Source organism: Talpa occidentalis, unplaced genomic scaffold, assembly GCF_014898055.3.
Source record: "Talpa occidentalis isolate TD23 unplaced genomic scaffold, MPIMG_talOcc4v2.1 talOcc4.8, whole genome shotgun sequence".
NCBI classification, from domain to species: domain Eukaryota; kingdom Metazoa; phylum Chordata; class Mammalia; order Eulipotyphla; family Talpidae; genus Talpa; species Talpa occidentalis.
The window spans coordinates 30,535,096-30,781,337 of NW_023605194.1; the positions used below are offsets into that span (position 1 = coordinate 30,535,096).

At 44.5% G+C, this 246,242-nt stretch overlaps 2 protein-coding genes and 1 long non-coding RNA gene across 12 annotated transcripts; 1 reads left to right on the top strand and 2 right to left on the bottom strand.

Annotated features, from left to right (window-relative positions):
- The first annotated feature begins 512 nt into the window (after window positions 1–512).
- ARHGAP22 (Rho GTPase activating protein 22) lies at window positions 513–148,299 on the top strand. 7 transcript variants are annotated; one of them, XM_054690233.1, is made up of 11 exons: window positions 513–799; window positions 4,216–4,380; window positions 47,399–47,598; window positions 65,216–65,303; window positions 120,509–120,685; window positions 136,270–136,477; window positions 139,350–139,482; window positions 140,466–140,539; window positions 141,047–141,168; window positions 142,195–143,098; window positions 145,586–148,299. In XM_054690233.1, exons 2-11 carry the CDS (start codon window positions 4,329–4,331, stop codon window positions 145,812–145,814), a joined length of 2,187 nt encoding a protein of 728 aa, XP_054546208.1. In that variant the 5' UTR covers window positions 513–799; window positions 4,216–4,328; the 3' UTR covers window positions 145,815–148,299. The 7 variants fall into 7 exon arrangements, with proteins under 7 accessions (XP_054546208.1, XP_054546209.1, XP_054546211.1 ...); XM_054690234.1 differs by having other exon boundaries at window positions 120,509–120,637; window positions 145,586–148,298; XM_054690236.1 differs by lacking the exon at window positions 120,509–120,685 and having other exon boundaries at window positions 145,586–148,298.
- Window positions 148,300–148,523: 224 nt separating this feature from the next.
- LOC119234323 (uncharacterized) lies at window positions 148,524–154,678 on the bottom strand. Its single transcript, XR_005122586.2, has 3 exons — window positions 153,902–154,678; window positions 152,449–152,602; window positions 148,524–148,636 (listed from the first exon to the last, which is right to left on the bottom strand). It is a non-coding gene; the product is annotated as an uncharacterized LOC119234323 (long non-coding RNA).
- A 1,115-nt stretch (window positions 154,679–155,793) lies between these two features.
- On the bottom strand, window positions 155,794–221,955 carry MAPK8 (mitogen-activated protein kinase 8). 4 transcript variants are annotated; one of them, XM_037497851.2, is made up of 12 exons: window positions 221,838–221,955; window positions 185,170–185,340; window positions 181,626–181,755; window positions 179,230–179,288; window positions 179,002–179,140; window positions 178,117–178,282; window positions 174,132–174,203; window positions 172,649–172,831; window positions 172,296–172,420; window positions 172,123–172,186; window positions 162,920–162,997; window positions 155,794–160,340 (listed from the first exon to the last, which is right to left on the bottom strand). In XM_037497851.2, the coding sequence occupies exons 2-12, from the start codon at window positions 185,289–185,291 to the stop codon at window positions 160,195–160,197; spliced, it is 1,284 nt and encodes a 427-aa protein (XP_037353748.1). In that variant the 5' UTR covers window positions 185,292–185,340; window positions 221,838–221,955; the 3' UTR covers window positions 155,794–160,194. The 4 variants fall into 4 exon arrangements, with proteins under 4 accessions (XP_037353748.1, XP_037353750.1, XP_037353749.1 ...); XM_037497853.2 differs by having other exon boundaries at window positions 155,794–160,345; XM_037497852.2 differs by lacking the exon at window positions 174,132–174,203 and adding an exon at window positions 174,569–174,640.
- Between the last annotated feature and the right edge of the window lie 24,287 nt (window positions 221,956–246,242).

The window sequence follows — 246,242 nt, forward strand, 5'->3', positions numbered from 1 at the left end:
GAATCTGGCACCTTGGGAAATGAGCCACATTTTCTTGACCTCAGTTTCCCAATCAGCCTAGGAGGCACAGGGGAATCCCTTCACGCTGAGACCTGAGATCCCTCCTCCTGGGCAACCTGAGGGCTGTTCCCCTGAGATAATTTTTCCAGCCCCAACTGAAGACACAGGACTGGACTAGCTGTGTGGTATTCAGCTTTAGGGAGAAGACTCCTAGGAAGCACCAGGAATCCCCTGCCAGCCGCACGTAGCCCCAGGAAAAGTGCGGCTTCTGCTGTAGGTGGGGTGATTTTTAGCTCTGGCTGGTGGACCCAGAGCCTGGGAGGGACGCAGAGATGGGGGCCCGCGAGGGAGGCTGGGATCCAGGCCCGGAGAGGCGGCGCCCGCTGCCGGCCGCCAGGGGGCGCTCTGCACCAAGTCAAACCCAGGATGGCATCTGTGCGCGCCCCTGCAGCCCCCGCTCTTCCTGGAGGAGGTCAGTCTCACCCGGAAAACATTTCCTGAGCCGAGACTGCTGCAGCCTCTTAGCAGGCCAGAAAGGCCATCCACGCATCATCCCCAGAGATACCCGGGAGCCAAGGAACCTGGATCTGACTGATGATGTCCGTCCTGGACAGCTTCCTTCTGGTCCTGCCCACCTCCCCAGCCCACTCGTCACATGGGGGGGCCAGGGGCAGGGCTAAGGCCAGGCCCGCGGGGTGAGAAGCAGGGGCGGGGAGCCGGAGCGCTCCCTCCAGGCGGTGCCCTGAAGAAGGATCCTCAGGCAGCGGAGACAGAGGTGTCCTGCTCCCCGCTCTACCAGGTGAGCAGACCCGGGCCAGACACCTCGCTAGAATCTTTCCTGGAAACCTGATAGGCACCTGCCTGCCAGGACCCAGATACCCGCAGGGTGATGGGGTACTTAGTACCCATGTCACACACAATGGCAGCTGGGGACCCTGTGGGAGATGAGTGAGGTGCCAGCAGGTATACAAACGGCTAGGCTGGTTCAGGCTAAGTGGGGACACTTGTCCACACTTGTGCCACACACGGGGTGGCAGTGAAGGCCAGGGCAACCTGGATTTGAATCTCCCCACCTCCACCATGTTGAACTTTGTAACTTGGGGTGACCCACCATTCTGTGGTAATACCTCAGGTGCTGCTGGATAAATACTTGGTCCAGTCAGCACCTACTAAGTGCTCATTCCCACTATTAATAATGCCTGCAGATGGGATGATGCCCGGGTGCAGGACACACTGGTCTGAGTCCAGGATGACCTGGTGTTCCTCTGTGGCTGGTGCCAACCAGAGCTGCTCCTAGCTGAGTCATCCCCCTGCTCTCTTTCCGCGGTGCTGCTTGGCAGGCTGGAAGCTCTGCCCAAGCTGTGCTGAGCTTAGCTGGGGTGTGGCTTGCTCTTGAACTCCACCGCTGAGAAAGGTGGGTGACTAGAGAGCAGTTTTCCGGTCTCCTCTGCCCCTGAGGTCATGCTCCCCTGGCTGGTTTACAGAAACCACCATATTTGCCCTTTCACCCAGGTTTTCCACAAATCAGATGCCTGTGCCCTAGGATGCGATACCCCCAATGCAAGATGAGGTCTGCAAAGGTTACTCCTCTAGCTCATGTCCTCCTGGTATTATCATGCCCCCCCACACACACACACACATACATATGCCCCATTGCTGTGATGTCAATGGGGAATAGTGAGAGAGAGGCAGGGACCTACACAGGGCACACTGCACAGTCAGGACACAGGCCTAGCTCACCATCTCCCAGACAGTGCTGTGATAGCAGGACTGCAATTGGGTCATAGTCAGGGGAAGGGCAGGGGCTGGGAAAGAAAGTAAAAGAAATCAACATGCCCAAGGGGAATAACATCTCACACTTACACATACACACACGCACACTCCAGGGCCAGTCTCACCTGTCTTTAAAACAATCTTCAGTGTATTTTCCCCTCCCCTGGATCACAGTGTCCTGGTCTCTATCCTAGCATCTATCTCTTCCCTATACCACCCTTTGTGTCTTGAAGCTAGTTCCCCCCAGCTTTTGGGACAATACCAGGTTGCTTTAGCCAGTTAGTATATCTCATCCCCCAGTCATCAGAATTGATTCAGTGATGGATTAGTGGCCCAATCAAGACCATGATGCTTAGGAAGGTAGGAAGGGCACTCTCCCCGGCACTTCTGGGAGAGACACTAAAAGATATGATCTTTCTTCTGATTATGAAGGGAAAAGTATTAGCTCCCAGAGCCAATGTCTAGCATTTTTAAATAATAAAGCAACCTTGTTGAAGATGAAACAGACACCACCCCAAGAAGCAAAGAAGAGAACTTGGGGGAGGGGAAAAAGAAAACAGGTGTGGTTGATGGTGTCAAGCTGCTGGATCAAGCCATGCCTGAAGCCCATATAATGAGAGCTTTCCTACTAAAGAGTCCATTAATCTTCCTTTATTTTTAAGTCAGTTTTAGTTGTCTGTTTTGTTTCTAGCAATTGAAAAGTTTTTATCTGATTATCATCTTTTCACCAAAATGGTGGGGGTGGGGGATGGGGAATGGATATTCTGAAACTATAAGTATAAGGTAAAATATAGGCTACTCCATTAAATCCAAATTTCAGATTAACAATGAATACCTTCTCAGTAAAAGTTGTTACCCATGCAGTATTTACTTACATTAAAAGAATAACTGAGTATCCTGTATTTTTATTTACTGAATCTGATAGCCCTATTTCAGTAGTATGTTCAAATTCACACTACTAGAAAAAGGAAAAACCTGGACATGGACCCAGAGTTTTTAATTCAAAAGTCCTGTCTATACCACGTCATGGTATAGTGGACTGCTTCCTCTTATTCCTCCCTCTCCACCATCTGCCTCCCAGACTGTGTGCTTAGAGAAGACAGAGGGATGTCTCTCTGAGTCCCCACGGGTGTCAGAGGTTTATTGTAGCTCCACAATCCTCAGGCCTGACACTCCACTCCTTGAACATCTTAGCTCTGCTTCCATTTCTGCCTCTGGACTTTGAGGCTTCATCTCTTCTCACTTTGCAATTTCCACTTCACAATTTGCAAACCAAAACCTCATTTCTCTTGGACCCAAGCACATGCTGGCTTCTCTGGCTTGGGCCTTGCTGCCAGCAGATCAGCTCTCCCCAGCTGGCTCCCTCTGTTCCCAGGGCCCCAGGTCACTCCCTGGAGCACAGCCTGGCCCTTCCCCTCTACAGTTCCCATGTTCCTCTTGGGGAACACCAACAACAGGAGCTGTGCATGGCTCACCAAGGCACAGAGCATGGTGACACTGCCCACTGAATGCTGTCTAGTAGCTTACAGTCCAGTGGGGTGACAGCTCAGCTCCTGCTTCCCCACAGCCCCAAGTGGGAGTGAGCTTTGGCAAGGCTTGTTTTATTTGTGTACTAGTGATTGGGTCTGTAAATCACAAACACACTACAGCTTAATACAGTAGAGGGAGACAAGAAGGATGATGGGAAGAACATTCTGGTACATGTCCTCCCAGGAGTTGCTCCTCTGCCTATGTGAACTCCTTGTGTATTTAAAGGGGACCATAGCCTCCCCCCACTTGGACCTGCCTCTCCCTTACATTGCCAAAACCACTATCTCAGTGATGTTGAAGCCTGCAGAAACATCACCAGGCTGTTTCCTGACTGGGATTTTTTTTTTCAATTTTTCATAATTATAAACTATGCAATCATGGTGCTAATTTTCCCAAAATGGGAGGAGAAGCCACACTATTAGCAGCCAGCATGCCGGGGTAAGGGTCTGCCTCTGGGGGCTCCTGGGGTTTTGTCCCTTACTTCACCTACACCACATAACCTCCACCTCCTCACTGACGTACGAGAGACACAATAGCATCTAAAAGCCATGCGCAGGTTTGCAGGTGCTGTTTGTACCCATTTTCAAGGATCTCTGGGAAATAAAGCTCCTCTTAAATCCAGGTCAGCTGATTACAAAGATCAAACAGCATCTGGCGTGTGTTGCTTGCTTTGCTATTTTCTACCCACTGACTCCTCGATCCTTCGTTCTCTCTGAGAGGTAGTTGTCATTCTTGTTCTCATTTTCCAGACTTGAGGAACTGATACCTTAGGCCCCATGACTTGTTTGAGGCTGTTCCAATATCTCTGGGTACATTTGCATTTAGGGGGCTAATTCTTCACAACAAGGCTTCTAGTTTGAGATCCAAGAAACACCAGATAAAGGGCATTCTAAATATATTTCTTTTCTATAGATGCTGATCTCCTGTTACTGGAAAACAGGAATTAGCTTGTCTGCTTGAGGATGTGGTTGGTTCTTTATAAAAAGGATATACAAGAAATTTGCGTGTAGACGGCCAGCTTCATTATGCTGCCAACGGCTTCCAGCAGAAGAAGAGCATTTGCAGCCAGCTATTTCAGTAAGAATTTTATTTTATTCTATGTGGGATGTGACTACCTTTGCTTTTGGCTTCTTTCTTGAGGGGTGGGGCCACCCAAGGGCACCCAGAGGGGCTGTCTTGATCGTATGGGCTGAGAGCACCTAGGGGCATCTGTGGTCAGAGCCTGGCACAGCTCTCACCCCTCAACTAGGGAGCTATTCCACATCCACATCTGCTTGGATAAGCAGCCTTCCTTTTGCTCGTGATTGCTGGGGGCCTTGATGAGTGACTCAGGCTTCTGATGGCATTCAGGGTCTGTGAGAACCATGGACTGAGGACGTGGGAGGCACGTCCTTCCCAGGGAGAACTGTGACTCATAGCTACTCTGTACCTACTTGTAGACAGTTTAGTCAGGCAGTTAATTCAGAAGCGAGGAAGATGGTTCAGTAGCCCCAGAAAAGTGCCTGGGAGGTAATTCAGGCAAAGTAGGTCCACCGTCTGGGTGATCAGATAGGTGGGTCACACAGGTGCCATCTATGGGGTGTCTCACAGGGGCTGGCTGGGTGGGTGGATTGCACAGGAGCTGGCTGGGAGGTTGTCCAGTGACATGCCATTGTCTCTGGGCCTGGGCACCCTCAGATGATGAGTGGGTATTTGCAGGGACAAAGATCCAGTTCTGTGATCACAAATCCAGGTGGCCTGGATCCCACGCTGGGCCGGGCACATGCTGGGGACACACCTCATGGAGCCGGCCTCTGAATATCACTGTCTGCAGTAACGGGTGGGGAGCAGTTGAGATTGGTCTCTAATGCCTAATGCATTGAGCGGGGGAAGACGGTCTGTGAAATCTTCAGTTATTTTCTTTGATATTTTCTTTGGCTTGAAAGGAAAAGTTACCTGCTCTTGTGGAAATTTCCAGTCACGAGATTTCCATGGTGTAGACGACATACAGATACTAGTCTTTGAGAGAAGGTGAAATGAGATACTGCTCAAGAGATCCTAATTTAAAGAACATGACGGGACTGATTTTGAACTGCAGTGAAGTGCACATGACAAAATACAGTGAATTCAGTGGCAGGTGGTCCATTTATGGTGTGCAACCACCCCCCTCCAGTCTTCAACGTTTTCACTGCCCCACAAGAAAACCTCACTCCCCTTAAGCAGAGTTCCCTGCAGCCCTGCCTCCCCACCCCGCACCCGGCAGTCACTCTGCTTTGCATCTCCGTGGACTGACCTCTTCTGTCTGTTTCAGAGAAATGGAATCACACATGTGACCTTTGTGACTGGCCTCTTTCATGTAGTCATGTTTCTTCTGCGGCCCATTGCCATGGTAGCATGCATCAGTGTTTCATCCCTTTAGATTGCATTAATTTTAAATCATCACGTGACCAGAAACTGTTTGACAACTTTGTAAAAGAAAAAAAAAAAAAAAAGAAAGAAAGAGAAGGACCAACAATGCCAATCTGGGGAGGCTTTGGAAGGAGAGAGCAGCACCGGGAGGCAGGTCCTCCCGCTATCCTAGGTCTCTCATGTCCCATCTCTCCATGTTTGAATCTGTCTTTGTCTCCCTCTAGCTCTGTCTCTGTGTTTCTCTGTCTCTCTGTCTTCACTGCCTCTTCTCCTCCCTCCATCTCTTGCCCCGTAGATTATGGAGGAGATTATTAGGGAATTTAAGCTTTCTTTTAGCTGAAATTTTCAGGGTAAAAGAAGGTTCTTTGGGAGTGGATTGTGATGCTTTACTTCACTTCCTTAATATGCGTTTGATTTTGCCACATCGAGGATCTGCCCTATAGCAAGAAGCCGGAGCTAGGCAGTCCAGTCTGTGTCCCTCCTGCAGGGAGACCTGCCCTAATGCTCTCACACATAAATGGATGCCATCCTTGGCTCCTCCACTTATAAGCTGTGCCTGTGGCCCCATCCTGCCAACTCAAACCAGCTCAGCCTCTTTGCTCACCAACTTCCCAAACTCCTCATCATTGGTCTTCCCAGTACTTGCCCTGGATAGATGACTTCTTGTTGGGCACTGCCCACTGCACATCTGAATCACAGTGGGAAGAGATATAGTGGTGTCTGCCCAAACCAACCCGGGTGTCCAGAGAGAAGGACCCAGCTCTGACTCCAACCATTTCTACAGGCCCCCAACCACCAGGCCCATAGCTCATCTTCAGAACCAAGACCAGGGAGCCGCTGGGATGGTCATCCTTCATTGCATCCCTCCCTTGGGCCTCCTCAACTCTTTGGCTTTGCCCACTGGGCCTTTCTCTAGGGTATACCCTCTCCCCTCCCTGCTATAGATGGTAGGGATATTAGGGGGCAACGAGAACCTAGGTAGGGAGGCAAGAGTGTGTCCTGCTAGAATAAGAGACTTAGAGGACAGGAGATGAAGTCATAGGAAGGGGAGCAGTGGGGCATAAAGAGGAGCGAAACTTGGCCTCTTTCTCATGGACTGTAGGGAGCTATTGGAAGTTGCAAGCATAGGGCTAATCAGATCAAAATTGTTGAATAGGAGGAGTGACCTGAGCAGGATGTGAAGTCAGCTGTCAACTGGGGGTCACCTTCTCATTGGTGCTGCTGGTTCTGCCCTTGGCTCCTCCATCTCCTCTCCATAAGTAGCTAGAGCACAGCTCCTTAAACCTAAATCTGATTAACACACCCCAGTGGATACCCACTGTCACTTCTCCATCTGGCCCATCATCACCATCACATCATCTCTTTTCGTGTGCCCCCACCCACTTGGCACCAACACCACCCTCCTTGCTGTGCCTCGCTTGTGTCTTTGCTTGTGCTGTCCTCTCTCTGGAGCTCCTTGCCCCCAACTATCCATATGGCTCACAAAATCACCTTCTTCAGACTTTTACCCTAATGTCACCTTCTTTTGAGACTTCCGCTGGCCGCCTATGAGTCATAACGTGGCCGCCATTACAGAACCTTTGAGCTGGGAGACGTGTGATGGGCGCACCTCTAGGCAAGAACGCCATGGACTCTCCCTGCTCTTACCTAAAGTACATCAGTTTTGGGACCATAAGTGCTTTTTGGATTGCTGCATGCTTATGATCAATTTCCAGGGTATGGAAATGGTTGTTTTTATCAATTTTGTCTAGATTTACAGTTGCATTTGGAGAAGAGGCTTTCAGCCACAGTCAGACTCGCCCTGTCTTCCCTCTCCCATTAAGATATCGACACTGTGCTGCAGGCTTTATTGCCACCACGATTGGTTGTTATTCATGCACCACTTAGAATTAGTAGGAGAGGGGTGAAAGCTCAGGTTGAAGACATCTGCACAGTGCTCCAAATATGCCTGACACCTAGTATATGTTTAATGGCTGTTGAATGAATGAATGAATGAAAGGCATGGAGCGAGGATTAATGAAAGTCAGGTGGACTTTTGAGAACCTGAATCAGTAAAAATGGAAAGGGGACAGCAATTTCAAGAGATACTGGGGAGAAATATGGGCGATGCTTGGCAGTGTTGCACAGGGGGTGTGAGGGTGTCTGGGGTTTCCATCTGGGTAGCAGGATACTCGGTTTGGTGGTGTAAAGTAATCCTGCAGAAACCAGGCCCTTCATCATAGAGATAAAAACACACACGCACACACACACCGCTGGCCCAGTAGTAAAAGTTGAAGGAAGCTCCGTGGGAAGGTGGAGCAGCAGCAAACCCAGTTGCTTCTTCATGCTGGTGAGGTAAATCAGGCTGCCCTGGAATAGCAGCAATGTGTGCAAGCTGCAAAATGGCTGCTGCTCCCTCCCAGCTCCCCAGAATCTCACTGTGACCCAGCACAACGGGAAACATACAAGAAAGGGAATTCCAGGAAGCACCCAGCCTCGCATTACAGTCATTACAGAACCTCCTCCCTGCTTTGGGCTGTGAGAAGCCAGTGGAAGGTTGGAAGACTTTCAGAGATTCTAGCAGCAAATCTCTGGGGAAGGTGGCTGATGGGTGGGGCACAAGGAACTTAGACAGGGAGACTTGTGAGGTAAGATGCCATTTCAACAGCCCCGGGAAGGACTGGTGAGAAGCTGCACCAAACAGGAGTGATAGAAACAGGATTAAGTCTGCACTATTTTTTTTTTTAAATAATAAATTTTATTTTTATATTCCCCCATACAATTGCAAACGCCCCATTCTGACCCCAATCCTTCTGCTCCCACCCCCCACCCCCCAAAAAGTGTCTCTGGTTCATAGTTTTTTGTTGATTTTGATTTGATGATGATATGATAATATACATAGAGAACCCCAAAATCTCCACAGAAAAACTAATTCAACTCATCAATCAATTCAGTAAAGTGGCAGGATACAAAATCAACACGCAAAAGTCAGTAGCCTTCCTATACACAAACAATAAATCTGAAGAAGAAGAAATCAAAAAAACCATCCCTTTTATTATCGAAACAAAAAAAATCAAATATTTGGGAATAAATCTAACAAAAGAGGTAAAGGACCTATACAAAGAAAACTATAAAACACTGTTAAAAGAAATAGAAGAAGACACAAAGAAATGGAAAGACATCCCCTGCTCATGGATTGGAAGAATAAACATTATTAAAATGGCCATCCTTCCAAATGCAATATACAGATTCAATGCTATTCCAATCAAAATCTCAATGGCATTCTTCAAAGAAATAGAACAATTATTGATGAAATTCATATGGAATCACCAAAAACCCCGAATAGCCAAAGCTCTACTGAAAAAAAAAGAAGGAAATGGAGGCATCACACTCCCAGACTTCAAACTATACTACAAAGCCATAATCATCAAAACTGCATGGTATTGGCACAAGAACAGACATACAGACCAATGGAATCGAATAGAAAATCCAGAAATAAACCCACAGATTTATGGTCAAGTCTGCACTATTCACTAAAGTGAGTGCACAGGTCTCGGTGGCTGGCTGCGTGTGGAAGGGGGCGCAGGAAGGAGGACAGTGAAGCCCAGCCTTCCAGTTTGGGCAGCTAGGAGGGCAGAAGGGCCTTTGTTTGGAAGGAGGACACAGGAAGAGGGACAGATGTGAAAGGGACTGCTTGGTGCCCTTTCTGACTAAGCCACCAGCATGCTCTGTCCTCTCTATCCCCTCTCCCCAATCCATCTATCCATCCGTCCATCTGTCCATCTCCCTTGCATCCCCCGTGAGCTGCCCTGGGCAATAATCTGTGAGTAAAGAGTGGTACCCACTTCCCAGCTTCACACAAGAAATGATCTCAGCACCTGCCCCCATCCAGCACCACACATACCACACAGTGGCCTGTTTCCATCTCTAGCCTCAGAACTTCTGGGTCCCCAGGACAGGGAACTCTTGGAACCTTCATCCTGAGGCTGGGTTGGTTTCTGGGAGATCACTTCTAAGGGACTCACCTGGTAGGAAAGGTGGATAAAGAGTGGAGGAAGCTTTTCTGGTTGTCCTAGCTACTACTCTGGCCTGCACACCAGAGGGGTCTCAAAACTAAGTGAATGTCATTAGTGTGTGCAAAAATTTTCTCCCAGTCGGTGGGGTTTCTCTTTGTTTTTGTTATTGTCTCTTTTGCTGTGCAGAAGCTCTTTAATTTGATGTAGTCCCAGCTGTTTATCTTTGCCTTCACTATCACTGCTTTGGGTGATGTGTCTGTAAAGATGTCTTTGAGGTGCACGTCATGTAGTAGCAGCACTATTTACAATAGCTAAGCTTTGGAAACAACCCAAATGCCCAAAAATAGATGACTGGATCAAGAAGATGTGGTACATATACACCATGGAATATTACTCAGCATTCAAAAAAGATAAACTCATGCAATTTGCAGCAAGATGGATGGCGCTGGAAGGGATCATGCTCAGCGAAATAAGCCAGAAAGAAAAAGAAAAATACCGGATGGTCTCACTCATAGCAGGAATCTAGAAAACTTAAATAAGGGACCAGGAAAAAGAATAACTATAAGAAAGAAAATATCAAAATCAACAAACAACTATGAACCAGAGACACTCTATGGGGGGTGGGGGGCGGGGAAAGGAGGGCTTAGGGTCAAAATAAGGGGGTTGTAATTGTATGGGGAATATAAAAATAAAATTTAAATTAAAAAAAAAACAACTAAGTGACTATCCCCTGTGCCTGGCAGCATAAGACATGCAGGAAACAAGATAGAAGGTAGGATCTTCTTTTTGTGTGATGAAAAGAGCAAGGAGGAAGGACCTAATGCAGCAGGTAACTAGGAATAATAACAGCTAATAGATTGAGAGCACCTTGAAGTTTACAACTTAGTTCAACCAGGCAATCTCACCTAACCCCTGTAACCAGCCTGAGATATTAAGGTTCCCATTTACAGATGGGGAGAGTGAAGTCAGTTGGTCCTGCTCACTCAGCCAGGAAGTGGTGAAGTTTGGGTTTCCAAGTTTGGGTTCTGCCCAAAACAGCCTAAGACAAGGGTTTGGGTGCAGGGGTTTCTTTGGGAGGTGATACCAGGAAGCAGAAGGCTGACCTTCAGGAACTGAGGAAAGTGTGACATGTCTCCCGGCTGCACCCAGAAGGAAAAAGGCTGGGGAACTAATCTGCTTCTTTTCTCCCTCAACTATAAAAGCTGCCCCTTGGGGTGTGGCACAGAGCACTTCTACACTTTGTTCATTTGCACAGGAGCCACAGGGTCTCTGTGAATTCGGGGAAGCTCTCCCCCAACTCCCGAGACTGAGAGCTCGGGATGGGGGGCCATCCACAGGTGGGAACTCCTTCCTACACCTATGGCTGAAATCAGAGCTGGGATGGGACATGGGGCACCCAAAGCTGGGCTACAAGCTATAATATATACCCCAAATAGTTCTCCCTGCCCAAACTGGGAGATGTGCTAGCTGGACATGTCTGGGGACATGAAACACTAGGAAACACAAGTGCAGAGGTGGGGTGGGAGCAAGGAGAGCTGGGGAGGACCAGTAACAAGGTGAAGTATCCCCAAGGGAGCTGAAATTCTCCACTCACAGTGAGGAGCAAGGGCAGGCGTGTTCGTCAGACTGGGTGTCATAACAGCACGCCACAGGCGAGGTGGTTTAAACAACAGAAATGTATCTTCTTGTGGTTCTGGAGGTTAGACGTGTAGGATCAAGTTGTTGCAGGTTTGGTTTCTTGAGGCCTCTCTCCTTGGCTTGCAGATGGCCTGTGTCTTCACATGGTCTTTGCTCTGTGTCCTATGTGCTAATCTCCTCTTTTTATAGGGCACCATGCATGTTGGATCAGGGTCCACCCTAATGGCCTCATTTTCACTTAGTTACCTCTTTAAATCCATGTCTCCAAATGCAGTCACATTCTGTGGATTGAGGCTTTAACATATGAATTTGTGGGGTGACACAACTCAGCCCATAGCAAAGAGGAGAGCCCTGTTGATTTCCTGGGTCCTGGGAAGCAGCGAGGCATGTGGGCCTCTAGAACAGGGAGGCTGGGGAAAGGCCTGGCAGAGCTCTCAGTGAGTGTCTAGACAGAAACTCTGCCAGATGCACTGTTCTCCAGGGAGGCCAACGGAAACCCACATTTACCCACCACAGCAACTGAACCTAGTAGGTGCTGAGTCAGGAGCTTTCCTTAGAAAACCAGTTTCCTTTGAAGATTTCTGTTCCTGCACATGTAGGAGAAATGACCCTGAGAATGGTTGTGAAATGGCAGCCCTGGTTAAGGGTTCCCAGTTGTGTTCTCTGCAGCACCCTCCCTTGCCATCTTTTTGCTGCCTAGCTCTGTGGGACCAGGGCAGCCCTCCTGTTGGATGGATAAGGAATATGAGCCTCAGAAAGTTCACTTACTCTCATGATGCACAGCTAGTGAGCAGCAGAGCAAGACTTGGCCCAGATCTGAGCTGACCCATCTCTAGTACTCATGTGTAGCTCTGCCTTTAGGGACTTGACTGCCACAGCCATCAACCGCGCCCCCCACCCCAACTCAAATCTGGAATATTTCTATTAGGCTCCCCACAGAATGATCCTGTTAGCAATAAAGATTGGCTTTTCTCAATATGTTAGATGGCTGCCAGGTAATAATACCATAAGCCAATTACCATAGAAACAAGCATGGGAGGAAGAAGCATCCTGGTGGCTTAGGAGTAAGGTAAGGATAAACAAGGGTACCTAGATGCCGTGGCATTAGCTTTCAGATGCCTGCCCTAGCTGCCATCCAAGAGTCTGAAGACCAGCTCAGCCCATTGTTCAGTTAAGAAACGGGGCCTCCCCGGTGGCGCAATGGTTGAGTGCTGGGCTGCAAAACTGCCCGCAGCCTTTGCAGCCCCAGTTCGATCCCTGGCCCTGACCCACGAGGGTCCCACATGGCACGACAGTCCTCTCCTGCCACCCGCTGCTCCCCTCAGCAGTGTATTTCGTCAGTCTGTCTGTTCTGTTCCCTGCTCTGCTCTGGTGGGTTCTCTTGCCCTCCCATGCATCTGACTGTACCCAGTGCTTGGATGGATAGATAGATAGATAGATAGATAGATAGATAGATAGATAGATAGATAGATAGATAGATGATCCCACTTCCTCTGCCCAGACCTCTGTTCACTTTTCCTCTTAGCTCCTAGCATAACCTGTTAACTTTCAAATGCACAAGGAAAGTCAGCCTTTCCTACCAGCACATCATTTTGCCAGTTCTGAAAAGATAAGAACAGTCTTCAGAGAAAGCCAGGCCTGGGTATAGATCCTGGGTGTTATAAAAAGACTTAGTTCATGATCATCCTCAGCTAATATGAGCCAAAATGCGATATTCACTGTAAAAGGGAGGGCATGACAGGCCATGTCTCACAGTATTGTTATAAGGATTCAATACATAATAAAAAGCAGAATTCAAGGAAGGGAATAGAGTGAATCCTGAAAGGACAGGAACTCCCTTCCAGACAAACCACTGACTCCTACTGTTGGTCTCTGGTTGTGAACTCTTGACTTTGGGAATTTTTTTTTTTTTTTAAGAAAAATGGAGGTATCTGAAGGAAGTATTCTCTGAAATCTTCCATGTGGATCATGGGCGTCTAGGAGGTACATTGGAAGGTGTTGTAAACACGTCATTGGAATACCAGAGGACAAGAGAGAGAAAATAATGGAAAAAATATTGCAAGTAATATTGCCTGAGAATTTTCAAAAATCAATGACTGTGTAGTAGAGAACTTATCCTTGCCCCTAAAGGGGGCAAACTTAGATTAATTGCAAATATATTTTGTAAACTTGAGGGCAACCACAAAAACAATTTCTAAAGAGATCTATCTATCCAGGCAGTCTGCTTCATCACACAGGTACCATATGGTAGATACCTGTGCCCACATCTTCACTATGGAAACAAATAAGAGCCACCTGGCATAACATACCCTGGAAAGTTGAGATACCAGCTCAGCCCCCTCCAACTGGTGACCTGGCACACATCACTCACCACCTCTGGGCTTCACTTTCCTCTTAAACTGGGAATCAATAAAACAAAATGAAAATGCATACACTGTGCAAAAATGAAAAATGATGTAAGAATTATATAAAATAAAATATTAAAAATAAATTTAAAATAAATAAAATGCTTTTGGGCAGTGATGTGTGTGAACCATGACAACAGGGCCTGGCACATGTGGGTGCTGAGCAAGGGTAACTGCTGAAATAATGATTTTGGCAAGTGCACTGGGGGAGACGCTGCCCCTGGGCATAGTGTGTCCTTTGCCATATCAGGGCTGGTTCTGAGACTGTGTGAGTGCAAGAATGAGAAGCAAGGCCATTCTGAACTGACAGGTGGCTGGTCTGGCACGTTGGAGACCCCCAGGGCCTGATGCATGTACCCACTGCAATAGACCTGATAGAGAAATAGAGAAATAGACTTGATGTCAGTCCCACAGTGCTAGCCCTGGCCATTGCCCCGGTCTTTGAATCCCAGAGTACTGTGTTCAAGCCTTTTCCTTGGACTGATTCTCAAGCAACTCACGTTCAGGACCAAGGCCCTGAGTCTACACAGAGCCTTTCTGAAAATCACCAAGATGCCGCTTCTTTTTGGATGACTAGCACAGGCCCTTTGACTTGCTGAGCAGAGACCACCTGATGAAGCCCCTCGAACCCCTTCAGCCAGGCACACATGGGCAGGGTCCCAGATACCCAGCCTTACTCAGAGACCCTCACACAGTGTGTGCTTAAAATTATTGGGTTGAGGGCTTTCATAAATTCCTAGGGATGTTGGTAGAGAGTAAAATTCAACACTGAACACTGAAAAAAATGAAGAAGTTGCTATGGGAGTAGGTCCAACGGTCCCCATCACCCTGCCCTGGGACAGACCAGGGACCCTCCACAGTCCCTTGTGCTCTTTTCTGTCCAAACCCCTTCTTGGGCACAAGCCCCCAGGAGAATGGAACAGGCCCTGTCCTTGAGGACTCACACACAGAAGGACAGGCTGCCCTGGATGTCTGTTTACCTTCTTTGATTCTCTGACACCAACTGGGCATCCACAAGGAAACTCTACTCTCTGTGATAAGGGAAGATCCCATAAGAAAAGTGCTCAGTCCCACAAGGCTGTCTCAGACACTGGATGCAAGTGGGGTGCCCAGGGTACCTGGGGTAACCACATTCTATCCAACTTGGCTACAAATTTGATAGTTCCTGGATCTTCCTCAGTTTCCATAATTTGCTAGAATGGCCCACAGAACATAGGAAAACATTTTACTTCCTATTGCTGATTTATTCTAAAAGATACAACTCACAAACAGCCAAATGGAAGAGATGCATAGAATAAGATATGGGGAGTGGAGGAGGACTAAGAGCTTCCATACCCTATCTTGGGCGCAGCTTCCTCTTAGCACCTCCACATAGTCACCAACCCAAAAGCAATTTGAATCCTGTAAGTCAAGGTTTCTTGCCACGGTCATTTTATAGGCGTGATTGACCAAGTCATTCACCTTAGTACTTGAACTCGAGCTTCAATCCCTCACCCCTCCCCAGAGGTGGGGAATGAGACTAGAGGTGGGGCTTAAAGTTCCAACCCTCTAATCATGCCTCGGTCTTTCTGGGGATAGGTTCCCTTTCTGAAGCTCTTATGTCACTTCATTGTTATAATAAACTCAGATATGAATGAAAGGGCTTGTTATGCACAATGAAAGATAATCCTATTGCTTGGGAGATTCCAAGAGTTGGAGGAGCTCTGGGCCAGGGGCAAAATTGAAGTATATTCTCCATCACACACACCCTCAGTGTGAGTGTCCGAGAGACACTTTCTCACACTTTGGAGCCTTCCATAGTGCCAAGTGCCGGGTTCTGGTTATTCACAAACCTGAATGGAGAGGAAGGACCTAGGTACCCAGCACCTCCCATGGAGCCCTAATCATGTGACCAGAGATTTGGAGCAGCACTTCAATTCTGAAGGCAGAAATTTAACAAATATCAATGTAGCATATCTTAGCAGCCATCATTTATTGAAATTCTGCTCCCTTTAGACCATTTAGAATCTCCATCTATTTTTTCATAAGTCTTCACATTGGCCCCCAAAGGGTGGATGTTGTTAGTCTGATGAGGTTAATGTTAGGAATGATTAGGACCCTAGGCAACAGAATTCAAACTCAGCCTGTTTCTTGCCAACTTACTTTCCAGTCTCCATGCAGAGCTCCTGGACTGGAATCAGGAGAAGGGGCAGATTAAACCAAGAAAGTATGGCTGGTGCAGCTCTTAAAACTGCATCAGCCTTGACAGTGGGGTGAGGCCCATTATTGCGGTATGACACACCTCCATAGAACTCAGCAGCTTCAAACAGTGAACAAGTATTCGTGCTGATGAGTCTGTGAGTAAAACTCCCCTGAGCTCACAGTCTTATGCACTTGACTGGCATGTCCAAGGGTGTGGGGGGGCTGGTTAGTGAGGCCTCACTCACACTTGTTAGGGTTACTGGCTGTCAGCTAGGGCAAACACTGAGTTGATAGAACCACATGTTTCTCTTGGATCCAGAAAGGGGTGAGGAATTTGGGAGGTTTTGCAATCAATCTACCATAGGAGGGATCCAGCTGCTTTTTAGAATTGCCAGGTCTGTCTTAGAGCTGCATTTCCTCATGGTGAGCTAGGCATTTGGGGAATAATTTTTGCTCTAGGACACACCATGAGTGTAGATCAATTTGCTCCTTCATCAGCATCTGGGGTGGCTGAATATAGATGTGTGTGGGGTAGAGACTGTCTTCTGGGAACCCTGGTGCTGAGATACCAACAGATCTTCTCTTCCCTGAGCTTGAATTGGGCCAGAAGGAAAGCAGGTGTGAGAGTGTTGGCAAGAGACCTCCTTTGCAAAAGGGGGCCACTTGAGTGCCATCTGGTTTATTTTCTGCTAGAATCAGCCATCTTAAGGCAGAAGGCAAGCTAAGAAAGTGCTTCACAGTGGAAATGCAAAATAGCAGTACCAGAAGGAATCACGCTTGATTTGAGTGTATTGTAAATATCAAGTGCATGCTTTTGAAATCATTTCATCAACTGCAAGGTGTCATGGTGGCAGTGTCATGTGTGATTAGGATGAATGTCCTAGAGGCAGATGAACCTGGATTCAAATTTCAGCCTCTCTCTAATTCTGTGTGACCTCCATTAGGCTGCACCTTATCCCCTCAACTACACAGGAGGTCATGATCACTTCTGACTCAGAGTTGTTTGGGCTAAAATACTTACAAGTTTATGTCATCCATGAATAGTACTATTACTTCTTCCTTTCCAGTCTGTATGCCTTGATTTCTTTTTCTTGCCTAGTTGCCTATAACCTCCAGTATAATGCTGCAACAAATGAGAAAGGTAGATACCCTTTTAAATCTATTGAGACTTGTTTTGTGGCCCTGCATTTAGTCTGTGTTGGAGAATGTTCCATGTGCATCTGAGAAGAATGTATATTCTGCTATTGTTGGGTAAAGTGTTCTATCATGTCTCTTAGGTCTAGTTGGTTTATTATAGTATTTTTCAAGTTCTCTATTTCCTTATTAATGTTTTCTTTCTTATTGAAAATGGGATGTTGACCTTTCAAATTATTGTTGTATCTTTTAAATCCAAGTCTGTGTAGGTTTGCTTCATGGATTTTGGTGCTGTTATGTTAGGTGAATATCTACATTGCTATATCTTTTTGATGAATTAATCTTTTGATTAATACGTATTGTCCTTTTCTCTTGTAATAATGTTTGTCTTAAAGTCTGTTTTGCCTGGTTTTAGCACATCCACACCAGCTTTTCAAAAATTATTATTTACAAGGAATATAATTTTCATTTCTTTCACTTTCAACTTATTTGTGTCTTTGAATCTAAATTAACACTCTTTAGACAGCATATTGCTGGATCATTTCATTTTTTATCTATTGTGCCTACTTTCATCTTTTAATATGGAGAGGATAACCCATTTATATTTAGTGTAATTAGTAATTAGTGATAAGTGATACTCCTGCTATTTTGCTAATTTTTTTCTATGTATCATATCTATGTTGTTCCTCTTTAAATATCTATGTTGTTCCTCATCCTCACAGCCTTAATTACTGACTTATTTCATGCTGCATAGTTGTTAATTATTTTGTCATACTTTTTTTTATTGCCCTTGTCATTTCTTTTACTCTGTATCCTTGGGTTGTTTTCTTAGTGGTTGCCTTGGGGATTATGTTTTAATTTATGACAATCTAGTTTAGATTACTAACAATATCAATAGTATACAAAACTTATACTATATGTCTTCATTTCCCCACTTATATAGTTATATAACCTGTTGTATGCATATAAACTTAGGTTTGTAATTATTGTTTTATGTAGTTATCTTTTAAATCAGATAATAAAAAGGAAATTATAAAGAAAAATGTGTTAACACTGTCTTGAATATTTGAGTTATTTTCTCATGTTCTTTCACTTCAGCCTGAAAGGGTCCCTCTAATATTTCTTATAGGGCAGGTCTACTAACAATTAATTATCTCAATTTTTGTTTATCTGAGAATGTGTTTATTGCTTTTCATTTTTGAAAATTAGTGTTGCCAGAGACTAAATTCCTCTTCAGCAGTTTTGCTTTTAGCATACTGAATATATCACCCCACTGCAGGCTAAAGTAAGGCAGTATGTCAGGACCAGACATGCACAAAGCAAAAGCAGAAGTGTACACCCAGGCAGGGGTTGAATTTTTAAACAAATGAGGATGAAAGAAAGGCAGTAAAGAAAGAGGTGTTTGTCAGAAGTAGGAGGGCCTCATCCAGTCATACCTCTGGGTGAACTGAGATTCCTATAGTTCATGACCAACAGGAACCTCAGCCAGGAAGTATTAAGACAGGGAGTAGAAGGCCTTCTACTCTTCTGCCCATGGACTGAAAGGATCGCCTGTGGTTTCCAGACTGAGACATGCAATGATTAGCTTGGTGACATAACTGGGGAAATAAGGAAGGAAATGCTCTCTGTGAGAGAATGGATGAGTGGGAGACTGCACCATCTGCACTGAGTTAGGAAGATTACGAAGTGAGAGAGGAGAAGAGGAATGTGAAAAACATGGGCTAAGAGGCATGATATGGGCATCAGTTAGAATTCTCCAGGTTACAAATCACAGCAAGGCAATCCAAGCCAGCTAAAGCCAGAAAAGGGGAATTTATTGGAAGGATTTCAGAGATTTAAATATCTTTTGGGGGCTGGAGAATCAGTCTTGGGAAATAAACAAGAATGATCGTGACTCCAAAGAGCCTCAAAACAAGAAGCACAAGGATGATCTCCTGGCAGGAATAAAATGGCCAGGAGATCCACTGTGCTAGAAGGTCCCATACTCACAGCGGCACATTGTCACTGCCTCCAGTACTGAAAAGAAAACCCTAATACCTGTCAGTGTTTTCATGACACATTCAAGATTAAATCAAAACTCCGGCAACGTCTAGCCTGAGCCTAGGCCACACAACCTGCAGGGACAGAGCTTCCCAAGAAGAAGGTGAGGGATTCCTCCAGAACAGGAAGGGACTCGATGTTGTAAAACCCAAAACAAGTTCTGTTCCACTGCAACAAACGAAGGGAAGGGAAGGTATAATATTGAGAGTAAGAGAGATGAGAAAAGAGCCGAAGAGGAAGGGAGAGATGAATGATGCAAAAGGAGGGGGAATGATTAGAAGAGCAGATGGAGGTCATGTGCCCAGGGGGAGGGGGTGGTAGAGCTGAGGAGGAATCTTGACCTTGGGGAGAGGTGTGAGTGGAGCAAGGAAGTGCCTGCAAAATTTCCGTTCTATGCATCTGTTCCAATCTCTGCCTTCCCATAACAAGCAGGTGTTTTCACGAGGGAGAAGACTTGTTTTTCAATAAGTCTAAACTGACCAAAGAAGTGATTCATCATTTTCTAAAATCTGCTTCTTATGAGATTTCAGACCTGCTTCCTTTTTGGACCCTCATAAGGACAGGTGTTGCCATTTGAGCCCAGGCAGGCTACACTGGGTAACCCCCCTCCCCACCCAACTCACACCCAATGGTTTCTCTGCCCCCTGCTTCAGGGGAAGAGTAACGGCTCCTTGGCTTAGTACATCACATTCCCAGGACCCACTAATGAGGTCACACTTCCCTTTTCTCTCAGCTTCTGACTGCCAGAAACAGGAACTCATCAAGGGACCCTGCCTGATCCAGGATGTCAGGCCTGTGAGTTGGGGTCCTTGCCTACTCCCATTGTGCTCTGGGGGAACCCATATTCTCACAGTAGTACCTGCCCAAGTGTGGGCTCCATATACTCTCTAATGGTAGCTTTACCTGTCAAAGTCTCTTCAGTGAGACTTTGCAGTTGAATAAAATCTTAATCTGAAAACTGCCCAATTAAGTAGGCAGCCCAGATTGTTGACCAAATGGAGCAAAGATTTTTAGGTGAGTAGCGTTTGTCCAAAACCAACATTTAAAAGTCTTAAAAAATGCGGCCGTACAACCTATGGCAGACACAGCTGGGCTGCTCAGGGCCCCAGCTGCAGAGAGTGAGGTCAGCTGACAGTCACCAGCTGTTAGCTCTTTTAGGGTCAGTCTCAGCTTTCAAGCCAACTTCACACTCTTCTTGGGTGGTCCCCAGTCAATGACTACACAAGGGAGTGATGGTCAAGGTCACACTCTTCTTGAGAAGGCCCCTAGCCAATGACTCCAAAGGGCAATAGTTCATTGACCTAACCACCTCCATCCAAAGCTAAATCCTTCTACTGGACCATTGACTCCAGAGCTCCCAGGGGGCCTGGAAGGGCACTGTAAGGTGTGTGGCCCTCTGAGACTCTCCTCCCATCCATTCCCCTTCCTTTCCCTCACTTCCTAAAGAGCAGTTTAATTCCTAATAAAACTCTCATCTCTGTGTCTATCACTAGAGAACCCAGCTGGTCGCCACTCATTCATCTAACCCAGCTCGGATTCCCTAAGCCACGTCTCCCCTTGGACATGCCCCAGGCAACATGTCACTTCTTCTAAGGGACTTGCCAAGCAGTCTCTGAATTCTGCTGTGAACTCTGATGTGTCTGGGTGATTTTCCACCCAAAGATGTAGATCCAGGATTCTAATCTGGATTCTACATCTTTGTCCTTAGGACTTTGCCCAGAACCCCGGGATATTAAATTTGAGTTCAGAAAAACAGGAGTCCAGGGTTCTAGACCCTTCTGGCAGCCTGGGCTATATATGGAATGGCTGCAGTGGATTGCAGTGTGTGGACAAAACAAATGAAAAACCATGCTCAGTGCCTGAAGGAGACATTGGGTCAAAGGACAGAGACAGACGTTGGGCCCAAGGCAACCAGACTGAGGTCAGGAACAGTGCAGTAGGACAGAGAGAGGCCCTGCCATCTGGACAGAAGCTTACAACACCTACATGCCCCACACTGAAGATATGCTCAGAGCACCAGCAGCAAGGTCACCAGAGTGGCAGAGAAGATCACCTTTGATGACTCTCACACAATTTCGCTTTTTAAAAATCTGGAAAGAATATTTGAAATTCAGTGTAAGTGTAATTTATAGTTTTAATTCAATTCATGGGTTATAAATTATGACTTAATTTTAAAATTATGGGTAATAATTATAGGTAATTTAAATGTTATATATTTAAAGTATGAGTAAGGTCTTAATAGGACTTGGCAGGAGGCCTTTTAGAAGGTTCCTGTGTGTGGCCTCAGGTATAGGTGATCAGGGAGATATAACCAAGAGGTACTGAGCAGGCGGAGTATGTTCTACTGAGTAGATTAGAGTCTAGAAGAATGTGGCAAAGTCTGGTAGGCAAAGATAGGCAGGTAGAGTATGTTTCCAGTGGGAAGACTGGCTAGAGTGTCGAAGAGGACCAACTACATGGTGACTCTCAGTTTCATGACCATGAAGATATCACAGGTTGACAGAGGGGCTCGACGCCACTCAGAGACCCAGACTGCAGGGCCTCTGCCATCTTCTACATGGGACTTCCAAGCTGTTCCCACGCCAGATCACCAGAAAGGGCATCAAGCAAGGTGGACTGTGTGGAGATAGAGCCACATATGTCTGTAGAGCATCTGGAGGTGCCCAAGAGAAGGGGAGAAAAGATGTGGGTGGAGAGCTAGCACTGTCTGCCCAACGTGGGGAGTTGATAGTGGTAGGGAATGAGCTGAGTTGTGTTAGCAAAAGGAAAACCATTTTAAGTTCTGATTGATAACATTTGCTTATTTTCTTGGTATAAAAACTGCCACCATGATCAGTTTCAAACTACCAGTATGATCACCAAACTAAGGAGTTGGTAAGCCATCTGCAGACTAAGGGATAGTTGTATGAGGGTTCTTCAGGGAAAAAGAACCAATAGGAGAATAAATGTATGTCTCCATGTGTATTTAAGAGATTAAATGTGTATTAAGAGATCTGCAGTGGGCAAGCTGGAGACCTAAGAGAGCTGATGGTGTGCTTATAATTTGAAGGCCAGCAGGTTGGAAACCTAAGAGCCAATTTTCAGTTCTAGTTGAAAAACAGGAACCAAACCTAAAGCTCTAGGTAGTCAGATGTAGGCCGGAAACTGACTGTGCAAGGCACACTCCCATCAGGAAGGGCATTCTGCTGCCATTCAGTCAACATCTTCAATGTTAATTTCATCCAGAAGCACCCTCATAGTCACACCCAGGATATTGCTTAACCAAATGTTTGGGCACCCCATGACCCAGACAAGACAATACGTGGAATCCACCATCATAATGACATTTTCACCATACAGATAGGCTGGATGTAAATTGTCTTAATAATGTAGGCAGTAGTAATGAGGTAAAATGATTAGGAAGTAATGACTGTGGAATATGTATTACCATTTTTAATATAACTTATTGAATTGTAAGTTTCTGTAATTTAATTTCTTGTGACATCTGTGTTAAACTGGCTTGCAAAATTCCTGAAAATTTAACAATTAGGTCTCACAGCAACTAGTACCAGCTGGCTGGACCAGCACACCAGTGGGGTATAGAGAAGCAAAATGCTAGTGAGCCGGAGCATCAGCTGCCTGGCCCTGCTGAGCAGGAAATCAGGAGACCCTCATCCTGTGACCCCTGTATAAGGGTAGCAGAGTTTTCCCCCTCTGTCTCTGGAAGAATTTACTCTGCTTTTTTCCAACTCTAGAACAGGAAAGTAGGGCTCTTATCTATATGGCACTTCTGTGAAAGGTAGAGAAAGATTCACCGTCCTGGAGACAGCTCCCCTCCACCATGCTAGAAGGAGTGACTTTGCCAGCTGAGCCTAGAGCCAGCCCCAGTCCCCATCTGCTGGATACCTTTGTGCAGTGCACAGCCTATATACAACCATAGAGCAATCCCTCCCTTATCTGTGGCTTTGCTTTGTGTGGTTTCAGTTACCAGAGGTCAACCAAGGTTCATACAATATTTTGAAAGAGAGAGAGAGCCCATATTCACATAACTTTCATTGCAGAATATTGTTATAATGGTTCTATTTTGTTATTGTAGTTGTTAAGCTCTTTCTGTGTCTAATTTATAAATTAAGCTTTATCACTGGTATGCATACATCAGATACATGCCTATCCATGACAGGCAAAAGCAGAGTATGTATAGGGTTTCAGGCATCCACAGGGGTCTTGGCACTTATCCCCTTGGATAAAGGCAGACTGCCATACCTGTAACTTTGCAGAGAATGGAGCTGTCACCAGTAGATTCTTGGGATAAATGCCCCTTATTACTGTCAACTAAAAATAAATCGAGGCTAAAAAATTAAGTGAGTTTATTAAAGAACCAAAAGCGAAGACTTGAGCCTGGAAACAGCCTCCAGATAGCTCTGGGAAAGCTGCCCGAATCCTGAGCTTCTCACTGAGATTTATACAGTTATTTCAAGGATTTCTGTAGAGACAAAGAAAATTTGGGTAGGAGTCCAGTTAATGTATTTATCTGATGTTATCTACACCTTGTAAAATTTTCCCTATGAGGAGCCTTATTTTCTGGGAACTGGGAGTTCTAGCAGTGCCATAAACCTTGAATTCTGTCTTTCCTTAAAGTTACTAGTTTGAGGGAAAAAAAAGGTTACTAGTTTGTCTAGAGGCAGCTTTTGTTGCTGTTGTTGATGCAGCTTCTTTTTGTTTAAGATTTTTTTATTTATTTTTGCACACAAGAACTAGGGTGTAGGCCAGAGGTGTGGGGGTGAAAGGATTCAACAGAGACAGAGTGGGGAAAAGAGCAGGCAGATCCACTGAAATACACTGCTGAGGGGAGCAGCGGGTGAGCCAGGAGAGGTCTGCTGCGCCATGTGGGTTAGCTCCCTGATTGGGCATCGAACTCATGCCGCAATGGCTGCCCATAGCTGGATAGCACTGAGACTTTAGGTTAAAACCCCTGTGCCACCAGGGAGGCCCCGATGCAGCTTCTTCACAAGTCCATTTCAGCTGTATCTTGAAACTTTGCTTGAGCTCCATCGTTGAAGCCATGGAGAAAGGTGTCTGGTTGATTTCACTTCCTACTACTTTCTGACTGGGAGACTGGATGACAAATGTGCGCTGCCCCCTCCTACCCCCGCGCAGAAGCAGTGTCCCTGGGGGTGACAGCAGGCAAAGCTTGCCTCTGGTGGCCCAGGCTCAAGAATCTGCAGTTTTCTTTTAAAGAAGTGGTTCTCAATCCTGGCCACACGGTGGCTCACCAGAGGCGCTTTTACAGCGATGACCCTTTGCATGCCGGCTAGTTAAACCAGAACCATTGGGGGCTGGACAAGACATTCATTTTCAGAACTCCCAGATGTGTAGCCAAGGTTGAGAATTACTGATTTGAAACCTTTCTGGCTATGAGATAATGATATTGACATCCCACCAGGGGGTGGATCCGCCTTCTAGAGAGTTCTGTCCTCTTGAGTCTCTCGTGCCACCTTTCAACACCTACCAGGGTCTGGCCTAGAGAAAATTATCGAAATGACACAAGGCAAGAAACCTGTGAAGGGAGACCCAGGATGGATGGCTGCTGGGCTGGGCAAAACCTGGGCTGGGGGGTAGGGGGGTAGCGCCACCTTTCTGTCTCGGTGCTGAGTGAGACCTGTGTCTTCCTCCTTGGTCTAGGGTTCCTGTCTGTAAATGAAGGGAGTAAGGGAGGCCCTTCAAATAGAAGCTTATGCAGGAGGCTGTCATGTCAGCAGATCCCCTTGCCCAGCTCTTTCACCCCATTCTCCCAGCATCCCCTGAGGCATGTGGAAGGCTCCAGGACCCTGCAGAGCAGGGTTTGTAAACTTCTGCAAGGCAGCAGTGCTGCAAGGGAAGACTAGGGTCTTCCAGTCAGACCCCATGGATGCCTTCATCCAGAATTTGGGGGCAGAAAAAAGGAAAGAACTCCTTTGCCGCCCCACCCTCCACCATTCTCTGGTGCAGAGTCTTGACTAACTCCTGCCCTTTTCCGAGATTTACTTCTGGGTTTGAGCCCAGAGCCTCTGTAGTTTTGTCCAATTCCAAGCTCATCCCTGGAAAAGTGGGCGTGTGAACGCAGTGACTTAATGTCATAGGGGGAAACAGCTGCACAGGAAAAACACCCCTGGGGGTGGTTTCTTAACCAAAAGTGTGAGTGGACCCAATGTAAGTCTTCAGGGCATTTTCCTGCCTCTGGCTTGGAGGAAGTGGTCCAGGCTACATTACTCACAGGGCTTCATGATTGCTCAAGACAGAGTCACTGGCCTCGGGACCTCACCCCATGACCCTGAAGTCCACATGAAATTTTCCAGCCATGTATCCTCCCCATTCCTCCTGGGTAGCCTCTATTCTGGCCTGACAGACCTCTACCCAGCTCTAATGAAAAGAGTGGTGATGATGTCATTCAGTGGTATTCACTGGATCTGCCTAACACTTCTTGGGACCTCAGGTCTGAGCTGAGCCTGAGGCTCAGGCTGGGGCTGTAGGAGGACACTGGGCAGTCCATGGGACACTGGGAAGAGCCCTGGGGGAGTGCTCAGAGGCACCTTCTAATGGTAAAATCAGGACAGTTTCACAGGCAACTTGCTCGGCATGATCAGGCTTATGTTACTGAAATAGTATGGGACAGGCCATTCCAGAGAGAAAGAATAGCATGTTCAAAGGCACAGTGGTATGCAGCATTAGCAAGAGACGGGTCACAGAGGAAGTCAGGGACAATGCCATGAAGGGCCTTGAATTTTATGTCAAGATACTTATTCATCCCTTCTGAGAAGTGGCCAGAAGAGGTGACTCGATGCTGAATAAGATGGACTTGTCTCCATGGACTATGCTCGCTCCCTTCCACCTGCCCATTTGATCCCGCACATCCCGGTGAGTCTTCAGCCCCCTACTGCCCTCTCCTCCTCTCCCTATCAGTTGCTAGAGTTGATTGTGCATCAATATGACATCTGGGGATCAGTGGGCACGGGGCTACTGTGAGGATTGGGAGAAAGCATGCTATTCAAAGCAAAGGGGTCTTTGTTCAAATCTCTCGTCTTTCAACTACTGAGAAGTTCACACAGGACCCAGGGTAGGAGAAAACAGCCCCAGAGGCAAATCCCTAACCAGGCACATGGCTTGGGGGAGAGGGGGAATTTTTTTCTATCCACCAAGTTTATTGAGGGCTCTCTAGCAGGAACTGTTCACATGATGGCATTAAGCTATTTAGAGAAACTAGCATCATAGGAAAGCAGGAACTGTAGAAACAGTCCTAGGTTCAGAGTCCCATGGTATTTTTTTGTGACACTATTGTATCACTTTAGGCATTATTAAATATTTCTGTACCTTATTTTCTTCATCTGAAAAGTCCTGCCCCAGGGAATTTGAGAATTAAATGAGATACTGTATCTAAAGCACCAGTGTCAATGCCAGACACATAGTAGGTGCCAAATAAATAATAGCTATTCCTGTGGTTGCATTTCTTGCACAATTTTTAGGACCTTGCAGCTGAACTCCCTCAAAACCCCACAATACACTTTTTACAATGTGTCAATAGTATGTGCTGGTAGTAATCAGGTACATGGCAGTTAGCAGGGATTCCCTACCCATTGAAGTGTTTCTGAAACCCTACTATGTGTGGGCCCTCAACTAATTGCTTCACACGCCTTGCCTTGCCTTCTTATTCCTGTCACCTGATTAAGGCGGCAGAAGAAGTTAACATCCCCAATAGGCACCTCCCTGCTAGTCACCCTCCCACCCCCCCAATTCTGAACGCTACCTAGACTCTGCTCCTTCTAAGACACACCTGTCTTTAACTCTGGGAACTGTGCGCGTGTAAAGTGCCTCCTGGGCTGTCGGCAGGAACCGGCAGGCAGGCGGGTCTCCTGGATGGGCGCTGGAGGAGTCCGGGGCCTGGAGGAGTCCGGGGCCTGGAGGAGTCTCGGCCACACTCTCACCTAGAGCGGTCCCCGCTTGGGGTCCCCCCCGCAGCCCCCCGAACCCCGCCTCCCGGGAGCGGGTTGGCAAGGCGTGTGGACCCCAGGCGGCGGCAGCCCGTGCTCTTCCTACGGCGTCTTGTCTGTCCACCGCGGCGCTCCCCCGCTAGCCCTCCCCACGCAGAGGGCGGGTCCGAGCCCAGGCGCCCGCCCGCCCGCCGGGATGTGGGTTCGCGCGGCGCTGCCGGGACTCGCGCTCCGCCCGGCTCCGGCTGCCCCGCCTCCCCCGGACCCGCCCCGGCCGCCCGCTGGGCTCGGGATGGACAGCGCCGCGTGTTCCCTGGCCCAGTGATTGATCAGCAGCGGTTACTGAGCCTCTTAATGGTTCGCTTGGATGGGAATTAATTCTGGGATGGATAAATAATGCATTGAGGCTTATGTAGTCCAAGGAAAGCCGTCCGTCCGGAGCCAGGAGAGGGAGCCGAGGGAGCCTCTCCGGTGACGCCAGCAGCCATGGGGGCCCACGCGGGGCTTGAGGGGAGACTGGACGAAAGGAGGGGAAAAGGGAAGTGGATGACAGCATGATCGGCCCAGCAACTCTGGCCGGGCAGCTGCTGGAACATGCTGAGCCCAAAGATCAGGCAAGCCAGGAGGGGTAAGTCCAACTTCCCGGGGCGGATCTGGGCAGTGTGCGTCTCTTGGCTGCAGCTTGCAGACTCGCAGCCGCGTGCTGACACTTAGCCGGCTGCCAAGCTGGGGGTCAGATGGGGCAGACGTCCTGGAGGCAGCTTTGGGACTGATGTCCCATCCTGATCAGGGTCCTGGGCTCTGTGGGGATCAGATCTGAGATTGCAAAACGGCAGTGACTCTCTTGGTGCCCCACTGGGTATGCAGGCTTCACTCCTGTTTTACAATGTCCCTGTTTTACGATGCCTGTGGGTTGCCTTATAAGAGCCAAAATGATCAGGTGACAACTTTGGGAAAACTTTATTCCTTTACTAAGAGGGATATGCTTAATGCTCAAATTTGCCCCAGCAGACAAGACAAAAGTGTCCCTCTCTAGAAGGGCAGTACCCTGCTGCTCGAGACAGCTGGGGCCAAGAGGGTCCTCACTCCAACGGGAGCCTGCAGGAGCAGCCAAGGCTGGGCTGCAGGAAGCGATTCCTTAGGCAGACAGGCAGGTGCTCCGACCAGGAGAATTCCCAGGAAGCTGCAGAGCCTGGAGGTGAGAGTGCCAGGGCTGCAGATCAGAGGCAAAAAAGAGGGGAGCCAGGAGGGCCTCACAGGGATGATCCTGCCAAACTGGGGTAGTGCCCCAGCCAGCCTGTGGCTATTCAGGTCTAGGAATAGCATCTCATTGACAGCAACTTCTTGGTCACAGCAAGTGTCATTCTTGGATGAGAACATTTGTCTTTTAAGAGATTAGGAAATGTCTTTTCAGGTATCCAGTGTTTGTGGAGGGCTGGGCCCCTCCCTTATGAGCAATGAGGCTGAGGACAGGGAGTTTGGAGCTTCTGCCTGGGGGAGCTTGGAAACCGTGTGTCTCACCAGGTGTTTGCAGTGGGAACCTCCAGCTTCCTGTGAGCTCACAGGCAGCACACACACCCTTCTCATTAGCATGCTGGCACTTGGATGAGTATCCCAGGTCGGCTGACCCTTTCAGAGTGTGGTCAGAGCTGTCAGGATCCCATTGTGGGTGCTTGAGATGGACAAAGGAGGGCCATTCAGGGCTCTTCTGAGGGGTGGGGTTGGTTGGTGTGCAATCTGGTGATGAACCAAGAGATGGGCCAGGCCAAGACTTTTAAGTTTAGGTCTCCCCACCCGCTCCTGTCTAACTCACTAGCCACAGGCCACATGTGGGTGTTGAGCACTGACATGTGACTGGTCCAAAATGAGAAAAACACACAAAGATTTTGATGACTGAGTAGGAAAAAAGTGACATAAAACATCTCACAATAATTATTTTATATTGATAACATGCTGAAATGACAATGTTTTGAATATATGGGTTCAGTAGGCTGATATTTATATTAATTTCACCTCTTTTTTCTTTGGCTTTTTTTTTACTGCAGCCACTAGAACATTTACAGCTACATAAGTGGCTCCATTATATTTCTGTTGGGTGGTCCTGCTCTAGGAAGAGACCAGTACCTTAGCAAAGAGGCTTTTAGGAAGCCTGCCTAAGAAATCCCAAACTTCTTACAAACATTTCTTCTAGTCAATAGTTCTCAAGCCAGGCTAAGAAACCCTTAGGTAATATCGGGAAAGATATGTTAAGAGATGAAGTTTATAATGCTACTCATCAGATATTAATAAGATAATCACTCATACAAATGTAAGATCATAAACCATGACAAGAAGCATTCTGAGAGCATATACCACATGTGAAGCTTCCAGAGGGAGTAAGTGGTACTTGAGCTGTAAGCTGAAGAAGGACAGGGAGCTAACAGGCTAAGGGTGATGCAAGGAGAAAGCCGAGTTCAGGCAGGGAACAGCCAGGGCAGATGTCACAGGAGGGAGGAGAGGGGCACAGGGGGCCAGGAGACTGGAACAGGGGCAGGGAGGTGCAACAGGTATAGCAAGAAGCTGAAGACTAGGTCAGGAGTCAGATCAGGCGTGTAGCTTGTTAAGGAATATCTTTTCTTAGGGACATACCTGGAGAAATATAGATCAAAATTGTGTGTATGTGTGTGTGTGTCTCAAAAAATTGGGGGATCTGGTAGAAGGAAGAACTTTCATCAAAATTCATCCACCCAATGAACCTTTTAGGAGTTGGGCAGGACAAGAAACACAGCAAATCATAGTATGCAAATCATAGCCTCTGGTATTCAAATACTGCCTTGTCCAAATTGCTCTGAACTATACATATTCCAGATACACAATTTCTGGATTTTACCACTATGCAGATACAGTGAGTTGTATGAAAAAGACCAGAGTCATTTTCTGGGATAGTTTATGAAACTAGCCTCAGTCATCTGGCTCTGAAGCCTCTGGTTTCTGGCTGCAATTCTGCTCTGCAGATTCCCTGGCTTCTTGGGGCTTTTCCCTCATCCTCTTGGCTGTTAGTGTCTGGCAGGTCCTCATCCAGGTCTGCCTTGAGCGGTTGGGCAAAGACTGCCATCACCCTGATAGCCATTCTCATCTCCTTCCCAGAGAAATGGAGATGTCGGGATTGAGGACTTCCTAGGGGAAACCCTACTGTTAACTTCTTTTCCTGCAAGCACATAGATCTAAGTTTCGACAATGTCATACCCTGTCGAGCTCAACTTCCAAAAGGTAGTTAGAGGCAGATGAGATAGATGTTGTCAAATCACCCCCACCCATCCCTACGCACATACATGGACAATAATAATTTTTAAAAATACAGAGGAAGAAATGCCCATCATCACTTATAATCAGGGAAATACAAATCAAAACCACAATAAAATACCACCTCACACCAGTGAGAATGGTCCATTCAGAAAAGACTAGAAACAATGTGTTAGTGAGGGTGTGTGAAAAGGGAACCCTTGTACAGTGTTGGGAATACAGACTGATCCAGCCCCTATGGAAAGCAGTATGTGGGTTACTCAAAACATTAAAAAACAGATCTACCATATGATCCAGCAATTCCACTCCTAAGTGTCTACCTGAAGGGTGCAAAGACACTATTTTAAAGGGATATGTGCACTCCTGTGGCTATTTACGATAGCCAAGTTATGGCAACAGCCTAAATGCCTAAGAACAGAAAAGTAGATTAAGGTATACTACTCAGTTTTATATATAAAAAAGATGAAATATTACCATTTTCAACAACATGGATGAAACTGGAATGGATTTTGCTAAATTAAATTAAGTCAGAAGGAAAAAAACAAAATTGGATTATTTTATTCATGTGGAGTATAAAGAAACAAAGGCACAGATAAAACTAACACAAGCACTTGAAATCTAACGGTGGAATTGAGGCTACTGGAGGATGAAGTACGGGTGTTTGGCAACAAAGGGAGGAGGTGCCCAATGGATTATGGTGGGTGATTATAGGTGCTTTGGTGGTGGGTGTGGTATGGTAGATACACTTATAGAAATGTGAACCTGTTCCCCCAGAATCGTATACGGTGTTGCAAACCAGTGTTACACAATACAATTTTTTAAAATTGCTAAAATAGAGAACTGAAATGGATTACAGGGAAGCAAGCACTTCAGGTTCCAATAGCACAAAAATTTACAGATTCGACTTTGAACAAAAGAATGACCTTAAATTTAAAAATAAAATAAAGTGCAGATTTGTAAAAATTTAAAAAAGATTATGTGAAATGTGAATAAGTTTTTTTCTTAAACATTTACTGTTTTCATAAATATATTCCCCATATTTTGTTCTTATGTACTTAGTGAATTTTGCATATTATTGGATGATAAATAAATAGTTAAATAAAAAAGTGTAGGGTCACCAAACCAGCTGGAAATAGCTCAAAATAGGATGGTCAATTCAAGCAGTGCACTTGATTTAAAATGCATCAGGAAATTCAAGGTGATTTCAGGAGAGTGGTGCAGATTGTTTGAAACCTGTACATATGAGTTCAAACCAGCTCAAACTGACCTTTAATGTAGTATGTGATTCTCACATGGCATTGCCAGTTCAGAATTATCCTCAATAGTCTGGGCCTGCCATAGCCAGCCAGGCCATTTGGAACCAGGAATGACTGACCTGCCCCACTCTGCTCCCAACCTGGAATCCATCAGTGGCTTCCCTGCTGCTCTCTGAGTTAAAATCCAAAGCTCTGGGCCTCCCCTGTGGCGCAGCGGTTGAGCGCTGGGTTGCAAAGCTGCCTGTAGCCTCTGCACCCCCGCCACCGGAGGAGGGTCCCACATGGCGCGCAGACCTCTCCTGCCGCCCGCTGCTCCCCTCAGCAGTGTCCTTCGGTCCTTCTGCCTGTTCTGCTCCCCGCTCTGGCTCTGGTGAATTCTCTCACCCTCCCGCACTTCTGACTGTACCCAGTGCATGTATAAATTAACAAACAAACAAACAAATAAATAAAAATACATGCCTCTTTAAAAATGTATTTAAAAAAAATAAATAAATAATAAAATAAAATCCAAAGCTCTTACCATGACCCACAAGACTCTTCTTACAATCCACACTCTGGCCTCCTTCACTCTCCAAGCCCCAGACACACTGGGCTTCTACCTTCTGCCCATTCCTTATTGTTCCATGAGCCTCCTACCACAGGGCCTTTGCACATTCAGTTTCTCTTACCTAGAATGTACCTCCCCCCCAGCACATGCATGCATACACACACACACACACACACACACACACACACATACACACACTCCTTAACTCCAGCTCTCAGCTCAAGTGTTGCCAACCAAGAAAGTCCTCCCACATGCTCCAGTCTAAACTGGGTCCTCTGCTCCATACTCTTTTCTCTTTTTCTTTATAGCACTTACCAGTAACTGTAGTTGTACATTCCTGAGTGTGATTATTTTGTGAATAACTATTACTAGACTGTGAACGCCATGAGGGCAGGGACTATTTCTGTTTTCTAATATCATTATATCCCAATGCCAGGCACCCATTAGGCACTTAGTACATATATGTTAAATGAATGAATGAACAAATGTCTACATAAATGAGTGGGTGGCAAGGAAAGCATTAGTCTGCATGCTGAAGCACGGTCTGTGCCTTAACTGTTCCAGGACCTTAGGAAAGTCAGCCCCTCCCTTGACTGACATATGTTGCCAATATTTCCTGAATTTATGGCTTGCCCTTTACTTTTATATTAGATTTTTACCCCCAGAGGTTCATAAAATTTTCATTTTTTTTATGTTACCAATTTATCAATATTATCTTTTAAAGTTTTTGCTTGTGTGTAGAATGTGTTAAGTAAAATTAATATTGCTGTTTAGAAAATCTAAAAGATTTCCTTTTTGGAGGAAATCACTAGGCTGAAGAGCAAAGCTACAAGCACTTTAGTTATCTCCCTTAGCAGCAGTAGCAGTATATCAGACACCTTGAAAAATGCACAGAGCCTGCTCAGTATTTGGGGTTAGAGAGACAACACTCTAGGAGTGAGATGAAGTACTTTCAGTGGCCTTATCATTCTTGGCTTTCCCACAATAAAGTAAACCAACTTTTATTGTGTGCTCTCCAGGTTCCAGGCATTTCTATTGTACTATTTAAATCTCATGAGCACACTATGATGAGGCATTATTATTCCCATTTAAATGGGTATGGAAGGAGAATCATGGGTGCCCTCCCGACAAGTAGGGGCATTCACATCATGTCTGCCCAGTGCTGACCACTGTAATCCCTACAGTGGGCACTTTCCTAAGACAATGCCAGGTAGCCTGCATGTCTCCATGGGAACCACAGATCCTCTGAGGAGTAAAATGCAGTGATGTTTTTAAGAAGATGTTCACAGGGTATGCACCCATGGAGATTAGATTTGGACAACTGTTGGAATAGTTAAGGTTTAATCATTGATATGTAGTAGACAACTAAGCAACTGAAAGGGAAAAGGCAGTTATGAGCATCAGGGAAAACAAAGCAATGCAGGAAAGGAAACTTAACACTTTATAGCTCAAATGGGACTAGCAGTTATACAGTACTGATACTGTAACATCTGTGTGTTGACCTAACCAAAGGTGTAATATAACTATATTGGGAAGAAGGGATGTGTGCAAGTATGTGGAGGGAGCAGGAAGGGAAAGAAAGAAGTGACCCTCACTTTTCATAGTGAGATTCTAACTTAAATGGGAAAACTTAAGTGACTTGGCATAAAATCAAGACACATAGATCAATGGAACAGAATAGAGTCCAGAAAGAAATGCACAATTAATTTATGACAAAGAAGCCAAGAAAATACAGTAGAGAAAGGAAGTCTCTTCAAGAAATGGTGTTGGTAAAACAGAACAGCCACAAAAAAGTGAAACTGGACCACATTCTTACACTATCTAAATGCAAAAATTAACTCAAAATGCATCAAAGACTTGAATGAAAAGCCTGAAACCGGAAAACTTTAGAAACATGCCAAGATACTTGGCATGTTTTGGCAATATATATTTTTTTTTTTATTTTTGGACTGGACACCAAAAGCAAAACAAGTGGAACTACATCAAAACTTTGAAAGCTTCTACACAGCAAAGGAAACTGACAGCAAATAAAGAAGCAACATACAGGATGGGAGAAAATATTTGCAAATTATATGTCTAACATCCAAAATATATAAAGAACTTGTACAACTCAAAAACAATTTGATTAAAAAATGGACAGAAGATCTAAATAGACATTTTTGCAAAGACATCCAGATGGCCAACAGCTACTTGAAATGCTGTTCAACATCACTAATCATCAAAGAACTAATTGCAAATCAAAACCATGAGATTTTATTTCATACCTATTAGAATGACTACCATCGAAAAAGACAAGAGGTAATAGTTACTGTGAAGATGTGCAGAAAATGATCCCTTGTACCCTGTGGGTGGAAATTTGGATTGTAGCCACTATGAAAAACAGTGTGGAGTTTTCTCAAAAATTGAAAATAGAACTACCATATAATCCAGCAATCCCACTTTTCAATATATATCCAAAGGAAATACAAACAGGATCTGAAGATACAAGGTGTACTCCTATGTACACTCCAGCATTATCCACAATTGCCAAGGTGTGGAAGCAACCCAAATGCCCATCAACAGGAAAGTGGATTAAGAAGATGTGGTATAGGGGAGTGGGGGGCCGGGAAAGGAGGGGTTGGGGTCAAAATAAGGGGGTTGTAATTATATGGGGAATATAAAAATAAAATTTAAATGAATTAAAAAAAAGAAGATGTGGTATATATACACAATCCAGTATTATTCAGCCATGAGAAAGAAGGAAGTCCTGACATTTGTGACAACATAGATGGACCTTGAGTGCATTATGCTGAGTGAAACAAACCAGAGAAAAACAAATCTTGCATGTGGAATCTAAAAATAGTCATATGTGGAATATGTATTTTTTTAAAAAGGCAAATTCATGGAAATGGAAAAGAGAAAAGGAATTGCCAGAAGCTGGGGATGGGGATGGCGGAGGTGGGGCGGGGGAGGAGATTAGGGAGAGGTTGGTAAAAGAGTAAAACTTCCAGCTATGGGATGAATAAGTTCTGAGACTCATGTAAAGAATGACACTATAGGGCCTCCCCGGTGGCGCAGCGGTTGAGCGCTGGGTTGCGAAGCTGCCCGCGTCCTCTGAAGCTGCCCACGTCCTCTGCAGCGCGGGTTCGATCCCCGGCTGCTCCCCGGCCACCGGAGGAGGGTCCCACATGGCGCGCAGACCTCTCCTGCCGCCCGCTGCTCCCCTCAGCAGTGTACTTCGGTCCTTCTGCCTGCTCTGCTCCCTGCTCTGGCTCTGGTGAATTCTCTCACCCTCCCGCGCTTCTGACTGTACCCAGTGCTTGTATAAATAAAAAATAAATAAATCTTTAAAAAAAAATGAGACTATAGTTGATAACTGTATTATATAGTTAAAACTCTCTGAGAGAATAGAACTTCAATGTTCTCACAATAAGAGAGAAATATGTAACATAATGGATGTATTGATTAACTAGACAGGGGAATCAAGAAAAAAAATGGCAATGAATGGAAAGTTATTTAGAAATGTGAAGGTAAACACCAAAGGAACTAGCTCAAAAGTAATGACTGCTTCTGGGGGTGGGGGAGTAGAGGTGGGTGTGGAAGGACAGGAAACTGCCAGGTTTTGCCCTAGCACTTGGAGGACTAACCAAGATGTGGTTGAGAAGCGATAGCCTGGGGGGTGGTTCAGAGGAAAGTTTCTGCTTTTAAGGGGTGACCATAGGTTTCTCAAGTTTCCTCTGCTTGGCTCTGAAGGTGTGGCTTTCTGAGATATGGCCATGGGACGTATGGCAGGGATATGGCAGGGTCCATGCTGACCCTGCCCAGGCTTGTCAGGCACCCTGAGGACTGTTGAGGGACGTCACCTAACTAGGTGATGCAGAGAGAAGATCCACAGCTAGGGGAGGGCTCATCAAGCTATTCCAGGGAGGTGGTAGATGAGGACAGAGGGTAGAACCAGAGCTCAACCAGGACAGGAGGGCTCACTGGCGCCTGTGGTGAAGGAGGGTCACAGAGTCTCACCCAGTGTCCTCTGCTTGGAGCTGATCCCTTTCCTGCTGAGTGTGGTGTCCAAACTTGGACATCTTTAAGAGGACTGTGCTCTCTCCTCTCTGTCCCTTCCAGAAGTTGCTCGAACTGAAATGAAGGTACAGAGGTCCTCAGACCAGGAAAAGGTGTAGGATAAGTCCTCGAAACCTAATTAGAGGAAATATAAATTAAGGATTTAGGTCTCTGAAAACAGCAGCCTCGAAATACATTGTAACCTAACCTTTTATTTATTTTTTTTAAGATTTTATTTATTTTTATACAAGAGCTGGGGTACAGGCCAGAGGCGCGGGAGGGTGAGAGGATTCACCAGAGGCAGAACAGGGAGCAGAACAGGCAGTTGACAGAAATACACTGCTGAGGGGAGCAGCAGGTGAGACAGGAGAGGTCTGCGTGGGATTCTTGCTGGCCGGCCGGGATCGAACCCACACTGCAGAGGCTGTGGACAGCTTCACAGCGCGGCGCTCAACCCACTGTGCCACCGGGGAGGCCCTGTAACCTAATCTTTTAAACATTGTTTATTCTAGGATTTCCATTGCCCATCTGTAATTAATTTATTTTTACTTTTTAAATTAAAGAATAATTTACATACAGTAAAATGTTCACATCATAATTGTAGAGCTTAATGACCACCAAAGTTATTAAAATAATGAACATTTCCTTTAACTCCAGAAAATTCCCTTGTCTCTTTCCAAGTCACTTCTCACAGCCATCCTCACAGCCATTCTTCTGATTTCTTGTCACCGGGGGCTAGTTCTGCCTATTCTGAACTGTCCTATGAATGGACTCATAGGGTATGTCTCTCTCATTATTAACACATTAAAGGCCATGGCACAGAAAGTCCTTCTGCCTTCTTCTTTAGGGAAGACAGGAAAGTGAGAAAACACCTGTTGAGTGTTTAGAATGACAGATGTGTGCTGGACCTTCCATTTATATACAAACAACCCATTGTTGTCCTTATACCAACCCCGGGAGACAAGGGGGAAAGCAGAGGCAGAATAATTTAAGTAAAATTTTAGCTCAAAACTGCACCACTACTCAGACCAGAGGCAGCTTGATCATAGGCTCTAAGGTCTGAGAAGCCTCCTTCCCCAGAGCCTGGTGGATGGTGGTGGCTGGTGGCTGAGGTCGCTGAGCAACTGTGATCCCTCCCAACACCTCTATGCCATGGGCAGACTTTCGTCTCCAGGAACAGGGGCAAAAATAAAAAGTGAAAGTTACATTCCCCACTCTATCCTGGCCTGTCTCGCTGAAAGGCAGCCCAGCCAAGCTGCAGATGGCAGGAAAGGGCAGGGAGTCAGGATCGGATGGGACATTGAGGGTGGCTATCTGGAGGAGGTAGCCACCCTTGGGGGTGCCAGCAATGCTGGATGTGGGTTCTGGGATGCGTGGTGGCTTCAGATGGGCCTGATGCTGAGGAATCCCAGCTTTAGCTTCTATTTTGATTCTGTTCTCCATATTTATGACAAAATTAACGAACTCAAATATTGCAGACTCAGATACCTTCATCTCCCTGCTTGCATTAGCAGTCAGACTTATTACGCCGCTTATGCACTCACCAAATATTTAATAATAGCACATGCCTATTGAACTTATGTCATCATGCTGTGGAACAAGCACAATTCATGAGGCAGCTTTATCTGTGCCCTCCCCTGTCTCCCGGGAGGCCCAGGCCTTCCCCTGTCCCTGCCTGGCAAGGGTCTGTGACAACTCTGGGCACTCATGGAAAATGAAATGACTTCCGTCACTTTTATACCAAAATACCAGATCACTTCAGTATTTCCAGGTCCACCCCAGGACTATAACTGATTTTTCAACCTCCTCTTTGAAAACTTGCTTCTTCTTGGCCTGGTCCTCATATTAGATTGTCACATCTCTTGTGTCTTAGAGTCCTGTGAAAACTTCTGTTTTAATGTCCTGTTACACCTGCCATGTGTATCATCTCTGTTAACCTTCAAAAGACCCATATTTAGAAAGAAATCCATATTTCAGATGCGGAAACTAAGTCCCAGAGAAATGAAAGAAGTTACCAGTCAGGACAGGCACCCAGTCAGAGTTGCAGTGTTGGGTCCGAAACCTGATATTCTTAAACATCCTATGTATTCACCAGGCTTAACTCAGGCAGCTGTAGGGGAAAGCTGGCCCTTATGTGTTAAGCCCCAGAGGCACATGCTCTGGGCAAACTTTGAACCCCTGGGTGTGGCTGTGATGCCGGAAGGCAGTGGGAGGACAAAGTGGGGTGACTGGAGAAACAGACCTGTCCCATGTCCTGTATGGCTTTAAACGGGGAGTGATGTGGCTGGACAGAGTATTAGTGACTCGGGCAGCAAGGTGGGCAGTAGGTCTTCAGGGAGCAACCCTGCAGACCGGGAGAGAGCAAATGGCCAGTAAGTGTGCTGGGAACAATGGTGTTTCCCATCTGCTGTCTGCAAGAGCCCTTGTCAGAGCACCTCTGCTTCAGGACACTCCTCAGCCCCAGGCACCAGTCCCTCTGCTATTACCCGAGGCCCCCAGGGCTGTTGCGCCCTGGAGAAGTGCATTGCCAACCCAAGTCACCTCCTTCCTCCTGCCTCTCCTTTCCAGACACCAGCTGATGGGGAAACTGAGCTCTTCTCGACATGGAAGGTGCCCAGAGTTTGTAACAGCAGCACTCTTAGCCACTCGGGACAGATGGCAGGACCAGATGCTGGCTTGGACTTCCAGAGAACTAGAGAGCTGGCAGCCAGGGTAGGCCTAGACTAGGAGGCTGACTTGGGCCCTCCCACTAAAACAGCCAGAGACCTGCCCTGACTGCTAAAATCGTCAATAGTCTCAAAGATTACTTAGCCAGCGGTGCAGGAGGTATTGATCTAAGCTAATGGCTCATAGGCAGGCAGAAATGAAATTTATAATCGATATTGAATTACATTGACTCCACGGATCTCAGGCTCCTGGTGAATGGCCTACTAATCTGAACACGAGTGGGGAGAGCAAGCCCAGACACGCTGTTCCCCAACACGATCCAGAGAGGGGAGAGAGGGTTCCCAGGGGCTCAGCCTGCAGCAAGAAGGAACAGTAGTAACTACCATTCATCAGCACTTCTCCACGTGCAAAGCACTTTCAGACTCTTGTTCATTTTCTCCGCTCCATAGTCTAGAGATTAGGGAGAACTTGATTTTGCTCCCATTTTAGAGATGGAAACCTGGGCCCTAGGCCACCAGATCCTGTGTCCTTCTGTGACCTTGTGTGACCTTTCCACATCCACCGCCAACCTCAGAAAGGTAGGAAAACTTTTTGTGTTGCCAGCATCCTGCTTGCTGCTTCTCAGATGGCAGGAACGAAATCAACCATCCACCACCTTGTGCCCTTTAACATTTTCGTCATGGTAAAAACAGACCATGCGTAGGAGAAATCATGCTCGCAGTTTCCTTCCAAACCCAATCAAATCACCTCAGGAGGCACAAGGTCTCTTGGATTTGATCTTTCCATCTTTGTTGAATTGGAGGTTTTGTGTCTTGTGTTCACGCATGCACCCAGCAAACATGTTGGGGATGCTCTGTACTGCATTCCAGGATTCGAGTGTGAGAAGGACGCCCGTCCTGGCCATAAGGAACTCAAATCATTACAGCATAGGGAGACCCAGGTCCACCGGGAGGGGTGTGCACAGTGCAGGGGTGGCAATGTGGATGGAAGTGAACCCCGCTGTCTTGAGAATCTACCAGAGGAGTCGTCCCCTTGTAGGGGAGAGAGGCACTGGTGCTTTAAGAGTGAATCAGGGATCCTTAAGCCAGCATGCACAGGGGGACTGAGGTTTGGCAGAAAGGTGCTCATGGAGACCTGTGACTGGTTTGGAGAGTGAGGCCTGGCTTCCCCAGCACTGCCGTCACACTCCCCTTTATATGTGCCATGATGAGTCACATTTGGGTCGCTGTCCCCCTGTTACCTCTGTGAAGGCAGGTGTGTGTTTATTCTTCATCTCCACACCCCAAGCAACCAGCATTGGGGGGAGGACAAGAAAGACACAGGAGACCCCAGAACCACCATGAATAGCTCAATGAAAGCTGAATCCAATTGAATCTGGGGGTGCACATTGCAGAGAATTATAGATCAAGCAGGTTGGGTGTTGCCCTGCCTCCTGCACCCCGTAATCAGGAGCAGCACCAGCTGAGCCAGAAGGCAGACCTTAGGGAGAGCCAATAAAAAGAACTTTTAAGAATGTCATCTTTTATGTTGAATTTTTTTAATGATCATTAAAAAAAAATCCAGACTTTCTGGACTACTCAGCACTATTTTGAATCAGAACTTTTTGCTTATGGGGGAGTTGGTTGTGCCTCTTGTTGTCTTCCATCCCATGAGGAGGGGTTGGCTGGTTCTTTAGCCCCTGGGGTGAGAAACATAGTGAAGGACAGATGGCCAAATGGAGCCCAGAAAGAAGGTAAGTAGCAAGTTAAAAAAAAAATAGGGGGCAATCGGGAACCATCCTGTAATAAATCATCTGAGGCTCGTGCAGTGTTCCTAAGACAGCCTGGGAACCTCACCAGGCGCCCCTCGCCCTTGACTGCAAATTACATTAACTTTATGAAATTGTCCTGCCCGGCTCCCTCCAGAGTGTCCTTACCATTACCTCACCTCTCTCTTCTCAATCAATCTTCGGCCTCCATACTTACCCTTTAAATCAATTCAGCTCCGAGAGCCATCTTGCTCTTTCCCCAGCCCAGCTTAAAAATCCCATTGACTTGTATAAATCAATTGTGTCTTCGCTCATGCGCAGCCACTCCTCCAAGCGCTCAGAGATGCACTAACAGAGCTGCAGATGGAAAAACACCCCTGACCAGCTTCAGGGTTACAGGGCCCAGGGAGCAGCATGTGGGCACAGACACCCCAGCAGCAGCCAAGGCCAGTGCTACCCAGGCCTAGTTGAAAGACCCTGAAAGTATGCTGGTGTGTTAAGTGGGGTAAGGTGAAGACCCTGGGATGAAAATGCTCATTAGTAATTTATTAAAGAGGCCCCCTCCCTGTCCCAGAACACCACTGCGGATAGGGGAGGCAGGGCAGGGGAAAGACAAAGCTGAGGTGCAAGGACCCATAGAAGGAGGCCTCAGTATAAGCCCCAGGAAATTTGAAATGCGAATTATACCTCTTTACCCCTTAGAATGGTTTCCAGCTGGAAACCAGGCTACAGGGACATTCAGGCTCCCACACCTAGGAGTCTTTGACCAAGAGTTTAGGAGGGACATAGAAGCAGGAAAAAGGGAACCTGGGAAATTTCGGCAGAGCTCCAACACAGCCCACTAAGGTGTATTTTGATGTGTTCTCAGCAATGTCTCGGCTTCAGCCACTACCAGGTGCCCAGGTCCTTGTACCCCGGGGTGGGTGAATGACCTGCACTCCCTTGTGGTGCCTTTTCTAAGTGGGAAATGGGTGGAGCAGACAGAATGGAGCAGACAGGTGAGCCACATGGAGGGGCTTGCCTACCTGTGGGGTCTCTGGAAGAGCCACAGCTAGACCTGGCCTTGTTCCACAAGACACTGTGTTTGCTGAGTGCTGGCGTGTGTGAGTAGCTCTCCAGTCTGGAAGCCCCAGAAGGCAGAGGCAAGGCCTCGCTTGTTTGTCTTGTGGTCCACAGCCTAGTGCAGTGATTGTCACAGATAAATACTCATAAACATTTATCAAACTAGTGATATTTTAATTGCTATTTTAGATCTCCTGTGGGGATCCAACTAAAGCTCTTTCTATGTTCATTCCTCATGTAAAATGCACAGTGTCATGGCATTCCCAAACCATCACTGCTATAGGTGTGACATATTCTTTCTCTGCAAATACATGTATGCACTGAAAAGACATCATCGTGGTGTCTGTTGATTGGGGATTATGTTTTTCTGACTTTAAAAATAGTCTTCTACTTTATGTATTATTCTATACCTTGCTTTCATCTGTCACTACAATAAATATAGGTACATGTTAAAGCAGGAAGAGAGATGGGAGGGTTGGACATACATTTGTTGAAAGGATAATCAGGGCCTCCCCTGGTGGCGCAGTGGTTGAGCGCTGGGCTGCGAATCTGCCCGCAGCCTCTGCAGCACTGGTTCGATCCCCGGCTGCCGGTGAGGGTCCCACATGGCGCGCAGACCTCTCCTGCCGCCCGCTGCTCCCCTCAGCAGAGTATTTCGTCAGTCTGCCTGTTAGAAGAGGCTGGGGAAAAAAAAGAAGAGGCTGGAGGGACACCCTCCAGGGACAGGGAGCCATAGGGCAGGGACAGAGAAGGACACTGCAGGGACAGAGGATACCAGGTACAGATCTGGGCGACAGGCACACAGCCCCCTCTATTTGAGAAACAGCAGAAACCAGTGTGGCAGGACTGGGGAAGCAGAGGGAGGGCCACATGCCAGGCCCTGAGCACCCCGGTAGACTGTAATGGTGGCTCCGACTACCTGACTGAGAAGGGGAGCCCCATGTGGGAGCAGTGTGCTCCAACTCCCATCTTTAAAAGCTCTCTAATGCTCTGCTCAGAGATGACAGCAGTGGGGAGGGCAGAGCAGGAGAAAAGAAAATGCTGTAGCAGCAATTTGGGGTGGGAAATGGTAGCAGCTGGGAACTGGCGACCTAAGGACAGCATTTCCACTGACTGAGGGGGCTCGTGTGGGAGGTTTCAGGCAGGGAAAGACCACACGTTCTGCTCTGGCCAGTGACATTAGCACATCGATGGTTTTGAAATCCATGAGACGGGAGACCACCCAGACAGTGAGCCTGGATAGAAATTCGGCCCAAGCACTACCCTAGGCACTGGATGCCAAGATGTGAGGATAGTGAGACTGAATGGCAGCCAGCAACAGAGGGGAGAGAAGAGAATGAGCTTGGAACCCAGGGGTAGAAATGGTCCTGGAAGACCAATTAGGTCAAATGCTAAAAAGGAAAGAATGAACCAACCTGCCCAGTGTTAGGACTGAGCAATGTGGGGGTCACTGGGAGCCCTGATAAGAGCAGCTTTGGTGGGACAGAGTAAAGGAAGCCTGATTGGAACAAGAAATCATGGGAGAATGGAAAGTGCTGGAAATGGTTGGTCATGATGGTTATATAATAACATGACTGTACTTAACCCCATAGCATGGAACACTTCAGAGTGATTAAACTGGTAATATTTAGGTTATGTGTATTTTGCTATGATAAAATACAGAAAATGGAAGAAGAATTAGAGAAAGGAAATGAAGACATCGCTTCTGAGGTGTTTATTAAAGGGGAGCTAATCCTGTTGGCTCATACACATTCGTCTTCTTTCTGCAAAGTGTCCCATCGTGTAAGCATAGCTTTTGTGGCCATGTTGTTGTTGTTGGGAATTTGGGGCATTTGCATTTGGGAAGAGGACAGAGCCCGTCAGAGTTATCCCTGTGCACTGCAGCTCTTCCAGTTGGGGAGAGGTACATGCTCTCCATCTACTCACAGCCTCACCGATACATGGTGCTACTAAACTTCTAGCCTGGTGCCTCACTAAAGGATCCACAGTGCTGCGTCCCATTGTGGCTGTGCCTTGCAGGTCCCTGACTGCCATGGACATTGGCATCTCTAGAGCTACCGCTTTATTGGCCCACCTGTATTTCCTTGTCTGTATGTTTCTTTAATTTTTTCGACCCTGAGAAACCAAAGGTCCCCATCTCCTTGATAGGAAATCAGCCTGGGCCAGGGGCTGGTCTGCGGGCCCTGCACCTCATGTTGCTCTGGCAGCACCCTGATGCTACGCAGCCTTTGCCCTTCTTTGATGGATGTATCTTTTGGTCCTTGAATTCCATTTCCTCCACCTGGGACTCCAACCTCTTGGGTTTGAGTTGATTTGTGTTTTCATCCTGAATAGGCCCTGGATGGATGGAAACCAAGCTGTCCGTCTTGAGAAAACCCTCCTGTTTAGGCTGCCTTTTCTCTCTCCATGGCAGCTCTGCCCTTAAGCTCTTAGTGCCCACTTGGACTCGGCCCTGCTATGGAAGAATCGTAACATTCATGGTGACCAGGACCCAGCAGGATTTAACTCCTGGCTCCACTATGTAACAGTGTCGTGTGACCTTGAGTAAGCTGCTTCCTTCCTGAGTCTCAATCAGAGCTCACACAAAGTTGGGGTGATTGCAGGGTTATTCTGAGGAATAAGAGGTGTTATTGATGGTAGCCACCTGGTTTCAACTCTCACCTCTCAGACACTTGTGCCTTGCCTTCTGTCCACTAGCTCCTTCTTCTCAAGTCAGAGCCCCTCCTGCCTAGAGGTAGACCCAAATTCTCTCCAGGATTCAGTTCAGGGCTCTCCTCTGTGGCTCTGTGGAAAGATCCACACCTTCACCTAAGCATCTACAGCCTTTGCCTGTCTACTTGGCTTATGGCTCTTTCATGCCTGTGTGGTTGTTCTTTGTGGTTTATTTCCCCTGCCAGACTGGGTGTTCCCAGGGAACATGAACAACTCAAGGTTCTGTACAGTACCTGGAGGAGTTGTATGGATTTGGAAGATGGCAGTGAGTGAGTGAGTGAGTGAATGACTGAATGAATTATGTGCCTGTGGGCAGAAGAGCCCCTACTTTGAGGAGGGCAGACGGCACCCTCCACTCTTTCCCAGGTGAGGGCTTCCCTTGGGTCGCTCATGGGTCCTTTCTAGAAAGACCCGTCAGTTCTGGAACTTCAAATATCAACCGTATTCATCTTGAAACCTTGGTTTAAATATTTACAGAACTGAATAAGTTGATTCAAGGAAATGCTGAGGACAGGAACAGTGGTTATTAATAAGTCATGACAACGATTATTTTCCTTTCAAGATGCTCAATCGGCCTTGTAAGTAGTATCTGCGTGATTGATCAGCTGAGGGAAAACCTGGGCTAGTTTGGCAGCTTAAGTAACATCTGCAGGAAAACCTCCCTTGTGAGCTGAGGGAGCAAGAGCTGGGGTGGGGGTGAAGGGGCTAGGCCCTCAGGGAGGCCGCCTCTGCTGAAACAGACCCACCAGCCATAGCTTCCTGCCCTAAGTGGGTCCAGCCCCCTTCCCTGGTGAACAGGTCTCCCCTTGTCTGTTCTCTTCATGCCTGCAGCCCTTTGGAGAGCAGATGCCCAGAGCTTAGAAAGGAGGGCAAGAAACCCCTCTTGCTACTTTGTCTTGCTGCATCGAGGAGCTGAGGGGCAGTCATACCTGTGGTTATTTACCACACAAGTATGCTGACCACCTGCTCCCTGCCAGGCTCAGCGGCCAGGGTCCTTACACCAAGAGCTTAGCCTTTCTGGCCAGACACACCTGGACAGAAAGCACTTCCTCAGTTACCATCCAGCACAGCACTCGGGCCTTCTGCTCTCTTCAGTGTTGGGATGCACTGATGAGTCACTGAGTTTTTGCTGAACTGCTACTGTATGCTGAGCCTGTGCAGCTAGGGCAGGTTCCCTCTGGTCCTAACAGCATCATGATCTTGTCAAAGGAGACAGCATCAGACCCATCATAACAGAAGACAAGAGACAGAACAAGGCATGTGGTACTAGGACATGCCATGAAGTGGGTTCCTCCACCAGAAAACCTGGATGATGTAATCCTCATGTCTAGCATGTCCCTGGGCCCCACACAGCCTCAGAGCCTGAAAGGAATCAGTGTCTGATGAATGTAGTCCTGCTCTATCCCTCAACAGCTGAAGGGAGGAGGGATAAAAGAAAGGCCTAGGAGGAAAGGCTCTTCCTGTCACTATCGGGTTCTGTCTGCTCAGCCCCCGACTTTCCGCCAGAAGCTTGGCCCAGCCTCAGCTAGCAGCACATTTCTTCCTCCATGGGAGACTGCTGAGTTTGCAGTTAGTAAAACTGATTTAACTCTCCCTGATTTTTGTTTTGTTTTTTTTTTTTTTACTACTAAATTACGGAGTAAGACTATTCATATTATCGTATTTCCCACTGCTGGCTATAGAGAAATTGGTAGACTAGTATAACTGTGTGGTGTTACATGTTCACACACCATATTTATTCATTTTTTTAAAGATTTATTTTTATTTATTTACGCATACAAGAACTGGGGTATAGGCCAGAGGTGCAGGGGGTGAGTGGATGCAGCAGAGACAGAGTGGGGAGCAGAACAGACAGATCTACTGAAATACCCTGCTGAGGGGAGCAGTGGAGAGACAGGAGAGGTCTGCTGTGCCATATGTGGGTTAGCTCCCTGACTGGGAGCGAACTCAGGCTGTCACAGCCATAATGCTGATACTTTACCCCTATACCACCAGAAAGGCCCACCACACACCAATTTTAGAAGGAAGTATGTAATACCACTGAAAGGACCTAACGCCATAGAAAGGTCTTGCCTTTCTCCCCATGAGCTGAGCTGGAATGCACACTCATGAAACAGTTCTGCTTCAACACACTGAGCCCCAGAGAATTCACAGAGCTGGCAGGGACCCAAACCTGACTCCGTATTTCTTCACCTGGATTCCATTGCCTCTTTAATTAGCTAAAACTGGAAAGAATTCAAGTGCCCAACAGTGGGTAGGTAACTCACAGGAATAGTAAAGGGTCATAGAAATAAAGGAGGGAGGTACCCTTTCATCTGGTGCATGTCACTATGCCCGGGGGCCAGGCCCATCAGAGAGAGGAGCAGAGGTGTAGATTAGCAGTCAGGTCAGCCTCAGGCTTCAGAGGCCAGAAGGAGGAGCCTGTCCATGCCATCCAGGCTTGACTCTTCTGATTTGCTTTCCCTTCGATCTCTGGAAAGAACTTGCTGCTCTCAGGCTGCCCAGTCTCCCTTCAGTGCAATGGGGCACAGCGGAGAGCAGCCCTCACCCTCTCTGGATCAAAGCACAACAGAGGCAAGGCTGGGACATTCAACACCAATGGCCCAGGGCTGGCAGCAGGGAATCAAGGTCCAGCAAATGTGGACCTACATGGTCTGACTCGAGTGACAGCTGGTACCCACAGAGCCATCACAGCTGCTCATGGTGGCAGGAAGAAGAGATGATGCCTGCCCTTGATCTCTCCGCTGTCAGTGACCCAATCGCCTAGAGTAAGACCCATGGGATATCCTCCTTGGTTTTTTTTCTTCATGACATAGCCAAAACTAACCAGGCAGGCAGGCTGTACACCTATATCAGGTGGTAACCTTGGGCTGCTGCTGGTGAGGTGCTCCAGCTCAAGGCCTTTTGATGCCCAGGGGGCAGTATAATAAACATGATCATGCCCTGCTGGCCTCAGCCACTATGCCCTGGTCACAGAGCAGCTGGGATGCCAGGATGGGGCAGGGACTGGCAACAGGCATGCCATTCTTTACGCTCACTGTGTGTGTTCTTGGTTTCCAGCCCGCTCCAAGAGCCTGGTGATGGGGGAGCAGAGCCGGAGCCCCGGGCGGCCGCCCTGCCCCCGCAGGCTAGGCCCTGTGGTGAAGGCTGGCTGGCTGAAGAAGCAGAGAAGCATCATGAAGAACTGGCAGCAGCGCTGGTTTGTGCTGCGTGGAGATCAGCTTTTCTACTACAAGGACAAAGATGAGACCAAGCCCCAGGTAAGAAGCATATATCCTGTGTCTGATGGGCATCAGGGCGGGGCTCCCAGGAGGGCAAACTATGCCCAGGGGTTTCAGGAAAGCAGAGAGACCATCTTTAAGAACCCAAGCTACTGACTGCACTCAGAAGGACATTCCACCAGGACTTCCAAAGTGATTTATATTCTCAGCCCCCACATTTTTGGTCGCATAGCTTATTTGACCAAAACACATCTACAGCTTCAGTAATGAAAATGTTTTCTTAGAATGTTGCTAGAGAGCATCCCTTCTTTTTAGGCTTTCGGTACTTCCAAGGGGACATAGGTGCATATTACTTCCGTTGTCCAGGGAAATCAACACGCAGACAATTCTAACCTCTGGCTGAAGTCCAGCTCATGTGAAACCCGTGTGTCAGAAGCTTCAGTCAGTGGCTGCTTCTGTTTCTCGCCAACAGTGGAAACAGCTATATCAGGTGCCTAACTCATCTGCCTTCCCCCGCAGATTACACAAAGTCCCCTCACTCGGAGCAGTGCATTGCCTGGTCCTGCCTCAGTGTGGCCCGCTCACTCCTGGACTTCATGTCCTCATGGTCTGCACTGTGTTCTGCAGTGCAAGGCAGCTGGCTGCAGGGCTGGTGATCTCCCCTGGTTGTAGGATTCAGAGAGAGAGGGGATACTTAGCAGATAGCCTCATTTCTCTTGGGAAAAATAGGGAAGAGAATGTAAAGGATGCAGCCTCTGACTGAGGCTTCTGACACATGGGTTTCACATGAGCTGGACTTCAGCCAGAGGTTAGAATTGTCTGGGTGCCCATTCCCTGGACAATGCAAGTAATATGCACCTGTGTCCCTTGGAAGCAGTATGTAAATGATGTCCCAAAGGATGCTCCTAGTCATTGCTCTAAGTCAGAAAGGAAGAGGAGACCCTACCCAGGGTCAGTGGCCCCAGAGCCATGGAGGGTGGAGCATGAGCACACCTCAGCACACCCCAGTGTGGATGTGGGGCCTGGAAAGATTGGGTGCCCTGCCAGGTGTGAGTAGTTACTGCAGTGCGGGATCATGTTGCCCCACACAAAGAAACTGAGTCTTTCAACCCCTCTTTCAATTCTTCTGAGTATATCAAGGAGGAAGTGTCATTTTGGTAGAAGTATGTCTTTAACATTTCTCCACCATGTGGGGTCCTTCCTTGAAGAAGATGGAGTCTTGACTCAGGAAGGAGGAGGCCTCACGACAGGGCTCAGTGGCAACATAATTAGCTTCTATCTTCAGTGCATTCTTTCTGATGGTTCCTTCTGTTTCTGGAATGGAGTACTGGTTTTCATCCACGGTAGTATGGCGAGTTCCCCTTTCTAAGACAAATCTAATTCAAAGCAAAAGGTGTTACATAGCAAGACCATGTTATTAAAGCCCAGAACTACCCACTTCACTGCACACTTCATAGTGTGGCATTTATGTTGAAGACCAGCATTGGCCCTTCAGCAATGTCTTGACTTTCCTGGCTAACATGACTGTGGCCAGAGTTTCCAGGGGTCCCCAGTCTCTCAGAACCTTGCCTATGACCTCTGACCTTACTGTAGTCTTCCTCCTGGCCCAGCCCACAGCATCATCTCCTAGGAGGGCTGCATTGTGACACCAGGTGAGCCTAGTGAATTAGTGTGTACACAGAGTAACCAGGCATCATGTGGAACTGCAAAGGCTTCCTGCAGGGTGAGCCCTGGGGTGGCCCTTACCTATTAGTTGCAGTTCCATAAGAAACCTCTATCCCAGATCTCCCAAACGGGCCATTCGTCTTATTTCCCTACCACCTTTGCCAGACATAATTGGTTTCTGGTGGAAACAGCTAATAAAATGGAGGTATTGACATCCCAATCAGCACTCTGGACACAGGAGGAGTCCTCGGGCCCAACCCAAACTGCAAAAGGATATTCGAGGCCAGGGAGCCAGCGGATTCCTAACGGAGCCAGCATCTCTGGAGATGCCAGCATCTTACCAGGCCCCTCCTTTGGCCTCTCTAGGCCTGGCTGACACACCCAAATCCTTGGGCTCTTATTCCTTCCATAATTCCTCTTCCTGCAGAATCTGACTGCTTACCAGCCCCACTGCACACATTCCCAATTTCAAAGAAATTGTTGGTCAACTTGGGCTCATTTAGCATTTGCCACATGATCATAAACCTGCATGCCTGCTGGCAAAATAGCTCACAAATTTCCAGTTAATTGCATGAGCTAGATATAATTTTAATATCTGGTTCCTGGAAAAACGTGCCCTGCTCACTGTTAACAATGACAGAAGTGCCCAGGCGCTGAGCAGCCTCCTGACAGGCGGCCTGTCATCTGTCTAGCAGATGTAATTGTCAAGAACAGGGATGGCCAGCTACCCTTGATGCTGCCCAGAGTGCATGACACAGGGTGAGGATCACTCTCAACCACATTCTTGTTCTCTCTCCAGAGCCCTATCTCTTCTCCTCTCCCCTCCTCACTGGAAGGAGGGTCAGCAGAGGACATGGAGCATGGAGTTGGGGGAAATGCAAGGAGGAAGGGGAAGTGCCTGCACAAGCTCAGAGGGAAACATGAGGCAAAGATGCTTTAAAGCAGAACTTGAAAGTGTGCCCTGTCCCTCTAGCATTTCCCAATACTTGTGCCCTAATAGTTTCTAGCAGACAGATGCTGCAGTTTCACTGATAGAAGATTCTGGTTTTTTTTTTCATCTTAGTGGTTTTAGCTTCTGCTTAAAATATTTCCTGGGCTATGAAAACTCCTTCCCTATCCTTTGTTGATCAGGTTGGTCCATTTCCACTGTTTGAAAACTTACTTTAAGCCTAATTATTCCAGTCCTTTACTTGTGGGTTTCTTGGCTTTGAATAGAAGTGAGATCGAATAGAAGTGGAAAGAATAACTTCCAAAACATAACAAAGAAAAAAAAAAGTGACAAATTAAGCAATTCAACAAATGAGAAGAAAATGGGAGCTGGGGGATGGACAAGAGAGAAATATAAATGAAAAACAAAAATTAAATCAATAAGATGTCAAGGAATTGGTGCAAACATTCAGGTTGTCATAATAAATGAGAATAGATCACATTTATTTATTTATTTTTTTAAAGATTTATTTATTTATTCATACAAGCACTGGGTACAGTCAGAAGCGCGGGAGGGCGAGAGAACTCACCAGAGCCAGAGCGGAGAGCAGAACAGGCAGAAGGACCGAAGTACACTGCTGAGGGGAGCAGCGGGCGGCAGGAGAGGTCTGCGCGCCATGTGGGACCCTCACCCGGTGAGCGGGAATCGAACCGGCGCTGCAGAGGCTGTGAGCAGCTTCGCAACCCAGCACTCAACCGCTGAGCCACTGGGGAGGCCCTAGATCACATTTATAGGTCACTTAAAAGACAGAAGTTAAATGACTAAGTTTCGGAATGAAAGAGCAATATACAAAAAGGTTGAAAAACAAAACAACAGAAAAAACTATAAACCAGCAAATGTGGACTTAGCAAAATCAAACAAAAATAAAATAAAACAAATTCAATAAAATAGAATTCAGGTTGATAAGAATAAAAGAGAACAGATAAATATTTCATAATAATATAAGTAATATGCTACCAAGAAAATAGAGCAGCTATGAACTCCTAGCAACATATATAAACAAAGAAAATACTCATTATTCTCCATTTATTTTAAAAAATGAAATTATAGAGACCAAGAACACTGACAATAGTGCAAAAGAAAAAAAAAAGACATAGAAGTTAAGAGCAAAGTGATAGTGAGAGAGACACTTCAGACTGAGGACATGTGCCTGTCGTTGGTGGCACTACCAAGCTGGAACTGGAGGGCCTAGTTCAAGTTCACGTGCAGACCAGTTACTTAGCCCTTCCCGTCTCATCCCACATTTGGCTCCCAGGTCTAGCAGTCAGGGAGAGTCCTCAGGAAGGAAATGAAGAATTTTCAGTGAACAATGTGACAGACCAAGAAGAAAGAAACAAAATATAGTGACAGCAGGGGTTCTCCAAGTGAAACAACCCTGGCAGCGCATTCTCTCTCTCTCTCTCTCTCTCTCTCTCTCTCTCTCTCTCTCTCTCTGTCTCTGTCTCTTTCTCTGTCTCACACAAACACACACAAAGCAAAACCCAAACTATACAGGAGGAAGGAAACTTTTCTATAAAATGACTATTCACATTCTCACAGACGATTAAAGTGGACAGGCAGAGAACCCACCTTCTCCCAAAAATTAAGAACTGAGATCTCAAAAACAGCAACTTAAAAGGAAGGCTGAGTGAAAAACTTGTTATCATCTCCCAGAAAGAAGAGAAAGATAACAGAAGGAGAGGCAACCCAGTGTCTGCAGAAGAGAAATTCTAGAAAGGGAGAAGAGGGAAAGGATGGGAAAGAAATCCTTAGAGAAATACTTCTGTTGATGAAATTTCCCAGAATGGGAGTGTAAACTCTGACCTTGTTACCCAAAGGGGAGGGAGGAGCCCCATTTTGGAGAGGGGAGGGGTGAAAAGCAAAATCTCAACCTTCCAGGTGCTCCATAGGTAAGACCTAAAATTTTCAATCAAGAAATAGCATATGTGGGCATGTTATTTAGAAATAAACAGGGGAAAAAAAGAAAAAGAACTCATCTAAAAGAGCTGAAAGTAGTGACTGAGAGAACTGTGATTCTTTAAACTTCGTTCAGATAGAACTTTCACTGTTTTTTTTTTAATAGAGGCATGTTTTATTTTATTTTATTTGTTTGTTTGTTTGTTTTGTTTATACATGCACTGGGCACAGTCAGAAGCACGGGAGGGTGAGAGAATTCACCAGAGCCAGAGCGGGGAGCAGAGCAGGCAGAAGGACCGAAGTACACTGCTGGGGGAGCAGCGGGCGGCAGGAGAGGTCTGCGCGCCATGTGGGACCCTCCTCCGGTGGCCGGGGAGCAGCCGGGGATCGAACTGGCGCCGCAGAGTCCGCGGGCAGCTTCGCAACCCAGCGCTCAACCGCTGCACCACCGGGGAGGCCCCTCACTGTTTTTTTTTTTAAGTGTAGTAAAACTGAAATGATTTTTTTTAAAGATTTATTTATTTTTATACAAGAGCTGGGGTATAGGCCAGAGGCACAGGAGGGTGAGAGGATTCATCAGAGACAGAGCAGGGAGCAGAACAGGCAGAATGACTGAAATACACTACTGAGGGGAGCAGCGGGCGAGACAGGAGAGATCTGCCTCACCATGTGGGTATCTCCCTGGCCAGGTGGGAATAGAAACCACACTGCAGGGGCTGTGGATAGCCTCACAGCACTGTGCTAACCCACTGCACCACTGGGGAGGCAAAAGTGAAATAATTTACTTGGGCAATTTTCTGAATAGAAGTATGACAAGTCAAAGCTGTGAGGAGGCCATGGACAGTGAGGTACCAGTAAATTTGAAGTTTATATTATTTTAATTTCTCACAGTGAAGCTTTACTCAAGTACAAATTTTAAAAAAGTATAAATAAGAAATGAAAAACTACAATCAAACAAGAATGACACAGGACCACAGCCCTAGAGTGTTCTTCAGGTAACCAGAAAGGCAATCAAGTAGGGGGGACAAAGGACTCCCTCATCCAGAGTCCAGGAGCCTGGTTCTGCAGAGCTGGCCTGGCACTTTGGAGGTGAAAATGAACCTGGTGGGGGTGCTGTGTGCCTGCCAACTCACACCTGAGGGGGCACCCAGAAGTGTAGGGCCTGAGTCTTATCCCATTACCCAAAACACAAATTACAGACGTGGGACAGGAAGTTGAACGTGGCTGGGCTTGATTGCCACCCCCTCTACTACCTTCCCCTGGGTTGAGTCCTTGTTCTTCTGGCTGGCTGTATTGGGGAGCTGTGAAGGTCTGGTACTGAGCTCCAAGAGGAAAGCCACCCCTCAACTGCAAAGTCATAGAGCGTACATCCATCATGGCTGGCTGTTGGCCACACATCCCTAACATCCTGTGTTACCAAGAAAACTGCTACATACTGGAGCAAGGGTGTGGGGCCTTGGAAGCAGTGGGGCACAAAGCGTGGGAGGTGACGCTGATTTGATTCTATGCCTGTGTGGCTGATGCAACTGTAGGTTCTGGCAGAGCAATTTAAAAATCACTTTGACAGCAGGCTGGTTCTCTTGTGTGTGTGTGTGTGTGTGTGTGTGTGTGTGTATGTTTTCCAGGAGAATAAACGATGGAAGCTCTGCAGTGAAAGAGAAGATTGATTTAAATTTTGATTTAATTTAGAGTAAAAGCTTGGAATTGGGAGGAGAGACAAGATGGATGGGAAAGCAGATGGTCTTCTGGAGTGAACATTAATATTGGACAATCAGAAACCAGAAATCTTTAAGAAAGAGGAAACCTCAGAGAGAAAAGAGAGGCTACCTGACCCCAGAGCTTAAAGGTCACAGGGAATGTTCCAGCAAGCAGCCATTCCTCACTTGTTTAACAGACTCGAACATCAAACAAAAAGTGGTGCTGTCATGAATTGGTTCCTTGGGTCCTCACCCCTGAAGGAGGTACCTGGATTGTCTCCATTTTATGGATGAGGGAACTGGGAGGCAGCACCAGGCCTAAGTTAATGGGTACTCTAGCCCTTGGCGCCTGGTGTCTGACAGAGGTGCAATGGGCTGCTGGGAAGCAGCTGTCCCGGGCTGTTCAATGTCTCCCTGCAGGACCTCACAATTTCAGCTGTTTAAGACTCCACCCATCATGGCCTTTATCTCAGCATGATCTGGGGATGTAATAAAGATGCTTTCAGGCTGGCCAGGGCCCATCCCATGCTCACAACAAGTCCCAGGGCAACCAATGTATCAAGGTCCCTTCACCTCTAGTCTTCATCAAGTGAGCTTAGCTGAATTTGACTTAGCAGATGCCAACTGAGCATCCCTTGTAAGTTGTAAACTGCCACTCACCAGCCAAGAGGTCATGATTATTACTACTGATCCTGTTGATATTGCTTATTTTTTATAGCACTTTCTTAGTTTAATGTCTGTGTTAGGAGCAGACTAACACAGTGGCACCCCAAGAGCCTCAAACTTGCATGTTCTAAATGGGTTCTGCCACTGCATAAAGACAAAACATACTCTTAGTGTATAAGACCTTTAATAGAAAAGACCTTTAATAGAATTAATGTGCATGGCATAGCGAGGAGAGAAAGGATAATAATAGCTCTCCCATTAAACACCCAAAGTTACCCATCCCCTCATGGGTAAATGCCCAGCCAAACAGGATTTGTCCAAAGCAAGATCACTGAAGCAGGAAAGCTTGCCACATGTCTAAGGCACCTTCTGGTGGGGAACCCATAGGAAAGGGGCACAAGGGGTCAGGCAACTCTGGAAGGAAAAGAGCAAAATCAAAGTACAAGTCAACATAAAGGCTGCCATTGTCAGCCTTCCCCTGGGTTTCTCACCCATGTCTCTTCCAAGTGTCTCCTTCCATGTCCCTCAAGTCCCTGGTGCAAGTCCAAGGCTGAGAAACAAATGCAGCTTTTTCTTCACATGTCTCTCTGCTCTACCTTTCTCCTCCAAGCCTTCTCCCTCAGTCCTCTCTCCCAAGTCCTTTTTGGCTTCCCCTCACTGCTTCTCTGCTCCACCCTTCATTAGGTGGGGCAGGGAGCATGGACTCTCCTCTTTCCCCTTTCTAAGATGACAGTTACCTCTCTTCCCCATTCTAGACTAGACAGTCCCTTCAAGCACAGCCTTAGTCTGTCTTTCCACTTTTCCCACCACCTCACTCAGTGCATGACACATAATTGATAGATTGATAGTCAGTAATATTTGATGCTTACATGAATAATTGAATGAATAAATAAATAAATAAATTGAATGAATGAGTGAGCACTCGGACCCAATGTTGTGTTAGATCCTTAGTGGGAAAATAGATCATTGTTTTCGTAAAGTGCCTGATGTTTGGCAAGGGGCTTATTGATTGCCTTCCCCTATAAATTGTCAACTGATCAAAATCAGGAATTCGTTTTGTTTACCTCTGTGTCCTCACTGTCTAGAACAGTGCCTGGCACATAGTAGAAGCTCAATAAATACCTTTTGGTTTTTTGGCATTTTCTTTGAGCCTCAGAGCAACCTTAAAAGGGTAAATGCAATGAATTTCTGTTGCACAGATAAAGTGATGCTCGGAAAGATTGAATCAAAAGTCACATACTATAATGGGGGGAAATTTTTGGAATCAGCGAACTGAGGTTCAAATCCCATTTATCCACGAAGAGTGTTATGTGTGAGCAGAGCACTGAAGCCTCTATTGCTCCCTTGTGATGTTTTAGAGTCCCAGCTGGACTAAGTGTTAGAAAAATGGAAGCTGAGGATGTGGTGTCAGTGTTGCCTCAACTTTCAGATACAAGATTAATATAATCCTTAGAATAGGATCTCAAATAGAACACCTCCAAGAAGCAAAAATAGGAAAAAAGATTTCAAAAATGAAATGTGAAAGCAGGTGACAAATGGGATCACCTAAACTCCTAGGGCTCCTTGGTGGCAGGCATTGTGGTAGGCCATGATGCACATGGTCTGCATTGCCTTTTTCAGTGAGAAACCTGGGTTTGTGGGTGTCTGGGACTCAACATGTCATTTTACCAAATCCCATATGGTTGAGAAAAATGGCATATTTCAGGAGCTTGGCTTCACTGCTTACTAACTAGTCACTCGAAAAGGTATTTTTCTCTCTGAGCCTCAGTTTCCTCTTAATGAGAAGATCCATGCCTACTTTAGAAGACTGCTGTGAGGGTAAGATGAAACTTGTAGGGAACAGCTTGGCAGTGGCCTTGTTCCCAGGCAGAGCTGTGCCCAGTGAAGGACGAGCAAGTCATTCAGTTTATTCAAGCAGTGGAAGTCCTGCTGTGGCTCTCTTTACTTTGGTTCTTCTCATCAAGAGGAAACTGAGGCTCAGAGAGAAAAATACCTTCTCTAATTACTAGTTAGTAAGCAATGAAGTCAAACTCTCTTTACTTTTTGGCTCTGCTTTACTTCGTGGGTTTGGAGCTAAATAAAAACTAACATTTATTTGCATTATGAACCAGGCACAGTTCTCAATGCTTCACATGCATTAAGTTGCTCTAATTCTCACAACAGCCTTATGAGGTGTATATTAGATTGTGTCCAAGGGTGACCTCCATCCATTCCTGCCTCCCTATGCACACACCCCAAGCAGTGGAGTACACTCCCCTCCTCTGCCCCTGAGCTGTCCTTGTCACCATTTGACCAATTGTATGAGACAGAAGTGACACTGTGTGACTTCTGGGTTTGGCCTTGGTAAAGTCCGGCAGCTCTAGCGTTTGCTCTAGAAAGCCACTGCCGATGCTGTAGGGTGCTTGTGGGACCATGCAGTGATGAGGAAGTGTGGAGAAGTGACCACAATAGCCTGATAGATCCGCGAGGTCTTCTTGGACCTTCTGGACCATTCCACTGTCAGATTGCCCATGACATGGAAACAACTCCTGCCTGAGCTCTGCCTGAATTCTAGGTTATGGGATGAATAACATCACTGTTTTTAAACAACTAAGTTTTGGCTGAAACAACTTAGGAGTAACTACTATCCCCACTTTCCAAATAAGGACACTAAAGCACAGAGGAGTTTAGTGATTTGTTTGAATTAACATAAAGTCATTAAGTGCTAGGGCCAAGATCCCAAACTAAACAGTCTGATTCTGGAACCTACTCTCTTAATCAGTGGGCTCCTGTGTGTTGTTTTTGATGACATTAAAAAAGCCAAATACATTCTTAGTGACTTTACAAAGCTGGGAGGAACAACAAAGGTGAAAAACAGCATGAACTCAAAATAGTCTTGATTGACTGGTTTCATGGGAAATTTTTAAACTAAAACATAAAGTCCTCCATTTGGTTTGGAAAACACTCAATTTCACAGACTGGAGAGACTTAAAGAATAGGTCAAATAAGGCAGAGTTTTAATTAGTTGTAAGGTCAGTATAGCTTAATAGAGAGAACCATGGGTTGTACTGAAATGCACAGAAGTCAGAACAAGGGAGGGGAGCCCCCTGAGCACTGCCGTGGTCACAGCTCACACCTGGAGGCAGAGCCTCCCTTCCCAGCTCTGCGCTTCTGGCACAGCAGGAGCAGGCAGCCAGGGTGTGAGGCGTCTAAACACCTGACTAACTTATCTGGAAAAGAGAAATCTAAGGGAGGGCATCAGATCAAACACTGCAGCCTCATGAGAACAAGACTAGTTTATTCTGTGAACTTCCAGAAGGTGTGGTCAGGAGAGATGGAATTGCACAGAGGTGACCAGGTCCCCCCATACATGAAAAGCACTCTGTCCAAGGGGGTGATTGCCTGGGCAGTGGTATGCTCCCATCCTGGTGCTCAGCAGGCCGAGGGCAAACCATGCCTTGGTTAAGTACCTTCTAGAAAAGTTGATCATTGGGTGAAAAGTTAGCCAGAGATGATCTCCAAGGGCCCTTTCAGCTCTAATAGCTAAAGTCAGTGGAGACGGTTTAAGACAAGGAGGAGCAGAGGAACGATAAGAAGAGTCAGCCAAACCATAGTGGTTTTCAGAGGTTCCATTCCGGATGAGTAAAGCACAAAGCTGAAGAGGCAGACAAGCTCTATGAGTTTGGCCAGAGCGGGGCCAGCGGGCATCCCGGAATTCCTGCTGTTGGCCCACTCTCAGATATAGGTGGTCATTTTATGTGGAGCTCAACTGTGGCACCCCGGGAAGATCTTTGTGGGGGTACAGCTGGTGGCAAGATTGCTGATGGGGACAGACCCTGGTGCCCCTGGGCCTGTGCAGCTGGTGTCTCCAATTGGCCCGTTTGCCCCTGACTTCTGAGAAGTCTGAAAAGTTTGACTTCACTTCCTCCTTCACATTTCCCACCTGAAAGCCTCTGTTCAAGAAGAGCTAAGAGTCTCATCACCTCCCTTGCTGCTGCCACCGATCTTGGCACAGTAAATTCCAGGCCCCCTCTGTGGGCAGAGTGAACACACGTGAATCCACACAAATGTGAGAGAAATGCACCGAAGCACCACACAGGCCCACTTGCCACTCAGGACAGCTCAGGGGCTGCGTCTGCGGACTGTGTGTATTAGGACTCACCGCGAGCTAATTGAGGACTTATTAGCATTGTCATTAGTGCTGCAGAAGAAAAATTCAACAATAAATGTTTTCTTGTTTAAAATGTCCATGGGGACAACTTCAAATGCTGCTTTTTTGAAGAATTATTCACTGGAGTCTTATGAAAAGAGAGCGTCATCATTTATTTAAGTTCAGATATCATAATTTGTTTTTTAAGGGATGCTTTCTATTTTGTCAGCTATTTGAGAAATATAACTCACCAATATTACACAAAAGTGAAAATTCCAATCAAGTTATTTTAAATTGAATCAAAATTTATGAACTAAATTCAAATGACAGTAGCTGCCAACTTATTTGTAAACAATGTCTAGCTAAAACAAATTTTTCTGCATTCCAAAATATATATTTTAAAGCTTATATTATACCATTTACCAAGGGTTCTCCTAGAATGATACTATCAGCCCCTAGGATGATAATATCAGCAATACCTTATGAGTACCTAAATTAGTATTCATATGCTAGTATTTTGCCCTTGTTGTAGGGAAAGAAAATCAAGTTATTAAAAGCCTGATGACATGTTCAGGAGTGTATAAATCACAAGTGACCAAGTGTCTTAGCTGCCCCTGCATTCGTTAGCACTCAGAATGAGGCTGTCTACAGAATGGATCTTCATCTTCTAAAAATGACATCTGTGTTTCCTTCAGTACTGTGGGCTATTCATGCAAATGTAATGAGCTTCTCTCAGGGTCTGCTAATTTAAGTCAGCAGGAATATTAGCTTACTGTACTTAACTATCTCCCACTTATGATAGATCAATCCTTTGGCTTTCAATTGAACCCAGTTAATTTACAGGAATAGCTGGAAGACAGATCAGTAAATTATTAGTTATGTCAATTACTAGGCAGAGAAATGAGTCAAATGACATTGAGACAGCATGGAAAACATTTTATTCATTGTCAAGATGGACATGGCTTACTTGTAATTGTATTTGGGGTATCCTAGCTCTTCCATACATCTGTAGAATGCAAGCTACTGTTAATCAGCAGAACCAAGATGACTTGGGGAGGGCTCTAAAGAGGCATCCTGCCTTGATCGATCTGCCGAGGATTATGGGTGTGTTTCCTGACTCACCTGCGGCTTTTGCAGAGCATTGGGTTGAAGCGTGCGCATCCTATACAGAATGCAGCATGTCAGCTCAGCAGGTCAGCCTGACACAGGTCAAGGCAAAAGATTCTGTATGAGTTTCTCAGACTAACCTGTTCTTAACTCAATAGCATGGTGGCCCCTCTGCCCAGAGACACCTTATACCCCAGAGCATGACACTAGCTCAGGGCCTCTCAGCAATGAGACAGATCTGAACTGTTTCCAACCCTTGTACCCAACATTGACATGTCCCAACAGTGAGTGTTGCAGGCAGAAACAAACTTCAGAGGCGTATCAGGTCAGCTGAGCAGGCAGGACCAGCCTTGGGACAGCTTGGTCTTCATGGTCAGGCAGGAAAGGCTACTCCATGGCCATCACAGCTCAAGGCCAGAATCCAGACCATCTGCCATGCCCTGCTCAGCAGAGCTGACCATGAAGGCCAGGCAGCTCCCCCATGCCCCCCCCCCACCCCATAGCACAAGTAGATGGGCCTGATCTCTTATGCCTTTCCCTCCCACTAGTTCCCCTGTACCCCTGGGGGCCCACCCACACAGGCCATGCCACTGGGACATAGTGAGGCAGGATACCAAATCCACTGAGCTACTTTGCACACTTCCCCATGTGCATCACATCTCATCCTCATGGCCACAGGCTTTATAATTCACAAGGAGGGCACCAGGGGGAGAGAGGCTGAACCCAAGGTTTCATTTGAGACCACTTGCCCAGGGGAGCCCAAGGTTTCACAGTGCCAGGACCAGCCTAACCATGATCTTCTACAAGCTTAGGGATTCAGTGAGACATCCCTACCTGAAGGGGTGGTCTCCAGGAATGACTCGGGCAGTTCAGGGGTACGTGATACAGAGTAGAGTTTAGATCAGGATCATGGAGTGGCACAGAACTAACTGGAGGGAAAACCAGGACCTGGGGTAGAACCAACCACCCTGGAAAAGCCACTCTCAGGGGCTGGGAGAGCCTATTAACTCTGAGGGATTTGGGTTCCTGAGGCTTCTGCTCATACCCCAAGCTGCGAGCTGCAAGTCTGCCCCAGGGTCCTGCCCCTAGACTCACCCTTGGACCCCAGATGGACTTTTGTGGGCTCTGGCCCCAGGCTGGGCAGTCCTGCAGTGAGAGCTTCGGGGGCTGTAGCATGACTGGGCAGGTGCAGGCAGTTTCAGGGAACTGGTGTTCAGATCCCCTAAGCTCCTGCTCTCTGCAAAGCACAGTGCTAACCCTCCAACATTCTGCCCCTCAGAACAAGCCTCACGTAGTAACAGGCTCTTGAGGGAGACCAGGTATAGCCAGATGCACAGTGGTGAAGCAGACATAGAGGCACATGGATATGACATGTGGACACACCATGTGCATCTGGAGTGTGAGGGAGGCAACATCACTCTGGAATCTGTTGGGAGAAGCTTCAGGACAAAGTTCTGAGCAAAGAAAGAGGCTGAACAAGTGACTCATCTCAACTCCTTTGGGAGGGAAGGTGTGTCAACCAAGAAGCAATTTGTCTCCAACTTTTAGGGTGCTTTTTTTAACATCTGCAGTTTAGAAAGTAATGGACCATGGTTTCAGGCCTGTGTGATAAGGAAGGAGGAGGATGTTACCCTACTTGGCACTAACCATCATTCTGATCTGTGTTATTTATTTAAAATTTGGAGTGGTTCAGTTCCTGGTTGGGTGTCAGATGGCTAAAGCTTTTTAAGATTGATCTGAGGCCACAATCAGAATAATAGGAGATAAGGAACCCTGAGTGAATGCTTTTACAAATGTGTCTGCAATTTTCTAAGATGCTGCCGCTGGAAAAATCTTATCATGCTCTCCCTAAGAAGCATTTCAGAAGCTGGTTCTTCAGACAGTCTCCTCCTGGACAAGATGAAATGTAAGGATTTCCCAGAGAAATAACCTTTGATCAGGTTGGAGAGAGAACTAAAGTAGAGAGGGAAGATCTCAACAACTGTGAGCTCCAAAACTTAGACAAGTGGGAGAGGTGCCACATCCCCGACTCTGCAGGAGGTCCCCAATGTGCAAACTGAATGTGCCCCTCACATTCTGGGGCTCCTGAGTCTTCATCAGACCTTATTTTGTGGCCTGAGCTGTGGTATTATTGGAAGAGGGGGATTTTCCTAGAAACAATGCAAATAAGCTGAGTGGCCAAAATAGGGTTTAAAATCATAGCTATGACAAGTGCTCATATTTATTCAGTCTTCAATGCTCTCAGAGCACTAGCTGAGACAGCCTAGGTGAATATGGTCAGAGGTTTATTTGCTCAGTTTTACAGGTAAGAAAACCAGGTCTCAGCCCATGAAAGGGGCTGTCTGAATCCCACCTAAGTGTCAAAGTCACAATAATTACAAACCCCTATAGTTATTTTTAAATGTTTATGTATGTGTATATGTACAGGTGTACATATGTGTATACAAGTGTGTGTGTATACAGCAGTTCCCATAAAATGATTATAAGCAGACCCCACTCCTTGGCTATGTGATAATTCATAAGTCACAACAACAGGCACTGAACCCAGGCCTCTAAAGACATTAGCTGATGAAATCCTCAGAGCAGACACTGTGGTAAGGCCCACTGGTCTCCTCCAAAGGAGGAGTGTCTCACTTTGGGTGCCTCAGGGGGACGTTGGACTCTCTAGTCTAGGGGTGTAGGGGTAAGTACCCCTTTTCCTGTAACCTGTTCTCATTGAAAGCAGAACAACTCAGGCAAGACCTAGCTCTCCAAGGGCAGTAGGCAAATATTGAGTGATTCAGTCTTCTTAACAACCTCATGATGCAAATCCTCATTTTATATTTGAAGAAACTAAGGTATGCTACCTGTGCTCCTGGGGTTCTCGGCCTCTGCTGTGTCTGTGTGGTAGAAACACTGGGCTGTTGTCATGAAAGTGAGCCTTGCAGGTGTTTATATCACAGATGTTGGCAAACACGACAAATCAGGGATCCTTATTGTCTCCAGAGAGCTGTTCCTAAACATTTAGCAAGATACCCCTGGGCCCAGTTCTCTGTGATTTAATAAGCCCTGGGGTGATTCCAATGGCATTCAAGGTTGAGACCTTCCCTGAAAGCTTGACCTGGATCCTTCATACTGACTCCTTATGTGTCTTCGTCACAGTGTTAACAAATGTCAAAGCTGTACCATTGGGAGGTGGGAGAGCTCTGGGCAGCCAAAGATCAGTTCTGAGGCCCCTTGCAATGATGGGGGCCACACTGGGGCTCACTTGAGTGAGAGGTGAGATGTGGGTCCCCCAGACACAGCCTGCACCCCGGGATGACTCCCCACCCACCAAGTCAGCTGACAGCTGCTATCATAGATGTGGGGAGGCAAAGTGCTGCATCACACGTACCATACCTGGCTTCAAGTCCCACTCCCCCTGCTAGCAGTGGGACAAGGGGGCTGACTGCCTTATAGCTCTACCTCCATCTGCTCATCCACGAGGATGGGAATAGTGCTGCCTACCCCCAGGGGGGATTCTGGAAAGATTAGATCCAATAATTTAGACAAAGAGCCAAGAATACTGTACAACTCCATAAGCAGTAGCCATTACTGCCTCTCCATTTAGCTAGAGTAGAAAGTAATGTCATTGGCAATATTGTTACTCCCATTTTATAGGTGACAGATATTGAGGCACAGAGAATAAAAAAGCAAAGTGCCCAGAATTACAGAGACAGTTACTGAAACAACAAATACCAGAGACCCACCACATTAGTCAGTGATGGATGTCACCCACACCCTCCACTGAGTGCACTTCCTCAGCCTGGGGCTGCGGTCCTAATTTATTCCCAGTAGCTCCAGGGTCCCTAGCAAGAAAGTAACTGTTAATTCAGTTACAACGATTAACGGCTGGTTCTCTGGTTTATTGCTGTAATTCCTCTAAAGCAAGCATCTGCGGGTGGAGACCTTGTTCCGCCTTTACGGAGCTTAAATGAGAAGAGGCATTTCCATGTGCTCTTGCAGAGCAAGACTCTAGCAGCTACCCTGTGAAAGCCAGGAATTACCTGGAAAAGATGGGGGTGAGTGAGGAGCACTCTGAGCACCCATAGGTGTTAGGGGCAGGAAGTGACCTGGATAAAGCAGATGAACATACTCCTCACCTGGGCACGTGCAGACATGGGGGCTCTGTGTGGCCACCCCTCTGACACAGTCATACCTGGGTTTATTCAGTAAACCAGCAGCTTTCACTGTATGCCACGGACTGCTGTAAGGACATCCCAAGTATTCATTTATCTAACACAACAGCCCCACAAAGCACTATCATTCTTCCCACTTCACAGATCAGGATATTTGGTTGCACAAAGAAATTAAGTAACTTGCCTTGAGATCACAGCCAGTAAGTAGGTGCTCCAGGATTTGAGCCCAGGCAGTCGGGCTGTAGGGATGGAGTTTGAAATGGGTTTCCCAGGCAAGAGCCAAAAATGGGTAGTCAAAGCCACACTCAGTCTGAGTTAAGGAAAAGAAGAAAGTAAGGAAAAGAAGAAGGGCCTCTGCTGAGGTCAGTCGCTAACAGAGTTGGTCACAGCAGGGAGGTCCTGCCTGGAGCAGGGAGGTCCTGCCTGGAGGAAGGGTGGTTATGACAGCCTTTTACCTAGAGCAGAAGATAAGGATCTGGTGTCTCAACATCCCTGGCAAGTGGGCGTTGCTGTCCCATTGTACAGCTGTGGAAACTGGAGTTCAGAGAAGTTAAATGGTTTGCACGAGGTCACACAGCCTGAATGTCCTTGGCAGAGCAGGCTCTCAAACCCAGCCTACCCGCCCCTATACCCATGCTCTTTGCCTGCATCTTTCAGGCAGGCTGCCAGATTTCAGCTCCCTAAGCAGGGTGGGGATAGGGTGGTCCCCTGTAATGTACACACAGACATAGCAGGTACCGGACACTTTCCGTGCTGGCTATATCCTGAGTGGCCACTAACCGCCATTGAACAGGCAAAGAATGAAATCTCGCCCACCCAGCAGGGGAAAGAGCGGGACTCACACAGATCTGTTCATCCTTTTCCTCATGTCACCTGAGGGACAAGGTAGATGGGCGAAGCCAGCCCCAGTATGCCAGTCTCCTCTCCCCGACCCTCTGCAGTCTCAGACTCCCACCCCAGCAAAGTTACAGATGGGTGCACTGGCACAAGGGGGCCCAGATGGTGGGAGCCTTCCTCTCTGCTCCTGATTTGCGTTCCCATGTCTTAGTCAGGAGAGTAACAATTCCAGGCAGTCCTGGTGCTGCAGTCTTGGGGGGCAGAGCCCCTCCACCCATGTGTGCAGATGGTAGGGCTGCCCTACCCCACCAGGGGCCCCATGCAGGGCCTCATCAGTTCTGGCCCCTGCTGCAGAGTGGAGGCCTGCACTCTCCCACCCTCCAACCTGCCCAGCCACGGCCTAGAGGACTGGGCCCCTGATCCAAGACCCCGCTCTCTGCTCTCCTAGAGCTGGCCCGATTGGTCTTTCCCAGTCATCTCATGGTCCCTTTGTTTGTGTTTCTCTCCATTTTAGGGATTTATTTCTCTACAAGGGACCCAGGTGACTGAACTTCTTCCTGGCCCCGAGGACCTGGGGAAGCACCTGTTTGAGATCAGTCCAGGTAGGCCTATGCACCTTTTAGCTCTTTGCTGGGGCTCACCCTCGTGGCTCGCGTGACAGAGTCACCTCTAGCCCGGGAAGAGCACATGCCCTTCACAGTGCTCCTCCCTGCAGGCATGCCAACACTGGCTCCAAAAAAAAAAACTTGGAAATTTGCGCCAAGTCTGGTGGGTAATACAAATTTGGGAGGAAGTTAGAAAGTGCAATCAAATATCCTGGTAATTAGCTTTTGGGTGAATAAAAATGTGGATTTTGAAAATCACAGTAAGTGCACAGGAAGAAACCAATCAGTGGGGACATCTTAGGGTGAAGGTCCAAACAGAACATCTAGGTCGTGTGCAAATAAGTCCAGAGGAAAACACTAGCACAGATTCAGCACGTTAAAATAAGCCTTACCATGATTCCCAAAACAGAGGACTTGGGTGTAGTAGGAGGAAGGGAAATTATTTAACCCAAAGACCTGCCCTCACATTAGCAGTCAGAAAACAATTTTTTAATGTTCCCAGTTTTAAAATGCTATACCTCTAAAATACAAATAACAATATAGACCGAAGTTACCTCAATTAAGAAAGAAATAAAATTTGATTGCTATGGAACTAAGTAAGTGCGTCTTGCAGATGAGCAGTTCTGTTTGTAGAAGGGTGGGGTTCTGTAGTCTGGGGCTATTTTATTTAGCTTGAACTCCCCCAGAAGCAAAGCCTGAGACAAATCTCTCCCAGTTTATTGGGAGGAGATTCCCAAAAAGCCTGGAGAAGGGAGCAAAGTCAACCGAGGCTTGCAAGGGAGCCGGCTGCTGCAGTGCATTCAGTTCCAAAGGGGGCTTCTGGAGACAATGGGAACAGAGGCATCTTGCCCTAGAAGTAAGGAGGTAGGACTTGTACCCCCCAGCTCCCAACTGCCATTAATGGAGAGCTGCTCCCTGGGGAGCTAACTCTGGAATTTCTGGCCCACCCAATGCATGAAACAGTTCCAAGCAGGTGAGACCATCAGGGAGAGTTGCAGGTACACACAAAGCCACCATCAGTATAGCTGGGGACAGAAAAAATTCCCAGAAGGTCTGGACAGGTCCCCAAAAGTCTCCATTGAGCCCATACAGCAAGTCATCAGGTCCAAGCAGTGTGTGTTCTGAATTGAGACTTCCTTCTGGGAAGTGGTGGCAGTGAGCTGAGTATCCAAGTGCCGCCCTGGGACTGAGTCAGGAAGTTTACAATCTCAGAGGAGTAGCACCCCCTTCTCAGAACCATTCCCTTCACCATTGGAATTCCAGGGGGCAAAGGCCAAAGGTGGAGTCCCCAGGGACCCTCCCAATTGCATACGCCATATGTAAAAGTCAAGCACTCATGGTTTCACTGGGGTATTTCCTACCTGTATATTTAATTTACTGCAAAAATTTTAGTATTGAAACTGCACATTAGAAGGTAACAAGAGAAATCTCAAAGTAAGGAGTGGAAAAAAGAGGTTTGGTTAACTATGGAACAAGAGAAAAGGTTTCCACGAAGGTGATAGAGAAAAAAATGAAGGACAGTGAGGTAGACAGACCCCTGCCATCTGAAGCAAGGGGAAGCTGGGCACTGAACAGATGGGCTGTGGGAGGGGCCAGGGTTCCTGGGCCTGGAAGTTGGGGAACAGTGAAAGGAGACCAGAAGTGAAAGGTTGAGGTATGTAGCCCAGCCATAAATTCTGATAGGCACTGAGCCTCTGCTTCAAGGACTCGCTGGAAAAAGTCACCAGTGTCCATGCTCTTTATCTGGGTCAGAGCTGGTTATGAGGGTTTCTTTGATTCTGAGGGTACGGAAGGCTCTGTAGCCTTGTAAGGTGCATTTTCGCAGGTTCTGGGGATTGGGATGTGGCCAGCCTTGAAGGGTCATTTTGCTGCCTATCACAACACTCAAAGCATCCCTCTATATTTTAGTATATGTGCTGCCGAAGCGAGCACTCAAAGCATCCCTCTAAAGCTGGGGGGACTTTTATGCCTGTTTTATAAATAAGGACACGGGTGTGTTAGAAAGGACAGGTGACTTGCCAAGTACACATAGCAACATAGCAGTAGGGTCAAGATTTAAACCCAAGGCAGTCTGACTTGCAAAATCACACACTTAAGCTGCCCTCCACATGAACACCATATATGCTTCTAGCATCTTCCCCACCTGGGTCCAGGGGTACCGCGCTGGATTCATACAGGTCCCAGGAGCAGCCCATCTGCCCAGTTGCCTTTGCGTCCACAGGCATTCCTGAAGGCCAGGGGTCAGAAGGGGAGCAGTGAGGCTGCTCAGAGTGGTGGGCATTGGGGGATCTAGTCAGCCTTTGGGGTACAATCCCCTTCACTGGAAGCATCGTTCTGGACCTGTCTGCCTCACCCAATACCCTAGAGGGGGACACTTGACAACTCTTGGAAATGTGATGGAAACCCAAGAATGGTGACACGTAAGATCAACTGCATAAATGTTAAGTTATAGTTCTAGTTGTGTTCTTTAACAACATTTAAAAAAATCTCAATTTTCTCAAGATAGAATCTAAAATATGCAGAAAAATTATGCTGAGAGTGCCATCTAGTGGACAGACCTGCCAATTTTGAGACAGTCCCTGCATGCTCTTGGGTCCACCCCCTACCCCACCATCACCCTGCCCATTCCAGCCAAGCCACACTTCTGAACTGGCCTCCAGTCACTATGTGACTGGACCCACCCACCCACCAAGGTTTCACATGATGGGAGCAAGGAACCCCAAAAGAACTCGGGTGCCTTCAGGAAAGGTGAGAAAGTAACAAGTGGCAGTTTGCTTCACGCGTGCACTCCAGGCAATCCTTGAGTGTCACATAGCTGGCCTTGGCCCTCCCTGTAGGGCCACACTGGGGCCCCAGGGTGGAGTACTTTTCTGGGTTCATTTCCTGAGAGTGTTATGCCCAGTGTGCAGTTCTGAGGAGAAAACCTAGGGAGACACAAAAGCCTTCTCTGAATGGCAGGGAAGAGAAGGGCAGGAAGACGTCATCTTCCCAAGGAGGACAGGGAGGACTCTGAGTGCTCTGGAGTCTGGGTCCAGGTCCCTGTACACAACGCCTGGCTGCTTGGGCCCCGCAGACCTTATTTCTCAAGAAAAAGCACAGCAGATTCTGGTGGAAGCCAAGCAGTTCAGAAGCCTGGCAGGCGCTCTGTTCTCCCACAGAGTTCCTGGCTGCCTCCCTCCCGCTTCCCAGACATCCTTCAGCATCCTGTGGGCAGCAGGTCTGGGTGGGGGTGGCTCTGAGTCTTGAGTTTTCAGCTCCAACAAGTGTTGGGGACTGAGGTACCAGTAAAATGAGCAATGGCCCCTGAGGAAGTTGTGGAGATGGGGTGACTGGACTCAAGCACTCCAAGGAGGCAGATGCTCCGCAGGGCAGGCTGGAGTCTGCCACTGAAAGGACGTTTCAGGGAAGAGCCTGAGGCCAAGCCCAGGCATCATCTCCCTGTTGGCACCTTCTATGTGCGCTCCCCCGCAGGGCATGCACATCCTCAGCCTGTCACTGTCGTCAGCACCTGAGTGCCCATCTCCTGAGAGGGAGAACTGAATAGACGGCCAGCCTGCCGCCCAGGACCTGTGTGGTTTTGGACAAGTCACTGCATGGCCCCACGCCTCTTCTCACCACTTGTAAAGGGGGATAATAATGGAGCCAAGTGCCTTGGGGTTGGTGAGGATGCCATGAAAGCCCAGGGGCTGGCTCATCGTAGGTGCCTGATATTTCCTCATCTTCCCTGCAAGTGCTCTAACGGCTTATCAGCACTATAGTAACAACACACAGCTCCTGCCTAGCTATAACCTGTCAGTAAACAACCCCAGCGCCTATGCTAGTGCTTTGACGGAGGTGTCCCGGGCCCTCTGCCCAGAGTCAGGAGTGGGAGGCGGCTCACCTGGGTGGTCAGAGAAGGTTTCTCTCAAACTAAACATTGATAGAAAGCAAAAACTATCCAGATGGGCAAACAGGAGGACATTCTCAGATTGGTCCAGAAGTGGTGATGGAGTTCACAGAGGCACAGAGGGGACTTGGGAGCAGAGGGCCAAGGTAGAGGCATGGGCAGGGGCCCTGGCTGGCCTTAGGTGCTGGATCAAGAATCTTGGGTTTTACCAAATGCCCAAAAATAGATGACTGGATCAAGAAGATGTGGTACATATACACCATGGAATATTCCTCAGCATTCAAAAAAGATAAACACATGCAATGTGCAGCAACATGGATGGCGCTGGAAGGGATCATGCTCAGCGAAATAAGCCAGAAAGAAAAAGAAAAATACCGGATGGTCTCACTCATAGCAGGAATTTAGAAAACTTAAATAAGAGACCAGGAAAAAGAGTAACTATAAGAAAGAAAATATCAAAATCAACAAACGATGAACCAGAGACACACTATGGGGGGTGGGGGGCGGGGAAAGGAGGGCTTGGGGTCAAAATAAGGGGGTTGTAATTGTATGGGGAATATAAAAATAAAATTTAAATAAATTTAAAAAGCAAAAAAAAAAAAATTCTTGGGTTTTAGCCATTGCAGGTCTTCAGCTGGAGGGAGGGATGTTTAAAATTAAAACCATGTGCTGGAAAGACCGCTGAGGTAGGATGGAAGGACTGTGTGACCCAACAGGAGGTGAGGTGAGGCGAGGGAATGGCCCCTCTTCTGTGCCACCATCTATGCTTTGCCCCTGCAAGTATCCACAGAGAAGATTTCTCTGCCATGAGAGGAACAAGATGGGGGCGTGAGGGGGGCTGCCAAAACACTTGCAGGGCCCTATGGGGGCAACTCGGAAACTGGCCATTTTGAGTCAAGTTCTGGTCCTTTCTGTGTAATTATAAGGAGACCCTGATCATGCACACCTCTTCCTTTGGTGCCTGTTGAGTTGGGTTCCTGACCCAACTTCATCCCTAAATTACCAGGGGGCAACCAGATTTCTGCCCATCTTTAGGTCTCAGTTTCCCTGGCTGTAAGAATTCAGACTTTTGTGACCTTCAAGGTGTCCACCTGCCCTAACTGAGTGACACCTGTAGGCACCCCATGGCCATGCTTTCCAAAGACATTGGATCCCAGTGATTGCTTCTGGCTACACTGGTCACTGAAGCTACCCTCGAGCTCTGAGCTTGAAGCTGCCTGCCCTTATCAGGCCTGCAGCTTGAAGCTGATAGGAAAACTGCTGCCTGCTATCTCTGAGGCTTGACCTTGAAGCGAAGCCAGCACACAGATTACTGCATAGAAGCAGACTGATACCGTGCTCCTGACATCCACCCAGCATTGCTCATCTCATTAGCCTCCTGAGTGGGATGCCGAGCTCAGCCTATCTTGGCACCTGGTACCAGCCCGCCTGCCTATCAGCTTGACCTCACGTGGCCCCACAGAGAGCCTGCAGAGCACCAGACGATGGGTAATGACTGAAATGGAATTAGATGAGAAGTTCTCAAAAGCTCTCCACCCCGAGAGTAGGAGAATCAGCAAATGGGAGAGTGATTGCTTGAACTTCCCAGCGTGGTGGTCTGGCCTTCCTGTCTTGACCTCACTTCTGTCAACTAAACACAGGACCAGGTGTGGGAAACACCCACTGGTGGCTCTGAAAATAGTTGCCCTTGAAAAGATTCATTCCTTTGGCCAAAATCATGTTCTGGAGCAGTGCTGTTTAATAGAAATATAATGAGGGCTACATGTGTAATGATATTGCTAATCCTGCTGCTCAGCTTTGCTAGCCACACTTCTTCCAGCCATCAGTGTCTGTGGGAGCTGTACTGCCCCACACATGCCTGGGGAGGAGTCCTTGCAGTGCCTGCCTGACCCAGAATCTACACTCACAAGTGCTCTTAAAATGAAAGGGAGGAGGAGGAAGTGACTGTGGGAAGAAAATCTAGGCTTTGGAGTGAGATACTCCTAGATTCTGCCACTCATTGGTTGCAAGAACTTGGATCAATCACTTAAATTCTCGGAACCTGTCTGTGTGGCACTGTATGTGCAGTGCCAGGTGGGAGGGGAATGTGGCCGGATTAGCTGCAGTCAGCTGGGATCGGGTCCTGAAGACCTTGTGCTTCAGACTCAGGCACTGGACAGACATCAGCAAAGAGGAGCCACTGAAGGCTCATAAACAGAGGACAGGTGTGATCATATTTAGCAGCAATGAGAAGACAGATTGGGCATGGCGGGTCAGGCAACCAATTGTGAAGCTGCTCTAATATATCAGCAGGTGCCAGATACTGACAAGCTGGAATCAAGCAGGGGATAGCTGGGAGGCAGAACTGCCAGACCCAGTGAGGGAGGGACCGGATGCTGAGGTGCAATCCAGGATGACTGCCAGGTTGCTAGGCAACAAAGAAAGAATATACCGGAGGAGAAGCAGTTTGGGGATACACATGGCTGGGTCATTGTGAGGTCATAGAAGCCCAGGCTAGGAACTGTGACAAGTTGGATTCAGTCCAACGGAGAGCAGGGCTTGTCCAGCCCTGAGTTTCACTCCCATGAGGTCCAGTGTTCCAATACTCCCCAATTATAAATGTTTTTTTTTTCCTCCTTTCAAGACCAAGTTTAATGATCAGGAAGCCTTTCCAGGCTCCACCCCCGCATAGTTCCCCCAATCCCTTCCTCACAATGTCTCTTAATGATGAAGAGTTCAAAGCTCAGACCCAGCACTTACTGGCTGTTCAAGTTGATAACTTCTCTGTAGCTCAGTTTCCTATACATAAAATGAGGATGATTAAAATGAAATGGAGCAAACCCTGGGGAACTGGCTTGACCCCATTGGTGGGTCCTGACCTGTGTGCTTAAGAATGTATGACACGATCCAAAAGCAAATACACAGAAAAAAAAAAAAAAGTAACAGGATGTATTCACATAGGGTGTGAGAAAGGGAGAATTGAGTGAGATGGAGGGAGAGAGAAAGAGAGAATTTATAGAATGGCATTTAGCCAATGCCATCTGTCCTGCCCCAGAGGTCCAAGCTGAAGCTGCATGTAGCAAGCTGGTGGCTTCTCCGCTGTCACTCCTGCTCCCCAGTGGTTTACCTGCCCAGACGCCAGCCATTTTGAGTGCTGAAACCCCAGCAGCTTAACAGCCAAAGCCCCAGCTCTGCCCCTCATTCTCATCAGCCTCCACTCAGGAGGTGGAGTCGGGAAAACTGCGCCTTCTACCATTGAGTTGGCTGCGACGGGCTCACACTGGTCCTCTTACAGAAGTAGCTGTACTTTAGTTTAGGGGTGGGATAAAGAATTGAGGTGATTATAAAGGGGTAGCAGAGGGAGCTTCATGGTGATGACAAATATCTTGATTGTGGTGATGGTTTTGTGAAGCTACAACTCTAAACACACACATGAGTTCATGTATAAGTGGTAAAATCTGCCTTCTGAGACAGGCCTGTGAGTGGTATCAAGGTCAGCTTCCACGGGCCTCCCCAGTGGTGCAGCGGTTGAGCACTGGGTTGCGAAGCTGCCCGCAGCCTCTGCAGCGCTGGTTCGATCCCCGGCTGCTCCCCGGCCACCGGAGGAGGGTCCCACATGGCGCGCAGACCTCTCCTGCCGCCCGCTGCTCCCCTCAGCAGTGTACTTTGGTCCTTCTGCCTGCTCTGCTCCCCGCTCTGGCTCTGGTGAATTCTCTCACCCTCCCGCGCTTCTGACTGTACCCAGTGCATGTATAAATAAATAAAAATAAATCTTTTTTTTTTAAAAAAAGAGAGAAAGGTCAGCTTCCAGGTTTTGATATTGTGCTATGGTTATGTGAGATGTTAACTTTGGGAGAGGCAGGGTGAAGAGTACTCTGTACCCTCCTTTGCAACATCTATGAATTTAGAATTACTCAAAAATAAAAAAGTTTATTTTTAATTCCTACCCTTTGTGCTGGGGTACATCTTAGGATAATACCCAGTGTTAAGTACTCAGTAAAATTTAGCAAGTCTTACTGCAGGGTGTCTGCAAAATCAGGAAACAGGATAAACTTATTTTCAAAGACTGTTAGATATTAGTAAGCTTTTCAAATAATATGTTCATTATGCTTTTCTTCAACCTCCAGACACCTTTTCAGATAAAATGCCTATAAGGTCAGAACAATGGATGTAGTTGTTAATCTTTTACAAAGTATAACAAGTATAGTACTGTCTCTTAATATAAGGACTTTTTTAGACACTCTGTATTTGGGGATTGACAGCTAGGTCCATTGTTTCTTTGAGGTGTTTTATCTGAAAATACTTTGAAAATTGTGATTTGACAACTTGGCAAATGTGCTATTTCACAGCTTATTTTATAATTCCGGACTTCGCAGACACCTGCTGTAGTACTTATCCAGCTCTAGCGATTGGTCACACATCTACATGTCTTCTGTATGACTTGCCCTTCACACATCCCAATCCAGACCAGGTACAACTACATTTTCTGACAAAATGAAAGATCACTCATCAAGGAAAACCTCCTATCTCCTCAAATGCAATTGGTCGTTTACCTGGGGCCGCAATAGAGACGAGTGCTCTACATGAATATTTTCTGCTGAACACAAGTGAGATTATTATGTGATTTGTTGAATTACATTTTTTGAAGAGGAAGTGGGAAGAGCACCCTAGAATGGATTGGCTAAATCTTCCTGGCACCCAGTGAGTGGAATTACACTCCGGATCTACAGATGTGAACACTGAATCACTGAGGGTAACTTGTCCAAAGTCATACAGCTAGTATAAGGTGAAGCCCAGAGTTCACCCAGGCGAGTGCCTCTCCAGGGCATCACTCCTAGCATGCTACCTGCAGAAGCCCAGGCAAACTGGGCACCACAGCTCTGAGACACAGGGAAGCGCAGACAGTCATTCCTTAGATAGAGATATGTGCACCGGACCGGAAAAGGGTGATGAGCAGGAGGGAGCTTGCTCAGTGCCAGCTCAGAACAAAGATGTAGATAAAATTCTTCATGAGTGATCTCAGCCAGACTAAATCTCTAGATGAATTAGGATGTGGGGAGGAATGTGGCAGGGGATTAGTGAGTAGGGGGCTGGACAACCCAGGTCACCTCTGGGAAGCTAAGCCCAGGTACAGAGGCTCCTCCAACTGGAATCTACGCTTAGGAACTCTCTCAGACACAAAGCAGTTCTTTGGTTTTTCGTACTCAAATGTGATCCACAGACCTGCTGCATCAGTTTTACTTGGGAACTTATTGGAGATACAGACCTTAGTGCCCCTCTGCCCTACTGAAACAAAATTTGTGTTATAGCGATATGTCCTGGGTGATGCATGTGCTTATGCGAATGTGAGGAGCAAAGCAATGTCAGTGCTACCCAACCCTGCAGGAGGGGATCACATGTGTGCACTCAAGCCTAGGACCTGGCTGTATGACTTTGGACAAGTTACCCTCAGTGCCTCAGTGTTCAGATCAAACTAATGAATGCACAATAATTCAAAAGCAGGAAGAAAGCTGAAAGTAAAGAGAGGCAAACAACAACAAGGAATCAAATTCAGTTCTTAGGCTGCAAACTGAATTGCAGAGCAAGGCTGATCACATCAGCTGATTTGTTCCTACAGACATTTTGTCTCACTCATGAAATATTTTTCAAAGTAAAAGATTTTACCTATAAAAAATTAACGTTTCTGTAGGGTGAATTTGGATTTGCTTTCTCCATATAAACAATTGGCAGGAGCTCAATCACAGCTTTCCTTTCACACAGAGTTTGGGTGTTCTCCAGTTAGCCAGAACCCCACCACTCCTTAACACCCACATTACCATCACCATTTCCACTTGTATTTTAAGTTCATCTTATCTTCTTGATTTTTTTGTAAGGGTTTGAGTTTGTTCCCTGGTATAGATAGCATAACTCCTCAAAATTAAAAGATGACTAGTTATTGTGTATTACTAAATCATGTGATACTCCTTGTTGTCATGTGGGGCTGTTATTTAGGTGAGGTGTTCAGTCACTATCTGAGTTTCAATTCTGGTTCACCCTCTCCCTGAGACTGGAGTTCTGAGCTAGTTACATAATCTCGTAAGCTTCAGACTCATCACTCATAAAATGGCCTCTATAAAAACAGCTTGTTGTAGAGCCTTATGATGGTGCAGGACACATGGTTAGCAGATGCTGAGTGGCTAAAAAATTAGCAATTTATAGCCATTTAGCAATAATTAATTAATAAAAAAACATTAGTTGTCATTGCCAAAGCAAAGTAACACATAGGAGTACAGGTATTTATTCCCTTTGCTTCTGAATTATCAACATTATTAATATCTTGTATCAAAAGGTGTGCAAAACACATAAAAATTGTAAATTCGTTGACACTAAATATGTTTTACATCTCAAATTAAAAATGTATAAATATTAAAAGCATTAAGTGAAAACACAAACCTATGAAATATAAACATTAAAAATATTAGCCTTCAATAAATAAATAAATAAATAAATAAAAATATTAGCCTTCAAAGACTCTGGCCAGCCATCTATTGTAGGGGTTGTGGGGGTTCCCCATACCACCAAAGCCATTCTTGGACACCAGCTAAGTGTCCTACAATTCAAGTGAATTCTGATACTATCTACTTGGAGAAGGCATCAGATCCCAGGGTCAGCTGCTCAGTCCTAAAGACTGTCCCCACAAATGCCCACTCCCTACCTCCCATTCCTCTATCCCTGCCTTTAGAGGCTAGTAGCAAGCCCAGGTAATCACAATTCCAAATTAATTTGGGTACAATTAATTTGTAGTGACACATAGAACTCAGAGGAACATTTTATTTACTAGATCACCAGTTTATTTATTTATTTATTTATTTATTTAAGATTTATTTATTTATTTATACAAGCACTGGGTACAGTCAGAAGCACGGGAGGGTGAGAGAATTCACCAGAGCCAGAGCGGGGAACAGAACAGGTAGAGTGACGAAATACACTGCTGAGGGGAGCAGCGGGCACTGCAGGAGAGGTCTGCACACCACATGGGACCCTCGTCGGTGGCCGGGGATTGAACCAGCGCTGCAGAGGCTGCGGGCAGCCTCGCAACCCAGCGCTCAACCGCTGCGCCACCAGGGGAGGCCCATAGATCACCAGTTTATTATAGAAGGATATTATAACTCAGGTACAATCAGATGGAAGAGATGCACAGGGCAGATGTGGGGACAGGGCTTGAAGCGGCCCTGCCTGGTCCCAGCATACCAGTCTCCTCATTAAGCATGTGTCTACCAACCTGGGAGTTGTCTGGATCCTGTCTTTTTAGGGTTTTATGGAAACTATGTTATATACGCCATGATTGATTAAATCATTGCCATTGGTGATTGAACTCAATCTCCAGCCTCTCACCCAGAGATCCTAGGGTAGAACAGAAAGTTCCAATTCTCCAATTACATGGTTGGTTCTCTTGACTATCAGCCCCTATTCTGAGGTATGGCCCAAAAGTCACCCCAGTCACATAACAAAAGACACCATTATTTAGCTCTCAGGAAATTCCAAGGGCTTTAGGGGCTCTGTGCCAGAAAGGGGGACAAAGATCAAATATATGTTTCTTTTTATAAGTCACAGTGTTACACCTTCTAGAAAAATTTAATGGCCGATGAAATTAATAAAATATTATTCACAAATAACAAACCAAATTCTATAAAGTAAATTTAATAATAATACACTTGAAAGGAAATAATTCTATTTGATGTTATTTTTGAATCACCAGCATATTTTTGTGCCCATTTTTCCAGTGGCTGTGAAACTGTAAATTTACAGTGGCTGAGGCACTGGTGGTTCTAAGCTAAATTTCAGGCTAACTCCAAATATTAGCCTTTGAGTTCTTCATCTTCAAATAGCCCTATTTCTTATTTGATACTTTAGAGTACTTTCCCTTTTTAGCTCCTTTTAATTGATTATGAGCTCTAGTTTTATTTCATAGAAAGTTTTTGGTTTGTCTTCATCTTCTCTCTGTTCTTCTGGGTTTAGCTGGAGATCCCGGTGAGTCCGTGGGTGGCCGGGAGCAATTTCTGGGCTGTTGTGTTTGAATGGCACTGTTTGGAAAGTCTTTGAGCCAGAATAAGGATTTAGGTTACTACAGAGGCACCTTGGTTCTCTTCCACCCCTGTAGATTATGGAGTAATAAAAAACTGCTTTCTCAACAAGCTTTCTTTAACTTCTCCTGCAACCTATCCTTGATTGTAAATTAAGATTTTTAAAATATGTAATGCAAAAATATGCCTGTAGTTAAGCATTTTTTAAAGAGCACATTAAATATTAAAAACTGGGTTGCAATTGTTACAGATTCCTAAGGATCTTTGTCTGACTTTGACCAATTAATTTCTTACAAATTTTGCAAGAGCCACACTCTTAACCTGAGAGTAGAGGGAGTCCTGGTTTATGGGCAGTTATCAGGACAAGGCAGCAGGGAACAGCATCGTGACATATTTTAGGCTGGGCTACATTGGGGCATGCATAGCCGGGTTACATGCTTCTTTGTACATGGCAAGTCTGCACTCGGGGTGTGCATTTTAGCATGCTAATGAGTCCAGGTCATCTCCAGGTCAGGTCTTCTGTTGTCTGTGTCTGTGCACCATTAGGTTTCCACCATCGCCCAAAAGCAGCAAGCAGGATCGAGGAACTGTTTCTTACTGGTGATTGATTTCCTATTAGCCTGGAGGCTCCAAACAGGTATATTAACCAAGCAAGGTCTAGGTCCAAGAGGTCCTGTCACTAAATCACTGAAAAACATCAGAATTGGCAGTTCTTCTGAAGGTATGTGTCACCTTCTTGGACCCCGAGTGCCCAGTCCTCCATGATGCTATTTCGCTGACTTGAGTAGGAGGAAACTGCTGAGGGGCTGACATTGGGAAAAGAGGGAAGTCACTGTCCCTCAAAAATTCATGTTCACTGGGAACCTCAGAATGAGACCTTATTTGGAAATGCAAATAAGTTAATGCAATTAGTTAAAATAAGGACTAGGGTGGGCTCTGAATTGTATCACTGGTGTCCTTATAAGAGGGAAATTTGGGCACACAGACACACAGAGAGGTCATGTGAACATAGAGACAGAGATTGGGGTGAATCAGCTGCAAGCCCAGAAACACCAAGGATTTCCAGCAACACCAGAAGCTAAGAGAGAAGCCTGAATAGATACTAGAACCTTCAGAAGGAGCATGGCCCTGTTAACACTTGATTTAGAACTTCTAACCTCCAGAACTCGGAAAGAACAGAACAGTTTTCTGTTGCAGTAAACCACCTAGTTTGTGGTCATTTATTAAGGCAGCCCCAGGAACGAACACAGTCATGAGCCTGAAAGTAAAGTCTCCAGAGCACAAGCCCTTCACAGCTGGACCCGGATTTCTCTGACCTGGGAAATCCAACAGATACTTTCAGAGACTGAAACCCAAATTTCCTGAATCATCTCCCTCCCCTCCTAACTGGGGGTTCAACCATCTTCCTGCACCCCTTCTGCTAGCCCCTCCAATACAAGCGGCATGCTGCTCCTGCTAAAGCAGTCGCCACTTGGTGACCTCTAGGTGCTGGCTGTGGTCCAGTGGGAAGAACAGCTGCAGGAGTGCTAGAGGCCTGGGGAAGAGCCAGCTTCTTCCTGGCTGTGTGCACTGCCTTGGAAAGTCTCATCTCCCTGAGCTTCATTGGATGGTGACAATAATGACCTTGAGGGGTCTTGGAAGGACTTGCAGGAGACAGCAGAGCCAGGTAACATAGTCAGAACCTCTCCTCTCCACCCAGTGTAAGAATAGTCAGATTTCCTGGTGGGCCTGGGACGGAGCTGGAGTGTGTGCGTTGGGGCTGGGACTCACGGCAGCCAGACACTCCCTCTGGGAGGAAGAGGCCAGGGATTTGGGAGCCGTCTGTCCTCCTCATCATCACACACACAGGCACGGGGCTGAGAAGAGGCTCAGGGCAGAGACCTCTGGTCTGTGGTTGTCCGTGTCTGGCACAGAGCGGTGCTTCACAAATAACTGTGGCAGGAGTTACGAAGCAGGAAGAACAATCCACCAGATGTGTCAGAGTGCTGGGAGACCCGCCCACGGTGCCAGAGCCCGCAGGGAGGGAATGTGCAGAGCAGAGGCTTTTCCTTTCTTTTTTAATTGAGAAAAGCTGATCTTTTTAGTTCTGTGAAGGGTAGCTTAAGTGGTGCTCTTAGATATGCAAATGCAAGACAAATAAGCAGCAGCCTCCTGGGATCCTGGCGTCTTAGTCCTTTTGTGGCTGGTGGTGGTGGCTTCTATTTTTTTATTTTTGAGTGACTTGGCAAAGTTAGTGCCCGCCTTTGGCATGTAGCAGAGAAGAGTTGTTGGAGGAGAACATTTGTGGACTAATTTGTATAAAAAGCCCCAGTTTTCTGGGCATAAGACAGACACACCAACACAGTGTTTTCACACTTTTTTGACAACAAGAAATGAAGCTTACATCGCACCCCAGGGTCCAGACACCTACTAAAGCCAGGGTTTCATGGAACAGTGCTGTGCCTACATGGAGTGCCTGTTGGTGTTTTCTATTCTATGTGATTAGATCTCATTTTTTAAAAACCTGCTTTGATTTCATGGCCCCCTTATGAGTTGGAGTCCATAGCTGGAAAATGCTTCTTGGGATCTGGTGTTCAGCAGAGCTATGGGCTGGCCCCAGGCCTGGCTGCCGGAAGGGCGCCCAAGCCACGAAAACAGAAGTTTTGGGTGTCGCTGAGCCCCACGTGGTACTGAGCACTCAGGAAGTGAGGAATGGTGGTCTTTGGGAGTTATCAGATACTAGAACTAGGTCTGACCTGGCCTTCGGAGGCCAACTCACCCCTGGAAAATGCATGTCTGTGTGCACATGTCTGCTTTTGCATCTGTGTTTCTGTGTGATCTGATAGAGAGGCACACCAGGCTTAAGGACCCTCTCTCTAAGCAGAAGATCATGTGTCAGAGGTCCTGGGTGTCTCTGGGGAGACTTGGCAGGTTTCTCCCTCCTGTGGGGGCATTTTGTTGCCCCACACAACTGTAATCTCACTGCCACCACCAAGAATGCCTTGGGGAGGGTTCAGACCAGGCCCACTACCCTGGGAATGCACAGTCATGCCCCAGAGGTCCTTTAGTGTAAGGAACTCCCTAGACTAAGCAGAATGCTGAGACTTTGACCAAACACCCTAGAGAAGCTTTTTTTGTCCACAGAAAACCCCAGGGAAAAGGGTCTTCATCCATCCCAGCATCTATGCTTCATACCTGGTCAAGGCCAGATTCTGCTCAACAGCCTGCTGGGCATCAGGATAAGAGAGAAGTGCTGGACACCTGCCCGCCAGAACCAGTGATGCAAAGCCAGGCTGTCCTGCACTCTCTCCTTCTAGCTGGCAGCAACAGCACTGGGCTTGAAGCCTTCCTGTGGACTCTGCAGTCCCTGCCTCTCTCCTCAGGGCTGCAATTCTCCCAGCCTGGCCTCTCTGCCTGCCTGTGGAGCTTCCCTGGCTGCAGCTCCACTAAGAAAGTGCACTTACCTTGTACCAAGCCCTTTTCCTCACATCCCATTTAATCCTCACAGTCCTTCAACCCCATTCATTGCCCTTTGAAGATGTGAACGTCTTTCAAGATGTTGGAAGCTGGAATTCAATTCAGACAGCTTTGGCATCAGTTTCAGTCAAGGCAGAATGGTGAGGAAACACCAGCTTGCCTGCACTGCCCCTCACAGCACCTCACCCCTCTGAACTCCAGGGTGGAAGCCAAACTCTAGCTACACAGTTTCCCTACTTCACCCACAGTAAGGCGGGTCACATGAATGAACTCTGGACAATGGCAGTGAGTGGGAATGCCAATGTATGCTGCTTGAAATCCCCTGAGCCCTCTAAAACTCTCTGAGATGGCTCTGATCCTTCTTCCCACATCTGACAAGCAGACAGGGAAGATCAAAAGGAGGACACTGTGCTTGCTAGACAGAGCCCAGATCCCTGAGTGACCACATGGACTAGAGCGCCGCCCTGCCCCCTTTCATGCTGACATAGAGGAGATGGTAACTGAGCAAAACAGGATCTTTTTAAGAGATCCTGAGAGTTTATAGTTGTCTGCTACAACACTGAGCATTAATTGTAGGATTAATGTGCTGGTTTCCTTATCTGTGGTATGGGGTTAGTAACACTCTGTTCAGGTTTGTGGGGTCAGTAACATATAATATACATAAACCAACAAACCTAGGGGTTGGCACATGGCAAAGACGCTTGAAGACATGGGGACTGAGGTTCCTCCTCTGCTTGACAGCAGCAAAGAAGACCACCTAATCCCAGTTCACAGTGCTGTGCCCCCAGATAAGCAGGCCAGGCATCAGGTGGGCCTAGTCCATAGTTGAAGACTCATTTTCCATGACCCTGGGAATCCTGGGAGACTTCAAAGTTTGCAGGCACTGTCTATGCAAATGCTTCATTTCTGAATGTTTGTTGTAACTGCAGAGACGTGCAGGGAAGTGTGTGTAAGGGGGATGCTGAGCTGAGGGGGTCATGTGTACTGAAAGTGAGACACTGGGGCTAGACTCCTCAGTTCAAATCCTGTCTCTTCCATTTTCAAGCTGTGGGACTCCAGGTAGGAATTCTGTGTGACATCTTTCCTGTCAGTAAAATGGGGATTGTAACAGGTTCCTTGTGGAGAGCAATGAGTTAACTAATTTGGAGTGCACAAAACAGTGTTTGACATGAGGTAGGTGCTCAATGTGTGCAACTCCTGTGACTGAAGCAAATGTCCTGCAGAGTGGCTTCTGTTTCCCACTCCTAGCATGGTGACGTCTGATACCAGGGACGCTGCCGGGAAGGGCCCTGCCCCATGGGGAGCTGCTGCTTGCGCCATGGCTGTGCCTCCTGCTCTTTCCCACCCTGGGGCTGGGAAGAGAGAAAGAAAGGCAGAAGCAGGTGGGAGCAGGGATGGGGTGAGACTTGGAGAAAGGACAATGGGCTTTATAAAATCCCTTTCTGGGCAGTCTGGCCAAGTTCAATGGCTTCAGGCCACATGAACAGCTAGAAAAATGTGGCCCAGGAATTTCTCCCCAACTATTCCCCTTGTCTTTCTCTGTGGGAATTTGGAACTGCAGACACATTCCTACAGTGAACAACGTCCATAGCAGCCACAGGCCCATTGGTCTGAGCTGGGGAGCCCAGCTGGCCATGTATCTCTAAAGCCCTGCCTCCAGTGCCCCCTCCCTGAGGAGTGGGCAGGCCGAATGTGAGAGATAATGGACACTCATTGACAGACCTCAGAGGCTGCTCTGTCAGGGACTGGCCCTCCCAAGTACCAGGGCCCCTCTTGAGTACCAACTGTCCAGACAGTTTGTACAGCTGGGGTTTCCCCCTCCCCCCAGTTTGTCACCCATAAGTGGAAACTGGACTTCCCAACTTAAGAGGAAACAATTACCCAATAGTCAACATTTCATTCAAAACAGAAACCAAATCTGATTTACCACCTATTTTTGCAAATAAAATTTTATTAAAACACAGACATTTATTGATTTATTGTCTATGGCTGATTTCACAGTACAAGGGTACATTTCGCAGTACAAGTGTAGGGTAGTTGCCACAGAGACCATATGGCACACAAAGCTTAAATACACCTGTTAGCATGTGGCTGAGGAATACCCAGGAATACCCAGAAGCCCCCAAACTAAAGGGGTTTGGCAATCTGTGCACACAAAGACGAAGCACACAAAGATTCTTGGTGTGAAAGAACTTTTTTTTTTTTTGTGGGACCCAGGCTGGTGGCCGGGGAACGAACCAGCGCTGCAGAGGCTGCGGGCAGCCTCGCAGCCCAGCGCTCAACCGCTGCGCCACCAGGGGAGGCCCTGGTGTGAAAGAACTTTAATAGCATTAGTATGCAGAGAGATGGAAGAAAGTTCCTAATAAGAATTTCCCAATAAAACACCCCAAATTACCCATCTCCTTGTAGGCAAATGCCCAGCCAAACAGAGTTGGCCAAAAGTAGGGTGTAAATACCTGAAATCTTGCCATAAGTCTAAGGCACCTTCCGGCAGAAACCATAGGAAAGGGGTTCTGAAGTAGGTCCCAGAAAACTGGGACATAAGGAGACACTACATCATGATAACAGTTGCTTTCGTCAGCCTTCCCACGTGTCTCTCACTAATGTGTCTCTTCCAAGTATCTCTACATGTATCTCCTCCACATGTCTCCTTCCAGGTCTCCTTCCCAGCAGTACCAGTGCAAGTCAGGCTGCAGAAGCAAGAGCTGTGGCCTCCTTCAAAGTGGCTTCACTTGGCCACTCAGCTCTGCCTTCTCTCTTCCCCCTAGGCAGGACCTGTAGTCCAAGGGTACTGCATGTAAATGGAGGCAGGGAACACAGACCCTCCCTCTTTTATGGAAATTTACCTACTATCTGCCCCTTGGTAGAATTTATTGACTCCTAGTTTAAAATAGAAAGTATTTGTGAATTTAGAAAACCTAAATAAGGGACCGGGAATAAGACTAATTATAATAAAATAAAAATCAAAATCAACAAGCAGCTATAAACCAGAGACACACTACGGGGGGTGGGAGAGGAAGGAGTAGGATCAAAACAAGGGGGGTGAGAATTGTATGGGGACTATAACCAAGATGAAAATGCATACATTGTGCAAAAATGAAAAATGATGTAAAAAATATATAAAATTTAAAGAAATACTAAAAAAAAGTATCTGATATAACTTTATACCCATTTAGCTAATAAAAATAATAAGGGGGGGCCTCCCGGTGGCGCAGCGGTTGAGCGCTGGGTTGCGAAGCTGCCCGGCCTCTGCGGCGCCGGTTCGATCCCCGGCTGCTCCCCGGCCACCGAGGAGGGTCCCACATGGCGTGCAGAGTTCTCCTGCCGCCCGCTGCTCCCCTCAGCAGTGTACCTCGGTCCTTCTGCCTGCTCTGCTCCCTGCTCTGGCTCTGGTGAATTCTCTCACCCTCCCGCGCTTCTGACTGTACCCAGTGCATGTATAAACAAAACAAACAAACCAGCAAACAAATAAATAAAGCATGCCTCTATAAAAAAAAAAAAAAAAAAAAAAAAAAAAAAAAAAAAACAAAAACAATCTCTATGAAGGTACCGGCTTAGTTCAGTAGTACAACGTTGACAATCAAATCATAACCTTTAAAAAAAAAAAAAAAAAAAAAAAAAAAAAAAAAAAAAAAAAAAAATAATAAGGGGAATAAAATCTAAAAAAAAAAAAGGGGGGCCTCCCCTGTGGCACAGCAGTTGAGTGCTGGGTTGTGAAGCTGCCTGTAGCCTCTGCAGCACCAGTTCGAACTGTTATAGGGCAGCCCCAATACAAAACGGGGTGCGTGACTGTGGGTCCTCACCCACATGCTTAAAAGGACTTATCAATGCTCTACTGCAGGCACACAGGAAAGGTTAATAAAAGGTTTATTTACAAGGGAAGGGCAAATGAGGAAATGTACAGCTCAGGGAGAAAAGTGGGAGACAAAGTTTTAAATGTGTCTACCCGATCCCCAGATCTGAAATCCCAAATGGCGCTCTGAGAGCTGGCCGCGAGCCTGGAGCCCTGAAGCCAGGAGGCGAGCAAGAGAGCGAGCCCCCCCAAGGCCCACCCACGTGTCTGGTTTTTATACCCAACCTGGCTGCTTAACTCCACCCTCAGGTCCCAGCCACCCTCCCTTTGGTGGTGACGGGATTTGTCTTTCCCAATGTCCTGATGGCTTTGGTCTGGAGTGGGGGTGGAGTCCACAAAGCCTGTATGGAATTAGCTCAAGACATCCTTTCCCCCTAACAGATCCCTGGCCACCGGGTGAGGGTCCCACATGGTGCGCAGACCTCTCCTGCCGCCGGCTGCTCCCCTCAGCAGTGTATTTCATCAGTCTGTCTGTTCTGATCCCTGTTCTGGCTCTGGTGAATTCTCTCACCCTCCCGCTCTTCTGACTGTACCCAGTGCTTGTATAAATAAATCTTAAAAAAAAAAAAAGAAAAGAAAAAGTATTTGTGAAGGTTTCCTGTACTCAATTCTATTATGAGTGTGTGGAGCTTCCCCAAACCAACAATCAATTCTCAGATACCAGCAGTGTACCCAAGAATTCAACTCAATTCTGCTACTATCTACCTGAAGATACCATCAGATCACGCGTATATTGCCCAGTCTTTCAAGATCACCTTCTTCTTCAGATGCCAGTTGCAAGCCCAGGTGCTTCTGGCCAACCACTGTGCTTCTGTGCTTCTGGCCAACCACTACAAATCAGAGCTTCCCACAACTGCCTCTGTAGACTTCAGATGCTAGGTATGAGCTCAAGTTGTTACCTGTGCTTCTGACTGATTGGCTATGGACCAGAGAATCCCAGAATCTCCTCCTTAGGTTTGATTAATTTACTAGCATGGCTGACAGACATGTTACTCACTAGATCACCAATATATTACAAAGGCAATAACTCAGGAACAGTCAGATGGAAGAGATTCATAGGGCAAGGTATGGGGGAAGGACACATAGCTTCCTTACCCTTTCCGGGTGCACACTTCTCCCTAAATCTCTACATGATTACCAACTTGGAAGCTCTCTGAATCCCCCTCCTCCTGGGTTTTCCTAGAGGGCTTTATTATATAGACAAAATGGATTAGCTCATTGATCAATAGCAATTGATTCAACTTCCAGCCCCTCAACAACTCTCCCCAGAAATCAGACTGTATAACTGAAAACTCCTAACTTCCAACATGTGCTTGGTGCCCCAGGCCAGGCCCTTCCTGGCAGCGACCCTGGTATCAGAGGTCACCATGCTAGGAGTGGGAGACAGGAGCCACTCTTCAGGACACTTGCTTCAGTCATAGGAGTTGCACACATTGTGCACCTACCTCATGTCAAACACTGTTTTGTGCACTCCACATTGGTTAACTCATTGCTCTCCACAAGGAACCTCAGGTGTTTTCCAAAAGTTACCTTTATTAACATAAGAGACAGCTTTTGCACTATCAAGACTTAGGAGATTCCAAGAATTTTAGGAGCTATGAGCCAGGAACTATGGATAAAGATCAAATATGTATGAGAAATACTATATTGATCATCTGAATGAACAAATACATATTTCTTATAAATAACAATATTACATTCACCTACATGTCTATATTATTTCACAAAGGATTTGAAATGGCTCCTAATGAGATTACTTACAATCAAATAAAGATAATACAGTAGTAATACTACAAAATCTAAGGAACTGAAAAAAGGCAAATAAAAGTCAAAAATAAAATCAGGAAACACAGTGCAAATGTGAAGGTTTACCTTAAGATCGTCATACTTGACAAAGCCAAACTGTAAATTTTCCTTGAACTTCCTGGCAGTCAAAGAAAAAAGAGAAATGAGACTTGAGTTTCATTAAGGAAAAGGTAAAAGCATACAGTCCTTAGGGGACCCAAAGTCTTTCCTAGCACAAAGCAGTGTTGGTTCCAACCAGATTCTAAATCTCCTTCTCCTTCAGAATAACATACTTCATTAAAAAGAAAGAAAGAAACCAGAACAATGAGTCTAGAAAGTGAATAACAACAACAATGTTGGTAATGAGGGATTATATGGGGGGAAAGATTACTAGTTAACATGTTTAACCAGATATCTAAGTCCAAATCTGTTGACTTCAGTCCACTATGGTACAAATGAACAAAGCATACTTTGAGGGACAGGGTGTGAGAGTCCTCCTTCCTGCTGATTGCTTCTGTAGCTCTGTTTCAGAGCAAAAGCTGAAGTTGCCTAGGGGTAGCTGCAACTTGTCACTAACTCACTTTTTAGTACCTGGCACATAGTAGGCCCACAGTAAATGCTTGATGTAGAATAACGCCTCTTTGGAACTCAGATGTCTTATGAAAAATGAGGAAGTATTAAAAGGCAGAGTCCCTTCCCATTCCAGTATGTCTGAATCTTTGATCAAAATCCAGTGTATGCACTGGATTTTGGCCTAACTCCTAGCACAGATCAGAACTATGACGGGAGGAGAGGATGAATAAGGGAAAGCAGGTCCAGATGGAGACCTTCACCTCCAGGGGCAGGAGGGCATGGTCACTCAGAAGGTGAACTGGTTCAGCACAGGTTCAAGTACAAGCTCTCCCATCTGCATCTGCCCACTGTGGCTTTCAGAGCTCACATAACCATATTCTTACATGTAAAATGAGTGTGACCACATATCACCCTCACAGGGCTGTTGTGAAAATTAACATAGGGTAAATGAAGATTGCCCAGGGTTTTGTGCCTTTGGCCTCTGTGGCTATCATCTGTGGCCTTGAATGCAGGAGGTGCTAGGGAGCATGGGCTTGGGGTATGAATACCTACTGGTGGACACCTGGAGTGGTGTGGCCATGTGTAAGTGCCACACCTGAGCCTGGAGGCTGAGTATCTAAGGGCGGTGTCACAGAGGATGGAGTGTGGCAGAGGACCATGTGGTGGAATGCAGGGGAGAGTGGTAGAGACCAGCAGAGAGACCCCAGAGAGCCTAAAGTTTTGCCAGAGTCTGGGAGGCCTGCCAGCCTCCGGCCCCCCAACTTGTCCTGTGCCTTCCTGCCACTACAACTGGCATAGGTCAGCAGGATGATTCAATGCAGATGAGCATGGAACCCTCCAAAGACCTAGGGAGGGACCAAGAGATGGCGGGCCGTGAGTATGCAGTGCTCCGTGGCCAGCTTCCTCCCTGTAGGTGCTTCCTGAGTCCCCCTGCAGGACTCTGCACATGGTGGGGAAGGCATTGGACAGACATGGTGCTACTTGGAGGCAGGGCTGGGGGTTGAGTGTTCTCTCACAGCTCTGCAGGTGGAGTCAAGGACAACGCTGGAGGTGCCATGGTAGCACAGGGAGTGACCAAAGTCCAGGAGTTGTGGGAGGAGCTAAAGGCACTGCAGGAGCACAAGAGGTGGACAAGGTCTGGGAGCTGCAGGACAAGACCTCGTGTGGAGGAGGAGATGGCCCTTGAGGACCAGCCCACGACTCCTGAGGCAGCAGACTTGTCAGGAAGAAAGCATCACGATCCGTCACTCAGAACACCCAGTGCTGACACAAGGATAAAACTGATGGACTTGGACTAAAATTTCCACCAGAAGGCAGGAGAACTTTTGGTGGTAGTTATGTTCATGGGACCCTGGGGTGGATGAGATTATTTATACACCCAGGAGATGAAAATTAAGGGGTGCCTAAAATTAAGGCTGCCTAAAGCAGCCTTGTGTGAGGTTCCTTGGAGCCAGGCAGAGGAGATGTATCAAAAAAGCCAACTTAGATAAGGCAAAAGCTGATGCCAAGGTTGGGAAGCCCTGAGGAGTTAAGCAGCCAGGGATGTGAAAGAAGGCAGGTGAGCCTCTGAAAATCACTTCTTGGTAATGCGCTCTTCACTTTTGAATAAGGGTAAGGTGCTGAGGAACTTGTCCTCAGGGAACAGGTGGGGGAAAGTGGCTTGTGTTGGGGACCACAGCCAAAGAGGGGACCTGAGAGAGGCCACATGTGGAGCTCACTATCCACAGGTCCCCGCCCCATGTGCACGTGCAAAGGCTTGGCCTTGGTGCAAGGGTCTGCATGTCACCCTGCTGGCTATGCAGGCCGAGTGTTGGAGTGACAGCAGTGAGTACCCCAGGGGTCTGTGTGATTACCCCCCAAAACTGGTGTCACCAATCTGAGCGAGTGCATCCTGGGGGTGGATGCGTGTATGGCTTGTGGCTGAGACCACAACCACAGAAGGCCAGGAAGCCTAATGGCTCCTGGCATGTGATGGCAGTTGCTGAGAGACAATAGTGGTTCTCCACCTTGAATGAGCAGTGCCTTGGGCAACAAATTTGGTGGATCACCTGCTGGCGCCAATAAACATCTTGTCTTTTTGCCAAAGGTTGGTGGCCTGCCGGGACTTAGTTATATTCTGTTGTATTTTTGTTGCATTGCTATATTCAATTGCATTCTGTTTACTTTTGTGGATCATGGCTGCAGTGTTCCACATTTGCCAAAGGAAACTTGTGTTGTACAGCAAAAAACCCTGATTGTAGGTTAAATGAAGATTGCTCAGGGTTTTGCTCCTTTGGCCTCTGTGGCTATCACCTGTGGCCTTGAATGCAGGAGGCACTAGGGGACATGGTCTCAGGGTGTGCATACCTGATGGTGGTTGCCTGGAGTGGTGTGGGCATGCGTGAGCAGGCGCTTCTGAGCCTAGAGACGAGCATATGAAGGTGGCATCACAGCAGAGAGAGTGCAGCAGAGGACCTTGTGGTGGAGTGCGATGGAGTTCAGTGGCAAGAGGGAGAGCCCCAGAGAGCCCTTCCCTAAATATACTGCTCCTCTCCTCCCTGCTCCTTGTCAGCATAGGACCATTCTGACACCATCCAGTTGGTACTTAACTCAAGTCTCAACTCTTACCTCAAAGACCTCTCCTGTCAAGTCTTCCCTGACCACCCTCAGACCTCTCCTGTCAAGCCTTCCCTGACCACCCTCAGCATACAGTCACCCCCCACCCTGGTCTCCCAAAGCCCCCCTGCCCCAGAGGCCTAGTTACCTTTGGTACACTGGTGAATAAATGAAGGGATGAGTGATCATCATAGGCCCCCAAAGCTATACCTGTGGCAAAGATGTCAGACCAGGGTCTGAGTCTCCTAAACAAAGCCCTGAGTGGCTTGGGGCAGGACCCTGGATTAAGGCTGCACAAGGCCAGGATTCCAGGAGCTGCAGCCTCCCTAGAAACAACCTCATGTCCTCACTACCAAGCTCTGGGTCTCCCAGAGAAATGGAATAAAGCAGCATGATGCAGACCTTTGGATGGATGGTGCCAGCCCCTGCCCCACAGAGCCTTTGTCCCCCGGAACTGGCACCAGCCCTCCTCCCAGGGCCCATTGGCCTCACGGGATAGGCACCTTCCGGTTCTAGTTTTGCTTCCCTGGGTTGTGCAGGATATTCTCCTTGTAACTCAGCAACTCAGTGTCTGAGTCCCCCAACTCCCTGGTATCTCTCCTGGAGTGGGAGTGGGGACTTGAGGTCAGTTGGAGCCTTGTAGCACTGACTGACCCTGACATTTTGGCTCAATTCATGAAAGGGTCACGATCAATTCTGGAGTTTGATTTTCCAGGCAAGTTCCACGCTCAGTGTGCGCTCTTCCGGTTCCAGCCCATGACTCAACACCTAACTGGGGAAATGCCATTTATCCATCTATTCACGTGTCCATCCATCCACCATCCCCCATCTAGCCATCCACCTACCCACCCATCCACCCATCCATCTTGATGCTTCAGTGGTCTCGAGCAAGTCTCTTCATGTGCATCTGTCTCGTGGGCTGTCCTGCGGTTGACTGAGACAGTAACACTTGTGAACTGCCTGCCTCATGGTGGGAAGCACATAGTGAATGTTATTTTCCTTCCCTCTTGATGAATAGACACACAACTAGAAAAGCAGAAAAAGATACTGTATAATCAGGAAGAAAAGTGTGTGACTCCAAAGGCAATAATAATAGAGGCTCTTTCCTTACTGTCTCTTAAACTGTCTCGGGAGTTGATATTTAAAATCACTTTGAAAAGTTGAATATCCCAAAATATATTTGAACAGTTCAATGGGTTTGCTGATCCTCTATAATAGGCTCATTTGAAATGATCCCGCTTTGCTACTTCCTCTTAGAAAGATAAACAAGCAACCCACAATGGCCGCTGTGATGTTTTCCTTTAAATCTTGCTTTCCAAATGTAGCACTTGGCCGTTGGACAATCACCCCGGTGCTCGCTCCCTGCACATGATCTCCCTGAATGCAGGGAGCTCTAGCTTGGAATTCCTGGGACCTCATTAAGCCCGCTGTGACTAAGTGATCTAGCCTGGTGCTAAAACTGTTTAAAAATGACTTGGCAGCAACCAGAAGTCAGGTCTCTCTGCTTTTTCTCAGTTACTCCCTCTTTGTAACCCCCGCCTACATGTCACGAAGTGAAAACATCTTTCTTTCCGGATCTAGTGCAGGACAGCCCTCTTCTCTCCCCCAAGAAGCCTCACCCTGGTCTTTCTGGAGAGCTAAAGAAGAGGGAGGCAGAAATCTGCCCTGCTGTTGTTAATCTCTCCTTTGAATGAGACTTAACTCCTGGGAAAACCTCTTCCCTGCTCAAAGTCTTTCTTTCTGCCCTTCCTCCACCCTCCCCCTTTAACTCTTCTGCTCCATGCTGCTGGCAGCCTCTGCTCTTCCCGTGGACCACCTCTGTTTTTCCCAAGATGGAGTGGACGTAGAGTGGGGAAGAAAACTCCAGTTAACCCATGGCCATCAGAGGCTGACCACAGCTCCGTTTCAGAGGCAAGAACAGGTCCTAGGCCCTGGAGGGATGGATAAGAATCTGGTACTGAGAGCCCTACCCTGTACAAGCCACTTGAAATAATTTCTATTTATTGTTTAATTATACAATAATATTTAAATATGACTTCCTTTTAAGAATGGGACTACTATAACAACACACCTTCAGTCCCTTCTTCTCACTTACCCTCTGCCCAAAGGGAAGAAGCTCTCTTGGTTTCCTGTTTTCCTGCCATATTTTTAGTGTGGCCCAAGAACCTAGGATGGTGCCAGGCACAGAGTGAGCACTAGTGTAATATTCTGCATGGCATGTTTTACGTAAGCGCTGCAAACCCACAGACCTCGAACATTCAGCTCCAGCTCTCTTTTTTGGTATAGTACTTCATTTTATGAAAATTCCAATGTACTTGATAATCCCTTTAATGATGAACATTTTGTTGGTTCCAGTTTTTGTAATTACAAATGAGGCTGCAATGAATAACCTGTTCCTAGTTGTGTGGGCAAGCATTTCTGTGGGGTGCATACTGAGAAATGCAATTGCTTGGTCCTAGGGCATTAGCATTTTTCTTTTTAATAAGCAGCTTTTTCTCTAGTAAAGGTAACTACAGTGGTAAACATAAAAGAGCAAATGCATTTTTATTTGTAATGTTTTTTATACATATCTGATTTAAAAGGCACATACATAGAGAAATAATCATTACACCATTTTGTCGGGTTTTTGATGGATAAAGATGCTATCATAAGACCAAAAAAAAAAAAAAAAAGCAGCTTTCATGTCGCCTTCCAAAGTGATTGCACCAAAATATCCCCCACCCCAACCAGCTGAGATATATATCTATATATAGATATAGATATATATCAGTTCATTTAATCCTCAGAAGGATCCGATGAAGCAATTCTAGTCTCTCAGTCTTATATACACGGAGAGACTGAGCACAACGTCTTTAAATAGCTGGACACCAACAAACATTTAACTTGGGAGCAATAATACAGAAACGATCCTTTCCTTCTCTTCCTGGGTGAAGCAGCAATCAGAGAGGACTTGACTCACACTCCCATAGTCCATAGGTAGCCCAGCCAGGTTGCCAAGACAAACTTTTTTTTTCCAGCTGCTGCAGTTGCAGCGAGCAGGTGAGCTGGGAAATGAGAGCAGACAGCCCTGGTACACGCCCCCCTCCCCCTTAGAGGATGTGCCGGCAGGGTTGGGGGGCGCCGCCCTCACGCAGTGAGGGCACCTCTCTTTCCCGGTCGCACTCCCCTTAGGTCAGGGCAGTCTTGGTCCCCTGGAGCCCAGGAGGGAGCCTGGGCCCCTCGGGTCGCACCGCGCCCCCTGGCGGCCCCTCGGCGCGCGAGCAGCGCGGCGCCCCCGGAGAGTAACGGGCCGTAGGGAGGGCGCCGGCGAGGGCAGGGAGCGGCGCGGGCCGCCCCGGCGAGCGGAGATAAAAGCCGTCTGGCTGCGCGGCCGACGCGATCTGCTAGTTCTCCTATTGATTAGCAGGGTCTGCCCGGAGGCCGGGATGCCCGCGGCCCGGGGCCGGAACGGCGCGTGAGGGCCTGGGAGCTGCGGAGTTGGCCGCCCCGCGTGCAGCCCCGCGCGCACCCGGGCGCTGTCCCCGGCCGGGACCTCGGCCGCGCCGCCCCGGGGCGCAGACAGCGGCTCAGCGGAGCCGATCGGTGGAGACGCGGCGGGCGCGGGCAGCTGCCATGGGGTTGTGCTGCTGCAAGGACTGGAGGCGACACCTGCGAGCACCCAAAGGTAATGTTCGTGCGCGCACGTGCGCCGCGGGCTTGGGACCTCTGCGCTCGGGCGCGGAGCGCGCGCCGCTCACCCCCTCCTGCGGCTCCCGGCGGTTGCCAGCCCCTCCCCGGGGATTTGTCGGCCAGTTCTCCCGGGCTGCCGACACCTGCCTCGGACTTGAAAGGGGTTCAGGTGTAGCTGCAACTTCCCCGGCATCTCCGAACTTTGGGAGTGCGCGTCCAGGGGGTAGCTCTGACCCTGTGCACTCGGCGCTGGGCTCCTAAGGTCCGTCCCTAGGGCGGGAGGGGAGGGCCCGGCCTCCGGGGTCCAGGGCGGACCGTGGCGCGGTCTACAGATCTGCCAAGTCCCCCCTGGGCCGGAGGGCCTGGCCCGCTGGTCCTCTGCAGAGGGAGCCCGACGAACGTCCGGCGCCGTCTCTGCGGCTTAACCGTCGGCGAGAGGGACCATTCATTCTCCTTGCTCGCCTGTCACAAACTTGGACCCAGCCGCCCTGACTCAGAGCTTTCCAAAAGTCGCGGCAGAACCTGTGAGGGTTGCTGCTTGTGGAATGCAGCCGGCTTGGCGAGGGCTCCCAGCCCAGAAATTTGCTGAGGACGTTGGCGAGGTTGAGGTCTGGCCTCCACGGGGTAGTAGCCCTTCTGACTTAACCCTTGATTGACCGAAATGATCCCTGGTGATTGTGGAAACAGTGGTGCCTTCTTTAACTGCGGAGTTCCCCAAACTCACCTGCTGGGATTATTAAACATGCAGGTTCCTGGATCCACCCTGGCCCCGGTGCATAGGGGCTAGGGAAGTGTCATGAAACCGTGCTTAAGGACGGCTTGAACACAAGTGAGCTGGGTCTGCGCTGATTTTAGCAGAATGGGCCCCAGGTTCCAGTTCCTTGAAAAGCGTAGTCTGGATCCGGATAAAGAAAAACTGTGAAAGTATTGAGAGCTTGCAGGACTCTTGTCCAGGTGCTAAAAATGATGTCACGTATGTTTCACAAAGGGTTTGAGTCAGTTTACAACATGTATAGTAAATATAAGAAATTAAACGGGACCCTACATTTAAATAGAATATATAAAGCAAAGAGAGAAAATAGCCTAGTTAATCCAGCCGTAAGATAGTATCTGCAGTTGAACCTTTTTGCAGCCAAAACCGAATGGAAAATTTGAATAGTTGCATGGTTCTCATTGCCCCAGAGAAACAGTTTTCTTAGCATTGGATTTTAAAAAGAAAAAAGAATTTTGCTTAAAGGACTTCATGTTTGCAGGGAACAAGCATGTCTGGGCCATTCCAGCAGCCTGGACAGCCTGGGGGGCAGGTCCTTACTGCCTGTTGGCTGAGGATAAGCTAGAGCCCACTGCAGAACAGGAAGGATTTCAGTGGAGGATGGCAAGTTAGAGCAGTTTGGCCTTTCCTTACCCTTCCTCAGCATCAGGGCTGGGGATAGAGCAAACCTGAGTCCCAGAAGCATGGGCAGATTTGCAAGGCAGTGGTTGAGGGTGGGGATGGTTACACACTCAACCAGCAGCATCTTTGGCTAGGTTTGTCTTCTGGGACTGAGGATCCCCCATTCTAGGCCTGGTGTAAGAGTTTCCCAGCTTGACCTCACCCTCCCAAGGCCTCGCAGCCTGGGAGCAGGGACCCAGTCTGAAGGGCCCAGGAGATCTTGGAGCTCATGTAAATTAGCAAAGCTGGCCAAGTCTGGGTGAGTGGGGGAGGGAGGAGGCCACTGTTGTGCCAGATGACCCCTGCCCTGTCCAGACTTAAACCGTTTCAAGCTACCTGTTTAAGGAACTTTCTGAATTTCCAGGCTAGAAATATATTTCTTAAGATCGAAAGAGAATTATTTTGTCATTCATATAATTTACATTTTCCTAAGAAAACAACAGTTATCAATTTCATTTTTGGGTCTTTCTGAATCAAGTGTTTCACAAAAGAATACTTGACCATATTGTTCTGTATAAAAGTACACTTGATAAAATAGAAAGGCTCAATCAATAAATGCCACAAGAAGCAGCAAAAGTACACCATGTGCTAGTCACCAGAGTGGATCTAGCCATTGTACCTTTAAGATCCAAAGTCTGGCACTTTCCTTAGGGGACACCTGCTAATTGTGCAGCTGCAGATAGGCAGAGTAGACCTGGGGTGGTGACTGCTACAGGCACTTTTCAGGGCACGATATGCTGTGATATTCTCTGCTCACCCCTGATCTTGACATGAGAACCCCAACATTTATCTGGATCTAAATGTCTCCATTTCCTGAGAGACCTCCCCTGGCTCCTGTTACTTGCTGACTTGCCTTCCCATAACTTACCACAATGTGTAAAAGCCTGTGTCCATTTGCTAAATCTGTCCCCTTGCCAAGTGAACCAGAAGCTCCCTGAAGGTAGGACAGGCTCTGTCTTTCGCTTTCCTCGGGGAGGACTGGCAGAGTCAGGCTGTGTGGGGGCACTTGTGTCTGAGTTGGCCCTGAAGGTGGTGGGTGCTGACAGGGATAAACAGAAGGATGCTTCTGAGCGCCAGTGCTGCATGCTCCTGGGGCCCCTCGCTCCTGGGCCAGAACCCTCAGGCCTCCCATCCTCCTGGAGCTTGGGTTTGTACCAGTCTTGCTCTGTTTCTCAAAGTGTCTCTTATTTCTCTTCCCCATTCTAGTGTGTGGGTAGCAGTCCTGTGAATTTTTCAAAAAAGGGAACTGGCCTCTGGCAATGTGTTTGGTTTCATTTCCTAGCCAGGGCCACCCAGACTGTCTGTCACCTCTGATTCTCCGCATCCTCACCTGTAAGTGGAGACTGGCACACCAACCTCAGAAGGCCTGTGATGGTCCCAGTTCCACTCTTTCCAGCTGTTTCCTCATCTGCCAAGTGGGACAATGGGCAAGACTGGATGTCAGGCTGAACCTCAAATGATTTCTTTAAGGAGAAAGAGAACTTCTGTGTGATCCTGTCAGTGGGGCAGTAGGCCAAGTGCCTTTTCCCACCTGCTTAGAGCGGGGTTCAGTCAGTGGTCAGCCGGCAAGGGGTATGTGGTAGGTCAGCAGCCCCCTTACCCTGGTACAAAGTTTATGAGCAGGTCTGTTTAACCAACATGTAGTCACTTGTCAACACAGCTGACCTCTTGGGGTGGGCAGGTCCTGGACTTATGGCCCTAAAGAGGAGCCGATCCTGGGGAAACCTGATGTCCCTGACCTTGGCCATTAAAGCAGCAGACCTTCCTGAGAGCTCAAATGCTGAACTCCTTGAGAGAGAGGGAAAGGAAATGCCTGGCGTGTGGTCTCCTCTCACTAGCCTGCACATCCTTGCACCTGTACAGGAATGCTGGGGTCAAATGGGGGAGCATCCAAATGACACAAACCCCTAAAATAGTTCTCCTTATCCTACTTGCCACAACTTGACTATGTAGCTAATGCACATCCTACATGAATTCCATCTTTTGCTAGGCTCATCCCCTAAACTCCTCAGTCACCAGACTTTTTTTTTTTTAACAGTTTTATTGAAATTCACACATCACAGAATTCAATCATTGTGTGTACAACTCAGTAGTTTTCAGTGTGTTCGCAGTTAGGCAACCATTGCCATCATCTTATTTTAGAACATTTTCATTACCCTATGGCCATTAGCAGTCACTTCCCATTCCTGAGCCAGCGTTCCCCATTGTCCTGCAATCCCAGGCAACCACTAAACTACTTTCATACAGTATGTGCTCTTTTGTGATTGATGTCTTTAAGTTGGCATCTTCTCAACATTCGTCCACATTCATGTTGTCGTTCCTATCATTTCTTCATTCCTTTTTAAGACAGAATACAGGCATAGCATGAGTAAACCACATTTACCCGTTCACTAATTGATGAGCATTTGGATTGGATTTTGCTAGGATTTAGTTGAGGATTTTTGTGTTTGTATTCATAAGGGATATTTGTCTATAGTTTTCTTGCCATGTCTTTTGTTATCAGTGGAATCGTGGCTCTGAGGGAGGTTGGGACCATTCCCTCCTCTATTTTTTGGAAGAGTTTCTAAACAATTGATATTAATTCTTTAAGTGTTTGGTAATTCACCAGTGAAACTATCTGATATTAATTCTCCTATACGTTATTGGTAGAATTCGTCAGTGAAACATTTTGGGGAATGCCTAAATTATTCAGTTTCTTATTAAAGGTTTATTTAGATTTTCTTCACTGGTAGTTTATCTTTCTAGGAATTTATTTCATCTAAGTTATCTCATTTGCTGGCAACGCTTGTTCATATAACTCCTTTAAAATCCTTCTTGTTTCTGTAATGTTGGCAGTGAGGTGTACTTTTGCATTCCTGATTTCAGTAATTCAAGTCCTTTTTTTCCTTTGGTCTAGCTAAAGTTTGTCAAATGTGATGATCTTTTCAAACTTTTGTTTTTATTGACTTTCACTGTTGTTTTCCATTCACTATTTTGTTTATTTCTACTCTCTTATTTCTTATTTCCTGTCACCTGTTTGATTTGGGTTTAAATTTGGTGTTTTTTTCCCCTACTTTCTGAAGGCCGGTGACATAAAAATAAAAGCTTAAGTTAGGGCCTTAAGATCTTTTTTCTTTATGATGTGGGAATTTACAATTACACGTGTTCCTCTAAGTAGGCTATGTTTCCTCTGAAAAACATATTTCATATGTTATGTTTTCATTTTCATTCATCTCAAAGTGTGTGTTTAATTTCTGTGTGATTTCTTCTTGGTTATTTAGAAGTTAGTTGTTTGATTTCCACATATTGATGAATTTTCCAAATTTCCTTTTTGGATTTATTACTAATGTCATTTTTCTGTAGTCAGTAAATAAATTTTCATAATTTATTTTGCTTAATTTTTTAGATTTTAAGGCTTTCTTCTTGTATGACTTAGCATGAGGCCTATCATGGAAAGTGGTCTCACTACATTTGAGAAAAATGTTTAGGTTGCTGCTGTTGGGTGGAATGGCTAGTAGCTGTACAAGGACTGCTTGGTTCCTCATGTTGTTCAAGTCTTCTGTTTCCTTATTGATTTTCTGCCTAATTTTTTTACCCATTCTTGAAAGAGGTATCTTAAAGTTTCCAACAATCATTGTTGAATCTTAAATTTCTATTCATTTTTGCTTCATGAATTATAAAAATTCATTGTTGGGGCAAATGTTTATAATTATTTTATCTTCTGCTGTATTGACTATTTTGTCATTATAAAATGTTTCTCTGTGTCTCTAGTAACTTTTCTGTCTTGAAGTCTGTTTTGGTCAATATTTTTGCAATTATTCCGACTCTCTTTTGGATATTGTTTGCATGGTACATTTTTTTCTCATTGTTTTGCTTCCAACCTGTTTGTGTTTTAAATCTAAATGTGTCTTTGTAGACCGTATTTAATTGATGTTTTAAAATTCCATTCCATCAGTCAGTCTTTGCTTTTTTGTTAAGAGTATTTAATGCATTTACAATTACTGATATGGTATAATTTAAGTCAGCTGTTTTGCTATTTGTTGCCTTTATGTCGCATGCCTTTTTTCTTTTATTCCTCTTTTTTTTTTTTTAAGATTTATTTATTTATTAATACAAGCACTGGGTACAGTCAGAAGCGTAGGAGGGTGAGAGAATTCACCAGATCCAGAGCAGGGAACAGAACAGGCAGACTGACGAAATATACTGCTAAGGGGAGCAGGGGGCTGCAGGAGATGTCTGGGCACCATGTGGGACCCTTGCTGGTGGCCGGGGATCGAACCGGTGCTGCAGAGGCTGCGGACAGCTTCGCAGCCCAGCGCTCAACCGCTGCGCCACCAGGGGAGGCCCTCTTCTATTCCTCTTTTATGCTTTCTTTCTGTGTTAAATATTTTCTATTATACCATTTTAATTTCCTTAATGTTTCTTTACAATATTGTTTATTTTCTTAGTGATTGTTCTAGGGATTATAATACGTTTCTCAATTTAGTTTAATTCTAATCTTAATGTAATTAAAATTTTTTTAAAGATTTATTTTTATTTATGCATATAAGAACTGGGGAGTAGTCCAGAGGTGTTGGGGGAGGGGTGAGAAGATTCGCCAGAGACAGAGTGGGGAGCAGAACAGGTGGAGCCCACTGAAATACACTGCTAAGGGGAAAAGCAGGCAAGACAGAAGAGGTCTGCTGTGCAATGTGGATTAACTCTCTGGCCAGGGGATCAAACTCATGTCCCTGTGCCTGGGGATAGCTTGATAGCACTGAGATTTTAACCCCTGTGCCACTAAGGAGGTCCCCCTATAATTAAAATTTTAAATGAGCTAGTTCACGTTTATGCTACCTCAACTTCTACAGTATGCAGAAACTTCTCTCCAACAGAATTCTGTTCCCTCATCCTCCTTTGTGTCATATTGTCATCCTAGTTACATCTTTATGCATTGTAATCCATCAGTGCCATTTTATAAGCATTGCTTTATGCAGCTGTCTGTTAAATGAGATAGAAGGAAAGAGTTACAGAAACACGTTTTCCTATTTTGTGCTCTTTATTAATGTAGAATACAGTGCCCATCTAATGCCCTTTCATTCCACCTGAAGGGCTCCCTTAGAATTTCATATATTATAGGTCTGCTAAGATACAGAACCAAAGCCAAAAGTCAGCTTTTGACTGCTTTTCTCTGTCTTGTGTATGCATCATTCTTTCTTAGTTTTCTAATAATCTCTTGCTAAAAAGTGCGTGTTGTGGTATGATGTGACGTGTATGTGGTTGATTCCCAAATCAGGTTTCCCTTCCCTCCTCAAGTTTTACTGTTGTTTTGTAACTGTTAGTAATTTTCCTAAACTAAATCTATAAAATAAAGTCTCTGATTAGTTTCGTGGTTAGCTAATAATTTGCTAGAATTATTAAATGCCTTGAAAACAATACATCATCCACACACTCAATGCTTAGCCAGGTTTTCACTCTGAGTTAGTCTTTACTTCTGTTTGTGCAGGGACTCAAGTCAGCCATTGGTGAGAGATTGGAGACCTTTCTGGGCTTTCCTGTGTATAGGTACCACTCTACACATGTAAAAGATCTCTTAGATGTCCAGAAATATCTCAGAGCTTTTCCGAGTCCCCAATATATTTCTCCTTTCCCAGATTTGCCCTTTCACCAGCTCTTCTTTGCTGCAATTGGTCTCACAGCTGTAGGCACCTTTGTTAAGGAATTACCCCCAATTGCTTTAGACAAAAGTCCTTGATGTAGGGCTTTTCCAGAGTGAGTCAGGTCAAATATGACAATGCTCTGTAAATGGGGCTTTTTCAGGATGCAGCAGGACAGGTCCAACTGTGACAATGCTCTGGGCATGGGACTTTCTGAGATGCTAATTCATATGTGAGCAGACACTTTAGGTCTTCCCCAGTCAAGGCTTTGTCCTCTGACCTGAACTTTCCCTAAATGCCAAGTGGTGACTTGGAGGTGACTTAAGGTGCCTGAGGGCTGGGTCTAAAGAAGGTCATATGAAATGTTGGAGATTCATGAAGCTGGGAGTTGGAAAGACCTTGTTCTAAAACCAACTGTCTGTGTAGCCTTGGGGACAAGTTATTTCTCTGAGGTAAAGAGAGCGATGCCTTTGTCTATACATTGGGATACCAACAACCTTACCAGGTTGCGTTAAGGGAAACCTCAGTATAGAAGGTGGCTGGCACACAAAATGTTCAGTAATGGAAATGTGCATTATTTGGCTTGAGGCTTAGGAAAGTACTCTAAAAAATGATGAGGTCTGTGTTGTTCTGTTGAAATAGAAGCACTCATAAAACATAACAGTCACCTGTCCTAAGCACTTTATGTAGGAATTCATGTAATCCTCGCAATAACCCTCCAGTGGATTCTATTAGGCCTTTTAGAGATGAGGAAACTGAGACATGGGTTTCCTGCCCAGTGACTCAAAATCTGGATTCCAACCTGATTACCTGCCCCCATAGTCTGTACTCTGTTCATTTCATTTTAATCACACAACTTCAAGCCAGGTATTGGCTTTGACAAGCAGTGAGAACACTCAATTGAGGATAAAATGCAAAGCAGCCTACGCCCTTTACTCATGAACTTTGAACAGAAGCTCTGGACAATCACTCGTCTCATCCAGTTTAGAAAGAGGCAAGTGTCAATCACAAACCAGCAGCTTCTCCTTTGTGGCTTCAGCTGCTCCAGGTTCCTCTCTGAGGATCAGTCACACATAGGACCTGCCCTTGGTGTTCCTCTTTGGGAAGGGGGGAGGGGGTCAAGCAGTCCCCCTGAACCTACTCAGACTCTGGGACAGTCTAAGGGCCTGTGACCTATGCTTCCGCCCCTCTCACAAGCTCCCCCCACTGACCGCACCACAGGAGAGGATGTTGGTAGCTGGTTCTGCGTCACACCAGGGCTGTGTGGGTGCAGGCTTCACCGTGGGTACGTTTCAGGTCTTTTAGGACTCCAGCAGATCCTGCCACACTCAGTGATATTGGCAGGGGGAAATGATGTGTATCGGGGTTGCTCTACAATATCTCAGCGGCCACTGCCTTCTGCGTGACTGTCTGCAAATGTAGAGCATGAGGTGCAAAACCAGAGGGGCTATGACTCCCTCTGCCCTGCCTTCCAGCCTCCTTTTCTGACCTCCAGGCAGAGAGCCCCTGACTTTGGGGAGAAAGAAAAGACCATCGTTTCTACTTCCTCGAATCAGACCCAACAGGACCTCTGTCACTCCAAGAGCACACAGCTCTTTGGACAGAGCATGAGTTCCATACAATTGGGGATGCAGAGTAAGGGGAACGCATGAAAGGCCTTGGAGTCAGGCTGCCCTGTGCTCAGACCCTGACTCTCCATTTTGACCTGTTCGCTTCTGGGCGGACTTCTGAGCTCCAGGTCTCACTGACTGGAAGAAACCCACCCAGTTAACAGATGCCGGAAAAGCACTTGTATAGTACAAGTGCCCACCAACACCAAGCACTGCCCTGCTTGGGACAGTTGAGGCAACTGAGGGCCTCTGGGAGACACTAGCACCTTCTCACTTAGCGAGGCCTCAGCAGCCATGTCCAGGGCCACCTGCCTGCTACCTAGCTGCCCCTATGCAGGTCAGGGAACAAGCAAGCTCTTTTTCCAGTGATGAATTCCCAGGAGAGGGTTAAGGAGAGCGTCCACCATTCATACTGGATGCCATGGTGCTAATGATGGAATTGTGAGTTCTTAGACATGTAACATATGGGCTCAGAGGGGCTGCGCAGAGGGGTCTTCAGGCATCGCCTAGTTCACCTTCTCATTTTCCAGATGAGTTCTCCTTAGAGTTCAGAAGAAAGGAAGGGACTTGCCTGAGACCATACCATGCTCTCTGGAGTCTAAGATCCTTGTGTTCTTGGTTCTGAACTAGGCCATCAGTTTCATTTGAGTCTAGCCTGCAGGAATTGAGGGCAGGCTCGGTGCACAGAACTATGCCGGGCCACTTACAGAGCAGGTGTTACACCTGCTTTACTTCAAAACACTTCACAGGAGGGACGGGCAGGACCTATAAGAATTATTCAAAGCTGCTGGGTGTGGGGGAATCCCCTATCATGGCACATCTGACAGCTGGTTGGGCAGTCAGCTTGTTGGCCATGACCCCTGCTCAGAATATTCTGGGGGATCAGGGCAGCTCTGTCAGAAAGGATCCTTCCCCTGTTATCTTGACATTTTCCAAGTATCAGAAGGGACAGAAAGGGCTTGGGCTTAAGCTTCTCTGCTTTGTTCTGTCTTGCTCATTTGCATTGACTCTACAGCCTAAAAGTCTTTGTAGATTCACTGTGTCAAAAGGGGTTCCCTTTATGCCTGCCATGTTTCTCAGTCATAGCTCAGTAGCGTTTTATGCATGGAATGCACTCGTGCATGAAGTCAGAAGTCTTCCATTTGGAAAGGAAGAGGGGCGGACTCTTGCTGAGCGCCTTATTATGCCAAGTGCGGCACATGCCGCATCTCACCCTTCCCCACGAGGGGATACAGTACTGTTTGTTTTGGAGATGAAGACATCGAGGCTCTGAGAGGTAAACAATCTCCCTAGGCCACCCAGATGTCGCTGGTTGAGCTAAGTTTGAATCCAGCCTTGAATGATTCCAAAATCTGAGTTCTTTTTCTCTTTCCTCGGCTGTCTTTCAAGTCTCAATAATGGATTCTTTTGGAAAAGTTCCAGTTGATAGTCCTTGGCGGCTAGGACTATGGGTCTTTGAGGTTTCTCTGGCTACCTAATAAAATGATTGCTGATAAAAAACTAAGGACATCCTTCCTTCCTGTGCCCCCTCCCTCTGTGACCCACAAGACATAGTCAGAGCTTGGAAATCCTGGACATTGGTAATAGCAGACACTGAAAGAATGTCACTGTCCCCTCCTTTTATTCAGAGAGGCTGGGGAGCTGCTCCTTCCCCCGTAAGCTCCTAGGAAGCCTCTTGATCAGATTTGGATAGTGGGGGGTGTGCGCAAGAGGGGGAATCTGGAGGAAATGAGGCTGTGGAGCCCCGGAAAAGGCCTGGGTCACCCAGCATCCTGCCCTGCCTCCCCTGTGAGGCCCCATTGTCCTGGCTCCAGCTCCCAGGCTGGCCAGCCCTCCCCACTGCAGCATTCATGAGCTGGCTAAGGCCCATTCTGAGTTAGTGCTATTTGTAGAATCTTCTTAAAATACCACAACAGTGCCATTCACAGAGCGTCTGCAGGGCCGTCGACGGCTGGGTTGGAACAAAGCTGCGCTGTGCTCAGCATCCCTTTCTGGCCTCTGCCTGAGGGATCCCCCCTTTGGTCCACGATGGGTGGGGGGTGTTGGTGTCCTCCTGTCCCGAGTGCTCCTGAGGAAGGCCGCATGCGGTCCAGCACGGAATCTGGTCCCCCACACCAGCCTGGAATACCTTGGACTGGGCTGGCCTCGAGGAGGGCATTCAGGATCGCACTCAGCTCTGTGAGATTATGCCATTCAGGGTGGCCAAGTCTCCATCATCCTCAGCCCTGCCATCATGAAGGGGGCCCAGGAAGGTCAGGCAGGAACCCCAGACTTCCTCTGATGATTTCCTAGTTTTTGTCTTTCTCTCTCTGGTAACTAACCATGTATTCCTAGAAAATCAGACATTCCTCCCCAAAGAGGCAACTTAGTTGGCTAGGCTAAACCTGTGTCCCAACAGTGCCTGAGGCCAAGAGCCTTCGGTGGGCCTTTCTGTGTGTCTGGCAGTGGCCCACAGTACCCCCTCACTGTCCAAAAAGCTTGGCAGTCAGGACCCATCACTCCCTCCTGAGCAGCTGTGCCAGCCAGGACCCAAATCTCAGGTGCCCACAGTGGGTTTTGAAACATCAACAGGTCCCCAGTGGTGGGGTGTCACGACTGCAGCAGGAAGTATGAACCTCGACAAGGGCCCCGCCTGGCAGTGCACATATTTCTGGGGCAGGGATCCCATGAAAGACCACAGCCCAGGGATGGTTTTGGGATTCTCAAGTAAAGAACATTAACTCAGTGAGAACACCCCACTGTTGGGTCCCTGGCACCTAGGCTGGAATCTCCCTATCCTGGTGGAAGCCAGGATGGCCCCAGGGAGCAGGCCCTCTGAGACAGGCAGACACATGTCACTTACCGGGTGCTGGACGTCAGGCACAGGAACTTGGCATTCCCCTGCCTCAGTTTCCTTATCACTGAAATGGAATCCATACGGCCCCCTTTGGGGATTGCTGTGGGATGAGAGTTGCTGGCACAAGTACGGCTCCTGGCTAAGCGGGGCCTTAATTAATGGTGCCATCTATCTCTATGTGAATTACCGAAGAAATAGGACTTTTGCAGTTTCTGTAGCGTTCACCCACCCCCCACCAGAGGCTGTGAGCTGGGAACAGGAGCGGACTGCTTGTCAGCCTGGTATCCCCAGCACACCCTCATGGACATGGAGGGCTGTCCTATAGGGAGAGGTTAGCAGCCACTCAGATTGTTGCTTTGTGGGGAGGGTCTGGTGCACAAATGGTGGGGGAGGAGGAGACTGGGTTTTTATTGGGAATGTGCTGGAACAGTTGATTTTGTAGCTGTTCTTCATCCTTTGCCCAAAAGGCAAAGCCTTCTGAATGCTACGTTTTATGTCTTCTGTCAATTCCCGTTGTTGTCAAATGACTGCCTTATCAGCTCTTCCAATCTGTGTTTAAACTACCTGTTCTAACCTACTGGGTACTGTGGGGCCAGCACGCCACGCATGTTAGAAGAGTGTGTAAAATAGGAATGGGGAAGCCCTGAGTAAGGCCCTGGAGAGTCGGTTGTTTGGCTCTTAGGTTTTAAAGCCTTCTTTGGCTTCCCAGTCATTGTTTTGTTTGTCTCCACACTCTAGAGGTTGCCAGATATGTGACTTCTGGATAAACAAGGTGTTTCTGTAATGTCCCATGAAAGGAGGGGCAGGCAGTCACCCTGGCTCTGGCAGCTTCTCTGGCTGTGCAGGAAGGTTAAAGGGATACACATGATAGAGAACAAAGTGTTTTCCAAGGTCAGCACCACTAGAAACTCCATTTTGCAGGTGGGACTGAGGTAGGCAGGAGACCCTGAGGGGTTAGAGGAGCTGGGATTTTGTCCCTGAGTCCTACCAGTGCTGCATCAAACCAGGCCTGAAATCTCAGCTCTGACCCTCATAGTAGGAGATCTTGGGCAGTCTTCTTCTGTAGAAAATGGAAAGATCATCTTCAAGATTGTCTTGAGGTTGTAATGTGACAACCTAGAGGCCACCAGGTGCATAAAGGACCCACATAAACTACAATGTGAATTGGTGCCCCCAGAGGGCGCCAGTCGTTTAGACTACAATGAGAATGGTTGCTTTGCCCCCTCCCCCCATCTCACAGCACTTGAAATTACAAAGTAAATGTCACCCTCTGGGGTTCTCATTCATTAAAACTAGAAGGTAAATGACGGCCTCCTGGAAGCCAGCTAGAAAATCATGCCAGTTAACACTGAACATATTAAACGTTCATCCTGACATTAGCAAGACTTACTTATCTCGTTGTCTATATCTGGCCTCCAGGAAGGAGGCAACTTATAAAAACAGGATGTTATCTTTTTAAGAACTTGAAGAATTTAGATGAAAAAAGTGTGGGAAAGGACAGTAGCTAAAGCCCTGAGGTCCCAAACACCTGCTGGAGGCGGGGCCCTCTTGGCTTGACATTACCAGAACCCATGCAAAGAGCATCAGTGAGAGAGCCATGGTGTCCATTATTAAGGGAATTTATTTGCACAGCATAGAATTTGTGGCTCAACAAATGTCCACATGACCAGATAGAGTAGGCAGAAAGGCACTGGAGAGGTTGGGGGTAGTGTGCAGTGCTGGGTGATTACAGTGGAGTCCCACAGGCCTCTGCCATTTAGCAAATTGCTTTCCCAAGCCTAGTGTCTTCACTCAGTCCTACTCTCCCATCAGCCAAATGGCCTTACTATCCTTAGGCTGTGTCTTCTGCCTGCAGCCTCCTCCAGGAAGCCCTCAGGATTGCTTTACCTCTCTATACTCACCTGGGGGAGGGGCCTGAACCCCATCTCTCGGGAAAGTGGAAAATATTGACCCTAGGATTGCCTCCTCCCCCCAGTCCTCAGGCCTGCAGGAGGGAGCCCCAAGCCACCAGCCAGGTTTTCTGACTCCCCCACCTCAGAGAGTTCCTGTGAGGCCTAGGTTTTGTGATGCAGAATTGGTCAGCGGCTTAAGCAATCTCCTTAACAAAGAGCAAGGAGACAGAGCTTGGGCTGCCACTCCAAGTTCATCTTCTGCAGTCTGGAGTAACAAGCAGATGTCTTTGCTGTTGCAAATTTGGCCTGTTGGGTTGCTTCCCAGTCTGTGGTTGACCCCACTTGCCCTTGGCTCCCTAAGAGCCTTGGCCAGGTCTGCTTCAGTTTTGTGTCCCCAGTTCCTATCAGAGAATGTCCTCAAGTGCTCTCAAACATTTGGGAGGAGCTGCATCCAGCCACAGGGGCAAATAAGAACTTCCTCCTAAAGAGACAAATGCAGAAGTAGCCATCTCCAGGGGTCCATGATAAGCACCTAGTTTGGGTCCTTGGGTGATAGTCAGCCTCCGCCCCTCACCCCAGGCCATCCCCATGATGCCAGGCTGGGGGTGCCTGGGATCGGGAGCCAGCAGTCAGGAAAACAGAGTCAGGCCAGGGATCCTTGTGTCACAGGGCCTGTTCTTTTCAGGCAGTTGAGTTTGAGCCCAAAGTGAGGATTGATGTGGAGGGGGGACTGAAAGGGGACAACACCAGCATTTTAAAAATTGATAGTACAAAGCGAAATTTATTCTGTTTAGTCTAAAATATGCAGTTTCTGGAGACAAAGTTAGCAGGGTGTGGTGACACTTGGGATGGCCTTCTCCCACCAGCATTGGGCCTGCCTGTTACATGCCTAGCCTCTACTCATGCCTGGGGCTGGGGCTCAACACCCCAAAGCTGATCCTTGTTCTTGCACTTTCTCTGGATGACCATCAGGACCCTTCCTTCTGCAACCCCATCCACCCCCTATTTATGAATCAGCTGTTTGGGTCAAAGACAAAGACAGATCCTGAAAGCCAGGCACTGTCACCCCCTACCCTGCTTTGCCTGACTGAAGCCACTGCTCCCGCTACACATCCACATGTACCTGCCAGAACCTTCTGTCTCCTTCCTGACCTGCTTGCACCCTCCTCAGGGCCCTGATCCACAGGAAAGTCCTCAGGACTTCTCCTACCTTGGGGCCCTTGCGGTTGCTGTCCTCTGCCCCTGCACCCCTCTGTGCCTGGTCAGGTCCGGAAGGACAGCAGTTGCTGTCACTTAGTTCTCAGCTCAAGGATCCCCTCCAGAAACTAGCTTTTCCTGACCCCTTGCTTAGGTAGTGGCTCTGTTAGGGAGAAAGTGTTATAGGACAAGGAGAGGGGCAGCCCAAACCCCGCAAACCTGCCTATTCTACATGGGTTCTGCCATCCGCCACATCAACACAAAACATAGGAGACTTTAATGGGAAGGAACTTTAATAAAACTAGGAAACAATACAGGTAAGGCAAAGAGTCTAGTTTCTAAATGAAGCACCCAAAGTTACCCATCCCCTCGTGGGTAAAAGTCCATCCAAATGGGAATGGCGCAGAGCAAGGCCCCAAAGCCTGCCACAAGACTAAAGCATCTTCCAGTGGGGACCCACAGAAAAGGGCCAGAAACAACCAGACAAGCCTGGAAGGAAAAGAGCAAAATCAACATCAAGATAAAAGCTGCCATTGTCACCTCCCCACGGGTCTCACCCACATCTGTGTCACCCAGTCCACGACCAAAAGACAAGCGCAGTTTCTTCACGTGTCTCTAGGCTCCATGCGCCTCCTCCAGGTCTCCTGGCTCCATCCTGCTTCCTTCCTTCCTCAGTCTCTTCTGCAGCTTCTCCTCTTCCTGCTCAGCTCCACCCTCCCTTGGGTGGGGCAGGGAACCTCCCCCTTTCCTGGGGACCACCCTGTTACAATAGGATGTCCTGAGCTAATTCTGCCATCCTGCCTGTGGAGGAGGAATCTCCAGGAGGGCTGGGCCTTGCTAGATTTATTCATCCACGCATCCCTTCACCTCACTCGTGTGCTGAACAGGTGCAGGTATACACGGCAGGGCCTCTCGTGTCCACTGCCTCATTAAAAGAAAGAACTTTCCTCCACATGCTTGGAAAGCAGAGCCAGCCTGCAGGAAGTCTCCCACGCTGGTCAAATTGGAGCAGATGCAGGGGAAGAGAGGGCTTGGGAGGAGGAAATTAAAGCTCCCAGGACCACCCTTGACCTTTGGGTGTCTGGAGCCAAAGCACACCTCGACCCCTTTGTCCCAGGGGAATTCTGATACACATTTCATAAGGCTACATAGACCATGCCAGCAGCATGGGAACCCCAGGCCCCCAAAGCAGATACTGCATTCTGTGTGTGCACCCTCCTTCCCTGTTTCATTCCCAGTCCGGCAGCTGTACCTAGGATAGTTTCCAGAACGCACAAACTGCACAGAATCCTTTGTGTAGGGTTTTGATTTTGGGGAACCCAGGCTAAGACATGCAGTGTTAATGGTAAAATGATAATAAATAATAATAACCCATCTGAAGTAGCAAAGGACTGTTAATCTGTGATTAATAGCAGCTCTGGTTAATAACAGCTACAAGTACTTTTAGTCATTCATTTAACAGATGTTGATGACACCCTCACCTGGACCAAAGCACCCTGATGGGTGTCAGAAGAGATGCCTGCATACTTCTCGTAACTCAAGAAACTTTGCAGGGGGAGACCTGGCCCCGGAGGAGTGGGTCCTGGGCGTAGCCTGAGGAGGGGCGTTGAATGCAAGGCCCCCAGTCTCAAAACCTACCTGTAGCCTCAGCTGAGCACTTAGGGGATTTGTAATAAGATGCAACCTCAGTCTTGGAGTTGCCCAGAGGAGTGCAAGCTGGTTATAAACCTACTGTGAGGTAGTTAGCACAGCAAAATGCTCCTCCTTGCTGGTCTGCCAACCAGGATAGCAGTGGGGGGCTGTAGGAACAGTGAGACAGTCTGGGGGGGAGGGTACCTTGTTACCTCTCTGCAGCTGACAGAGTTTGTAACGTTGTAAATACCCGGTGCACAGAGTCACTGGAGAGTGAATCTGACCATTTGCAAGGCGGCTGGCACTGAGTAGGCGCTTCATAAAGGTCAGGTCCCTTTTCCTCCTAGAATAATGAATTAGGTCATTATTCCCTCCAAGTCACTCAGCGTTAAGTCGCATTTTTTAAAATTCTAAATGCCAGATCCTCCTCTCTTCCCCCAAAGCCCCCTCTTAAACATTTCAGAATCTGGTGTTCATCTGACAATTGGCATGTTCCGTTTTATATGTGCTATTTTTAACTTAATTCTCCTACACAAGTTATTTTTAGCCTGGGGGAGGGCAGAGGGGCCCTGGCTTTACAATTGGAAGTCTCCGCCATGTGTGTTACTGCTGAGGCCTGTCCTCGAGGTTGGAGACCACAGGCTGGGCCTCAGCAGGCCAGACCCAGAGCCTGGGGAGCCTGAGCTGGTGGTGGGCAGTGGCCTTGAGGATGCTTTTCTCCAAAAGGGGTGTCAGCCTCCACCCCCAGACAGAATCCTTGCTAGTACTTGAAGTTGCAGTTTGTGTTTATTCCAGGATGGTTCAGGGCTGTCTCCCCACAGGGCTGCATTCTCCAGGAGGCGGGGACTCTTGGTTTTGTCACTCTGGGTCTCCAGCCCTTGGCAGATCTTCAACAAATATTTGTGGAAAGGAGAATGGGATAAGGCAAGCTGGGAGTGGGTGAGGGGGAGCAATGGAGAAAGGTAAAGGAGAAGTGGGGATAGTTGATGAATGAGGAGGAAAGGCATCCTCAGAAGAGGGAACAGCATGTGCAAAGACAGTGAGACTTGAAGTGCACAGTGTCTCCCTGGAGCAAGAAGTAGGGCAGAGTGCCTGCAGTGCCCAGGGAGATTGGGGAGTATCTGACTGGGCTGGAAAGCTACCCTTCAGTGATCATGGAGGAGTCCCCATGGGAAACAGTGAACTGGGATATATTCTTAAGGCCCAGGAGGTGGTTGTGTGGAATTCTTTTTTTTTTTTTTTTTTTTTTTTAAAGATTTATTTATTTATTTATACAAGCACTGGGTACAGTCAGAAGCATAGGAGGATGAGAGAATTCACCAGAGCCAGAGCGGGGAGCAGAACAGGTAGACTGACGAAGCACACTGCTGAGGGGAGCAGCGGGCATGGCAGGAGAGGTCTGTCGTGCCATGTGGGACCCTCGCCAGTGGCCGGGGATTGAGCGGGCGCTGCAGAGGCTGCGGGCAGCTTGGCAGCCTAGTGCTCAACTGCTGCGCCACCAGGGGAGGCCCAGTTGTGTGGAATTCTTTACAGGGAAGGGGGGAGATCTGACTTGAGTGTTAGAAATACCCAGCATGACCCCGCCCAGGCATTCCCCATTCTTCCTTCACTTCTGCAATTGTCCTGTGAGAAAAATTAAAACCCTCAGTCTCCCATGGGTGCTGCCCAGGGCAAGGTCAACGGATTCCCTAAAAACCCAAACATCCCCAGAACCACAAAAGTAGAGTTCCCAGGGAGATGCTGCTTTGGAGAAATGAAACTGTGATGGGGTTGACTTGACAAAAGGGGAATTTGGAGCTGAAACCATCTGGAGGACATCTGGGGCATTTTCCTAAATGAAAAGTACAGGCAGCACAGAGCAGGTCTAAGTACTGCAGGGCCAGCACATGCTACCTCCTCTCCAGAGTGAAAAGAAACAGTCTTTCTCCCTGAAAGTACAGTGAGAAGTAAGCCTCCGCCCCCAAGGCCAGCGGAGGTCCTTGCAGAAACAGGCATGCACAGCCACAGGGAGTGTGTACATGGCGCTTTTGCACAAGGGCAGCACGTTCTTCATGCTGATGTTTGCTTGCTTCCACATTGCACAGTGTTCCACCACCCAAATTTAACCCATTCATGGAACACATAGCATTTCTCTTTAGATTAGACTAGTTGTTTCTAAAATTCATAAGCGAAAATGGCAAATGCATTTCAGGCAAAAAAATAATGAAGTCAGAGTAGTCTTACTAGTTGTTAAGAGAATACGCAGCACCAATAATTAAAACAAAAATAAAATTTGTTGTTGTTTTTTTTGGCTGTATGTAATTTATTTAACCAGTATGTTATTTATTTATCTTGCTGCATGGTTAAGTTGTTTCCAGTTTATTCCTACTGTCTCTTGATGCCCCTGTGCAAAATGATCTGCACTGTAAACTCCCCAGAAATGGACCACTGGGTCATTTAATTTTCTGATAGATAATGTCAAATTATATTGCACAAAGAGGTGGTACAAAAATCTGCTACCAACACAAATAAGGACTGTCTACTTTCCTCACCCCTTGGGTGCATACCTCCAATTGGAACCCCTCCATCCCCCAGGGGAGCTGGCCACCTGACTGCCACTCCCAGGTGCCAGTATGCCCGCCACCCACATGTGCTGTGAGAAGGTGTATTTCTCTTGCCCTTTTATATTCTATTTTCATTTGGTTTTAAAAATAGTTAACAAAAGGCCAAAAGCCAGTCTCCCTGTGCCTTCTGCCTCTAGCTAATCACTTCTCTGTCCAGAAAAGCCTGTGCCCCCAGTGCCATCTGCGTCCTTTTCTTTACCATGCAAGTATTTTTAACTTGTGTAGCCAAAAAAAAAAAAAATTCTTTTGTGGATTCTGGTTTTTGCATGAACTTTAGAAAGGCCTTCCCCATGTAGAGAGTATATAAAATCTCTTGCTCTGGTGCGTCCTGGTACTTTTCTGGTTTCACTTCCATCTTTCAACCTTTGGTGCATCATGAATTTTTATTTTGTAGTAAAGTGTGGTATAAGGATTCACATTGATAATTTTTTCCAAGTGACTATCTATTTATCCCTATTCTGTTTATTAAATTATTAAATAATCCATCTTTTACCCACCCATGTAAAATAATGCCTTAATTATAGTATTTCAACCCTGACATGTGCTTGGCCTATCTCTGGTCACGTGATGTAGTGCCAACTATTTTAATTATTGAAGCTGTGTACTCTCTTTACAATTGGTAGGAGTACTCTGACTTTATTATTTTTTTGTCTGAAATGCAGTTGCCACTTTTGCTTCTGAATTTTAGAAACAACTTGTCTAAAGAGAAATGCTGTGTGTTCCATGAATGGGTTAAATTTGGGGAAATTGACTCCTCCATTACATTATTTTCCCACTCGTGTGAGTGGCATGCATTTCTGTTTCTTCTAATTTATGAGTAGATTGTGATTTCAGTATATTAATTTTGTGTCTGGCAACCTTACTGAATACTCCTATTGCTTATAGTGGTTTCCAGTTCATTGACTTTGGTTTTCCAAGTAGATGTGAACAGACCACCACCTCCTCCCCTTCAGCTTTTACAGTTTTATATTCTCTCCCTAATCTAATTGCATGAAGACTCCTTCCATTACAGGAAAATGTAAATAACGGTGATGATGCTGGTATTGTCACACGTATCCCTTCCATGGGAAGGCCACCAGTGTCTTGCCACGAAAGGTGTTGCTGGCCTTGCGTCCACCCATGTTGAGGAAGCGTCCGTCTATTCCTTGTTAATGTAGAGCTTTTATCAAAATGGATGTCAGATGTTGCCAAGTGCCCTCCAAGGTTTTTCCTTAGACCTGGCCCACGGGTCTACCAGAGTGCCCCAGCGAGCTCTGAAGGCCTGCCCCACACTGCCAGGTCCTGGGGAGCTGGCACAGCAATGAAGGGCTGCCTGGCAGCTGGCCAGTCTCTGTACTGAGATGCTTCAGCTGCGGGAAGCAGGAAGGCCTACCTTAGCAGCTTAAATCAAGGTGGGTATGTCATTCTCACAGACTGAGAAATGGAGCTCCTGGGTCAGTGATTCGTGAGTTCTACAAAACCAAGCACGTGGGCTCCCTCACCCCCATAGCCTTGTAGGCCTGTCGACTGCATCCTGGCCAGCCTGGTCATGGCATGACCACCAGGTGTCCCAGGTAGGACATGAGGCAGCTGTCTTAGAAGTCAGGAAGCCTCTCTCAGAAGCCCCTCCCAGGACCTCCGTGGGTCTCAGGCTTAGGGTGGCCAGCAAAATGTAATTATTTTTCATTCCCCTAAAAAAATTTATTTAATTCTTGGGCCTCCCTGGTGGTACAACCTATAAAGGTGTCTTCATAGATTGTCTTCAGCCACCACTGCATGAGTTCCATCCCCGGTCAGGGAGCTACCCACATGGCCCACCAAACCTCTCCTGTCTCACCCACTGCTCCCTTCAGCAGTGTATTTTAGTCAGTTTGCCTGTTCTGTTCCCCACTCTGTCTCTGGTTAATCCTCTCACCCCCGGCACCTCTGGCCTGTACCCCAGTTCTTGTATGCATAAATAAATAAATCTTAAAAATTTTTTAATTTAATTCTTAAAGCACTTGCTTTTTAAAATGCTTATTACATATGACTCTACCACATTTATCTACCCCACTGTTTTGTCATTCCCCTGTTTTGGACATTTCTTGCTTCTGATAGTTTACTCCGTTTTGTTGTTGCTTTTTTCAATTCTGGGGTTCTGAAATATTCAGCGGGCACTCTGTGGCCACTTCCTTTCTCAGGCTGGCAAGAATCTTACATTTGGTTCCACTTCATCAGAAGGGCTATTGAAGGCCCAGAGCAGGGTGCCAGACCCTGGACCCTACACACTACAGGGTGCAGGGCCGTGGGGAGAATGCTGTGGGCACACTGTGGGCTCTTGGGGCGGGGGGAACTCTAACTGCTCCAGAACCAGGGTGTATTTTTTCAGCGTGCTGGTGATATCCAGGCCTCAGGACAAGGGGTAACCAGTGAGGTCCCTCATGTGGAGCATCCAGAGACCTAGAGACCAGCAGGTACCTTGCACTCTGTACAGGGCTCTTTACTATGAGAGACCAAGGCAGTGAGAGTGGACACCTGGGAGGAGATATGACAGGGACTTGGAGGACAAGGTCACATTGGAGTTTGATTTTATTCCAAGAACAATAGGTCCCCTGAAGAGTTTTAAGCAGATGTGTTTTGCTCCTAATTGACTGCCTTCTATATTGAAGGGTTGGATGGATGGACAGATGAGGGGATGCACAGATAAATAGGTAGCGTAGCCTCTCACGCGGTACTCACCCCAGAGTTTGGTGGCTGCTACTTGCCCCATCTATATGAAGTCTCTTCAGAGCTATCCATGCTCCTGGCACCATGTCTGGTAGGAGGGAGTGACGTGGGAGGCGAGATGGCTGAGGGGGCAAGGGAACTGGCTCAGGCTGTCTGTCTCAGGGCTAGGCCAAGGCGTGCCTAGGTAACATAGAGGTGGCAGTTGACTTCATGTAGAAGATCCAAAGCTTTCAAGTTCAAGTCCTAGCTGTGGCATTTCCCAGGGGGCTGGTGCTGCGCCACTGGAAGCTCCCGAGCACAATGACTGCGGAAGGTGTGATGGCACGTGTAGGCGGCAGCCCAGCCCTAGCTCCTGTGTCTCATTCAGCCCTTTCCAGACCCTCAGGAGGCAGGGCCATTTTGCTGATGAAGAAATGGAAGCATAGATTATGTCACTGGTTCCTGACCATGTAACCTATAAGCACTTACCTTTACTAGGCTTCTCCTGTGTATTTCATGCCCACTATGCCCATGATGTCTCCGCTTGTAGAGCAAGACTTCATGGCACACAATTGGTGGGGCTGGGGGTCAGCTCTATATAGGTTCTCAGCCCCTTGCAAGTGGGGAGAAGGGATGAACCCAAAATAGTGGGGGCAATTTCCTACTTCCTGCTTTCAGGGCCAGAGAAGGCAGGGGAGGGAACATGCCTGGCGGCAGGTATAAGGGACTGCACTGGGAGTTCCCTTGTAGGAAACAAGGGCAGATTCTGCACCAGTAGGTGTGCTCCTGTGGATCCCGCCCTGGACAGTCCCTACCGTGGGGCCCTGAGAAGTGCAAAAGTTCCCCGGAAGAGACAAAAAGGCCTGGCCCAGCAACTGTGGGCAGATGCAGGGGTGGTCACAGCCTCTGTTGTGTGCCTGGTGGCCATTCCCTGCCTCAGCCCCACTGCTTCCAGCATCATGCCCTTCTGCCCCACCAGGCGTCTGAAGAGGAGCAGGCATCTACCCCGGGGTAAGTGGGCAGGTGGGGTCAAAAGTGGGCAGCAGGAACACCAGACCAAGAGATAATTAACCCTGAAGGCAAATAACTTTAGTGGCTCCAAGTGAGTCCAGAAAAATGAGAGAAGAGGGAGGCCAATCAGGCAGGGTGAAGTGTAAGTAAGGTGGTCAGGAAGGGTTGCCCAGGAAGGGGACATTTGAGGAAAGATCTGGAAGAGTGAGGGGAGAACAATTTGGACAGTACAAGGGCGTGCCTAGCTGTGGGAGAAAAGGCAAAGCAGAGAGCAGTTATGAAGTCAGAATAGTGGCAGTTAAGAGGCCTGGAAGGTCATTGCCAGGGCTTTGCTGAGAGGGACCATGTGGGGAATGGAGCCTGTGAGCCGCTCTGCCTGAGTCACATGGCCAGCCTATCGATCATAGACTTTAGGGAACCAGGGGGGATGGAGAGACAATACCGATACTCACGATGAGAAAGGACGGCAGCTTAGACCAGATATAACGATAAAAAGTGGTCAGATTTTGAATGTATTTTCAAGGTGGGACCTATAGAATTTACTGATGGGAATGGCTGTGAGATGTGACAGTGGAGCTAAGTCTGGTTTCAACTTAAGCAGGAGATGGAGTTGCCCTCATCTGAGACAGACCGGGGAGGGCAAATCCAGATGGATTTCATATTTGCTAAGACGGAGATGCCTGGAGACATCTCATTGGCACCGTCGGACGGGCAGTGGCCTGGGAGCAGTGACATTGGAGGCAGTGACAGGGGAGCAGTGATAGTGGAAGTCGTCGGCACAGGGATGGCATTTAAAGCCAAGGGTTGGATGAGCTCACCAGAGGAGGGCAGATCGATGTGGGGACGACAGAGTGGGGGAAGAAGTCAGGTGACTCCCACCTTTCAGCCTTGGGCCCCTGGCTCTCCAGGTCTGAGGTTGGAACACAGGAGGAAGCTGGTTTGGCAGGAGGCGGTGATAACTTTCAGACACACCACGTTGTACCTGTGGACAGCACACAACTCTTCAGTTGTGCAAGTCACTCAGACTTGTGGGCACTATAGGTCTATTTGCTCCGTATCAGTGCTTCTAAACTGGGGACCGTTTGCCTCCTAAAGGATATTTGTCACATCCTGGGAAGCAGGGAGAGGCTGCTCCTGGCATCTCAGGATAGAGGCCAGCATGTTTGCTAAACATCTCCTCCCCACATAACAGTGAAGAATTATCTGATTCAAAAGTGCTAAGGTCAAGAAACTCTGCTCTGTGTGGCATTTAATTGAATGCGGCAGTGAAAGCAAATATGTAGAGAGTGTTTGCTTGGTGTCGGGTCCTAAGCAGAGACTATCTCATTTCATTCTCCTGCTGCCGCCTTCGTTCCTTCCATCCCCCTAAGGGAGCGACTCTGACACACGGGAAAACCAAGTCAAGTCACAGAGCTCCAGCTGCTGGCACTGAGGGCCAAGCCCAGCTTGAGCTCTGAGCTGCTCCAGAGGCCGTGACATACCTGCGAGAGGCGGCAGACGGGATGGAAACCCAGTGTCACTGAGGAACAGTAAAAAGCCAGAAATAGTCACAAGAGCCCCTCATCTTTCATGATGCATTTCTTTTTTTTTTTAAGAATTTTTTTTTTTTTTTTAAGATTTATTTATTTATTTATACAAGCACTGGGTACAGTCAGAAGCGCGGGAGGGTGAGAGAATTCACCAGAGCCAGCGCGGGGAGCAGAGCAGGCAGAAGGACCGAAGTACACTGCTGAGGGGAGCAGCGGGCGGCAGGAGAGGTCTGCGTGCCATGTGGGACCCTCCTCCGGTGGCCTGGGAGCAGGCGGGGATCGAACCGGTGCTGCAGAGGCTGCGGGCAGCTTCGCAACCCAGCACTCAACCGCTGTGCCACCGGGGAGGCCCTCATGATGCATTTCTTTCTGAGATCATCGCTACTATAATTTTTTCTTTAAATCTAATACTAATCTTCTGTAACAGATAAAAAAGTAAGCATAAACAACGAAATGCTTTAGAAAAATTCCACATTTTGTTTTGGTGACTTATTTTATTTTCATTGCATTCTCCCCGTCTCTTCCATAGAGGAAGTTTCCTGTTGCAGAAAAGAGAACATGTTTATAGCTAAACAAATCTGGGCTTAAATCCTGGATCCTCTATTTGTTTAACTTCCTCAAGTCTCTGTTTCTGCATCTATAAAATGGGATCAATAACAGTCCTTCGAGAGGGCTCATGAGAATGAAATGTGCTGAAATATCTTATGTGTCCCTTTACATGTGAAGTGTTTACTTAACATTGAAATGTTAAGTATCTGAACATCATCCGTACGTAAAAGAGTAACTTTAGAGCATACATTAACTCATAGACCTAATTGTAAATCCTAAAACTTTGAAACTCCTAGAAGAAAACTTACATCTTGGAATAAATGATTTTTTTTTAGCCACAAGGCCAATAAAAATAATTTGATAATATACTTGAAAATACACTGTTAATAGAATGAAAAGAAAAGTCACAGACTGGGAGAAAAATCTACAAAACATATATCTGATAAGGGATTTGTAACTAGACTGTGTAATAAACTCTTAGAACTCAATAATGAAAAACTAAATGAGTCCATATCAAAAATTATTAAATGGTTTCAACAGCTATCTCACCAAGAAGATATACAGAGGTCAATTCAGTACGTAAACAGTTGTCTGACATCCCTTGTCACTTGGGAATGCAAATTCAAACAATGCTAAACACACACGCAAGGAAACGATTAAAAGTAAAAAAACGGACCAGCCTAGTGTTGCTTAGAAAGTAGAGGAACTAGAACTCTCATACCCTGCAGGTGGGAACGCAAAGTGGAGCACTCACTTGGGAAAACAGTTTGTGGCAGTTTCTTAAAAGTTGAAAACACTTCTATAAGGATATAATACATACATGAAAATACACGAAAGGTGAAGCACACAGGCTGCTCGTACCAGGAGGGCAGGACCCTACACAGGAGCCCAGCTGTCCATGAGACCGCCTGCCAGCCTCTGGGCAGAGTGGATCCAACTTTGGTGGGAAACTTAGATGAAGTTTATATGACTTGGGTGGCCCTCTTTAGGAAAACGTAAACTGGAGAATTTCAAATTAGTTATAAACATGAGCATTTACTTAGGACAAGCAAGTGACCACAAATCCTTGGAGCCAAGGATCTCCAGGTCTCTTTCTTCTAAGTCATCTTGACTTACTTTTTCAGAAGAGTGGCCTGGAGCACTCATCCATTCCAGGCCTCATGGCCCACATGGTATGGGGGCCCTGACGGGGCCCGAATGCCGTCCCCACCTCAGTGGCATCTCCTGTTCCCCTATGCCTGACCACAGCAGCCGAGCAAGCAGTGCGGACAGCCTTTGGTGGTAGCAGCTCTGCCATCGGCCTTAAGCTCCCTCCCTCTGCTGCCCGGTAAACTGCGTGGGCTCAAGCAGCAGGGCCTGTGTGTGTAGCAGGAGGCTCCAGAAGGCATCCTAGGACCCTGACAGTCTTTTCTTTTTTTGCTCCCCGCCCTTCGGAGCTCAGGCCCCACAGGCCTCTCTAGCCTGCTTCCCTTCTACCCAATCTCCACGCCTTGCTCATGGCACCCCCTCCGCAAGGTCACAACCTTCCCGTGTTCCAGCACTCAGAGCAGCTGCCTTAGTTTCCCCAGTCCTCGACCACATTGCTATGAGTGGTCGACCCTGTCGAGAGATGGTCCCATGTCCAGCTGTGCTATGAGAGCACAACCCTGTCAAGGCTGCTCATTCTTGAAGAGTGATGGAAGCATGGGGTGGGTCAGAGCTCAGAGCTGGGGACTTTGACTCCCTGGCTCTACCATGACTTTGTTGTGTGTGTTTAGGCAAATTCTGTAATCACACTATCCCTTAGTTTCCTTATCTGGAAAATACAGCAAGTGACAGTCCCTTGTTCCCAAGTCATTGTGAAGAAGGAATCCTAGGAGGGAAGGCACGTCTATCAGCTTTGTTCATTTAAGCATCTGCAGCTTCTAGAAGGGCCCCAGGCAGGTGCCAAGAGCTCTGTGAACCCTTGCCACTGTCTGGCCTCCATCCCTGGGCTGCAGGCTCCAGCAAGGATTGCTCACGGTTCGTCATCCCAACTACCTCCCCACCCCATCCCACTGTCTCTGGGACTCACCCCACCCACAGGTGGCCCTGCAAGTACACAGATAAGTTACATATTGTGGGATGTGGAAGGGGGAATACAGAAAGGCAAGGTCATTCTTGAAAAACCCCTTACATTGCCCATAAAGTTCAGTAGAGTTTATTGTATATGTCAAAGATCAGTTTGCTTACACATGAAGACAAGACCAGTGGAACTACTTGTAGGGGACAGAATCAGTTCACAAACAACAGTCTGGACTTCCCCATCCCTCTGCCTTTGGATAATGAGCCTGTGTGTAGCTGTGAGGGGGGCAGGTGGGGAATCCTGAGTCATGTGCTCATCCTGGGTTACACTCAGACTTCTGTAACATTAATGCTTATCTTCGGGCTGGGAGGGACAGTGAGTGTGCACTTAAGCTGTGTAAAGTGGATTAAACAGAATAGTGAGGCTACTCTGGGCGCCAGACTTCTCTGAGCTGACTTAAATCTCTCTTTTTCTGATAGCATCCCAAGACGCTTTGAATAATTTTTATTTTGATATAGGAAAATAAAAAAGACTAAAGGAGAAAAAGAAAAAACCCCAAAGGGCGGAAGACAGATGTGTTAGGTGTGAAAGGGATGTGCTATGAAAATAGAGCCCAACAGTCCAGCTGCTGCGGAAAGGATTTGCCAGATGGCGGGAGCACTGGGGGCGAGCACCCTGGCAATGCTGCGCAGGGCTCCCTGCAGTAAGCTGTGTCTCCCTGTCTTGCAGGTGGTGCCGGGGAGCGGGAGAAGGTGCCGACCAACCCCGAGGCGCTCCTGCTCATGGCCAGCTCCCAGCGGGACATGGAGGACTGGGTACAGGCCATCCGCCGGGTCATCTGGGCCCCACTTGGTGGAGGTACTGCCCGTAGCTCGCATGCTCACCCTCTAGAACCCTTGCCTCCAGGTAATGAAGCCTCTTTGTACCTCACTGAGCCTGCAAGATCTGTCTCACTCGGCACTTGCAGGCTGCACCCTGCACTTCTTACGACAGGTGGGCAGTGTTGTCCTCTTCTGCTGCTGGCCCTCAGGAGTCACCCTCTGGGGCACCAAGCAGGCTCTGGTGGCGAAATCAGGGCCATTTCTCAAAAGCATGCCCTCCTCCAACCAGAGTCCTGTGGCTTCTGTCTGTTTGTTCCATTGAGGTCTTGGGGATTTCAGATTTTGTTTTGCTGTAAATTGAGGAGCCATCAGGCCCCTGCTGGACGCTAAGTGGGTGTGATGTGGCCTGCATATACCCCAGAAGTGGGCAGTGGCAGGATCATAGTGGATGCCCGGGTGCGGTGCCATTGTCTCTGCTGGGCCTGGAACCCCTGAGCTGCTCATGAATCCTGTTCTCTAACCTCATCTGAAAACAGCTGCCATTTACTCCCATCTTTATTCAAGATACTAGGTTCCCAAAATGTATCAGGTTGTATTCCAGGCACTAAAAATTCAGGGGTAAACTCAGTTCTTATGCCCCACCCCTCCCTTCCACTGGCCTGCAGGAATCAGATGATCATACTTGATGGGTCATGTGATATCCATAGTGAGAAACACACAAGCAGAGAAAAGCTGAGTGAGAGGACACGGGGGCATTATGTGAGCCATCCTGGCCCCGCCAGCTTAATGAAGCCACCAAGAGAAGGGCCAAGGGAATGCTGGGGGGAGAGTGTTCAGGCAGCAGGACCAGCAAGTGCAAAGGCCCTGGGGTAGGAATAAGTGATGGAACCTGAGCAATCTCAGAGAGGCCACGTGCCCTGAGGGAGTGAGGGTGGGAGCAAGGAGGACCTGAGGCCAGAGGTCACCGAGGTCTTGGGGACATGGTGGGGAGTTCATGTTTTGCTTTGTGGTAAATCAGTGGAGGCACCAGGCGGGCTCTGAGCAGGAGACAGACCTGATTTGGGATATATAAAAGTAGCCACCATATGAGGGGCGGACTCTGGAAAGATAAGAGTGGGTGCAGCCGGCAGGGACAGTCATCAGACAGACTGGAGGTGACAGGGACAAGAGCGCGGATGGGAACAGAAGTAATGGTGACGACGCTCCAGCGATCTGCATCCAGGTCTTGCCCATGACCTGGACGCAGCCTGTGAGGGAAAGGAAAGGTGACTCCCAGCCGGGCAGTTGCTGTCTCTGCAGGTTGGTGTCCATATGAAATCACCACGAAAGAGCTTTCAGCAGCGCTTCCTGGCTGCCCTGAGGATCAGAGTCTGGGGCCTTCGGGCTCGCAGGGCCCTGGCACGGGAGCCCTGGCTGTGCTCTGTCTCATTGCACAGTGTTCTTTAGTACATGAGCCTGGCAGACCTTCACCTTTGGGGGCGCATCCTCAGATCTTGCATGCCCCACAGGTGGAGCCCCTCCCTTCACCTCTCACCTGACCAGCTCTCCTCTCCCCTCCCTGGCTGCGGCTGGCCTGAGCACCTCTCACAGAACCACAAAGCCCTCATGTAGAAGAGTGTAACAACTTTGAAAGTCAAAACTCTGGCCTTCCTCATGAGTCATGGCCACCCTGCCCCCCACCGATTGCACTGATTGGCCCACAGTTAATGGCCTGAGAAGACCTCCATCCAGGGTGTCTGCAGTCTCCAGGGACTTCCCCAGGGCAAGGTGGTTGAAAGTGAGCCAGTGGGACAGAAGGGAGCTGGGAAACCAACTGGGCAGCTGGACTATGATTTATGACAAGAAGCATTTTGCATCCTGGAGGAAATTATAACATTTTTCATGATCTTGGGGCAGAGAAAGATTTTTTAAATGAGTTATGAAAAGCTTTAATCTTTTAGGAAAAGACTTAAGAAGTTATACCACATATAATGAAGAACATCTGTTCTGTAAAAGATAGATTAATAACAATTCAACCCATAGTTGGGAGAATGTATTTGCCACACATAGCACCATCAAACAACTTAATCCTCAAAGCCCTACAAACCAGTAAGGCAAAGGCAGATGAGCCAGAAGACACACAGGCAAGAGACTTGCACAGCTACTTTGCAAAAGAAGAAATCCTGTTGACCAATGAGGCCATGGTGTTCAGCCTCATTAGTAATCAGGGAATGCAAATTAGACCACAAAGGGCTACTTCTACTCACCCACCAGAATGACTAAATGAGGACAGGTGGTTCCCAGTGGTGACATGGATAGAGAGACACAGACATTTGTATATATTGCTAGGGAAATTGTTAGGCCGTTTTGCTACTTCCAAAAGCAGTAGCTCTGCCCACCTGTGTCCCAGCCATTCCAGGGCTGTGCATGTCCCAAACCAAAGTGTGCACACAGGCATGCCCGGAGACGTGCACACGGCAGATGTGACGGCAGCCTTATTTATGATGGCCCGACACTAACCCAGTGTTCAGCTACAACACAATGGATAGATTCTTACAAAGGAAAGCTCCAAAGTGAGAATTAACTCCAGCTCCGCCCAGCCTCCTGCGTGAATCCTAAAAACATACTGCAGGGCTAGGGAAGAACAGACACAATTGTAGCATGCTGTGTGTGTTTTATACAGTGTATATAAAGTTTAAAAAATAGGGCAAAAGTCAACCTTATTATTTATGGACAATTATCCAGCAAAAATATAAAGAAAAGCAAGGAAATGAATGGTGTGAAAGTCAGGATAGTAATCACAGGTGCACATTGTACACTGTGGGTTCATCTGTACATGTAGGCTTTAAATACTTCTCTGCATATGTGCATATTTCACTGTATAAAGGAGCAAGTGATAAAAGAAGAGAACTAAGCATCAAAAAGGCTAAGTAATTGGCCCAAGACAATGCGGCTAGTCAGGGAGCAGAACTAAGAAACGAAGGTGAGAGATGTTCTGACCCCAAAGACAATGCTTTGTCCCAGCCTAGCTGGGAGCTGTCATAGGATGTCTTCGTTTGCTGGTCCCCAGGTGAGTGTGCATGCTCTCTCTCACCCTCATCTCCCTCACCCCACTATCCTTGCCCAGCACTGGGACCATTTCCACAATCCCAGTAGAGCCCGGATTTGGCCCTCCTCCAGGCCCCCGAGTCTATCAGCCTTCTCAGGCTCTCTGCGCAAGAACTTACAAGAATTAAAACAAGAAACTTCATCAAAGGCGCTTATCTCCTCTCCAGGAGCATAGAGGAAATGCAGAAATCCCAGGGGTTAGTAATAGCGGACATGTCTGGGCAAGCATGGGCACTCCCAGGTGGGCTCAGCCAGCCTCTGAAGGTTTCCTAGTAAAGCTGTTATTAGCTTGGGTTCCCCTGGAAAGGAGGCTTAGAGGATCAGGCCTTCTTTCACTGTTTAATAACGGAACCCTGGGTCTTTTCAAGCATGTTTGTTCTGGCAGAGAACAGCCCCTCAGACAGACATGAATGGCAGTGTGCTAAAAGTCAGGGGAGAGCCTGGCAGGCCATGCCCAATGGGGAAACTGGGACAGGCCAGCTGGTCATGGCAGCCTGTTTGTGCTGATGGCCTGCCCCGGGGTGGCCCTGACTGGAACTCCTCTTGCCTGGGCATTCATCCACTCAGTCAGCCAGCCATTCATTCACTTGCATGTTTGTTCTAAAGACTGGGGATCCAGATGCGGCCCCTGCCCACAGGTAGTGCACGTCCTGGTAGAAGAGTGGATAGCAGACAGTGATCCCATGGCAGGTTTGATGGCGGTGAGCTCAGCAGAGAACAATGAGGCAGGGAAGCCAGGGAGTTGGAGTTTTGTGACATTTGAGAAAAAGGCAGAAGTTTTGGACGCAGAGGCAGCAGTGCCCATGTTGGAAGAGCAATGAGGAGGGAGCCAGTGTGGCTGGAACAGAGTCTGTGAAGGAGGGAGGAGAAGACAGGCCAGACAAGTAATGGGGTGGTAGGTAGGTTCACTTGGTCTGTGGAGACCATGCTGGCTTTCCCTCCGAGTGAGTGGCACCAATGTTGGGTTTTGAACAGAGGAGTGGCGGAGCCTCAGTCAGATTCTGATGGGATCCCTCTGGCTGCCCATTTTGAGAGTAGATGAAAGAAGACAAGGACAGAAACAGGCAGACCATTACATGAAAAATGTCCAGAGTTCATTGCATGAAAATGCAGGTGAGAGATGATGGTAGCCTGACCCCGGTGGTATTGGTGGTATTGGTATTGGTGGTATTGGTGGTATTTGAAGGTAAAGCAAGTAGTAGTTCCCTGCTGTAATGAAGCGTGCAAGAGAACAAGACAGAATTCAAGGGTAATTTCAAGCTGCTTTATCTAAGCAACTGGAAGAATAGGTTAGTTATTAACTCAGATGAGAAAGAACACAGGAAGTGCAATTGTTTGGAAGGAAGATGAAGAGTTCACTTTGGGGCTAGTTTGAGATTTCTATTAGAGGCTCCAGGTTAGATGTCAAGCAGGCAGTTAGACATTTAAATGTAGAAATTAGCAGGGCTGGGTTGGAGAGAGAGTGTGGGGCCATCGGCACAGGGTGGGGGTTGAAGACCTGCTGCATGAGACACTGTGGAGCATGTGTACACACAGCAGAGGGCCAGGGCTGAGCTCTGAGCTGCTCCCAGGTAAGAAGCCCAGGAGCAGAGGAAGAGCCAGCCAAGGGGCCTGAGAGGACTGGCAGTGAGGGAGGGGAGCCAGGGGTGAGTGGGTCACCAGAATCCAGGGAAGGAACCATCTAAGAGACGGGGGGCACTGATCAACGGCAGTATCCAAGGTCTGTAGTGCGGTCAGCGGGAAGAGAAGTGACATGAACCACAGTTCATTGACGGCGTGGACAAGGGTGGTTCTGGCAGAGTGTATGTGGGAAACTGGTAATGGCGGGTGTGAGAAAGCATGAGAGGAGGGGAATTGGAGTGTGAGCATAACTACATGGGGGCCACTGGAGTGAGTCACAGAGAAATGTGATCTGATAGTTTCAAAGCCCCACTCTGACTGCTGACCAGACAGGCTTGGGGGAACCTGGAGAAATATTTGCAGTGATGTAAGCAAGAGAAAGGGGCACTTTCTCTAGGGTGGATGGTGGTGAAAAGCTTGGAACCTTCCAAGCCTATTTTGAAAGTAGGCTCTAAAGATCTCCTGGATGTGGGTGTGAAAGAAAGGGAGCGCTGAGGGTGCACTCCAGGGTGTGTGGCTGAGCGTTTGCAAGGCCAGAGTTGTCATGAATCAAGAGGGCCAGGCAGCAATGAGCTGTGCCTTGGGACACATTTGGGATGCCTATGAGTCATGCCCCCAGCGGAGATGCTGAGGGAACAGGTGGGTGCAGAAGTGAGTCTGAGGGTTAGAACTCAATAACTAGTAGCTTGGCAGCCAACCTACCATGCCAACAGGGACTGCTGAGAAAACCCAGGAGCTGTTTGTCCCAACCTTATAAAGGGACAATCCTGGGGCAAGGGACCCACTTGGGAATGGTGTCCCTGCCCAGAGGGACTGTTCTGTGCAGGGGACGTACACCATGGGCCAGGCTGCCAGCCTGCAGTGGACATCAGAGCCTCACTGCCCCAACCATGTGTGGCTCTCACAGGCCTCTGGAGACTTTTCTCTGAGTCCCGGAACCACAATCCTGCCCTGGGTTCTGCAGAAATCATGGGGGGAAGGATGGAGGGGACACTAAGGCAGTTCCCAGAGGCCATGGGGCAGGACACTTGACATGGAGATAATCCCAGCCTCGGGCCACTTGTAGGGACACAAAGCAACCTTGTTAGTCCAGCTGGTAGGAGTCATTATTGACAGGAATGACATGTCTAAAAGGAAGCCTTTAAGACACAATCAGTTTCAGAATGAAAGGTCACTGGCCCCAGCCCAGGCTGGGGAGCCTGAGATCCTAGAGCAGCACTTCTGTTCAGAGCCATTGCTCCAGCGTCTTCTGGGAGATTCAAGGAGAGTCTTGGTTCTCGCTCCTCTAAATGTTAACCTACCCAGGGCATTCCCTACGCCTTTCCCTACAGCCTTTCCAAGAGGTGGGAGAGAGGCCATCGCTGACCTGGCCTGGACTTCCAGTCACTAAGCCAGCAGAAGTGACACTGGAAACCTGATACTGGTGCCCTCAGCCCACCCTACTGGGCCCTGAGGAGGACATGCCTCCACAAGCCTCAGCCCTGGTCAAGCCCCAGACTCTAAAGAGCAAGTCCATCCTCTTCTGGGCAGAGGGGTTGTTACAGCACCCTTGGGTCTCTTTCCCCACAGAGCTCATAAGCCTGTGAGCTTGGGCAGGGGAAATAGCCCCCAGCCACACCTCCCACTGGCAGGATGGCCAGGAAGCCGGGGTCTGTTTACCAGGAAAGTGGTTGCCTTATCTTGGGCCAGGCTGGCAAACCAGCAGGTGATGGGCAGGGGGCTGCTTACCACTGCTTCCTGTGAAACGAGGGCAGCTGGCTCTTCAACTGCCTTCCACCCTCCTTGCTGGGTTGTTGAGTCTCCTTCCCTCCCAGCTGCAGTGGTAAGATGCGCCCCTCCACTTGGCCTGCTAAGTACTAAGCTCAGATCCCAGGGTCAGAAAAGGGTTTGTTGTGGTCATTGCAAGCTGGGCCGGCGTGAGTGTGTAGCCACCCTTCTGCATGCTCCAGTGATCCCAGCCACCAGGGGAGAGCTGGGTGGAGAGAGCTGCTCACTAGAACAGCTAACATTTGTTTTGCATTTCCCTGCCCAGCTGGCTTCTGATTCACCTTCACATTTGCCAATGAAATCAGTTTTGTTACATCACCTTCTATGGGCTGAGCAGCAGGTAGGCTCAGGTGATCTGCCCCTTCACAAAGAAGTAAACAGGAGGCCTGCATTCTACCCCAGGCCAGCTGGAGTGCAAAGCTGCCATGGTGGATGCTCACTCTGGAGAGCATGATGCCCGGAGGCCTTCAGGTTCTGTGGTGTCAGGCCCCTCCTAGGCAGCCTTGGTCCCCTACAACAGTCTGAGGAAAGGGGGAGGGATCTCATGCTTGGCCAGGAGTTTGTTGTATGAGTTGTAGAGAGGCCCAGAGAGGTTCAACAATTTGTCAAAGAGCACACAGCAGGGCTGGGAGCAGGGGCAGCCTGCCTGCAGCGTGAGCCCATCTTGAGATTCTCCATTGCCAGGCAAGAGTCAGAGTGCCATAGCCTCCTGGATCTGAGTTGTCTAGCAGGGGGGGTGGGGGGGTGGGGGTGTGTGTTGGGGGGTGGGGGTAGGCAATGAAGGCAGAGCACAGTCCTTGAGGTCCTGGACCCAGCCCAAACTTTAGGACACACATCTCAGGGATGAAGGCCTCCCGGGACCTGCCCTAAGAAGAGTAAACCCTCTGTATACGTGCCCCAACAGACCCCCCCCTCCCCACAAGCCTGTTAGCCTGGCCAGGGCTTACCCTGGGGCCCATTATGGCAGTGTCCGCCAGAGTCCAGCCTTCTAAATGGGGGGCAGCTGTAGACTTCCACCCTGGGAATCTCGTTAGGGGTGGGAAGGCTTCTCCAGAGACTGACAGGTCTACCTCAGGGACCACATGGGGGAAACCGAGGGTCAAAGAAGAGAAAGCAGGAGAGCTCCAGAGCCCACCTGCCTACCTGGGAGAGCCCCACTTGCCTCCAAAGTAGGTGCCCCTACTCAGTCTCTGACTCTTCTCTTTAACCTGGTGTAGGGTCAGGAACGGACACAGTGCAGGTTTTCTGATCCAGCAGACCGGGTAAAGGTGGAGTGCTAGAGAGTCCTGGGTGGATTTTGCAGGTCTTTTATTGGGATTTACCCGGTGCACAGCAGGCAGGGGTGCTGGGGGCCCGGGAGGCTGGCAGTTCTCCCAGCCCTCAGCAAGTCTTCACTCTATCTGGGCTCTCCAGTGATCTCTGCTTCTGCTTCTTTGCTTCTCTCTCAGCTTCTCTTTTGGCTTCTGCTACTTCTTTCTCGGCTTCTCTTTCGGCTTCTGCTGGCGTCCCCGTGACGCAGCCCTTAAAAGCCCAGTCTCAGCCCAGGCGAATCCCATCTACCTATGCCCACACCCTACTCCAGGTGCCCGCCATCAGGCATGCATTCAGGACAAGGATCCCTCATCTATCCTGATGGCGGGAGGGCAGAAAAGCCTGACATTTTTCCTTACCCTACACCTGGATGGAACTGGTCAGACTTGGTAGGTTCCCAGTTGTGGGAGCCCTGGGCTTTTTTTTATTAGCAATTTAGGGCAGGGTGCTCCTTGACTTGGGGTCCCCTAGCAACCAGAAACACCCTGCTCACCTCCAAGATTAAACCTCTGGGAAGGGAGAAAGTAGTGCCCCTCCCCCACATCCAGGACTTGGGAGGATTTCAGCCCCCCCCCACACTAATATCAGGCCCAGGACTAGAAAACCACTTGACCTGGGGCACAGTATTTTAAGGGGGCACCCAAAACTCAGTAATCATGATAAATATTCTAATTTTTAAAATAAAAATTAATGCAGATAGTCCACGGAATTCATTTCCTATCACTGCTCTGACAAATTGCCACGAATTTAGCAGCTTAAATCACAAGTTTATTCTTTTCCCAGTTTCAGAGGTCAGGTGTCAGGATGAGACTTAGGAGGCTAAAATCAAGGTGTCTGCAGGGCTGGTTGTTTCTGAGGGCCCCAGGGCAGAATCTGTTCTTGCCTCTGCCCACATTCCTTGGTGGTGGCCTGATCACTCCAGTTTCTGCTTCCCTCCTTACGCAACCTCCTCTTCTGTAGTCAAATCGCCTTCTGCCTCCCTGATAAGGCCCACTGGTACAATCCAATATAATCCCTCCATCCTTAATTTAGTTACATTTTCAAAGTGCCCAAATTTTAAATATAGGATCCCTGGGTGGGATTAGGGTGAGACACTCAATCTCAAAAATCTGTGTAACTGTAGAGTTAGAGCCTGTCTTTATTTCTTGTACCTCATGGATGTTTTATATCAATGTGCATTTTTTAATATTGTTGTCATCATGACAACAATAGTAAAACCTTCAGTATTTGAAGGCGTGCCCCCTCAAATACTGTGCCCCAGGTCAGGTGAAGCTTTCTAGTCCTGGGCGTGATACTAGCGTAGGGTGGGGGCTGAAATCCTCCCAAGTTCTGGACTTGGGGGAGGGGCACTACTTTCTTCCTTCCCAGAGGTTTAATTGTGGAGGTGAGCAGGGTGTTTCTGGTTGCTAGGGGACCCCAACAATATTAAAAGCTTCAGTATCTTGATTACTGAAGTTTGGGACGGTCCTTTAAATTTTGCACCAGTGGTGAGTGCCTCACTTGCTTCCCCCTAGCCCAGGCCCTGATTAGTAAGAGCAACAAGAGTGACCCTGCCCTGCACACTGAGCTTTGGGATAAGCAACCTCTCCAGCCCCAGGGCCCCCTAAGCTCTTCCTTACAGAACACTGTCCACATACCCTGGGGGGCTCCTTCTACTTGCATGGCCCCCTTCTTGCTTCTTTTTCCGACTGTCCTGAGGCTGCCCTTCATGCCTGGCAGGTGCTCACACTTTGCAAGTGTGGGATTGTGGGCTCCTTTCACAGGGACAGAATCCTACCCTGGGATGAACATAGGCCTTGCGGGAAGAATTTAGGTCTGAAGATCTGTCACCTACCAACTGTGTGACCCGAGGCAAATTACATAAATTCTCCTAAGCCTCAGCTGCTCTTCTGTAAAATGGGGACATTAATACCTACCACACAGGGCTGCTCAAGATACTAGGCATTATGCCCCAGCCACCCTCCCTGGCTCTAGAGCGCCTGCCCCAGGCAGGACAGAGCCTGGAAGCCCTGAGCTTCAGCTCTGAAGTCAGCAGCAGCCCAGCTGTAGGTCTGGGCTTAAATGCTCCCCAGGTTGGGTGACTCAGACCCGATTACCTGGCCTCTTAAGCCCCCGTAGCTCTACCCGGAGTGCCTGCTTTCTAGTCTGAGGACCCAACCCGAGCTCCTAACGCCAGGCTTCGGTAAAGGGTGCTGGGACGCGTTGGGAGTGGCTAGTATTTCTATGGTGCCTAATAGCATGAAGGAAAAGGGGGCTAGGAGTTTGGGACGGGCGCTCTTCCACGGGGGCCAACTCCAGGCGTGGCATTTCAGGAACTTACAAGTCCCAGGCCCTCCCTCCTTCCAGGGTCCCGGCCCCGGGCGGGCGGCGGGCAAGACGCTACCTGCGCGCATGCCGGGCATTCCTGCCACTGCTGCGCCGCCGCGCCCGGGCGAGCCATGGGCCTGATGCCGGCCGCGAGGGCCTTCTCCGGGTGCCGCGCCTGCCCGCGGCCGCCCTGCCGCCTGCCCGCCTGCTGCGCGCCCGCCGCCCCAGGTAGGGCGGGACCGGGTGCGGGCGCCCCGCGAGTCCGCGGGGAGAGCGCGCTGGGACCTCGGCCGGCGCGCACGGAGAGCGCTGGGCTGGGCGAGCGGCGCACGGGACCCGGAGGGAGCCAGGGGGTGTCCGGGTGCCGGCAGGGGCTGCGCGCCTGGCTGGGGGCGGGCGTGTGCGGGAGGAGACAGCGGTCGGGACCCTCCTTCTGCCCCCTGCGCTGGGGGTGCGTGTCCCGCGCCGGAGATAAGGAGACTGAAGCAGGCTGGGGGTGGACTTGGAAAGGATCCTCGTCGCCCCCACCGCTGGCGAGAGGATACGGGGGATGCTGCCCACTCCAGCCCGTGCTCACCGCGTCTGCCTCCCTGGACCGCCGAAGGCCTCTGTCTGTGCTGCCCCGGCCGGCTGACCCCGGGCTGGCCACCTCCAGGAGGGCGGTGACCACTGTGCCCTGCCCCCACCCCCACGGCGTGCTTACCTCGGCCTGTATTTCCCCTTGTCCTGCGCTGACTTTAACCTGTTGGTTGGTGAGGCCGGATGGGCAGGAGGAGGCAGGGAAGGGGTATCATTGGGACAGCGGGTGGGATTTGTCTTTTACAGCCCTCAGGGCAGCTCTCTGGCTCTCTTGTACTTGGGGGGAGGTGGAGGGAACCAGCGTGGGGAAAAATGAAAGTGTGGATTTGCAAACCAGGGCACCCACGCCCAAGAGGATGCAGGTGTCCTGGGGAGTGGAGATGAGACCCAGAAGGGATTAATTTCCTAAACTTGGGGAACCTCTGGAGATAATGTTAGAATCATTTTCCTCCTTGTGTCTCTTCCCTGACTGTGGCTTCCTGTTCTGACTGTGGCTCCCTCCCTTTTGCCCCTGCACCAACTGGGAGAACCACAGAATGGCCAGAGCAGGCGTGAGGTCTGTGCCCAGGGATCAGCTCCAAGAGGGAATCCGGGCTAGCTCTCTTTCTCATTGGGCCCATGGGACCAGCTCTGGGTCGGAAGAGCACTTTATCAGGCACCTGCTTGAGTGTGTCTGCTCTGGTCAGCTCTGCTAAGGCTGTCCACAGTCCCACAAAGTGGCAGAGACTGAGGCGCAAAGAAGTTGAGGACTGTGCCCAGGTTATGCCAAAAGATCTGAATCAGCTGACGCCTCAGCCTGTGGCTTCCTGCTCCTGCATGGGATTCAGGAAGAACCGGGCTTTGCCAGGGAGCAGCTGGCAGGGGAGGAGGCCCAGCCCTAAGCCTGTCAGCAGGTTCATCCAGAGGAAGGACAGCCTCTGCCAGTTTCCTCTCTGGTGGCAGAGCCGGTGCTTTGTGAGAGTGTGGGCTGGGACCTCGAGGAACTCACATGCTGGCTGGGTTTCCAGTGATCTGACAAACCTACTGCAACTGGTTCTTGGCAAGGCTCTCCCTCCAAACGTGCCAGGAGGGCTGAGGAAGTTCAGCACCGCTCCTCCAAGCACTGCCAGGCTGTTGAAGAGGTCCCGGTTGGTGGGAGGTGGTGGGCAGAGCCCCCAGGCAGATGGAGGCCAGGCCTGTAGCCTGAGTAGAGGGTGCCTCTCACAGGACATCTGGGAAGGAAGCCCTGGAGGCTGAGCTGGAAGGAGGCTTTCCTATAGAGCTCATGGAGGTGTCTCCCCTCAAAGGGTAGTAGGGGGGGCAGCTTACACCTGAAGCCTGTGTAAGGTCTCAGGCAAGGCTCCATGTACTTGTGCTGGGAATGTGGGCTCAGTGCCAGGGCTTGATGGGCAGCTCAGTCCCAGGGGGCAGGGCCTCAGGGAAGCCCCTAAAGACAGGGGTCATTATTCCCACTTTAGAGATGAAGAAACTGAGGCCCAAGAAAGGGGACCAGCTACTCCTCAGTGGCTTAGCTAGGACATGCACCCGGATTAGTGCAGAAACAGGCTCAGAATCCCTGTCTTTATGGCCCTCTGCTTTGACCATCACCTGCTGCCTTTGTCCCCACCCTAATCCAAAACTCTCACCAGGCTCAGCACTGTGAGGGCCTCTGGGGGAGTCTTGTCATTTCTCAGAGCCCCTGAGCAATGTTCCAGGTGAGGGCTCACATGGCATGGTCCTTTACCAGGGCAGGGTACTGATGTGCCCCCACCTCTTCAAACATGCAGCCTCTTCAAACATACCCACTCAAGCCTATCTTGTGACCTCTGCTCGTTCTTAGACCCTAGGTCTTATGTCACTTCCTCCATGAAGTGCCCCTGTAGAAGCACCCGGCACCATGAGAACTTCCCTGTCCCACTCTCACAGCCATTTTGGAGGGGTAGGGAGGAGGGAGGGTCAGGAGGGCTCCATGGAGGTGGCAGTGGTTGTGCTGAGCTTGGCATGAAATAGCTGTCCTCCATCTGACCCACATTCTGCAACTCTAAGGCTGGTGGAGGAAGGGGGCCTGCCTATCAAGTTTGGAGTTTGTCCTGGGGGCGGGGGTGGGGGGTGGCGGGGAGGCAGCCCAGGTGGCCTTGGTAGGAGTTACATGTTTCTGTTCCTCTGGGTATCTCTGAGGCTCTCTGATACCCAGGACAGCGTCAGGCACAAGTGGAGAGTGATGGGTGGGTGAATGGTAGATGTCCTGGGACTGGAGCCTAGAGGAGGCTACATGGTATTACCCAAGATTCGTGGGTCTCAGAAAATTTTAGAATTCTTTTCCCTAGTGTCCCTCTTGCCTGATTGTGGCCTTCAGTCACCTATGAGCAGCTGAATGCAGCAACTCAGGGCTGGAGTCTGACCTGACCTCTCTCCAAAAATGTTTCAAACATCATACTAGCCAAATAAGAACATCTTGCGCACTTGTGGCCCAAGGTTGAGCACAGGCACTTGAGCCCTGACTGAGAAAGCTGTGGGGTCCATGACTCCAGGACCAGCTAAGATGATGAGGATGTAACAATAACAGTAAATCCCTAAATTAACTATTGCGTGAAGCTGAAATGTACTAATATATGAGAATACACTGATATATGTAGAGTCACACCTACACCACAAATGCCAGGTTGTTGGCTACTCAGCACTTTACACACACACGTGTGTGTATATATGCCCCCTGCACACATGCATGCATGCACAGTACCCACACATGCACATATACACACGCTTTTCCCTAAAGCACTGATGGTATCACTGGGTACACTCCACATGGGTGTGGTTTCTAAAACACACGGGCGAAGTCTTCATCCTTCCTAGAAGACACAGAAGTATACTTTGCCTTTTGGTTGAGGAGGGTGAGAAGGAACCTTTACTGCGTCCTGCTCTATGGCAGGCATTGTACTGGGGATTGATGTGTCATCTTTCTAAACAGCCATTGTGTGCAGGAAGCCAAGAGTCCTACTGCTCACTGGCAGGGGAGGGTTGATCCTCTCTCTGGGTGACTCACCATCCAGGTCTCAGGAAGCCACATGCCTGGGCTGCTTTCACTGAGACTACGGCACTGCCTGCAAGGGAACCTTGACATCGCGCCCCCGGTACACCCAAATCCACCCTGCTGCGAAAGGCTCAGCATTGTGGATGTGGAAGACATAAGGCATTCCCAAGGCCTTGGGAAATTTGGGACTGGGAGAAGTCTGTTTCTCATGTTCCTCTCACTGCAAAATAGAGAGCTCTGTGATCTCAACTCCTGCTTTTTGCCTGGGCTACCAGGAACCTCTTAATCCAGCTGTATATTTGGTGTCATAGGTTTCTCCATCAAACGTTCCTCTACTTTCTCTCTTCCAATATCCCTCATTTGTTTTCATGTCCTATACTAAAAGTTTTGGATTTTTTGCTTCCTGATTTTTTTTTTTTTGCAAGTGTTATTGAAATGTAGCACACAGAAAAATCTACAAATTACAAGTGTACAGTATGAAAAATGGATTTTCTCAAAGTGATCACAGCTGGGTCGAACAGTGTCCAGATCCAGAAACAGTATTCCCAGCGTCCTACGAGCCACCTTCTGGTCACTGAACTACCAAAGTAGTTATGTCCTGACCTTGTTTTCCACTTTATATAAACGGAGTCATGAAGTGTGTGCTCTGGGGTTGGTTTCTGCTCACAATTTAGTCCTTATTTTTGTTTTTATTTTGGTAAAATAGACGTAACATACATAAAATTGAACATCTTAACCATCTTTGAGTGTATAGTTGAGTGGCGTTAAGCACAATCATAATGTGCAACAGTCATCACCATCATCTCCAGAACTTTTAAACTATGCCCATTAAATAATAATCCCCAGTCCCCACTCCAGGGGACTCCAGGCCCTTTCTACCTTCTCTGTTTTTTTTTTTTTTTTTTTAAGATTTATTTATTCACATAAGAACTGGTGTACAAGCCAGAGGCATGGGGGGGAGGGGTGAGAGGATTCACCAGAGACAGAGTGGGGAACAGAACAGGCAGGTTGACTGACAGTTACTGCTGAGGGGAGCAGCGGGCAAGTCAGGAGAGGTCTGCTGCATCATGTGGGTAGCCCCCTGGCCACCTGGGGATCAAACTCGTGCTGCAGTGGCTGCGGACAGATTCATAGGTTGCTGAACTCCTTGCATCACCAGGGAGGCCCTAGTTTCTGTTTTTATCTACTTACAAACCTCATGTAAGTTGAATCAGACACAATTTGTGCTTTTGTGGCTGGCTTCTTTCACTTTGGACGATGTCCTCAAGGCTATAGCGTATGTCAGAATTTCCTTTCAAGGCTGAATAATATCTTGCTGTATGGACAGACCATATTTTGTTTATCCATGCATCTGTAGGTGCTTCCACTTTTGGGTTGTTGTGAACAGTGGTACGATGACTTGGGCATACAGATAACTCGTTGACATCCTCGTTGACATCTTTGGGGTATATACCCAGAAGTGCGGTTGTTGAATCATGGAGTTTTGTTTTCGATTTTTTTGTCTTGTTGCCTGAGCTGTGCCTCACTGATTCTCATTACTGTCCTGTGCCCCAGTGTGAAGAGACTCATGTTCCACATCTGTTGGTGGGCATTTGGTGACTGCCTGCTTGGAGGGACTGCAAAGAGTGCCACTAATAACATTATAGAGGGCCTATCTTTTGGTGGATATAGTCCTTGGTTTTTAAAAAGTACTCCATTGGGCACAGAGGTTAGTGTAGCATAAATAATAGATAAAGTATATAATGCATGCTCCCAGGGCCTCCGTGAAAGGTTCCTCAGGCTTGGACAAGCTTCCCTGGACAGGACAGGCCACATGTCTGCTACGCCTTCCTGCTCCCTGCCTGGTGTGTGTGCCCTCCTGGTTTCCAATTTATTCCCCCAGGAGGAGCCATCTTTGGTCCTTCATCGCACCCCTTGTCCATCATTTGAAGTGCCCACCCCCCCCTGAGCTGAATGGTTGAGAGTGACCAGATCTTCTCTGTGCCCAGGGATCTTTGGGCAGCGCTTAGAGGACACAGTCCACCATGAGCGGAAGTACGGCCCCCGCCTGGCCCCCCTGCTGGTGGAACAATGTGTGGACTTCATTCGGGAACGCGGGCTCACTGAGGAAGGGCTCTTCCGCATGCCAGGCCAGGCCAACCTGGTGAGGGACCTGCAGGATTCCTTCGACTGTGGGGAGAAGCCACTATTTGACAGGTGAGTTCCTAGGGGATACAGATGGGGCCACTTGCCCATTCCCCCTGCCCATCCTCTCATGGTGCCAGCTCCAGTGGGCAGGAGTGGGCTGACATCTCGGAAGCTTGATAGTAGGATGGTGGGTGGGATGGTTCCCCTATGTTGGTACATGTGTGCTTAACCAGATCTCCCAATGGGCACAAAATCACCGCAGCAGCCCTGGGTCTCCTGTCAGGAATGGGTGCTGCCACAAATGAGGCCCCAATCCAGGTAAAAGAAAAGGGTCCCCTCCACAGGCTCCATTCAGGACCCCAGGCCTCAGCAGGGTCTGTCTCTTGGCATTGCTTCTTCCCTGTGACTCACCCCTTCAGTGGCAACATGGAACAGTAGCTCAGCCCCACATCCACTCAGGTTTCAGGACAGGAAGGGAGTCCCCTCCACCTTCCTGGATCCATCACTGGTGCTTACCAGGTCCTCTGTAGAAGCCCCATCATGTAGTTGCCAAGACCAGGTCCTGCCCCTACATAGCCAGGACAGATGACAAACAAGTAAGCACACACAGGGAATCACCACTGGGTCCCTCCACCCTCACCCTGCATGGCCCGTAAGCACAAGCACAGAGTAGGGTGTGTTCCTGGTTCCCAGAGGGTCGTTGCAGCAGGCAGCCTGGTGACTTGTACATCCCCACTCCTGAAAAGTGGAGTCTGGTGATAAGAGGCAACCAGAGGATCAAAAGCAGGAAATATGGGCCAGGGTCCTGTGTGGAGAATTGCAGGGGACAGGCAGGAGACTATGGCCCTGTTCTGAAATTGATACTGACTTGGGGGGATCCTTGGAAATGAAGGGATGTCAAGGAATGGAGGTGTTACCAGATGGAGAAATTGAGGCTTTTGGTTATTTGCCTCAGTCCAGGTTGCTCTGACATGAGGGCAGAAGCTGATTTGGGCTCCAGCACAGGTCGCACGTCTGTGACTGCCCAGCCTCCCTCCACAAATGCAGTGAGCCTAAAGGAAGAAGAGGTTCAGTGCATCTGTACAGGAGGGGCTCACAGGCGGCTGGGTGCCCATAGTGCTGTGGGCGACAGGATGAAATGTCCTCTTTGGGTGTTAGGGTTGGGGATCCTGGATTCAGACAGGTATGTGTGAGAGGGAGGAGGAAGTGGAGTTCAAAATAATCACCTAGAAAAAGCTCTGACCAGCTGTGACAGGGAAATATTGGTTAGTAGGGTGGAAGATGGTAATGAAGTACATTCCCAGGTAGAAAGAAGGAGAATTCAAAAGTCAAGCGGTGGGCCACGTTGCTGGGCAGGGCTGGGCAGCAGAGACCTGTGAGCCAGATGAACTGGGGCCACCTCACAGGCGGGGGAAGGGAGGGCATCTCACAGGCTGGGGGCTGGACCTCCAAGGCCTAGCAGTCCAGTGATCTGTGGGCAGCCAGGAGCTTCTGGCAGTGTGTAGCCAATGAGATCTGCAGAGTAGAGGGGGCTCTCTGTCCAATTCTCCAGAATGGAAATAATTCCACCACCCCCACCAAGAGGAGACCTCAAAACAAGCAGTTGATCGCACCACTTTGCTTTCACTGCGCATGTCTTTCCAAAGGCCAAGCATGCCTGTCTTCTCTGCTTCCTGTCCCTCCTCCATCCTCCTAGGGCTCTAGTCACATGGCACCAAACCCACTGGCCTCCTTGAGAGAAGGGACCATTGGGCTAAAGCCTAGGAACCTTCTGGGGCTGTAGGCACCCAGTAGAAGGGGTGGGCAGAGGTGGTGGCCGGGGAGAAGGCAGAAGACATGAGCAGTATCCTGTGTGTGTGAATTTGAGATGCCTGTGAGTATATGGAATCCCATATATTCAGAATCCAAATGCCAGAGCTATTAGGGACTCTAGGAATTTGCTCAGTGAGACCAGTCTTGGATAGCCAGGACCAGATGGCAGCTTACTGGCACAGCCTCATTCCACAGGTGACAGGCTTATTTTTCCTGAGCACTTCTCATGAGGTCCAGAGTTTAAATCCAGGGCCTAGAAAGGCAGATGAAATACCAGGGGCCAGGTCCAGCTTGGAAATCAAGTTTGGAGGTGCCAGGACTATTCTAGGACGTGAACCCAGAGCCCAACATGATCAGGGCTTTCACCCACTATAGGGCCCCCCCTTCAGCTGTGTAGCTCTTAGCTGGGAGCTAGAGACCAAGGCCTACAGAGGCAGCTGGGGCACTGGAAATGAAGCGATGAGCATGGGAGCCCAAGTGTTCATAGTTTGAGTAGATGCCCAGAAGCCAGGGAGAAAGGGCCTGACGTCTGACCTGCCTGGTCCCTGCTACCCTGTGCCTGGGGACAACCACTCTTTGAAGTAGCTCAGCAGCCTGCACGGCAGGCATGGGACCCCAGTCAGGTTGGCATCAGCAAGCCCAGGCTCTGGCGAAGAACAGCAGGGCAGCTCCCACATCATCTTCAGAAGGCCCTGGGGATGTCCTCCAGGCCCAAAAGGGACACTTCATTCCCACTCATTTCTTGGCCAGTCGTCACAGGACCTCTTCACCTGTCTAAAGCACAGCCTGGGTTGTGCTTGATTCCTCCTACACAGAGCATTCACTGTGAGGGGAGCAGCAGCAGCATGAACTTCAGTCCCTTAAGTCCCTGTGAGGGAGTGCTGCTGCCCCCTTGGACTGACATAGACATGAGGTCTTCTGAGCAGGTGGGCTGTGCCTAAGTTGGAGCTCCAGTCCCTACCCTCTCTGACCCCAAACCATTGCTCCTGGAAGCAGCTGGGCCACTGACCAGGTAGCAAAGGAAGATCCCTGCAGGCACACCCTCACCAGAAGCTGAAAGCAGAAATTGCGCCTAGCAGGGTGGGCCACTCATGGTGCCCAGGCCTTATGAATGTTCCCTCACCTGCAGCACAACAGACGTGCACACAGTGGCCTCCCTGCTGAAGCTCTACCTACGGGAGCTCCCCGAGCCTGTGGTGCCCTTCGCCAGGTACGAGGACTTCCTCAGCTGCGCCCAGCTGCTCACCAAAGACGAGGGGGAGGTTAGTAGCTCCTGGGTATCCATCCCTGGGGTGGGCCTGCCAGGCACCAGATTGGGCAGGGGTACATGTATCATCAGTAAAAACTCTTGGGGACTAGCTGGAGCATGTTGTATGTTTGGGAGGGGGGGCCCTGAAGCATCTTGATCTAATGTGTATGGGAGAGTGACTGGAGCATCCCTCTCTGCAAGGAGGGGTAAGACTGGAGCATCCTGCTGTGAGTGGAGAGTCTCGGGTGGGGGGGGGCAGTGGAACATCCCCTCTTTGTGCAGGACCCTCCCTGTGTGTGGGCTCCTCCTCTGGTAGGGGCAGGCACCTCCTAGGCAGGCACATTCCCATCATAGAGTGCAGAGTGTCTGGCTCAGGTTGCCACCTAGTAGACAGTCCTCTTCACTGCCTGCTCCTCTACCCAACCCTGCTACCCAGGCCAGCCCCAGGCTTCAAAACAACCAGGCCTTTCACAAGGCCTTTCAACCAGGCCTTTCTACATCCTGTCTCCTCTGAAAAGAATTTGAGTCCTCCCAGTATAGAGCCCCCTCTGCCCCCCAACCACACACACAGGTGCCTGCCTAAAGCACCGTCCAGCTCCTGCTTGGAAAGAACTGTTTGCTCTCCCTGTGGCCATGTGGGAGATGAGGGTCTTTATCTGGCAAATATTTGTACCTCGATAAGTGAGCTGAGTGCTGGCCTTGACATTCCTCTGTGGCTCTGCAGAGGCACACCCTTCACAGCAGCTCCCTGAAACTAATCTGTTTCCTTAGGTCACCAGCCTGGCCCTGGCCTCCACTCGGAGGGAGATGGAGGGGTGGTACCTTCTGGTCACCTGGGCTGAGCCATATGGCCACAGATGGAATTCTGGCCTCTGGTTCCACTCCCCAACTCCTGCCCATCTCCTTCCTCTACCCAACCCCTCGCTCTAGAAGCATCCTGGGCCTAGGGCCTCATTGCTGGTGTTTGAAATGCTGTTTTCCTCTCTCAATCCCAAGGGAACTCTGGAGTTGACGAAACAAGTGAGCAGCCTTCCCCTGGCCAATTACAATTTGCTCAGATATATCTGCAAGTAAGTGGTTGGGAGAGCTTCCTTCCCTGTGCCCTGGCTCTGTGCTCTTCACAGGGGGAACTTGGGTCATTCTCTGACCCCACACTTGCCACTGTGTTGATCAAGCCAACAGGCAGTCTTGAATGGCTCACTTCTGAAACAAAGGGACACACCATCCTGTGTCTTCTGTTGTCTCTGGGTGCCTTTCACTGTCTTCTCACTGGCTTTGACCTGGGCATGTAGGGTGCCCCATACCCAGTCTTTTGCCTGGGGAGTTTGAACCTTCCTGGGCATCTGCCTTACTGCAAGTGGGAGAGTCACGTGTCCTCCTTCATGCTGATGATGGAACCTTGTCCCACAGCCTTTGCTTCTGACGACATTCCTTGAAGATCCTGGATCTTCCAAGTCTAGCAGAGGCAGCCAGCAGTACCTGTCAACTGTGGAAATGTGTGGGTGTGGACGGGGCAGGGATGGAGGCCTGGCATCAGGATTTACTTCTTAGCCGACTGTCTCTTCCTTACTTTACAGATTTCTGGATGAAGTTCAGTCCCACTCAAATGTCAACAAGATGAGTGTCCAGAACCTGGCAACTGTTTTTGGACCTAACATACTTCGGCCACAGATAGAAGACCCAGTGACCATCATGGAAGGTACTGGGTGTTACTGGGTGTACTGGAAGGTACTGGGATCAAAGTGATCCCAGCAAGTCCTCAGAGGCATTACACTGCACAGCCCGGGCCCAGGCCCGTGGAAGGGGTGGCTCCAGCAGCTACATCGCTGGGAACTCAGCAGGAACCTCTCTAGACCTCCTCACTAACCCCCTGTGTCCTCCTTCCATGCCAATGGGGTCTCCCTCCCCAGTGGGATTCAGCTATAACACAACAGGAAAAGGAACTCTGCCCTGAGAGTGGCAACAGTGGGTCTTTGGGTGAAGTTAGAATGGCAGGAGAGACTGGGGTAGGGCATAGAAAAGTCAGCATCTCTGCCCTTAAATACACACAGTTTTTGGCTTTACTTAAGTAATTGCCACAGGCTCCTGGATGTCAAAGTTTTTGCAAACCCTGGGGAATTTGTTCTATAATCAATAATAACAATGATAAAAATAGCAGCTATTTTCAGTAAGTCAGTGTTCTACTAAATGCTTTACTTCTATCACTTCATTTTAATCTAAACAAGCAGCCTTTGTTGCAGTTATTGCCCCCATTTTATAGATGAAGAAACTGAAGGCAGATGACTGTCCATGAGCAGATGTGCCAAAGGGCACAGGTGCAGGCTGGCATGGAAATGACAGCCCATACTGGGGGGCTCTGTGGGAGTTTGTCCTGGAGGGTTTGGTGCGCAGTCATGCTGTTCGCGACAGGACGCCCACCACCAGTCCCAGCTAAGGAGCGCAGGGGCCAGCCAGTACTCACCAGTCACTTGCATCTGCTTTCTTCCCTCCCACCGGCTGGATGGAGTGGGCTTGGAGGCACAGCGCCTACATCTGTCAGAGGAAGGGGATTCTCGGGCATCATCCTTCCGTCTTGCCTAGACTTGAAAGATGTGATTGCCATGCTTTCCTTTGGGCCACTGATGGCAAGCTTTTGCATAGTTCTCTCCAGCTTAGCACCCCCCACCCTGCAAAGTGGGCTGGGAGACTATCACAGTCAGCCTTTCTTGTTCCCTTTCTCTGGCAGGCACTTCCCTGGTGCAGCACCTGATGACCATCCTGATCCGCAAGCATAGCCAGCTGTTCACTGCAAGGCCCACCGAAGGGCCGGCTTCCCCACGAGGAGCCCCATCATGCACCGTGGGATGGGACTCTGAGGAGGTCACGAGGGACAGCCAGGCAGCGCCTGGCAGCCCCAGCACCCCAGGTCTGCCCTCACATAGGACCTCCTCTCTGGACGGGGCCACGGTGGCGGCGCTCGCTAGGACCTCTCCCTCAGGCCTGGGTGGCCGAAGCAGCCCTGCCACTGCTAGTCCTGGGAAGAAGGTGCAGACTCTGCCCAACTGGAAGTCTTCCTTCCGGCAGTCAGGGTCCCGGTCTGGGAGCCCTAAGGTGGGCAGCTCATCCCTAGAGGTGCCCATCATCTCTTCTGGCGGGAACTGGCTCATGAATGGGCTGTCTTCCCTGCGTGGCCACCGTCGGGCCTCCTCTGGAGATCGGCTCAAGGACTCGGGCTCTGTGCAAAGACTTTCCACCTACGACAATGTGCCCCCCTGTGGCCTCTTCCCCAGCACTCCCAGTGTGGCCAGCATTGGGTGGTCCGGCGCCTCATCCTGTGATCCCTCGATGGGGGGCTCAGTCAGCAGCTGCACTGCCTGCCGCGCCAGTGACTCATCAGCCTGCAGCTCCTTGCACACTGAGGGACCCCTTGAGACCTCCCCTTTCCCCAGTAGCAGTGATGACCGCAGATCCCCAGACTTGGGCCACAGCCTCGATGAGGTGGGCACCTGCATCAGCAGCAGTGAGCCCAGTGACCCAGGCAGCCCTCGTCAGGACCATGCCCGCCACTCTGAGACTCTTCATAGCCTGGTCACGGAGCTCAGGGCAGAGCTGTGTCGGCAGAGGACTGAATACCAGACGAGTGTGAAAAGGTAAAGTGATGCAGTCTGCTGGGTGGCCAGGCGGCAGCTCCTCTGTCCAGGCAGAGCACTCGTGCCAGCAGCTCACCCACCAGCCCCAGGTCCTGGCAGCTTCCTAGAAGCAGCACTCCCAGCAGCTAGTCCCCAGCTTCCTTTCTGGGAGAATGCCCCGAGTAAAGGGGTTGGGAATAGAGGGAAGTAGGAGTCCTAGGTGTGAAAACAGGAGCTGTCAACCTTTAATAAATGAGTTAGAGCTCAGGGAGGAGGCAGGCCCCCACAGTGAGCATGGGGACAGAGGCGTGCTGCCAGCCATCAAGTATGGGGAAGTGCCTATGTGCGGTCCAAGTTATGGACCTGCTCAGCTTGATGGGGAGTGAGGACTCTTTCAGGATGAGCACTGGACTTCCTCTAAGGATGGAGTTGGCTGTGCTGAGCCAAATCCTCCCTTTTGCTCTGGTCTTAGGGTTGTAAGCTTGTTCACAAATGGGCTCTAGTTTGGCTCTCGTAGCTTCCCTGTGAGGAAGGTGTTTCTAGCTCTAAGAGCCAATGTTTCCATGAAGTTAATCAGCAGAGCCTACATTGTACCTCACACAATACTTCCATCAGCATCTCAGACCCCTTCACCTCCTTGCCCCATTGCAGGCCCTACCTGACCCATGGGCCCAGATCCTACTTGTTAGCAGAAGGCAACAGCGAGTTCTGAAAGCTTCCTTTTTTCCATCAGAGACTGGAAGTGGGAGGCATTCCTGTAATTCTCAGCTTGGGATTTCACAGGGAGCTGGAACAGCAGTGTTGATCTTTTGGTTTTGTTGGCAGTACCTCCTAAGTACCTGGTGAGTGTCAGGCATGGGCAGGAACTGTGTCCTCGGGCAGAAGACTATGGGAAAGGGCTTTGATGGTAGGGGTCCTGGCTAGGGAAGGTCGCAGCAGGCAATACCTCGGCCAGGACTTAAAGAACTAATAGGTTTAAGGTGAGCAGGGAGGAGAAAGGACAAGCATGAGTGAAAGCCAAGATATAAAATTGTGGGGAAACCCACAAACATAAGCACAGGGATTAGAATTTAGTAAAGATGCAAAGTGAAATCATTACTGCAAAGGTAAGTTCACAGACAAAACCATAGAGTACATGGTAAGCATTATTGTGCAGAGCTGGCTGGAGACAAGATCAACGAAATAGCGTCTCAGGTTCTGGGCTGAGGGGGAAGACCAGACTATAGGAGTGGTTAGGAAGAAAGGTCAGGGGCTCAACTGTGGACCTGTTAAGTTGGAGATGTTTATGAAGTTTCTGAGTGGTGCTGAGGGCGATTGAGATTGAGAGGTAATCAGTACGCATGTAGATGGTGCTTCAAGTTTGGAGCCTGGATGAGGCCATAGGTGGCATAGAGGGGAGGCCTAGGCTGAGCACCTGTGGGTGTTCCTGGAGAGCACCAGGGAAGGAAGAAATCAGCAAAGAAGGGCTCTGATTAGAGGAGGAAGAGTGAGAAGGGTCAGGGGGAACCTGGCTGCCACTCACCTGGGGGCTCCAAGCTTCACAGGTGGAGGGTAGGGGTACAGGGAGGTTTGTTCCTTTCTCCATGTTGTGTTGAACATCTAAGGTGAAGGCCTGGGCCTCATCCTGGATGGCATGGGGAACTGATGTTTGCTCCAGTGTTGCACTGTGCTAGTCTTCTTTGCTCATACAGCTGTAGTGCTTGAGAGAAGGTTGTCCCCTACACTTTTAAGAAGAGGACACCAGGGCTCAGTGCAATTTGTGTCCTGTCCACAATCACAGGTTTAGTACATCTCTAAGACCTTACAGGAGGTCATGTGCTAGAAAATACAATGAGCCAATCTTTGTACAGTGTGTGTCAACCTCCACATAAGCACATGGTGTAGCTCTGTGGTGACCTACAGGAACAACAATGGAGAGGATCAGAGACACTTCACTGAGGATAAGACCTTTGAGCTTGGGTATGAAAGAAGAATAGAAATGAAAGAGACAACCCAAATGGGGTTTCCTGAAGTTGCAGTGTCCCCATGGAGGGGATGGGGAAGCAGGAGAAAGGCCTGAATGTCAGGTGCCTTATAGAAGAGCAAAGGTGGGGAGACAGTTTCCTGCTTCCCTCTCCATGTAAGGACCTGTCCTGCTCTCTGACAGCTTGGAGTCCATCCCTCACTGGGACAATTGGCTGTTTGGCTGCTCTGGAGGGTAATATTTTAGTAAGGGCTTAGTGAGGCCCCAAGTCTTGAGTACTGAAGGTACCAATCCAAACAGTGGCATCTCTGAACCACAGGCTGAGGAAGAAGTTTTCCTGGGGTGAGATCCTGTTGGCTCATGGGTAAAATACCAAAATCCTGTGAGGAATAGGTGAGGTCTGTCGGGTCTTGCCAGAATAAGGTGCTGAGTATCTTTCCCTGTGCAGCCACCTGACCAGCTCCATCCCCAACTATGGTACACACAGGCATGCCAGACCTAGCAAGCCAAAATCTAAAACACTGTCTTTCCTCTTGATTTTTAAGACTCGAAGAAAGTAGTGCTGACCTGAGGAAACAAAAGTCACAGTTAGAAGAAGAACTGGACCAGGAGAAGAAAAAGTACACGATGTTGGAAATAAAGCTGAGGAACTCAGAGCGGGCGCGGGAAGACGCAGAGAAAAGGAACGAGCTGCTACAGAAGGAAATGGAGGAGTTTTTTTCAACTCTGGGGAACCTGACTGCTGGAGCAAAAGGTGCCAGGGCCCCAAAGTAAAGGAATGGGAAGAGCTTGCTTCGGCTGAGTCGCTTGCCCTCCCTTCAGCAGAGATGGCCACCTGCCACCTGAGGAGCCAGAAGCCCCGGCAGCCTCAGTGGTGACAGGTTCTCCAGAGCCAGCTGGAGAGAGATATCCTGACACCCCAGGGAACTTCCAGGAGCCCTCACCCCACACGGGACCTCATTCTGTTCCAACCATGCCTGGTCTGGTGTCAGAGGGGATAGATAGTCCAGTGCCCACCAAAACAGATGGACCTGGGATCCCCATAGCACACCAGGAACATTCTGCGTTCTTTATTAAATTTGCTCTGGAAGCATGATGCCTGATGACTGACTCCTTTATGGTCATGTGAAACGGGGGTTACCAAGTGACCTCTACTATTTCTTGCAGACTTGAAAGTGCCCAAGTTATCCCCATGGGTGGAATGGTGTGGGCCCTTCAGAAGCAGAGTGTCAAACACCCTGAGTGCCGCCCAGCATTGTCATGGCCACTGAAACAAGATTTATGCAAATCTGTGTTTCATTATTCCTGTACTCAAGGAAGGACAATTTTTCTCACTCCTTTCTCCCTCTAGCCACTGGGCCAGATGGGCCTCTGCAGATGGTTTTCAGTCTGCTACCATAATCTGCTTTCTTGTACTTTGCCCAGTTCTGCTCCAGAGCGTCAGAGTTTAGCCTGGGTGTTGTACTCTATGCTTCTGAACCATTGGTCTGCACAGGGAGACAAGGCATGTTTCTGAAGGAGAGGTGGTCCAAGGATATGGGACGTGCCACTCTCTGTCCTCTGAGTACCTATGCCTCAGGCTTTGCCCATCTTCCTTCCAGTCTTCTCTTGAGCTACTGCTCCTCCTCCTCCCTTCCATATCCACTCACCTTCCTCCTTCAATTCATCCTTAGACTTCAAGACTCCATTAGAACAGGATCCCTTTGGTACCTTAGAGGGCAACAAAGAGATGGCCATGGCCTCTGAGCAGAGAGGACTGACCTCTGGGGCACAGGAAATGCCAGGTCCAGTGTCCCTTCACCTGCTGCTGCTCATGGCATTCTTATAGATTACAAAAGTGCCCTAATTTCTGACCACTGTGTCCAAAAGTCATTCAGACCTACACACCATAGAATTAAGTATAATCTACTGTGCCAATGTGTTTCTAGGAAGAGCTGGATCCACACCATGAAGTGCAAAGCCACAGGCCCAAGCTGGCTGAGAAAACCTCTGTGGGGAGGCAGGCTGACCACTGGTCACCTGCCAGCCACTGATGGCCTCATCAACCAGGAAGCCAGATGCCTGAGGGCCCCAGCAGCATCAACTCTTAAAGCTCTATTGGGGAACTCTGAAGGGGAGGGGGCAGTCAGTGGAAATAACACATGCATTGGTTCTCAGATTCCCTATCATCACAACAGGCAACCTAGGTGATAAGCTTTACCTGGAGGTGAAATTTTGCATTCACCTCTAAGTTAAGGAAAATGAGAAAAGTGAAGTGACTGGTTCATCAAAACAACTCAGTGATAGGAATAGGTTCCATGCTCCCCATTCAGAAGGGAAACTAAGACTTAGAGAAGAAAGGCAGGAACACCAGTGCAATCCTATGAGCTCAAGTTCCTGTGCCACATTCCAGAATTCTACTTTGACCTAGAAAGATACCACCAGGCTACCAAAGGAGCAGAAAAGACCAAAGAGAGTTCACATAACTAAAGAGAAGTTGTCTGTCTTTTTATCCACTAATGTTGGCAAAGGTTCAGCTTCTAGACAAGTCCTTGGCCAAACTAACTCATGAGCCACATCTGCCACCTGCTGGCAGAACTCAATGTGCAAGTGTACATTTTCTCTAAAAATTATTTGGCAATATTCAGTAGAAATTCCTTCAGTTTCCATTTCACAAGTACTGTCCATTCTGTCAAAAAAACCTATTGACTTCTGCCTTTAAAGCACACTGAGCAATGAGACTAACAGGTCCCCTGTCCCATCCTCTTTGGTCCCCATCTACTTTGGTTCTCTCCAGTTGAGGATATATTTACAAAACCTATTCCCAAACCTGTGGGTTCAAGCTGAACTTATTATTGTAATGACAACATTATACTAAGTAAGCCAATGAAATAGGCCTGAGAAAATATGACTAAATATTTTTTTAAACTTAACAATGATTTAGTTCGATCAGTAAGACACTGTTTTAAAATATTGTCACACAGGGGCCTCCCTGGTGGTGCAAGGGGTTAAGATACAACCTATGAAACAATCCGCAGCCACTGCAGCACAAGTTCGATCTCCGGCCAGGGAGCTACCCACATGGTGCAGCAGACCTCTCCTGACACGCTTGCTGCTCCCCTCAGCAGTATATTTCAGTCAGTCTACCTGTTCTGTTCCCCACTCTGTCTCTGGTAAATCTCACCCGCACACCTCTGGCCTGTACCCCAGTTCTTGTATGCATAAATAAATAAATCTTAAAAAAATAAAATATTGTCACATTAAATATAGATAAATCAACCATAAAAGAGTAGAAAACTGGCAAAAAAAATTTTAGGATTCTGCTCTCAGATTAAAATTGTACTTGGCTTTAAAGAAAAAGTTGGAAATTATAAATCTCTTACTAAAAAACACAAAGCACCATCAACATACTAAAAAAAATGCATTTTTAAGATAAATACAATTTTAAGGGTATGTGTGTGTATGTGTGCATTTATGATAGAGGCAGAAAGATATTCCCTATTTTACCTGAGTGTTGAATGATGGAGCAGGCATGAATCTCATTCATTTCACACTTCAGAACGATTTCATTCTGAACAGGGCTTCAGAATGGAGTCCGTATATCCACATTCCTTGGCCTGCGGGTAATAAATGAAGTCAGAAACAGCAGCAACATGTTTCACTGACTTCCCTTTTAATGCAGGGCCCCAGCTCCCTGCAGAGTTCTCCCAGTATCTGAAGTGGTTCTGTCACAAAGGGTCCTATCTGGTATACAGGAAGTTCAGAGCTAAGTAGATATGCGTTACCCCCACTGCTACTGCTGCCGCCCCTCTCTATTGTTGTATTCACCAAGAACCAACAACTTTGCAAGAAATTACTGCCCTTTCTATTAGGCACATCACTTCTCTCTCCATGCTCCATCAATCCCTGTGATACTGAACTGTAAGATGCCAAAATTGCGTGGTGTATGTCTGTGAGATAGAGAGCAACAGCTGTGGAAAGCATTTTGGCATGGAGCAGAGTTGGGCTAGTTCTGCTGCAGCTATAAGATCTTGGGGAGATTAAACTGATATGAGAGTAACCTCATAGTGTGATTGTTGTGCCAGCTATTTTTTTAAAGATTTATTTATTTATTTACACAAGTAAATAAATACACTGGGTACAGTCAGAAGCATGGGAAGGTTGAGAGGATTCACCCGAGACAGAGCGGGGAACAGAACAGGCAGACTGAAGAAACACACTGCTGAGGGGAGCAGCAAGCACGGCAGGAGACTTCTGCACGCCATGTGGGACCCTCGCCAGCCAGCCAGGGATCGAACTGGCGCTGCAGAGGCTACAGACAGCTTTGCAGCCCAGCGCTCAACCGCTGCGCCACTGGGGAGGCCCTGTGCCAGCTATTTTAAGTACATTGCATGTATGTTTCATTCAGTCCTTAAGGTAAAGTTGACATTATTCTTTCCACTTCACACTGAAGGACTTAGAAGCACAGCAAAGTTAAGGATCTGGCCCACAACCATACACAAGGTCAGTGGAGATGAGCTTCAACTTCAGGAGTCTTAATTTCAGAACTTAACTCTTATTACTCATGTTGAAAAGATGCTGGCTTGATACTTTTATACAACATTATCAGACCAGTCACGCTTTGATGGAGGGTGTGCATAGGATGCAAAATGAGTACCATAAAAGAGACCTCTAGATCAGACAGGGCAGGAGTCACAGGAGACTCCCTGAATGATGTGACACCTGAATTCAGTTTTGTATGATGAAGCATGTGAGTATAGCTAGATAAGGGGTGTGTGGATGAGAGAGGACGAGAGAGGGAGGGAGGGGAGGAGGGGGAAAGGGAGAGAGGAGAGGAGAAAAGGGAGGGGAGAGGAAGAAGGAGAAGAGAGGGGAAAGGAGGGAGAGAAAAGGGGGCAAGGCTCCAGCACGGAGGGTGGGATATGCTGTTAATCATTTGCTTTAGGACAAGCTTCCCCCGCTGCGGCATATTATATCCACCATAGAGATTCACAGGCTCTCCATATGGGGCTAGAGGGAATAAGACTATGGGCCATGGCTTTTGTACAACTTAGAATCTAGTGTTATAAGACATAACATAAAGAAGTGTTAAAAATAAGGCAGGCCCCAAAATGGAGTCACTTATGCTTTATCACCAAGCTGAGACTTGGTTTTGGCTCTCCCAGAAATGGAATCAAAGTAGTCAATCAGGAATCACCGTACCTGTCCTAGTTAGGTAATGTGGCTGATAGAGCACTGCTATCCACTAAAGAAAAGTAATTTTGCAATAACCAACTCACTCACTTGCCTAATATAACTTCCTTCTTCCCGCTCCCATCTGCCTATAAGTGTCTTTCAGTTTGTATGGTGCCTTGAAGTTCCTTTTTTATCTGCTAGATCCAATGCTGCCCAATATATGAATCATTGAATAAAATCTTCAAATTTTACTTTTGCTGACAGAAGTAAGCAAACATAAACAGGCTACATGAGATTTTGTAAGTGTTCTGAACAAGGTGATCCTGGGGGTGTATGTGAGACATGTTGGTGAGGAAGTGCTCTCTAAGGGTGATGTTTGAATTGAGACTGTAGGACAGGATGTGCCAATCATGCAACCAGACAGTTGCAAGCCAAAGGGGAAGACTTCTAAAATTAAGTCTGAGTGTCAGTGTTCTTGTCAGCATGGTGAGAGATGGACAGGGAGCCAGGCAGGGACAAAACACTATTTTTTTTTTTGTTTATAAAATTTTACATCATTGTTCCTTTTTTTTTTTTTAAAGCAATGTTTGCTTTCTTTTCTCAGGTGTAGTCCCCATAGAATTTCCACCACCAATTCACCCATGTTCTATCCCCATAGTCCCTTGTGTTCTTCCCGCCCTTGCTTTTGGGACCAGACACTTTAGAGCTGATAGTTGGGAGTTATTTTTACTCTAAGGAAGATGCGAAAGCATTGTAAGTCTTTAAAGCAATGGACATAAATTGACTTGCCTTTCCATAGGTTCCCTTTACCACTGGTGGGACATGGGTGTCAAATTTGGGAGCGGGAGAGAGCAAAATGGCTCAGGGAAACTAGTCAGGGAGCTATCACCGTGGTCCCAGTCAAATGTAGGGGAGAAGCCAGAAACTAAAGAGAAATGTGTTGAAGATAGAGAGGAAGAAGGTAAAGAATGAGAGGTGAAGAAAAGACATCAAACCCAGGCCAGTCCAGAAATCCAGATGTAAATGAGAGCGGAGAAATAGGGTGGTCAAGTGGAAGGGGGCAAGAAAAATGTGTCTATTTGAGTATGCTTGTATGCTGCTAAGAATGTGGTGGTAGAGAAGAGACATGATGAAGAAAAGAGCAGTAAGGAGAAGGAAGTCTGTAAAAAAAGTACAAGAGTTGGCTTCTGAAAGAAGAGGTGGGAAGACAGAGGATAGGTATAGCTGCAGATTCATTTATAGAAATGTATAATGAAGTTTTAGAGAAATAATGAAAAATGATGAACATGGTTATCATTAAGTAGCAGCCCCCAAACTTACTTGAATACGAAATTCTTCATTCACAAAATCTTGTCAGTCAGTAGAGCACAATGGTACAGAGTGAAGTATGGAGCCAAACTAGATTAGTTCCTGGCTCCACTATGTGTTGGTTTTGGAGCCCTGAGCAAGCTAGTCAGTATCTCTGTGCCTCAGTTTGATCATGTAAGAACAGGACATAATAGTCCACAAAGTTGTTGTAAAATCGCTGAGTGCATGAAATTGTTGTAAAACTAATTTTAAAAACTCGATGAGTATCATAAAGTTGTCAAAACTCTATGAGCTCATATAGAGAACTTAGTGATAGGCATAAACTCTCAATGAATACTGTTATTAATTCAACACAGAATTCAGTGTTTTGTGGAACAACTTAGGGAGATTGCTAAGAGGTAATGAGTTGCTGTAGGATTTTGGGAGGGGCCGATGATAATCACCTGGGCTGCAACTTCTGCCCCTCTTCCATTTCCTCATCTCTTCTCCCTCTCTCTTAATAACAACCTGGAGCTTGGCCTACTTCATTCTTTTCTATATCCTGCTCCCTAAGAGGAGAGTTGCTGCCCTCAGGGGAGAGTTCATTATTTAGTTCTCTAAGGCACCTGACAGCAGGTGGAGGGGGCATATCAGAATCACCTTGGGAAGCATGTAAGAAAAGCATCCTCGCTCATGGTTCTAATTCTGTATCAAGTCATTTTGTCCCTCTAACCCCTTTTAAGAAAACAGACACACAGAGAGTTTAGGCCACATGCTATAGGTGATACAACTACACGATGTCAGAATTCTACTTTGGGTATCTGGTATCACAGCCCATACTTACATTACTACTATAATTTCATATTAGTGTATGCAGATTCCTTACACCACATTTTGAGGACAGTGAATACTACATTTCGGAGGATAGAAGCAGAAGACAGTCATTAACTACTAACCCAGTACTTACTGAATGCCTACTTCCCAGGCACTGTTAACTAGGAGTAAGATGTTCTTCCATCCAAGAGATTCTAGAGCGAAATATCAGTAGAAGATAGGCGCACAGGATGCCCTCATAGAGTAACTGTCAGAAGCATACACAGCTAATTGCCAACTTACATCATCTGTGGAGCAAAATGAGAAGTGAGTGAGTAACTGGATACGTGAAAGTAAAAGTGATTGCAGAGTTTTATCAGGGGAGGAATTATTTGAGCTGGGCTTTAAGCAATGAGGATTAAAAATAAGCAAATTAGGCACAACCAACCAAAGCATGTGCACAAAGATGCAAGTTACCTGACATGGAGGAAGCTCACTTCACATAGGCTAAAGGGCAGGAATATGTGAAAGAGCTAAAACACTGTGTTTTAACTGTTCTAATTTTCAAATAAAAGTTCAATATGACTTTGAGGCATTTCTCTCAAATGAGGAATTCTTCTTACCAACTGCATGAAAATGAGGAATTAGTGGTGATGGACATGATGTCTTGGGATCAGCTCTCAGATGTGAAACCACACACAATTCCCCCTTCCTCCAACATTTCTCCATAGCTTAAGTCCTTTGTATTCCCTTCTAGCTCACTTTTATTCCTCAATTAGGTCTATTTTGTTTCTATTTCTTTCTATATATTCTTGATCTTGTATACTGAGTTCTTCCCATACTGAATCTGTTAGTTTATTAAGTTTCTACCCCTTTCTTATTAATTTTATTTGAGTTGAGTTGCTTTTCTGAATTTTATCTTTTGACTTGCTTTTCTGAGTTCTATGGTTATCTCTGAGTTTCTTTGATTGCTATTTCAAATTCTTTATCCATTAGGAGGATATAATCTTACATGTCTTTGAGTTTGGTTTCTGGAAAGCTGTGATTCTCTATCGGTGATGTCTTATCACCTTGAGATTTTTACATTGCCTGGATTGTTTTTTCCCTATTGGGAATCTGATTAGTAAATTTAGAACTGACATGTTATTTTCCAGAAGGTGGTGCTATGGCTTTATTTTTCTGGTTACTACAGGCTGCCATAAAAGCTCAGGTCACTAACTGTTGCTATGTCAGCAGTGTGGGGCAAGTATATAGGGGACCAGCTGCTGTCATGAACTATGGGAGTAGGGAGCCTGGTTTGTGTGGATGGCACCACTGCTAACACTCTGTGGGAATCCCAGAGCTGACACTCAGCAATCTATCTGCTGCCAGTACCCTTTACTGCACTAGTACAAATCCTAAGGAGTGAAGAGGGACAATAGTCTACAGTTTCCTGTTGTCCTTCTTGCCTATGTAGAGCATCCCAGTGACTGCTTTGGGCATTACCTGGGCCTAGGGTGTGTGCCTCCACAAACCCCTATGCTCTTTTCACCCCAAGGTCCCTGGCTGGGTCACAGCACTGCCATCTCTGTGCACCCAAGCTGCCTCATCTGTTCATCTCTACCCACCTTCTATCACACTGCTATGTCAGTCTCAACTTTCCTCCTAATGCAGTCTGTGTTGTTCTCTGTGGTGCAGGAGATGCTTCAGCCTCACCAATTTGCTGTGGAATTCTCACTAATGTCCCACTTCTGGATAATTGTTCTCTTGGAAGTAAAGCAAGGAATGTCCTGCTACCACCTTGAATTAAAACAAAAGGGCACTTTTTCCATCCCACTGTACAAAAAGGACTCAAATCTCTCAAATGATTATCTTTGACTCTCCAGACACCAATCTCTATAACTCTAGGCTAACCAGACTTACTCTTAACCGCCTATACAAAGGTATGGTTGTATTATTCCCCTGACAAGCTCCTACCGCTTTTAAAATGAACATAACTCCTCCAAAATGCTTCAGTTATGGTTTTCACCTTTTCAGTCTTATTGCCCACTATATTCTCTCTTCATATACCCACACCCATCTCTCATACCTTGTCTATGCATGCATTTTTAAGCCTCTGGGCCTTTCCCTGAACCTGGAAATACCCTTCCTATATCGTTTCCAAATACGTATCCACTGTGAAACCCTCATTTTCTTTTAAAGATTTATTTATGCATACAAGAACTGGGGTACAGGCCAGAGGTGCAGGGGGTGAGAGGATTCACCAGAGTGGGGAGCAGAACAGGCAGATCTACTGAAACACACTGGAGCAGCAGGCGAGACAGGAGAGGTCATCCGTGCCATGTGGGCCACCTCCCTGGCTGGGGACCAAACTTGTGCCACAGTGGCTCCCTGCGCCTTAACCCCTTGCGCCACCAGGGAAGCACCCCCCTTCATTTTCAATCAATTCCACCTACTTGTGTCCCTTCAAGGGTGAACCTTGTTCCTTAACACAATACTTACTTCAGTCAGCCTGACTAGAGTTTGAGTATCATTCATTTTGTCTCTCTCCTCATTCCCAGCTTTCAGCATAGGGTCTAAGACTCATTAATGCATTCACTAACTGAGGCATTTAAATGAAATATACTAGATGCCTAACATTTACAAAGCATATTTGGAGTATCTTTTAGTTTAAAAGTCCAAAGATATGACATATCAGCTGTAAAAGCTAAAAGTAATTTTTAAACCCCAAAGTACAAATCAATTTTCTCTTAGTCAATGGGTCTTTTAAGGAACATTATTTAATAAAGTTCCTAGATTAACAAGGATGAATTACTACTTATTTGGTGTCACCAGGCATATGGCTGGGTGGAAATTAACTCCATACTCTGATGACTGCTTTTCAGTCTCTCACTGGAGCTTCTCTAATGACTTGCCTAACAAAATGTTTCAAGTCAGCAACTTTGTCAGCTGGTGAAGCAAAGTGAGTCAGGTAAAAACAGTGCTCCATCCTGTCCTTTCCTCAGAGCAGAGAAGTGTAAGTACAGACATGTTGCAACAGCATGGATACAAGGGTTCACTGAGGAGATGAGCAAGACAAGAATCATACAGAATATGCTGGGTACATGGAACAAGCAACCTTGGTATCTACATAGCACCCTACCCCAAATGCAAAGAGAACATATGCATGGCATAAGTGTATGTCAAAGCTAAAATTACAGGTTTCAAAATAGATCCGTTAACAGTAGTTGTATTTGCCAAGTGGCCATCATGGCTGCTCTCTCTAGAGTTGTCAAGAACTAGGTTAAGGGCATTGAAGCAATTTCCCTTTTAGATAGTTTCCCCAGTGACTTCAAACAGCAGAAAGACAAGACTTGATAAACGAGAAAACCAGGATATTTTAGGTTATTTACAATCTGCATAAAATCCAGATCTCAGAAAGCTGCCCAATACTATCCCTTTTGTCCCAATCTACAGGAAGTCTTAAAATTGTCACATAAAATTTTTTACCACAAATTTACAACTTGCTTTCAATGAAAAAACTCTTCATTTCATAATTTTCATACCACTTTTTTCTTTTTTATTTAAAATATTATAACCAATTAACATACTAGATAACATTGTTTACATTCCAGTGGTGCATGTTTAATGACTAGGGCATAAATGATTAAAAACCACAATAATTATCTCAGCATTCTCTACAAAGTGCCCCATTTTGTTTTGTCTACAGGAGAGGAAAGGGAATGGAACACAGGGAAGGGAGTGGAATGAAGGAATGGCATCATATAGGGAAAAAAGGAAATGTTCATTATTATACTTAAGTTTTCAGGTTTTAAAACCTATTAAACAGGATAATCTGTAATGAGAAAATAGATGTCACAGTCCAGGTAGACAGCTAGTTTAGTTTAACTTCATCATTCAGCTAAAAGATTAAGAGCTTCTCAAAAATATACCAAATATCGGGCCTACAAAAGTAATTTATTTCTTCTTAAAATTTACTAAGATTTACTCCTTTTGTAAAATGTAAAGAATGGACTGGTATCACGAGCAGGTTTCCACTTACAAAAACAGAGAGTAATAATGTCCAACGAGCACATCTAACACAACTTTCCAAGATACACAGTGAAAGAATTTACACGTGAGTCTCTCTTACTGATGCAAGGTATATTTTACATACTGGTATTGTGTTGACATTGGCTATAAAGTATTTAACACACATTTATAATTCACACTCAGTAAAGATCTAACAGCAAGGGCAACAGCTTACTTGGGAAAGCATAGAAAATTAGTGTGAGGTAGTTCAATAAAAACCTAGTTTAATTTGTAAATTGTGAGAATAGAACATTGTGCAAAACTAATCCACAGGTATTATTTCTCAAAAGTTTCAGTAATGAAGAGAATCTAAACCAGAAATGGCCAGAAGTATTACTCTTACTAGACTCTCCTTAAGAGCACTTAACTAAGAGCAGTTAGTTTGAAATTAGGACTTTTGTTTTCCTTATTAGTTTTCTAATCATACCCCAAACTATACATTTCTGCTTCAATGCCCTTTACCTCTTCATCTTTCTTGCTATTAAGGAAAAACTGGTTTCCTCTGAATCAGGAAAAACCTAAGAGAGATCAATAGAAACACAATGTATACTAAAATGTAAAGGATATGGAGCGGCAACATTTAAGAGGCCTGCTAATGACAAAATAGTGGTGATTGGTTTTTCTACTGTTAAGAATTTACTGGGGGTCATGGGGCTTCATGCAGTCACTCTACAGCTAATGTATGACTAATGAACGACACTCACAAACTACAACAGTATCTTGAAAACAGACTGTTTTTACCTCAAAATGTTGTGCAGGCTTGTGCCTAGGCAACACTGAGTAGTTATAAGTCTTCATATGTGCAGCACATACTGGCCGATAACATAAACCAAGTCTTATCTATAACCCCAAAAAAGCTTCACTTGCCTGCTGCTGATATCACTGTCAGACACTGACCTCTTCTTCACCTTCATCTTTTAAGACAACAAAGCAGGATTAGCATGGAAGAGAATAATGAAAAGGCTTCCAGGAAAGCTTGCTGCTTTATATATAACCAAACTTCTCTGTATTGCTAAAGGGGTTATGTGGCAGCCTTCTCATTTAAGAGGTTGGCATTTCTCTTAGGAAGTCTGGTGTGAATGCACTATGCTCTTACCAACTTGAAAGCGTGCATACCAGGGACAACTAGCAGCCAAGAGTGTGTGACAAAATGAGAACTGTTGGGCAAACAGTATGAAAGAGTTGAGAAGTTCTATCTATATATATATTGTAATTAAGCAATCCCAACAGCACAATCATTTTACCAATGGTCAGTATACATCAAAGGGTAACAACAGTAACCAGGAAGACATGCAGAAAAAAATTAGTGTTCCTTTCCTAATCTATAAAGTTGAATGATAAATCTTGGCCAAAATAATTTTCTGGTAGTAAGTTGGGAATATTAAATATATAAAGCTGAAAAACCAAAATGATAAGATAAGCAAGGTACCTTTACATAAATACTGCTTGACAGAAGTTTTATTTATAAGTTCTCTTAAAAATATCCCACATATATTTAAGATGTTTTAAAGGTTCAAAAAGCTTCTAAAATAAATAGAACTAGAACATCCTTAGCCCAACAGATTGAAAAGAAGAGGGAAAGCTGTATTTAGATATTTTAAAAACCTAAACACAACATTTAATAAACAGATTTTGTTTTCAGGATATAACTTAAGTATTTTAGTCTATATTAACTAATAAGAATCTGTTTTCTCTGCAACAACTTAAACATGCTGGTTGGCAAGTGGTAGCTGGCATTTTACAACAAACGACACAGTAAAATCATGTGGTTTTCCTTGCTTAACCAAAATCTGTATCAATAGAGATGGCTTTATCAGCAATCAAACGTAAAATATGGGAATCTTCTGTCAGCATGTCAGTTGTTAAAGTGCAATAGTGAAATAATCTATTTTAGAGAAAATACAGCTAACTGTCAAACTAACAGAACACACTCATGTTCAACTTTTTGCTGAAATCCTAAATCCAAACCGGTTTCTACAATTAAAAGGGTATCATACTCTCAAAACTCTACTTTGGCAAATAAAATTAATGCACCATGTTGTGATGAAAAGGTTAGAAGTTTTAAGAGGTTGGAAATCATAACTTTAAACCATCAAAAACAAAGTTGCTATTTCAAAACATATATAAAGGCTAATGTAGTTTAATCCTAAGTATTGCACATTAACAATGACCTAAATAAAATACCTTACTCAAAAGAATTTTTGCATTATATATATGAATAACATGCTAATAGAACTTTCACAGAATGCATGTTGAGCTGCCCCAGTTCTTGCTCCTGGTGGTCATTAATACCAATACGTTTTCTGCCTAGAACCTTGTCACTTATGCATTTCCCAGTCAGTTCATTACATGAAATCCTTCTTGTTCCAAACAAAATAAACAAAAACAAAAAAAAACAAGGGGCCTGGGGCATTACAGACAATCTATTTCTGAGATAATGAGACTTCAATGACATTTTACTTAAGAAAAATTCAGTTATAGAGAAATAATTCTGCAGATATAAAATGTAAACAGTTAACATACACTTGTCAGGAGCAGCACCATTCTTACACTACTCAACATCCAAATTGCATGTTTTATTGAAAATCAGGTATAAAAAAATGAAACACTAAGACAAAATAATCACCACTTAAGCCTGCTCTGCTCAATGTGAAGAAACAGTCCTTAGAAAATGATATCCTATATATGGCTGTGTGCTACTATTTTCAGATGAACGGTATATTGCTCATTTGATACATTACACCTACAGAAATCTAAGTAGGTTTTGGAACCTCCCAACAGTTAGTACAAATATAATTATGCTAAACAGGTAGAATCAAATGGCCAAAAACACCATGCGAACCGGTGCTTAACTGACTGATACTTTAATAGGAAACTGGAAAGATCCAAGGATCTAAGGCTGCAGGAAAGGGAAAGACCAGACTCTAGATCATTGCTGGGACTTACAGCCTGAGCAGATTAACTCAGTGTATACAAAAAAAGGCTCATAGCTAGTAGAAATGAACCATCTGTTTATTTGTATTGAAATGCATTATTCATGAAGTATCCTCTTGACTTTATGTGATCATAAGTTTCAAGCATGCCACAAATTTGCAGCAAACACCATATTCTTTTCACTTATGTTGGGGGGGGCAGAGGGGAAGGAAGGTGGTGGCAGACACACAGTATCTTCAAAGACATATTCTAAATTATTCTGCCACTTAGACGATAGGGCTTTTTGCCAAAATTCATATAGGATAACCTACCAATTATAATAACTATGTTAAGATTGGCAAGTAGCAAATATTGGAGGTTTTCTTTTAACACGTTCATCATTTACAGTAGTTATTCCTGAATATGACTGGCTACAGGTTATATTCCCTCACTCCTCTGGGGTAAGTTCATTGATAAGCACATAACCCTGAAGGATAGCATCATGAACAAAACATTTGAAATAAATTCTAATAAAAAACTATAAAAATCTTAAATAATTCATGATATAGGCAAGTCACCACATAATAGTTGCTTTGATAAACAAAATCTTACAAAATCAGTAAAAAAAAATCAGCAGCATAAGATAAAGCAAATATGCAAAAATTTTAAACCATGATAAAATAATTAGGTTTACATTATACAGTTAATTACAGCAAAAATACAATACAGTTTTGTTGCTGTTTTAAAACACAACATAAGTTTTAAATTACATCACTTGAAATTAAAAAAAAATAAACTACTTTACTACAAAATGAATTCTACATTTTTGAAAAATCACTCAAAAATAAGACCACTGAATTGTTTTCAAAGTAGTTCTATCAATGACTAAACGATTCCCCATCCCTCCTACCTCCCCCACCCCCCAAGGCCCAAGTAGTCATCTACAGCAGCCCAGAGGTCCAGCTGATGCTTCTAGACTGCTGTCTGTATCCGAAGCCAAAGTCGGATCTGTTGACATTGAAGACACATCATTGACAGACGACGATGACGAAGGATGCTGAGAGCCACTGATCACTGCTGCACCTGTGCTATGAGAAACAAAACAGCAAATCAGTTGCAGAGAGAATTGCAGACCAAGTTACTTGTACTATACTACCTGGTAAATAATTTTTCTCTTAGGTTTAGAAAGCTTGCTGAAGATAAGTACAAGAGATATTCTACAGCAGAAAATTCTGAAAATGGCTGGAAACTTGGAGTCCTGGATTTTCTACTAATTTTTTTTCAGTTCAAGACAAGAATTTAAGCTGAGGCTACTTAAACGGTCTTACAGTAAGATTGATAATGTGCTTCAAAGTGTTTGTGAATAATGCTGATAACACCTGAAAAACCACCTATATTACATTTTGCTGGAGAGAGGATCTCAGAGAGATGTATGACTCAAAAAGCTAACTACTGTCCTATAAAAAAATGACTGATGATATATTTGTACTGTAAAGTCCAAACAACATTTCTGGTACATCCTGTTTTAAAGCAAAAATCATTAGAAATAATAAAATCATTTTCATTGGATATGAACTTAATTCAACTGTCCTGGTTTACATGAGCTAACTGGACTTGTTTGGGTCATTCAAGTGCCCTAGCTAGGTAGACTCGGGTCATGTTATTTCTATTCTAATATTTACTAACTGTAAATATGAATTTGTTAGAGTAGGGACAGAGTGTTTCCTTAGCCAAAAGTTGTCTAATAAGCATTTCCTGGATTTTAAAAAGTAATAGGAATATTTATCCTACAGAAAAACCCTCTCAAGGGAGTTGGGTTGGGAGGGCAGAGGTTAATGATACTGTGGGGTGGGAAATATGCTAAAGGTGATTCATACACTAAGAAGGTACTTTTCAATCACATGATAACTAAATAAAGGTCACCCCAAATATGAAAATATTTTATGGAGATTATCCAAGAGGACATTGATGAAGTAAAAGCAATAGTTTCCAAGTTGAGGACTAAGGAGAAGTTTCAGACACCCAAAATGCTGAAACTAGACAGGCTGAGCCACTGGTCCAGAACCCAGCATCTCAGTGTTTGAGATTATAACTCCATTCTGTCAAATAATGAGCAAAAAACCACATATATGAAAGATCCTCTGAGAGAGTTTCATCACATGCAATAAGAAAACAGCCAGGTGAGTAGGAACAGCAAATCTTTAGGTTGGTGTGGAGAGGACTTGGAGACAGAATGGAATAAAACAGAGAGAGACAGAGCAGGTGATAGAAGGTGAAATGGAAAAGGAAAGCAGATTTAGTACATCAGATCTGACAGAAGTAAAAAAAAGAAAAAAAAAAGATAACCTTCTAGACCCAAGAAAGGTCAGTTAGGTTCCCAGTCAGGGTAAAGTGAAGAAACTATACTTTCAACAATGTAATCCATACAACACTATAGAATGCACTTTTCTGACTGAAGGATACTCAATATCATGGTTAATTTTCAAGATTTGTATTGAAACTTTTAAATCATGAAGGCTTCTACCACATATACATTTTCATGTCTTTTTTTTAATTCAAATCTCTTAATCTGATAAAAATTAACTTTTAAATGTATAACCAGTTAGGTCTTTAATGTGAAAATTAAATACCTAAGGAAAAAAAAATACTTGTTTTCTGAACTTTAAAACAAATTCTTAAATATTTGAGTGGCAATAATATGGCAAATATTTACAGTATCTGGGTCATTTCCTTAAAGTCTTTACATACTCAAAGCATGCAAACTCACATTAATATTAGTCAAACCAAAATAAAGACAGGAAGGCAATTCAGTGGGAAAATAAATATATTTCATTTTTAAAAATCAAGTAAAAATGGTATTGTGATTATCTGGTAATTTGATTTGTCAAAGACCATTCTATGTTTTTGTATATAAGCAACAACAGAGTATTTTTATAACAGCTTAATTTACTAATACTCTTCTTTGCAAGCTGTTAATTGAGAATCCAGACTATGTCAAGTAATCTGTAGTCCTGTCCTCTCCACTACCTATTTTGTAACCATAGATAAGTATTGACCAACATCTAAATTTTTCACATATAAATTAAGAATATGACTGTTCTGCTATCTTATGAGATTAATGAGTTTACTCAAACATTTGACATCACTAGGGTATTATGCTGAAGTATAAAGGTCTCCTCAATAATGGACTTTTCAAATCCCACTCAAGTCTCTATCATGAACAGTTCAATTTTACTACTATATATCAATACAAAATCAATTAGTTAACCATGCTAGTAAAACATTTATAACTTTTTTTTACAACTAAATAGTAGGTAATTGTTGAAACCAACTTATATATTTAACGGGTCTATGTTATAATTTCTTCTTTAATGACAAGAATACAAAAAAAGTTTTAAAATTCTGTTCTTCAGTAGAATGTCAATGAAAGAAAAAGAAAAGATATGCACTTTATGAATATATTAGGTATGATGTATTGTTACAACAGTGTAGCAGTGCTTTTAAATTTAACTGCCAAATTGTTCTCCTTATAATGATTATAATGATTAAACTTTAAATTATGATGAAAGCAAATACTGAAAGAGCTATAGGTCTCAGGTCACTAACGGTCTCACAACACAAGAAGCAAAATGTGATTTAACCAAGCTTATATTGTAACCAACCTAAAGGAGAAGGTTGCCCCCGTATAACTCCATTCTTGGTTCGCTCCTCCAAGTCCATAACTTCCTTGTATATTAATTCTGAAAAAGACATTAACAAAAACAAACTGTTCAAAGCCTGAGAACCAAGCTCACAAGATGTTTTAAGCAAAAATTTACACACATTAAGTACTTTAAATGGTGTCCTTACAATGGCAGAGGTTCTGCAAGTGTTAGCCTAATATTCAAAGGTGTTGTTAATTCCTCAATCCTTACCCATAAATTATTTTGAAAGAAACAAAATCTCTGCCTAACTAATGTTCCTAAAGTTAGATTAAGAATAGTGCTGAATTTAGAAGTTTTATCTTTCTTACTCCACCAGAACTTTGTAATATACCATACTATACCATACCACGTATCATTGTGTACTGAAAGACTTGCTTAATTCTGTCTCTGTGAGAACTAGAACCATGTTTGTCTTATTCACTTCTATTTCCTGATCCCTGGCATAGTACCTGGTACACTGTAGATGCTTGCCCACATACCTGTTAAGATTTTAAATCAGAGTGTGTGGAAGTTGCTTTTATCAGAGTGGAGTATAAATACATTCCTACTAGGGGAAAAGAAGCAGGCAGCTACACTGTCTCTGTCAAGATTTTCCATGGAAATCTTATTCTTTTACCAGGTGTCTGGGCAGTAGGTAGACTGTTGTGAGGTCTGCTCCTAATAAAAAGATACACCAGATGCTGCCTTGCTTGTGTGTACTCCTGTCCTGTATTTTTTTAAGTAATCTTGATGTCAACTGTGATCTGCCTTGTCAGTCTGAATATCTACTTAAGAAGAATTTTCTGGGACTAGGGGCGGAGCAACATGGCGGCGAGGAGACGCTGCGAGTAAGATCTCCCATTAAAAAAAGTTAATAGGGAGGAAAAGCGGCAGGTCCCAGTGAGAACTGAGACAGGGAAGATAAACGGACGACTCCAGCAAACTGCCCGAAGAAGAAAGTTGCCATAAAAGAGGACGAGAAGGGAGGGAAGCGCAGAACCCTGCTCCCCTCCCCCGCCCACAGAGGCGGCACTCTCCGACCGGCAGAGACGAGGGAAACAACAAACCAAAACGCCCAACAAGAAAAACGGATGCAGCAAGTGGGACTGTGAGTGGAAAGGAACTATTTCAGCCACCACACCCCGTGAACGGGAGCTGAGGCGAACCCTGCAGGATCCGCCGCGGAGGTGAGCTCCAGGCGCCAGTAAAGAGAGCCCCGCCCACCAGGAGGAGCCCAGCACCAGCACACAGCCCCGGCCGCCTGGTAAGCTTGCGCGAAAGCGGCGCTCGGATTGCAGCTGCCCAGGGCCCTGCGCCTGCGACCTAGGCTTGCGGGGAGACGGCGGAGGCCCTCCCTGAGTGAGCAGGAACAAGGTGCCCAGGCAGGGGAGCGGGATTCAAAAGGCGCCATTCCCGCGCCACTGATCTGGGCTATAGCCCGCGTCCTGGAACTGAGGGCTTTGGAACTGAGACCCGGGCGGAGGCCCTCCCTGAGTGAGCAGGAACAAGGCGCCCAGGCAGGGGAGCGGGATTCAAAAGGCGCCATTCCCACGCCACTGATCTGGGCTACAGCCCGCGTCATGGAACTGAGGGCTTTGGAACTGAGACCCGGGGCACGAAATTAGGGGCGTGGGTTCCCCACGACGGTGGGGCACAAGGCAGACACAGCACCCCAAAGCCGTTGAGGTGTACCCTACCATCCCCGCTCTGCTCCCTGTCCCACTGGGTGGAAAATCAGCTCCCCAAGGGCTCTAGGAGAGATCTCTGGTGCCACCTAGCGACTTGACCCCAGCACAGGCTACTGAAGGAGCTAGTGGCCAGCTGGGGAGTTAGCCCACACCGGGCCCCTTCTGAACAAGTAGTCTGAGCCCACAGGGAGAGCGAGCACCCACAGCCGGGGCAGACCAGGCGCGCAGAATAGTGTGCCTGAGACCAGAAGCACAGGGAGTGTGTCCCAAATCACCATTTTAGAACAGGGACATTTCTTCAGTAAAGACTACCTGCAGAAGGCTTCCTCAGGAGCCAGAGGTGAGCGGGGGAAGTTCGCCCACGCCAGACCCCCTCTGGCCTGCAGTCCAAGCCCAGAGGGGAGCAGGAACCCACCGCCGGGGCAGACCAGGCGCACAGGGGAGTGTGTCCCCACATCGGCATTTTAGAACAGGGACCTTTCTCCAGTAAAGGCTGCTTGAAACTGACAGATGACTCCTGGAAGAACCAGAGGGGAACAGAGAAGCCCACCCAAGATGCCGGCAAGTCCCAACAACACAGTGTCCCAACGCATACGGCAAATTAGAAAACAGACAGTAGGGAGGAGAAGAACCACACGCAACCTAGCAACTCTCCAGAGAAAAAGCACACCACAAAAAGAAAGCCAGCCCCAGATTGCAACGACAATAACTTGGAAGAATTTCTGAGCCTTCCAGAAAGAGAATTTAAAATTGCCGTGATTAAAAAACTGACAGAAGTCATAAAGGAAAACAATGATAAGGGAAAAATAATCAACGATCAGAAGAATGCAATTGAGTCCCTAGAGAGGGAAAACAATGGTCAGAAGAAAGAAATTGAGTCCCTAAAGAGGGAAGTAAAAGAAATGCAGGAGATCAAAGAATTAATGGAAGAACTAAAGAATTCTGGGAAAAGCAATGAAAGCAGAATAGATGAAATGGAAGAACGAATAAGTAATCTTGAAGACACAGAAATAAAAAGAACCAAAACAGAGAAGGAAAGAGAAGTACGAAGAAAAAGAACGAAGAAAGACTTCGGGAACTATCGGACTCCATGAGGAAAGGAAATATAAGAGTTATAGGAATACCAGAAGGAGAGGAGAGAGATGTAGGAACAGAGAAAATATTCAAAGAGATAATTGAAGAGAACTTCCCAAATGTGAAGAAGGAGCTGAAAATTGATATACAAGAAGCAAGAAGAACACCAAACTTCCACGACGAAAGGAAAAATACAGCAAGACACATAATAGTAAAGCTCCCAAGAATCCAGGACAAGGAAAAAATAATGAAGCTGGCAAGAGGGAAGAAACAGATAACATTCAAAGGAAAACCAATCAGGCTGACATCAGACTTCTCCGAAGAAACACTACGGGCAAGGAGAGAGTGGAGGGACATAGTCAACAGACTCCAAGAAAACAGATGCCAACCAAGAATACTCTATCCCGCAAAGCTCTCCTTCCTCTTTGAAGAAAGAATATGGACCTTCCCAGACAAACAGAAACTCCGGAATTTCATTGCAACTAAACCCCCACTCCAAAAAATACTACAAGGAGTTCTAAAGCCAGAACCTCAGAGCGACGAATAACAATGAAAGAAGGCCAAAAAAAAAAAAAAAGTTATTAAAAGAATAAATAAATAAAATCAAAGGAAAGACAAACACAATGGCAAATACAGATGTTAACATATCAATATTAACTCTAAATGTAAATGGACTAAACTCTTCAATAAAAAGACACAGAGTTGCAGCCTGGATTAAGAAACAAAACCCAACCTTTTGCTGTCTCCAGGAAACACATTTAGCTACAAAAGATAAAAATAGGCTCAAAGTTAAAGGATGGAAAACAATCCTACAAGCAAATGGACCAAAAAAGAAAGCAGGAACAGCTATACTTATATCAGATAAAACAGATTTCAAACTCAAAAAGATAAAAAGAGACCCCAATGGTCACTACATTATGATCAAGGGGACAATACTTCAAGAAGAAATAACACTCATTAACATATACTCACCAAACGAAGGAGCACCAAAATATATCAGACAACTATTGTCCTCTCTGAAAACAGACATCAGAGAAAACACATACGTAGTGGGAGACTTCAACACACCACTATCAACAATGGATAGATCAACAAGACAAAAAATAAGTAAAGAAACCAAAGCTCTAAATAAAGACCTAGAGCAATTGGGCTTAACAGACATCTATAGAACACTAAACCCCAAAAAAACGGAGTACACATTTTTCTCAAGCGCACACGGATCATTCTCCAGGATCGATCACATACTGGGGCACAAGACAAACATCAACAGATACACCAAGATTGAAATCATATCAACCATCTTTTCTGACCATGAAGGCATCAAACTAGAAATAAACCATAAAAAGAAGGCAAGGAACTTTCCTACCTCATGGAGATTAAAAACCACACTACTGGAAGACCATTGGACTAATGAGGAGATCAAAGAAGAAATTAAAAAATTTTTTGAATTGAACGACAAGGAGGACACCAATATCCTAAATGTATGGGATGCAGCAAAAGCAGTAATAAGAGGAAAATATATAGCAATAGAAGCTCACATCAAGAAACAAGAAAGAACGCAAAGAAACAACCTAATCTCGAAGCTCAAAGATCTAGAAAAAGAACAACAAGAAAACCCAAAACCAGTAGAAGAAAAGAAATAATAAAAACCAAAGCAGAAATAAATGAAATTGAAACTAAAAAAACAATCCAAAAGATCAATGAAACCAAGAGCTGGTTCTTTGAAAAAATCAATAAAATATACAAACCCCTAGCCAGGCTCACAAAGGAAAAAAGGGAGAAAGCACAAATAAACAGGATCATCAATGAAAGAGGAGAAATCACAACGGACACAGCAGAAATCAAAAGAATAATCAGTAACTACTATGAACAGTTATATGGAAACAAGTTTAACAATCTAGAGGAGATGGACAAATTCCTACAACTCTACAATCACCCAAAGCTAGATAAAGAAGAAATAGAACACCTAAACAGACCAATTACAATTAGCGAAATTGAAATGGTAATCAAAAACCTCCCAAAAACAAAAGCCCAGGACCTGATGGATTTACAAATGAATTCTACCAAACATTCAGAGACGAATTAGTGCCTATCCTTCACAAACTCTTCCAAAAAATTGAGAAGGAAGGGACAATACCAAACACGTTCTATGAAGCCAACATTACACTAATACCAAAACCGAACAAGGACAACACAAAAAAGGAAAACTACATGCCAATCTCCCTAATGAACACTGATGCAAAAATCCTCAATAAAATTTTAGCTATCAGAATCCAACAATGTATCCATAAGATAATTCACCACGACCAAGTTGGATTCATTCCAGGGGCACAAGGATGGTTTAACATCCGAAAATCAATCAACGTTATCCAACACATCAACAAAAAGAAATATAAAAACCATATGATAATATCAATAGATGCTGAGAAAGCTTTCGACAAAGTGCAACACCCATTCATGATAAAAGCCCTTGAAGTTCTTGGGATACAAGGAACATACCTCAACATCATAAAGGCCATCTATGACAAGCCAACAGCCAGTATCATTCTCAATGGTGAAAAGCTGAAAGCAATTCCATTAAGATCTGGAACAAGACAAGGATGTCCACTCTCACCATTGCTTTTCAATATAATACTGGAAGTCCTAGCCAGGGCAATAAGACAAGAGAAAGACATCCAAGGAATCCAAATAGGAAAAGAAGAAGTCAAACTATCACTATTTGCAGACGATATGATATTATACATAGAGAACCCCAAAAACTCCACAGAAAAGCTAATTCAACTCATCAATCAGTTCAGTAAAGTGGCAGGATACAAAATCAACACGCAAAAGTCAGTAGCCTTCCTATACACAAACAATAAATCTGAAGAAGAAGAAATCGAAAAGACCATCCCTTTTGTTCTTGAAACAAAAAAAATCAAATATTTGGGAATAAATCTAACAAAAGAGGTAAAGGACCTATACAAAGAAAACTATAAAACACTGTTAAAAGAAATAGAAGAAGACACAAAGAAATGGAGAGACATCCCCTGCTCATGGATTGGAAGAATAAACATTATTAAAATGGCCATCCTTCCAAAAGCAATATACAGATTCAATGCTATTCCAATCAAAATTTCAATGTCATTCTTCAAAGAAATAGAAAAATTATTGATGAAATTCATATGGAATCACAAAAAACCCGAATAGCCAAAGCTCTCCTGAAAAAAAAAGAAGGGAATGGAGGCATCAGACTCCCAGACTTCAAACTATACTACAAAGCCATAATCATCAAAACTGCATGGTATTGGAACAAGAACAGACATACAGACCAATGGAATCGAATAGAAAATCCAGAAATAAACCCACAGATTTATGGTCAACTAATCTTTGACAAAGGAGCAAAGACTATGCATTGGAGCAAAGAAAGTTTGTTCAATAAATGGTGCTGGGAAAACTGGGTCGCTACATGCAAAAGAATGAAGCTTGACCACCACCTCACACCATACACAAAAATCAACTCAAAATGGATTAAAGAACTAGACATAAGACCTGAAACCATAAAATATATAGAAGGAAATATAGGCGAAACACTACGTGATTTGCACATCAAAGACATCTTTACAGACACATCACCCAAAGCAGTGATAGTGAAGGCAAAGATAAACAGCTGGGACTATATCAAATTAAAGAGCTTTTGCACAGCAAAAGAGACAATAACAAAAACAAAGAGAAACCCCACCAACTGGGAGAACATTTTTGCACCCAACACTAATGATAAAGGACTGATCACAAAAATCTGCAAAGAGCTGATGAGACTCAACAACAACAAAGAAAATAATCCAGTCAAAAAATGGGCAGAAGAGCTTAAAAGAAACTTCTCTGAAGAGGAAATGCAAATGGCCAACAGGCATATGAAAAAATGTTCAACATCACTTGTCATCAGGGAAATGCAAATCAAAACTACCATGAGATACCATCTTACACCAGTGAGAATGGCACATATTAAAAAAACTAGCAACAACAAATGTTGGCGAGGGTGTGGAGAAAAAGGAACTCTTCTGCACTGTTGGTGGGAGTGCAAACTGGTCCAACCACTGTGGAAAGCTGTGTGGAGATTTCTGGACCTACTAAACATAGAGCTTCCATATGACCCAGCAATTCCACTCCTAGGTATTTACCCAAAGGACACAGAAACATCAATTCCAAAGAACACCTGCACCCCTATGTTTATAGCAGCACTGTTTACAATAGCTAAGCTTTGGAAACAACCCAAATGCCCAAAAATAGATGACTGGATCAAGAAGATGTGGTACATATATACCATGGAATATTACTCAGCATTCAAAAAAGATAAACACATGCAATTTGCTGCAACATGGATGGCGCTGGAAGGGATCATGCTCAGCGAAATAAGCCAAAAAGAAAAAGAAAAATACCGGATGGTCTCACTCATAGCAGGAATCTAGAAAACTTAAATAATGGACCAGGAAAATGAAAAACTATAAGAAAGTGAAAATCAAAATCAACAAAAAACTATGAACCAGAGACACTTTTAGGGGGGCGGGGGCGGGAGGGGAGGGATTGGGGTCAGAATGGGGGGCGGCAATTGTATGGGGAATATAACAATAAAATTTATAAAAAAAAAAAAAAAACAAATATATGATATTAAAATATATTATCATAAAAAAAAAAAAAAAAAAAAAAAGAATTTTCTGGTGAATGCTACCACACCATTCTTCATCTTCTCTTTGGGTCATGGAAGTCTCTGAGATTTGCATAAATGCAGTAAATCCTCCTCTGAAAAAATATACATGCAAAAAATGTTCCACAAAATTTTAAGCCATCTGTAATTCTTAAACTTTGGATGAAGAGCCTCTGATTACAGAATATGACAACATTTATGCTGGTCAATAGTTAAACAAATGGATATATTGTAACAAACATGAGCTAGAGACACCTAATTTTGCCTGCTATGGTAACCTTCTTGGGCTTGGAACTAGAAAAAGCAGTGTGTATGAATGGCCTTGGTAATAAATTTTTACTATGATGCTAAAACTCAAGCAGATCTTGACAAAAGTAGTACTGAACTATACTTGGGGGTAGGAAAAAAAGGTAGACTAAAGGCAAACATTCTTAAAGTAATCAAAAATGTTAGATATAGCTGTATACAAACAAAAATACTACGTTTCAATGATTATAAATTGTACTTTTTCATAGATTACTATCTCTGAAATTGGGTGCAGTGCAACTGGCAGTGTTTTCTCTTTCTTACTGGTACATAACCATGTGTTTTACAATAGGTGATCTATTACGAGTCTATGAAATACCATAAATGTCTATTGTAAATGTAATGATACATACAAATATCAGGTAGATATTAATACATATTCTGGCCCACAGTTCTACCTGTATATTACTTGTTACAATACATTCTATCCCTTTCCATCATTCTGGTGGGCTCTACAGAGTCTAAATATGTGTCTTCCAAAGACAACTTGTAGAAAACTAATCTCTAGGAACTCCTGAGAAGAATCATATTTTTTTCTCTCCTCCCAAATAATTTATAAACACACACGCACACATAGACGTGTGTGCGTATGTATGTTCAGATCTATACCTCCCTGTTAGTCCCTTTTACCTTCCCACTACGCAGGTTCTTAGTTGTTTGTAATATGTCTTCTGTCTCCATTTTAAGATTAGGCAAGAAATGCAGGTCAAATGACTTACCCAAAGTCATGTAACCATAAAAGGGGTAAGAACATTGATAACAACACAAATGAAGGTAAACTGGATCTAGGTATTACCTGGCCCAAATGTCATCATTGCATCTTTCAAAGAAAGAAAAATTTTAACATTTCCATGACTATCAAGGTATTAATATTCACCTGCATTCATAAAATTACAGATTTGCAAATATTAAAAAAAATCTCACTCTGTTGGCAAGGGTAGGGGTAAAATAGCTTATACAACGCTGATAGAAATGTGAACTGCTGTAATTTCTTTGGAGAGTAATTTGAGAATAATTGTAAAATATCCATTGGTCAGGCATATCTCCTAGGAGTTTTCTTTGTATTAAGATATAATCACATATATATCAATAAAGTAAGTGTACAAAGTATACAGCCATTTATGATCAAAACAAGCTAGGATAAGAGAAGGGTGCGATACCAAACACACATATTTGTCTGTTTGGAGACTATGGAAGAACACAAAGGTTCCAAAAAGTGCTCATATTTCTGTGTCTGGGAGAGAGGGGGCATGAGAGATTAGGATTAACTCAGGGAGGGAGGGAGACCTTCTACTTTGGTGAAAATTATCATATTACCAAATATCATGACTGACAGAAAATATCTTTAATTTTCCTAATGTGATGAATAAATCAGTATAAAAAGCCAGGAGCCATTTCTGTTTCATCTCTAGGAATCCAGTGCACATTACCTTTCCATTCTTCTATTGTGTGTTCCCTTTCATCTAACTGTTTATCAGGTATTTTTGGTGGTGGCTGAAAAACATTAAGACAACAATAAATGAAAAGGTTTCCTTCAAAACCTAACTTTAATTCTAACTCTTAAGATTAAGTACAATGTATTCTTTAAGCATTAAGAACTTACAGCTTCTGCTTCAGAAGGATCATACCAGACATTGATATATGGGTGCTGAAGAGCTTCATCTACAGAGATTCTTTTAGATGCATCAATTACCAGCATTTTGGATAACAAATCCCTTGCCTGACTGGCTGCAGAAATAATGATGTTAATGTACATATATTCTCATAAAGGCTGTTAAATTATCGACATATTTCAGAAATTTGTAATTATCATTTAGCAAAAAATGTAAGTTTCAAAAAGAAGAGATTTATCCGACCATCCAGCAATAACTTTGGGTCATGTCCCATAAAAATAATGAATACACACACACACACACACACACACACAGATTAAATATATATATTTATAAAAAGTACCTTTAAGTTTGTTGTGTTCTGAGTCAGCTGGGAAAAGTACATCGGGGAAAAGCTTTTCAAAGCTATATCCAGCATATTTAGGTCTGTTTTCAACATAAGTCCTTACTGTTGGTTGCAGTTTCTTCATGAATTCAGGACATGGTGTTCCAAGCTGTTCAATAACTTTATTCCACTGATCAATATCTATTATCAAGTAGCTAAGAAAAATACTCTGTATCTAATGTTCAACACATTAGTCATATCCAATTAGAGTAAAAAGAAAATGGCAATTTAAGAAAAATCCCTAGAAAGAATGTGGCAGTTATAAATCTTATAGGTTATAGTCACCTTGCAAAATGCTATGATCTTAGGTGAACAGAAAGGATCAATAAACAAGCTTTGCAATCTTATTTATTGTGTGTGTCTAATAACACTGATTTTATCATAAAAATGAAAGCTTAACCTCACAAATTCTAAATACAAGGAACTCAAGTAATAATAAAATTGCTATCCACAGTTACTCTATATGTAAACTGCACACAATTCTAGAATACAACATTTTGCCTTTTATCAATCTTATCAAAAAATATGAAAGCATTTCCTAGAGGATAAAAAAATACTTCTTATACTCTGTCCTGGTTTTCTGAGTTTTCCAGAAAATGGCTTTGATAAAAGTGGCATTTTCTTTTTTAACTTGTGTTAATAAATTTTTTTAAAGCTCTGAAACTTACAAAATGATTTGGTGTTTTATACTTCTAAGGTTCGTATTCTCTAATCTCCTTTCTCCTAGTCTATAGCACTCCCTGCAGACTAAGACCTAAAAAACCTTCGTATTGTAAATCTACTTAATATGGCTTCCCTACTCCTTCTAGTAACACAATTCTAAGTATTACAAATTGACAAACATGTAACAAATCACTGCTAATACAAATATTAAAAACAGAAGAACAAAAAGCATGAACCCAAATCTACTCATCACTATATAAAACTATTACTGCTGAAGTTCTCAGATGAAAAAAAAGATCAGTATGTTGAGTAATGAGAACAACTAAAAACCACAAAACGCACGGAACATAAACAAAAATGAAGATATGATGAGGGGGAGGGAGAGGGAGGGAGAACAAAAGAAAAGGATGGTCAAAAGCAAAAGACAGTTCCAAAATTCAAATTTAATTCCTAAATACTTACAGATTTACTCAAGTATCTAATTATTAGAAAAATTTGAATGCAAGCCATGATTTTTGATTTAGGTTAGATAAATCAACTCAAAGCCAGCAAGTAGTTATAGGTAGTTGTACTTGAGCAGTTTTCAGAATTAACATATGAAACAATCAATAAATGAGGGAAAGGAAAGTCTGTCAAATAGTAGGTGGTATTTTGAAAAAGTAATTTAGCAATACTTTATTATTAGGGAGAGACAAAATACATTATACCTGACCAAGCTGAAGTGCTATCATACATTTTGACCTTTAGAAACTACATTTTAGGCCAAAGATAAGGATACGATCTGTACCTGGGAACAAAACACCACCTTTGATCATTTCTCCCATGATGCACCCAACTGACCAAATGTCAACTGAAAACAAAATGCAATGACATTAACATAAAGATTTTGGTTAAAATAAAAAAATATAGAAACAGTAAAAAAAAAAAAAAATCACGCACACCATGTATACTTCAAAATTATAAAAGCAGTATAAAATAAAAATGAGTGACAGTGAATGTGCTCTAACTACCAGCAGAGACTGTATGTCCTACTGCCAGATGCAGCCTACAAATACTTCAGCTTCTTATCTCAACAATTTTTGAACTATAATAGCCACAAACTTTGTCTATTTAAGAAAAACCCTTATGTATGAATGTACCATATTCATTTTCATTAGCAAACATAAGGAAGCTCATCACCTAACTAATTAAACTGCTGCAGCAGCACAAGGATACAGTCCCTTCCTGGAAAGAGGATTTTGTGGCAAACCATTTCTCCCATAATGCACCCCACAGACCATAAATCCACTATATGTTTGCAGCACAAAAGAAGGAAAAGCAAAGCAAAAGGTTGTTAAAATCAAAGAAGCATAATATGACTGCATTATATAAAAACTGCAAAACATCACAAAAAGAAAAAAGTGATTGTAATTTCAGCTAATGGAATATTTAAAACAAATTATTTTTCAAAAGGTTTTGATTCATGAAAGCAAATATGGAGTATGGTCTTTTACTACATATCTAATTTTAAAGTGAGAGCTATGCACAGAAATCACATAATTAAAAAACCTACACATTTCACTGAAAATTTGTTTATAAAATATAAGATAAACACAGACTTTGTTAGTAAGTCTGAAAATTCATACAAGGTAGCCAAAAAAAACAACAAACAAACCTGATAACCATTTTGTGGTTCAACTGTGCATTGTACTCTCTCTTTAAGGCAAATAAAGAAAAAAAGCATGAGCAGAAATAATCTAGTGTATTACAATATTTAACAGAAAGAATGCATTTCTATGAATAAGTATAGTGAAAAAGTTCATATAAAGCTCTTCAGAAAATTTCTAACTGGTTCATAAATTGATTTCAGAAGTGCTATGTTTATTTTGAATTGGAAGTCATTTGTTTTCTTGGCAACTTCATACTACATTTACTCAACTATCCTAAAAGGAACAAATGTGTAGAGAATGAAAATCAACTAAGAAAACTTAGTAAAAAGAAGTATATTTCACATTTTCCATTTAAAAGATTTTCAAACCCATAAAATCAAACTGCTATTGGCTTGAAGTTACTTTTGCCTGGATACATTATGAAATTTCCCACAGATTTATTATCTACAGAATCTCCTAGACTTACAGATCATACATGATTTAAGGAAAAAAGCCTTAGAAACTTGCATTTGTTTTTAAAGTTTGAAGGCCCAAATTTTTAAACAGCAAAAGAGGAAAGGGGAGGAATGATATTAAAGCTATACCTTTTACCTACATTGCAGGATTTAAGAAATTAAAGCCTGTATTTTCTAATACACTTTTTTTTTTAATAAGAAGTCTGCCAGTTCATTACAAAATATGAGATGCTAAATAGGAAATAATTTTGGAAATCCTCTGGAACTAAAATTCATCTATAATTTCATATTAAAACACATACAAACTCTTTTATGTTTATCGCATGATTCAATTTTCATGGGTAAAATTTAGAAGAAATGTTAATTAATACACAAATCAATTCAGCAAACATTTTTCCAGGGTTTTTATCTTTAGCAAAAATATATTACAGTAAGTTTTCCCTCTAAAATAACCAGCTTATGTAGGCAACTTAAGAAAAACATACTTTAAGATAGTAATTGGGTCAATGAAGACTTTCTAAGAACATGCTAAGCTTAAACCATAGACAAACTAGCTTTATAGGGTCTAAATGCTTAGTTAGTAGGCAGTTAAAATATATCCCATTATATCACACTTTTCAAACAGCTTTGAGGTAGTTTGTCATAAAAGACACATAAAACAAAGTTGTTAAAACAAGTGATGGTTGGCAGGGGTGGTGTGTTAGTGTCACTAAAAGAAGGAAGTTCTTAAATTTAACTTTGCAGGCTAGTTATCTTGATTATCTGACTTGGTTTCCTAGGGGGGAAAAGGCAAAAAGGTGAGCTACATGCTACTTATGTGGAACCAGGAAGCATGTTAATTCTTTATATGACAGTTTTACTTGGTGCTAACTTACGGTAGGGAGCTTGTCCCAAAATCACATATATAGGATACTGTGTGACATATTACACAATGTCTATGAGAATCAATGGCTTTACAGCACATGCAAAAGCAATATTCATGCTGGCCAGTTGATGTATCAATTCTCAAAAGAAAAAAAAAAAGAGTAGCACTAAATCCAATTTAATGGATTCTACAGGTATAAGACAATTTTAGGTGGAGAGCAAGAAAACAAAACTGCATGTTTAAGAAAAGAACAGTAAAAGTTTAAAATATTTGTTTTAATTAGCTTGGAAAAGGAAAGGAAATTAAGCTAGAATTCCTAATTCATTATTATCTTTTATCAGAAAGAATCCTGAAGGGTGATTTAACACAGTTTCCTGATTCACTGTGAACTGCTGTTCCGGATTTCTTGTTAGGAAAAATGTCTAGGTTCTATTCTGGAGAATACAGTTGACCCTTGACCAACACAGGTTTAAACTGTGCACGTCTATTTATACTCGGATTTTTTAAAATAACTACATTAGAAACATTTTTAAGATTTATCACAACTTGAAAAAACTTTCATATGAAGCAAACAGTCTAGAAATATGAAAAAGTTATGTTGTAAATGCATAAAATACGTGTAAGCAAATAATAGTCTATATTTAGGGGTAGCTGGGGGCAAAAAATAGTTATTTTATCATTTACTACTATAAAATAAACACAAATCTATTGTAAAAAGTTAAAATTATCAAGACTTAAACACAAACATACTGTATGTAATGCAGTGCATTTATATTCCAGAGAAATATAAGCAAACATAATGATGTAGTGTTAAAACACAGCTGCATAAAATTACCTGCAGTGCATACTCTATTACTGTAATAATTCATAGCCACCTCTGGTTGCTCCTGCAGTGAGCTGCACTGTTACAAGTATTCACTGGAAACACTGAAGCTAATCCTCACCCCATGAGCAGTTTCTCTCTCCAGTTATACTGGAGAAAAAACTTATACTCAAGTTTTTCAACTGCATGGCAGCTATTATTCTTAACATCTATGTTGATCAAAGGTCATATGTATTTTAGATAAAATTACCACATTTTAAAAATTATAGTTTCAGTCAGTAAGATCTTGTGTAGATTTTATTCTACATATCTAAATTCTGAGATTTCAATAAAATTTCTTCATTATATAAAAATTTTAATTCATGAACTACATTTCTGATAATTTTCTTCAGTCTTGATTCTAACACTAATATATGTAATTGAATATATCCATACATAACAATGCTATTTAAGGCTGAAACAAGGCTTTTGTAAAAAACTGCTTCTTCCAAAAGGTGACCTTAATTATCCATTAGCTTTGTAGAATGGCCATATTGTAGCTCTTAAAGTTTACAGTAAGTGCTACTGCTAATTAACTTTAGTATTATGGATTTAGAAATATGTGCAAAGGTTACTAATGCAAATTAGATTACTACTAAATTGTCAGGACACTACATACTTTCCTGAACCCAAGTTAAAAAAGCTCAATATTTTCAAGTTACAGGCAAGCAAATGGCATATATTCTGCTACAGGAGTAAGGACAAAAAAATTCCTTATCCACCAGTTATGTATTCATATTGAAATAATAAGGACCCTGAAGTTTTTTCAAATATTTATGACCAAATTTATAGTTATTTTCAAACTCTTGAAAAATGTTTCAAATTGATAAACATCTTACTCTGTGCACATCAGCTAAGTAATTACATAAGAAAACTAATGAACAAAAACAAATAAATCAGAACAGTATTTCAAGTAAATAGTGTTTGCTGACCGTTTTCTTTGTAGCCCATCCCTAGGATGACCTCAGGTGCTCTGTAGTAGCGAGTCACTACATAAGGTGTCATCATAAAACTAGTTCCTGCAGTCCTGGCCAGTCCAAAGTCAAGAATCTTCAAAGTGCAGTCTGATTTTACTACTATATTACTGGGCTTTAAGTCCTTCAAAAAATAAAGATAAAAAAATGACTGCTATGATAAAGATTTTACAGTTCACAAGTTCACTTGTAAAATAATTCATCTACTTGTTCATTTTTCTCTCTATAATGGGACATCCATACCAGATTCATCAAAATAGGTGAACTTGAGAAATGATATCAGAATAGGTGAACTTAAGAAATGAGCTTGATGACATTTTAAATTTATGAATATATACAGTTTTTAAAGAAGTCAGTAATGCTTTATTTTTTAGCAATTATGTTTAGCTAGAGAATTTTGATAAGAGTAAGTGCAATTTGGAAAGGCATCTCAAAGTTCACATGCAAACTATTACAGCAAAAGAAAAAGAGGCCTAAGTTGGCATTTACCAATCAAAAATAGGTCATTCTATATCTATCTAAGCAAATATTATCTGACATTTCAAATTGGCAGGAGTAGAAGTTCAATTCTAAGGCACCAAAACATTTACCAGTTTTTCCATTACTGATTTTCCCATCTGAAATCACAAATTTACTTATAACATTTTTGTCTGCCTACAGAGGTAAGACACCATTATCTTGGTGCTACAAATCCATCAAATTACTTGTTGATGCAACTAAATAATTCTGTGAAGAATTTTCCATATATGACCCCAATCTTAAGGAAGTTTATGCTATATAGGATCATTAAAAGGAAAGCAGCACGTCAATGATTGAAAATTTTTTATTTTTTTTCCTACTAACCCGATGAATAATTCCAGCAGAGTGAAGGTGCTTGATTCCACACAGCATCTGATAGAGAAGGTATGACATTCTTTCATGATCTAGTTCCATTTGAATCACTTGGCAAAGATTTGCATCCATGAGCTCCATGACAATGTAACTTCAGGGTGAAAAAACATGACAGCTTAAATGTATAGCAACAATCTAAGAGTAATGTACTAACAACAGAATTTTAATGATCGTACTTACACATCCTGAAATTCTTCTAGGGATTTCTGTGGCGTGAAAACATTCAACAGGCCAATAATCTATAGTGGAAGCAGAGATAAAAAATTGGAAATTGGTTCATAATACTTTCAATGAAGAACTATAAATACATGGGTTAAAAAAATCCATCACCAGTTTAAACCTTTCAAATCTTATGACTCAAGTTACTTATTTCATATATTTAAACTAACGGCCAATGGTTGGTGGGGGAGAGAGGGAAGTGGAGTACAAAATATTTTTAGGGCAGTGAAAATACTCTGTATAGCACTACGATGGTAGATACATGTCATTAAACAATTGCCCAAACCCACAGAATGTACAAGAGTGAACCCTAATGTGAACTAAGGACTTTGGGTGATTACAATGCATCAAAGTAGGTTCACTGATTATAACAAATGTACTACTCTGGTGAGGGATATTGATAATGGGTAAACCCATGTGGAGGTGGGGGGGTGTTATGGGAAGAAGAGGTTCTATGTGAATTCTGAAGTCCTAAAAAACTCATTAACAGAAGAGTTCCACACAATCCATTCCACTAATAAACACTCAATTATCAAGGACCTAACATTATACAATATATTATCTGTACATAATTTGTAAGCAAATCTTCAATACCTTCTGCCAGCTCTTACCCAACTCAGTATCTCTAATTAATCCTTGTCCTCCAGCTTTTCATAATACTGCTTTTCCCCAGTTTTCCTCATTCCCAGTTTATTCCACTGGTTCATTCAAAGGTATGCCAACCATTCTGTCTTTAATTCTCCTTTTTTCTCTATTTGTATCCTTTTCCTGAGTGATATTATCTATATCTTTTTCTCTGAATATCTTTATGTGGGTAATTTCCAAATGTGTATTAAAAGTCCTTGCTAAGCTTATGAATCTCAAGTATAAATTGGCATGTCATATGGAAGCTTCAAAAACAATATGAAATTGAACTCATTATCATTCCTACCAAACTCATTTTCCAGGGTACTCTTTTTTTTTTTTTTTTTTAAAGATTTATTTATTTATGCATACAAGAACTGGAGTACAGGTCAGAGGCGCAGGGGAGGGGGTGAGAGGATTCACCGGAGACAGAGTGAGGAACAGAACAGGCAGACTGACTGAAACACACTGTTGAGGGGAGCAGTAGGCAAGACAGGAGAGGTCTGCCACACCATGTGGGTAGCTCCCTGGCCAGGGAATGAAACCATGTTGCAGAAGCTGTGGACAGCTCCACCGTGCTGTATCTTAACTCCTTATGCCACCAGGCCCCAGAGTACCTTCTTCATTGCAATATAAGGCTCAGTGATTTTTGACTCCTTTTTCAGAATTTGCACTATAATATTTAAGAGAGTTGCCCATTTTATTGTCTGAACTCTTCCTTCCATTCCCTGTGCTACTACATACGTTAAATAAGGAGCCTGCTCTTTAACATCCATGAATTTTTCCCCTTAATTAGTAACTACAACACCAGAAGCTTACAGAAATACATGGATGCTTGCACAGAGCTCTCAATACATTGTAGATTGTGTTATCTGTAATCAGAAAGTGTATTTTATAAACTCCTGTGGACAAATACCATGAACATCTGCAGTCAGACGCTTTTAATATACCACTTCATAAAACTATCCTTTCCACAATTCACTCCTACTTTATTTTGGAGAAATCATTCCATTAGGTAACCTGAATTATCAGTAGGCTTAATGTAAGTTTTAAAAAGTCTAATTATTGTCAAAGTGAGTGAAAGCTGTATGTTTAGATCTTTATAATTTTTAGATTTAGAATTAGGAATATTTTCCTAATTCTGCTTAGGTATTTTTTTAAGTTTCTGCTAAAATGATACATACTCAACATAAAGTCACCAGTGAGTACAGCATTACTTAAAGAGGTGTAAGCGAGGTAGGGAACAGTGATTTGAATTTTATATTCAATATTATTAAAGTTCCAGTGTTCAAGTATAATGGCAACTTCTCATCTCTGTGGTAAGGCTCTAATTTTCTGACATGCTAGCCTGACAGAAAACAAATAATATGAGATATCAAGTCCAAATAAAGTTCTGCTACAACACCTATCCCTTTAAAACTCCTTTTGCAAATGCAGTATTAGAGAATTATACAATCTAAAAGAAATAATTTTTATATAACTTTAATAAAGTTGAGAAAAATTCACATTGTAAATATACTGGGTTGTCAGGAAGGTCATAAGGTATTTTTTCTGGGTTTTTCAAACAAAAATGCATCATGACTTTTCCAACAGCCCAACATACACCTTTTAGACAACGTTACAATGCTTCTGCAATTTAAAACCCCTAATATTTTAAGTTTTTGTTATTCATATATTCATGAAAAAAATCTTGATTTTATCTACACTTAGAATTTTCTAAAATGGTCACTTACATTTTTGTGATTAACACATTTCATAAGAACTAGTTCTCTGTAAGCCCGCTTAGCATGAGTCTGATTCTGAAATGGCCGACTTAGCTTCTTGATTGCAACATTTCTTTCAAGAATGGCATCATAAGCTGCACTGTAATAAGAAATTAAAAAAAAAAAAACTCAATAAAAAATCTCTGAAACCGAATTCATGAAACCATAATGCAGTTTTCTTACTTTCTCCAAAAATAAATGCAAATGGATCAATTTCCAGTCTTTGATGTTCAACATGTTTCTTCTATATCTATACCGATTTCAGCATATTCCTCAATGTAAAGCATTGTTAACTGTTTCTTAAAACGCTAATGAATTCAAAGAGACAATGGATAGTGAAGACAGAGATTCTGCTTCTTCATTGGGGACCCTCCAAGATCTGTCTAGTATACAATGTACACTCAAATGTACAACTGTATGTAACAAGTATTTAAGTCCAATAAAGTCTAAACTGAGTCCTTCTTCCTGCATCTTCACCAAGGAAAAACAGAAAAAAGAACACACGTGGTCATAAATTCCAGTAAAAATATGTGCTGAAAAATTCTACATTAGGATGTTTCAACACAAAATGAATTTATAATGAGGAAGGTACATAGAGAAGTGGCTATATAAAAGATTGTTTTATATTGTAAAAAGACCTTAAAATTTTGTTTTGGAGGAAGAATTAAAAATCAAAATGTTTATAAATATGAATGCTAGATTTCAGGTCATCACAAAATGCTTCATACCTGTTAATGAAACACCTATAATTCTAGAAATGCAACAACATACTCATTACTCTTTATATCTTCCTTTATGACACTGATGAAACAACACCTTTCATATTAGACAGGTCAAAGAAACTAAGGTACTAAAGTATCTTACTTTATCTACTAAGATAAAGTATCTTAAAATCAAATAATATTATGACTGAAAAAGATAAAATCATTTGGATTCACCACTACCTGATACAACGCCAGAGGTTAAGTATTTTGCCCAAGGTTAGTTAGAAAGCTAAAAACAAAGCTGAGACCAGAAGACAAAGACATGAAGATTGGCCTTTTCATAATAGACCATCTAATACACTATAAAAAAATTTGTTTACCTAGTATTTGGAAACTAGTATTTATTAAAATTCACTTGAAATGTGAGCTGTTGTGCGGCTCTCTCACTTATCACATACGGTGTAGAAATATGTGTATTTGGAAAATTAGCATGGCATAAATGGATGATCTATCTATATATCACATATATAAAACTATTGTCTAAATACAGTATACATATAATCAAAATACACATAATTATAATCTTTACTTACTAAATGCCATATTTACAAATTAAATTCTTAAGTTAATATAAATAAAAAACATTGTGGGTCATGAAAAAATTAATAGAATTTCTGATTATTTCAGATAAAGTTTGCTTTATTTTTTACAATTAAACTCATTCCTAGTAATTTTCATCAGTTAAGTCAAAGTAAAATTTCAAACTCTAAAAATGTTCAAAGTTATGTAAAGTGGTTGCACTATTTTGTATCAAAGGAAATTAGATTTTTAACTGCTATGTGCACAAATGAGAAACACATGGGGATTCAGAGCCCCCTATAAATATTTACTTACCACTGTCTGGACTAGTGCCCAAAATAATGCCTTTAAAGAAAAAATTCAGTTGACTCTGATAGTAACATTAACAGGTGTTAAATTTTTCTTCAATATTTGTCAGCATCATAGTAATAATATTTTATGACAGAATAAACAAAACAAAGATATTTATTCCTTAGATCAGGAACTCATTAAGAGGGCTTCAGGTTTCTTCCAGAGCAACTTTTAAAAAAAATTCTGGCATACAAATTTCACAGTACACTCACAGATGGTACAAAAACATTAATAAATCTTTAAACACTACTAAGTATTTTATAAATATACTCCCTCACAACAACCTTGTAAATTAAGTGAGAAAACAGGCTTATAAGTGTTAATTTGTGACTTTATGAGTCACAAAGTTAGAAGGTCAAAGAGCCAGAATCTGAACCCAGAGTCTTTCAGAATCTTTCTCACATTGACTTTACTACACTATTTTCTTTACATTTAAATTTGTGGTTGGTTAAAATGACAATCAGTCAAGCCAATAATACTTTGTAAAATGACTCCATCTCTGTAATTCTTGCTATTATAAATTACTTCCAAAATACAGAAAAGAGAAAATGCCAGCAGTGTTCCATTATACAAATTTGTTTATAATTTAGTATTTTCCATAACTCCTCTGAATTGGGGGGAAAAAATTACCATAGATTAACTCCCTTCCTTCTATTCTCAGAGGTAAGCAGTATTCCAAGTTTGGTGTTTATGAATGTTTTTATACTTTTGTACATATGTATACATCCCTAAGTACATGGTATTATTTTGCACATTTTAAACTACATATAAATGACAAATTATGCATATATATATTCTGCACATTGTTTTTAGACAACACATTTCAGAGATTATTCCTGTTGATAAATACAGCTCAAGTTCATTTTAAATGTTGTATAGTATTTCACTGCATGAATATAACAAGTTTTTTCACTCTCCCATTGATAGATTTGATGCTTTTACCAATTTTTGCTATTATAAGTGGTGCTGCAAAGAATGCATCTCTGTGAAAATGTGCACATTTTTCTAAAACCTGGGAGAACTACAGGGTTCTAAACATTTATGATCTTTAATGTATTCCAAAACAAATCTCGTTTAAGAAGTAATAAAACAATTATGCTTGAATGAGGCTTAGAATTCCCTAAAACATTAGATTATGCTAACTTAGTAATCTGAAATCATTGGCAGAACTGTCCAAAGGACTGTTTTGCATTTCAGTTTATACAGAAATATACTGATCAATAAAGCATATATACACCTTTTGTAGAAATTAGCTTGTAAATCAGTTTTAAAGATACATATACATTTTTTTTTTAAAATGGGAAGGAACTTTAATACAATTTGGAAATACAGGAAAGGCAAAGAATCTAGTTTCTAAATCAAGCACCCAAAGTTACCCATCCCCTTGTGGGTAAAACTCCATCCAAATGGGATTGGCCCAGAGCAAGGCCCCAAAGCCTGCCACAAGTCTAAAGAAGATACATATACATTTTGAAAAACATACAGGGAGATATTAGCTGACTTCATTTCCCAGTGTAAAATAAAGTTTTTGAAATTCCAGAGTTTCATTATAACATGAAAGTGACGATTAAGGGAAGCTTCTTATTAAACAATAAGCTATGGGAATAGCTATAGACATGTAATTAACAAGCATGCCACTTATTCCAAATATCCAAAGATATCTGACTTTACATGGTTTATGACCAGTACTTAACTATAATTTATACTTAGAGATGACTCATTTATAAAATGTTTTATGAATAAGATCACTATTGTCAAAAATTTATAACTTTAATGTAATTTTTATAGCTTTAATTTTTGAGGCAAGCTAAATATTTACCAAGGTGTTGATAAACTGAAAGGAGAGAAGAATTAATGATTCTTTGAAAGTGAAAACTTACCATACTATTCCTTGAGCTCCTGAGCCTATAGGTTTTAAATTTTGATATCGTTTCAGGACTGTGAATGTAGAATCTCCAATCTCTACACTATAAAAATTGCTGTCACGCTTGCTTCTACTCATGATGGCAAGTAACTAATTTAATGGCTTCATCCAAAAAATCACCAAGGTGCTGCAAAATGGAAAAAATGTGATTAAAAAAATGAATTTACTTATAACCTAAAAATCTGAGTGACCACCCTGTTAAACGATAGTAACACAGACTGCTAGATCATGTTTAAACAACTGCTTGATTAAAAAACACAATTACGAAGAAAAAGCCAAACAGCCTGATTGGCCTTCATTGTATGTAAGGAAATGACCGATAGTTCAAAACAAAAACAAAAACTTTGACTAGGATAGTTTCTCTAATTTAGAAGTCAATGGTATTAATAAGTATACACACTTACTGGAAGACTAAAAAATAAAAGCAAATTAAGTATAGCTAAAATGTTTTAAAGGGCACTTCCATAGCTTAAAATGTAAAGCCAGTCCTTTTAATGTGTTTATTTACAGAGTAAAACTTAAATTTGTATTAGGAATAGATAAATTTTCATGCAAAAATAATTCACAATTGCGTTTAGTGGCACAAGAAAGGGCAACAAATTGATAGGCTTTAATCACTCCTACCTAACAAATACAGAGCAGCACAGGGCATCAGTGCTGTAACATTTTGACCCCCAACAGTAACATTCAGGTATAATGCATATGTTGAGGCTGTAATGGTTGAAAGGATGAGAAACAGGATATCTCATATATTCTTGCAAGATAAAATAAGACGATACACGACAGATATAAAAATTTATATAAAACAGGGCCTCGCTGGTGGCGCAGGCAGTTGAGTGCCGCACTGTGGGGCTGTCCGCAGCTTCTGCAGCGCGGGTTTGATCCCTGCCGGCCAGTGAGAATCCCACATGGCGGGGCGGACCTCTCCTGTCTCACCCGCTGCTCCCCTCAGCAGTATATTTTGTCAGTCTGCCTGTTCTGTTACCCACTCTGTCTCTGGTGAATCCTCTCACTCTCCTGCGCATCTGCCCTGTACCCCGGTTCTTATATAAATAAATCTTTAAGACAGGCATTTAGTATATTAGGATATGAAACAAAACACTGCTCTGAACTATTGGGGACATCAAAAATAAACTCAGATTGATCACATTTCTTTATTATATGTCTGATTAAAAGCCAATGCAGGCTTTTCCTACCCATTTGAGATTTGGTTATTGACAAATCTATTATCCATCCTTACTAGATGAAAGTGACCTATCGAAAAAGCAGGTAAGGTAATTCCAATCTACTCATGACATCACAAAATAAACCAACCATTTATGACTAAAGAATTACTGTTTCGTGTGTGTGAATATGTGGTTGTAAGACAACACTAACACAATTAACAAAAATCCTGAAAATACTTACATTACAATGCAAAGAAATAATTCAGCAAAATATTTGATGAACAAATAGTCAACAAATCTTAAGTGCCTACTATATGTTAGGCACTGTATAGTGTCCTGGGACCAGATGAATAATTTGGAGGTTCATGAACTGACTTCGAACAGAGTTGAATGGAAGCCATCACACAATGGAGAGTAAGACCCCTGGCTGCTACTCAAAGATTATATACTATGAGAGGAGGGACAATAAGAGTTGGAAGAGGAAAACTAGACAGCTATTGTAATACCCTATATGAAAGAGATACAATTAAAATTAATGTGGATTCTTAGGGTTGAGTTAAAAATAAACAGAACTCCAACAGTGTAATTTGAAAAGAGAAGATAAATGAATCTGAAGCAATTGAGGAGTTAAATAAATGATCTGAATGAATTAAAGGCAGGCCTGGAGAAACATTTCCAAAATCAATAACTAAATTAGTCTTGTAACACTCCGGAGAGCACTGTTTGAAATGACAAGTCTCACAAATTCTGCCTAAGTAGACAGACCATAGTTTAAAGGAAAGAGATTTCATAATGACTGCAACACTCAGGTGAAATACAGACTAATAGGATGCTGAAATACAGACTAATTTTCTACTTTAACTTGAATTCTCTATTTCCTACCAGAGTAGGGAAACAGAAGTGGGAAGAGAATAATTTCAGAAAGTGTTGGGTATCAGGACTTTTCTTAAATATTCTATATATTTATCCTGGAAACTGCCCAGGGCTTGGAAACAGTATTATTTTTTTAAAGATTTATTTATTCATTTACACAAGCACTGGGTACAGTCAGAAGCGCGGGAGCATGAGAGAATTCACCAGAGCCAGAGCGGGGAATAGAACAGGCAGACTGACGAAACACACTGCTGAGGGGAGCAGTGGGCGTGGCAGGAGAGATCTGTCGCGCCATGTGGGACCCTCACCGGTGGCCAGGGATCGAACCGGTGCTGCAGAGGCTGCAGGCAGCTTTGCAGCCCAGTGCTCAACTGCTGTGCCACCATGGGAGGCCCGGAAACAATATTATTAATGGTCTCTGATAATCTGTACATAGGCTCAGAGGCTGAGTGCAGAGCTGAAGGTGTCTACATTTCAAGTAGTCGAACTATGTGTGCAGATGAGAATTCCTAAAGTTTACTTGAAGGAGGTAAGATGAAGAATCCGGAGAAAAAGGGGCACTTTGTGGTGCTTCACGCTAGCTAACAGGTTTTTCAGTTCTCTAACTTGCTGGAAATCAAAGAAAAAGTTGAATAGCTCTAGCAACATATATAGGACAGATTTCCCTTTCCGCTAAAGGAGTAATAACAAGCCTTCTCTATTCTCAGAACAGGGTGATCCACCAGCAGGAGTGGGGTCCATAGTGCCCATACAGAAATCTGAATGAAGCTCTGGCAGGGGCTAAACAGTGATAGCCACTAGTAAGTGGTCCTCTTCATTGAAGCCTCAGCTGCCACTCTCATGAAAAGGTGACAGAGAACTCCTGTCACTTACAGTTAGTCACACAATATTTACTGACACACCTGAACACAATAGTAATCACCTCACAGAGCTCCCAGTTAGGAGCCAAAGGAGATCTTACATTGTTTGGTACCTGCCTGATTATCTATGGCTGTGATAAGAGGAATGAAAGAAAAAACAGCAGAATGCTTTAGAAATCAAGTCTACACTAACTACACTGAACAAGATAGGAACACTGAGTATGAGTTAATCAGGCAGGGAGCAAAAGCTTTTTAGACAGAAGAAATATATGTCCAAAGTCCCCAAGAAATTCACGGATTTTAACTATATACTTTGATAAGTTTTGATAATACAAAGTTACAATTTGTAAGAAATTGCTACACTCTTCTCACTTCACAGTTAAATGGTGGACAACTAAGGCTGGAGTGGGTCTTAGTGCACAGTGGTATTTCTATGTATTTCTACTTTAAATATAATTGGGACATAAGCTGTGAAAAAAACATGGAAATGGAACAGATGCATTTACATAATGACAACTGAGAGCTGTTCAAGAGGCCAACTGAGGACTTAGAAGGAACAATGATAAACTTAATGAATTTTGGAACAATGATTTGGTTTAGATGGAAGGCAAAGAAACTCTTTACTGAAAGTAGTCTGACTTCATTAGTTTGGCCTAACCTCATGGCACCTACAATACACAGAACTGTCACTTTAATGACCATTATTCATTTGCTTAGAAAGCAGGTTTAATCAAAAGACTACATGTTATATTATTTACATAATTTTCTTTTAAAAAAAAAGTTACAGTAAAGGAAACAGATCACAATGGCCGGGGAGGGTGTGATTAAATAGATAAAGAGTATGAAGGCGTTTCACTGGGGTGATGAAATAATTCTGTATACTTGTGGTGGTTACACTACTACATGTGATAAATTTACATATAACTACACAATTTACATAAAACTGGTAAAATCAGAATAAAGTTTGTAGTTTGGTTAATAATTATGTGATAATGTCAGTTTCCTTGTTGGTTAAAACTGTTGTATCAATAGGAACTTTCCGAACTTGAAAATTATACTACAATTATGACAAATGTCAAATGCTGTCACTGGGTGAAGCAGTGTAAAGGAGACCCAGAAATGCTTCACAATTTTTGCAACTTCTGTGTGAATCTAAAATTATGTCAATGGAAAAATTATTTTAATGTAAACTATTTGTTTATGTCCAAAAGGACAGGTTTATTATATTTAAAAAAAAAATGGGAAAAGGAGAAGAAGATGCCTGCACAGACACAAGCAGGCAGGAGTAGATGATGCTGTTGCTTTGCAAAGACAAAAGGTTTGTGAAAAGAACTGCCTGCACAGTCACAGGTGGGCAAGCAGTCTTGGGATGAGAGCTGCTGTAAACTTTTTTTTTTTTTTTAATAAACACAGCTAAGAAAATGGAATGTCAAGTCACAGACTGGAAGAAAATATTTGTAAAACATCAGGTAAAGCATGTATATCCAGTATGTATAAATAAGTAGCATAATCTCATACCAATGATCACATTTTTAAATGAACTAAGAATCAGCTATTTAACCAACAAAAGATATATAAATAATGTATAATCCTATGAAAGAAACTAAACATTATTAGTAATTAGGAAATACAAATGTAAAACACAAAGAAATATCACTATACATCTACTACATAAAATTTAATGACAATCACAAGAATGTGGAACAGCTACAACTCTCATACATTGCTAGTAGGAATGAAAAATGGTCTCTCTGGCAAAAATCTCAAAATATTAGAAAATTTGCTTTGGGCATCCAACTGTATCTAAATTATTGTTAGTGGCTAAAATGCAATGCATATTTTCTCAATGACATTCAATTCTATAAAAACAGGTAACCTAATTTGTAAGGCTATACAAAGACCATCCTAAGGCACTCAAAAGATATTTTCATCTTAAAGCTAAGAAAAATTCCCACTAGTAAATCCCTATGAAATTTTTATGATTTCTTATGCAAGAAGTCTAGACATACTTTTTACAATGTATAACCCAAGTTAACTCTCATGTTATCTGAAAATCTGATGATACAAAGTAACTCATTCCTTGAGAAATATTCAAATGTCTGACATTTTCTAATAATAAATTTTGCCAAGTCTTTTTGTAATAAGATTCTCAGGCTCAGAAAAGAAGGAAATATTGATCACATTCAACCAACACCAGAGATATACCCTAAAATCAAAAATTAGGAACAGCAATTGAGAATTGTCTCAGAGGCATCTTACAGAGGATTTTACTCATATTAGTTAATTCTGCATATAATTACTAGCAGTTTATCTTGCCAGCAATGTAATTATGATCAGAATTTTTAAAAGTGCTAGAGATGTGTTAGAAGAAAATAATTCTATGACAAACAGCTTTCTGTAATTAAATGTGTCTGCTCCCAGCAAGAGGGGATAAAAAAAATCACCGAATTTCAGAGCAAATTACACCATTTCACAATCTGAAAGCTCAGCAAGATGAAAAGAAACAGAACTTCCATCTGATAGCAGTAACTAGATATGACAAATGTAACTTTAAGACTTAATTGTTCAGCTACAAACCTATAATCAATCATTCAGAAACAGTTTCAATTTTAAGTTCTAACTCATCTTCAAGTTGCCCTGCACACGGAATAAAACAAAACTTGAGCTAAAAAAGCTAGCTTGGTTTTTTTTTTTTTTTTTTTTAACCACCAACAACGGTCAAAGACTAAAAATGTAGTTTTTTCTTTCCTGCATAAACCTGTAGCAGATTTTAAGTGTTTATACTCTAATCCTCTCCAACTCCACATTCCCCAAAAGATTTATGACTTTCTGGAGTAGTTCAGTAACACCTACACATGAAAAAAACTCATGAAATCACTTAGAAAACAATTTAAACATAACATGGGAATCCAACATGCTGAGTGAGCGACAGAAGTTATAAAATGGCTTGGATTTTTTGATTCATAAATGTTAACTGCTAACTAACTTAAAAGTACTTATTTGTTCTAAAAGGAACTCTAACAACTTTAAATCATAGCATAATGAACTACTTTGAAGGAAAAAGAACCTTGAATGTCAACTGACTTAATGTGACAAATGACAGGAAGACGACTTCAAAAAACATGACATGGCTGCCTAACTCATGGTGAAATAGAGCCTGAGATTACCGTTTTCCCTAAAAACAACTATAAAAAAAATTTGCTCATAGAGATTCTTAAGTTCCCCAGCAGAGCCCCAGGACAACTTAGTGCACACACTAAGGTTGGTGTCTTGCTGCAGGGAAATAGAGAGAGGAGACAAAGGCAAGCAGTGAAAGCAGAATGGGTTGAGGGCTGGCTAGCCATAGCATACTGACAGGGAACTCCAGGGCACAGTAAGTTTCCCTGGAGGAGCTTTTTTGAAAGGGGGTGTAGTCGTGTGGATGGGAGGGTAAGCTAGGACATTAGGAACTCCAACAAACATGGTCAAGGAAAGCTCTCCTTCCATTCGTCTCCCAGAAGGAACAGATCAAAGAGTTGCCAGGCAAAGTCACGTGAGGCTCCTTACAGGGAACAACAGTATGGAAAAGGACCTGGGGAGAGAACTAACCAGCTCTTTTGGAAAGTACCAAGCAGGCATGCAGCACTTGCAGCCCAGGTCCCTACGCGGCAGGAGGCAGTGTGGGTGGAGGCGGCCATGGTGGCTATGTCCATAATGGGGCAACAGGCACACATTCTCGTTGGGTGCATCCTGCTTACCAGGCCCACCTGAGTCCCTGAGTGTGAGCACTGTGGACCAGAGCTAGAGCCTCAGGATTGAGGCTTACCACAAGACTCAGGATTCAAAGATCACAATCTACTGCAGAGAGGAGCAACAGGGAGTTGGGATGGGAAGTAAGGACAACGGAAGCACTAAACAGAGCCTGATATGAGAGAAGGCAGATGTGACTAACCCCACTCAACAAAACTGAGATCAAGTATTTAAGCCCCCCACTCTACCGCCCCCACTTCACTCCAAGGTAAACTAAAAAGAGAAACCAAACAAAACCTGCAGCAGACCAACCATAATAAAGAAGTAAATAAGGCTGCACACTTACCTGGGAAGGAAGGAAAAATGTGAACACAAGATGGAGAGGCAAAGTGAGAACAGAAGTTCTGGGACATATATAGAATAGAGAAACAGAAAACCTATCAGAAAACACTTTAAAATAACAATACTAAAAATGCTAAATGAGCTACTGGGAGGTCAAAGGCAGAGAGGCAGGTGCAAAACCTTAGGAAGGCGATTCAGGAACAGAGTTCACCACCAACGAGAATGACAATATTCAAAGAATACAAAAAAGGGAGTCTGAATGAACTGAAGAGAAATAAAGTGCTTGAAACGTAATTAAACTGGCAGAAGTAGTTCAGAAATAGAAGACACAAGTGCACAAATCACCCAATTAGAAAGAAACAAGATACAGTAAAAATGGGGAAACTCTGAGGAAAATCAGACACAACTAGAAGAGGAAGCATAAGGATAATGTGTATTTTAGAAGTGAAGAGAGAGAGAAGGAAGCAGAGACCCTACTCAATGAAATAACAGCTGAGAATTTTCCAAATCTAAAGGATGAATTAAGCACGGATCTTCAATAAAAAAAGGGCAAGTTAATTCAATATCTTTTAAAAAAAATACCTTTGTGAAAGATTTTTTTTACAGATAAATCAATGATTTTACATTTCCCTCAAAAAATAGACAAAGACTCTCCTTATCATCTTGGTTATTAAGGCTTGGCAAAGTTTTGGAATTTTCATAGCAAGCAACATGTTATTAATATGGTAATAACACTTCAACACTTAATACATGAAAAGGAATGAATGTGTCAGTACAATTAAGCTGTGTGTAGGATAATTTATAAAGGTGACATAATAAGGATAAATTTACAGTCACAGGAAGATCACATTGTTTAACTGAAATGTGATGACACAAAATGACATAAATGGGTTCAGAGTCATTGGGGTTTTTTGTTTTATTTTAATAATTGTGAAAGTACATTATCAACCTTGAAAAATTTTGGATATGCACCTAATAACTATTTTCTGAGTCATGAAAAAGGAAGAGACTACAGAGTCAAAGAAAATGATACCAAAGCTATAGAAAATTAAGCTTTCTATTGCTTGTTTTATTTTCAGTCTAGTTCCCTAAAGAAGCTTTACATAAAGAGGCTTTCAAATAAAGATAACAACCGTATTTCCTGTTTTACACAGTTGAACTACAGGATCCTTAAACAACAGAGAATCCAAAGGCATTTTGGAAAGGGATGCTAGATAAACATTAGACAAAACTTATTTTTCTACTTCATAATTTAAAACCACCAACCATGAGCATAAAATATTTCTAAATGATATAAAAAAAATTGTTCAAACAGTATCAATAGGACAATGTCAACCAGTGATAAAATACCCTCATGCAACAAACACAAACATAATCTCCATCAGTTATTTCATTCTAACCATTACTTGGCTTCAGAAACTCAAAGGAAAAAAATGGAATAGACGCCCTACTCACAAACATGTCCTATTTTTTCACCTGGCATTTCTCCCTGCTGACTAGTATAATTCTAAACATCAATAAATATTACTACTGAACTGAAACACACAGTCACTAATGTGTTTCAAAAAATCAAGTACCATTGTATTCTGCAAAGTAACCCAAAATGACTAAGGAAGGACAGGATGAGTCATTAACTGTTCAGTGTGAGGGAATCTATATTCAGATTATTGGCAACTGGACTCAAGTCCAAAACAGTTCTTGAAAGAAAAAAAAAATCTTTGAAACAATGTAATATGGTCCCTCTACTTTTATAAGATTCACTTCAGCTGCTTTTCGGATGTTAGTAAGTAATCAGAAAATGTAGAGAAACTTGTCAGAACATACATGTAAAGCATTATCAGAATAAATGGTCCAGATAAGTATTTATCCAGACAATTTGGTAGTATTCAGAAAGCACAAATCATAGGCAAAACAGACAAATGTCAATTTGAGGTACCAAAGTCGTACACTTCAGCCATCTAGAGGATAAGAGAAAATAGTGAATTGAGTGTTAGAAGGAAAGTTTCCTATCATTCTAATTTTCCACTACAAAAACAATAAAAAAGATTATGTCCTTGGGAATAGTAAATTATAGACATATTTGTTTGGAAATCAGATTTTAAGGATAAAGATAAATATAAGACAAACACACCTCCTTATGACAGTTTCTTAAACCCAAATAACTATCAAACTATACAATATGTACAAAGACATTGCATAAATAAGAAAGATTTCCTGCTAGCTACAAGGACTAAGGAAAAACAGCAAAAAATAAGAACAAGGGGGCAGACTCTGCTTAGAAAGAAAAGGGAAATGAGAACAAAGGGAATTTTTATGGGACTATATGAAGAAAATGATGCCATCTCTGCCTAAGGACTCCTATTCAATGAGTGTAGTGGCAACCACAATTTAGGATGTCCCTCCCCTCCTCCCCCCATCCCAGGCCTAAGGGGTGAAGGAGGGATGAATACTTTTAAAAGTATTCAAATCAATAGCATTGCTTCTGAAAGAATATGAAAGCTAAAGGTTTCAGAAGCCACAAACAATTTGAGCACTGTAATACTGGGCAGTTAAATTTTGGAGGCACATTTTTACCATCCATAAAACTATGATCTTGGAATAAATTACTGGCAAGACTATTTTTAATTCTAAAATTCAATTTTAGTACTTCCTCCCCACACCCCCAATAAAAACGTTAATGAAGAGAAAATGTGTTGTTTTGGTTTGTATTTTTTTTCCCATTAATTCACATGAACAGTAGAGATCATGCCCCAAACTCCGAAGATGGAATAAAGATGACTCCTTGACCCCAATAAGCAAACACTAGTTGGTAGAAATACACTTATTCAAGTTCATTTTAATGCTACGCAGAAGCAAGTGTAATAAAAGATACACATGAAATGCTACAGAAATCTTTGCAGATAAGAATTTAGCCTGGAAACAGGCAACTTTTGCTTATCTATCATTATGTATAATTTTTTTCTGAGATTCACTGTTAAGGGAAGGAGAAGAGGTGAAGGGGAGAGGGGGTGTTTGTAAAGCGAGTAAATAGGGAGGGGAAACAAATTCGGCAACTATCAAAAAATAGCAAAATATAGTTCATTTGTTGGGCATAGAGGTCTCACGGATAATGGATCTATTTATTGCTGGAAATGTAGCTAGCAAGGAAGCCAAGAATTTATTTTTGCACCACTGACCATGAAGAACCATTTGCAGTTCTTAAGCAAGTCCTTGCTAGCTCAATGGAAATGAGGGAAGACGAGAATTACTAGAGAGCAAAATGAGCAGAATTTGGGCCTCCCCGGTGGCACAGCAGTTGAGCGCTGGGCTGCAAAGCTGCCCGCAGCCTCTGCAGCACCGGTTCAATCCCTGGCTGCTGGCAAGGGTCCCACATGGCGCGAAGACCTCTCCTGCCGCGCCCGCTGCTCCCCTCAGCAGTGTATTTCGTCCGTCTGCCTGTTCTGTTCCCCGCTTTGGCTCTGGTGAATCCTCTCACCCTCCTGCGCTTCAGACTGTACCCAGTGCTTGTGTAAATAAATAAATAATTCTTTAAAAAAAAATGAGCAGAATTTGTTAACCTCATGGACATACATGGAACAATACATTCAAATTGAAAAAATTCCAATTTTTTCTGTGTTTGAAAGGGTAGTAATATTATTAGCCTAAGTAGAAAATATACTAAGTCATGTAAATGCTCATTTTACATACTAATTGATAAGATGAAAGGTACATTTTAAGGAAGGCACTTAGGGAAGAACTACATTTAAGGTTTTTGTTGTTGTTTCCCTTAAGATGAAGGAAGAAAAGTGGGAAGAATGATGGAAGATAATGACAAGAGTCATCAGGGTAAGAAGAAAAACTTGAAGCATATTAGAAGAGAGCAGGGTCAGTGTGAAGTGATAAAAATTATACTGGCTTGAAAATTGAGAGAGGAGGGGAAGTGATAATACAGAAACATTTAAGCCTAGGAAAGGTAAGTTGAACAGATTCATGTTTGGTCACCTCTATTTTGATATTGTTAAAGGACACGAGGTCCTGTGGAGCAGTAAAAGGAGGACAGCTTGGGAAATGGAAATGTTATTTAATATGATCAAAGATCAACTAAAAGAAGTCAATCAAGAATAAAGAGAATAGGGCCTCTCTGGTGGTGCAAGGGGTTAAGCATTGCACTATGAAGCAATCCGCAGCCTCTGCAGCACGAGTTCGATTCCTGGAGGGCCAGGGAGCAACCCACATGGCGTGGCAGACCTCTCCTGTCTTGCCCGCTGCGCCCCTCAGCAGTGTGTTTCGATCAATTTGCCTGTTCTGTTCCCACTCTTTCTCTGGTGAGTCCTCTCACACACCCCACTGCCTGCATATCTGGCCTGTACCCCAGCTCTTGTATGCATAAGTAAATAAATAAATCTTAAAAAAAAGAGTAAAGAGACTAGTGAGACTAGTAATAATAGAAATACAGAAAGATGAAAAGACTAGTTTCAGACATGACAATTTTGAGATCTCAGTAATGTGTTCAGTTGGCATGTTTAAGAGTTATGAAAATGCAGAAGTTCTAAAAACTGAATCAGGTTCCAACTCACATATTTGTAGCAGCTAACCTGAAACCATTTCCATAACATTGGTAATACAGGTCTTTTACTCCTTTTGTCCAATTTGGTTATTTGTATTTTCCTTTTTAAAAAAAGTCAACCATTTCATTAAGATAATAAAGTTACTAGTGCAAAGAACTCATCTTCTGAAATTTATCAAATAACGAAGGTGTATAAAGGATGTACAAAGTGAGCACCAGTGTAGCCACGACCCACTGCCACTACTTAAATCCCTCCCCAGACCCATTTCCCTTTCTCATTCACAGAAAGTAACTATTTATTCTACAATCTGTGAATATCATTCCCTTGCTTTCTTTAGTTTCAAAATCGAGGTATTTATCCTAGTCATATTCTTCAGTTCTGCTTCTTACTGAACTTCATATAAAATAAACCACAGTGCATATAATCTCATGTGGTTTGCCTTTTGATATAATAACTGATACCAATATGTGTAGCTATAGATCATTAGTTATCCCCATGGAACTGTTACAGGGCAACCCCAATGTGAAATGGGTTGGCCTGACTGTGGGTTCTCACCCAAGACCTTAAAAGCGACTTATGATGAGACTCAACGGCAGGCACACACAAAAAAAGGTTAATAAAGGGTTTCTTTATAACAAGGGGAAAATGAAGAAAGGAATAACTCAGGGAGAGGGAGAGAGAAATTGGTGAACGCATCCTACCAGTTCTGCTGAGCTGAGACCCCAATAACACACTGAAAGCCTGTGAAAAACCAAGCACCCCCAAGCTCATATGTTTGGTTATATACTAAGCCTGTTTGTGGAGTTTGTTCAGGACATCCTTTCCTCCCAACAGAATGATACTTTTGGGGGAAGTATCAGCTTCAGCTCTCCTGCCCTCCCACCATGCATGCACACTTGGCGTGGGGCCGTGTGGTGTGGCATGCATGGCGTGGCACGGGGGTGTGGTGAGGTGCAGTGGAGAGGATGGAGGTGTGCAGGAGTGCAGCAGAGTGAGACGGAGTGCAGATATGAACAGCAGAGAGCATGAAGACGCCAACAAAGCTGCTAGAACCGGTAATGAACCTATCCGGTATGGGTTGGTTGCACTACATTTGGCGTAGGTGGCAGGATGGTTCAAAGCAGGACAACTTGTGGTAGACAGATATGGAACCCTTTGAAACCTAGGGAGGGATTGCGGGGTGGACAGCCTCTACTCCCAGTGGGCACTTCCCCAGGAATGGTCAGAGGTAGATGGATCCCCAGTGCAGTTGGAACAGGCCCTATACGAAACAGAAAAGATCCTGGATAGATACAGTGCCTGTGAGGCAGCAGGGGCTGTGGGATGGGTGTTTCTCACAGCTCTGTGAGCATCTAGTCAGAAAGAGCAATGCAGAATGCAGCAAGTAAGGGGTGAGATGCAGAAAGAGATGCAGAAACTGCAACAACGTTTGAGGATTCTGGAGGAAGAAGTTCAGAGAAACCAACCCATCATTCTGAAGTCACCAGACTCCTTCTCAGGAGAGGAGGAGAGGGAGGCTGGCCCTTTGCCCGAATTGCAGCCTGTGGTGGCAACCCAACCTGCGACTTCGGAGATGCCAGACTCCTTCTCAGGAGAGGAGGAGAGGGAAGCTGGCCCCTTGCCCAAGTCTCAGCCAGTAGTGGGAAACCAACCTGTGACTCCGGAGATGCCAGACTCCTCTGGAGAGGAGAAGGCTGGTCCCATGCTCTGGGCCTGCCCAGGGGTGAGGCTGCTGGACCACCACAAATGACAGAATTTACTACGTACCCACCATACACCCAAGTGGAACTGGTGGACTTGGGCAAACAGTTCCACCAGAAACCAGGGGAACCCTTGGCAGCCTAGCAGCTATGTTTGTGGTACCTGGGAGTGGATGGGATTATCTGTATGGCACAAGAGATGGAGAGACTGGCCTCAGTAACTTTACACCCATCCTTGAGACAGAGGCTGCAGAACAGGTGGTGGTATGGCCAGGGAGATCATACCCTGCTGGAATGGATAATGGCTGCCATACGAACAGTATAGGCTGATGCAGGAGACGTGCCGGAAACAGTGAGCAGATGGCAGACATACGCCGAGCTGGTACAGGTATTTCGGGAATTGGAGATGCAGCAGGCCATGTTCAACGTGAATGTTCGTGGTCCTGACAACTACAAGCATTTCACAGGGGACGGGCGGGGACCGGAGGCCACATGTTGAGCTTGCCATCCACTGGTCCCCGGCTAACGTGCAGAGTTTTGGCTTTGGTAGACAAAGGAGCAGACTGTACTCTGCTCTATGGAAATCCAGAAAAATTTCAAGGGTCTGCTTGTTACATTGATGGCTATGGAGACCAGAGTGTCAAGGTGACAGCAGTGAGACTATCCCTGGGGATTGGGCGATTACCCCTCAAAGAGTCTAAAGTATATGTATCGCCCATCCTGGAGTACATCCTGGGGGTGGATGTACTACATGGCTTATGGCTAGAGACCACAGCTGTAGAGTTTCGCCTTACAGTGCATGTGGAAAAGGCAGTGGTGCGAGGACACACTAAACATCTGCCCATACAACTGCCAGTCCCTAGGCAAGTGACTAATACCAAGCAATATCAGTTGCCTGGAAGACACAAGGAAATTACGGGCACAATATCAGAATTGGAGGAAGTGGGCATTGTGCATACTGCCCACAGCCCCTACAATTCACCGGTGTGGCTGGTGAAGAAGTCAAGTGGCTCTTGGCACATGACACTACAGCTGGTGCATTATCGTGAGTTAAATGAGGTAATTTCCCCCTTGCCTGCTGCAGTGCCTTCAGTGGCACACTTGATGGATCATCTGAGCCTTGAGCTAGGCATGTATCATTTTGTAGCCTATCTGGCAAATGCTTTTCTTCCCCTGCTTTTTTCCCAGTAGATATAGCTCCAGAGAGTCAAGATCAGTTTGCTTTCACGTGGGAAGGCCTGCAATGGACATTTACTGTGCTCCCATAGGGATACTTGAACAGCCTTACTCTGTGCCAGGGGCTGGTGGCAGCAGATCTGGCCCAGTGGGAGAGGCCATCTTCAATGTGTTTGTATCATTACATTGAGACATTTTATTGACTAGTGACTCTCTTGTAGATTTGGAAAAGGCATACCTCTCTTATTGACACACCTGAAAACATGTGGCTGGGCAATCAACAAAAGCAAACTGCAGGGGCCTGGACTGTCAGTTAAGTTCTTGGGAATTGTTTGGTTGGGTAAGACAAAGGTTATCCCTGATGCTGTAATAGATAAAGCACAAGCTTTCCCCACTCCAACCATAGTGAAGCAGCTGCAAGCCTTTCTGGGCCTGCTGGGTTACAGGAGGTCATTTATACCTCACATGGCCCAGCTCCTACGACCACTGTATGTGTTGATACGTAAAGGGGCCAGGTGGGATTGGTCAGCTGAGGCAGCATTTGCCATAGCCAAATGAACTATAAAGACTGCTCAGGCCTTGCAGGTTTTTGACCCAGCCTGACCCTGTGAGCTAGATGTGCATGTGACTCGGGAAGGCTTTGGGTGGGGATTCTGGCAGAACTCAGAGAGGCTATGATAGCCTACTGGGTTCTGGTCCCAACTCTGGAAGGGAGCTGAGATTAGGTATTCCTTAATTGAAAAACAGCAAGTTGCGGTATATGCATTCTTACTAGCTACTGGAAGTATTACTGCCACAGCTCCTGTCTTAGTGAGGACCACCTACCCAAAAGCCGGATAGGTATGGAACTGGACGACAAAGCCCCATAGTGGTACTGGTCAAACGACCACCCTGGCAAAGCAGGGGGCCAGCCTAGAACAGCGCTGCACCCTGTCAACTAGCCCCTTCAGGGCAGAGTTGCAGGAGATTCTGGTCCGGGGATGCATGTCAGTATGGAACCCACTTCAGAAACCTGTGTGGAAGCCGGACCTGAAGTTAGTCCCTACAAGGAGGGACGAGCACCGATTCCGGCGGAGGCCTGGTCTACGGAAGGCTCCAGCGGGGGCCAGCCAGCCTCTTGGGCAGCTGTGGCTGTACACCCAGAAACGGACTCTATTTGGTTTGAAACCAGGACATGACAGAGTAGCCAATGGGCTGAACTGCGAGCAGTATGGATGGTGGTGGCCCATGAGCCTTCCCCTCTAGTAATTTGTACTGACAGTTGGGCTGTGTACAGGGGCCTGACGCTGGATTGCCACGTGGAATCTAAATGACTGGACAGTTATGCATCGGCCATTGTGGGGCCAGGCTCTATGGGAAGATCTATGGGATCTAGGGCATCAGAAGCAGGTGACTGTTTATCATGTCACAGGACATGCATCATTGGCCTCAGCAGGCAACAATGAAGCAGACACCCTAGTCTGGGTTCGATGGCTTAAAACTGCTCTGGGGCGGGATGCTGCACAGTGGCTGCAAAGACGCTTGCTCCACGCAGGGCAAAAGACAATGTGGGCCACTATGCATGCGCGGGGTCTACCTGTAACTTTAGAAGAGCTTCAGACTATTTGTGAACAATGTGTAGTGTGTTCCAGGACTTACCCCTGGAGACCTTTTGTATCCATAGGCCAGATGTTGCGGAGGCAGGTACCCCTGACACGCTAGCAGACTGACATCATTGGACCACTACCTCACTCCGCTGGACAATAGTATGTGGTCACCTATGTGGACACTGCTACCGGGTTATTGGCAGCTTACCCTGCTCCACATGCGGACCAAAAGGCAGTTTTGGCAGCACTGGCATGCCTATGTGCTGCATATGGACATCCGCTGGTAGTGGAGAGCGACCAAGGGACTCATTTTACAAGAGCCCAGGTGCAGCAGTGGGCCACGGACATGGGTGTTGAATGGAAGTTTCACGCTCCCTATAATCCCAAGCTGCAGGGATCATAGAGCGTTATAACGGCCTGCTAAAGCAAGGACTGAGAGCTACTGCCCCTGCTCTGATGCTGGCCAGGTGGAGCCCACGTCTGTGGGACGTGCTATTAACACTAAACGAGAGGAGCCGGAAGGGCAGCCCTGGCTCCAATGGAGGTGTTGCTGCATCGTGCCGCTGCTCCCATCCAGTTGCAGATACAAACTTCGGATATTTTATTAAAGCCTGGATTTGGACAGCAGGGCAACATTTTATTGCCAGCCCCGACTGGAGTGGACCCAGGGCAGACTGTAGACTGGAAATGGCCCTGGACTGTGCAGGCTCCCCACATGCATTGGGTGGCTCTGATAGCCCCTTGAGGTCATGCCTGGAAGCCAATTTACAAATAACACCATGCGTGACAGCAGAGTGGCTGCCACGGATGCATGTTACCCACCCTGGGGTGGCAGATCAGAAGGCAATCCTAAAGGGGACATTTGTGATGACTTTGTTACCTATTATGAGCTCTCTCCACTCTTGCTACATGAACAGCCCTCTGATGCCTCTGCGCTGGCAAAGCGAGTGTGGTACTCACAACCTGGAAGGCCACTGATGCCAGCTACAATATTATCTTCAGACACAAAAATGGCGTGTATATTGCCAGATGGGAGGGATCTCCCGTTGCTGGTACTGTTAGGGGGAAAAGGATGTCCTAAAGCTAATTCCATACAGGCTTTGTGGACTCCACCCCCACTCCTGACCAAAGCCAAAAGACACTGGGAACTACAAATCCCATCACCACCAAAGGGAAGGTGGCTGGAACCTGAGGGTGGGGTTAAGCAGCCAGGTTTGGTATAAAACCAGACACGTGGGCTTTGGGGGATTCCCTTTTTTTGGCTCTCCACCAGCTCACAGCGTCCGGCCACTTCTGAGAGTGCCTTGGGTTTCCAGGTCGACGAAACAGGTAGGACGCATTAAAGACTTTATTTCCCTATTTTCTCCCTGAGTTGTACATTTCCTCAATTCCCTTTCCCTTGTAAATAAACCTTTTATTAATCTTTTGTGTGTGCCTCTAGTGGAGTATTAATAAGTCCCTTTTAAGCGTGCAGGTGAGGACCCACAGCCAGGCAACCCGTTTTATATTGGGGCTGCTCCGTAACAGTTCCAGTAACTTCTTTATCTTTCCGACCTTAGGAGAACTGAACTTATATTTTGATATATACTGTTTGCTACAGCGGAGAGCATGAAGACACCAACACAGCTGCTAGAACCGGTAATGAACCTACCCAGTATGGGTTGATTGTGCTACAATACTCCACTGTATGAACATACGCCAGTTTATCCAATCTACTGTTGATGGATATTTAGGTTGCTTCCAATTTGGGGTTATGATGAAATATGCTGCTACCAACATTCTTGTAGATGTCTTCCATACACATGTTTATACTTTTCTGGGGAATTTACTTAGGCACTGAACGGCTGAGTCATAGGATAAGCACATGTTCAACTTTTCTAAACAATGCCAAACTATTTTCCAAAATGGTAACACCAACTCTTAGAATTAACAGAATTTTTTAATGTAAAGTAACAGTATCTCAGTTTTAGTTTGCATTTCTTTAAATATTAATGAGATCAGCATGTTAGCGGAACTGATTAATCATTTTCTTCACCAATGCTTCCTGTGTCTTAAGACCCCTTCCCTTCCCAATTATATAACATACACCATTTGTTATACATACACCATATGTTCTAAAAGCTTTAAGTTATGTAATAAAGGTCTTTATTCAGTTTGAAACAGATATTTGTAGTATTTTTAATTTTTCATATGTATATCCAATTGTTCTGGCACCATTTACTAAATCTTCCCTATCCATACTGGCCTGAATGGTGTTCTGTGATAGCGATGGGTGGTTCTGGGTATTCTCCTCTTTCCACTGTCTACTTTTTACTCTTGTAGGTGCCCCTGGCTTGTTGAGACATGCCCAGGCATGCACAGCAAGTCCACAGCAGGGAAGAAAATGAAACCACACTGGCAAGCCACACCCAGGATTGAAATTTGACCAATCACCACTTGACAAACCAGAGTTGTACTGATGAAAACCTCATTTGCATAAATCCTTTTGCCTATATAAACACACTCCATGCAGAGCTCCTTGGACATTCAGCTTAAGTAACCCTTGGATCTTTACCAACCAGCTTCCTCCTCTACTACTGAACAGTCCTGAAGCTCCCAATAATTGTTTGCTGTGATACTGTTAATACCTCTGCTAGATAAGGGCAGTTCTATAATAGCGAACTATATAACACAACTGCTGTGGCCTGGGAACTCTAACTCAAGCTTTAACACTCTTGTGATAACTCAAGACTACTTTGGACAAAGTTCACTGGGTCACTCTGTAAAATGTTTACCTATTGTTACATATAAGTCACATTTACTTAAGCAATTTTTCCATCTTTATTCATGAGATCTTGGTCTGTAGTGTTTTTTTTTTGGGGGGGGTACTGTTTTGATCTGCATTTTGATAACAAGTTTAATACTAGTTTCATAAAATGAAACAGGAAAAGTTCATCTTGTATTTTCTGGCCAACACTACGTACAAAGTGCAAATTCTTCTTTTGGTACAAGTATCAAGTGAAACCACTGGGTCTGGTTTTCATTTTAAAATTACAAATTTGGGCATCCCCGGTGGGGCAGCGGTTGAGCGCTGGGTTGCGAAGCTGCCCGCAGCCTCTGCAGCGCTGGTTCGATTCCCAGCTGCTCCCCGGCCACCGGAGGAGGGTCCCACATGGCGCACAGACCTCTCCTGCTGCCCTCACCTGCCGCCAGCTGTTCCCCTCAGCAGTGTACTTCAGTCCTTCAGCCTGCTCTGCTCCCCGCTCTGGCTCTGGTGAATTCTCTCACCTTCCCGTGCTTCTGACTGTACCCAGTGCTTGTATAAATAACAAATAATTTTTTTTTTTAAAAAGTAAAATTACAAATTTAATTTTCTTAAAAGTTATAGGGCTATTCAAATTCTCTATACAATGTTGTGTGAGTTGTGATATGTGTTTTTTAAGGAATTAATTGGTCCAAATCATCAAAGTAGGTGAGATTTTGTTGAAAATTTCTGCGTTTGTTTCAATACGCTTATAATTGGTTCTGACAGCAGTGTTATCTAATTCAAGTTGAAACATTTCTGGTTCTTGATACAAGATATTTTTTTATTATTATTTTATATAGTTTTTACATCGTTCTTCATTTTTATACAATGTATGCTTTATCATCTGAGGTGTAGTCCCCATGGAATTCCCACCACCAGTTCACCCCTTGATCTCCTCTCCCCCACCCCCTGCAGAATGTCTCTTGTTTATAGTTGCCTGTTGAGTTTGATTTTTACTTTATTATAATCACTTTTATTTTTCCTGAGGCCTTATTTGGATCACCTACATTCCTCCTATAAGTGAAACCATCTGGTATTTTTTTTTCTTTCTGGCCTTTTAATATACTTCAAATATCCACGTTTCTATTGAAAATATCTTGTGCCAGAAATATACAAGATATTTTCAATAGAAACGTGGATATTTGAGGTATATTAAAAAGCCTGGATGTTATTTAAATATTCTGTTACAGCAAGCTTCCTCTGATACTGCTTTGCTGAGGAAAGATGGACACAGTCAAAGGTCAATGTACAGGACCCTACTAGGTTTTTGTTGACCACAGGTGGTAGGATGAGGGAATTCCTTGTTACACTGGGTTAAGGTGGGAGTCTAGGATCCTCAATGATACAGCTATAGCTGGGAGGAGTGCCTTTTTATTGTTTCCACAACACCTGCACCTATATCATATCGGGAGGCATTGCCTTGTTGTGTTTGAGGAGGGTGAAGTTCTAAGACCCCACTTGGTTTTTGCAAATCAGGGTGATTTTTTTTGTGTATTTGGCTGGAGTATAGTGATTATCTAAAAGTTTTCTGTCTCAGTAGGCTATCCCTTCCTGGTCCTTGGCTAAAGAAGATAGACTTGTCTTGAGGCTTTTGTCTGTGCTCTGTATTTCTGGGTTGCCAGTTTCTCCTACACCCACTGTAGAATATATATGTTAATAAGAAAAATCAGGCTTCTTTTTATCCTGTCATATTATTTGGGTTCTGAGGCCTAAGATGAACTAACTTCCTCTCCCTACTTTTCAGATTTTTATATCTATTTTATACATAATGTCCAGAGTTTTTAGGGAGAGGCTATGTTTGTTGGAGAGTGTGAGTACTGTGTGTGTGTGTGTGTGTGTGTGTATGTGTGTGTGTGTGTGTTTTAAAAGAATCAGATCATGGACTTAAAGAAATGTTTCTGTTTCATTCCATTCATATGTCTCCCAAGGACCTCCACAAGTACTTGGCAATCTTCTTTCACAAAATTTTAGGATCAATTTTCTAACAGAAAGTAATAAAGAACCTGAGACTTGCATACTGGTTGACCCACAAGACACCTAGTAGTTAAAGATGACATAAGGAAATAAGACGGGAATTCACAGAAATGTTGATCAAGTCATGAAACTGGAAGTTCCTGACAAGTTTGTCTTGAATTCTACATCTAATATTATTGGTTTCCTTTACAATTTTATAATCTTTTTCTTGAACATTCATGAATTTGTTTTTAACTTTTAATCTTGTGCATCACTTTGTGATTTTTCTGAGAAAGCATCTACTGAGATTTTGTTTTCTAACTGGATTTCAGTGGGCAGAAAGACATGTGTGATCACATTATACTCTTACCCAGAATTCCTGCATTTTAACTTTACATGTTTCATAGCAACTATATCATGATTTTGGCCTATTTACATACATGCTTTCTATGGGCTGAAGACATTTAAAATTTTTATTATCTTATTTTTTTTAAAGTTTCCTAAAGTATTTAGTACACTGCCTTGCTGAGAGAAGACATTTAACAAATATACCTGGAATTAAAATTAATCAGCACAATTAATCTTGCAGTACTGTGACAGGAGAGACTGTTATCAACAATGAGCTTTTAGTAAGCAGTCTGTTTGGTAGTTTAAGATGTATGCTGAGAAGAAACTCAATCAGTTTCTTCGAGTGGCCCGAAGTAAAACTCCCAAAGCAGGAATGAACAGAAGAATTGCTTTGGGTTGACTACATGAAGAAAAACTAAAGACTAGTAGGAAGCAACAGCAGATGGCCAATCTAGCTAAAATCTTAAACAAGGGTAGCTCTTTAGGAATAAAGACAATAGGGAGTTATAAACAGTATCACTATCTGTAAATCCAAAAGTAAAACTACAAAATCTGTGCAGTTTTAAACGTGTATATAGAGAAGCAAATCTGTTACCCTCGGCTTCCAAACTTCATCTGGACCACATTTACATATGATAATTTTAAAAGGTGACCAAGTATAATTCCTCTCCATTATTTGTGGTCACTGAAGGAGCCTATATTAGAATGAAAATGTCATGTGATCTTTGTTTACTCTGGCTCAATCTATTTTACCAACTACTTAATTTACCTTCCTTAAATGTATCCTAGTTAAAAGGGACAGACTGGAGATACACCTGAAATATGTTCTGTTCAATGGGTGATTTGTTCTGGAGTCAAGTATTACAAATCCACATATCAAAAAATGCATGTTTGTAAACTGGTAAATTTATTGCACATAGTTCCATATATTTTTACATTTGTTTAATTATTATTACTGCCACATTCTTTTCTGTGTGCTGCCTTTATTTCTGACCTCCTGTCTTCTACCACCTTCTCTTGAAAACAGCAGAAATTATTTATAAATAACAAACCTTATTATATGTTAATATAACTAACATTGTGATGGAAAATAACTCTAAAAACCTCCAGTGAGAATAGTACCTGTTTTACATTTCTACAATTCCCTTTGCTGTCTAGCTTAATTTGAGACAGTTAACTTCTATTACGAGTTTTTACTCACTCTGTTGCCACATGACAGGTCAGGTCATATGACCTCCGAAACAACTCTTGAGGACAAGCATGAAAAAAGCAAATAAAATCTAAGTATTACTATGAAAAGTTTTGACTTTATGGAACCCTTGTAGTCCCTTCCATGAGTAAAGTTAAAAGATGGTAATAAACTTTAGCAGCCGAAGGGTACAAAGACCAAGATTGCAAATTTTTATTTTATAAAAATCTTACTTTATAAGAACACATTTACGAAAAATCTATTTCAAGCTTTATCTCTAATCAAACCAAAGATATCAATCACAACTCTAGTCTTCAAATAATGTATGCTAATGTTATTTTTAGATACCTTATAAATGTATACACATGTATATGCGAGTCCCTGCATATCAATATATTTCAACTCTCATGCATGCACAAAACATATGGAAATATTACTAGCAGGATTATGGATAGTTCTGATCTTTTTATATCTATTTTTTTCAATATTCTCTATGTTTTTACATTTAATTTTTTTTAATACAAGGAAAAAAGTTTCCTGCTATGCTCTTCCTCTCATTAGCACTGGATGATATTCTTTTGAACAGATGTGTAGCCCTGACCTTAAGGAGTCAGCAGGCTGTAGTAACTACAGGAGGCAGAGATTAAGGAGAATGATATCAGCAGACAGGAGGTCAGGAAACAGAGGCAGGTTAGATCTACCCCAATCAACATAGCACAGAAGTGGACCTTAGAATTCTGACCCAAGAACCTAATATTTCCAAAATAGGTTCTTCTCATAAAATAATAATCCTTCTTATACAATGCCAGCAGGAACTATGTACACCAATAAATTTGTTACAAATATTTAGCCCTTTGTGCCTAATGAAGTATTTTTGCCTACTTTCACTTCACTGAATTTGATCTAATATCATCAGAGAATACAGTATTAAATGGACTTAACAAACTTTTCTTTAGAAGAAGACCCCAATGATACTGGATTATCACAACTCATGAAAATGTCTATCTTGGAAAAAAGAATTGCAGCAAAAGCCAATAATGCAAAGCAAAGAAATATATATAAGACTCAGAATTCTTCCAATTAGGGATCTCAAAGCTTTGCTGCTCAAATAACTGGAGCCTGCAATACACAACACGCATTATGGCTGTCTGAGTGCCACCAATTAAGGGGAGAGAACATGATGCAGAATCTCTTCCTTCCACTGACCCAGCAAAAAAGAGGGAACACAAGCAGTAGTTAAAACTCAGACCCTGGATAAACTGCTTGGACTTAGAATCTATTACCCTGAAGAAATAACTTCTGCCACAGTTTCCTCATCTACAAAAGGGAACAGAATAATAAATATCACTTATAAGGCTGTTAAAAGGATTAAATTTGTTAATATTTGTAAAGTGCTGGCTCATAGTAAATATTTGTTAAAGGAAAAAACGCTGAACTTAAAGTTCAAACACTTTAAAAATAAATGATTACAAAATTGGAGAAATGCAGAAAGGCCAAATTGGGGAACTCAGCATATACTGTATATTCACCTACCTAGCTTTTTTAAAAGGTATGAAAGTATGGTGCTCAATGGTCTTTTAACAAAGCAGAAATCCACATTGTGAAAGCACACGACACTTTCAAAAACTTCATATAAAAGTTTGCCCATATAAGAAGAGCTAAAAAGAAACTTCTCTGAAAAGGAAATGCAAATGGCCAACAGGCATATGAAAAAATGTTCAACATCACTTGTAATCAGGGAAATGCAAATCAAAACTACAATGAGATACCATCTCACACCAGTGAGAATGCCACATATTAAAAAAACTAGCAACAACAAATGTTGGCGAGGTTGTGGAGAAAAAGGAACTCTCCTGCACTGCTGGTGGGAGTGCAAACTGGTCCAACCACTATGGAGAGCTGTGTGGAGATTTCTTGACCTACTAAACATAGAGCTTCCATATGATCCAGCAATTCCACTCCTAGGTATTTTACCCAGAGGACACAGAAACATCAATTCCAAAGAGCACCTACACGCCTATGTTTATAGCAGCACTATTTACAATAGCTAAGATTTGGAAACAACCCAATGCCCAAAAATAGATGACTGGATCAAGAAAATGTGGTACATATACACCATGGAATATTACTCAGCATTCAAAAAAGATAAACACATGCCATTTGCAGCAACATGGATGGCGCTGGAAGGGATCATGCTCAGCGAAATAAGCCAAAAAGAAAAAGAAAAATACCGGATGGTCTCACTCATAGCAGGAATCTAGAAAACTTAAATAAGGGACCAGGAAAAAGAATAACTATAAGAAAGAAAATATCAAAATCAACAAATAACTATGAACAAGAGACACTCTATGAGGGGTGGAGGGGTGGGGAAAGGAGGGCTTGGGGTAAAAATAAGGGGGTTGTAATTTTATGGGGAATATAAAAATAAAATTTAAATTAAAAAAAGAAAAAAAATAAAAAAATTCTGAGGAATAATAAAAAAAAAAGTTTGCCGATATATAATTTAAGGAGTCTACACCCACATAAACTGAACAGGAGAATGTTCTGGTTTTGAAATAAGAAGAATACATTAAAAACTAGCATAGAGAAGAGGCCTCATTGGTACTGCAGACTACCAAAGAAGAGCAAAAAAAGGCTGATCTTATGTGGTAAATCTGTTTGAAGTTTGGTTTAAAGAAATGAACAATCATCATGGGCCTCCCAGGTGGCGCAGCGGTTGAGCGCTGGGTTGCGAAGCTGCCCGCAGCCTCTGCAGCGCCGGTTCGATCCCCGGCTGCTCCCCAGCCTCTGGAGGAGGGTCCCACATGGCGCGCAGACCTCTCCTGCCGCCCGCTGCTCCCCTCAGCAGTGTACTTCGGTCCTTCTGCCTGCTCTGCTCCCTGCTCTGGCGCTGGTGAATTCTCTCACCCACTCGCCCTTCTGACTGTACCCAGTGCTTGTATAAATAAATAAAAATAAATCTTAAAAAGAATCTAAAAAAATAAAAAAATAAAAATGAACAATCATGTAAAATCAAGACTAAATCAATTTCCTAAAGAAATGAAGTTATATCCAAGTCAAGGCAGTGTAAGTACAGACTGAAGGCAAACATCTTGTTCAGCCAGAAAACAAGGAAACACTCAATAGCGACCAGGTCAGATCAAAATGATAGAGCAGTCAACTCAAGAAATTCCCACTAGCCAAATCTGAGTCAATTTGAGCATCAAAAAGAATGACAACTAAAGCAGGGGAAAAAAAGAAAAAAAGAACTGGAGCAAAACATTGAAATTGAAAATAGGAAAATCCAATAAAAAAAAAAAGCTGGTTAAAAAGATAAATAAAATTAATAAACCTTTAGCCAGACTAAGCAAGAAAAAAGACACAAATTACTTATAGGCTGCTCCCGGCTCTGGTGAATTCCCTCACCCTCCCGCGCTTCTGACTGTACCCAGTGCTTGTATAAATAAATAAATAAATCTTAAAAAAAACCAAAACAAAACAAAAAAAAAAAACAAAAAGAAATACTGAAATAGGGATCATCACTATTGATTGCAAGTACATTAAGAATATTATGAAAAATTCCACACCCACAAATTTGACAAGAGATAAAATGAACCAATTATGTTAAAGATGCAATTAGAAATAAATTAGAGGGCCTCCCCTGGTGGCGCAGCAGTTGAGTGCTGGGCTGCGAAGCTGCCCACAGCCTCAGCGCCAGTTCGATCCCAAGCCACGGGCAAGGGTCCCACATGGTGCGACAGACCTCTCCTGCAGTGCCCACTGCTCCCCTCAGCAGTGTATTTTGTCAGTCTGCCTGTTCTATTCTCCGCTCTGGTGAATTCTCTCACTGTCCCGCGCTTCTGACTGTACCCAGTGCTTGTATAAATAATAAATCTTAAAAAAAAATAAATTAGAAATTAGGAATAAAGTGAGCAATCCTTATCTATTAAGGAAACTGAATCAATAGTTATTAAATTTCCAAAACTGAAAGCACCAAGTCCAAATACATTAACTGGTACAATCTACCAAATATTTAAGAAAAATAATGCTATCAATCCTCTACAATCATTTCCAGAAAATAGAAACAGAGGAAACATTCCTTAGCTCATTCAATGATGGCAGTATTATCCTAATACCAAAACCATAGAATGATATTACAAGAAAGAAAATCTACAGAAAAATCTCTTATAAACACAGATACAAAATCTTCAACAAATTATTAGCAATCAAATCCAGCAATGTTTAAAAAGGAATTCTACACTAAAACCATGGGATTTATTACAGGTATGCAAGGATGATTCTTAAATCAATGCAACCCAACAGATCAAAATGCCAAAGAAAACAATCATACCAATGGAAAAGGAAAAAAGAAAAAAAAAAACAGCTGATAAAATATACCCATTAATGACAAAAACACTCAGAAAACTAGGAATGGGGGGAGTTTCTCAATTTGATAAAGACCATGTGCCAAAACAAACAAAAAACCTACAGTTAACATTATTCCTAGTAATGAGAACCGGACACTTTAATTCACTAGTCCTATTCAATATCACACTCAAAGTTCTAGTTATTGCAAAGCAAGCAAACAAAAAAGGTATACAGAATTGTAAAAAATAAAACTTTTTGTTTGTAAATGGCAATTATCTATATTTTAGTTCCCAATGCATTGTGCATTTCCTTACCATCTGTCCTTTCCTTTCTTGTTCATGCTAGACTTCATGATTTGTCACCACTCCTCCAAGCACTGCCTTTAAAAATCCATGTTTCTTTGTCCCTTTTTCTTTCTTTTATACTGACCTAGTGTGATGGTTAGTTTTATGTGTCAAAATGATCAGATTGTTATTCAATCAAACACTAAGTGTTGCTGTGCTGGTATTTTATAGATGTGGGAGAATGTACAGATGTGGTTAACAACCATGATCAGCTAAAATTATCCTCAATAATGTGAGTGGGGTCTCATCCAATTTATTGAAAGTTCTTAACAGAAAAACTGAGGCTTTCCTGAGGAGGAACGAGTTGCTTCATGATTGCAGCATCAACTCCTGCCCAAGTTTCCTGCCTGTCAGCCCTACAGACTTTCTACTTGCCAGAATTCATAATCATGAAAGCAAATTGCTTGAAATTTCTTTATGTACACGTACATGGTACACCTATCTCCTGCTGATTCTGTTTCTCTGGAGAACTCTGTAAACCTGGCAAAACCTGACCCCATGGGGTCACCTTATCTGGTTTGCATCTAAACAGCTATAAAGTTGGGGGCTAGGGGAAGGAAATCACAAAACCAGGCTGACTGATAATCAGTTTAAGCAAGATTTCAAGGCTTAAATTAATAATCAATACTTCTGAGAAACTGCTTCAAACTTCTCACACTCCTGTTCCCCACTGCCCATACCAGACACCAATCTCATGCTTCACTGAGAGAACAGAAACCACCAGAGAAGATGAAACGCCAGGAAGATATGCTCTCATTTTCCAATCACCAAACATCTTAGCAAGGGCACACAATTAGCATACATTCCCTCAAGCTGGATGCAAGACAGCTCTCTAATAAAGGAAAATCTCTCCACTCATGTTCGCCATGCCCTTACCTGTATATTTTCCTTCGCACTCACTGGATCCTCCATTTTCTTGCATCTACCAATCCATTTTCACTTCATAGATAATCTTTAAAAAATTGTCCACATACAGGGCCTCCCCTGGTGGTGTAGCGGTTGAGCACTGGTCTGCGAAGCTGCCCTCAGCCTCTGCAGCGCCGGTTCGACCCCTGGCCGCCAGGTGAGGGTCCCACATGGCACGCAGACCTCTCTTGCAGCACCCGCTGCTTCCCTCAGCAGTGTATTTCGGTCCGTCTGCCTGTTCTGTTCCCTGCTCTGGCTCTGGTGAATTCTCTCACCCTCCCACGCTTCTGACTATACCCAGTGCTTGTATAAATAAATAAATAAATAAATAAATAAATCTTTAAAAAAAAAAAAATATTGTCCACATACAACCTGCACTTGCTCACTTCTCATTCATTTTTTTCTAAAAACTTTTCATTTAATCTTTTAACTGACTTCAATTTGTCATTTTTCTCCACTTTAATAAAACTGCTCTATTTCTACATAATCTCTTTGCCTGCTTCCTTAATTATAAATGGGAATAACAGTGCCTATTCTTAGGGTTATTGTGTGGTGTTTACACAATGTAACATAAAACACACTAGAACAGTGGCTGGTACACAGTAAATACTGAGTATTAGCTATTAAAATATTCTGGATTATTGTTTTCCCTTGGATTTGGTTTATTTCTAACTTATCTAATATTGTGAGTTCTTAAGTAAACTGCCTCAGGTTGGGGATGGGAGAGAGGAGACCAAATAAATTATTAAATCTCCATTAGACACTGAGATTCCTACTGAATTTTAGCCAAGTATCAACTACCACATAATTTCACAGGTGTGAGTTTCCTCAAACCCAATAGTCAAATCAAACTCAGTCCCTCCTACTACTTTACACACTCCCACATTTCCATCATTTGCAGATTTTTTTCAGTATCATTTTTCTAAGCTTAAGTCCTTCCTTTCCACATCCATTCACTTCTCATTTCTATAGAGCTTGATGCTCTATATGCTTCCAGAGAGCAGACTATATTATATTTCTGGGATGGGAGTTGCCTGTGAGTGCTCTGCATGTAGAAAGCAATCTTTATATACACTCAAATAACAAGTAATTGCTAATTCTGCACTAACTGTTAAATGATCACTAACTTGTCTATTTGACATTTTGAAAATCACAATTCATTTATATTAACTTTAGAGAAAATTTCACACTACTCAAATACTCCCATAGTCCTCCCCAATTTCACTTATTATTCATGTAGTCCTTAAATTATCTGTAGATATAAATGTCTCTTGGCTCTGTATAACAGAGCCAAGAGGAATGGTGGAATTGTGGAGGAATGGTTTTAAAAAATAGTGCTATCAATGCAGTAAGAGAAAACATTAAGGGGATAAAATTTGGGAGGGGAGGCAAAAATTGGAAGAAAAAAAAAAGAAGGACATGATTTATGCCTAAAAAATTAAAATTTCAATTATAGGACTGAAATATTACAAACAATAGAATTTTAAATAGGGGAGTTAATAATATACAAATATTAAAATGCAAAAAATAAAGCTTTCTTTATATGAGAAACCAGTTAAAAGATAAACTTTCTAACAGCAAGAAAAACAAAAAACAAATATATAAAATGAAAAAAAACTTTAAAAAAGATTACTAGAAACCCAAAAAGATTCTTAGATTGACTATGGTTTGCCCTTTTTTATTATTTAGATTTGTACAATGTTCTTAATTCTAACAAGAAATTAGTAATAACGATTTCTTTTTGTGGTTTATCTACTCATTATATTTTATTTGATTGACAGATGATTGTCCAGTAGAGGACAGTATTTAAAAAAAATTATTTTTAAAGTCTAAGCATACAGCATGATGGTGTGATTTATGTACATTGTGAAATAATTACAAGCGCTTTAGCTATAGTATCACTTCTCATATAAAGACAACAAAAAGAAAAAAGTTCCTTGTTATGCGAACTCTTGGTATTTATTCTTAATAACTCTCCTATATATCATATAGAAGTGTTAGCTATACTCATCATGGTCTACATTACATCTATAGTAGTTAATTATCTTATAACTGGTGAAGTACATACTTGGCCACCTTTCTCCAATTAATCATTCTATCCCATCCTTTGCCTCTGGTTTCAAGTTTGTTCCCTTTTTTCTGTTGGGTTTTTTGTTTTTTTTTTTTTAAATTCCACATATAAGTGGACTCAAACAATATCTGCCTTTGTCTGACTTATTTAGTCATTATATTTTAAAGACTGGGCAACAGTAACTGGGCATCTATGTTTTGGATGTTCCCAAATATCACAACGTGCAGTTCTCAAGCATGATGACTAAAGAAATTCCAAATAAAATGCTTAACAGTATCTGGTTTCTTGTGTTATTATATAAATGCACTTATGCTTGTCCTTATCTCCAACAAGTTATACTCACTGAAAGTGGAGCTGACTTCTACCTTCCCGTGGTCCCCACATTACCCCCAAGTCGGTACAGAGTGACTTCTCAATAAACACTGCAAAACCAGTATCGCCTCATAGTTGCTGTCCTCAAAAAGAAGCAAGCAATTTGATGTACCAATGTAAACATACAAACACTAAACAGCAAACTTAAACATAAGATAATTCCAGGTGCCACTTATAAATAACCTCCCTCATTTTTCTATAAATCTAGAAAATGCTTCATGAACTGCTGAGGACACCTGATCTCTGACAAATTTGCAATCTTCACCTAGAACCAAAGATACCAGTAAGATTAAATTTAAAGATGCAAATGCATTCCATTTCCTTCAAATGTGGAAACATGACAAAGCTATACCCAGTTTCTGGGTTCCCATTCCTTTACATTATCTGTCAGAATAAACCTAAGAAAGTTTAGGCAATTCTCTGCCATAGCAAAGGTAACCAGGCCAAAACAATTTTGTGTCAGAGAATGTGGCAAATAATTACCCTTTAATAACTGTTTAAAACATTTCCAAATTTTAAGGCAGAATCACTGGTCCAAATGTTAAGTCACTTCAGTCAATTTAGAGATAATCAACTCCCCTGAGATGCAAAGGGAAATAACTGACATACTCTAAAGAAGCTGAAAGTATATTGTACATCTAATTGGTTTAAATTTACTTGGCATTTTGCATTTGTTCCAAGTTAAAAATAAGTGATAATAGCTAAAATTTCCTGAACTTAAATCTAGCATTCCAGGCAACGCACTATTGTCAACCACATCATATGCAGTACCTTATTTAAACCTCCTGGCCCTATAAGATTATGTACTATTATTAATTTCTCACTTAAAAAATACTAAGAGGCCCAACGACGTTATATCACCTAAACTAGCCTGTGCCAAATACTTAGATTTGGAGCGCAGACTGGAACTCAGGACTGATCCAAAACCCATGCTAGCAACCACCACTTAAACTCCTTACCTTGCTAAAGAATCGGTAATTTTAACCAAACCTAACATACTACTAAAGGGTAACAGGTGACACAGATGTTTATTTGTGCTATAGTTGTGACGTAACCCACCACCATGAAAAAAGAATGGCAGATAATGTTTTCTAGAAGGTCTTACATACACACTAACACAAAATCCATTAAAAACTAGATTTCAATAAATCTGACCTGCCCAGAGATATGGGGTATGGCTTTGTTTGTCTGAAATAAGTCCTCTCATATATTTTTTTAAAGATTTATTTATTTATGCACACAAGAGCTGGGGTATTTATGCACGCAAGACCAGAGGTGCGGGGGGGGGGGGGGTGAGAGGATTCACCAGAGACAAAGTGGGGAACAGAACAGGCAGAGTGAATGAAACGCACTGCTGAGGGGAGCAGCGGGCAAGTCAGGAGAGGTCTGCTGTGCCATGTGGGTTGCTCCCTAGCTGGCAAGGAATTGAACTCGTGCTGCAGTGGCTGCAGATTGCTTCATAGGTTGCGGCTTAACCCTTGCGCCACCAGGGAGGCCCTCTCATATCTTTTAAAGAACAGAGACTCATTGTTGAGATATGCCTTAACGTAGGCTTCTTGAGTCTATTAAACTCTACATTTTCACATCTTCCACTTAGTCTCTGAGAGCACCACATCTCAATAGTAAGCACGGTGCCATAAAATGAATAAAATCTACCATTCAAAGAACTTATTCTTAGCTTACGGTGAAGCATTTTTTGTCTATTACAGAAAATATGACTTTTTTTTTTTTAAAGATTTTATTTATTTATTTATACAAGCACTGGGTACAGTCAGAAGCACTGGAGGGTGAGAGAATTTACCAGAGCCAGAGCAGGGAGCAGAACAGGCAGACTGACGAAGTACACTGCTGAGGGGAGCAGCAGGCAGCAGGAGAGGTCTGCGCGCCATGTGGGACACTCGCCTGGTGGCCGGGGATCGAACTGGCGCTGCAGAGGCTGTGGGCAGCTTCGCAACCCAGTGCTCTACCACTGTGCCACTGGGGAGGCCCAGAAAATATGACTCTTAAAAACTCCTTTGCCCCAGTATGTTTTCTAAAGACTGACCTATCTAGGAAACCACCCTTCTATGGAAGGAGGGAAAAAAAATAAAAGAGTTCCATTAGCTTCAGGCTTCAGTTTACAGACCAAAAAGGTGAAGCAACTTGTCTGAGGCTCTAGAACTTGATGGCAAAATCCAGATGATATAACCTAGAAGTGAAATGTCAGGCTTTTCTGCCCTTCCACCATCAGGATGGATGATGGATCCTTGAGGTCCTGAATGCATGCATGATGGTGGGCACCTGGAATAGGGTGTGGGCATAGGTAGATGGGATTCTCCTGGGCTAAGACTGTGCTTTTAAGGGCCACCCCGTGATGCCAGCAGAAGCCAAGGAGAAGCCGAAAGAGAAGCCGAGAAAGAAGTAGCAGAAGCCAAGAAAGAAGCAGAGAACACCAGAGGGCCCCGATAGAGTGAAGATTTGCTGGGGGCTGGGAGGACTGCCAGCCTCCCGGACCCCCAGCACTCCTGCCTGCCATGTACCCACTAAACCCCAATAAAAGACCCGCAAAAAACCACTGAGGACTCTGACTCCTCCTTTACCCGGTCTGCATGGGATCCTAGAAAACCTGCACCGTGTCCATTCCTGCCCCTACAGTCTGATTCCTCGAGTTATAGTTCCACCTACTATCCAGAATAAGGACAACTCATTTCAACATTTTAACACCTTTTAGGTAGCAAAATCTATTGACTCTGAACTCATTTCTGAAATCATAGTTCCAATTAATCTGTATTACAGCACAAAAATAAAGCTCCTAAATGATGAGGTAAATAGTTCATGACTAAGACAACAAACATCACAGTTCACTGAAATAGACAAATGATTCATAGCTAAAGGTATGTGGCTATAATGACATCCCTACATTACATGAATCAGAAAGGCTACTACCTACACCAGTGACTTGATGAGACCTCTAGAAAGCTGGCATCTTAATGTCAGACATTATTTTAAACTTCTACATGTTCAAAAAGCATCTCAACTATCCAGATGACTCAAATATATCAAAACTCAACTCACTGGCAAAGTAGACTAACAAGAATCAGACTTCTCTATTCAACAACTTCTTAATTACCACGAGGATAGTTACCACTTAACAAATCACTTCCAATTGTTTCACTGGGTATCTTCATTGAGTATCTTCACAAGGTTATTTCTATAAAACTAGAAATTGAACAAAAAGTTAAGATCTAATCTAAGTGATTTGGATAGAATTTACTTTTTTTTTTTTTTTTAAAGATTCATTTATTTATTTATACAAGCACCGGGTAGTCAGAAGTACGGGAGGGTGAGAGAATTCACCAGAGCCAGAGCGGGGAGCAGAGCAGGCAGAAGGACCGAAGTACACTGCTGAGAGGAGCAGCGGGTGGCAGGAGAGGTCTGTGCGCCATGTGGGACCCTCCTCCAGTGGCCAGGGATCAACCGGCGCTGCAGAGGCCGCGGGCAGCTTCGCAATCCAGCGCTCAACCGCTGCGCCACCGGGGAGGCCCTAGAATTTACTCTTAAATTTCTTTTCCAAGTGGCATTTCTTCCAAAATTTAAAGGGAGTATGAGGCAGAAAATTTCCTTCTTGTCAAGAAATTTAAAGGGAGTCCTTTCCAAATTCATTAATGATACATACTTACTAACAGAATCAGTACTATCTCTTCCTTTAAACATAATTTAGAGTAGAATGGGAGTGACTGCCATTGGGTATGGGGTGTGACCACTGATGGTATAGTTATGAACACATAACCTATAAACATAACCAGAAAACACAGATGCACATTCTAAAGAGTGAATTTTATAGTATGTGGATTATATTTTGATAAAGATGTTATTTAAGAAAACCAATGAGGGCCTCCCCAGTGGCGCAGCGGTTGAGCGCTGGGTTGCGAAGCTGCCCGCGGCCTCTGCGGCGCTGGTTCGATCCCCGGCTGCTCCCCGGCCACCGGAGGAGGGTCCAGCATGGCGCGCAGACTTCTCCTGCCGCCCGCTGCTCCCCTTAGCAGTGTACTTCGGTCTTTCTGCCTGCTCTGCTCCCCGCTCTGGCTCTGGTGAATTCTCTCACCCTCCCGCGCTTCTGACTGTACCCAGTGCATGTACAAACAAAAACAAACAAACAAACAAATAAATAAATAAACATGCCTCTATTAAAAAAAAAAAAAGAAAGAAAACCAATGAAATTGAGGGGAAAAAAAAAACAAAACTATTTCAACACTTGGCCTGCCAAAGAGCTTGTATTAGCAACCCTTATTGGAATGTGATAAACTTAAGGTAAATAACAATCTGGTACCTCAAGATTTTCATCTTTATCTTAGTTAAGTGTCCTTTTCTTATTTCTACTCTGTCAATAATAAACTCACCTCAGATTCATTCATACTTAAAAACAAATGCTAAAATATATTATAACTAGTAAATGGAGGAGATGTAACCTGGATAAATCAACAGTTTTAGGCCCATAAGCGGCATCAATATTATTGGCACAAGGAAAAACTTTTTAACATTTCAATAAAACTTTTCCTCAGCTTGATTCCTTTGTTCTCTTTCCACTTAAAGGAATCACCAAAGACTTTTCAAATTATGTTCACAAAAGGATAAATGCAATTAATGTAGAACCCTGTCAAGGATCATTGTACAGTACAACACACATTAAAAAGACACGCTAAGGTTTTATTTTATGATACGAATGGCTTAGATTAGAAAAAAAGATACTTAAGTGATTAAAATGCTGCTATGGTCATGATAGAATATATATGTATGAAATGATCATTTAGCCACCTGGAAGTGAGTTTGCATGAGGTTTTCAAAACTTTACAAAGAACATTAGAAGTTTATGCAAAACTTGATTTTAAATATTACTAATTGTAAAGAACTTTTGATTAATCTAACTTTTATTGAGCACTTACAAACCTATTCCAGGTCAGGTTTAAGAGACACAGATGTAAGAGACACTTGCCTTCAGGAAGTCCCAATTTGATTAATTGCTTTTGTCAGGCACAGCATCTGACCTCCTGGGTTTAACTCAAACCAGGGGAATCGAAGATAAACATTTTAAATGACTGTTAGACTTAAGACTGAAAAATTGAAAATAAGAAAAGCTTAGATTTAAACCAAATCTAACTCTACTGCCTAATATAACATTACAGAAATAGTCCTAGATGTACTACTAAAAAACAATAAAATGACCAATGATTTAACTGTACCTACTTAACACACATCACTTATGTGCCCGTCTCATTTAAAGATACCTTCATTATATTTCAATCAAAGCATCATCTTCCATTAAAGGCTTTTTCTCATTCCCTCCAAACTCTCCATTTGGGTACAATACTTAACAGTTGTTGAATGAATGAATGAAATAAACAGATGTTCTAATTGCCAAGGATGTGCTTGCTGGATGCTAATTTCAAAACACAATGGACTGCCAGAACAGAATTCTAGTGGAAAAACATCACCGAATTTCCGAGTAAAAATGTTAAGCCCCAGACATTGTCTGATACCTTGCAATCAACGCGTTAAGTTCACAGTAAAGATCTCACGAGAAACTTTGAGAAATTAAAATGGGAAGTGCTCATCACAATACTTTAAATGGACTTGACTCCACCATCTAACGATTGGGATTACAAGTGCAAGACAAAGAGACTGGAGGGTGGGGTGAAAAAGTCAAAAGGTCACCACCGAGTGACCCTCCAGAGAAATGTGCGCTGACCACTGACGCTCCCGCCGGGCTTGAGGGACACCTTCCGCCCCAGCCCTGGGCCCCGACTCTCCCTCGCAGCCAGCTGAAGGCCGTTCCAGCTTTCCTCGGCGCCTCGGCTTGCGTTCGCTCAGGACCTTAGCACAAAGAAACCACCGAGAAACAAAACACGGTCCCAGCAGGCGCCGAGGACCCGGGCACGGCGCGCTCTCCGCGGCTCCTCACCACCGCGCCGGGCACGCCAGGGCGCCGCCGTCCGACCTTCGCCGAAGTCTTTCAGAACTTGCCACCCACCCCCCGCTCCATTTTCTCCAGACGCGGACGCGGGACCCGCGCGAGGGCAGCCCGGCAGAGCCGGGGCGGCGGGCCACAGGCGGGTGGGCGGCCGCGGGGCGCCGGGACCCCGCCGCCCCACGCCCCCCGGCCGGCCCCCGCCTCCCGGGCCGCTATTGTTCCCGCGCCGCCCCCGCCCGCCGCGCGCCCCCCGCCGCCGCGAGCTCCCGCCCCCACTCCCGGGAGGGGGTCACGGCTGAGGAGAAGGCGGCGGCAGCAGCACAATAACATAAACACGGCGGGGCCGCCCGCCGCCCCAGGCCTGAGGCGCTCGCCGCACTCACCCGCAGCGCAGCGAACCCGGACAGGAAAGCCCCCCGGCGGGACCAGCGCGACCGGGAGGTTGCAGCGGCCGTTACCCAGGGCTGCTCGCGGCTCCGCGCTGCGGGCCGCGTCGTCCGGCCTCGGCGCTCCGCTGAGTAACAGGGACGCGAGCCGTCACCGCGCACGCCCGCCCACGTCATCGCGCAGGGCCCGCCCCCGCGCCTCGAGAGCGGCCCGCTGGGCGGGGCTGCCCCAGGGCCCGGATTGCGGGGGCGGGGCCCGCAGCCGGGGGCGGGGCTGCTCGCGGGGGCCGGGACGGCTGGCGGAGGTCGTCTGGAGGCGGGGCTGCGGGGAGCGCCGCAGAGAGCCGCGCGCGAGGGGCGGGGCGCGGAGCGGGAGGGGCGGGGCCCTGCGCCGGCACGTGTCGGCGCGTGGCCCCAGCGCCCCGCGTCTGACTGGGGGCGGGCTCGTAGTCTGAGCCAAAGCCTCTAGAACGCTTTGCCCAAGGGTTGGAAAGTCAGGTGATCTGAAGCCAAACCCGCCCCGGGAGCGCGCAGCTGGCAGGGCACACACCTGACTGAAGAGCTCCTCACCTTGGCCAAAAGTAAATTACCTTCTGAGGACACCTGACCCCGGCCCAGCAAACCACAAACAAGTAAGTGTGCTCTACAGCCACCTGGAGAAAGCTGCCTCCTGTTTCCCCTAAATCCACTTTCTGCCAGTAATAAGTAATAAATAGGGTAATACATGCATTACCCTTTTTATCTCTGGGCTCTACAGTGCGTGTGTCTGCTCAAGTGACAAATTGACAAGCCCTTAATTATACAACAATATGTGGAATGGTGTCTCAATAACATACATCCATACATTTTAGCAATTTAAATGCCATGTGTTCTGGGAATTCTTAACCTTCTGAAGAAGATACACTATACATCTAATGAACATACTTCATTACTGCATATGCATAGGAAAAACCTGGAAAGAAATATGCCAAATTATGTTAATAGTAATTTATCATTGGACTGTGGAGTGGAGGTGATTTTGTTATCTTTTGTACTTAGTGTATTTTTCCGTGCTTTCCGAATAGAACAGTTATGTTCATACTCAAAAATAGGTTTATTTAATTATGAACATATAAATATTTGTTGAATAAATGAAAGGATTTAGGTAGACTCTTCCGTGTTGGGCTAGCTGTTCCAATGATTCTGAAAGGGAATGTAAATGTGAGTATTCATTTTTTTTTCTTCCCATGCCCTCACTCCTCAGTCTTCTTTAATTCCTTCCTTTATTTCTCCAATTAATATTTATTGCATTCCGATTCCCTGCCAGGCACTATGTTAGCACTGGCAGTATGGTGGAAGTTACAGACTTTAATCACTGTAATATGGAAATAACGATAAACAAATACAAAATAATATCTACAAAATGCAGATGATATAGATACACAGTATCTGAAGGAAATTGATAGAATAAATAAATCCAGGAAAGACTTGAAAAATTGCCTTTTGAGCTAAGAATACAATTAACTAGGTAGAAAATATTTCAGACAGGTAGTCAGGTGTGCAAGGGTGAAGTGATGAGAATGATCTGGATGAGTTAGAGAAATTGAGGACAGGCCAGTGCAGAGGAAAGAGCAAGGAAGAAGAAACTATGAGATAAAGTTGGGAAGATTAGAAAGGGACCAAATCTAGTGCAGCCATGTTACCCTAGTTGAAAATTTTGTCCATTCCTAAGTGCAGTGGGGACTCCCTGACATGCTTCATTTGAAGGGGTGACATGCTCTAAATGAAATCTTGAAAAGACTCCTTATTGGAAGGAGACCAGGAGGAAGTAGGAGTTGTCTCAACAACCAATGGCAGAGACTTGGTTGTAGGGTGGTTGTCATGAAAACTGTAAGAGGAAGGCTCTAAGGGAACAGTTAGGAGATATAATAAACAAAACTTGGTGATGAATTAGGTAATCCCAGCAATCTGTGTTTTTACCAAGTGTTTCTGAAGCCCAGTCAGGTTTGAGAACCATCTAAGACACCAAGTCTGCTTGCTCATTCAAACCACCGTTGGAGCTTTTTAAACTATACACACATGGGCTCCACTTCTGGAGGAAGTAAAGAGAGTCATCAGAAAAACTCCCATAGGTTTCCTGCTTATGACCAAGGATGGATATTGGTGCTGGTTCACTGAGATGGAAATCTTTGAAGAAAATGGGGCATGAGAGCAGGAGTGGGGTCTTCAAAGCTTTTGATCTGCCTACAAGAGTCATTAAGTTGGAAGTTAAATAGACATAATTGGGCTCAGGTGGATAAGAGATGAATCACTGACAGATTAAGAATGACTTAAAGCCTTGGACATGTACAAATTACCTGGGCCAGAGGAAGAAGGGAGAGGGAATGAGAAGAGAGTTGGAAGTCAATCTTGAAGAACATCAGCATTGAATGGTCATGGAGAGGAGGAAGAACCTGTGAAGGAGCTGACAGGGAAGTAAAGAAAAAACAGGAGTGAGGGATTTAAGAAGAAAGGAGTGATGAATAATATCAAATATAAAAGTGGGCTTGAAGCCCTAGAGTACCTAGAGTTGGAAGTAGATTAAAGAGGGCTGAGAAATGAATGGGAGATGAAGAATGCAGACACTAAATATTGATGAATCACACAGTACAAAAAGATACAAACATCTTATACAACTGATTAGAAAATTATGTTGAAAGGGTGGAAGTATTGGCAGTTACCTCCTACAGCTCACTAGAAAAACGAAAGACCCTGGAGGTGACAAAAGATAACATAATTAAAGCAGTTTTGAAGTGTAGGGTGTTGCCAAAACAGAGCTCCCAAGTTCCATGCCTAGGTCTGTAATGTTATTAACAGCTTCTCTTTCATTCAATATGGAAAACTTCCTATTTAGCATTAGTCAATCACTTACATCTTCCAACTATCTACATCCAGAAAGGACATTTGCCTGTTGTAGATGTTAGTAAATGTGCATGTGTAATTTCAGAAAGAATTTCACTACCTGTGTTTGAATGTAATTATCTCTGGCACTGTGCAAATTCAAAATGATTTTTGTAACGTAGATGTGACCCTGGGCCTCCTCCTTCCTTCTCATGGCATTGTTTCTTGTTAACCTGTTTGGATCCTTGCAAGCCTATTGAGTAGGCTTAACTCAGAAAAAGAGAACATGTTAAGGAATTCAGGCTTATTTCCTCAGAGGGGTTGTCTAAAGGACATGTCATGACTGGGTCTCTCTGAGGCTGGGCTGGGGGAAGATGAGACAGGAAAGCTATAGGTCCCTTAAATCTAGTCTCTGCTGGAATGCTGAGTGATGGTCAGGAAGAGGTTGTAACCTGTCCAGATACCTCTTTCCTTGTCACTCTCCTCAGATCACACATATATACTAGATTGTGATAGAACTGGGCCTTTGGCTGAGATATCTCACCAAGCTGTTTTAAGAGAGCAGAAATCAAAAGTTGAGGCTTTATCTCACTTCCTAGTTCCCTGATGTCATCCCAGAGCAAGGAATTGAGGATTGGGGGTTTAGCTCTAAGGCCTGCAGAAGGGCATTACCAAGAATACATGCTCTCTCCTGAGCCCCTCTACCACTGTCCTCTAGCCTTGCCTTCAAGCCTCCAAGTCTGTTTCCCCAACCAAGCCCTCAAACCACAAGAGGCAAGAGGTTCAGCACCTTGGTCAGCCACCTCCTGATGCAAATGCTCTGAGTCTCTTTCAAGGTATAAAGCCTGCCCACTCCAGAGGGGGGCAGTTAAGGCCCTGGTTGCAGGAGGGGTTAACAAAAAAATAAAATAAAATAAAAAGGTAAAGGTGTAAAGGCAGGACTGGACACAGTGCAGGTTCTCTGATCCCATGCAGGCCGGGTAAAGGAGGAGTCAGAGTCCTTAGTAGTTTTGCAGGGTTTTTTTATTGGGGTTCACCAGGCATATGGCAGGCAGGGGTGCTGGCTGGGGGGCTGGGAGGCTGACAGGCCTCCCAGCCCCCAGCAAGTCTTCACTCTATCTGGGCTCTCTGGCGTTCGTTCTGCTGCTTCTCGGCTTCTCTTTCGGCTTCGGCTTCTACTTCTGCTGCTGGCGTCCCCGTGACGCCGCCCTTAAAAAGTACAGTCTCAGCCCAGGTGAATCTCATCTACCTATGCCCACACCCTATTCCAGGTGCCCGCCATCAGGCATGCATTCAGGACAAGGATCCATCATCTATCCTGATGGCGGAAGGGCAGAAAAGCCTGACATTTTCTTTACCCTACAAAAGGTGTTCATGTTCAAATTGCAAATTGGCTTCTCCAACTGGTAGAACTATGGTTTATTTTTTCATGGGTCAGACAGGACCAAAAATGACGGTAGTTTATCAGTCACAACTTGAATGGAACAAAGTGGAAGTAAAAGTGGCTCTGATTTGAACTTTAGAAGGATTAATAGCACCCACCTCTTTCCTTAGACTTCCTTCTTCCCTTTAATCCTACTTCCCTCACATCACCCTGGCTTCAGTGTGCACACGAGAGAGATAACCAAGCTAGTCAAGCTTGTAGATTAATTACACACCCATATTCTCATGGAAAAAAAACAACAACTATCATTTATTCCTCTATAGTGGGGATTCTCAAACTATGGGCCACAGACCAGCAACATCAGCATTATCTGGAACTTGTTAGAAATGCAAATCTCAGACTTACCCAGGCATGCTGAACTAGAAGCCTTGCATGAGGGGCTGAACAAACCCTTTGAGGATTCCTGGTGCCCTCTCAAGTTTGAGAACCACTGTTCTAAGACACCTGCTCTCAAGTTCACTTGTTTGTTTGAATTACCTTAGGAGCATTTAAAACCACTCACACCTTTGCTCCACTTCTGGCACTCAGATCTCTGTAGTTGTTTCAAAACCCCTCAGGTGATTTTGAGGTGCAGCCAAGACTGAGAGCAGCCTTAAAATTCAACTTATTTTCTGTTCTTTAAAATCTGAGTAAACTATACAATAGCTAAGCTTTGGAAACAACCCAAATGCCCAAAAATAGATGACTGGATCAAGAAGATGTGGTACATATACACCATGGAATATTACTCAGCATTCAAAAAAGATAAGCACATGCAATTTGCAGCAACATGGATGGAGCTGGAAGAGATCATGCTCAGCGAAATAAGCCAAAAAGAAAAAGAAAAATACCGGATGGTCTCACTCATAGCAGGAATCTAGAAAACTTAAATAAGGGACCAGGAAAATGAATAACTATAAGAAAGTGAAAATCAGAATCAACAAAAAACTATGAAACAGAGACACTTTTGGGTGGGTGGGGGGGCGGGAGGGGAGGGATTGGGATCAGAAAGGGGGGTTGCAATTGTATGGGGAATATAAAAATAAAATTTATTATTTTAAAAAAAATCTGAGTAAACTGGACAGGACAATCTGTCCCACTATCCCTTCCAGCTCACTTTGTGTTTCAATTTCTTTCATTATTGTCTCTTTTTTCTAATATTATGCCACCACCTCCAGCAAACTAGATGTACCTATACTAAATTGTCCTCTCTCATCCACACCCAGATATTGAAGATACTCAATGTTTATCCGCTGGAGAAAGAGATTAAAGGGAATTGGATGGGAGGAAAATAATATATTGGCAAAATGTTGAAAACCTTCCCTCTGAATTTAGAAACCAAATGTGAAAGCCCTCTTCCTTTTCTACTTAACATAATATCAAATGCCTTAACCATTATAGTAAGGCAAGACGAAAAGTAAAAGTTATAAGTGTAGTAAATGAATTATCCAAGCTGTCATTGTTCAGAAACTATACTCTTATGTAGGTAGATAATCAAAATGACTCTACAAATGAGTTGTTATAATTAATAAACAAAGCAATCTATCTATATTTGTATAACAATGTAATTAACAGCAAAGTGAGCTATGTATTTGTATAACAATATATAAAAATTGTTATTATATCTGTTATTACCAGCAACAAAGAGATAATAAAGAGATGCTCAATGATTTAAGGGATATTTAAAAATAGCACGAAGAACATGAAGTACCCAGATATGAATCCAACAAATTATGTGAGAAGTAACTATGGAAAAATTATAAAACTTGATTGAATGGCATTAAAGAAAAGACCTAACTACACAGAGATATGCTACGTTTGTGAATTGGAAGACTCACCACTGCAAACATTAGTTCTCTCTAGATTAACCTAGAGAGCTAATATAACCTTTATCAAATTCTTAATTGAACTAGAACCCCATGTTTTACCTAAATCTTGGGTCCTTTGCATTTTTCTTTACCTTCTCTCCAACACTCTTGTCAAACTAAGTGTCTTAAATACCTTTTAAAAAACCTTCTCTTTTGCATGATTCCTCTCCTTTCCAGCGTCTCCACACCTATTGTCTCTTTGCCATTACTATGGCTACTGTGGCACTTTCAGTCCTTGGCCCTGTCAAGTGAATTATTGGGCAGATGGAGGGAGGTTTCCAGAATGATCGAGCTGGTCCCCTTGGCTTAGATGTTATTGTCTTTAAGGGTAGGAGGAGAAAATAGGGTCCAAGCAACATATACTTGTAGAAAATGAGGCAGAAATAAGAAACTAAAGAGGTAAAGAAGGGAAAAAAAGTATAAAGGTAGTTTTGGTATTGAAATTATTTGCTTTCTCCATCCTGAGTATTAACTTGCATCTTCTCATTTCCATGGGGCCAACTGAAGTAGGAGAAAAAGCCACCCAAACAACTGTGTGGTATGAGAAGCCGTATTAAGACGCTTATCAAATGAAGAGATTGGTTTAGAGAGGCTTAGTGGCTGCTCAAGGTCATCTAGCTCTTCAATGGTAAGAGTTTGGAGTTGAAACCCAGGTCTGGCTGTAATAACCACTACATGCTGCCTTCCATGGACTGTGTTGTTTTTCTCTTTAATTTCTAAATGACTGCAGTATTGCTCACCAAGCAGCCCTCAAGGTCATCCTGACAAAGAGCTGTGGCATTCATGATTGAGGAACCTGGATGTAGTTCCAGTAATGACCAGCAGGTGTCAGAGTCACCAGTTAGCTATGGGTGGTGGCTCTGCATTGTTTGACATGGGGACTGCCTTGTCATTGTTCTTGGAAAGTCTTTTCAGCAACTTGTCAAGGGCAAAGAAAAATATCCCGGATAACTCAAATCACTCTTTCTTTCGAATTGGCTCCTCCACACATGTGGATGAACCCTCTAGTTCAGAGGAAGAAATCATACTGATATGGAGTTCGTAATCTCAGAGAATATAAAACATTCCTAGCTTTCTAAAAGAAATGCTGTATTTAAAAAATGTTTACAGTTAATGGATTGTCAAGGTAGATACAGGGAGGTGGTGTTGCAGATCTCTCTACCACTCAACCATTTCAACACAAGTCTCATTTTCTATTCTTCTTTGCTCTCTGTAAAAGTCTACCTGCCACAGAGTTGATTTCATCAAATGTTTGCGTAAATAATAATAATGATGATAACATAAACAATGCTAATAATACTGATTAGCTTGTATTAAGCATGTAAACTATACCAGGGATTTCCATGTCTGCTTAGTTAATTCTCATGATCATGCCACTTTAACAAGAGGTAAAGTAACTCCTTCAAGTTCCTGTGGCCATTGAGTGGTGGGATAGAATGGATGAATGAGTAATGAGATAAGTTTCATCATTGTCATGTTTGTCAGGCCAGGTCTCAGTTTGTGAATGAAATCACAAATGGAGGCCATAGCAGGAGCTGAGGGAAGACCAGGAGAGGCAGAATTTCTCTTTCCCAGATAAGTGGGCTATTGAAGGCATGGGAAGGAGTGTTTGGGTGGGGGTGTGTAATGGTGTGTGTGGCTGAAAGCATTTCAGCAAAGTGGTAACACAATACCTTTGAATGTGATCCAAAGCCATGGTGGGCCACATATAGATTAAAACTGACTCATTCATTAAGGAAAATACTTGAGCAAGAAACAGTGAGAAGATGTATGCTCATCTCCTTTGTTACTGAGCAAATCCAGGATGTCTCTTGCTCCCTAGGATGTGGAAGAAACAACAGCAAAGGATATTCCTGGCCAATCTCGCTTTGTTATGGCAGAGAAATTATCAAAGAATAGGTCTCTTTCCTGCATTTCACACTTCCTTTTCCATGGAGAACTCAAGAGTTCATTTGTCTCTTCCTAGAACCTTGCCAGCAATTGGAATATTTGCTATAAGAAGAAAGTAATGTGCTCAGTGACATCAAGCTTCACTTTGGTGGCCTTAACCTATATCCAGCTCCAAATGCTCTGCATCCCCAGGACCCTTGTTTGCTCCTCCTCAGTCTATAGAGCTGAATTCTGACCACAACTCACTGCTGCTTTGTCTCTGAGTCCCATACTTGTCTTCTTTTCCACCTGGGCCAGAGTATTCCACTGAGCTCATTGCGCCTGAAAGGAGAGCCACCCAGTTGACATTGGCAGGGGAAATGTGTCTCCAGCCACAGGGTCTGACCCTGAGGTAGGTAGTCTTGCTTGAGTCATGAGGACATTCTTTCAGCCTTCTCCTATGACTTCCAGAGTTGGACCATAAGGGCTTACCACAGGAATCTTAGTCAAGGCAGTGCCTTTCTTTCAATTATGATTTACAGCAAAACATTGCCTAAATTTTATCTAAGCAGGTAGTAGCAATGCTAACTAAACAGTCATTCCAAATCACAAACATTTTTCAGATGCCCATGTACCGGTCAGGTCATCCTGGCAGAACTTGAAACTGGAGTCCTGAGGCCATTAAGTGAAGTGACAGTTCCCAGGCTCTGCCCTGACATTTTCTGCTGGTCTGCCAGTCTAACCTGGCTCTGTTTCCTCCTGTTCTCTACATCCTTTTAGTCACAGACAAATCCAGTTCAGCCTGACTCTGCCCTGTTCAGCACTGCCTGGCCCTGGAACAGCCCCCTCTTTGACATTTAGTGGGATCCTTTTCTTTCTTCTTCTTTTTTCTTTTGGTACACAAAGCCTCCTTTCTGCTCAATCTTCTTCAAAACTAACCAGGCACCATCTGCTCCAGATTTGAAGCCTGAGTGTCTAGTCTTTAAAAAATCCATGCTCTTCCTCCCCAACTCCCCCCAAACATACAGCGTCAGGCACTGAGCAGATCTTTGGCATTGGTCCCTGCCTTGTCCCAGTTACTCTCTGCCTCCCCTGGCCTCCCTCTGTCCTTCCCGACTCTTGAACCTCTGCATTGTCCTGCTCCTCATCTTCATGGTTCCTCTCAAATTGATCACCATCTCAGACTTCCTAGTATTCACCCCAGTCATTTCCATTTTTAAGTTTGGACCTCATCATACAAAATAACTTTGAGTGCTACTTTCCTGACATGAAAGTTTTCAAATTATTCCCATATTCCTTTTTCACTCATCCTTTCTCTCTCTTTTCTACTGCAAATAAAAGAACTACCATCTCTCCACTGCTCCAAAGATTTTCATTATACAGGTTCTTTCAATGGAAGGAACACAGGTTTTGAAGTCTGGCTATTTTAGGTTCAAATCTTAGCTCTATCATTTTTTTCTAGCCATGTGTCCTCAGGCAATTATTTGACTTCTCTGAGCCTCAGTTTCCTAATCTGCAAAATTTTCCACCTCCTAATATGTGTGCATATACAATCATATGCTTATATGTAGAAGGCCTACTTGACAGATAGTAGGCCTTCGTTAAACCAAGTGGTTCCTGGTCCTGCTCACTGTAAGACTTATGTTCATTCGTGCTCTTGAAGGCAATTTCTGACACTTTGGAAGTTCTCCATGTGTTTGATCAGCTTGTTATGTCCCAGATGGGTAAACTTGACCAATTCAGTTAATCTTCTTTGAAAAATAATAAAAAGGCATTGACCTCAGAGTTGTTTTGAGATGCAAGTGAGACTAGGCCAAAGAAAGCACATTTCTACAGTGTCATTGTGGTTGCTGTCACGCACACCCCCCCCCCCGCCCCGCGCCCCGTGTCTGCAAAGTTACAAAATTCCATCATCCAATCAGAAGGTGTTTATTGAGCTCCTGTTCTGATCCAGGCCCTGTTCCTGGTGCTGAAGGTGAGGCACTGTAGCCAACATTCTTGGTTTTTCACTTAAGAAAAAAACTACCCTTTCTTCCTGGGTCTCAGGGCCCCAGTTTGTACATAAGCCAAGGAGCAGGTGCTCTAGAAAGATGGGCAGGAACTGTCGTCCACCTTAGGGATGGGTCCGTGACCGCATCTGGACAATAACATAAACAGAGAAGTTGGCTAAGATTCTGAAAACATTCCCAAAGAGAAATAAAGTCTGATCTCACCTGTCTGACATGGTTGGATCAGGACAAGAAAAAAAGAAGTCACAGCAGCCATTCTTCAGTGTTAGCAGAGAGATGTCAGCCCAAGGTTCTGATATTAACTGCTGAATGCACATTTGTGTGAGAAAACAGATGTCCTTGATTGTCTGAGTCACTTGTTATAGTTTCACCTGTCACATGCAGCTGAAAACATTCTGCAAACAGTAAGCAAGATGGATAATGTCCCTGTCCTCATATAGCTTACATCTGTCAGTGGGGAGATAGAAAATAAGTCAATACACATACACAATACACATACAATTTTAAATTTTAAGTTAAAAAAAAAAAGATAATTGCTATACAGGGCCCTAAAGAAGGCAGAGGGAAGGGGAATTTAGAAAATGGCAAAAATAACCTGTATGAATAAAATGTAAGAAATCAATAGGAGAGAGGGAATGTAGCCAGGGTCAGATGAAATTTTGTGAACCATGCTAAGACATTCAGATTTTATGCTACTGTCTCACGGGAATCCATAGGAAGATTCTTAATCAAGGAAATGAAAATATCTGCCTTTGGTTTTAAATGGACAGCTGTAACTGATGGGTGCAGAATTTGCTGGGAGAGAAGCGCCCTCAGTCAGGGAGCTACTTCGGTGGTTCAGGTGACAGATTATGGTGGTTTCTGGGAGGATGGAGCACGCAAATCCTACATTCTAAGTAGGGTTTGCAATCCGTTAGTTGTGAGATGTGGAGGACAATTGGATAGATGCTACTGGCATTTATTGAGATAATTAGACTGAGGAGTGAAGGTTTATTTTTAGGAAGAAGATAACTTGGAAATTAACATTCCTCTTTCACATATGCTTAGGTTTGAGTTGCCCATTGGGCTTCAGAGTGGAAATGTATGGGTAGTTGGATCAAATAATCCAGTTTATTGTTGAAGAAGAGGCTCTTTATATATGTGAATTTGTGATTCACCAGCCTGCAGATGGTAGTTGAAGACATGGGAATTGAGATTCCATGCTGGAAATGAGTACAGAAGAGAAGAGGACTGAGGAAGAGAGAGAGCTCAGTGGAAGTGGAGGGGTGGGGGGAGAGGAAGCAGCATGGAGATTGCAGAAGTGATCTGCCTGCAAGGTTTAAAGAAAGTCAGCAGTATTAATTTTGGAGTCCAAGAGAATAAAGTATTTCAAGGAAGAGGGACTGACCTAATGCTATTGTAAATCACGTAACATGAACACTGAGACCTGATCTTTGGGTTTGGCAATCTGGAAAACAACCTGTTCAGAAGTTAGACTGGAGAGCCAGAAAACTGAAACATTATATGCTGTAACAATGGAGGGGTTCCCCTCAGCCAGATTCTCTCTCCTCAGTGAAGCCTGAGACTATCGGCTGATCATGGAGAGGGAGGAGATGGTGTGACTATGGCTTAGTGGAGTGGAAGGCCATTTGACTAAGGAAATGTAGCAGGATTATTGGGCATTGTAAAACCTACTTGAGATATGTGACTGTGAGTGGAGAGTGGCACCGGTTTGCACAGGATTGTGCTATTCTTCAACCTGTTTCAGTAGCTTGGACTTAGGAGTACAGTAGGTGGAGAACTATATATACAGAGTGGGGGTTTCCCAGGTAAATAGGCGAGAGGCCGAGGGGTGAGTGCAATTGCAGTAGACACATAGTGCTTACGTTGCCAGGTAGTGATTTAATTGTCAATTTCAGAGAAGTGATTAGAAGAGCAAAGAAGATGCCACTTGGATCCTGGAAGCAGTCAGGTGAGCTAAGGCTGCACAAAATAGGGTCAGATGAGGGATTTGGGGATGGCTAGAGCCATATATTTGCATTCTACATTTGAATCCAGTTGCCCCTACTTTCTGCAGCATTGGGACATTTCCTGACTGGAATGTTTTCCAGGTCTTGCCTTTTCCCCTGTGTAGTTTGGAATCAGTCCCTGCTGATTTGTCAGGAATCTTTTGAATTTACATATAAGTAAGATATCATAGGAGCACAGTCATCCTTCCGCCAGAAGAACCTGCATTGGAGTCCCTGGAGGGCAGGGCAGTGCCTCAGTCATCTTTGCTATCCCACAGGGCAGAACACGTTGACTGGCCATTGGGCCAATATTCGGGCTGCTGCCTTTCAATCCTGCAAGGGTGTAGTTAAGTGGCCACGTGTTCTTGAACATAGCCTCTCTTCCATATGTTCTGTAACTTTTACTTTTGAAATAAGTAACGATTATGCAAATGTGGTGTAGAGGACCCCATGTCTCCTTCCCACAGTTTCTTCTGATGCTTACATCTTAACTAACTGCAGTGCAGTATCAAAGCAAAACATCTGATGTTGGTTCATCCCATGTGCGGAGTTCTATGCCACTGTGTTGCCACCACCACCTCAAGTAAGATGCAGATTTAATTCCACTATCACAAATCTGCCTCGGGCTCTGCCTTTATGACCACCCACCCTTTCACCCACTATTCCTGATCTGGCAACTGTTGCTCTGTTTTCCATCACTATAATTTCATCATTTTAAGAAATAGTCATACAATATGTGACCATTTGAGATTAGCTTTATCCACTCAGCACAATACCCTTGAGATCCATGCAAGTGTTATAGGTACCAATGGTTCATTCATTTTTATTGCTAAGTAGGTTCCATGGTATGAGTGTACCACAGTTTGCTTCACCATTCACCTGCTGTGACACTTTAATTGTTAACAGTTTTTTACTTTATTGTCAATAAAACTGACAATCACGTACAAGTTTTTGTGTGGACAGACGTCTCTACTATCTGGGATAAATGCCTAGGAGTTCAAATATTGGCAAAAATATGTTTAGTTTTTTAAGAAACTGACAAACTGTTTTCCAGAGTAGCTGTGCTTTTTTTACTGTTCTCAGAAACAATGTATGAGAGGTCCTGGATTCTACTTAAAATAAAAAAGCTATTATATTAGATTTAATGAATTTGTAATTTAGGACAAGTTAGACATTGGATATATCCTTAAGTGTAAAATAAGGGGTGAATTTTTTTTTGTTTTAATATTTAATTCCACTTGATTATATATCCTACTTCCAAGAGCTGGAATAAATATGAATAAACATGGCTTTTGAAAGTGAAACAATTGAATTTTAAAATAATATGCAAATTCAAAAATTGAAATAGTGCATTAGGATTTTTCTTCAATTTAATTTGAATGTATGAAATCTTAGCAGAGATAAGTATAGAAGGGGGTTGCTGCTGAGTGCCAATATTTGTTAAAAAAAAAAAGGTGAAGGTGGTGGTTACTTTAAGAAGACCAGCCTTTGCTGTGTTTAGTAACTTAGGTGTTGCTCTCTGTTCTGCTATGAGCCAGCCTCGTGACTGAGTTCCCTTTCTCTGTCTGGGACTCTTCCATTATCATAAACAAATTACTACTTGAAAATTACCTAGGCACTTGCTAAAGTGAAGATGCCCCTGGCCCTCTCTCAGGGAATGAGGTTCAGCTCTGCAGTGCTGCTGGGGAATTTACATTTTATCAGGTTCCAGTTTGGATCTGATGAGGAGACAGATTTAGGTGAAACAGTACTAGATTGATGCAAATACTGTAAAATGCATTATTAGCTATTGTAGGTTGCAAGTGCTTTAAGCAGGAAAAAGAAATTTTGTGAAACATTATGTAAAGTTTATTAGTTTTTTCAAAAAACAATAGTAGAGAGGGGAAAACCCCCCCAAATGGACAATAATTTTCGTGACTAAATAAAAATAACTGATGATTAAATAATAACTATTTAAAACTTTCTTCTCAAAGCAACCACTATTAAGTTTCTTGTGATTCCTTCTAGATAAAGAATATAAAAAACATATAATACAGGGCCTCCCCAGTGGCGCAGAGGTTGCGCGCTGGGTTGCAAAGTTGCCCGCAGCCTCTGTAGCACCGGTTCAATCCCCTGCTGCTCCCCGGCCACTGGAGGAGGGTCCAACATGGCGCGCAGACCTCTCCTGCCGCCCGCTGCTCCCCTCAGCAGTGTACTTCGGTCCTTCTGCCTGCTCTGCTCCCCGCTCTGGCTCTGGTGAATTCTCTCACCCTCCTGTGCTTCTGACTGTACCCAGTACTTTTATAAATAAATAAATAAATCTTTTAAAATATATATATATATATATAATACATACTACTATATATTATATGTTCATTCTATAATGTTTATATAAATGCTTTATATGACTATGTTTATTTAATATTTATATAGTATCTATTTCATTATGTTCTAATTATATATAGTTTTTTGCACCTATTTACAGTTAGAGGATAACAACTATTTCACATTTTTTGCTTTTTAGAATATTTTCTTGATGAGTGATGAGTATCAGCATACACAGATCACCCTCCTTCCTTTGCACAGATATGTAGCTGATTTTCCATTGTGTGTGAACCTCAACTTACTTATCTGTCCACTATTGATGGATACTTTGATTGAAGCCTTTCAGTTTTTCACTACTGGAAAAACTGCCCTACAGTGAGCATCTTTTTTATAAGCTTGGGTGAGCCTCTGCAAAAATGTCCATGAGGTTAGTTTCTCACAGTTGAGTTTGCAAATGAAATGTACATTCACAGTATTGACAAATATTACTAAATGCCCTGCAGAGTGGTTGGATTAATCTCCCTTCCCACTGCTGGCACATGGGATGGCTCATTCACCATGGTTTCATCAGCATTGCCTTTTTGTAGAACATTATTATTTTTTTGGTCAATATATGAAATGCATATTTTCTCTCAAAAAGTCTCAATTTTGAAGCTGCTATTGATTTAAAGGGCCTCAAAGACCTGCTCCTTTAACCTGATCTCTACAGAACATTCATCTAATTTTTACCCTTCTCCCTTTCTCTTCCTTCTTTTCTGAACTTAAAAGTACTAGAGTGTAAGAATTCCTTTTCCTTTTTATGACCATATTTTTCTTTTTAAAAAATTTATCGAGGTATTGATTTGATTAACATCAAAGCTGCATATATTTAATGTCTATAACTTGATGTGTTTAGAGATAGGTGTACACTCATGAAGCCATCACTGTAATTTCTGCAATAAACATATCCATCACCTCAAAAAGTTTCCTCTTGCCCTCTTTATTAAATGTTATTATTAATATTATTACTATTATTATATGTGTGTGCTTGTAAAATGATCACAAACACATTCCTCTTGCCTTCCCATTGGCAGCTCTGGTTATGGCTCCTCATCGTGATCTTGCATATTTCTGTCTTGTTGGGTGTAGATAGAAAGACTGTCTCAGTTAAAAGGCAGGGGGAATTGTTGAATTAATGCAACTAAGTCCCAGCTCATCACTGGCCTCTGGATCTTCACTGGGAAATCCTTTGATTGGCCCTGGAGATAAAATGACAGCGTAAAAGCCCCTTCTGGCCTGCAATCCCATTGCCTTCAGTAGCACCTAATCCCGCTGAGCTCTTACAGGCTCTCTCATGGGTCACTGGCTTTGAGGACTCAGCCTCCTGGTGTTACTGTTCCTGTTAACAGGCCAGAAACTGCACAGGGCTCAGACCCCGAGAGCAAGTAGCAGGAAAGGGAACGGCCTTTGTTGACTCACTTACTGGACAGCCAAGTGCTTAGTAACAAACAGTAAACAAAGGCAGTAGCACCAGTGGCAGTGGTAGCTCAGCAGAGAGACAGCAGGAAGCTCAGCACATTGTCAGAACGTTGTCCATGAGGACGGCCTAGATGGGGTCACAGAGACTTTGGATGCAGCCTTTGACACAGGACACAGGTAATCTTTGGCATTGTTCACTTTTTTCCTATAAATCGAGTTTGAGGGAAGGACATGCACTGGGCCTGGGTAGCAGGAATAGCGTAGCATGGCTGGACTAGGCCCTGTGTTAGGGACTCTGTAGTATCTGCTGAAGTGGTGCAGACTCCTGGAAGAGTGGAGGTGAGTAGAGTTTGAATGCCACCTGTGAACTAGCAGGATTTGGGAGGGCAGAGGTTGGGGGAAAGTCTTCTCAGGCAGAGAAAAGCATGCACGAAGTCCCAGTGGCATGAGTAAGTGTTCTAGGAACAGCACTTTAGTGAAGAGTGAGCATAGGCATCTGATAAGAAAGGAGGTTCCAGAGGTGAACGGTGCAGAGCCAGAGAGACCTTCTATGGCTTGCATTTAATTTCTCATGTCCTGGAGAAACATGGATAATTTTATTTTATTTATTAATTTTTTTTAAAGAATCTTTTTTTTTTAAAGATATATTTATTTATTTATACATGCACTGGGTACAATCAGAAGCGCAGGAGGGTGAGAGAATTCACCAGAGCCAGAGCGGGGAGCAGAGCAGGCAGAAGGACCGAAGCACACTGCTGAGGGGAGCAGCGGGCGGCAGGAGAGGTCTGCGCGCCATGTGGGACCCTCCTCTGGTGGCCGGGGAGCAGCCGGGGATCGAACCAGCGCTGCAGAGGCTGCAGGCAGCTTCATAACCCAGCGCTCAGCCGCTGTGCCACCAGGGAGGCCCTGAAACATGGATAATTTTAATGAGGAAGATGTCATGATAATGTTTCATTATAGAAAATTATTCTGGTAGTATTATGAATGTGGGATTGGACGAGGTGAAGCTTGAGATGATGATAACCTAAAGAAACAATAGTGGGGATGCAGAGAACCACCAAGCAGGTGCTAGCAGACTGAAGAAATTCAACATGCATACATAAGTTCATTAAAAATTGTATTGACATTAAGGATGTATATTGCACAATTTATAAGTAATAAAATATAAAATTCGTTATACCACATAGTCAACTGATTTGCACGGAATGAATTCACTAGTATTTGCTAACCTCTTGTATCCTTAGTCTGTGTTTGCAATTGACTGTGGAATGTTGTTCCAACACAAATATTAGCTTGTGTTTTTTACACTGTATACATTTTTCCATATTTAGTTGACAAGAAGACGATTAAACAATGAGGGTGGACTCTTCATTTCATTAATTTGTCAATGACATGAGCATCTTCTTTGCTGAATTAAGTAACAGTTTTTAAATTCTGGAAGAATATTTTCTCAATTTTTGTGCAATTCACAATTCTAATAGTTTTTTGTACCTATTATAACTATTTGTAGCTACAGATATGACATACTTTTAGATTTAATCTAATTATTACTGTTTTCCCCTTCACTTTCTTAGGTCTAGATACACAGCAAAATAATAAACCAAGCCCTTATTTGTAGCTCTTGCCAATTCTTTGGTGTAAATATTCCACCACGGTCAAAACCAAACTCCTGATGTGATGCCAATGAATAGGAAGTTGGAAGAAAATTGCATTAGCACATCAATATGCAGTATTTCTAACACACACACATACACAGGCATGCACACACACATACACACACCATTGATTTGATTAAGCTCAAGCACATATAGTAAAATTAGGAAATGGTGAGTTTTGACTATATGATTAATATAATTTATTTGTTAATGTTTTTGTTTCTGTATCTTAATTTTTTTAAAGATTTATTTATTTATTTATACAAGCACTGGGTACAGTCAGAAGTGCAGGAGGGTGAAAGAATTCACCAGAGCCAGAGCAGGGAACAGAACAGGCAGACTAACGAAATACACTGCTGAGGGGAGCAGTGGGGGCGGATGGAGAGGTCTGTCATGCCATGTGGGACCCTCGCTGGTGGCCAGGGATCAAACCGGTGCTGCAGAGGCTGCGGGCAGCTTCGCAGCCCAGCGCTCAACTGCTGCGCCACCAGGGGAGGCCCTATATCTTAATTTTTAAGCTATGCTTATGTTTAACAATCAGCTTGCAAAATTCTTGGAATTTTAATAATTGGTTCCCACTGGTCAGTTCGGAGCCTTTTTCAGCACATCTTGGGATCCAAGAGAGTTTTAGAGAGAGAATCCAGGGGTGGGTGGGCTATGGTTAGTGGTGATGGGAGAAGGGTAGACAAGCAAGGAAATTAAGAATAGTTACTTCTTCCTATAGACAAACATATACTTACCAAAATAGAAAATACAGGAATAGATTTAAGGCTGAAAGTCAATGTTGGATTCTGAAAAGACCAATGTGAATGATAATTATGAATTTAAATGTAGAACAGAGAGAAGTTTGAGTGTTCTTTCTACATTGGAAGAGAAGTCACTGGACTTCGTCAGATGTCTGAGGACTTGGTCCTCACATCCCTGTCAGCAAACCCTTGTGGGATTATATACTTTGAATTCCCAGCCTCTAAACCACCAATCCTAATGTGTTGGTGCTCAACGGAATTCATTTTGGCTTAGTTATTCTATATAAATCCTTTTATTTTTAAAGTTATGTTTACTTCATCTTTCTGTAAAATAAATGTAATGTTACTCTTAAAATAGCAATCCTGCCTCCAAATTCTAATTGGCCACAGACAGAAACTCTCTGTTTGGAACCTAAAATTAAGAGGTGGACTGTAATGGTTAGTTTCATGTATCAACTTGATTACGTGATTATAATATTTATTTAATAAAATACAAATCTGGCATTTGAAGTTATTTTGTAGAAGGGTTTATGCTTGAGATAATTGACTTTAGGTAAAGGAGATTATCCTTGGTAACATGGCTGGATCTCCTCTAGTCACTTGAAAGACCTATAGAACAAAACTGAGGATTCCTTGAGCAAAAAGAAATTCTGCCTCAAGATTACAGTATCAGCCCCTACCTTGCAGTTTCTAGCCCCCTAAGATACGGTGTTAAGATATGGTGTTAATTGTTTCCGTCAGTCTGCCAGGTTTGAAGTGCTATAAACATTCCATTTTCTTCCTTAACAAAGTGACTAAAATATCTCAATGTCTCTAAAATTGACTCTTGATGGAGGAATCAGGGAAGAATGTAGGGCTCCCAAGGAATCAAAACTCTAAGTGATCCTTTTCTCCTTCCTCCTTTTGTTCCTTATATCTCCCTTCATTCCTTCATTTTTTCATTCATTGAGCAGGTCTGCCAGTTCTGATAATCACAGAAGTCAATTCCTTGATAAAGGACACACACAAATACACACGTACCTCATTCTGTTTCTCTGGCAAACCCCTGACAGATTAGATTGAACATTAATTAAATATGTGAATGGTTTTATGTGTGTGTGTATGTGTGTGTATCTCATTAGATTAATGGAACAAAATAGTTTAAAGTTGAATTTCAAGACAAATTTTTTTATGAATTCACAGCTTTAATGTACAGAATACTAATTTAAACATATGTAGCCTTAATTAGTCTTATTAGTTTACAATGTCACAACCTTCTTTTAGAAACATAAATGGCACTTGCTAGCCATGTGCTTTTTGTGACGTTCTGTCACTTAAATTCTTCATTTCCTCATCTGGAATTAGGAATCATTTTGCCTTTCCTACTTTGGAGAATTTTGGTGGAAATAAAAAAAATTATGAAAACTCTGAAATGTATAAAGGTTTGTTCTCCTTAGAAGGCATTATTTTAAAGTATAATTGGTGAGGATTCAGTTAATCCACTCTGAATACAGATAGCATAATTTTTAAGACCTTAGGTCTTGCGGCCTTAAGAAACAATGCAGCAGCACTTTCCAAAGGACAGGCCTCATGGAGGAACATAGGTAAAACATGAACTGCATTAATAACATTGAATTATATTTTTGACATTTTGCTTCAATTCTTCAGATTATGCCAAGAAAGAAACTCTGCTCAGAACCATAGGCCTTTCATATTTCCTGAACTTATTATTCCTTTTACTGTGAAAGATCAGGTCTCAGGCTTAAGCCTGTGGAAGGCACTATTATTTGGCAAAAATTCAATGATTAAAAAAAATTAGTCATAATTACCTTTTATTTAGGTAAAGTCACTTTCATTTTCTTTTATGGTAATGATAGTTTCCTTTTAAAATATATGCACTGAGGGCTTCCCTGGTGGCACAAGGGGTTGAGATGCAACATATAAAGCTGTCCGCAGCCACTGCAGCACGAGTTCGATCCCCAGCCAGGGAGATATCCACATGGCTCAGCAGACCTCTCCGGGCTCGCCTGCTGCTCCCCTCAGCAGTGTATCTCAGTCAATCTGCCTGTTCTGTTCCTCACTCTGTCTCTGGTTGATCCTCTCACCCCCCACACCTCTGGCCTGTACCCCGGTTTCTTGTATACATAAATTAATAAATCTTAAAAAAAAAATAAATGCACTGAAAGTAAAAAAAAAATCCTGCCTTATTAGTACAAGTAGTATAGGAATGACTAATATTAGGAAAATGGTATGTGAAAGATAAAGAAAAATGAGAGAAACACTATTCTAAAATGCTCCAAGTATTTGTCATACACTAGTATCCATCTGTTATCTAGAAATGCAGGATTCCACCTTGGAAGACTGAAGAAAGGAAGGGTATCTGCCAGTTGTCTTTTCACTATAAGCTTGTTCTCTTTGTCACAGCCATCTTGTAAGCTGGGAAATATCATCCCCATTTTATAGATGAGGGCAGTGAGACTTTAAGAGTTTTCTTGTTCCAGGTTATACCACGTCAGTGCTGCAGCCAGTATTTGAATCAGGGAGTGGGACAGTGTCTGTGTGGAGAATGCAAGGGTGATACAGTTTCATCCATCACCTGCTTGAAGTGGTTAGAGTCCAAGCAGCTTGCTGTGGGAGAATCCTGGAAGCAACTGGACCCTTGGGGAGAAGGTTGCCATTGCCTTCTGGAAGGTTTTGCCCAGATCTTGGTCTGAGTGTTAGCAGATGGCTTTTACTGAGAGTCCAAAGGGAGAAGGAAGACATAAGAAACAAAAGGAGGAGGGGGACAGGATGGCCTGAGAGCTTTGGTTCTTCCAGAACCCGACATTCTTCTCTGGTTTCTCCCTCGGGTGTCTATTTTGGAGACATTGAGATATTTTAGGCATTTTGCTAAGGTTAAAATGGGATGTTTATAGCACCTCAATCCTGGCAGACAGATGGAAACAATTAACACCATATCTTAAAAATCTCATAGTTGGAAGCTGCTCAGCAGCTTTGATGCTTAAAATCCCTCTTGGAGTGACTGGAGCAGAGATGGAAAAAGAAGGGAAGGAAGATTTGCTCAGCACTTTAACTGTAACTGAGCATGTTAATAGTTCTGTGAGGTGGCTAATATGATTAACTCTATTTCCCAGATGACAAAACAGAGGCTCTGAGAGGTCACACAACTCAAGTGAATGTTGTGGTGCATCATCGCATTTACTGGTTCTCCAGCCTCTCTCTCTATAGAATTATCTTATTTGGATACCTGCCTGTTCCTACTATAATGTAAACCTCAGAAAGCCAGGATGTTATTATTTGCCCTTCTATTTGTAGCACAGAGCTTAAAATATATTAGATATTTGATAAGCATTTGTTAAATGAGGTTGGCTGAGGAAAGGATGTAAGGAAAATCTCACAAATGAAAGCTCAAGTTTGTTGCCACCTCAGCCCACCTGAAAGGAAGGTACGAACAGAAGCACTAATAGAAGGGCATGGGCTGGGTTTCTAGGTGGGACCAGACCAGATTAGAGGGGCTGCTAGAAGTCTGAGGTCAATTAAGAGAACCCCTGGCAGACGGGATGCCCCACATCATCCATGGGAACTAATAGAAGGGAGTCTGAGGAAACAGCTGAATGGGCACTGGGACTGAGCATGGAAAAGGTGACTTTGGGGTTACTATATAGACACAGAAGCCTACAGAGAATGGAGTCTGTGTCAAAAACTTGACCTGTAGAGGTGAGATCCAGGAGGGTGCATGAGCAATGAGGGTAGGGCAGCAGAGCTGCCTCCAAAAGGCATGCCCCTCAGTTGAACACTTTCCCTGAATATCTCACTGGTGAGGCGACCAGGTTTATCTGTGTGGTTAATTCCCTTTGGCATTTAGATAACAGTCCCCTTTTTATTCCATGGTACAGCAGTACCTCGCCTACCAGTCTGCTTAGAAGAACTTGGAGAGAAGCCCAGAGACATCACAGCTGGTGAAAGGCTGGTGACGAGTGTCTCATAGCCTGAGATTAATACACAGAAAGCATGAAGGACACTGGCTGGCATGCAATAAGCTCTATAGAATCTTGTGTTATTAGAGGAAATTTCAGTTGGCTCTGAAATGGAATTTGCAACATCACCCACAGATAACAATGTTAATGTGAATACAGGTTGCTTCTTGAGGCCTGGTGAACTGGAAAGGATTCCCTGGACTGTCCTTTAATAACCTGCTCCCTTTCATTGTGGAGGTGTGTGGCTAGGGTCACTGTGGAAATTCAGAATCCTATGTGGTTGGTTCCCTCTTGTAGGTGCTCCTTCCAGGTATCAGTTTACCGCTGTGGGCAGAGGGTCACATTCAGCTGTGACACTGGAGCAGCCTGGTGAGGATTTTGTACAGAAAAGTACACATTTCTTTCTGCAATAGGATCATGGATGTGTTAACATGAAAAAAAGTGTAAGGGATTTTTGTTGTTGTTTTTGCTTATTTGTTTGTTTTTCATGGAAAGAATGATGAATAGTTTACTGGCACTGATGAATGGGTTCAGACTTGTATTTAATGTGGCAGCTGTGATCCTGATGTCTCCAACAACAAGAGCAGTAACGTCAAGCCCTAAGGAACTCTTAGCTCAAACCAGGCTGCTTAATCAGCCAGCCTGACCAGTTATGTGGTTTTCTAGATATTGGATGCTCCTTTATTGACTCTATATGGAAGAAAAGAATGATGGATATTTTTAGCTCTTTATCATTTGCTGGCAAGATTTTAGGATAATTCTTTAGGAAAGTTTAGTATAACTGATGCAAGTTGTTGGATTCACCTGTGGATATTTTTTACATGAATGTACAAATTTATTAGTTCATGTTAACTTGCTTTCCAAGGTGGTTGCTTGAAGCAAACTACATTCCCACCTGCGGTGTGGGAGTCTCTATTCCATCTATCTGCCAACAAGTGGTGGCAGGAGATCTCTTGTCTTTCCTCATTTAGTTATTATGTCTCATATTTTTAATTAAACTTTTAATTTTGAGACAGTTGTAGATTCATGTGCAGTTGTAGAAATAATGCAGAGAGATCCTTCACCTAAAAGCTGTCATCATCTATCTAAACTAGAGTAAAATAGCACTCCAGGATAATGGCATGAATGCAATGTTAGATCTGGTTCTGATTTTCTGTTACTTGTATTCATTTGTGTGTGTGTATGTGTGCATGTGTGTGTGTATGTGTGTGTTCATGCGCACAAGTGGTTACTTTCAAGTGATTTTATCATGTGTTGGTTTGTGCATAAAATACCATAGTTAACACACAGAACAATTTCATCACCGCACAGATCCCATCTATCACTTTTTATTTGGATTTTTCTGTCTGCAAATGGGAACAGCAGTCCTTGGATAAGTAACATTTCACACATAAAGTTTTCTCAGTTAAGTCCTCTTACAGTGCCCTCTGGCCCCGGGAGAGAGAAGAGCAGGCCTCAATCTCCTGGGAATCTGCCTCTCTTCCTGAGACTGGAGGAGCCTGATCTGAGAGGCATATGTAGGGAGTTGAGCAGCTGGTGAGTGGAGAACTTGGATTAGCATGTTGGATGGAAGGATGGGGTGCCACATTGTGCTCCCCATTCTGCCCCCAATGCAGCACACCATCCATGAGATCTGGCTGTAGAAAAGATCAGTGACATAAATGGATTAGGAAGGCCTGCCTGGCCTCTTCCTGCTGCCACAGCACCTGGGGCCCTCCATACAAAGATTAGTAGGTAGTCACTTTGTTGGGGGGGTTTGGGGGAGAGAAATTTAAATGTCAGCTTTGGTTTAAAGGAGTGCTGCTAAGGAGTGGGAAGAGAACCAGCCTTCTTCACTCCTTCAGCAAATCAGGCCCGTGCTTCCCTGTGAGTCTGCACCTTTGCAAAACACAGACCTTACTATCCCTTCTAATGAGTCTCGCTCTTCAGGCAGGTATTGGCAATCACTAGAGACAAGGACGGGTGCTGGCACCAAATCCTGCTCTGCATGTGGCAGCCAGAGAGGAAATGATATGAATCATGTATTGGAGGCAAAAAAGATGGTTAACCACTTTCCCAGACAGAGGAGGAGAGCAGGCAACAGACACTACCCAGGCATAGGTAGCTGTACTGCAGTGCATGCCAGCTCGGAGGGAGGTGCCATTCTCCCGGGTTTATTTGTTCCTTCACTTATTTACTCACTTAACCCTTCATTTGGGAATGTGTATATACATACATACATATACATACATACATTTATACTTGTATTATGTTGTATGTGCTATATG

Coding starts and splice junctions, on each gene's coding strand:
- ARHGAP22 (XM_054690233.1), top strand. CDS start 4,329: ATGCTGCCAACGGCTTCCAGCAGAAGAAGAGCATTTGCAGCCAGCTAT. Junction 120,686..136,269: donor TCTAGAACCCTTGCCTCCAG/GTAATGAAGCCT, acceptor CTCTGTGCCCAG/GGATCTTTGGGCAGCGCTTA. Junction 139,483..140,465: donor TCACCAAAGACGAGGGGGAG/GTTAGTAGCTCC, acceptor CTCAATCCCAAG/GGAACTCTGGAGTTGACGAA.
- MAPK8 (XM_037497851.2), bottom strand. CDS start 185,291: ATGAGTAGAAGCAAGCGTGACAGCAATTTTTATAGTGTAGAGATTGGA. Junction 174,204..178,116: donor GATGGGCTACAAAGAAAACG/GTCAGCAAACAC, acceptor TTTTGTTTTCAG/TTGACATTTGGTCAGTTGGG. Junction 172,832..174,131: donor TTTGTTCCCAGGTACAGATC/GTATCCTTATCT, acceptor ACTTGATAATAG/ATATTGATCAGTGGAATAAA.